This window comes from Pseudophryne corroboree, chromosome 5 (assembly GCF_028390025.1).
Source record: "Pseudophryne corroboree isolate aPseCor3 chromosome 5, aPseCor3.hap2, whole genome shotgun sequence".
NCBI lineage: Eukaryota > Metazoa > Chordata > Amphibia > Anura > Myobatrachidae > Pseudophryne > Pseudophryne corroboree.
Genome location: NC_086448.1, coordinates 216680099 through 216968456, shown reverse-complemented (window position 1 = coordinate 216968456; position 288358 = coordinate 216680099).

Here is a 288358-nt window from a genome sequence, read left to right as displayed (position 1 = left end):
TTAGACACCACCCCTTTCTCTGCATTTGTACTTTTGTATTCCGTCTAACAGGGAGTACGTTTTGAGGTTGAGCTCTCCATTTAGCGCTGTTGTTAGGTCTACCCCACTTTCCATCTAGATATTATATATGTATATATTTTACCTATGTTCTTTTTCTCCGGCAGGGTCCACAGGTTATCCACAGGATAACATTGGGATATGATGGAGCGACAGCGGATTGGCACCAAACGATCACAAGCTTTCTGGCCTCCCAGAATGCACCAGCCTCGTCCATATAATCCCGCCCAATGACTCAGTCAAATCAGTTTTTTGTTTGGTGCGGCAGGAGCCGGACCATGGTCACAGGACTGCTGTGTTTAGCAGCCCTAAGCTTTATTTGATTTATTTTTATAGTCTTACTATGTTTTTTGAGTGATCTTTCCTAACAGCGTCTTACACGCATATTGGAGAGAGTCGCTCCCTGCTGGGTCGCAGCAACGCTTACCCATGGTACAAGTGGGCGTCTGTGTCGGATGTTACTAGCAAGTCCAGCAGACATTACCAGGCTGTGGCCGGAGCACGGGGAGAAGGTAAGGCATCGGTTCCGCTTAGAAGGGGAATACGGACACAGCCGCACTGTTTTCGGAGGAGACTACCAAACTAGCTGGCGCGCCACCACCACGGGTGCTCTAGCGCTAGGCTTTAGGGATCATAAGGTGCCAGGATTAGCTGAGGCTGCGATCCCTAGGGTTGATGTCAGCAGTGGGGAGTCAGACGCTTTCCTGGTCGCCCCTCCCCAGTTCATGACCAGTTACCGTATGTCACCCGCCATGAACTGATTGCCTCGCTTCCGTCTCAGACGCTACCATGAGGGGACTCGGTCGCAGCATAGGCCGCTGTGTCTGTATACACTAAGGTTTACCGCTAAGAGACTGGGTCGCAGACATGAGCGTCTGCATGCACTAACGTTCACTGAGCGTCTGTGTCCACAAAAAAAAAAAAAATTACTGGAAGCGGCAGTGTACACTAGTAGCGTCTGGATCCACTCAGCGTTTGCTTACGTATTGATTGATCCTGGAAGTGTGGTAAGTCTCCCTGTATCCCACTCTACTGAGTACGGATTATACAGCACTAAATTTCTATCTACTTTTGTTAGTATGAATAGTTAACTTTAGTGCCTATTGCATATGAGTTTTATGTACAATACTGTGGTTTCTTCACAAAGCGTCTGAATACTTTAAAGATCTGTATAGAACAGAATTCAGTAATATGTACTCCTACATGCTTTGAGATGTGTTCGTAGTTGATAATCTGCTCACATGATGTATATGTGTGTGTGTGTGTGTATATATATATATATATATGTATAATATGTGGCTGACTGCTAGTGTGATGCTGACTTAATAATAAATGTTTGTCGGTTGATACTTCTGATCCTTATTGCAGGTGCATGGGAAGGGTCACACATATCACTTTAGAGAAAAGTGATTACAGTCACAAATTGTGCAGTACACTGTGAAAATGCTGAGTATTTATCATGTCTAAGGGCGGCATACACTGACAAAAACACTCATATGTTGTTGTTTAGCAAAAACTGTATTATCCTCTATGATCTGATACAGGATGGTTATGTGTAAAAAATGATTTGCTGTTTAGCATAATACATTCCTGATTTACATCAGGTATAGATAGACCCATTGAGGCGATGTTTGCACAGACCTTGTACAGTTTAGCTGAAATGTTAATTCTTACATTATTAACACATTCTGCTCACTGATTGTGGTATATCCCCAACAGCATCTCGAATAAGACAAGCTGATGACCGAATGTAAATAAATAATCGACTTCACAGGCTACACATGATAATCATCAGACGATGAAAGCTCTATATACTCTACTTCAGAATACGAAGAATAGGTAAAAGATATCAGCTAAATAAATAAGCTGAATAAATGAGAGCAAAAATAGGCTAGTCTGTCAATAGAGGCAGCAGAGCCTGGGGTAAAAAATAAGGCACTTCTGTTTAAACGTCCCAAAAGGGCCTCTGCACGTGGGCAGAATTCAGGAAAAAGGTTTGGGTTACACCCAATAACGTAGAATGCCCGGTAAATGGGATTCCAATATCTTTTTCAAGCTAGGGACTGTTTAAAATAGGGAAGTGCCTCCCAAAATAGATATGCATATCATTTGATAATGCAAAAATCTATAGGGCCTATGCCATCAAAAGAATAAGACCATATTGTCTTTGTCTGGGGCAGTCATAAGGCCAGCCAGGACCTAACCTTGCAATCTACAGCTATCCCACACTGGATAGGCCCAATCTCACTAGATTTTAGAAGCTAAGCAGTGTTTGGCCTGGTTAGTTCTTGTAGGAGAGACCACCTTGAAATACCAGGTGCTATAGGTACATTGGGCTGAGGTACTGGAAGACAGGTTTCAGCGCCTGCAAGGGAGTAAGAATCCCATATAGCTCATATGGACAATAATGTTCTAGGGCATCAGCATAACAATCACTGTTCAAGAACAGCTTGGTTCACATACATGGGAAGCTGATTCAGAATCTAAGATGGTTCTGGAAATGTTTGCCTTGGCTGGAAGTTTCTGTTTGAGTTAACAGTTATTCCGGAGTCAGGAACAGATTCCAAGAAGGTCACGTTCCCTTCCACATATAACCCCAAATCTAGGGGTCTGGTTCGGCCTTGTCGGTCATAAAGGAATGTAACAGCCCCAATACAATAAGTTTGGTAAGGCAAAGAAGCAAAGGCAACCAGAGGCCAGCTTCCAAACCAGAGGCCTTCAGCATGATGGTGTGGGTTTCCTTCTGGCGGATTCCAGAAGGATAAGGGGCCGACTTCTTCAGTTGGCACAGATTTGATAGCAATCTACAGATAGATGCCTGGGTGCAAGAAGTGGTATTTCTAAGGTTATACTTTCCCTTCTGGAACCATTCTCCTAAAAGGTTTCGGTCTCAGCCCATCTCGGGTAGAGGTGTAGGCGAGGGATTGGCATGAAGCAATTCAGAAAATGTTTTGTCAGGAATAGTCATTCCAATAACCCATGCACAATGGGGGGGTTTATTCCCACCTGAGTCAAAAACAATCCCTCGCCCCATTATCACAGAGAAATTTGGGTAACACGGTTTACGTGGAGGCAACTCCATAGTTTGGTGGGGAGCCAATATATTATATGGTATTCTTGGATAAGTCAGGAATCTTACCTTCAGGCTCCTATAACCCTGTCCATCGGTGTTATCTCAAGGTTTACCATCCTCCAGCAAAATTTCAGTTAGGCCTTACCATTTGGGTTAGCCACAGCCCCAGAGTATTTACCAAAATGATTATGGCAATTTATCTCCGTTAGTAAGAGGTTAAGAAAATTGCCATACCTTGACCACCTTCCTATCCTGACACAAATACAGGAAAGGTTCTGTGTCATCTACAACATACAAATAACTTGTCTGCAGAGTCGCGGGTGGTTCGTAAATGGGATCATCTCTGGTGCCGTAACATAACTCACGGTGGGGCTATACTGAATTCGAGTTTGCAGAAAGTAGTTACCTCGGAACAAGATATCCAAGGCGAAGCTAGGAGAGTGGTTACAATGTCAAACAATATCAGTTCACGCAGCAATTCGAATGATGGGTTTGATGGTGTTAACAATACACATGGTGGAGTGGGCATAATTCCACTCAAGACTTTTTCAGCATCTCCTCCATCTAAGGCCACATCACACTGGATATGTCCAATCTCAATGATGTTTGAAGTTAAGCAGTGTTGTACCTGGTTAAATTCTCCGAGCGCAAGACCATCTGTGAATACCAGGTGGTGTAGATGGGCCAGATGGACAGTACACAAACAAGTACGTGGTACTGGCAAAAAAAAGGTAAGAAGTAGCCTGGGGGCTACAGACATTCCATCTAGATCAGAGGATACCTTTTTCTTTTTGGATATCAGGTGGGGAAATCCTGACAACAAATACAAGTCTTCACGGCTATAGAGGCCTTTATCCGGAAAATTATGGTTCCGGGGATTATGGACCACAGACGAAAGGTACCTGCTAATAAATCTGTTAACACTTCAGGCCATATACTGGGTCCTGATTCAGGCACGGGACATTCCTAAAGGAAGATCGGTCCAGATCCGCAAGGACAAGAAAATGGCAGTAGTGTACCTCAACTTTCAGAGAGGAACACGCAGATAAATAGCAAGAAAGGAGGTAAATCACATACTAAAGTGTGCAGAGCTCCATCTTCCAGCCTTGTCCTCAGGGTTTGTTCCGGGAGTCCTAAACTGAAGAGCTGATTTCTCAGTTGACACGCCATTCAGGTAAATGAATGGGCTTTACACCCTAAAGTATTGTCAGACTCGGGTAGACAAATGGGCTTGGCTAGAGATAATTCTCATGTTGTCCCATCTGAACAACAAAAGCCATAATCGGGTCAGGATCAAAGGAAGTGATCTTTGTGGATATCTTTTTAATGGGAATTTTATTTCTCTTATGTGTTTCTCAAATCATCCTGCTACTCAGGATAGTGGGGAAAATACAACAAAGATGCCGGGATTCTAATAAGCCCCGGCTTGGCCCAGAAGGCGTTGGTACACGGATCCGCAGAAAATGTTAAATACCTCTTCTGTTTCCTCTACGCCCAGACTAAGACAGGGTCCTTGTTTATCATAGATATCTGGATCAACTGTTTTGATGGCATGGCTCTTGAAATCTATATACTGAGGTCCAGAGGATTCTTACAAATGCTCAGAGCAAGGAAAAACTTCCTTGACTCGTATTTATCACCAAATATGACAAGCTTATATGCATTGGGGTGACTGCGCAGCCGCTCCGATCAAAACGATACGTCACACGCAGCCGCTCTGATCAAAAGGATGGTGGCGGATCTCCTGCCGTCGCAACCAGGCAGCACTGGCAGGAGGCTTCCCTAATTTCTGCAACTGCGCTTTAATTGCGGCGCAATCGCAATTAGTGCGAGTAGCAGATGGGGTGGCGGTTAGCATGCTGGGCGGCCTTGCTCTGCGATGGGCAGCTCCCAACATACTAGTCAAAGGATTGCAAATTCTGCTAAAAAGCAGAATTTGCAGTCCAAACTGAATATGGTCCTTAGTTACATATATTTGCAAAGATTTGGTAAGCCTCCAGGCCAAACATCAAGGCTTCTCTGATAGTGGAGGTCCCTACACTGCATGATAACAGTACCCACTCTGGTCCATATAATTGTCTACTATAAGGTTCTATGATATATGTAACTAAGGGCCTAAATCAGATCTGATTGCAGCAGCACATTTGTTAGCAAATATTCAAAACCATGTGCACTGCAAGGGGGGGGGGGGGGGGGGGGGGGCAGATATAACATGTGCAAAGAGAGTTAGATTTGGGTGGGTTATATTGTTTCTGTACAGTGTAATACTGGCTGCTTTATTTTTACACTGCAATTTAGATTTCAGTTTGAACATACCACACCCAAATCTAACTCTCTTTGGACATGTTATATCTGCCCCCCTGCAGTGCACATGGGCCCTCATTCCGAGTTGTTCGCTCGTTGCCGATTTTCTCTATATTGCGATTAGTCGCTTACTGCGCATGCGCATGGTTCACAGAGCGTATGCGCTAAGTTATTTTACTCAAAAGTTAGGTATTTTACTCACGGCATTACGAGGATTTTTCTTCGTTATGGTGATCGGAGTGTGATTGACAGGAAGTGGGTGTTTCTGGGCGGAAACTGGCCGTTTTATGGGTGTGTGTGAAAAAACGCTGCCGTTTCTGGGAAAAACGCGGAAGTGGCTGGAGAAACGGGGAGTGCCTGGGCGAACGCTGGGTGTGTTTGTGACGTCAAACCAGGACCGAAACTGACTGAACTGATCGCAGTGGCAGAGTAAGTGTAGAGCTACTCAGAAACTGCTAAGAAATTTCTATTCGCAATTTTGCGAATCTTTCGTTCGCAATTCTGCTAAGCTAAGATACACTCCCAGAGGGCGGTGGCTTAGCGTGTGCAATGCTGCTAAAAGCAGCTAGCGAGCAACTCGGAATGAGGGCCCAGGTTTTGTCCATTTGCTAGCAAATTTGCTGCTGTGATCCGATCTCAATTAAGGTGTGTACACACTGTGCGATTTTTCTTTCGATTTTGACTATATAATCAAAATCGTAAGAAAAATAGGATTTTAATTACCTACCGGTAAATCCATTTCTCGTAGTCTGTAAAGGATACTGGGGTCCACATCAGTACCATGGGGTATAGACTGGTCCACTAGGAGCCATGGGCACTTTAAGAAATCAATAGTGTGGGCTGGCTCCTCTCTCTATGCCCCTCCTACCAGACTCAGTCTAGAAACTGTGCCCGAGGAGAGGGACATACTTCGAGAGAAGTATTTAACTGAACAGTGGTGAGGTTCGAACCAGCACACACAAACAAGAGGAAAGCCTTGCTAACCAAACTTGAACAGGAACAGCAATGGCTGAACCAACAATAATACTTAACCAAGTAACAGTGCAGAAAAACGAAGCACCTGGCGGGCACCCAGTATCCTCTACGAACTACGAGAAAAGGATTTACCGGTAGGTAATTAAAATCCTATTTTCTCTTACGTCCTAGAGGATACTGGGGTCCACATTAGTACCATGGGATGTAGCAAAGCTCCCAAACCAGGTGGGAGAGTGCTCAGTTTCCTGCAGAACTGATTTACCAAACTGAAGGTCCTCAGAGGCCAAAGTATCGAACTTGTAGAACCTAGCAAACGTGTTCGATCCTGACCAAGTAGCTGCTCGGCAGAGCTGTAGAGCCGAGACACCCCGGGCAGCCGCCCAGGAAGAACCCACTGACCTAGTAGAGTGGGCCTGTACTTTAGGAACCGGCAGTCCTGCCGATGAATAATCCTGCTGGATAGTAATCCTGATCCAGCGAGCTTTGAAGCAGAACACCCAATTTTCTTGGGATCATAGAGAACAAACAGCGAGTCAGATTTTCTGTGACGAGCTGTCCTCTTCACGTAGATCCTCAAAGCCCTCACAACATCTAGGGACTTTGAGGTAGCAGAGGTGTCTGTAAGCACCAGAACCACAATAGGTTGGTTGATAAGAAACGCAGACACCACCTTAGGAAGAATTGCTGTTGAGTTCTGAGTTCAGCTCTATCCTCATGAAAAACCAAATAGGGGCTTTTGTGAGACAACGCCCCCAGTTGCCAAGGCCAACAGTGTAACAGTTTTCCACATAAGAAACTTAACGTCAACCTCCTGTAAAGGTTCAAACCAGTCCGATTGCAGATACTGCAACACTACGTTAAGATCCGAAAGGTGCCGTGGGAGTAGTGATGTGCACCGGACATTTTTCGGGTTTTGTGTTTTGGTTTTGGATTCGGTTCCACGGCCGTGTTTTGGATTCGGACGCGTTTTGGCAAAACCTCCCTGAAAATTTTTTGTCGGATTCGGTTGTGTTTTGGATTCGGGTGTGTTTTTACAAAAACCCCTCAAAAACAGCTTAAATCGTAGAATTTGGGGGTCATTTTGATCCCATCGTATTATTAACCTCATTAACCATAATTTCCACTCATTTCCAGTCTATTTTGAACACCTCACACCTCACAATATTATTTTTAGTTCTAAAATTTGCACCGAGGTCGCTGGATGACTAAGCTAAGCGACCCAAGTGGCCGACACAAACACCTGCCCCATCTAGGAGTGGCACTGCAGTGTCAGACAGGATGGCACTTCAAAAAATAGTCACCAAACAGCACATGATGCAAAGAAAAATGAAAGAAAAAAAAGAGGTGCAAGATGGAATTGTCCTTGGGCCCTCCCACCCACCCCCTTATGTTGTATAAACAGGACATGCACACTTTAACAAACCCATCATTTCAGCAACAGGGTCTGCCACACGACTGTGACTGAAATGACTGGTTAGTTTGGACCCCCACCAAAAAAACAAGCAATCAGTCTCTCCTTGCACAAACTGGCTCTACAGAGGCAAGATGTCCACCACCTCCTCATCCTCCGATTCCTCGCCCCTTTCACTGTGTACATCCCCCTCCTCACAGATTATTAATTCGTCCCCAGTGGAATCCACCATCTCAGGTCCCTGTGTACTTTCTGGAGGCAATTGCTGGTGAATGTCTCCACGGAGGAATTGATTATAATTCATTTTGATGAACATCATCATCTCCACATTTTCTGGAAGTAACCTCGTACATCGATTGCTGACAAGGTGAGCGGCTGCATTAAACACTTTTTCGGAGTACACACTGGAGGGGGGGGGGGGCAACTTAGGTAAAATAAAGCCAGTTTGTGCAAGGGCCTCCAAATTGCCTCTTTTTCCTGCCAGTATACGTACGGACTGTCTGACGTGCCTACTTGGATGCGGTCACTCCTATAATCCACCATTCTTTTAATGTTGACAATCATATGCAGTGACAGTAGATGACATGTCAGTAATCGTTGGCAGGTCCTTCAGTCCGGACCAGATGTCAGCACTCGCTCCAGACTGCCCTGCATCACCGCCAGCGGGTGAGCTCGGAATTCTTAGCCTTTTCCTCGCAGCCCCAGTTGCGGGAGAATGTGAAGGAGGAGCTGTTGACGGGTCACGTTCCGCTTGACTTGACAATTTTCTCACCAGCAGGTCTTTGAACCTCTGCAGACTTGTATCTGCCGGAAAGAGAGATACAACATAGGTTTTAAATCTAGGATCGAGCACGGTGGCCAAAATGTAGTGCTCTGATTTCAACAGATTGACCACCCGTGAATCCTGGTTAAGCGAATTAAGGGCTCCATCCACAAGTCCCACATGCCTAGCGGAATCGCTCTGTATTAGCTCCTCCTTCAATCTCTCCAGCTTCTTCTGCAAAAACTTGATGAGGGGAATGACCTGACTCAGGCTGGCAGTGTCTGAACTGACTTCATGTGTGGCAAGTTCAAAGGGTTGCAGAACCTTGCACAACGTTGAAATCATTCTCCACTGCGCTTGAGTCAGGGGCATTCCCCCTCCTTTGCCTATATCGTAGGTAGCTGTATAGGCTTGAATGGCCTTTTGCTGCTCCTCCATCCTCTGAAGCATATAGAGGGTTGAATTCCACCTCGTTACCACCTCTTGCTTCAGATGATGGCCGGGCAGGTTCAGGAGTGTTTGCTGGTGCTCCAGTCTTCGGCACGCGGTGGCTGAATGCCGAAAGTGGCCCGCAATTCTTCGGGCCACAGACAGCATCTCTTGCACGCCCCTGTCATTTTTCAAATAGTTCTGCACCACCAAATTCAATGTATGTGCAAAACATGGGACGTGCTGGAATTTGCCCAGATGTAATGCACGCACAATATTGGTGGCGTTGTCCGATGTCACAAATCCCCAGGAGAGTCCAATTGGGGTAAGCCATTCTGCGATGATGTTCCTCAGTTTCCGTAAGAGGTTGTCAGCTGTGTGCCTCTTATGGAAAGCGGTGATACAAAGCGTAGCCTGCCTAGGAACGAGTTGGCGTTTGCGAGATGCTGCTGTTCTTGCTGCGGGAGGCAATACATCTACCCAGTGGGCTGTCACAGTCATATGAGTCTGCCCTGCTCCACTTGTCCACATGTCCGTGGTTAAGTGGACATTGGGTACAACTGCATTTTTTAGGACACTGGTGACTTTTTTTCTGATGTCTGTGTACATTTTCGGTATCGCCTGCCTAGAGAAGTGGAACCTAGATGGTATTTGGTACCGGGGACACAGTACCTCAAGCAATTCTCTAGTTCCCTGTGAATTAACGGTGAATACCGGAAACACGCTTTTCACCACCCAGGCTGCCAATGCCTGAGTTATCCGCTTTGCAGCAGGATGACTGCTGTGATATTTCATCTTCCTCGCAAAGGACTGTTGGACAGTCAATTGCTTACTGGAAGTAGTACAAGTGGTCTTCCGACTTCCCCTCTGGGATGACGATCGACTCCCAGCAGCAGTAGGCATTACACTCAAGGATGCATCTGAGGAATCCCAGGCAGGAGAGGACTCGTCAGACTTGACAGTGACATGGCCTGCAGGACTATTGGCTTTCCTGTCTAAGGAGGAGGAAATTGACACTGAGGGAGTTGCTGGTGTGGTTTGCAGGAGCTTGTTTACAAGAGGAAGGGATTTAGTTGGCAGTGGACTGCTTCCGCTGTCACCCAAAGTTTTTGAACTTGTCAATGACTTGTGATGAATGCGCTCCAGGTGATGTATAAGGGAGGATGTTCCTAGGTGGTTAACGTCCTTACCCCTACTTATTACAGCTTGACAAAGGCAACACACGGCATGACACCAGTTGTCCGCATTTCTGTTGAAATAATTCCACACCGAAGAGGTGATTTTTTTTTGTAATTTGACCAGGCATGTCAATGGCCATATTCGTCCCACGGACAACAGGTGTCTCCCCGGGTGCCTGACTTAAACAAACCACCTCACCATCAGAATCCTCCTTGTCAATTTCCTCCCCAGCGCCAGCAACACCCATATCCTCATCCTGGTGTACTTCAACAGTGACATCTTCAATTTGACTATCAGGAACTGGACTGGCGGTGCTCCTTCCAGCACTTGCAGGGGACGTGCAAATGGTGTAAAGCGCCACCTCTTCCCGTCCAGTGTTGGGAAGGTCAGGCATCGCAACCGACACAATTGGACTCTCCTCGGGGATTTGTGATTTAGAAGAACGCACAGTTCTTTGCTGTGCTTTTGCCATCTGAACTCTTAAGTTTTCTAGCAGGAGGATGAGTGCTTCCATCCTCATGTGAAGCTGAACCACTAGCCATGAACATAGGCCAGGCCCTCAGCCGTTCCTTACCACTCCGTGTCGTAAATGGCATATTGGCAAGTTTACGCTTCTCATCAGACGCTTTTAATTTTGATTTGTGGGTCATTTTACTGAAATTTAGTTTTTTGTATTTTACATGCTCCCTACTATGACATTGGGCATCGGCCTTGGCAGACGACGTTGATGGCATTTCATCGTCTCGGCCATGACTAGTGGCAGCAGCTTCAGCACGAGGTGGAAGTGGATCTTGATCTTTCCCTATTTTACCCTCCACATTTTTGTTCTCCATTTTTTAATGTGTGGAATTATATGCCAATAATATATCAATAGCAATGGCCTACTACTATATATACTGCGCACGACAACTAAAATGCACCACAGTTATGGATGGATAGTATACTTGACGACACAGGTGGGTAGAGCAGTGGCCTACTGTACCGTACTGCTATATATTATATACTGGCGGTCAGCAAAATTATGCACTGCCCTCCTACTATATATACACTGCACCACTTAAATGCACCACAGGGATGGATGGATAGTATACTTGACGACACAGAGGTAGGTAGAGCAGTGGACTACTGTACCGTACTGCTATATATAGTATACTGGTGGTCAGCAAAATTATGCACTGTCCTCCTACTATATATACACTGCACAACAACTAAAATGCACCACAGGTATGGATGGATAGTTTACTTGATGACACAGAGGTAGGTAGAGCAGTGGCCTACTGTACCGTACTGCTATATATTATATACTGGTGGTCAGCAAAATTATGCACTGTCCTCCTACTATATATACACCGCACAACAACTAAAATGCATCACAGGTATGGATGGATAGTATACTTGACGACACAGAGTTAGGTAGAGCAGTGGCCTACTGTACCGTACTGCTATATATAATATACTGGTGGTCAGCAAAATTATGCACTGTCCTCCTACTATATATACACCGCACAACAACTAAAATGCACCACAGGTATGGATGGATAGTTTACTTGATGACACAGAGGTAGGTAGAGCAGTGGCCTACTGTACCGTACTGCTATATATTATATGCTGGTGGTCAGCAAAATTGTGCACTGTCCTCCTACTATATATACACTGCACCACTTAAATGCACCACAGGGATGGATGGATAGTATACTTGACGACACAGAGGTAGGTAGAGCAGTGGCCTACTTTAACCGTACTGCTATATATTATATACTGGTGGTCAGCAAAATTATGCACTGTCCTACTATATGTACACTGCACCACTTAAATGCACCACAGGGATGGATGGATGGATAGTATACTTGACGACACAGAGGTAGGTAGAGCAGTGGCCTACTGTACCGTACTGCTATATATTATATACTGGTGGTCAGCAAAATTATGCACTGCCCTCCTACTATATATACACCGCACCACTTAAATGCACCACAGGGATGGATGGATAGTATACTTTACGACACAGAGGTAGGTAGAGCAGTGGCCTACTGTACCGTACTGCTATATATAATATACTGGTGGTCAGCAAAATTATGCACTGTCCTCCTACTATATATACACTGCACCACTTAAATGCACCACAGGGATGGATGGATAGTATACTTGACGACACAGAGGTAGGTAGAGCAGTGGCCTACTGTACCATACTGCTATATATTATATACTGGCGGTCAGCAAAATTATGCACTGTCCTACTATATATACACTGCACCACTTAAATGCACCACAGGGATTGATGGATAGTATACTTGACGACACAGAGGTAGGTAGAGCAGTGGCCTACTGTACCGTACTGCTATATATTATATACTGGCGGTCAGCAAAATTATGCACTGCCCTCCTACTATATATACACCGCACCACTTAAATGCACCACAGGGATGGATGGATAGTATACTTGACGACACAGAGGTAGGTAGAGCAGTGGCCTACTGTACCGTACTGCTATATATTATATACTGGTGGTCAGCAAAATTATGCACTGACCTCCTACTATATATACACTGCACCACTTAAATGCACCACAGGGATGGATGGATAGTATACTTGACGACACAGAGGTAGGTAGAGCAGTGGCCTACTGTACCGTACTGCTATATATTATGTACTGGTGGTCAGCAAAATTATGCACTGTCCTCCTACTACTGCGCACAACAACTAAAATGCACCACAAGGATGGATGGATAGTATAATTGACGACACAGAGGTAGGTAGAGCAGTAGACTACTGTACCGTACTGCTATATATTATATACTGGTGGTCAGCAAAATTATGCACTGTCCTCCTACTATATATACACCGCACAACAACTAAAATGCACCACAGGGATGGATGGATAGTATACTTGACGACACAGAGGTAGGTAGAGCAGTGGACTACTGTACCATACTGCAATACTGGTGGTCACTGGTCAGCAAAATTCTGCACTGTCCTGTCCTCCTATACTACAATGCAGCACAGATATGGAGCGTTTTTCAGGCAGAGAACGTAGATATTTTCAGCACACTCAGCACAGATACTTGCAAGCACACTGAGCACAGATACTTGCAAGCACACTGAGCACAGATACTTGCATCACACTGAGCACAGATATTTGCAGCACACTGAACACAATTGAGAGGACGCTGCACGTCCTCTCCCTATCATCTCCAATGCACGAGTGAAAATGGCGGCGGCGACGCGCGGCTCCTTATATAGGATACGAATCTCGCGAGAATCCTACAGCAGGATGATGACGTTCGGGCGCGCTCGGGTTAACCGAGCAAGGCGGGAGGATCCGAGTCTGCCTCGGACCCGTGTAAAATGGGTGAAGTTCGGGGGGGTTCGGATTCCGAGGAACCGAACCCGCTCATCACTACGTGGGAGGCACAAAAGGCATTTGGATGTGCAGAACACTCTTCATGAATGTCTGAACCTCAGGGTGGGAAGCTAATTGTTTCTGGAAAAAAATGGACAAGGCCGAAATCTGGACTTTTAAGGAGCCCAAACGTAGGCCCACATCCACACCTGACTGTAGAGAAAGGAGAAAACGTCCCAGTTGAAATTCCACTGCAGGAAATTTCCTGTTTTCACACCACGAGACATATTTTTTCCAAATACGGTGGTAATGTTTAGACGTTACCCCTTTCCTAGCTTGGATCAGGGTTGGAATAACCTTGTTCGAAATGCCTTTCCTGGCTAAAAATTGACGTTCAACTTCCATGCCGTCAAACGTAGCTGCGGTAAGTCTTGATAGATGAACGGCCCCTGTTGTAAAAGATTCTCTCACGGAGGTAGAGGCCACGCGTCCTCCAGGAGCTACTCCAGTAGTTTCGCGTACCAGGCCCTTCTCGGCCAATCTGGAGCAATGAGAAGTGCTTGAACCTTTTCCCTTTTTATCCTCTTGAGAATTCTTGGGATTAGTGGAAGACGTGGGAACACGTAAACCATCTGGAAAACCCATGGAGTCACCACAGCATCCACCGTCACTGATTGTGGGTCCCTCGACCTGGGACAATAGCGCTTTAGCTTCTTGTTGAGACAAGAGGCCATCATGTCGATTTGTGGAATTCCCCACCAACTTGTTAAGGACTCGAACACCTGCGGGTGCCGGCCCCACTCTCCTGGATGGAGGTCGTGTCTGCTGAGGAAGTCTGCTTCCCAGTTGTCTACTCCCGGAATGAAGATTGCCGACAGCGCCACCGCGTGTCTTTCTGCACAGAGGAGAATTTTTGTTACCTCTGACATTGCAGCTCTGCTCTTCGTTCCGCCCTGTCGGTTTATGTACGTTACGGCCGTCACATTGTCCGACTGAACCTGAATGACTTGATCTTGAAGAAGATGCGATGCCTGTAGAAGGGCGTTCTATATGGCCCTTAGTTCCAGAATGTTGATCGGGAGAATTGCTTGCTGATTTGACCATTTTCCTTGGAACTGTTCCCCCTGAGTGACTGCTCCCCAACCTCTGAGGCTTGCGTCCGTGGTAAGCAGAATCCAATATTGAATCCCGAACCGCGACCCTCGGTCAGGTAGTCTGGAGCTACCATAGAAGATAAATCCTGGCTTTTGGCGACAGACGTATCCTCTGGTGCATGTGAAGATGTGATCCGGACCATCTGTCCAACATATCCAGCTGGAATGGCCTGGCATGAAACCTTCCATACTGCAGAGCCTCGTAAGAGGCTACCATTTTCCCCAGAATGTGAATGCACAGATGCACCGATATCCGTGTTGGTTTTAGGACATCCCGCACCATTGACTGTATTACCAATGCCTTTTCCAACGGAAGGAACACCTTTTGTTCCTCTGTATCCAGGATCATTCCTAGCAACGGAAGCCTCTGTGTAGGTTCCAGGTGGGATTTTGGCAGGTTCGGAATCCACCCGTGATCTTGGAGAAGTCTGGTTGAGAGGACCATGCTGTCCAACTACCTCTCCCTGGATGGCGCTTTTAGTAGCAGGTCGTAGAGGTATGGTATGATGTTCACTCCCTGTTTGCGGAGGAGAAACATCATCTCAGCCATCATCTTGGTGAAAACTCTTGGTGCCGTGGAGAGGCCACATGGCAGGGCCTGAAACTGGAAGTGACAGTCCTGCAGTGCAAATCTTAGATACGCCTGATGAGGCGGCCAAATTGGAATGTGAAAGTATGCATTCTTGATGTCGAGAGACACCAGAAATTCCCCCTCCTCCAGGCCTGAGATCACCGCTCTCAGAGACTCCATCTTGAACTTGAACACCCGGAAGTACGGGTACAGTGACTTGAGGATCACCAGAACGATGAAAAAGCTTCGTTATGCCGTGAGTAAAATACCTAACTTTTGTGTAAATAACTAAGCGCATGCACTCTGTGAACCTTGCGCATGCGCAGTAAGCGACTAATCGCAGTATAGCGAAAATCGGCAACAAGCGAACAACTCGGAATGACCCCTTATATCGGCAGGGCTGGGCTCCGGCCACATCGAATAGTCAATGTCGGGCTGCACGGCGCATCGCACAGTGTGTACACAGCCTAAGGCCCTAAGATCTTTGAATTATCTACTACCATGCAGTTTTTAAAATCTTATTGCTAATGCACCAGTTTGGAACAACCCCTCCCTTTCAGCATCTGAGAGACATTACTATTACCCATTTCACATCACACAAATAACCTGGTATATTGCCTGGTCGACGTGTGTGAAAGGGGTATATTGCAATTTCCCGGGTGAGATGGGGCAGTCAATGGCACCTCCCTGGCACCGAACATATGTAAAGATGGTCACACTTCACACAATTCAATTAGCTGGGGTTAATTTACTGCAAGCGACTTGGTTTGTGCTAATGGAGGATGGAGCATGATCTGTCCTTCATTAATGTCTTTCCAGTGTGTACACAGAATCTGGGCTCAAGAGCATTTCTTCTGATGTCGGAGCAAATGTACGTAGCTCCAGTGTATACTCAGTCTAAGGGGGTGATTCCGAGTTGATCGCTATTGTTTTCGTTCGCACAACATATTTGCAAAATTGCAAACACGTTGCACAATAGCGAATATCCGCCCCCAACGTTTTTTTGCTATTTCGTACGCAGTATTACACAAAGTAGGCGTATGCCAAATGACATCGCACTAATGCGAACCCATCGCATTACTACAAACCTCATCGTAAAAATACAAACTTCTCGTAGATTTACACATTCTTCTTAACATTGCACACGCTTTTGCTGAAAAAATGCACAGCAATAGGGTTTTTTTCAAGTTATTTTACACCTTTCAATTCAAACTCAACAAGCCTTCCTCAATTACGAATCCAATTAGTGTAATGAATGATTGTGGTCATGACCAATTAAGTCTTCAAAGAATACCTACAGAACACTTTGTAGGCATAATTGGCCATTACCATGTTTGTTTATAAATAAGTGAAATAGATGTGTAAACTGTGCCTGGGCTAATGTTAAATCGCATATTTTTGTGTGGAGGTGTAGTGTGTGAATATATGTGTTTACATGTTTTTCTAAACAATAAGCTCCTAACTGACACAATTTGTTTGTTTGTTTGTAAATAATAAGATTAATAATCGTAAGTTTGATGTGTGTTTTTTGTAAGGTAACCAATTTCTGCTTGCCAATATGCTGTTCCTTTGTTGCATTAAAAAACACAACATCCGCTTAACTGTAAACAAATTTTTTTTTAACATATATTTTTTTTGAACAAATAAAAAATATTTTTCTATTAAAAAAATTGCTGCAGCCGGTCAACATCGGCCAGCATGGCCTGCAAATTTGCCTTTAGGCTGGCAAGGATGCCAGGCAGGCTTGTGGGATCTCCAACTGCACCATCTGAAATGAAGAGCAAAAATAAAAAACTAACTCACATTACCTATTACACAAGCAAGCCACAAAGCACACTTTAATGGCAAAGGGACTACATCATGGATGTTTGAATGTTAAAACAGTAGCATACCAACACACAAGCATGCTCAGCAATGTTTGTTATTGTTAAATTAAAAATTTAAAAAGTGTACCACACCATGATGTACATTTACTAAGATGGGAGTTCTATTTAAGATGGGACGTTGCCCATAGCAACCAATCAGATTCCACATATCTTCTAGAAGGTGCTAAATAAATGAGAAGTTGAATCTGATTGGTTGCTATGGGCAACATCCCATCTTGAATAAAACTCCCATCTTAGTAAATGTAACCCCATGCTGGGATTCATTCACATCTGGAGTGAAGCAGACTTATCTTTTTGGTGTTTGCCCTGCATCATCACACTGCATATCAACATCTTCAGAAGGACAACATATCCTAGCATGCCCACACTCCCTGAAAGCCTGCCTTACTACATAAGGTGAAACAGGTTGTTTTAAAAAAAAAAAAAAAATTTTGAGTGTAACTTTCACAACACAAATCATTGTGTCCTTAGCTTGGCTAACAAATAGACTCCTGCGACTTTAATGTGCAAATATTGTATTAACCAGGCACTATTCTAAAATTTTAACCACACAAAAAATTCCACTCAGGTCTAAATGTTTGCCATATAATGTTTCACATACAAACCGTGTTGTGCATGTAAACCTGTCCACATAAGCATTTAACCTTGTAAAAAGATTGGCCACAGTACAACAATGCAATTATTTTAATGTGTCATTCAATACTATTTAACCATTTGTAAAAATGTGTTTGAACTTGGTTGGCTGCATGGGGGATGGTGGAAGGAGTCAGGATGGGGGAAGGAGGGTCCATTTGGGAAAGAGGATGGAAGGGGGAGTAGGTTACAGAGGGTGTTTGTGAAAGATAGGGTGAGGGTGGTGGAGAGATGGTTTGGGACACAGAGGGGGAGGGGGGCAGAGAGGGGAATTGGGAATAGGAGGGGTATTGGGTCGGAGAGGGGGTTTGGGCGGGAGAGGGGGTTTTGGTAAGAGAGGGGGATTGGGCTGAAGAGGTGGATTGGGCCGGAGAGGGGGAGAAGGCTAGAGAGGGGGAGTGGGCTGAAGAGGTGGATTGGGCCGGAGAGGGGGAGAAGGTTGGAGAGGGGGAGTGGGCCGGAGAGGGGGAGTGGGCCGGAGAGGGGGAGGTGGCCAGAGAGGGGGAGGTGGCCAGAGAGGGGGAGGTGGCCAGAGAGGGGGAGGTGGCCAGAGAGGGGGAGGTGGCCAGAGAGGGGGAGGTGGCCAGAGAGGGGGAGGTGGCCAGAGAGGGGGAGGTGGCCGGAGAGGGGGAGGTGGCCGGAGAGGGGGAGGTGGCCGGAGAGGGGGAGTGGGCTGGAGAGGGGGAGGTGGCCGGAGAGGGGGAGGTGGCCGGAGAGGGGGAGAAGGCTGTAGAGGGGGAGTGGGCTGGAGAGGGGGAGGTGGCCGGAGAGGGGGAGTGGGCCAGAGAAGGGTGTTGCCCTCTTCTGCCAGCCACTGCTCGCCGTTGGGCTTGCCCTAGAATGACATATGTCATAATTAGTTTATTAGGTTGTATTGTTTTCAAAACATAATGTTTATCAAACATTGTTAGTGAGCATGTTAAATAGACATATAAAGTGATTAGGTCCAGCCGCTAGCATGTGTACCAAATCAGTACGCCGACATCAGTTTCACAAGCACTTTGCTACACAGTCAGTACTGCTTGCCATAACCACACACACTGTGTCATGTTTGTTCTACAATAGTACATTGACAGTCTGCTAATTTACACACTATATAACTTATTAGTGAAAATATGCAGTCTTTACATTAAAAGATTCTGCTAACATTCTCTGTGTTATGTAATGTAATATGAAACTTACGTCGTCTTCGTCTATTGCGGATTTGTGGGCGTATCTCCGCCAATAGGTCCGGCGTGCGCCTGCGGAGGTCGCTCCAGCGCCTCTCTAGCTGGATAATGCTCCTCCTGCTCCGGGCGCGGGTTCGCAATAAGCGGCGCACATCCGCGTAGGCCTCACGCTTTACCCTATTTGGGATAACGGGCCCTACACGGCCTACGCGGCGGTCCATTACCGCGACCAGCAGGCGCAGCTCCTGTCGGGTAAAAGCAGCTGCGCGCATGGTGCCAATGGCGTTTTCCATACATGGGCATATATTTATAGTGTATGCTGCCATTTGATTGGTTGTCAATTGATGGTGTCATCTGTAATAAACTTTATTGATATGTGTGCATTAATGTGAAATACAGTGGGTACAGTTCGCATAAGCGGTAATTCGCACCAGCGGAAGGGAAAAAAAAACACACAATCACACACACTCACATACACACACACACACACACAATCACACTCACACACACTCACATACACTCACACACTTATTGAAAAGTAATTGTTACAATCTGTGTACTCACCACATTTTTCAAAAACAATCAGCTGCACAAAGTTATCGACATTTAGGAGCATATGTTGTGTCATTTGTAATGTAAACAGATGCACAAGCCAAAACAAAACACAAAAACAAAAAAATAACACAATTTAACTGTGTAAAATTTCTTATAAATTAACAAACAAAAAAAAACAACAACAATATTCAAACAAAATACATGATAAGGAGAACATTACAGATTTTTTTCTTAAACAAAGAATAATATAGACTCACAAAACAAAGATTTAGCTGGTGTAGTTTAGAAGTTGGTTTATTCACACTTGATTGCATTTGCTAGTATTAAATAAATAATTACAACATGCATTTAACATCAATGATTATTTAGCAAATAAAATAAATAATGCATTATTTGTTAGCGTGTCAGATTTATAGGTGCTAACAATAAAAATGTTATGTGTCCAGACAATTGCTGTTTGTAGTATTTTGGCAGAGCAGTGTTTGCCAAGTAATTGGACAACAGGTGAATTCATTTGCAAAATAATTGCTAATTACGGCAGACACACTTGTAACAGTACTTCGCAAGTGCAGAGTAACTGCAGACTTACTCCTCGGCTGCGACAAGATAGCGAACATTTGTTGTGTACATTTTAACATCGGATACGCATTTCTGCTAAAAACACGCCTACTGCTGGTTGCATACTCCCACATTAGCCACCCACTTTCACGCCCATTTCGTTAGATAGCGAAGCCGAGCCTCTGTCACGCCTCCGTCACTCCCTGTTTTCGGTGGTGTAGTACGAGCAGATTTTCAGTTAGTAATTTTGCTCAAGCGTCGTATCGCTCCCTGTGCGCACACGCAGTCTACCGTTCGCGCATGCACAGTTTGCGGAATTTCGCCGTTTGCGATGCGATGAACTGCTGCGAACAACTCGGAATGAGGGCCTAAGTGTATTGCACCCAAGCACTGATAAGAACCCTTTCTCAAGTGGATAGAGAGTATCTGGGGAATGGCCGCTTCTTGTAGTCATTTCTACACTCCCAGCGGCATAACACTCTCCACCTCCTCGGATTGGCTTGCTTATTTTAGCGTCCTCTTCTCTCCACTGAACAGGTGCAGCCTGCCTCTGCATTATGGGAGATGTAGTCCCGGAAGATTGCTATGGCAACTATCAAACGCCGCTCATGCCACCTCTTAGCATGCGGGATATTACATATGTACAAGGCTGTATGAATCCTTGCATTAGCATAAGGTAAATAGTAAATCAGTCAGCAACCATCTGCACTTGCAGCCACTTTATGGGGGGTCATTCCGAGTTGATCGCAACTGTAACTTTTTGAAGCCCATGCGATCAACTAGATGCCGCCTATGGGGGAGTGTTTTTTTGCATAGCAAGGCTGCAATCGCTTGTGCAGCCCTGCTATGCAAAATTTTTTTTGTGTAAAACAAGACCAGGGTAACAGTTACTTACCATGTACGATGAATCCAGCGTTGCAGGTCCCGGAATTGACGTCTGACATCCGCCCTCCAAACACCTCGACACGCCTGCGTTCGGATCTCCACGCCCAGAAAACAGTGAGTTGACGCCTCCTGTCAATCTTCTTGTGTTTGCCGCTGCAACCACTTTCTTCGTTAGCAGCGTTGCTGCCCGGTGATGACCATCACCGGGCAATGACGCGCCTGTGCAATGTGGCCGCCGTGCATGCGCAGTTCCGACCCGATCGAATGGCTGCGAAGAAGCGCAGCGTGCGATCGGATCGGAATGACCCCCCTATGTCTCAGACTCTGGGGGATTACTGTGGCCAGAGTAATACCACTTTCACTTTTCCTCACAATGCCTTAGGCTGATAGCGGTTTATTGGATTCTTCAAACATGTATCCCTGACACCAGCATTATATAAAGAGATTATTTCTTCTTTTCAAAAGGATAAAATGTTTTTTGTAATGCGCTGTTTATTAGGGCCATAAATTACCCTCAGTGAGAGAGAAAATAATGGCCTGAAGAATAAAATTCTAGAAATTTAATTTTGCTAAATACAATAAATTAACCAAAACGATAACACTCTTTTATTATGAGCTCTAGATAAAACCTGGCAAATGGCACCAAAGTCACATTTGAATAAGCCAGTGCTACATACTGCAGCACAACCTGTATAAGATGTAGTATTCCATTTTATTAATCACCAGAGATATATATTTTGTGTACTCACTCAGTGAAGTTTAAGCAATGATTCATTCAGTAATGAACAAAACTTTTATGGTACAAAGTGTAAGGGTCTTGTCTTCTCCTGCACCAGGCATACCGCACACACACAATCGCTTGGCTCACTGTGGGCTGGTCAGGAGGCTCCGGCAACAGCAGAGTAAGAGGGGATACTGCCTATGGCGTTCCTTGCTGCTTAGTGTCACACCTTGCACACCCGCTGCTGAAAACTAAGGCTTGGTATGTGTCCATGGTGGCCAGCACCCAAGTCACCAGTGATAAAATGAGCTCGTCATCATTTGCAGCAAGATGAAGATGTCATGAAAGTGTTAACTGACAAAATTCTGTTCCTGACTGTAAACCTCTTCAGCTGTCTTTTGGCTTGTTACAGTTCTATACATATATGTTAGCTGTCTCTGTCACTCGACTCCAGAGCTCCACAATTACCAACACTATGATATAAGACATTTTCCCAAACTCTTCCTACCTTATATGAAAGTTGCTTAGGTAGAATGTATTGCTTGTTCCCGGGTGGTCTTCAGTTTGCCGGCTGTCGGGATCCCGGCGCACAGTATACTGGCGCCGGAATCCCGACAGCCGGCATACCGACACTTTATCTCCCTCTTGGGGGTCCAGGACCCCCCTGGAGGGAGAATAAATAGCTAAGTGCGCCACCACGCCCGCAGCGAGCCTGCAAGGTGCTCATTTGAGCTTGCCACGCTGCCGGTATGCTGGTCGCCGGGAGCCCGGCCACCGGTATACAATACTACACCCATTGCTCCCATATATGAATTTCCATGTGATTCTCTGTGCTAAATAGAATAGCAATAGGTGGGAATAAATACAGTATGTTCACCAAATACTAAACATAAAGCACCTGTCATTTATCTCATTTGCCACGAGGGAATGGTTTGGTGTCTCTATCCTCAGAATAAAGTCTTCTACTTTCTTCACCCGGAGGCTCCAGCGCTGACCAATCACGCTTCTCCACTAGCACACCCTATTGTCCGTCACCTGGGGCACGTCCCTGCCATCCCTCTGGATGTCTCTGTCCTGGAAAGTTGGTTAAATCTTCCACATCCCCCGCCATCCGATCGCACTTCCCCTCAGCTGGCCACAACAGAGCACAAGTAAGCGATTCGAGGGGATGCGATTCATGCTGATTCGCACCATCGTACCCCCTGCTATATAATGCCTGTTTTCTCGTCACTGTATAGTGGGGGCAGATCCATGATGACGCAATTGTGCCATCACTCAGGGAGGAGGGGGCAGTAAAGTAGGTAAGTATGGTGCGCTGGGGTTATACTGTAATTTCAATTCCAACCACGGCCCTTTCTGTGACTTAAGTTTATAAAGCATTCTAGACTTCACCTGCGGAGATACTCACGAATGGTTAAATATTTTCTGTAAAGTGCTACAGTACACGGTACAGTATATAAAAACCTAATAAATAAATAGTTTTGCATGTGCTGCAAAAGACTAAACAGGGGAATTCAATTGTTTTGTGGGTACCCAAAAGTAATAGGCACCCACCAAACCTATTCAATTGTTCATCCCCTTGGGTGCACATGTACCCACCCATTAGTACCAGGTTTAGCAGCGCAAAGCAGCTAAACCTGTCTAAACTCCCGATTAGTGCCCAAACCACAGAGTTTTCGCAGATTTCAGCTCTCACCTCAGAAGGTGCAAGCCAAAATGTGTCCCCCCGCTATGTGCACGCCCGAATGGAGCAACAATTGAATTGCTCTCTTGGGTGCCATATAGTGGCAGCCAGGGGGAAAAACAACTGAATTCCCACAATGTTTTTTTTTTAAAGTTCAAAAAGTAAGGTTAGTTGAAGTGCACTGTTACTGTTTCCATGATGCTGACATATCTGGTTTTATTTTCCAAACAGGTTGAAAGACACAGAAAAGGTGCTTGTGTGTATGACCGTATTTAGGGTTAGATGGACCTGAGGCTGAAAATTATCAAGGGCCTACGGTGAGAAATGGAGGAGGTGTGACCAGTACTGTGTGGGTCAGTAGCGGATTTCCCACTAGACACGTGCCTAGGGGCGGCACAACTGGATGTTAACGTCCAAATGATTCTTTTTTTATCGTCATCAGAGATAGATAGATATATATATATATATATATACGTACATACATATATAATTTTATCTAGCAACTGATGGGGGTAAGACAATGGGCAGCACATTGTGGTCCAGGAGTTTTTAGTAGGGTGAGGTTGGGGCTGCTTTGGTGGTCTCAAGGCATTTGGACTGGCACCTGAAAGGAAGTGGACAATGACGTGATGAAGGGGGGAGGGGAGGGCAGAAATGTCCCTAGGGACTGCCTGACCCCTAAATTCGGCCATGGTGTGGGTGTGTATACCACCTACACTATCAGCCCCATGGCGGGATGCATGACATATTGCATTGTGAATGTGATGCATCCCACCACTCATTGCATGCATATCGATGTTTATTAATGGCTTAAGCATAAATATTTCAGCAAAGGACAACTCTTCTGGGGTGGGATATGCTAAAGGGAAATTGTGGCGAAAACCCAGAAAATTGCCTATGGGCTTCTTTCCGCAAATTCCTCTGAGCAGGATCCAAGCTTATTCCTCCCAGCAACCCCCCCCCCCCCCCCCCCTTTCCAGAGGGACTCACGGGGCAGAGACTCAGGAGTCATATGCATTTATGGCCGACCGTGTGGCAAGCTGGGCAGCTGGTTATCATCTTGCCATCATGATGATGGGCTCATTTTTCATGTTCAGGCCTGGAGCTGTAGTCCCATCCACCCTTATATTTAATCCAGCCTTGCCTAGTTTACAAGCATGTGTTTGGATCACGAGAATTAACTAGTAAACTTAAAGGAGAACATAGAAAATTCTGACACCAATATCTCAATATCTTTTTTGGAATTCCTCATTTTTCCTCAAAACTGTAAGACAATTATTTGCATGAGATGTCCACACCCTTTGCAGTACAATGGATTTAACAATAAGTTCAGTATTATTAACCATTCATTCTTTTTTTATTTTTTTTCACCAGATAATAAAAAACAAGAGTAACAGAAAGGAATGTACAGTAGCTGTGCCGTAATTTGCTGGACTACACTGACACCCATCAAGACAAATAGGTAAACCATGTTTCATGTAAGATTTCAAACTATTAATGTAACACAGTTATATGTGTCATCTGTAGATGGAAGAAAAATCAATTCTCTAGATAGGATCGCTCAAATAAATGAAAATTGCTCCAGCAATCTCTTTGGTCCTAGGCGGCACAGCTAATATTTTCCCAGAGGGAAATAAAACACAAATCTGAATTAAATATTTGACGTTCATCTCTAGTCTGCTCTGAATTAACTGCTTTAAAAAATATATAAATCAAATTCTACCCAGTTTGAATTTCGTACTACGGCTGAGTCTGAATTTCCCTAAATTATGTGTAATGGATCTGTGGCTTTAATGCCAAATAAAGCAGTGGTTTGCCGCGCTTGTTGAATGCAATTTCTGGATTTACGGCTTCCAACTACATTTGTTTTATAGTTCCCCTCAAGATTTTTTTTCCGTATTCCACATTTCCCCTGAAGTGTGTATAATTTACATCACAATTTAAATGAAATGTAGCAATAATATTTATCCAAATACAACAGGACGCATTCAGAGGCACAGCAGGTGCACATAATTGAAAAGTTCCTTCAATGACTATAAAACGACTGCAATAAAATGAAACAATGTTCCAGAAAATTCTTTCTGGAGGTGACATCATTATTCTATTGAAAATCTCGAGCGTTTTATTGTTTTTACCCTATTAACAGCATGTGTCTCAGACTGCAAGTACTCCGCATATCTCTTTTGGAATGTAAGCTCATATCCAACTTGGGTGGTCCTGTTTACCAGTCTATATGGAAATAAATCTCTACATTCCTATTGACAAGGCCAGTTAATAGGCTGTCTTATTAATAGAGAAGAAAATAGATCAGTGTGCTATATAATAAAATGTAATGTGCAATATAAAAACAATAGATTATATGTATAACTAAATAGAATTATAAGATCACAAGAGCAGGGACTATTTTCGCCATGTGCCTTTCCTTTTCTTACTTACACTATCTTATACTCCATACTCCCTTTGATAGCACCTAACCCCGGGTTTTCTATACCTGTCCTATTTTGTCATGTACTGTAAGTGCAGTTTTCTTGTTTGCTCATTTTATTATGTACTGTGTAAAGGGCGCTGCGGATCCCTTGTGGCGCCATATAAATAAAGGATAATAATAATAACTACTTTAAATATACTTTGCACTGTGAAAACAATTACAGGGGGCAACTAGTTATGACTGATGAAGATGAGAATCATTAGATCACAATTCTGCGACCAGTGGAATGAAGGTGTGTGGGTGTGGGGTAAAAATTGCCACTGAACTGTTAACTTTAAAGGCAATATACAGTACAATAAACAGCAAAAAAATTTTTTACTTGCTTAACTTCATTTCTAAATTCAATATATACAGATTGTGCAGTGCTATATCAAATATTGATGCAGGATGTGCGATGGTGTATCCAACATGGGGGCAGGATGTGTAATGGTGTATCCAACATGGGGGCAGGATGTGCAATGGTGTATCCAACATGGGCGGAGGATGTGCAATGGTGTATCCAACATGGGTGGAGGATGTGCAATGGTGTATCCAACATGGGTGGAGGATGTGCAATTGTGTATCCAATATGGGGGCTGGATGTGCAATGGTGTATCTAACATGGGGGCAGGATGTGAAATGGTGTATCCAACATGGTGGCAGGATGTGAAATGGTGTATCCAACATGGGTGCAGGGTGTGTAATGGTGTATCCAACATGGGTGCAGGGTGTGCAATGGTGTATCCAACATGGGTGCAGGGTGTGCAATGGTGTATTCAGCGTGGGTGCAGGGTGTGCAATGGTGTATCCAATATGGGTGGAGGATGTGCAATGGTGTATCCAACATGGGGGCAGGATGTGCAATGGTGTATCCAACATGGGTGCAGGATGTGCGATGGTGTATCCAACATGGTGGCAGGATGTGCAATGGTGTATCCAACATGGGTGGAGGATGTGCAATGGTGTATCCAACATGGAGGCAGGAAGTGCAATGGTGTATCCAACATGGGGGCAGGATGTGCAATGGTGTATCCAACATGGGTGCAGGGTGTGCAATGGTGTATCCAACATGGGGGCAGGATGTGAAATGGTGTATCCAACATGGGGGCGGGGTGTGCAATGGTGTAACCTTGCCCGAAGCATGGTGAGCAAAGCGAGCTATGCGAGGGGACACGGTGCACTAATATGGGTTCCCCGTCACTTTACGGAGAAAACGACACCAAAAACAGTTGAAACCTCATGTCGACCTTTTGACCTGTCAACCTAGTACATGTCGACCTAATGCATGTCGACCTTCATTGGTCGACCTAAGTTGGGTCGACCCAACAACCCATACCCGAGCGTCAGTTTCAGATACAGACAATCCCCATTCTCTCATTAGTGGACAGAGGGAGGGCCGGCTCTAGGGCTGCAAGCACCCTCCAACAGAACTGTTGGTGTCGGGACTATTGATTTATGGAATCATATTTATGAATATTAATATTTAATATATCATATATGGTATTTAATATATGGATATATTTTAATTACTATGCGTTTATCATATATATCTGCAAATATATTATGTCAGGCTTACAAACTAAGCAACTGATAAATATATGCAGTCCTTATACATATGACTTATGAAATTATTACGTTAAGATTCCTTAAAGAGAGTTCAAGCTTGAATATTACTGCTCCTTTTATATAATTATTTATTTACAGGCAGATCAAATCGTACAGAATAAGATATACACAGTAGTGATATATATATATATATATATATACTAATATTTAGCTATGCTTCCTTAGTTATATAACATAAAACAACATGACATAAGTTTCACAAACAGTTCCAATTACTAACATAAAGTGTATACTTGCAAGTACATGATTGCCATTCCAAGGATCATTTCTTCTGCATCTTCTTCATGACTTCTTCTGACTGTAACTCTTCCTCCACTGACTCCTCCTCTCCTTCTAACTCCTAGCTAAAAAGTCTGCTCCTTTTATCCTATATTTTACCAATTCAAACTATCATATTCTCATAGTTCTCAGTGCAAAAGATAATTATAGGTTTGACAGATTCCAAAGTGTAATAAAACAAACATTGAACTGGGCTGTCGTGTCCTGTTCACGGAGGCATGGTGTCATAAAAGTGTGATGTCCACCCTGCCTTAAGCAAGTATTGTATTGTGAAATCTGGAATGTCTTTTCAACCAAAGTTCTGTTGTATTGACAAGTTCCTGAGGTGGGTTACACCATATTTTATCAATGGATGTGATCTCTTTTCGTAATAGTTAATTTATGGTTCCTAGCTTGGCCTCTATTGCACAATAGACAAACCAGTTTCATAATTGCCAAAGGTATTGCAAATCTTGCTTCTGATCTACTGTAAACACAACTGTGAATTCCAGTGACCAAATGACCAACAGAGCTCTGTCACATACCTATTATCATTTATGGCCTAATACCTGGTCAGGCCACAATGACTCTTAATCTTACTGTAAAATACAAATATATACAGTATATCTATATAAACACATACACAAACCTAATCTCTTAAATTAGTTACACATTACCTCATACATTCAAACTTATTTCATATCTATTCCTTACTATATATGGTTACATCACCTATTTATACTGAATTATATTTTAATTCATACAATATCTATTGCCCTAATATTATACTAAGTGTGGACAATTACCTATATGGCAACAGTCGCCCCCTACAGTATCTGTGCCCAGAAACACGGTCACTACATTGAAAAGAGGGGGGGAATACCTTTGACCTACTGAAGCTGCTGACAAAAGGTAACCCCCCCTTCCCTGCGCCTGCCTGCCCGCCAATCAGAATTGCTGTAACTGAAAGCCACCAGCTATAGTAAGTACTGGCTGCTGAATGGCGCACTATAGGTTAGAAAGAGAGGGGAGGGAGCGAGATAAAGGGGTGAGACACGGAAAGAGGGAGTGAGGTGCACCTGCAGAGGTGAGAGGTGGAAGTGAGGTGCAGGGGTGATAGAGTGGAAGTGCAGGGGTTAGTAAGGGATGAAGGAAGAGGTGCAGGGGTGACATATGAGGCATTAAGGAAAGGTGAAATAAAACAGATATGAGGAAGAGGTGGATGGACACGAGAGGTAGGGAACTTTATATCATATAATATAGTTCATTTTATGCTATGGGGTATATTTACTAAGCTCCCGATTTTGACCCAGATGGTGTTTTTTCTTCAAAGTGTCATCTCGGGAATTTACTAAACTCAAATCTCGGCAGTGATGAGGGCATTCGTATTTTTTTTGGAAGTCAAAGAAAAAAAATACGAATGAATACACCATCGGTCAAATACGACTGTTTTTTGATACAACTCGGTAATTTACTAAAAAGTGTATTTCACGAACACTGCCGGCAATAGCCAAACACTGCCGTGAAAAAATACAAATCGTAAAAAAAAGCAGATTTAAAACAGACCTGCTTTTTTTTTTACCGTGTTCTGATAGGCATGCACGGATCCATGAGATCCGTGCATGTTTATCAGTGGGAAGGGGTGGTAAAGTGTTAAATTTTCAGAAAAAAAATGCGTGGGGTCCCCCCTCCTAAGCAAAACCAGCCTCGGGCTCTTTGAGCCGGTCCTGGTTGACAAAATATGGGGGGAAAAATGACAGTGGTTCCCCCATATTTCATAAACCAGCACCGGGCTCTGCGCCTGGTCCTGGTTCCAAAAATATGGGGGACAAAAAGCGTAGGGGTCCCCCGTATTTTTGAAACCAGCACCGGGCTCCACTAGCCAGGTACATAATGCCACAGCCGGGGGACACTTTTATACTGGTCCCTGCGGCCCTGGCATTACATACCCAACTAGTCACCACTGGCCGGGGTACCCTGGAGGAGTGGGAACCCCTTAAATCAAGGGGTCCCCCCCTCCAGCCACCCAAGTGCCAGGGGTGAAGCCCGAGGCTGTCCCCCCCATCCAAGGGCGGCAGATGGGGGGCTGATAGCCTTTTGAAAAAAATGTGAATACATACATACTTACCTATGTTCACACGTGGCTCGGTCCTCTTCTCCATGTAGAATCCTAGGGGTACCTGTGAAAAAAATTATACTCACATAATCCAGTGTACCTTCTGTTCTTTGTATAATCCACGTACTTGGCAAAACAAGAAAACGGAAACCCGACCACGCACTGAAAGGGGCCCCATGTTTTCACATGGGACCCCTTTCCCCGACTGCCAGGACCCCCACTGACTACTGTCAAAGAGGGTCCCTTCTGCCAATCAGGGAGCGCCACGTCGTGGCACCCTCCTGATTGGCTGTGTGCTCCTGTAGTGTCTGTGAGGCAGAACACGGCAGAGATGAAATGTAGCGCCTATGCGCTCCATTGTATCCAATGGTGGGAACTTTGCGGTCAGCGGTTGACCGAAAGTAACCTCACCGCTGACCGCAAAGGTACCCCTAGGATTCTACATGGAGAAGAGGACCGAGCCACGTGTGAACATAGGTAAGTATGTATGTTTGGAGGTGTGCATGTATGTAATAAACTTATACTGTCACGGTGTGTGTCCTGTTTTTTGGGGGGTATTTTTTTAGTAGTAGTACTACAGGTACCAGCGGGCCCGGTTTTCCACCGCATGCTGGTACTTGTGGTTCTCCAAGTACCAGCTTGCGGGGGAGGCTTGCTGGGACTTGTAGTACTGCTACTAAAAACAATATTCACATTTTTTTCAAAAGGCTATCAGCCCCCCATCCGCCGCCCTTGGATGGGGGGGGGCAGCCTCGGGCTTCACCCCTGGCCCTTGGGTGGCTGGAGGGGGGGGAGCCCTTGATTTAAGGGGTTCCCACGCCTCCAGGGTACCCCGGCCAGGGGTGACTAGTTGGGTATGTAATGCCAGGGCCGCCGGGACCAGTATAAAAGTGTCCCCCCGGCTGTGGCATTATGTACCTGGCTAGTGGAGCCTGGTGCTGGTTTCACAAATACGGGGGACCCCTACGCTTTTTGTCCCCCATATTTTTGGAACCAGGACCAGGCGCAGAGCCCGGTGCTGGTTTATGAAATATGGGGGAACCCCTGTCATTTCCCCCCCCATATTTTGTCAACCAGCCGAGGCTGGTTTTGCTTAGGGGGAGGGGGGGATCCCCACGCATTTTTTTTTTTTTAGATTTGTAACAATGTTATTTTTTTTTACGAAAGGTGCACAATGAAGCCCTGCACGGATCTCACAGATCCGGCCGAGATTCATTGTGTTAATGTCGGCAGTGTTTTACTATTCACTCCCGTAAAACACTGCCAAAAAATACGAATGACATCGACATCGGAAAACACGAAAATGCAGAATACGACAACTTAGTAAATTAGTCGTAATAAATTCAAAAAGTTGCAAATTTACACTTTCGATGTCATTCGTGTTTGAACTTTAACCTCATTCTGAAAAATACGAATTTTAGTAAATATACCCCTGTATATTGATAAAGATTATCTAAAATTGATTTTATGTTAGCAAAATCCCTAAAGTTTCTAGAGTTCTAGGTATACCTCAAATCCCCTTCCATTCTATTACATTTCCCATACCCTCACTTCTAATTCCCACTTCAACCACTGCATTTAAGGAGACATTGTGACTGATAGTGTAGGGCAGGGTTTTTTTAACCGCTGTGCCGCTGCAGAGTGGTCCACAGGTGTGCCACCGAAGAAGAGGAGCAGAGCTACACCTGCCAATGCACAGCTGTTGGATCAACTCTTGATGAAACAGCGCTGATGCTGACAGGAGCTGACGGAGGAACACAGAGATGAGAAGAAACAGCGGTAAGTACTGGTCACAGCTCCTGTATTTGTCATAAGAGACCATTGAACATTTTCAGTCCCTTGCACGTGTGACCCTTAACCTGGCCCTGGATGGGGCAGTTTCTCACTATGACATATATCTTTCCCATTAGAGGGGTCTTCCTTGCATGGGACAAAAAAAAATCTGCATTAAGGTCCAAACATAATGAGCTACAGTATGATGCAGAGACGGATTTAGACCTCATGAGGCCCTAGGCAAGATACTGGTTTGGGGCCCCCCTCCTTTAACAATCCATAGCATTATATTTTCATTCCTGGTTGCGAGAGGCATCACAAAAGTACCTTTGTGCATGTGTAGTGCGATGGTGGCACGTGCACAGACTACCAATAATTGCTCAGTTGCATGAATATCTGCATTGCGTACAAATCTGAATCAGGCTTTTGGTCTTTTAGAAGTAGATTTGAAACCTCTGTCACATTTAATGTAAACCAACTGTCCACATACAGTGAATGAGACCATTTTGTGTCTCCAAACATTTCTCATCTTATCAAAGAACATGGCTTAACAACATCACTGGTCGATATAAATCGATAAGCTGCATTCTCTGGATTATTGATTCAGGACCTTGTATTTCTTGGGCTGGACAGGCAGGGCCTTCTTTTCATATGGGCTCTTGCCCAAGGGCCCCAGGAGTATAAAGGCCCTAGGCTGATAGCTGAGGGTCCCCTCTTTACCAGATTTTTGAAAATCGGCCCTGGGAAACCGGAGATATCTGACTTGAAAGCAGTGGTCCCCATCCAAGCCTGTTAATTGCTCTTCCTAGCCTGATATCTCAGGTTCTGTCTTACTTAGATTATTTCTGAGGGTATAAGCCAAAAGCTGCGACTCTCCCCTTTTGGTGGACACTGGCAGCTTGTCTCTACTATGCCCACAACCAGAGATATCAACCTTCAAGCAACTGGTCTCTGCTCCAGCTCCACACGCCTAATATGCAGTTTGAGTTTCATTGGTGAATTGCTTTGGCTCCTGAACTCTGATCCCCAAGTCCTCAGAACCTTCTGAAAGGTGGGACTCTCTAGTTTTTTTTTTGTCCCATTCAAAGCTAAGAAATATATTTTCAGGAACTAGAGACATCTGCAGTCAAGCAAGCTGTTCTCCCACCGGAAAATGATAAATATTAAGCACACTCCACTATCCACCCCCCATCCCCTACGTATTAAACACCCCCTACCACCCTTGAAGTCATGTACCAGGGCTTCTTCATTCAGCCCAATGCCCCATTCTACAGTTTAGCCCCATATGTGCAGTAAAGGAGTAATTAGCAGAAATTACTGCTCCAGGTCCTACATGCTGAGCGGAAGATAGAACACCCTATACTGCCCGCGGGACATCAAAGCTGCGCTGATAGCATCCCCTACCGCTGGAGGATGGGTAGGGGGCCCAGTGCACTGCTGAACCCAGGGGCCTACACTGCTGTTAAGACGGCCTTGTGGACAGGCTCTAGGTGTATAGATGAGTGTGTAAAGGAGACTGCAATTTCACCTTACACAGCAGTTGAAAACTGTATACTCTGTTCTTGGACCTGAATCTACACAAAGATATTTAGATCTGTAAATCCAGGACACGTATCATCCGTATCCTAATCCTGACCCTAACTCATCCCTAACCCCAAACCTCACCCTAACCATAATCCAACTACCCTAACACAGTGGTTTCCAAACTTTTTTGAATCACGGCGCCCTAGAGCATCAGAATTTTTTTCATGGCACCCCTAGGCCAAAAGTTTCTTATTGAGAAATTTATAAAAAAATATTAAATTAAGTAAATCGTGTTTACAGTATATGTCATCATTAGGTTCTGTTGTGTGGTGAGGGACAGGGTTTGATTATGTTTGTCCACATATTTTATGATGTGCAACCAAAAGTACTGGTTTTGCCTATTACATTGACCATATATAATTTCAGTTGGTCCTGGACCACCAACCCAGGGCACCCCTTCAATTGTCCTGATGCACCCCAGGGTGCCACAGCACACAGTTTGAGAACCACTGCCCTAGTCCCAAACCCAATCTGATAAACCCTACACAACCCTAATATGCTAACCAAAACCCCTAAACTAACCCTAATACCCTAACCCAAATCTCTAAATTAACCTTAATACCCTAACCTAAGTTTTCCCTCTTAGTACTATAAAGGTGGATGGTCCTCTCTCCATTGCTCCTTACATATAACACGCAATTATGATCTGACAGAGTACTAGGGATCAGAAGGTCGCTGCGAGGTGGCATCTGCAGTGGGAGCTGTGGTGTGGACACAAAGAGCTGATGGTCTGGTGGTTAGGGTACATACAGAGTTGCCATGCTCATCTTTGCTGAAACACGGCTTGCTGCATGGCATGTCGGGCTGCGACTATACGCAGCTGGCGATCACTCCATTAGTTCTTCATGGAATTAATGGTGCGATCGCAGGCTGTGAATAGTACCAGCCTGTCATGCCATGCAGCATGCCGCATCGCTGTAAGATGAGCATGTCTACATCTGTACACAGTAATGTGTGTGTCTGCCGTGCTTAGTGCCTGTGATATATAATGATGGTGATGAGTTATCATCACAGACTATGGTGGGCTTATCTCTCCGGGCTGTGTGGTACAGGGCTTTTATTTGCATTTTAACACTGCAAGCACTGGCTGTCTGCCTAACATAACAGCAGGGCTGTTTCTAGCCAATTTGGCTCCCAGTGCGAGATTTCAAAATGTGCCCCCCCATTGACATAAAAAAAAAATGCGCCCCCCCAATAGACATAAAAAGAAAAAGCAGGCGTGCGCTCCCGGCAAGGGGGCGTGACCTCATTAAAATGGACGTGACCTCATTAAAATGGACGTGGCCTCATCTGATCTCATCATCACGGCCACCACAGGGGAAAAAAAAAAGGTCCCCATTTTACACAGTACGGCAGGCAAGAGTCCCCATTTTACACATAACAGCAGGCACGTGTCCCCATTTTACACATTGCGGCAGGCAAGAGTCCCCATTTTACAGAGTACGGCAGGCAAGAGTCCCCATTTTACAAATTATGGCAGGCAAGAGTCCCCATTTTACACAGTACGGCAGGCAAGAGTCCCCATTTTATACTGTACGGCAGGCAAGTGTCCCCATTTTACACATTACGCAGGCAAGAGTCCCCATTTTACACAGTACGGCAGGCAAGTGTCCCCATTTTCTACAGTACGGCGTGCAAGAGTCTCCATTTTACATATTACGGCCGGCAAGAGTCCCCATTTTATACAGTATGGCAAGCAAGTGTCCCTATTTTACACATTACAGCAGGCAAGTGTCAAGTAGGGGGGAAGGAAGGGAGGGGGGGAGAGAGAGACTACTTACGTTTGAAGAGGTTCTTCCCGCTCTTCGGGCTGCCTCGCCTTCCTCGCGCCGGCCGCCGCCTCCTTCTAGCTTGGCTCCCCCTCCTTTTGTCATCAGTACTCCTGCTCGGGGTGCGGAGTTTCGTGGAATGGCGCGATTTCGTCATGACGTCACAACACAACCGCGTCATTCCACGAAACTCCGCCCCCCGAGCAGGAGTACTCGGGAAGAGGGAGGAGGGGTAAACAAGGATCCGCAAAGTGCCGTGGAGGGCGCCCCGTGCGGTTGCACGGCTCGCCTGCCACAAGAAACGGCACTGCATAACAGGGATGCCAGGGTCATTTCACAAGCAAGACACTGACTACCTAACAACCCTGCTATTGATAGATGTCAGGATAAGTATACAGGGAGACGGCCCACACATGCACACTTTATTTTTTTTTCAAGTACACTATAGGATTTATTCTTTATGGTAAGTGGGAAATGGACAGGACTGCTTATGTTACACGTACAGTCAGGGCCGTAACTAGGTGTGTGCGAAAGGGGAACCGCACATAGCGCTGCTGGATAGGGTGCGCTGTTGGCGGCACTTGTCAATTATCTGTTTTAATTACTTTCACTTGCAACCCCCCCTTTTGAAGCCCAGCATCGCCTGACTGCCCCTGTCTCCTACCCTGAGCCCTTCTGTCCCTAAGGCCTATACAACATTCATGAACTCAACTTGAGATTTCTTTGTTATTCAGTCACACTGTACTTTATTAAATTGCAAGATGCTGACATACTCGGGATTCTAACCCATTGCCTATGTGCCCTTACATAGAAAGGTAGATAATTCTAAGCTAGAGAATTCTAACTATTTGAAGGGGTGGTCTTCAGTATGCCGAATGTCGGGATCCCGGCGCACATTATACCGGCGCCGGGATCCCGACACCCCGGCATACCGACACCCGGCATACCGACAGCTATTCTCCCTCGTGGGGGTCCACGACCCCCCTGGAGGGAGAATAACATAGTGTGGCGCGCATAGCACGCCACCGTGCCCGCAGCGTGGCGAGCACAGCGAGCCCGCAAGGGGCTCCTTAGCTCTCGCCACGCTGTCGGTTTGCAAGTAGCTTCATATAGTGTTCATAGTTTTTTATGCGGGATCAAATAGCTCAATGAGTAGGATGTTTGATTAGAATTCAACAGGTTATAGGTTTGAATCCTGGGTATGGCAGTTTATTCAATGGTGTTATTTAATAAAGGGTGTTGTAAGTGAATAACAATGAGCTCTCATGTTAAGTGTATGAATGTGGTATAAAGAGAATTTGTATATATATAAAATGTGGGAAGGGGCATCATAGCATGGGCCTTCCCTGGGATAAATCTTGTCATGTCCCTTCCCCACGAGGCATGTGCGTTATGTCCCTACTGGAAAATGGGGGGAGGGGGAAGGGGGCGCCAATTCTGTCTCTGGCACAGGGCACCAAAAAGTATAGTTACCGCACTGCGTTCATTACATGTAATTGACATGCAGAGTGCAGACAACAGAACACTTGGGGCCCCAGGCGGCTGCCTAGGTTGACTTGTGGGAAATCGGGGCCTGCTATGATGTACTGTATCTCAACAGAAAAATGTTGGTGTGGCAGGAACTACTGTACTTCATAGTGCAGACATTGACAAGGGCGTAAATACCATAGGTGCAGGTAGAGTAGCTGCTATGCGGCCCAGACCGGAGAGGGGTCCACCTTCCCTGTAAAAATTAAATGTGTTGTACAGTATACATTTTTCACCATTGGTAGATACATAGGGGCACTTACAGACTTTTACCATGTGGGCTACAATATATCTTTTTATATTGGTCCCCTGACCTGCTCATTGTAATGTGGTATAAAATGAACTGGAGGACATTATACTGTTACATAGTATAAACAAAAGCACTGTAATGTGGCACAATATAACGTGGAGGCACTATAGTGTGGCATAATATGAACTATTATAATGTGAATTGGGGATACTGTATTGTATAATGTGTACAGGCAGCCCTTCAATGTGACATAATGTGAATTAGAGCACTACTGTGGTTCATAAAATATAGTAGCACACTACTATGGGACATAACATTAACTAAGGCACTACTGTGGTTCAGAAAATGAACTAGGGCTCTATTATGGGGCATAAAATGAACAGGACATGGGCCCTTCAAAATGTTGCTATGGGGCCCATTAAATTCTGGCTACACCCCTGGGCATTGGAGTCCTGTATGGAGTGGAGTAACCCTATGGGGGCATGGTCAGTGACAATAATAAAGTGTCAGGCTGGGCAATCTTACAATTGACATCCCTTACCTTATGGATCACTTCAAATGGGCCCTATTTTGCCAACAGTGGGCCTAAATCAGATCTGATCGTAGCAGCAAATTTGTTAGCTAATGGACAAAACCATGTGCACTGCAAGGTGGGCAGATATAACATGTGCAGAGAGTTAGATTTGGGTGGAGTGTGTTTAAACTGAAATCTAAATTGCAGTGTAAAAAGTAAAGCAGCCAGTATTTACCCTGCACAGAAACAATATAACACACCCAAATCTAACTCTCTCTCCACATGTTATATCTGCCCCCTCCTGCAGTGCACATGGTTTTGCCCATTAACTAACAAATTTGCTGCTGCGATCAGGTCTGAATTAGGCCCTGTGTGCTCCCCTGTGTGGGTAGCAACAGCAAAACTGTCTTGTCTGGCACAAAGACACAGCACAGGAATTACAATACTGCGTTCTCATACATGTTACATATTCAACAGACTCTCTGGCAAACAGGCTAAATAAATCTGGTGAATTGTGCATATTCGTAACTTATTGCCATATGTTCTCCCCCTCTTCTGACCAGGACTCCAGAAGAAGGTTGAGGAAACCCAAGAGATACAATGCCAAAAATCCAGTAGAAGCCTAGTATTACCACCTTGATGAAGGTGGTAATACACCGAAACAGCTGTCGGGAGGGGATCTGGCTGTATGCTAGTCCCATTGATTATGCCTTGATGCTCATACTATATTGCTGATAACTGTACCTTGAAAATTACTTGATTGAATGGCTTTACCCTGGGATTCCCAGATCTATATTCTGTAGAGACCACTACGAAATTGAAGTAGTACGCATTCAGAGATTTATGTTAGCTTTACCTCCTATCTTTGTCCACCAACATAGGTATCTCTTAAAGGCCTACAGTATTTCAAATTTTACCCTACAGAGTAGGGAGGAGAGTCTCAGAAGAGGGATCCTCACATTTAAGACGGGTGGTCTTCTGTATGCCGACTGACGGGATCCCGGCGCACAGTATACCGGCGTCGGGATCCCGACAGCCGGCATACCGACACTTATTCTCCCTCGTGGGGGTCCACGACCCCCCTGGAGGGAGAATAAAATAGTGTGCCCGTAGCGTGGCGAGCGCAGCGAGCCCGCAAGGGGCTCATTTGCGCTCGCCACACTGTCGGTAAGCCGGCGGTCGGGCTCCCGGCGCCGGTATGCTGGTCGCCGGGAGCCCGACCGCCGTCATATCGTAGTGAACCCATTTAAGACACGTGATTGGGGAGTAGTTGTTTAGATGTTTCAACCATAAAGGTAAAATCCGATAAAGGGTCAAGTAAAACTAATAATTAAATGTTTTATTGCTATTTTAATCTGGGCTTGTCAATAGCAGCAGGCTGAAAATGCTAAACAGCCATTATTAGGTAGGTTAATTGTTTAATTAAAATATAATTTCATAGGTAATAGAAGAATTAAAGAGGTTGAAACTGTAATAGGATAGGGAAATTATTGATTTACATTTTGAACTGCTAGAAATTGATTAATGCTTAAAATGTATTAAAAACATAATTAATTGCTTATATAATTTTGTAGTGAAGAGTAGACTAAATAGTTTTGAATATATAAAAGAATGGAATACCTTATTAATAAAGTCATTATATTCTGTATGCGTACATGTGTGTACATACAGTATATATATATATATATATATATATATTATATATATGTTGTAACACTGTAAGGGAACAAGGTGCCGTTTCGTGGGGTAAATGGCAGCTATGCAGCAGCTGAGGAATCACACAAGTCCAGTGTGTGGTGTAACTGGCCATGACCAGTTTTATTAAACAGAAAACAAAACAAACATCAAAAGAAAATACCTTGCCTGTCCGGCACTAACTAAACATAAAACATTCCTAACTGTCTCTAAACAAAACACAGAGTTTTCCAACCAACACTGTATGGCTCACTTGTGTAAGGAAGCGTATTTCTCTCACAGAGATCCTGCAGTCTTCCCAGACAGTCTCCACACACTAATCAGGCTAGCAGCCCTATAACCCACTTACACAGCTGAAACCCTGATTAGCCCTCTGTGAGGACAAAGACCCAAACTGGGCCCAATGTCTGGAACTTGCCCTATCTCCCTTTCAGGGCCCTTATCCAGCCTTTCCATTTGGGCAGCATGGATGGTGTAATGGTTAGCATTACTGCCTCACAGGACTGAGGTCATGCGTTCAAATCCCACCAATTCTCTAAATGTGTGGAATTTGTATATTCTTCCGGTGCTTGTGTGGGTTTCCTCCGGGTTCTCTGGTTTCCTCCCACAATCCAAAAGTATACTGTTAGGTTAATTGGCTCCCAACAAAATGAACCCTTGAATAAATATGTGTGCATGTACATGTGGTAGGAAATATAGATTGTAAGATCCACTGGGGCACAAACTGATGTGAATGGTCAAATATTCTCTGTAAAAGCGCTGAGGAAAATGTGTGCGCTATATAAATAACTGATAATAAATATATATATCTCCCAGCAGACCAGCACATCTTATTTGAATAAATACTTTGCTGGTTGCCTGCTTAATCTTAAGCGCCACTCCATGCATGAAATAGCTCCACTCTTTGAACAGCAATAATATGCTACATTTCAATGCCTTTTAATACGTCAGCATTTTCATCAGGACACCTATATACAGTGCATCCAGAAAGTATTCACAGCGCTTCACTTTTTCCACATTTTGTTATGTTACAGCCTTATTTCAGAATGGAGTAAATTCATTTTGTGCTTAAAATCCTACACACAATACCCCATAATGACAATGTGAAAAAAGTTTTTTTTAAGATTTTTTCAGATTTATTAAAAATAAACAACTAAGAAATCACATGTACATAAGTATTCACAGCCTTTGCCATGAAGCTCAAAATTGAGCTCAGGTGCATCCTGTTTCCACTGGTCATCCTTGAGATGTTGCTACAGCTTAATTGGAGTCCACCTGCGGTAAATTCAGTTGATTGGACATGATTTGGAAAGGCGCACACCTGCCTATATAAGGTCCCACACTTGACAGTGCATGTCTGAGCACAAACCAAGCATGAAGTCGAGGGAATTGTCTGTAGACCTCAAAGACAGGATTGTCTCGAGGCACAAATCTGGGGAAGGGTACAGAAAAATATCTGCTACTTTGAAGGTCCCAATGAGCACAGTGACCTCCATCATCTGTAAATGGAAGAAGTACGGAACCACCAGGACTCTTCCTAGAGCTGGCTGGCTGTCTAAAGTGAGCGATCGGAGGAGAAGGGCCCTAGTCAGGGAGGTGACCAAGAACCCGATGGTAACGCTTTCAGAGCTACAACATTCCTCTGTGGAGAGAGGAGAACCTTCCAGTAGGACAACTCTGCAACAATCTACCAATCAGGCCTCTGTGGTAGAGTGGCCAGGCGGAAGCCACTCCTTAGTAAAAAGCACATGGCAGTCCGCCTGGAGTTTGCCAAAATGCACCTGAAGAACTCTCAGACCATGAGAAACAAAATTATCTGGTCTGATGAGACAAAGATTGAACCCTTTGGCGTGAATGCCAGGCATCATGTTTGGAGGAAACCAGGCACCGCTCATCATCAAGCCAATACCATCCCTACAGTGAAGCATGGTGGTGGCAGCATCATTCTGTGGTGATGTTTTTCAGCGGCAGGAACTGGGAGACTAGTCAGGATAGAGGGAAAGATGAATGCAGCAATGTACAGAGACTTCCTGGATGAAAACCTGCTTTAGAGTGCTCTTGACCTCAGACTGTGGCGACGGTTCATCTTTCAGCAGGACAATGACCCTAAGCACATAGCCAAGATATCAAAGGAGTGGCTTCAGGACAACTCTGTGAATGTCCTTGAGTGGCCCAGCAAGAGTCCAGACTTGATTCTGATTGAACATCCCTGGAGAGATAATAATAATAATAATAATAATAATAATAATAATTTTATTTATATAGCGCTCTTTCTCCAATAGGACTCAAGGCGCTTAACAGATACATAGCATAATATAGTACAGAAAATAATGAAGTACATTTTCATAAAATACAGAAGCATGAAGATACTAAAAGGGACACTATGGAAATGCTTTAGTAAACAGAAAAGTCTTGAGTCTACTTTTGAAGGATTCTATAGTTGGGGCCTCTCGCACTGTGCGGGGAAGTGAGTTCCATAGAGTCGGAGCCGCATGATTAAAAGCTCGACCCCCAGATGAATTATGGTAGATTCTAGGTACTGCTAAAAGTCCTTCATCTACAGATCGCAGTAATCGAGTGGGGCAGTATGGGGTCAGAAGCTGTTGCAGGTACCTTGGGCCTTGGTCATGTAATGCTTTGAAACTCAGTAAGCCAATCTTGAAGATGATTCGCCATCTTACAGGCAGCCAGTGAAGGGAGTAGAGGATGGGTGTTATGTGGCTAGAACGGGGCTGGTTGGTTAATAGCCTGGCAGCTGTGTTTTGCACCAGCTGTAAGCGTTGCAATTCTTTTGCTGGTAGACCAAGGTAGAGGGCATTACAGTAGTCTAAACGAGATGATACAAATGCATGTATGACTTTTGGCATGTCATCTGAGGGAATTAAGTGCTTGATTCTGGCTATGTTCCTCAGGTAAAAGAATGAGGATTTGATTGTGGCTGATATCTGATGTTTAAGTGTCAAGCCACCATCCAGGACAACGCCAAGATTCCGCACACGATCACTGGTCTGTAATTCTGAATCCCCCAGTGTAAGTCCAGTTGGTTGGCTATGCTGCAGTCTTGTCCTTTGATATTGCGGTCGTATCAAAAGGACCTCTGTTTTTTCCGGGTTCAGTCGCAGCCAACTGGCGCTCATCCACTCCTGTAGTTCAGCTAGACAGCCATTTAGGGTTGCTATTGGGTTATCAGTGCCCGGAGCAAAGGACAAGTACAGTTGTGTATCATCTGCATAGCAGTGGTAGACCAGGCCATGGCGCCTGATTATTTCGCCCAATGGGAGCATGTATACTGCAAAAAGCATGGGGGATAGTATAGAACCTTGTGGGACACCACATGGCAATGGCACTGGTGGTGATGAGTATAATCCAGATGATACTCTCTGTGACCTGCCTGTGAGAAATTATTTGAACCAGCTTAGGACTGTGCCATCCAGACCACAGAAATGTATCAGTCGCTCAATCAGAAGCCCATGGTCCACGGTATCAAATGCTGCCGACAGATCCAGAAGGATTAATATTGAACAGTCACCTCTGTCTTTTGCCATCAGAAGATCATTTAACACACACACCAGGGCTGTTTCAGTGCTATGTCTTCTCCTGAATCCTGATTGAAATGGATCATAAATATCATGGGTTGTCAGGCGGGTTTCCAGTTGATTTGCAACGACTTTCTCAATAACCTTTCCTAGGAAAGGAAGGTTTGATACCGGTCTGTAGTTGGTCATGCAGTCGGGATCTAAATTAGGTTTTTTAAGAAGTGGTCTAACAATTGCTTCCTTTAGGGGTCCAGGAAAAATGCCTGTCTGCAAAGAGCATTGAACAATTTTTGTAAAGACAGGACCAATTATATCCATACAACCTATTAGAAGCTTGGTTGAGGCTGGGTCCAGATCACAGGTGGTGGGACGCAAAATTCTAGCAATTTCAGCAGTGTCCTTTACATCCACTGGGTCAAAGCTGGTCCATGAAGGCAGGTAGCTTATATTGGCAGGCTTTGTAGTTTGGTACTCCTTTGATGGCACTGTGGAGATTCCAGCCCGGATGGTGGATATTTTATCTGCAAAGAAGTTTGCAAACTCATTGCATCTTGCCTGGGAGAGGGTCTCATCAGTTTGCAGGCATGCTGGCTTGCAAAGCATCTCCACTGTGCGGAAAAGCTGAGCTGGCCTATTGTTTGCTGCTGTGATCTCATTTGACAGGAACTGTGCCTTCTTACGAGTAATTGTCGATTGATATTCTTCGTTATGCTTTATTAATTTTATTTTGTCAGCCACTAGGCTAGTCTTCCTCCATCGTCTTTCCAGTCTACGCCCCCTTTTCTTGAGCTCACTAACACTGTTGTCGAACCATGGAGCTTGACGTTGTGGTTTACGAGGTCTTAAACGCACAGGGGCGATAACATCAATTGCAGCCATAACATCCCTATTATAATAACGGACTAGGGAACAGGGATCTTCACAGGCACCCAGTATAGCAGAGAGATCCAGATTTGCTGCAAGAGCCTGGGGAGTCATACCCCTCCTTGGACGATACCTGGTCAACTCCACGGGCAGAGATCTTATTTGAGGGGTTGCAACTGAGAACCAGAGGGAGTAGTGGTCTGACCAGATGACTGGGTTTATTTTTAGGTCAGTGACTTCTAATCCAATCTGAAAGACAAGGTCGAGAGTGTGACCACTTTTATGTGTGGCAGAGGGAACGACCTGTGTGAAGCCCAGACCATTCATTGTGCACAGGAGGTCTTGGCCAAGGCGTGAGAGCTCATCATCCACCCATGCATTGAAATCCCCGAGGATGAGCCATCTTTGATGTTCCAGAACCAGGCCAGCAACAGTGTCTGCAATTTCTTGTAGAAATATCTTTCCATCTCCAGGTGGCCGGTAAATGAGAAGTACTCTGAAACCTAATCCTGTCGAACTCCGGGCAGCAATGCACTCGAATGAGCGAGTAGTTTCAATAGGGTGGACCCTAAGTTTAAGTTCTTTTTTGAAGCAGATAGCCACCCCGCCACCCCTGCGGTCCAGTCTTGGGTTGTGGATGACAGAGTAGTTTGTTGGTACTGCAGCCTCCAATATAGGTGCTGCATTTTCATCTAGCCAGGTCTCTGTAATACAGGCTAGATCTGCAGATTCAATAAGGTCAGCAATTGTTGCAGTCTTGTTTCTTATAGATCTGGCATTACAAAGGACTGACCTGATTGGGCATACCAGAGGGCCTTCAGTTTTCTTTATGTTAAGTGCAGGAGCTCTGGGTATGGGGGTCACAAAGTGAGAGTTGACAGTTCTGTCCTTCCAAACACAGGGCCGTCTTTTGGGTATCACTTCTATTTGATTGTTCTTTGAGTATGAGGGTATGAGATCTGAAAATGGCTGTGCACAGACGCTTCCCATCCAACCTGATTGAGCTTGAGAGGTGCTACAAGGAGGAATGGGTGAAACTGCCCAAAGATAGGTGTGCCAAGCTTGTGGCATAATATTCAAAAAGACTTGAGGCTGTAATTGCTGCCAAAGGTGCATTGACAAAGTATTGAGCAAAGGCTGTGAATGTACATGTGTTTTCTTAGGTTTTTATTTTTTTTAAATTTGCAAGAATCTCAAAAAAAATATTTTGCACATTGTCATTATGGGGGTGGTATTCATGTGACCAGCGGTCTGCTGACCGACAGTCACATGACCTCATCCACCATCCCGCCGGCTCAGTATCCCGATGGTCGGCATGCCGTCCAACAGGGACTATTTCCACTCGTGGGTGTCCACGACACCCATAGAGTGGGAATAGAACCCATGGCGACCGCAGGTCGCCACCGAGCCCGCAGCGTGGAGAGCGCAGCGAGCCCGCAAGGGGCTTGCTGCACTCACCCCTCCCCGCCGGGATCCCAGCGTCGGTATGCTGCCGGGTATGCTGACCGGCGGTCAGGAGACCGCCGGTCAGCCATACTACACCCCATTATGGGGTATTGTGTGTAGAATTTTGAGGGAAAAAAATAATTTATTCCATTTTGAAATAAGGCTGTAACATGACAAAATGTGGAAAAAGTGAAGTGCTGTGAATACTTTCCGGATGCACTGTATGTATATATATATATATATATATATATATATACATACATACAGTGCATCCGGAAAGTATTCACAAAATCCATTCAAAATGGAATAAATTATTTTTTCCCCTCAAAATTCTATATACTTCAACAGTGGCTTGGCACTCCGGATGACTGTATAATGTTAGGGTGCCTTCCCATACAGATAGATAGCTGATTAATTCTTACAAGTAAGAAAAGAGGCGGTACTCCAATGGTTAAGGGATAATATAGAGTTTAGTGAATCTTCATGCCCGTCGATGTTTCAAGGCCCGCAGACCTTTTCATCAGGACGTTATTACATATGTGCAACAAAGTGAATACAGGGACTCTGAGATGGAAGAAATAGTAGCATCTTCGGTACTTGCGGTCTGTATACTGCATATCCATATTGCCCAAATTAGAACAACCTGTGCTGGTCTTGGTATCTAAATTGCCAGCTGCATATACAACTCGAGAGGATCCTACTCTCCAATTACAATATGAAAGTGGTTTGTAATATAGCACATAGCTATTTGTGACAATGTCTAGAGTGCACATAATAACGGATACAAGGAAATGCATACTATATAAATGGTACATGTACTAGACAATTCTAAACATCAACAAGTGCCGATACGTTAAAATTTGATCTGTGCATTCCTCTGTTAAACTCGCCAGCCAGAAGCAGGGTTTTTTTTTCACACTTTTTTTTGACTAGTTCTGTGCAAATTGTATGTCTTAATGAGGAAACATCTGGATGAGAGTTTGGCCCTTGCAAGTAGTGGAAATGCGAGTTACACGTGAGTTTGCATGTTCTCGTAGCCTATTACATGTGTGAGTTCTGACAATATGTGAGTTTAGCTCTAAACTTGCACCTATTCAGAACTCACACCCTCTTAGCTCTTTGTGTTTACCTAGTTCTCCAAAATGTAAACTCTCTCAAGCAGGACCCTCTCTCCTTTGTTGGTAATAGGTTTCTGTGCAGATTTGCAATTATGATTTTTTTTTTTTTTAAATGTTTGTACTAATGTATTTTTATTTTTGGTGCTTCAGAAACCTTGTGGCATCATTTGAATAAAAGATAATAATACTGTACCTAAAACCATTCTTTTCCTGTACATTACCTTACACCTATTAATCTGTATACAGTGTGTGGATTATATACATGATTGAAGTTTACCCCTTGGCAATAGCAGAACCTTATTGTGCTAATTTGGGATTGCCTGCTTAGTACTGATTTCGGACATGCTACTGATACTGTGCACAGTTCCGATTTCAGAATCTGTACCTGAAGATGTTAATGGGAGCTTCTCGTTCTTATCTCTCATCTCTCATCTCTCAATAGAGCGTCTGACTCTTTTGAAAATAGTTGAACAAGGATTTCGACAATTGCTCATTCTTGGATTTAAAAGTCTGATTGCTTGAATAATTTTCTCATCTCCGTGCAGATTTTTTTTTTGTTGACTAAAATATTACTAATCTAATTTCCTATTAAAAAACTAATTTCCAGTATTGCAGAGCTGAAAGGTGCTACCATGCATTTAGTCCTCAATTTACATACAACAAATCCTGTAATCCAACGGGGGCTTTCACACAAGGGTGACTACAGGCAATTATATAGGAAAAGGAATATTCAAGTGTGTGCTTTTCTTCAAGCTTATTTTTTATTTAAACTCACATCACAATTTTGTTTTCTTGTAAAGGAAAATTATTCCATGGGAAGAAAATTGTTGGGAATTTTGTTTAAATTAACACACTCCACAAATCTTGCATCACTCAGTGCGTGGCTTCCTGTAGTGGGCAGAAATGCTCAGTGATGTTGCTGGATCCCACACTCTAATTGGGGTTGAAGGCCCTGTATGGCATGGGAGATGGTACCCGGAGTATGTTGACACCATATGGTCGACAGGTGATAGGTTGACAGGGTCAAAAGTATGACAGGTTAAAGACAGGTGCAACAAGTCAACAGGTACAAAAGGTGGACGTGGCAATGATCGGCACACTTATAATCAACACAGTTTTTGGGGGGTTTTCACTTTTTTTTCAACTTTGGCTTGGTTTACCGTCCACGTGATATACAATTGTGAATAGGCATCTTTTAAAACTTACAAAATGACACAATTTTTTTTTTTGCATCAACAATCTTCATGTTGACCTTTTGACCCTGTTGACTTTTTGTACCTGTTGACCTTTTGTACTGTCTACATTTTACCTGTTGACTTTTTGTTGTCCCTATTGACCTTTTGACCCTGTTGACTCAATGCATGTCGCCCATATGGTGTCACCCTATTGACTGTCTATCTAATAACTGTAGATCTTCTATACCACACACATGGGAGACATGTAAGGAATGACCCTAAGCAGCTCCTATGCAGCATCAGGAAGCAAAGGGGGACAAGCATTCTCGTCCTCCCTTTAGTACCTGGGAGGTAAAAAGGGCCAAAAGTATCAGAGCGGGCAGGGTGAGATCGGTTAGCTGAGGCATCATGGAGACAGGCAAAATATTTGGTCAGAATTATTAGGAGTGGAGGTAAAGGCCACAGGCAACTCAACTATGAGCAAGGACCCACCTTAAGCATATTTAACTTCACCGTTGAGACAACCGTAAGAGCATCTACGCCTAGCTAGATGGAAGAGGAACCTGCATATGTTATCAAGCAGTGCCTCAACCAATATGGTGCTAGAGGGAAGACATTACTGGATGCTTTCCCAATTACAGTGGGACTCCAGCAGCTGCACACTACGCAGATAATACCACTGCCAACACGATCTAGTGAGAAGACATCTTGGCGATGACAAACCATAACCAATGTGGAAGATTTTAATGTTAGAGATGTCAGAAAGGCAAATACAGTAGTTGTATAGACAATAGCTGAGGTTCAGAGAGTGCCCAAGAGCTTGAGAGCAAATCAGTTTACAAAGTTCAGCTATTTGCAGGGAAGACAAATAGGAGGTATGGTGCCCATGTCTTTCACTTGGATGGGGGGCAGTTTGGACAGGAAGTAGTGGGCATACAGGTTCAGTATTGCCATTATGGTGACTGCTGTTTTGTTGTTCTGTAGGTTGCATGGTGAGAGCGATGTCACAAAGGCCTTCATATTTCATACCAATATGAAGGAGTTGGTCCAGAAGCTTGGGTAGTAGAAAAATGAAAGAAGTTGGTGCTTGTAGTGCTAGCAGTATGTACAGAAGAAAGGGAGGTGGCATTGTTTATAACTGCATTTATTATTGTGGTGTTCAGTGATGCGTTTCCAGCCAGAGAGGAAGTGGTGGAATCCAGCAGGTGGCAAGCACAGGCTTATTGGGGGAAAATGGAAGGTAAACTAATCATGTGCTTTGCCAAATTCTTAAGGTCAAGATGATTTGCCTGGAAATAGAGGTTGATGTTATTGGGAGGGAATCCAGAGCCAGTCATTTATCTGGTACAAGCAATGTTTATTGAAAACCAAGCAGGTAGCAGTAAGACCATTTGAGAATTAATTAGGTGTTTGACGCAGGGGGCAATGACATGACTGGCTAAGAGGGGCATGGTATGGAGGAACTTTAAAGAGAAGTGTAATAGTGGGGCACGCAGGAGGTCAGCCTGGCATGAACGGGCAATGGAGCATTGTGAACTTGATTTGGTCATACATTATCCCAAGTTTGACTTGGCAAAGTGCCAAAAAGCAGAAAACAATGAACTCAAATAATTTCAAGCACATTGAATCCAGCTATGGTAATGGTATATTATGGGATGTAGTTGGGATCCCGGCTCAATCCGTATATTACTGTACATAATGGCATTGGTAAGGAATATACAGGTATCTGTAAGAGCGGCAGGGTACATATTTTAGATATCACTTTTTACTACAAAAATCATTAGAGATGACATTGCATGGAGTAGCAGCTGTGGGGTTTCCGTCCTCATGGGAGGTATCATGAGCACAAGTCATAGCCAAGGGAAGGATTCAGTAGCTGTGCCCATAATCACTCTGACTGGATGGCTGCATGCATGTCTTCACTTTCAATGCCCAGGCTTCCACTTCTAACATGCCAAGGAGTTGCCGGCTAAGTGCTGGATCCAAGGGGCATTGTGGCATTGCTTCCATGTTCTCCAGAGAATGTACTGCTTTATTGAGTGAGTAAATATCATTGCCTTGTGAGTCTCTTCCCTGCAGATGTTGATTTGTGAATAAAGCTGTGAACTTTTTTTGGCCCATATCAGTTTGCAAGTGTTTATTCAGTTAGCATGCAGCAGCAGATGAAGGCCTGTGCTCCCTTAAAAACCGCTATGAAGCTGAGGTTTGGGGGTCTTGTGGCTTTACAGCTTTTGTTGAGCTACATGACCTGAAAGTTGTGTTTGGCCTAATTAATATGGGTTTGGATTTCCAACTGAATTAAGAAAACTAATGAAAGTCTGTATTTTTTTGTAAGTGAACACTTAATGTGTTATTCATACTGGATACAGCAAGTACTTCCATCTCTCAGAAATAGTTATTATAAAAGTTAATATAAATAAAATGAAGCCTTGCAGCACTAGAACTGTGGGGTTGAATCCAGCCAGGGTACAATCTGCACAAAATGTGTTTATTCCCCTGTATCCATCTCCAGATGTTCCAGTTTTCTCCCACGCTGCACAAACATACTGACAGGCTAATGGATTGGCAGGATTGTGTACGTTTGTGTGTCTTAGAAAAATAGAAATTACATTCTAAACTCCACTGGGGCAATACTGATGAGAATGAATAAACATTCCCTCTACAGAGTTGAGTAATATTTTGGATTTATATAAAAAACCTGCATTAATAATACAATTACCATAATAGTTTATCCAATAGTGGGTACTACTTGGTTTGACTTACTGTATATTTTGTGTTTCATTAACTGAGAATGCATCTTGTGCCAATGCTTGGGTTATGATGAAGGTTCATATTTGATCCACAACACACAGGAAGCTCAGCTGTCTTGAGATAATGTTAGCTGTGAGAAATAGCTGTATCTTGAATTGTGTTAAATGAACCGGTGTGCCGAATAAACTGTACAATTTTATTCATGACTTGCACTGGCTTCTGATTGGCAGGGTACACAATACGTTGGATTACCTATCTTGCATGAAACAACTTGGAGTCAGTCAATGTGCGTGTTTTCCTTCCAGTTTGCTGAGTCCATGTGACTTTTTATCAGTCCTTGTCCATTCAAGCATTATGTCAGTTCCCAATATTTTTAATAGATGTAAGTATGCACATAATTTCCGTTTTAAATTTGGAATGTCTTATGCCAATATATTTTGCAGAAAATGTATACATTCAAGGCAAAATATGCCCTACATTTATTTGTTTAACCAAATTTTAAAGGTGAATGATCATTGTACAATTTGTGGTTCCATCAAATTATCAGTATCCAGTCATCAGATCACTTGTCACCTATTGGGAAGTACAGTATGTGGCTATTTTGTAATCAGATTTGATCCTTGTAGTCTGCTTTTATCTATGCAATTTGTGTGGCCAAATGCTTCCTCTGCCCTTCTTTGGCTCATGTCATCATTAATCTTGTTCTGAATCTTGGTTTTCTCCACTAAACTTAGCATTAAAGTTGTCTATTCCATGCTTAGCGTGTTAGCTGTAACTATCTCCAACTCCTCCCTGTGGTGATTACAAGCTCATGCTACTCTGCAAGATCTACCATCTTACTCCACAGCCACATGCGCTTGGATGTAGATTTGGAGACGCTTGTACAGATTTCCCACTGTGTGTAAGCCATTTTGCACTTTGTAAATGAGACCCATAGATTCAATAGTTCTGGCATTAGCCAAAAAAATCGACAATTATTAGCACTGCCCAATTTCCCTCCCCACTTAATGTTCAGGAACTATTGGGTATTGAACAGCTTAGGGTCCTAAAGTAGAGGTTGAACTTTTAAAAAGAGTATATACAAAGCTAAACTCCCCCCGAATCACTCTGATGTACCAAAGTATACAATTCTGGCACATTTTACTTGTCTGTGGACATCACTTGAATAAAAATGTGAAAGTTCACACAGTCACAAATTGTATTAATAAAATGATGTATGGAATCCCAATGATAATAAAAGTAAGCGCTACCGCATAAAATATGCATTTATATTACACGCCTTCAAGTAATATGTTCTTTATTAATTAGAATTTAGATTTCAGACTGAAAGAACCAGAGTTCAGAACAAACCTTTCATTTTTTCCCTTCTAATCACAGAGAAATTGAAATGTGTTTTCTATGGTGTCTTTGCTCAAGTCGGAAAGATAATCTTAATATTACAACTCAAATAAATTGGTTTCCCATAATTTATCGTCTGAAACCTCTGTGGACTTTAAGAGGCCTTAACATTTCAATGTTGCAGAGATTTAAAACGATTTTAGTGTCATCTTAGACTAATGAAAGTGCATTGATAATTCCAAGTATTTTTGGATAAATGAAATATTTGCATTTAATCCGAAAATACAGAAAACTTAAGTGTTCAAAACTGCAAGAAACGTTAATTGAAGCTCTTTCATTTGAAACACTCTATTGGTCCTGGATAATGGTTTCATCATTATGTGCAATGTAAAGAGGTACAATTATCACTGATTTGTGCACAAACAAATATTCTTGACCCTAAATCCTCTGTAATCCATTTAACCTTTATTAATCATGTGTTGTGTCGTCATCCTGTTGCACCATATTCATGACCGCTGATCCATTTCGTACCGTTACTTACTTTTGCTTTCATGTATATAAAATGCTTGATGTTGCCAATTATTCAAGAATTCCCCTTTATCTCCTGTTAAGATAACAGTCTGCAGACAGCTCACATTCTGATATGGAGCAGTGAACCATTTCATGCTAAATCATTCCCTCATGCTCACACCAAGATGGGTGCAGGAATAAAATAATTTATTTTTAAAGAGAAAAACCCATACAATGTTACTCAATCATTGGTATCAATTATAGATAATAACAAGATGAGTGATATCCCCGATCTGTGGACAGACCAGTTGACTTTAATATTATTTTAGTAAAATAGTTTTTACAAATGTAAAGAGCAATGTCCAAAAAATGTTGGTAAATAGTAACTTGCCCAGTGAGTGCCCTGATTGTGGTGAGATCTCTGGGTAGCAAGGCCACATTAGTGGTACATTAATGTACAAGGGATACATTAATCATCCATGTTCTGAGATCTACAGACATAAGTAGTAAAACCCTCCTTCTACAGTGGGTGGAAACAGTGCGGAAGGCATACATTCAGTAAAGAGTCATCCTCTGTGTAGGCCGATCTGTAGTAACACAAGTTTGCTCCCTTGAGACTCCTTTGCTTCTTGATTTGATAACCCTTCCATATACCCATCAACATAAATGCAACTATGTGTATGATAAAAGAAGAAACAGCATTTGGGCTCAGAGAACTGACCATACTTGAGTCTGCAGACTATCCAGCCCACGGCACAATCTTAACTGGTGATCCACTGGATTCTGCTGTAACTGTTACTTTGGTATATACCAGGAACACTACTGCGAGACACATTTATGAAATGATTACAGATTCCTTGATAAGGTTTTATTCCATTTTTCTTTTTTGCTTCACTGCAATAAATGTCCCAATTGTTATTAGGTAGCCATTTTGTATTTTCGTTAAACAATGTACCCAGAAATTCTGCATACTGTTTTCTTAAATGCTGAACATACAGTAAAGCCCCGTAGACACGGGGAGATTTCCCCAGAGATGTGTGCTGAGCGATTTAGCACAGACCGCTCAGCACACATCTCTCCCCCTGTTCAGCACTCAACGCGTTGTGTGTTGAGCGAGGGGGGTGGTTATGGGGGCCGCTCATTTCACCCAGTGGTGAAATGAGCGATCTCCCTAGTTTTGGCACAGAACATTTCTGTCGCCGGCACCCTACACACGGAGAGATCCGTTCTTAATTTCTAAGCAATCTAGTCAGATTGTTTAGAATTTAAGCACAGATCTCTCCGTGTGTACCCCCCTTAACAGTCAGAGATTGTTGATACCTGTGAGCTTCCATAGTAATAAATGCATAAAGAGCACATTTAGAATAGGAAAATGATATACACATTAGTAATAATAATAATAATAATAATCTTATTTATATAGCGCTCTTTCTCCAATAGGACTCAAGGCGCGGCCCGATATCAACTATATAAGGGATAGATTACAAGCACTCCACAGATAGCCCACTTCACCAACTAATTTCACCACTAATGCTAGCCATACATCAGAACCAGTGCCGGCGCTACCCGCTCGGCATGGTCTGCAATGCAGGTAGGCGCCGTGCAGGATAGGCACTCTTCATGCATTACAGACCTTGCTGATGTGCACTATTGCTGCCCTTTGCCGCTGCGCTTGTCACTTTGTGTGACAGGCAGCGGCGCCGTCAGAAAGAAAAGCGTCTCCCCCTCCCTGCCTCCTTACCACTACCCTGCATGTTGTTGCCGGCTGCCGCAGCCTTTGCCTGTCACTGTATGACAGGCAGTGGCGCTGGCAGCATGAAGAACAGCTTCCCCTCTCTGCCTCCTCCTTGCCAGAAGCGACAGCTACAGTAGTCAGAGGGAGATGCCGCCGACTGCAGAGCCGGAGTTAGAGGAACCTATGCGGGGACCACACACAGCGCAGCTATGGGCTGCAGAAAGCATTACAAGCCTGGCAGCCAGAAGGCATGTAGAGAAGCTCCCTCCACATTCCTCCTGGAGCTCAGCCGACCGCAGTTAGCAGGGGTATGACCACCACCTGTTCCCAGGAAGGCACCCTGATACAGCAGCACCTGGGAAGCAGACACTACTGCTTTTTTACCATAAAGAATCAGTTAAAGCCAACTACAGGTAAGCCTACCTGCCCTGGACATTTAACTATATTAACTATCTATGGGGGTCATTTGGAGTTGATCGCACCAAGCAACTTTTTGCTGCTGGTGCGATCAACTAATCTCCGTCTATGGGGTAGTGTATTTTAGCATAGCAGGGTTGCGTTCACTTGTGCAGCCCTGCTATGCTAAAAAAGTTTCACTCAAAACAAGATCTGTCCCTATAAAACTATGTGGGGGAGGGTGCAAATTCATTGTTTGCAGGAGGGCACTGAACACCCTAGCACCAGCCCTGATCAGAACGCTTTCTTTCTCACCAGCCAACTTTTTGGCTGGTTGGAAAGATAATCTGGTAGTGTGTGGGAGCAAATGATTATCAGCCGTTTGCTCCCACACGCTAAAAAACGGTCAGAAACAGTCTGACCAAGTAGTTGGGAAAATCAAACCTGTTTGATTTTTCCAACTAATCATTCAGGTGTAGGGGAAACTTTCCCCCAACTGAATGATAAGTAGGAGGGCCAGCAGTGTCCGCCTACTTCTGTCACCATCACTGCTGGCTGGGCTGACCCTGTCATCCCAGGAACCTAGGCAGTGACGGTACTGTGGAGCAGGAGAGAGCTCAGGGGCAGCTGCTGCCCCGCTGCTCCTGTGACACTGGGATCCCCTGCATTGGTGGTGCAGCAGGGGAGGGGGGGGACACACCAGTGGAAGCAGTTCTTCACTGCTGCCCCTGTCAACCCGGCAGCGGTGGTTCGGGAGCTGTCCGGAGGGGTCTTATTGGCTTTCAGTGGGGCGTGAGAGCTTAGAGCCAGCTCTGCTCACAAAGCTACGGCTGCTGTAGACTGGAGCTGCTCCCGGACTGCTGAAGCACTTCATCATTGTCAGGCTGCCCCTGTCATCAGCAGCGGTGCGGGGAAAGGAGTTGACCTGTAGCCGCATGTATCTCTGCCACATCTCCCCCCTCACGGGCACCAGCGATCACCATTTCCCCTAGGCTGACACCTTCCCTCCTACCCTGTGATCACCCTGCATTCCCCCCAGGGATTGGGTAAAAACTGGAATGGTCCTGACCCCGGAATGCATGGACCATACAGAAAGCTTGTAATCTCTCCCTCCCCATCTCCCTGGTGACAGATTCCCCCTGGGCAGAACACCCCCTGGACAGGGACGAGCATTGTAAGCTTCAGAATGCTGCAGGAAGCTGGTCTGTTTCGGGGTCCAAACTGTTCCGGTTTTTACCTAATGCCTGCAATTATGACCACAGTAAATTTCCACCGGCCCACCCGTGATCATGGCACATACCACCCTCCACATTTGAGGTACCCTCACCCGCAACCACCTTCATCCGCTGCCATACTACCACCTGCAACCACCAGAATCATGGCATCGCCGCATCTCACCACCCATGAACGCAGCACCCCCATACATCCCAACCCGCAATCTCGCATACTACCCCCGCAATCACCACGATAGCGGCATCCCCGCACTCCCTCACCTGCAATTGCCGCATCCCTGTACTTCCCCACCCATGATCGTAACTCCTCAACATTTGCGGCACCCTCACCCGCGGGCCGTGACCACCTGCACTTGCCGCCATGGTTCCATGTCGACAGCAGCGTTCATGCGGGAGCCGGGAGGAGGACCAGGGGCAGCCGCAGCAATCCATCACTACTGCTGGGCTGCCCCTGTCAGCTGGCAATGAGCCCCCCATTATGTTCAACACTACACCTAGCCGGAGTCCCCCTCCCGCTCACCCCTGCAATCACCCAGCACCCCTACCCCCACAATCACCAGCACCTTTGTGTCAAATTCCCGCATACTACACCATGATCCCCACCTGACACACCTACCCCCTGCGGTCACCACCACTACCAGTCCATTGGTATTAGGCACCCATCAGCCCAGGATCCCTTGTAGCGATAGCGACAGCAGGGGATGGAACATGCAAAATTAACCTATATCGGTGGGTCCACCTGATCATTGGCGTTTTTGTTAAAATTTTTATTGAATAACTAAATAGACTTCCAACCTCCTCTTGGCATAATGCGTGTAAGGGGCTCTACTTGGCATAATGCGTGTACGGGGCTCTACTTGGCGTAATGCGTTTAAGGGGCTCTACTTGGCATAATGCGTGTAAGGGGCTTTACCTGCCGTAATGTGTGGTTCCCGAACTTATTTTAATCACGGTGCCCTAGAGTACCATCATTTTTTTTCACGGCACCCCTAGGCCAAAAGTTTCCTAGTGAGAAATTTAGAAAGAAAGATTAAGTAAATTGTGTTTATATGTCCTTCTTAGGTTTAATTGTGTGGTGAGGGACAGGATTTACTTCTGTTTCTCCACATATTATTATATGATAGACAGCCACCTGCACTGGTTTTGCCTATTACATTGATCGTAAATAATTTAAATTGGTCCTAGACCCCCAACCCACGGCACTCCTGCAAGTATCCTGAGGCATTCCAGGGAGCCACGGCACACAGTTTGAGAACCACTGGTGTAAGGGGCTGTAAACGGCGTAAAGAGTATAAGGGCTGTACCTGGTGTAATGTGACGGATATGTCAACAACTATGTATCACTTTATGTATCTGCTTATGGTAGTTGTAACTTATGTAAAAAAAAACAAAAAAAGTATCTATTTGTTACCTTCAACAAAGGTAAATTAATTCAGCTGTAATGCAGTTCAGCAGTTTAGTTCTGTTCCCTAGATAACTGAAAACCAGTCATTAGCATAAAAAAGAATATTGAAATATATTTCTAAAAAATAAAGTATTCAAAACATGCAAAGTAGGCAGACACTGTCTGCCTACTTCTGTGACATCACGAGTTATAGAGAGGTTGGATGGTTTGATGAAAAAGTTGGTTAGGTGTGTGGGGCAGTGTTTTAGTTGGACAGACAAGTTGGACGGTTGGTCAGTTGGATGGTTTCAGGAAAGTTGGCCTGATGTATGGCTAGCATAAATGATGAATAAAAGAGGAAAAATACAGTTTTCAAGTATCTCCCATTTAAAGATAGCAGATGGTATTCCAATAATTCCTTTTGATAGGATCTGTAACCCCTTCATATATATATATATATATATATATATATATATATAAATAAGAGCTAATTTAGCTCATAAAGGGGTACACCAGGGAAAATACCATAGTGGAAATTATCGTTTTAAAGTACATGGATTTAATAATACATCACACTTACAAAGTAGATAAAAGCGCATATAGAAAGATCCCTTTCAGGCAATAGCAGCAACAAGCAGGAAGGTCCAAACAGTGGGTACAAATGGCAGAGCGTATTGCACTCTCAAAAAATATATAATCAGAGACCCAAGGCGCAATCTCACTTATGCAGCTATTTGAGCAAGTGAGGGCCACTTTACCCTCATATAGATACAACAGACAAATGAAAAAATACTCAAATATAAGCGCTCAGTGTAGTTTCATAAAACTGAAATACTTAATGTCCATATGCATATATATGAAACAGTCCAATTCCCAGAATATTCCTCCTGTTGTGATGCAAAGACGGTCAAATCTTCAGCTCCATGAAACGTTTCAAGATGATATACAATAAAAACAGAAGTAAAAAATCATAGTGTAGTACGTCTTTAAATGTTATAAATGATGTATGCAGCTGGCAAAGACAAGGTTTTCTATGGAGATAGATGGCACTCACAATAGATATAGCGAATTTCCGCACATAAAGGTATCTTTAACTCTAATGTATATATCAGACGTGATATAGGATGCGTACCATTACTCACTCAGAGAAAGACGTCGATCCTCACGTAGCGGTTTCTTTATGAGCTGCTCCAAAGATGATAATAGAAGTGGTATTATGAATAAAAACACTTTATTTTAAAATTGTACAAAGGCAGGGGACCTGACATGCAATAGCTCAGGGGCGGACAGTGAAACAACTGGTATGGCCGTCGGCCGAAAACGGCACTGACCAGCTAGATGTAATACCACAATTGCAGCCTCAAGAGCAAAGGTAATGCAGGAACCACCTGTCAGCACTCTTCCAACGCATTTCTCCCCTTATTGGGGCTTTTTCAAGTTCCTTGAAAAAGCCCCAATAAGGGGAGAAACGCGTTGGAAGAGTGCTGACAGGTGGTTCCTGCATTACCTTTGCTCTTGAGGGTGGAATTGTGGTATTACATCTAGCTGGTCAGTGCCGTTATCGGCCGACGGCCATACCAGTTGTTTCACTGTATTGCTCTCCCGTTTGTACCATCACGCTGAGAGGCTGCTGCTACTTTGAAGGTCCTGCACTGGAATCCGGTTCCGGAGCCCGATTGTCCAATAATCCCAGATCCATCAGGGTGTTCCCAGGACCTTCCTGCCTGTTGCTGCTATTGCCTTTCTATATGCGCTTTTATCTACTTTGTTTGTAAGTGTGATGTATTATTAAATCCATGTATTTTAAAACGATAATTTGCACTATGGTATTTCCCTTGTGCACCCCTTTATGAGCTAAATTAGCTCTTATACTGTATATATGAAGGGGTCACAGTTTGTTACAGATCCTATCAAAATGAATTATTGGAATACCATCTGTTATCTTGAAAACTGTATTTTTCCTCTTTATTCCTCACTTAGTGGTGAAATTGGTTGGTGAAGTGGGCTATCTGTGGAGCACTTGTAATCTATCTCTTATTTCTTTGAAAGTTCTATCTGTTATTTTAGTGCAGTGGGGATGCACTATTAGATTTATGTTATAGCTGCACCATTGATTTTACTGCACAGATTATCTCTTAATAATTATTTCTCTGCTCGATATCAACTAGCCAAAGCCTAGAAAAAGTCTGATCCTCCAGTGCATCAAGAGCTGTTGGTTTATCTCTAAAATTGAATATATTACCGGCCTCCAGAATAACACAGTAGACAAGTTCCGTGTGGTCTGGTCCCCTTCGCAATCCCATCTCTAGTTTTCCCATCTAACTCGGATCCCAAAACACAGCAAAACATCATCCTCCTGCTGTCAGATTCTTGCAGGTTTTGGATTCTATATAAGGACCCCAGTGATTGCTATCTTCACTCCGGCTGTGGAGCTTACATTAAATGGTTGTGTCCATGCTGTGTCTGTTCAGGGGTGCTGTGTTGTCCATCAAGAGGCTGGGGCTGCTGTGCTAAACTCCAGTGTACTATACTATTATTTTTCTATGACACTGCTGGTCAGACCGTAGTGTATAATCATACACGTATTGTGATAGTGTAGGTGGAAGTGAACTGCTGTGTAATATATAGTCTGACTCATACACGTATTGTGTGACACTGTAGGTGAAAGTAAACTGCAGTGTTAGATGATTAATTCTGACTCATACTCGTATCGTGTGACATTGTAGGTGAAAGTAAACCACAGTGTTAGATTATATTTTCTGACTTATACACGTATTTTGACACTGACACTTTTTTTTTATAGATATGGAGGATGAACAATTGAGAGATGAGCAGGAAGCACATACTAGTGCTGCACCCAGACATGACGTCAAGCCTGTCAACGTCATCTATTAAGGCCGATGCCAAAGGGCATTGATTTAAGAGGCATGTAAAATCTAAGTAGCAATATAGTAAAGTTAGCTACAGAGAAACATAAATTTGGCAATATGCCATTCACCACATAAAGTGGCAAGGAAAGGCTAAGGCCTTGGCCTTTATTTGTGACTTGTGGTTCTGCCTCTTATGATGATGTAAGCACTTCTCTCTGTAGAAGTGTAAAAAAAATGAAAATTGTTAAGGCACAGGAACCAACTATGAGCTCAGAAAAATCACAAATCCCTGAGAAGACTCTAAGTGTGTCTGCAAGTGCCATGTGTGAGTCTGACCTTTCCAATACTGTACTCGAAGAGGAGGCTGCTTCCACCATTTGTGCACCCTCTGAAAATGTGGGGATGAGCAGCACAAGACAACATGCTGACATAGAATTTGAGGATGCTTCTATAGAAGTGTACCAGGATGAGGGGTATATTTGTATAGCTGGTGCTAATAAGGATGTTGAGGAGGATGTTGTTTGTTTAAATCAGGCACCAGTGGAAACAATTTTTGCCCATTATATGAAAAATTACATTGTCATACCTGTGTAAAAGACAAAAAAAATTAAACTCTTCTGGGTGGAATTATTTATACTCAAATCCAGGCAACAAGTTTCAAGCCCTCTGTACCCTCTGTAATGCCATAGTAAGTAGAAGTAGGGACCATAACCATCTAGGAACCTCCTGCTTGTTACGTCACTTGTAGTGCATTCATCAAATTTTTTTGAAAAGTTCTGAAACTTTAGCTAAAAATGTAACAACAACCAGTCCAGTGTCGCCTAGCTCCCTTTGCTCTATTAGATCCATGCGCCTGCAATCTCCACTACCACGAACTTCATCATCAATATCCTAAATCATGATCGGAAGTAGTCCTTTTCCAACTTCATAAGCATTACTAATTCCTCTCCTATTCGGGCTTCCACAGAAGGATCCTTCACTGTTTTACCTGTTGCTGCTGCTGCTCTTGTGATGAATCTTCATCCCAGAAGGGGACCAGGAAGACTACTTGTAGTAGTTTAACAAAATAATTAACTGTTAAACAATCCTTTGCAAGGGGGAGCAAGTATGACAGCAGTCACTCAGTTGCACAGCAGATTACTGACGCCAATAACAGCTATGCTGGTATTATATGTGCATCCAGTATCAGCCATTAATGCAGTGTCTCTGCTATCAAATCCCTTCTAGATTCCGCTTTACTAGAAAAGCAATTCCAAGTATGTACATGGATGTTAAGAAAAACTTAATTAGTGTCCTCCAAAATACCATTGTACCCATTGTCCACCTAACCACAGATATGCAGACAGGTGGATTAGGGCAAACTAAAGATTACATGACTGTGACAGCCCACTGGGTAGGTGTATTTCCTTCAGCAGCAGCATCTAACAAATACCAACTCATTCAGAAGCAGTCTACTTGTGTATCACCGGTTTTGCTAAGGGGCATACCGCTGACAACCTCTTAGAAAAATTCATGGAACTCATTGCAGAATGGCTTACCCCGCTGTGATTGTGATTTCAGACAATGCCACCAATATTGTGAGAGCATTACAGCTGGGTGAATTTCAACATGTGCCCTGTTTTGCTCACACAATTAATTTGGTGGTGCAAAATGTTTTTTTTTTTTTTTTTTTTTAAATAACAGGGGCATGCAGGAGATGCTATCTGTGTGCCAAAAAAATTTTCAGGACATTTTCGACATTCATTGAGTGCATATCAAAGAGTGCAGCCCCTGCAAGCACTGTTGAATTTTCCCTGCCATCAGCTGAAGCAATAGGTAGTAACTAGGTGGAATTCAACACTTTACATGCTGGAGCAGATGGAGGAGCATCAAAAGGCCATCCAAAGCTACACAATGACCTGTGATATAGCACAGTGGGGAATACTTTCCATGTTGTGCAAGGTTCTCAAACCCTTTGAAGTTGCCACAGGTGAAGTTAGTTCAGGCACTGCCAGCTTGAGTCAGGTAATTCCTCTTATTAAACTCTTAGAAAGTGAGCTGGAGAAATAAATGAGGAGCTGAAATGAAGTGAGTATGCTAAGTATATAAGACTTGTAGATCAAGTCCTTTATTCGCTTTGCCAAGATCCAAGGGTTGTCAATCTCTTGAAATCAGATCACTATATTTGGACGACCATACTTAATCTTGGGTTTAAGTCATACATTGTATCTTTCTTTCCGATGGACACAAATCTGAAGAGATGCAAAGAGCTGTTTTTGGAGAACAAATTGTCAGCTCAAGTGGCACATGACACAACAACATCTCCTCCTTCAGTTTCTCTGGCAACTGCTACTGGCAAGAAATTTTTTTTTTCCTACCCACTTGTGGTGATGCAGATCAGTCAGCAGCAAAACCTTATGACATCTGGTTGGGCCTAAAAGAACTGCCTACAATTAGTGGTGTGTCTACCATGACTCCATCTGATATGTTCACCATTCAAAGAATGGTTAATGATTATTTTAGTGATAGTATCCAAATAGTCATGTCAGACAGTCCATTTCACTACTGGCAGGAAAAAAGTGCAATTTAGAGGGCCTTGTACAAACTGGCTTTGCTTTACTTACGTTGCTCACCATCCAATGTGTACTCAAAAAGAGTTTTCAGTGCAACTGGGACCCTTGTCAGCGTTTGGCATATGAGGTTACTTCCCCAAAAAGTAAAAAATATGATATTCATCAAAATTAATTTCCAATTCCACAAGGAAGACCTTTACTGGCAATTATGTCCCAAAAAATAAAGAGGATGTAATTGTGGATTCCAGCAGGGCCGAATTAATATTGTGTGAAGAAGAGGTACACACTGATGAGGGTGAGGAATCGGATGATGATGATGATAGCTACATCTTGTCTATGTAGAACCAGTTTGTTTACATAGAGACAAATGGCAGCTTGTTTTGTGGTGGCCCAAACAAATCAATAATTTCAACCATAAGGGGCAGTCCCTGTTGATGAAGTGATTGGTTTCTTAAACTGTGCATGTCCTATTTAATATATACAACATAAGGGTGGGGTGGGTGGGAGAGCCCAAGGACAATTCTATCTTGCACCTCTTTTCATACATTATGCGCTGTGTGGAACATTGCTAACTATTTGTTTTGACGACAAACATTTGTATAGTTTATTAAATTGCCACCCTGTCTGCCACTGAAGTGTCATTCTGTTTGCTAGATGTGCCAAGTTGGAAGTTTAAGTGCCGCCCACTGCTGTCGCTTAGCTTAATCATCAAGCTACCTCTGTGCAACCTTTTGGCCTAAACTAGATGAAAACAATATTGTGAGCTGTGAGATAGTCAAAATGTACTGGAAATGAATGTTATTGAGGTTACTAATACTGTAGGAACAAAAATAGGCCCAAATTCTGTGATTTTAGCAGTTTTTTTTTTCATCAATAGTTTTTATTGAAAACAAGTTTTCTTTTTGCAAGGGGAAGGGGTACAGAAAGAAAGAAGGAAGGGGCGGGGGGTACAAAGAACCAAGGGAACGGGATGTAAACATGTAAATATCAAAATTGTCAGAAGTTAAATATAACAATCCAATATAGATACAATACAATAGGAAAAATACAAAGTCATCTTGGAAAAAGATACAGATAAAGATAAACACGGGTCAAACATGAAAACATATCAATAAACAGATAATCAATAATAGACACAGGGCTAGTAAGGCACAGCCGGTGCACAGAGCGGAAGTATAAGCCGAGTCAGTTAGGGGGAAGGCGAAACACCCCCTCCAGCAGTGACGTAGTCATGCCATGCTCTCCATTTCACCATTGGGGAGGAGGCCGCAGAAGAGTAAGGCATGAACTCAGTTTCTATAGTAAAATGGAATTGAATTTTGTTGGTGACTAGTGATAGAGGAGGGGGAGAAGCTTGTTTCCAACTTTGGGCCATTGCAGCCCTGGCAGCTATACAAATATGCCCCACCAGATATCTCTGATGAGGTGGTATCTCAGCAGGAAAAATGTGGAGCAGGGCCATGGCCGGAGAGGGGGTGAGGGACAGGTGTAAGACCGAATTAATCAAAGCAAATATCTCGCTCCAGAAATGTCGAAGGGAAGGACCAGAAAATATGGAAAATATGGCCTATTAACCCACAGTTATGCCAGCAATATTTGGAACAAGACTGCCAGAATGAGTGTAGCCTATCCGGTGTTAAATATAGTCTATTAAGGAGTTTGATATGCATCTCCGTGTGATTCAAGCACTTGGACATTCGGTAAGAAGAAATCAAAATTTGTTCCCATTGGGCTTCAGATAGGGGAAGATCCAAGTCTTGTTACCATTTCAGCTGCGCATTAGACTTAGTAGTAGTAAGCAAGCTGATAAGCGTCCTGTACCAAAACGAGATGTCCCCTCTAGAGTCACACAGAGATACACGTGTTAAGACAACCTGGGATAATGGGTTCGGGGGAGCCACCTGTCTAGGCAAACCTTTGTACCAGTGGTGAATTTGGAAATAATGCAATAATTCTCCACTGGGGAGATTATATCGAGACTGGAGTTGAGAAGACGATAGCATAACATTACCATCCATAAGGTCCCCCAAGACAGTCAAACCACAAACAAACCAGGTAGAGAGATTTAAATTAGGGATTAATTTAGCTATGGCTCGTAGTGAGATAGTAGAATATGGAAATTGATGTCCAGGCAGGCGAGTCACCAATTTATCCCAGATTTGTAAAGATGTTCTAGTGGCGGGGAGGAGGGACAATAAGCAGGGTCTAGAGTTTGGGTGTATCTTAAAAAGGTCTTCTAAGGGAAGGTCCAAACTCCCAGTACGTTCAAGAGATACCCATCCCACTACAGGCACCCCACTCAACCAGTATTTAAACTGGGCCAGGACACTTGCCTCCGGGTAAAGGACCAGGTCGGGCATATCTAGCCCTCCCTTTCTATGAGGGAGAATCATTTTGGACCGAGCCAATCGGGGTGGCCGTGCCTTCCAGACATAGCGTAGCATTATAGCACGATATCTATCAAGGTACGTTTTAGGGAAAAGAAAAGGTATGGTTCGGTATAAATACATGAGTTTAGGTAAGAGAGTCATTTTGAAGGCTGCTAGGCGGCCAATCCACGAAATATCATAAGATAGCCAGGACTTAGTCAGGTCTAAAAAACTATTAATGAATGGAGGTAAGTTAACATCAAAAACAGAGGCCGTAGAAGGTGGAATTTGGATCCCCAAATACTGAATTGAAGCCGAACGCCTGTTATATGGATAGTGTGATTGAAGGGTGGACACCATGGGAGCTGGGATATTAATGGGGAGAGCATCTGTCTTTGTTGTATTAATTTTATAAAAGGAAGCTTCACTATACTGTCCCAAGATAGCATGCAAACAAGGAAGGGAGGATAGCGGGTCCGTGACAAACAGAAGGACGTCGTCCACAAAGAGGCACAACTTGTGAGTAGTAGTGCCAATAGTCACCCCCGGGGAAGCCCCCAGACATCCTAATCTTCTCAGCAAGGGGTTCTATGCTCAACGTAAATATTAAGGGTGATAGAGGGCAACCCTGTCGGGTTCCATTCGTAATAGGAAATGTATCGGAGAGGAAACCGTTACTAAATACCCGTGCAGAGGGGGAGCTATATAGAGATAAAACCGAAGAAAGAATATGGCCACTAAAACCAAACTTGTCTGGAACCGAGGACATATATTGCCAGTTCAGTCTATCAAACGCCTTCTCTGCATCTAAAGAGAGCAGGAGAAGGCCAGTGCTAGAGGGAACAATATCAATCAAGTCAAAAACCCTACGGGTATTGTCAGACGCCTGTCTACCAGGCACAAACCCAACTTGGTCGTAGGCAATAAGAGATGGCAGAAAGACATTTAAACGGAAAGGGACAAGTTTGGCAAAAATTTTAATATCGCCGTTCAATAGTGCAATGGGCCTATCATTTTGACAATGCGCTGGGTTTTTACCTGGCTTGGGTATAGTGATAATTTGAGCCTCAAGCATTTCTGTAGGGAAAGCACCAAGAGAGGAGATTGAATTATACAAGGAGGTCAGGGTGGGCGATAGTTGATCACAGAGAGAAACATAAAATTCATTTATGAAGCCATCTGGACCGGGGGCTTTACTATGCGGGAGTGATTTCATTACTTGAACTACCTCGGAGGGGTCCACGGGGCATTTAGTGTCTCGAGCTGTTCCGCAGAAAGGGAGGGGAGTTTGACGTCGGCTAGGAAGGATTGTATAGAATCAGGAGTGGGTTGAAAAGTAAGGGGATCAGAAGAAAGGTTGTACAGCTTGGTATAATATCTAGCAAATTGATTCGCTATGTCATATGGATTGGACACTTTACCACCCTGAGGAGAAATCAGATGTCTAATCCTATTACGAGCCTGGAGAGCACGGAGCTTGCGAGCCAGCATTTTCCCCGGTCTATTACCAGTCAGGTAAAATTTCTGTCTCAACCTATTTAAAGCAAACTGGGTCAGTCTCATAAGGAGTTTCTGAAGTTGGCCTCGGATATCCTTTAATTTCCTACGTAGGGCCCTAGAGGGGTGGAGCTTATTCCTATCTTCAACTTCCTTAAGTTTAGATTCCAAGTCTTGTTGTTGTTGGATAGCTTGTCGTTTGAGTCTAGCACCGGCTTGGATCGCAGTGCCTCGTACAACTGCCTTAAGGGCACACCAGAAAGTTGGGACATAAGTATCTGAGGGGGAATTAGTTTCCATATAGAGGGAGATGCAATCATCAATCGCTTTTTTAGATATAGGGTCCGACAGCAGGTGGGCAGATAGGCGCCACGGCCGAGGGGGGGGGTAAATTGGTGGCAAATATTCCAAGACCATAGGAGAGGAGCATGATCGGACCAGGAAATAGGCAGAACATCCACCTGTGCTGAGTGCTGCAAAGTCCACTTATCGCAAAGAATAAGATCTATGCGAGAGTAGGAATTGTGCACTGGAGAAAAATACGTATAATCTCTCGAAGTTGGGTTCTGTATCCGTTCCTTGGTCGTGAAGAAATGAACACGGAGGAGGGTATCCCGAGTGTAGGAGGCGGAAACCGACCATGGTTTCGGAAGCCGGTGAATGCAATCGATGAGAAGGTCTCTGTCGTCTGCCCCAGGTAGCAGTTTGCGGAAGAGGGACATAGCATAGTCCAGAAGTTCCGAACTGGCCACAGAGTCTGGGATACCTCGGATTTTAATATTATTTCTCCGCGACCTGTCCTCTATATCCGCCAGTTTGTTTTTATACGTCTCCATCTCAGCTTGTTGTCGGTCATGGGCCGAAATAAGGTCATTATGAGAGGACACCAGTTCCTCCATTTTACGTTCAAGGTGGTCTGTGCGATCACCTAAAGCAGTTAGCTCCACTTTAACTTCCCCGATAGCCAGAGAGAGGTCTTGATTGAGCTCAGATTTAAAAGCCGCAAGGGCTTGACACAGAGTCTTGACAGTGAGAGGATCCGTAGAATTAGAGTCCATCCCAGGGACCGATAAGGAATGGCCAGAACTCTCCTTAGGACGGTCAGGTTGGCTCGATGGGATGGAGCTCCCGGCAGGAGACGAGGAGATACGAGCCCCTTTTTGATTAGAGAAAGCCACCGGGGGCGTCCTTAATTTTTTTAGAGGGCATCGTTAGAGGGCCAATGCGTCACAGGCCCTGGAGGCAGAGTAGTATGCTACTATGTATGCATGAGAACCCCGGGTGGAGGCGTAGAGAGGACAGAGCACATCACATCCCTATTCAAACATTATTACATGCAGAGAGATCTTTGCAGGGTCGGGGAAAAACGACAAATATGAAAGAGGCACAACAAATCCCAGCAAGGGATCCAGTACAGGGGATTCCAGCAGGAATCGGCAGCACTCTCACATAATGGAATATACACCCCAAGGGAGATGTAGTAGAAAAAGCTGGAGGAGAGCCCCAGGCAGATATCACTGGTTTAGCTCAGGGTTCAGTTTCAGCCTCAGAAGGAGACAGAGCTGCAGAGATGCACAGACTGAAGAATCCAAAATGGGCGCTGGTTGTGAATGTCTCCTTCCCAGCTGGAGACAGAGGTGGATCCCACGCACACAGGAGTAAAAGCACAAGGGCCCATGGGTCCTCGGCCTCTGGGAGCCCCCAGAGACCCCCCAGGAGCCTGCAGGGAGAGGTAGGAGCAGTCTGGCAGAGCCACGTCCTGTTTTCCCGGGTCACGGAAGTCCGGCCCGGGTAGGCTTGAAAATTTAGTCCCCGGCTTCAGGGCAGAAGGTAAGCCGCAATCTTCAGGAGCCTCCAGGAGTGCTCCCCGATTCCGCGGACCTCACCAACTGGCCAGCGCACAGCAGCAGGAGTGGGGGAGAGGGCACCAGGCTGAAAGGAGCAGAGATGGATGTGCAGGGAGGGAGAGAAGTGCCAGAAATCCTGGAGATCTGCTGAAACACTTCCACTCACAGCAGCAGCTAGGCCACGCCCCCCATTTTAGCTGTTTTTCATGATTTAAAAAAATACAGATCCAAAACAAAAACACACACGGGTGGTTTTGACAAAACCAAATATAGATCCAAAACACGAAGGAGATACAGATCCAATACCAAAGCCAAAACACAGAGGTCGGCGCTCATCTCTGCTTAGTATTCATTCCAAAAACACAACCCTTCTTGGACTCTTATGATTGTGTGCACCTCTCACATTCCTCTTTATGGTAATTTCTCCTTCCTTTTTGTCTCCTCACCTTGCTATATCATTAACTTTTTCATTGTCTATTTCTCTTCCTTTTCTCTCTCACTGGGCCTGATCACTACAACCTAGTGGTCGATTTTTATCACTTTGTGCCCTCCCCCGCCATATTTCTGTCCCTTCTTTCTTCCCATCCCCTCCTTTTTTCCTGATTTGTTGATATGTTCTCTTCCCTTACCTCTCAGTACCCTCTAAGTATAAGTGACCTCTTGTCTTATAAGCCCTTGACCCCTTTCCTTTACAGCATATGTCAGCCGCTAACTAATATCCATTCCATACCTTAGGTTCCAATATGAGTTACTCAACCCTTTTCCAACTCCCCTATTCCTGTTACATATATACTTAGTAACTTTTGCTAGTTAGCCCCTTCTCTTCAATGTATTGGTTATTATTTGTATCCTTATTATATTTTGATATCTGAGATATATTTTATGAATGCATGTTCTCCAGTGCATTTTATTTCCATTGTAAACCTTTAATAAAACTATATAATCCAAAAGAGAAATTTAAAATAGGAAAATTATAGTAGTTGCGTAGTCCCCACCATTATGTTTCAAAATCTTAACGCAACTTTTTTTTTTTAACATCATAAATATCAGTTTTTATTAAATACATTTGTATAGGTTTAGGGGGTATGGAACACAGAAGCAAAGAGGGGTAATTGGGTACCAGAGGATGATCAAAATATAAATACACATACATTACGAACACATAAATCAGAGGTTTTCATCTTCAGTTCTTCAATACGGGATGGTATTGGGATCCCGGGGCTTGGGATGCCGGCAGTCACAATAGCAATAGCAACATCCCGATGCTCAGGATCCCGACACCTACTAGGTAAGTATGTTACCCCTAACCCCCAACCACCCTCACCTTCCTCACCCGCACCGTGCCCCTGTTCATCAGCTGTGCTGTTTTAAGCTGTTTCCTTTCCTTCTGCTGCCTTCAGCATTGGAAACATCTGATTTGAGTCTGTAGATTGTTACAATGTAACAGTGATGAGCTACGGGCTGTTGTGTTCAGCAGAATAGGAAGAAAGAGTAGGCTGACAACGTTGCTTCTCCTTCCCTGCTCTATGTAGAGGTAAATTCGCTCATCTCATTACCTGTTTCCCTATATGTGTCTTGGCCAACACCCTCCCCCACCCTACCTCTTGTACCTGTATGTCTCTCTCCTCTTTTTATGATTCTTATCTCTCTCCTCTCATATCTGTTAACAACCTCTGCTGTTTTATTTCTGTCACTTTCTTATTGCCCCTATTTTTGTGTATATACATACCCTCCAACTATACCTTTTTGGTTTGTACAGTACCTTTTGTTATGGTTTGCCATAAAGGGCTTTGTACCGGGTTACAGCATCTCCTAATCCTGATAATTCCTATGGGAGCACCGCGGGGCCATGCCCCCTTTGCCCGTGGTCATGTCCCCTTCCCTGATTTGTACCAATTTTTGGCACAGCCATGATGGAGGGTATGCATATACAGTATGTCATCTATTCTCCTGTCATCCCATATGTACATCAGGGGTACACAAAGCAGCTTCCACTTCTCCAGAACCCCTGCCTAACCCTACAGTAATGTTCTTCTTGAATCTGAAAATATGCAGACGCAGACAATTTATTTAAAACAAATTAGCAAATATTTAAAAACTTTTATTAATTTAAAAATATTAAAATAATAAATCATATGTTTAATTGAATCTGATGCTGCCATCCTGAGATTGCAACAACAGGACAGGTATGGTGGCAATAGAAATACCGCTGCAATATTTGTATTTGGAAACCCCTGTCTGGAAATGGAAATACGTTTGCCCCTGGGGCTTGATCATGAATTGGCTCCCTGCACACTTGTCTCACTGTGCAGTGAAGAGGATCCCCTTAACCACCATGTGGATTCCATCCTTACAGCCATCAACTCAGAGGCACTAAGGAACAACACGGACGCCAGACCAGTCGGGACAGGCACTCCCTAGCTTTCATCAGTCAGTGCTTGAGGTGAGTAAGCAGCTGATATTCACACCTCTCCTCCCTATCCCCACCCGCAGCACCTTCACTCAGTGGCACAACTCCACAAAAAGGTTGCAACTTTAAGAACTGAGGAGAGGAGTCAGAGGAGTGGTTGACTAGACTGCTGCTGAGGGTAGTGGGTACCCAGGCTGCTGCTGCTAAGGGAAGTGGATAGATGATTGTCCCTCAGCACCAAACTCCAGCAGCCAGCCGCCACCTGCACCACCCACTTCTAGCATGCACAGAATACAGAAATAAGGACCAAGAGGGCAGTAGCCTGATGACCTGCAGTGGGGACAGCGGCCTGGGCTCAGCAGGTTCTACATGGTACATTGCTCTTTGCCATCCACTGCCTCCCTGCCATCCACTATCTCCCTGTCACCCTCTGTCTCTACTCTGCGTCTCCACCTCTCCAAGGCATCACCCTCTTCACATCATAAGGCTCCAACATTCCCTTTGAGGCCACACCCACTTTCCTAGGTGCACGCACGCCTTCGGTGCACACAAATAACACTGTCCCTGCTTCCTCTGTCATGGTGCCCCCTGTCATTTTATTCTGGATCTGCCTCTACTTTAACCTACTTCATCAGTATGTGCCCATTGTTGAGGAAGCGGCTGGAAAACCAGTGTGCAGTGATAGAGATATCTTCCCTGTTGGGGTGAAATTGTGATCTTAAGCCTTAATTAGGACGGCCATTGCTGTGGTTTACTCACCTAACCTATATCCAGTAAAAACTGGTACCAAAAAGTAATATAATTCCTGCAACACCCTGCTTGAGTCTGGGGGAAATTGTTTTAATGAACCACTAGTCCTGAGCTTAGCATTCATCCAATGTCATATTTGATAATATCTGTGTATGTCCTGGGGGGTTTCAAGTTGCTTTTGTTGATATAATCTTATTGCTTATTGGTTGCTTGGATCACTGTTATTCACTCTGATGCATTTTATTTGTCCAAACTCCTTTTTCATTTATAGCAACACATTGATGAATTAATTAACATTCTATCTAGTACATAGATCAATTTGTATTGCTTTTGTGTATTTTACTTGTAGCTTGCAGAGTATGCTTATTTTCACGTAGTAGGTACTGTACAGTATTGAGCATCAAATGAAATCATTCAGTCTTCTTACTTTGCTTCAAATTGCATTTATATAATGGCTGATATATTTCACTGTAAAGAGAAATGTGTGAGCACAATGACACCTGTGGAACAGGGGCGGAGCGTTATCCAATCACTGTGCCAGCACTGTGCATGCTAAGACTACACAATCACAGTGCCTGTCTGACATCACCATAACGCTGATTACTAATACCTTAGGGCCATGTCTAATTAGCTCTTCCACAGGTACGGCTTGCAAATGTCTGTCTATATTAGTATTTCTCTCTCTTTTTGTCTGATCTATTATCTGTCAAGTCTGCCTGTCTGTCTAAATGATTTATCTATCCATCCATTCAACCCAATCAAAATTTTTAATTTCCTGGAATTTTTATAAAGTTCAAAAATGAAATGTTACATGCTATAGAATTTTGGGATGGATTGAATGAAGGAACATTCAGAGATGTACTTAAACCGATGGTTCCCCTTTTCAGATGGCCGATAGTCACGCATGTAATTCGCTGCTGTGTCCTTGGGCTCAGCAGCAGATCACACAAGCATACAGGAGGCATGTACAGAGCCGGATTAAAAGGGGGGTACTCACGGAGCGATAATCTAAGCAATCTGACTAGATTGCTTAGATTTTAAGCATGATCGCTCCGTGTGTACCCCCCACAACGATAGCGATGCGCGGCCCCACACGTCGCTACCGCTGCTGCTAGATTGACTCAATCTAACAGGTCGCTCATTACACCCACTGGGTGAAATTAGGTCCACCCCCCCCCCGCACGCTCAGCACACATCTCTCCCCACATCTGCCTGTGAATACTTGCCCTTTAGATCTATAGAGGCCCTAAACGCTTAAAAGATTTTGGTGCCCCATTTATATCTAATTTAAAATATAATCAATGATAAACTGTAAAATAACATTTTATTTTGTTAAATGAAACAAAAACTTACAGTAAGATGGAAAATAATGTTTGTTTTTGTATGCTTTCACTTTAATTAGATTGGAAGTTTTTTTTTAAATAAAAACCAAAAAACTATTTTTATTAAATTCAAAAGTCATAGATCCAAAATAGCAAGCAGTACATTCTGTTTCCATATCAATATAATAAGTAACATATACAGTTCCAGAGAGAAAACTGATTACATGATGTTGGAAGGAAAGAACAAATTACCTGAAAGAGTGACTGTAACCCATATATACATAATAAAGATATCTGAAACAAATCAACCAAGCTGACTCAGATGCTGTTAAAAAAAAAAAAATATATATATATATATATATATATATATATATATATATATATACATACTTTAATTATTTCTTGCAAATTCATTTTATTATATTATAAGGTAGGGGAGAGAGGGGAGGGTGGATGGTTAGGAACACTCAAACAAACACTGCAATCCCCATGTCTTCAGAACACAGCCCTATCTTGGTTCTCATCCTACCTATCTAATTGCTCTTTCAGTGTTCGCTTCTCTGATTCCACCTCTTCTTCGCTACCTCTATCAGTAGAAGTTTTGCAAGGCTCAGCCTTTGGTCCTCTGCTTTTCTCAATCTATACCACATCTCTTGGAAAACTAATCAGCTCATTTGTACACTGATGATATGCAAATCTACCTATCTTCCCCAGATTTATCACCACCTGTATTGCTCCGTGTTACTGAATGCCTTTTGCCATTTTATCTTGGATGTCATCTCACCACCTCAAACTCAACATTTCCAAAACAGAATTAATTATATTCCTGCCATCCAAGAGTAATTACCAACCTCTTATTTCCATAACTGTTGACAAATCGACAATCTACCCTACCCCACAAGCTCGCTGCCTAGGTGTCACACCCTTCTCTTAACCACTTAACTGAGGATTTCCTTCCGGTCCCTCTGAGAGCAGCTGAAGGAAGTTCCTCTTCCCTGCAGCGGCAAATACTGTGTATATGACTGGTTATATCCTGTGCGACCACGTCAGATGAAGCACTTGCTGGTGTGGTCGCATCTGATGCGACCATGCCAGGCAAGTGGTTAAGTTAATGGACACTTTGTACTGAGAGCATCTGACTCTTATCCCTCTAGCAGCTGCTCATCAGAACCCACCTTTGTTAACTCTTTCAGTTCAAGGTGCACCTATCTTTCTTTGTTCTCCCCTCAAAGGGGTTATACTGGTAAAGCTTGTAGGGCCTGAGATCAATAGGGAGCCCATGGATCTTCCAAACAGGGTCAATTTATAAAACTAGCAATGTCTACAGAGAAGTTGCAACATATCTATTAGAAGTGGTATAATAACTCCTAGCATTGTGATATATGACCGTCTGCTCTGCGGATAGTAAAATATTCTTGGATCCTGTTATCTGCCCCTTACTTCAAAAATTCATCACCTCTGTGGACTTAGTGTCTTTTGAGTGGAGATTGTAAAGAAGCCAGTGCCCTCTACACATTGAACTCCTGCTGTGTATAGCAAGCACACATTCTGTTCTTCCTAAATAAAGTGTATCCTGGTATAGCTATGTCCCAGTCATGATTTTCATTGCACTATGACTCTGTAATAGCCACAACATCCAGATAATCCCTTGTCATTTTTGCAACTATTTGTGGGATTTAATTTCATAAGCTTCTAGCATTTGCACACATAACTCCTGTTTCTAACTATGTTTATCTTTCAGCCTATGATTATTTTCATTTGAATTATCTTCTAGTTCTATGGATAAGCTTCCTATGCAATATTTGGCTGACAATGAGGCTTATCACTATGCAATATATGGCTTTGAATGAGGTTTATTTACATGCAATATATGGTTGACATGCAGTATATGCCTTGTACTGAGGCTTACCACTATGTAATATATGGGTGGCAATGGGGCTTTCTATGTGCTATATATGACTGCAGTTTCAGAATGGAATTTAGGCAGGTGATGGATGTGTACAAGTCTTCATGGATTTATTACAGGATTACACCTCATTTTACTATCTTAGGCAATGGATATATATATTTTTCTATTCTAGGTATATATCTAAGTAAATGAGAATGCTTCCTCTAATAACTGTTTGCAGAAGGCATTTATGCCACTAGGGAAACGTCTGTTTATTCAGAACTACACACAGGATTTGAAAGATTTTAATCGTTTTAGCCGAAAACAGTTTTGATGGTTCTTAATCCGTTCATGACCAGAGGTGTTTTATATGTTCTTCACCAGATCTCATTTCCCACGTTTCTATGTCTTGTATCATATTTTAAAATAAAATTTAACTGCTTTGCGTGTTCTACTGAATTTCATATTGCTCAGTATCATATATTTCGGTAGTGCTTTATTTTAGATGCATAAATACATATCTTCTTTCAAGGGCCTTAAGCAGAAAACATAATTACATAGTTCTTTCTATAATTTATTTTATTTATTTTTACTTAAGTTAATTTCTTTTATTAGTTAGTTTTTTCTTCTTTTTTTTTAAACTATGGGAGCCTAATGTTGGTTTCAACTAACATCAGCTTTGATTGATTTTGTGCAGACTAATATATCAGACACTCTCAGATGCAGTATGCATATGTTGGATGTTTCAGTGCTGACACATAGACAGCTTGCAGCTTAATAGGCTTCTATATAATGAAGCTAACCCTTATCATCTCACTATTATGACATTCAGGATTTCCTGTGAAGATAGGAAATGCCACTCTTCCCTACTGACCTACACATAGCGAACACCTCTCCACAGAGATCTAGTGGCCAAGAACAGAAGTAATGTATCCTGGCCTCCACCCTGGAATCTGAGGCTGGTATTGCTTACTGTGTTATATTGTGTGGAGTTAATTTTACATCCAGCTCTTCAGATTCAGATGTAAATATACAGTGATGAGAGGATTGTTATTTAGGTCATATGTAGTAGTTAGTTTTAGGAACAGTAAACTTAAATGTGCGGCAGAATCAAGGGCAGGAACTTTGCATTTTTGATCCCTTATAAAATGGCCACCAAGACTTTAATAAGTCTAGAAGTTTACTATGTAAATGCGTTTATGATAAAGAATATCTATGACAGAACACACCTAAATATACACCTTGATGAAGCACTTGCTGTAGACATAATTTGTAGGTCCTGTCTTCTAACATTTCTTCTGATCCTGGTGGGTAATTCTAGATTAGTATTATGTTCATAGATTACTTTTCTATAATTCTGTGAGAACTAATTAGTGAAATAATAGACTTGAATTTGGTTCTATACCAGGTAAAGTATCTCTGCCTAAATCCTCAGGAATAGGTTGGCTAGCATTACAAAACTCAGGCACGTAGAGCACTCAGCAAAACACAATGCTGATTTACTGATGACAGGAAACATATAACTAACTGCACTACAGGTTGTGTTATACAATAATGAGATATGTTCATTAAAAGATTGCTCACTGGGGTTATTGTGATTGAACAGCTAATACTGAACATTTTAGCTAGAGAATTCTTTGCATCCCTTCAAACCCGAGCCTTTAATCAGATCAATATCTACACATGAACTATTGTTTGTCATCACTTGCCTGTTTAGGAGAGCACTAGCCCAATACATCAAAGGAAAAAAATGAAATAAAGGCAGAAGCATTTTGAGGACATGCTGCTGTAAGAGCACTCAGCTTGACTTCTGAAAGAAAAATAGCATTATGTTGCTTAATGTAACAGCACAAACTTTACTTACTTGAATATAAAGTAATATTTCTGGGAAACACAACTTCAGTATCATGACACTTGACATATGAGTGCAGCGTTCATAAAATCATAACCAGCGGTAAGATACAATATGCCATTTATATAAGTCTTAAGCTTTTCAAGTACTTTCAAAGTTTCTTTAAGTGCCATACATATTACGGCCTCTGCTGCCAAGGCAGAAATTTCATTAATAACTAGATCACCATGGTCAGTGCTTCGCCTTAACGGAGCACTCTAAATGCACTCTAATTGAACCGCATGATGGAGTCAGCTACTGTCATTGCTCAATTCTCCGTAGGCCTAACCTGGACAATGCACAAAGATCCATTTCAATAAACGGATGTCAAGGCTATCTGACTCATACAAACAGTCTCTCTAAATGTATAATTGTCTTTAAGCTACAGTATTATCTTTTCAATAATAGACACTGGTGACATTCAATGTTTGAGATCGTAAGCCCAGCTTTCAATACGTTATCATCTTGCATTATGAGAAAGCTGTGACCCAGTGACTGTTATCTTTATGAGTCATTCAGATTTAATTGTGAGCATTTATTTACATTAACTGGAATAGGAAATATTCCACATTGTTATTTCATATTTACTTTATAACAGTAAGGCCATATTTACACAGTGGAAGACTGTGTGGGTGCCCAGGTTTATGCCATATCACATTGGTTTCCAGTTATAGATTGTAGCATTAAAGGAGGAGCAAAGAATTGCCATTGCCATTTTCACTCTCCAAAGAGATTTCATTTTTGTGCACTCTCTGAGCTGGTTGTGATCTCGTCTTGTCCTGTTCTTTTAATGAGACCCATTTTACATTTTGGGCAAAAAGCACTCTTTTAGGTGTCCAGTGTATAACAACCCTCAAGGAGGTAAAAAAAAGTACCACAACTAATAATGGCAGTCATAGTGCCCCTGCACTCTAATAGTAATCCCATTGCACTTGTGATGGTGGTCAGAGGTCATGGTCTAATGGATCATCCAGGTGCATCCAGTATGCTTTCTATAATAGGCTCCTAGGCCACAGTTCCATGCAATCTAACAGGTGTATTCATCAACATATAAAGACCGAAGGAACATTACAAACTCCACAGGGATAGCATACGGAGCAGGGTCTCTATAAGATTACTACTGGAACCAGCATGCCACAGTGTTACCTCATGAATCTTTGCTTGCACACTATTGATTAGTGTAATTACTCTGTAATGTCACTAGTTCCCTTTCCACCCAATGCTTCAATTGTTCCTCCGACTTACAGTACATCTCTGGATACACATTTGTTGCCACCTCCCCACCACTATTGCTGTGACTCGTCCTCTATTGGCGATACTCACCATCCTCCACCGCAGTTCATAAAATAAGCACATACTGTAGGACGCATTCTGCCTAACTGAGACCGTTGTTATAACATATGTTCATATGTTAATAAATACTTAATACAGAAAAGTTAATAACAGAAAATATAAACATACAAATTCAGCAGCAACTTGATCTGAGTCTGTTCCTATAGACAGAGATGGATGTGACCACATGGAATCAGTGTGTGATCTTGGCAGAACAGGGGCATGGCCAGTTTGATATAATGAGTTTATGGTGAATTGATAACCTGATTTCTGGGGAGCACCGGCTTAGCTCACAAAATGGCTGCCTTGGCAGTGCATCGGTGGCAGGACAACACAAGTGTTGTAGGTTCCCCACTGAGGCTCCTGTATGTGTAGCATTGCAATACTACTAGTATACAGCCAGAGGCGTTATGTGAATTGCATGTATCATACAATCTGCAACTAATAAAATGAAATGCTCTGTTTGGTTCAAAATGTGCCATATTGTCACAGGAACAAAATCTGGTGTGTTTTTTTCCCATCTCTGTGTACAGTATAATGGAATTTCTGCACAGCCACTTATTGAGTCTAGTCATTTTAAAGAATGATGGTGGTCTTGTCATACAAATGGGGGTTTACTTTTTAGGACAGTGAGTCATTTGCAAACAATGTAAGACAAGCATTTTAACTGCCTCAATAACATTATGTTTGTTAGTGGAAACGTGTGGTAAAAAGGCAGGAAAAGAAACTGCCTTTCTTCAGTTAAAAATCATCTGGAAGCATGAAAGGTCTATATTTGTACTGTAAAAAATGTCTATCTATCTATCTATCTATCATCTATCTATCTATCTATCTATCTATCTATCTATCTATCTATCTATCTATCTATCTATCTACCCAACCAGGTGCGGCACTATGAATCACGCTATACCAGGTAATATCAACGTTTCATTTTATTACAATTACTTCAGGATATCTATCAGCTATGTATCTATCTATATGTTATACATATAATAAATACTGTAGACTGTATTTTGGGGGGAATTCAATTAGTTTCGGTAAATTTTTCTGTAAAAAAATGGCTTTTTTACGATTTTTTTGTCTGATATTTCTTTGGGGCAATTCAATTAATGGCATTTTTTTCACAGAAAAATGTACCCGTTTCCATGTGAAAAGTTCTGAGATAAGTTCCCAGAACCAGGGTTTTTTGCAATTGCCGATGCAAAAAACAGCACTTAACATGGATTTTGTTTCTCTTGCCTCCGGACCTGTTAAACAGAATCCCAGATAATGCCGGCTATTGGCATCAATTGAATTCCCTCCAGGGATCAATTAGCCACAGTAATTTACAGCGGCTAATTGAATCCCCCCCTTCCCTTTCCCAGCAAAACCCATCTAATTTTGACAAGTCCCAGTTACCATGGAAATAATTTACAAGAGCCCACTCACAATGAGAGGCAATTGTATGGAGTATTATGTTCAGTCCTGATCCTAGCACTCAGTCTACACCCCACGAATTTCAGGCTGATATAACAACTGCTGCGGTTTTAACAAACACTTTAACAAATTAATTTTAGCTACTTTGATACAAAAGAAAGAATTGGTGAGTTCACTTGTTTCCAATTAGCACAAACAGAGCATCAGGCAACTGTGAGAAAGTCTTTGGTTTGGATTACATGGAGACTAGATTAACCATAGAAATACAAATAGATAAAGGGATACATTGTTAGTGAGAGAGTGCAAATATATGACCAGCTTCCAATGTTCTTGTATTTTTGGCCAAAATGCACATACCAACAATGAGGGAACTGGGAAGGTAGTGCTGATAATTCACAGACGGGCAAATGCAGGAACTTTGGCCCTCATTCCGAGTTGTTCGCTCGCTAGCAGATTTTAGCAGCATTGCACACGCTAGGCCGCCGCCCTCTGGGAGTGTATCTTAGCTTAGCAGAATTGCAAACGAAAGATTAGCAGAATTGCAAATAAATAATTCTTAGCAGTTTCTGAGTAGCTCGAGACTTACTCCTACACTGCGATCAGCTCAGCCCGTTTCGTTCCTGGTTTGACGTCACAAACACGCCCTGCGTTCGGCCAGCCACTCCCCCGTTTCTCCAGACACTCCCGCGTTTTATCCTGGCACGCCTGCGTTTTTCCGCACACTCACAGAAAACGGTCAGTTTCCGCCCAGAAACACGCACTTCCTGTCAATCACACTCCGATCACTTCAACGATGATAATTCTTCATTCGGCCGGGAGTAAATCTACTAAGTTTTGTGCAAAAATACTTAGTGCATTCGCGCTGCATACCATGCGCATGCACATTTTTGCCTTAATCGCTCCGTTGCGAAAATCGGCAACGAGCGAACAACTCGGAATGACCCCCTTTGTGCAAATGTTACAAATCATTGCCAACATCACACATAGCAAGCAGCAGCAGCACTCCCACATTCTGGTTTTTTGAGCTGCTCCAGTAAAAACATTCAGCACAACATTTTACAAGCCCAAAATGAGTAAAACTTACTTCAAAGTCCTGCTTTCTATAACCGGACCACAGCCTTCCTTTTCTTGTTCCTCTTAAAATACCTCAATTATGCATGTCATTTATTATGAGGATGAGGGTGTAACAGGACTATATTTATTACATTTGTCATTATCATACATTTGAATGTTTTACTATATTGTATAAAGTGTGTCTGGAAAGTACAAAAGGCATCCCATCCTGAGCGCAGCCTTCTTTCCATACTTTCCCAGTATGGGTATGACGTGTAATGTCAATGAGCAGAAGGCTCCGTGGCCACCCACAAATAATGCAACAACAAAGGTGCTTGTTTTACATTATACTCTTGTCCTACAGGACAAAATATTGGACCCAATCAGCTACTCCCTTCACTCCCTTCAGAACAGGGAAGATTTGGAACCCCACAGATGCTACAATTCTGAAATGCAAACTCCATGCGTGAACCAGTGGCGTTTCTAGAGAGGAGGGGACCCGTGTGCAGACTCCATGTATGGGCCCCCTCCTCTCCTGTAGCCATCACCGTCGCTGTTAGTGCTGTCAGTGCTGAGACTCTGACACAGTGCCAGAGTATACAGCGCATGCGCAGAACTCAGAAAAATGTCCGCCACGCCATTTTTCCGGAGTCCTGCGCATGCTCTGTAGACTCTGGCACTGTGCCAGAGTCTCTAGTGCTCAGTGCGCTAGCAGCGGTAGTGACGGCTATGGGAGAGGAGGGGGCCACACACTGTCACCGATGGACGCCAGAAAGGTAAGTATAGAAGAAATGGGTGCAGTGTGTGCGGTGTGGGCCCCCTCTGGACCCAGGGACCCATGTGCACCGCACACACTGCACCCATTATAGATACGCCAGTGGCGTAAACATAGATGTATACTGTGGTGGCTACACGTTGTAAATGGCCTCCTGTGTGTAGTCTGTGGGGGAAATAGCATCAGTGAAACAGTACTATTTATTATATTATTTATTTATTAACATGTTATAGCACCAGCATATTCCATTGTGCTTTACAATTGGGAACAAAACAGTAATAAAACAAGAATGGGTAATAACAGAGACAGAGAGGTAAGATGGCCCTGCTCACAGGCTTACAACCTATAGATTGTTCCTTTTATCTTTTATTATTATTGTTATTATTATTATTATTTATTTTTTATACTTACTATAGTAGTAGAACATCTTACTATTATTATCTTTTTATTTACAAGACACCATAAAGCTTTTCAGTGTCACACAAGGAATTTACATAGTAACAATGTAACTTGACACTACTAGAGGTACAATACAATGTAAATTGACATATCTAGGGACAGTATATACGGTATCCGGACTCCGGGTCGACAACAAAAAGGTCGACACACCTTAGGTCGACGCCAATTGGTCGACACACCTTAGGTCGACATGGACAACAGGTCGACATGGACAAAAGGTCGACAGGAACAAGGTCGACATGAGTTTTTCACAAATTTTTTCTTTTTTGGAACCTTTTCATACTTAACGATCCACGTGGACTACGATTGGAACGGTAATCTGTGCCGAGCGAAGCGGAGTGGAGCGAAGGCACCATGCCCGAAGCATGGCGAGCGAAGCGATGCACTAATTGGGGTTCCCGGTCACTCTACGAAGAAAACAACACAAAAAACAAACAAAACAAAACTCATGTCGACCTTTTTCCATGTCGACCTTTTCCTGTTGACCTTTTGTCCATGTCGACCTTTTGTCCATGTCGACCTAAGGTGTGTTGACCAATTGTCGTCGACCTAAGGTGTGTCGACCTTTTTGTTGTCGACCTGGAGTCCCAGACCCGTATATACAGTAGCTATAAAAAATGAGGTTGGAGATATAAGAGGGCGAGGAATGAATAGGGGGGCATTATATGAGAGTGTGAGCCGTTGTGAAGAAGATTGCAGAGGGGAGCGACCACTGCAGAAAGTCAACAGAGTATAATGAGACTAGCAGTTGTGTTAAGAATAGACTGAAGAGAAGAACTCCAATATGTCCTGGTACTGAATGGGGGCATGACCAAAGCTAAAAGGTGTGGCCATGCCTCCTCTCCAAAAAATTTTTAATACAATAGAGACAATGGATGACAAGCATACAAATTGATCAAGACTTACAGTAAAAGTCAATAAATTGTGTAGAGCATACAGAAGTATGAAATCATAATACAATAAGGTTACAATGTAAGGATAGAGTATGTGCATGTCAAAGTGTTTCACAAAATGGGTTCTCAGTAGAGGTATGAGAAAAGCACGAAAAGGAATATAAAAATTTTCCGAAGCATACGTCGTTGTACAGGTCACATAAATGTTCGCCATCCAGTCGCCAGTGTTCTGTAAACAGAAAGAAGGCAGTGAGCCTGGGAAGGAGGGGGTGACAACATCCACCTCTTTCACATAAGTGTAACCGTTATACTCTCAGGAGCCATTTGTCTGTATCAGTGGGTCACCCAATAATAGTCAGGTTTTATACCACTGTGTATTCTATAAACACAAATGTGTCTGAGATTTGATGGTATCCAATTGGGAGACGATAAAACTTTCCCTGATATTAAACACTCTTAACTCGATCCTCCGTATGCAAGGAGGTCTCAATTCAATCCATCTTAAATACAATTTTTTTTTCCTTAAAGAGAGTAATGGAAGGAGGGTGTGGGGGACAGCCATTGTTGCAAAACACTGTTGCTGGCCACTGCAGAAATGATTGTGAGAAGTTTAAGGTCAATGGGAGTAGCTTAGACAAGGTTGACACAGCATATTGTTTGACTTGAACCGAGAATTGCTAGATCAAGTGTTAGCTCCAAAGACAGTGAAACAAAGTAGCAGGAGAAATGTCACATTTAGGGCACCTAGAGGATTCCAATCGCATTAGCTCTAGATGGAGATAGGTATCATCTATAAAATATTGTATACGCCATATCTCTATATGATGTCGCAGATAGAGGGTATAAATAGTAAGAGGGATAATATAATATATTAGTAGTTTGCAAATGAGTGAATTGATCCTCTCAAAAAAAAAGGGGGCTCACCTGTAACACTTCTCTGCCCACTACTGCTGTGGCAACATCTGTATAGCAGTGCAGCCACAGTGGTACATCGGGCAGTGAGAAAGAGGAGACTGCTTGGGTGAGACATGTTATGGAACTGGAAATTTTAAGAGTGAGAGATATTTGGAATGTAAGTGAAGGAGCGGTCATGAATGACTCTCAGGCAGTGGACTTGTGGGAAGGATTAAGTTATCAACCAAAAGATTGAAAACAGTTTTAAAAATGGTAAGACAGGCATGTTAAACTCAAAATCCCAACTGGGCCAAATGATCAAAGTCTAAGTCTTGTGTGGGCCGCAAGATAAATAAAAAGCCTTATATGCAATTTTGAAAGGTATAAAGCTAGAAAAACCAACAATGAAGTATAATCAGAGAGATGTCAATTATCAGAAAGAAATCAACTTTAATAATGTGAGCTGGGAGCTGCATTATCCCCCCTCATATATCACTGTGCGGCCCCCTCTCCTCTATATATTAATAATACCACATAGTGTGAGCTGGGATCTGTGTTATCCCCCACATATATCACTGTGAGGTCCTCTCTCCTCTATAATACATATCAGTGTGAGTTCCCATCCAGCCACATGCCCCCACATGCCCCATGGCATCCCCGCTTGCGCCATGTGTCCCCTCCAACCACAAGCCCTCTGTGCATCCTGTGTTTATTCAGCCTCCAACCCCTGTGCCAGCCTCCTCCAATTTACCTTCTTCATTGAGAGACATTTTTCTATCCAGATTCCAGAACAATCCTCCTGCAAGAAGGGTAGCTTCGTACACAAGGCAGTTGGGTACACACACCTACAAGGCATGGCGGCTTCAGGGATGCGGCGGGGGAAAGAACTTTGCAAAGGCAACCTAGCATGCACAGCAGCTCCCTCTGTGGATCTTTCCGCATCTCAGTCACTATCTTCTCGTGCATGTGCAGAACAGTAATGGTGCCCGGTCAGAGCTAAGCTCCGATCATGGCAGACAAGCCAATAGTAACTCATCTGGCAGTGGCAGGCTGTTACGCACACCAGTGCTAACAGGAGTATACCGGTGTATGAACAGAGAGGGAAGCGAAGCAAGCAAACTCACAGACAGTATAACATAACATACACAGGAGGTGATGGAATAACTAATAAACACAAAGTGAACGGAGAAGCCCAAAGGCTCAGGAATTGGGTGTCTCCCTAGTGTCAGGAATGCTCAGATGGAATAGAGCGGACAATGAAGCGAGGTGTAGTGATTTAACATGTGGAGCACCTGAAATGATGTTGCTAAGAGCAACAGAAAAAACCCCAAAGGGTTACCAACGGGTGTGGGAATAAACTCCTTGGTCAGAGATAGAAATTTAGACACAAGGAGAGTATCCACAATCCTAACCCCCACTTGCAGGGCACAGGTTCAGCTTACTGCCACTAAACTGACACCTGGACGCCCTGCACAGTGAGGGAGGATTAAGCAAGCAGGTCTGAGAGTACAGCCGCAAACCTGCTGGGTTCACAGAATAGCAAAAGAACCCCAGCAGGTCAAACAACTGACTCCAGTCTTACTGCTAGGTCCGGATTGGCAGAATGAAGTACCGAATCCCAAGGCCTATTCGCAGTAAGCAACAAGTAAATACAAAGTCACACAGTACTAGCTAACTCTCTGGAACAGACTAACAAACAAAGATTCAGCAGCATTTGCCTAGCCTGAGAGGATGGTTTATATAGCAGGTGCTGTCCACGCCCCACTCAGACCTCACAGACTGTGAGCACAAAACCAGCGCCGGATTCCCTGCCGTGCACAGAGCCTGTAACCACTACACAGTAAAAACCCGGACCAGAGTATCAGCTGCGCTCAGGTTACTTCGCTAACACTTGCCTCCCGGTTGCCATGGCGACGTGGCAGCACAGAGCAGGAGATCCTAACAGTACCCCCCTCTGACGAGGGGTCAAAGAACCCCTACCACCGGGTTTATCTGGGAACTGCGAGAAGAAAGAGCGTATCAGTCTGGGGGCATGAAGATCACAACTGCGCACCCACGACCGCTCCTCCGGGCCATACCCCTTCCAGTGCACCAAAAATGACAGCCGACCCCGAACCATCTTGGAGTCAAGAACCCTTTCAACCACAAACTCCCTCTGACCCCGTATCAGAAGAGGAGAAGGTCTTCCACTGGAAGAAGGATTACTAACCGCCAGTTTTAAAAGGGAACAATGAAATGTTTTATTGATACCCAATGAACGGGGCAGATCTAACTGAAATGCCACCGGATTGATAACCCTGGTGATCTTATAAGGGCCGATGAACCGGGGGCCTAACTTATGAGATGGCTGTCTCAACTTCAAATTCTTGGTGGACAACCAGATGAAGTCTCCTAATTTGAAGCTGCAGGGTCTTCTCCGCTTATCAAAAACCCTTTTGGTCACTAATGACACAGACACAAGGGCTTTCTTCACTTTCCTCCAAATACACCTAAGGACCGAAACAACAGAGGAACCACCAGGCGTGGAATCCAGGGGGTCAAAAGAATTGGCCTTAGGATGATGCCCATACACACAAAGGAAGGGAGAGATCCCTGTAGCAGAGTGAGCCGTGTTGTTATAGGCAAACTCCGCCATGGACAGATGAGCAACCCAGTCAGTATGACACTTGGAGACATAACACCTGAGGAACTGCTCCAAGGACTGGTTCACCCTCTCAGTCTGCCCATTAGACTGTGGATGGTAGCCTGACGACAAGCTCACAGAAATCTGGAGATAAGAGCAAAATGCCCTCCAGAATTTGGCCACAAACTGGGATCCACGGTCAGAGACCACATCAAGTGGCAACCCGTGGAGGCGCACAACATGCTGCATAAATAACTCAGACAGGCGTCTGGCCGATGGCAACCCAACCAGTGGAACGAAATGCGCCATCTTCGAAAACCTGTCAACGACAACCCAAATGGCTGTCATCCCCGAGGATTTGGGCAAGTCCACCACAAAATCCATGGAAATGTGGGTCCATGGCTTAGACTGAATAGAGAGTGGATGTAATGGGCCGACAGGAACCCCTCTAGGAGTTTTATTTCGGGCACAAACGTCACATGCCCGAACCCACTGATCCACATCCCTAGCCACCGAGGGCCACCACACACCGCCCTAGACAGCAACTCCCGAGTTCTGGCAATACCCGGATGCCCTGCCGGCCTCTTGGCATGGAATTCCAGGAACACTTGCTGTCTTAACCTAGGAGGCACAAACAAGAGACCTACCGGAAGGTCTGGAGGAGCCTGCTCCTGTGCTCTAAGGACTAATGACAAGAGGTCCTGGGTAATGCCCACTTTAATACATGATGGGGACACAATGGGCAATGGCTCCTCGGTGGTCTCTTGAACTGGAGCAAAACTCCGCGAGAGCGCATCAGCCTTGATGTTTTTTGACCCAGGGCGATATGTAATCAAAAAATTAAAGCGAGCAAAAAACAAAGCCCATCATGCCTGCCTGGCATTGAGCCGCTTCGCTGACTCTAAATATGCCAGATTCTTATGGTCGGTGAGAATTGAGACCACAAACTTAGCCCCCTCAAGCCAGTGTCTCCACTCCCCGAGTGCATCCTTTATAGCCAACAATTCCCGGTTACCCACATCATAATTCATCTCGGCAGACGAAAATTTACGGGAAAAGTAAGCACAGGGATGAAGGCGATTATCAGACACCCCCATCTGAGAGAGCACTGCCCCAATACCTATCTCAGAGGCATCTACTTCTACCACAAAAGGACGCTCTGGATCTGGGTGTCGCAGCACCTTGGCCGAGACAAATGCCCTTTTGAGACGGGCAAAGGCCGCTTTGGCCTCACAAGACCAGTGAGCAACATCCGCCCCTTTCTTAGTGAGTGCCACCAAGGGGGCCACTATAGACGAAAATCCAGCGATAAACCGTCTATAAAAATTTGCAAAGCCCAGAAAACGCTGAAGCGCCTTCAAACTAGTGGGCTGCACCCAATCCAGGACTGCCTGTACCTTAGAACCCTCCATTTGGAAACCTTCTGAGGAGATAATATACCCTAGAAATGCGATTTGCTGGACTTCAAACTCGCACTTCTCCAGCTTCGCCCCAAGCTGGTGGTCTCTGAGTTTCTGGAGGACTAAGCGTACATGCTTCCAATGTTCCTCCAGGGAATGAGAGAAGATTAGGATGTCATCTAGATAAACAACTAAGAATCTATCCAAATATTCCCTGAGCACATCGTTCATGAATTCCTGGAAGACTGCCGGGGCATTAGAGAGCCCAAAAGGCATCACCAAATATTCATAATGCCCTGAGTGGGTATTAAAGGCAGTCTTCCATTCATCCCCCTCTCTTATTCGGATTAGATTGTAAGCACCGCGTAGGTCAATCTTAGAAAAAATGGTGGCAGTACGAAGCTGGTCAAACAAAACTGAAATGAGAGGCAGTGGGTACGAGTTTTTAATCGTGATACGGTTCAATTCCCTGAAGTTGATGCAGGGTCTCAACGAACCGTCCTTTTTACCCACGAAGAAGAACCCCGACCCAACTGGGCACTGTGAGGGTCTGATAAATCCCTTAGCCAAGTTCTCCTGAATGTACTCTGCCATAGCCTGAGTCTCAGGACGTGACAGGGAGTACAACCTGCTCTTGGGAAGCTTAGCATCCGGCAACAAATCAATGGCACAGTCATAGGGGCGATGGGGAGGTAGTACCTCTGCAACTTTTTTGGAGAACACATCCGCAAAATCTGCATAAGATCCTGGCAATCCTGGCAAACTTAGCTGCGAGAGCCTGACTGGAAGGCTCAAGCAACTCCTGAAACAATCACTACCCCAACTAAGAATCTCCCCAGAGACCCAGTCAAATTGAGGGTTATGGGCCCTTAACCAGGGTAACCCCAAAACCAATGGGGCAAAAGAACAGACAGTCACATAAAAAGACAATTTTTCAGAGTGTGTGGCTCCAATAAACAAAGGAATTTGGCTGGCGCAGGAGGTAATTTTACCCTGGGACAATGGTTCCCCGTTTAACCCACAGATCTCAATCTCTGATGCCAAAGGTACTGAGGGAACAGAGTGTTCCAGGGCGAATTGACGGTCCATGAAAACCCCATCGGCCCCACTGTCAACAAAGGCCTCTGTCTTGACAGTTTGACCAAGGATCTCCAAAGTCACCGGAATGAGAAAAGTATTTTTGGGAAATTCTGACTTCTGGCCTGACAGGATATTTCCCATCACCCTCAGGCCCTGAAGTTTTCCAGTTTTTCTGGGCATGATACTACAACATGACCTTTATTCCCACAGTACAAACACAAACCCTGCTGTCTCCTCCGCGTCTTCTCACGCAAGGAGAGGCGGGTAGCCCCAATCTGCATAGGCTCCTCGGAATACTCCTCAGAGTCTGAGGTTCCCTTGGGAAAAAAGGAAACTGCGGTCTCCCTTTCAAGCCTACGCTCTCTCAGCCGTCTATCCACCCGGATGGATAACTGCATGAGCTGATCTAAGCTATCAGGCGAGGGATATTGTACCAGTTGGTCCTTTATCTGGTCAGAAAGGCCCCTTCGGTACTGGTTTCTCAGGGTTGGGTCATTCCACTGGGTATCATGAGCCAACCTCCGAAACTCCGTACTATAAACCTCAGCTGGCCGTCGCCCTTGCTTAAGAACCGTAATCTGAGCCTCGGCTGAAGCCATCTTGTCAGGGTCATCATACAAAATGCCCAGTGCCGTAAAAACAGCATCAACACTTTTAAGCGACGGACAGTCAGGCTGTAACCCATATGCCCAGACCTGTGGGTCTCCTTGTAGCAAGGAAATCACCATGCCCACCCGCTGAATCTCCGACCCAGAAGACTGGGGCCTAAGCCTGAAATATAGCTTACAGCTCTCCTTGAAACAAAAGAACTGCGAGCGATCTCCAGAAAAACGATCCGGGAGATTTACTTTCGGCTCCTTAACCCCTGAACTTGCCGCTGCTGCTGCGGGAGCTCCGCTAGCGGCCTGCGGGGTGTTCATTTTAATGGACATCTCATTAAATTGTCGAGTCAGGACCTGCACCTGATCGACCACCTGTTGCAAAGTATTTTGAGGGGTATGCTCCATATTCCCACAAAATTTCAACAGGAGTAGGGCTGCTGAATATGTTACGCACACCAGTGCTAACAGGAGTATACCGGTGTATGAACAGAGAGGGAAGCAAAGCAAACGAACTCACAGACAGTATAACATAACATACACAGGAGGTGATGGAATAACTAATAAACACAAAGTGAACGGAGAAGCCCAAAGGCTCAGGAATTGGGTGTCTCCCTAGTGTCAGGAATGCTCAGATGGAATAGAGCGGACAATGAAGCGAGGTGTAGTGATTTAACATGTGGAGCACCTGAAATGATGTTGCTAAGAGCAACAGAAAAAACCCCAAAGGGTTACCAACGGGTGTGGGAATAAACTCCTTGGTCAGAGATAGAAATATAGACACAAGGAGAGTATCCACAATCCTAACCCCCACTTGCAGGGCACAGGTTCAGCTTACTGCCACTAAACTGACACCTGGACGCCCTGCACAGTGAGGGAGGATTAAGCAAGCAGGTCTGAGAGTACAGCCGCAAACCTGCTGGATTCACAGAATAGCAAAAGAACCCCAGCAGGTCAAACAACTGACTCCAGTCTTACTGCTAGGTCCGGATTGGCAGAATGAAGTACCGAATCCCAAGGCCTATTCGCAGTAAGCAACAAGTAAATACAAAGTCACACAGTACTAGCTAACTCTCTGGAACTGACTAACAAACAAAGATTCAGCAGCATTTGCCTAGCCTGAGAGGATGGTTTATATAGCAGGTGCTGTCCACGCCCCACTCAGACCTCACAGACTGTGAGCACAAAACCAGCGCCGGATTCCCTGCCGTGCACAGAGCCTGTAACCACTACACAGTAAAAACCCGGACCGGAGTATCAGCTGCGCTCAGGTTACTTCGCTAACACTTGCCTCCCGGTTGCCATGGCGACGTGGCAGCACAGAGCAGGAGATCCTAACACAGGCTGCATACCATTGTTTTAAGAAAGTAAACTTGGGCCGCAAAAGTATGTGTTATGGGCTACTAGTTTGACATGTCTGTGCCAGGACATAGGAGAAGACGGAGGTAAGAAAATCAGAGAAGGAGAGGTATGTGTGTGTGTCATAAGTGTAGAGGGATATTGGAGATGGAAGGAGTTGATGATCTTTCAAAGAAAGCACAACATCAAGTAGAGTGGAAGGTGGGGGCGTGGTGGACTGAAATCAGTGGAAAGATAAGAACAGGAACAGTTAGTGAGGTAAGAATTGAACCATGAGAATTCAGACTCATGTAGACAGATGGAATGGAGGGTTTGAAGGACAAGCAGTTGACTAACAGTGTCAAATGTGGCAGACAGATCTAGAGGATGAGAAATTAGAAGGGGAAGCAGTTAAAATACTGCTAGTCGGGATGCTGGAGGTCACAATGCCAATGCCGGAACCCTGACTAGTGGTGAAATCCTGTTGCGGAATACCGGGGCCACAGGATATTCTCCCTCTGTGGGTGTCCATGACACCCATAGAGGGAGAAGATAACCCGTGGTGAATGTAGCGATCTACTGTGCCTGCAAGGGGATTACTAGCGCTTGCCCTGCTGCCGGCATGCTGTGTCCGGGATGCTGCTGTCGGTATACACAGATAAAGCTGTTGTAAGTCTTTTTCAAGTGAGGATTTATTAATAATGGATGAAATTAAGTATGAAGGAGAAGAGAGTGGTTGAAGAGATTTCCAATGTGGGAACAGACTTCAGGGAGAGGGGGCAAATAATATAGTAGGGAATGAGGCATAGTGGGCCAGAAGATTGGGGGAAGGTGACATGAATAAATGGTATCGGAAGTAGGGGAGGTAGAAGTAGAGATAAGAGGAGGTTGGAGAAGATTTCTTTGCATGTGGCGTAAATCTTGGATGTGAAGTGGGTGGCAAGAGCAAAGATGGAAGAGGATCGGGAAGGATTGGCAACATAAAAGATGAAGTTATGGGTGTAAATGATTGGATGATTAGGAGGAGAAGAGAGACTTAAAGTAAGACTGCTTAGCATGGTTTAAAGCAGACCTGAAGAGGAAAATATGAATTTAAAATCGAGAAAATCTGTGTGAGAATGTGGTTTCCTCTAGTACCATTGAATAGGGAAAGAGTTCAATGGCAAGAATAAGGCAGAGTCAATGGCATCAAGGTTGTGCTTAGAAAAATTAACCTTGGGAGAAGGAGGGACTGATGGATAGAAGGAAGGAGAAGCTAAAGGAGAGATGATGGTCAGGAAGAGGCAAGGGATCATACTTTGATGTTGGAGTCAGCTTTGGTTTAATGGGGTTCCCAACTTCAGATTGTTAAATGTGAAGTGAACCACTGCACAGACTCCATGTTACTACTCCTCCAGGGAAGCTTAATTACCTGTAACAAGATGGCCACCGAGGTTACTAATGAGCATACAGTATGCAGGGCCACCTTAAGACTATGTGACGATGACGCAGTAGAAGACAATAGTCTCCTACTTAGCTCCTGAGATACCTGCGATTACTTGCTGTTTTAGATCCTGTTCAAGCATCATGCATCGCTACTCGTTACCCAGATACACTTGCTGGCCATTGAGTTGTATGACTCCCTGCTCTGCTCAAGCTTTGCTTCGCTCCATCTACCAGTGTATATAACAGTGACTATGGCTGTACCTGCTTTATTTTCAATAAAACCACTCCACTGGTCAATTAACTATACTTTTTATAATTGAATGGAATCCAGTGGTGTATACAGAAACTCAAGCCTCAAGCCTGCACATACATTTCCAACATTGATGACTTTTATTTCTTCCTACTGTATGTAATATACTGTGACAGGTTTGCACTCAAAAAATCACTCAACTTTGTTTTCAGTGACTAATTAAAGGGCAAAAATTTGTGTTTCAACTTGTGAACATGAAGTAACATCAATGGTACAGCAGAAAAATGCAGATATCAGGATAATACTGTATCAAACCCCTAGCTTCTGCTCACAGCACTTATGTGGTTAATCTCCCCGGTGGACTTTCACGTTAGTGGTCGCACATGCCAAAACACTGTCCTTAATTTTACGTGGTTCCTTCCTCAGCTAACTATTGTGGTCTCTCTTTTTCTCTAAGAAATACAGGGCTTCCCATAACCCCAACGTGGTGGAATCTTCTCACCTGGGACAGACCTGTTGAGTATTGCCAACCAGTCCTTTATCTGAATTTGTAATTTGTCTCTAACTGTAGTACAGAAATCCACCAAGGTCTTTTCTGAAAACTACTTCATTTGGGACCCACCGCTAGTGCATCTCAGAATTCTGTATCCTGCAGGACAACACACTGCCGCACACTGAGTTCTCTGCTTAGACTGTTACTATATAGAGGGGTGTGGTAGGACAATTGTTCAATCCTGCTGGGGTACATGCCAAGCTCCAGGGCATGAATAGCATAGCGTATTTAATTTCTCTCAATTACACACATATTTCTGAAAAAGCCATGAGGCAAGTTGTATAAATTGAATTTGTATTTGTCTTAATATTCTTTCAGAATGAACATAGATTTTTATCACTTCCCGTTTTCAGCCAATTTACCATGTCTGAAGTTACAGTTCAATAGGTCCCACTAGCACTGCATGATGATAGAAATGTTTTTCATGAGTTCCTCTAGGACTATATAATCTGGAAGTTCTCTGCTGAGACTGGGCAATGTTTTTCTTCTAAGCTAAATTATGATATAAAACACAAAACAGATGTGAGGGAGGAAGAGACAATAATGTTTCATGTTTGAACCCAAGGAGCAGAAATGTGTATGCATTTATTGTTCTAGAACCACTAAATCTTAAAGGAAACATTGCAGCTGACTTCCTATTAGCAGAGTATTAACAATGAAATGATCCAACATAAGTATTCTCCAATTCTTCCAAACTCTGCTTGTTGGGTTAATATATGTGCATTGTTAAGATAAAACTTCCTATCTGCCAATAAAATTGTCTGTTTGGCTCCTAAAATTGACCTGGATTTAACAATAAATAACTATGTATATATAAGACTCAGGGGCGTAACTGAAAATTAATCAGTTCCATGGCAAAATGTGAAGATATAATTGATGGGCTCCCCATTCTTACTTTTATATGTAGCATCTGTCAGTCTGTTGTGTGGTGTAGGTATATTCTATAGATTCTTATACTCACCACCCTGGCTTAGCTCAGTCCTCTTCATCCCTGCAGTGTATGCTACAGATTAGCAGCAAAAGTGGTGTGATAGGACGCGTGGGGATAGCTGCTTTTTGGGGCTGAACTGAATACTGAATCGCTCTGGTAGTTTGGTATCCTCTGCTGGAACTTGCATTCTTATTAACAGGTGTTAAGGGCAGGGGCGTTTTAAGAGAGGAGGAGGCCTGTGTGCAGCCTTCTGCTTCAGGGGCCCCCTCCTCTCTGACCGAGGCACAGCATTTAATACTTACCTCTCCTGGGTCCCCTGGCGGTGCCATCCTTCTCTGCAACGGCAATAGAGTCTGAGACCACGGCACAGCGGCCATTTTCCCGAAGATTTTGCTACTGCGCATGCGCAAAACTCTGGAAAAATGGCCACCATGCCATCTTTCTGGGGTTTTCAGCAGGCGCAATAGAGTTTGTTCCCCCTAGTGTCCAAACTCTATTGCGCTGTCGAAAAAGGGATGGCTTCGATGGGGGACTTCAGAGAGGTAAGTATTAAGCAAATGGCTGCAGTGTGTGCGGGGTGGGCCCCCCTGGACCTGGGGGCCCATGTGCCTCTCACACACTGCACCCATTATAGAAACGCCAATGGTTAAGGGTCCATTTACTAAGCCCTGAATACAGATAAAGTGGACGGAGATAAAGTACCAGCCAATCAGCTCATAAATGCCATTTTTCAAACTCAGTCTGTAACATGGCAGTTAGGAGCTGATTGGCTGGTACTTTATCTCTGTCCACTTTATCTCCATGCGAGGCTTAGTAAATAGACTCCCTAGTCAGGGATGTATGCTGAATATGCATTTTTGAAACCTATTGGCTAACTGAGCCTCTCTCTCAGGTCTTGGGCTCTCTCTCACTGGCACAGAGGTACATCACTCGACACATACTCTTGATACTGTAATTTGATAAAGGTAAAGAACAGCGCTAGAAGTTGTTATACATATACTGAACACACATTGAAATAATACATTTATAAGCCCTTTTTTCTTTTCTTTTTTTAATTACAGCAGCTCAAAAATAGACACCAGCATGATGGTTAAAAGGGTTTAGAGGAGACCCTCCAATAGGAGATATTGTGAAGATATTGGGAGAGACTTATCAAATCTTGGAGAGCAATAAGAAAGATAAGCTATCAACCAATCAACTTATAACTGTCATTTTACAAACACAGCCTACTATAATGGATAGATCACCTTCGTCATACAGACCTTTGGACAAGTAGACAGACCAGAATACATACAAGCCACTTGCTCTGGCTCTTTAGTTGCCTGTGGACAGCATGAAAAAGCAGCATGAAATGGCCACTCTGACTGGCGGAGCTTACCTTAGTGGTCCCAGTTTTCTTAAATGTCCTCTGATGCCTAAGTGGCCCCTGCTGCCAGTAAGCATATGCACAGTAGGGGTGAGGTAAGTGTGCCTGTAGGCATAAATTGGTTGGAAATTGGTGGATACATTATTAGAGAGGGGAGGAGTCAGAATCAATAGTTAAAACACCATTTCTCATCAAAAGACATTTTTAGATCAACTCTTGTTCCTATTTCCCAACGGAATTTGCTGCGCTATATAAGAAACTGTTGTTAATAATAATAATAATAATAATAATAGTAGCAGCAGCAGCAGCAGCAGGTGTCTTTCCAAAAGAACTATGCTTGAAGGTAGGATATACACTTGTAAGTGTGGCCATTTACACTCAAAATTAAAATTAAAAAATAGTTGAAAGTTAATCAATGATCACAATTAATATTTTAATTCTTTAATCCCATCAATACGCAACTGACCCTGCCCTAGAGATGGTTCCATTCATGCTCCATCTTCCAGAATGACCCTCAGGCAATTCCAGGACAGGTCCAATATGAGCTACTGTATGTTGCATAGCTGGAAGGATTGGGCAAGAGATTGAATGTGGAGGTCGAAAGAGAGGAAAAAGTCAAGGATGACACAGAGGCAGCAGTGTTGGGGCAAAGGAGAGATAGTGGTGTTGTTGACAGTGATAGAGAGGTCAGGAGAGGAGGATACTTTAGAAGGAGGAAAAACAATGAGTTCAGCTTTGGCCATGATGAGTTTGAGAAAGCATGAGGAAACCCAGGAGCAGATGCCAGAGAGGCAACTTGACACTCGAGAGAGGAGGGAAGGCGAGAGATTGTCAGCCTCCGGAGTCTTACCGGTAAGCTGGGGCCACGGGGCTGGCTTCCCCGGCGGCATGCGGGCAGCGGCGGAGGTGGGCTGCTGTGCCGGGTCCGAGGGCAGCAGTAGCGGTGGTGAGGGGGTCCACTCGTGGCGGCGGGGGGACAACTGCTGAGCAGTTGCTAGGAGACCAGGGGCAGTGAGCTGTGTGGCTATGCAGAAAGGTCTGCATTACTGGGCGCTGCCATGTTGGAGACCCAGTTTGAGGCATAGTTCCTGTTTCCTATTTCTTCCAGCCAAACCAGGGGAAGTTCTCCATATAAAAGGGGGCTGGTTTAGGACAGGGACGCCAGTGCTTCAAGTTACAACCCTGTTGTAGGTGCTTTAGCCTGTGCTCCCAGGATTCTTGCCGTATTCTGGTTACTCCTAACCCTGCTTGGCCGGTTCTCTGTTGCTGCTGCAGCCCTGCCGTTCCTAGCCTGCTGCTGCCTGTGGAAGCGCTCCTGCAAAAACCCGGTCCAGTAAGACTCTTTTGGCACGGTCGGTCCCGGGTCTTCTGCCTCGTTTTTTCAAGCCACACTCCACAGATCTTCATCTCCAGCCACGTCTTTAACCACCATCCACAGTTCCGCAGTTCATAATCTACAACCTCGTCTTTCAAGCCACAGTCCACAGTCCTTTGTCTCCAGCCACATCTTTAACCACCATCCACAGTTCCGCAGTTCATAATCTACAGCCTTGTCTTTCAAGCCACAGTCCACAGTCCTTTGTCTCCAGCCACGTCTTTAACCACTATTCACAGTTCCGCAGTTCATTATTCACAACCTCGTCTTTCAAGCCACAACTCGCAGTTCTTTGTCTACAACCACGTCTTTAAGTCATCGATCACCAGCCACAGTTCTCTACCTCAGCCCTGTCCATAAGAACTACAATCCACTGACTCTTATCTCCGCCTACGTTCTTCATTGCCCCTCGTCCCATGAGAAGGAACTCTATCCAACCCCCTCGTCTCGTTCATCCACAGCCAACTACCTCTTTGGGCAAGTCTCAGCTGCCGGAACCTCAAACCTCGCTAGTCGTGACAGAGATCAGGAGATGATAGAGTTGGATATCGTTGACATAAGGGTGATGCTGGAGGCCAGAGGAACTGATGAGTTCACCCAGGAAGGACTTGTACAGAGAAAAGAGCAGAGGGCAAGGACAGACCTCGTGGGACCCCTACGGGAAGGATGGATGAGGGAGGTGGAGAAATCGGAGGTAGAAGAAACAGGCAAGGTAGGGTTATCCACAATGTCAAAGGCCACAGAGAGGTCCAAGAGGATAAGTAGGGAAGAGTGACTCCTGGATTTGGCTGGTGACTTTGGTACTATTTAAATAATGCTGTGTCACACATGTGATGGTGTTAATATTTATTAAATACTACACTATAGTTTAGTATTTTCTATATTTTCATGTGCTATGTATGAACATGATATAAGCAAGAGCACCATTTCAGAAATCACACTTTGCTATTTTGACTTTGGTTAAGGCGCAATAAGTGGAGTGAAGAGGCGGAAGCTAGATTGGAGAGGAAGTACAGTTTTTGCCCAATTGCTTACTTTTTTGGTTTTCTAACAAACCTGAATAAACCCCAAAGTGCTTAGCCAGGCTGTATGATTCAATCATATAATAATGCTATTTTCTGAGTATAGAAAGCGAATAATTGTTATTTGTGAGCTCTGTAGAGAGGTGGTAATCTGATAGAACAGTCTAGGAAGGTTGAGAGGATGGTTTGGGAATCTCGAAAAGTGTTGTATGATGCAGGGAATGAAAAAACAAGTTATAGGCAAGGGCAAGATTGCCTCGGGTTGGTGGTCAGGGCAAAATCGAATCACAACTGTACACCACCACATAACTGACCCTAAGAATGACAGGAAGGCACAATTTACTTAATTATCAATTGTAAAGTATAAGCAGGAATTCATTTTGGTTTTCAGTCATATTTACATGTTTTATTGCAACTGCAATATGGAATATTGGTGTGTAGAGGAAAACTAATTTTTTGGGGATCACTGAACAAATAAACTGACTCCATCTCATCACTATATTTCTTTTCCATTTATCTTCATTGTGTCCTCATCACCATAACGTCCTCATCACCATAACTACAGGGACTACAGTTCTGTTCTTTGTGGAGACGTTTCTCAATGCTTTGTATTATACTGCTCTTTTCCTCTGATGGATACATTTTAGCTTTTGGATCCTAATGTAAAAGCCCCATAATATAGATGTAGAACTAATAAACAAAATGTATTCCATTTCCAGCAAAGGTGCCCCCCTCCTCCCCCCACCCTTATTGTAAATCCTATGTAGATATTAAGAGGGGGTTGTTTATTGAAAATTACATAACATGTGAGCAAAGGCAGGATCAGATCTTAATTATATTGTTTATTCGATTCATTTGCTGCCCTTTCAGCAGAGCATTACCTAGTTTTTCCCAGAGTTTTCTTGGATCAAATTGATTTTCTCATGCTCTGTTCAGCTCACAAAGAACTGAAACATGTCCGACCTCATTTGGCCAAACTCGGTACCAGAGGATTATTCCTTTCTGGCTTTTATTCTGATGTTCCCGGAATCTGACATATATTTTAACTTCCCTTCTCATGATTATTTTATCTCGGATAATCAGAAACATCTTTCATTCTCTTGCCACACAAGCAAGGACACTGTAATGCTTTTTTTGCTCATCTGTTTCTTTGTATACACATAACGAGGTCACAGACGTCACATCACAAGTCTGGCTTATGTTGACACTACAGCTAATGACCACGGTTTTCAAGAGCAAAACTAAGGATGGAAAATGTGTTCAATGGTTCATATTAAAAATAAAATGGGATAATTATGTACATTTATTGTGGTAATTTGATGAAGGTGGTTGTTAGTAGGAGGAGTACCTCCTGGCAAAGTTTTATGAACGACTTCTGTGCTATTCAGCACTGGCAGCGTTTGATATATACACTGTTAGCAATAGAGCAGATCATAAACCACTTATACTATTCGTCTTTGCTAATATTAATCACTCTGTCTTAAGGTGGAACTAATGGGGAGATGTATCAAATCTTCTGAAGAGGACAGGTGGTACCAAGGGCATAGCTATCATAGGTGCAGGCAGTGCAACTGCTATGGGGCCCAGAGCTGAGAGGGGTCACCTTACCTGTCAAAATTACGTGTGTTATATAAATTTTTCGCTATTGGGTGGTACGTAGGGGTCCTTTCAAACTTTTTTCTTGGGGCCTGCAATATATCTAGTTATGCCCCTGGACCTGCTCATTGTAGTGTGGTATAAAATGAACTGGAGGGCATTTTAATGTTATATAATATGACTCGGGGCACTAATGAGGCACAATATGAATGGGGAGCAGTATATATCATAATGTGAATTGGGGTACTGTGTGGCATAATGTGTACTGGCAGCTCTGAAATGTGACATGGGGTGAATTTAAGCACCACTACTATTCATAAAAGAATCTAGGGCACTACTATAGGGAATAACATTAAATAAGGCTCTACTATGGGTCAGAAAATTAAATAAGGCACTATTATAGGGCATAAAGCTACTGCTGCAGTGAAGTGTGGCTTTAAAAGCATTGGGATGGGGGGCCCTTCAAAATTTTGCTATGGGGCCCACACAGTTCTGGCTACGCCCCTGAGTGGTACCGTTGCCCATAGTAACCAAAACAACTAGCTATCATTTATTAAGGGGTGTGGACCATCAGGTCGACCACACTTAGGTCGACAGTGTCTAGGTCGACCACTATTGGTCTACAGTAACTAAGTTGATATCTGAAATAGGTCGACACAAGCATTAGGTCGACATGAGCAAGGCCGACTTGACAAAAGGTCGACATGAGTTTAAAAAAAATTATTGGTGTTGTTTTCTTTGTAGAGTGACCGGGAACCCCAATTAGTGCACCGTGTCTCCTCGCATGGCTCGCTTCGCTCGCCATGCTTTGGGCGAGGCGCCTCACTCCGCAACTGCAGCGCTCGGCACAGGTTTCCGTTCCCAATTTTAGTCCACGTGTATCGTAAAGTATGAAAAAGTAAAAAATAAATAAAAAAATTGTGAAAAACTCATGTGGACCTTTTGTCATGTCGACCTTGTAACCATGGCAACCTAGAAACCATGTTGACCTAGGGGGTCATTCCGAGTTGTTCGCTCGCAAGCTGCTTTTAGCAGCTTTGCACACGCTAAGCCGCCGCCTACTGGGAGTGAATCTTAGCTTTGCAAAATTGCGAACGAAAGATTAGCAGAATTGCGAATAGACACTTCTTAGCAGTTTCTGAGTAGCTCCACACTTACTCGGCATCTGCGATCAGTTCAGTCAGTTTCGTTCCTGGTTTGACGTCACAAACACACCCAGCGTTCGCCCAGACACTCCTCCGTTTCTCCAGCCACTCCCGCGTTTTTCCCAGAAACGGTTGCGTTTTTTCACACACACCCATAAAACGGGCAGTTTCCGCCCAGAAACACCCACTTCCTGTCAATCACATTACGATCACCAGAACGAAGAAAAAACCTCGTAATGCCGTGAGTAAAAAACCTAACTGCATAGCAAATTTACTTGGCGCAGTCGCACTGCGGACATTGCGCATGCGCATTAGCGACTAATCGCTCCGTTGCGAGAAAAAAATACAGAGCGAACAACTCGGAATGACCCCCAAAATGCATGTCGACCAATAGTGGTCAACCTAATGCATGTTGACCTAAGTGTGGTCGACCTAGAGACCGGTTACCTTTATTAAGTACAGTCTACAAATTGATAGGTAGATGATTTGTTGTTAATGGGCAACTTCTCTACCTGTCCTTTTTAGGTTTGATACCAAATATTTTTATATATTATAAAGGATATTTCTTTCCCTAATCGTCAGAGCACATGAGATCACAAATAATTCAGGCGTTACTAACTCCACGCTGCAATATCTATCTATCTATCTATCTATCTATCTATCTATCTATCTATCTATCTATCTATCTATCTATCTATCACTAGGGTGGGTAGAGGCAGGGCCGGATTAACAATGGGGCGGGTGGAGCTGCAGCTCCAGGCCCCCAATCAAAATAAGCCCACCGCAGCATCTGGGGGCTGCTGTATACAAGAATTTTGTACCCATGTTCCCCCTTACCCTGAGGATCAAACACCGGAACTTGCGCTGGCACAGGCTTCACTTGCTCTTCCTGCGCGTAGTTTCCTGGCCCCTCCTCCATGCGATGTGACAATAATGCTGTCCAACCACTGAATACTGCTCCGTGAAGGCGGCCCGGCGGGTGGATGAGTGGCTCGTAGATGATGATTCGGTTCCTCCTCTCAGTCCTGTCCTGCTACAGTGTTGCATGCTGCTGATCGGGGTGGGTGAGTTACTGTTCTGTTTCCTGCTGGCTGCAGTTTATAACTGGAATAATGCACTGATACAGTATCTTGACCACATTTCAATATATGCAGTGTGTGTTAATATATACATATGTGCGTCTGTGTGTGTGTGTGCAGAGCAGTGTTACCCTGTGTGTGTTTGTGCAGTGCAGTGTTGCCCTGTGTGTGTCTGTGTGATGTGCAGTGTAAATGTGTGTGTTCTGTGCGGTGTAACCCTGTGTGTGTGCTATGTGGTGTAACCTGTGTGGTGTAACCTTGTGTGTGTGTGTGTGTTTATGAAGTGCGGTGTAACCCTGTGTGTGTGTTTGTGTAGTGTGGTGTAACCCTGTGTGTGCTGGTGCAGTGCATCCCCGTGTGTGCTGCTGCAGGGTAGTGTAATGCTGTGTGTGCTGCTTGCAGGGTAATGTAACGCTCTGTGTGCTGGTGCAGGGCAGTGTAACCCTGTGCTTGCTGTGGTCATTGTATGGAGTTACCCTGTGTGTGATGGTGCAGTGCGGTGTAACCATGTGTGTGCTGGTTCAGTGTGCGGTGTAACCCTGTGTGCGTTGGTGCAGTGTAGTGTAACCCTATGTGTGCTGCCACTGTACATATTTACCCTGTGTTTGCTGGTGCAGTGCAGTGTAACTCTGTGTGTGCTGCCACTGTACAGGCTTTCCCTGTGGTTTAATCCTGTGTGTGTTGGTGCAGTGCGGTGTAACCCTGTGTGCTGCCACTATGTGGTGTGTGCAGTGCAGTGTAACTCTGTGTGCGCTGCCACTGTATGGTATAACTCTGTGTGTGCTGGGGCAGTGTGGTGTAACCCTATGTGTGCTGGATCAGTATACCATATGGCATGTATATGTAAAGGAGGGGTGTGTATTATCACTTTATATTGGATTTATGTGTATATACAGGAGGATGTATATATGTTTGTCGGGTGTTATGTGTATATACTAGAGATGAGCGGGTTCGGTTCTCCGAGATCCGAACTCCCCCGAACTTCACCTATTTTACACGGTTCCGAGGCAGCCTCGGATCTTCCCGCCTTGCTCGGTTAACCCGAACGCGGCCGAACGTCATCATCCCGCTGTCGGATTCCCGTGAGATTCGTATTCTATATAAAGAGCCGCGTGTTGCCGCCATTTTCACTTGTGCATTGGAGATTGAACGGAGAGAACATGGCTACGTTCTCTCCCTGAAAAGCTCCATATCTGTGCTCAGTGTGCTGAAAATATCTGTGCTCAGTGTGCTGCAAATATCTGTGCTCAGTGTGCTGCAAATATCTACGTTCTCTGCCTGAAAAGCTCCATATCTGTGCTCAGTGTGCTGCAAATATCTGTGCTCAGTGTGCTTCATTTTGGTGACCAACAGTATATAGTTGTACAGTACAGTATGCCATTGCTGTATCTTGCAGCTCTGTGTCTCTGCAAGTATCCATTCCATATCTGTGCTGCATTTTTGTGAGCAGTATATATAGTAGTACAGTGCAGCATTTTGGTGACCAACAGTATATAGTTGTACAGTACAGTAGGCCATTGCTGAATCTTGCAGCTCTGTGTCACTGCAAGTATCCATTCCATATCTGTGCTGCATTTTTGTGAGCAGTATATATAGTAGTACAGTGCAGCATTTTGGTGACCAACAGTATATAGCTGTACAGTAGGCCATTGCTGTATCTTGCAGCTCTGTGTCACTGCAAGTATCCATTCCATATATGTGCTGCATGGTTGTTAGCAGTATATATAGTAGTACAGTGCAGCATTTTGGTGACCAACAGTATATAGTTGTACAGTACAGTAGGCCATTGCTATTGATATAATAATATTACTGGCATATAATTCCACACATTCAAAAATGGAGAACAAAAATGTGGAGGTGAAATAGGGAAAGATCAAGATCCACTTCCACCTCGTGCTGAAGCTGCTGCCACTAGTCATGGCAGAGACGATTCAATGCCATCAACGTCGTCTGCCAAGGCCGATGCCCAATGTCATAGTAGAGAGCATGTAAAATCCAAAAAACAAAAGTTCAGTAAAATGACCCAAAAATTTAAATTAAAGCGTCTGAGGAGAAGCGTAAACTTGCCAATATGCCATTTACGACACGGTGTGGCAAGGAACGGCTGAGGCCCTGGCCTATGTTCATGGCTAGTGGTTCAGCTTCACCTGAGGATGGAAGCACTCATCCTCCTTCTAGAAAACTGAAAAGAGTTAAGATGGCAAAAGCACAGCAAAGAACTGTGCGTTCTTCTAAATCACAAATCCCCAAGGAGAGTCCAATTGTGTCGGCGGTTGCGATGCCTGACCTTCCCAACACTGGACGGGAAGAGGTGGCTCCTTCCACCATGTGCACGCCCCCTGGAAGTGCTGGAAGGAGAACCCACAGTCCAGTTCCTGATAGTCAAATTGAAGATGTCACTGTTGAAGTACACCAGGATGAGGATATGGGTGTTGCTGGCGCTGAGGAGGAAATTGACAAGGAGGATTCTGATGGTGAGATGGTTTGTTTAAGTCAGGCACCCAGGGAGACACCTGTTGTCCGTGGGATGAATATGGCCATTGACAAGCCTGGTCAAATTACATTAAAAAAATCAGCTCTTCGGTGTGGAATTATTTTTACAGAAATGCGACAACAGGTGTCAAGCCGTGTGTTGCCTTTGGGGGTAATTCCAAGTTGATTGCAGCAGGAATTTTGTTAGCAGCTGGGCAAAACCATGTGCACTGCAGGGGAGGCAGATATAACATGTGCAGAAAGAGTTAGATTCGGGTGGGTTATTTTGTTTCTGTGCAGGGTAAATACTGGCTGCTTTATTTTTACACTGCAAATTAGATTGCAGATTGAACACACCACACTCAAATCTAACTCTCTCTGCACATGTTAAATCTGCCTCCCCTGTAGTGCACATGGTTTTGTCCAACTGCTAACAAAATTCATGCTGCGATCAACTTGGAATTACCCCCTTTGTCAAGCTGTAATAAGTAGGGGTAAGGACGTTAACCACCTAGGAACATCCTCCCTTATACGTCACCTGGAGCGCATTCATCAGAAGTCATTGACAAGTACACAAACTTTGGGTGACAGCGGAAGCAGTCCACTGACAACTAAATCCCTTCCTCTTGTACCCAAGCTCCCGCAAACCACATCACCAACTCCCTCAGTGTCAATTTCCTCCTCCTTAGACAGGAACGCCCGTAGCCCTACAGGCCATGTCACTGGCAAGTCTGACGAGTCCTCTCCTGACTGGGATTCCTCCAATTGATCCTTGAGTGTAACGCCTACTGCTGCTGCTGGCGCTGCTGTTGTTGCTGCTGGGAGTCGATCATCATCCCAGAGGGGAAGTCGGAAGACCACTTGTACTACTTCCAGTAAGCAATTGACTGTCCAACAGTCCTTTGCGAGGAAGATGAAATATCACAGCAGTCATCCTGTTGCAAAACGGATAACTCAGGCCTTGTCAGATGTGTTGGTGTTAGACGTGCGTCCGGTATCCGGCGTTAGTTCACAGGGACTTAGAGAATTTCTTGAGGTAGTGTGTCCCCGGTACCAAATACCATCTAGGTTCCACTTCTCTAGGCAGGCGATACCGAGAATGTACACAGATGTCAGAAAAAGACTCACCAGTGTCCTAAAAAATGCAGTTGTACCCAATGTCCACTTAACCACGGACATGTGGACAAGTGGAGCAGGGCAGACTCAGGACTATATGACTGTGACAGCCCACTGGGTAGATGTATTGCTTCCCGCAGCAAGAACAGCAGCGGCAGCACCAGTAGCAGCATCTCGCAAACGCCAACTCGTTCTTAGGCAGGCTACGCTTTGTATCACCACTTTCCATAAGAGGCACACAGCTGACAACCTCTTACGGAAACTGAGGAAGATCATCGCAGAATGGCTTACCCCAATTGGACTCTCCTGGGGATTTGTGACCTCGGACAACGCCACCAATATTGTGCGTGCATTACATGTGGGCAAATTCCAGCACGTCCCATGTTTTGCACATATATTGAATTTGGTGGTGCAGAATTTAAAAAAAAACGACAGGGGCGTGCAAGAGATGCTATCGGTGGCCCGAAGAATTGCATGCCACTTTCGGCATTCAGCCACCGCGTGCCGAAGACTGGAGCACCAGCAAACACTCCTAAACCTGCCTCGCCACCATCTGAAGCAAGAGGTGGTAATGAGGTGGAATTCAACCCTCTATATGCTTCAGAGGATGGAGGAGCAGCAAAAGGCCATTCAAGCCTATACATCTGCCTACGATATAGGCAAAGGAGGGGGAATGCACCTGACTCAAGCGCAGTGGAGAATGATTTCAACGTTGTGCAAGGTTCTGCAACCCTTTGAACTTGCCACACGTGAAGTCAGTTCAGACACTGCCAGCCTGAGTCAGGTCATTCCCCTCATCAGGCTTTTGCAGGAGCAGCTGGAGAGATTGAAGGAGGAGCTAAAATGGAGCGATTCCTCTAGGCATGTGGGACTTGTGGATGGAGCCCTTCATTCGCTTAACCAGGATTCACGGGTGGTCAATCTGTTGAAATCAGAGCACTACATTTTGGCCACCGTGCCACTCTCTTTCCGGCAGACACAAGTCTGCAGAGGTTTAAAGACCTGCTGGTGAGACACTTGTCAACTCAAGCGGAACGTGACCCTCCTTCACATTCTCCCGCAACTGGGGCTGCGAGGAAGAGGCTAAGAATTCCGAGCCCACCCGCTGGCGGTGATGCCTGGCAGTCTGGAGCCAGTGCTGACATCTGGTCTGGACTGAAGGACCTGCCAACGATTACTGACATGTCATCTACTGTCACTGCATATGATTCTGTCACCATTGAAAGAATGGTGGAGGATTACATGAGTGACAGCATCCAAGTAGGCATGTCAGACAGTACGTACGTATACTGGCAGGAAAAAGAAGCAATTTGGAGGCCCTTGCAAAAACTGGCTTTATTTTACCCAAGTTGCCCCCCCCCTCCAGTGTGTACTCTGAAAGAGTGTTTAGTGCAGCCGGTCACCTTGTCAGCGATCTGCGTACGAGGTTACTTCCACAAAATGTAGAGAAGATGATGTTCATCAAAATGAATTATAATCAATTCCTCTGTGGAGACATTCACCAGCAATTGCCTCCAGAAAGTACACAGGGACCTGACATGGTGGATTCCAGTGGGAACGAATTAATACTCTGTGAGGAGGGGGATGTACACAGTGAAAGGGGTGAGGAATCAGAGGATGATGATGAGGTCGACATCTTGCCTCTGTAGAGCCAGTTTGTGCAAGGAGAGATTGATAGCTTCTTTTTTTGGTGGGGGCCCAAACCAACCAGTCATTTTAGCCACAGTCGTGTGGCAGACCCTGTGGCTGAAATGATGGGTTTGTTAAAGTGTGCATGTCCTGTTTATACAACATAAGGGTGGGTGGGAGGGCCCAAGGACAATTCAAACTTGCACCTCTTTTATTTATTTATTTATCTTTGCATCATGTGATGTTTGGGGCCATTTTTTTTTAAGTGCCATCCTGTCTGACACTGCAGTGCCACTCCTAGACGGGCCAGGTGTTTGTGCCGCCCACTTGTGTCGCTTAGCTTAGTCATCCAGCGACCTCGGTGCAAATTTTAGAACTAGAAATAATATTGTGAGGTGTTCAGAATAGACTGGAAAATGAGTGTAAATTATGGTTATTGAGGTTAGGATCAAAATTGCCCCCAAATTCTATAATTTAAGCTGTTTTTGAGGGGTTTTTGTAAAAAAACCCCCACCTGAATCCAAAACACACCCGAATCCGACAAAAAATTTTCAGGGAGGTTTTGCCAAAACGCGTCCGAATCCAAAACACGGCCGCGGAACCGAATCCAAAACCAAAACCCGAAAAATTTCCGGTGCACATCTCTAGTATATACAGGGTGTGTGTATATATGTACTGTACAATGAGGGTATGTGCATGTACAGCAGGGTGTATATATTTATATTGGGAGGGGTATGTGTATATATTTAAGGGGTGTATATAGGTATATAAGAAGGAATGTGTATATATAGAGGGATTTATGCATATGGGAAGAGTATATGAATGTACAGGAGGAATATATATACAGTATGTACAGTATATCAGGGATTATGTGTATATACAGGAGGGGTGTATATAGTCATATGGGGAGGTTTATGTATATACAGGGGGCGTTTGTGTATAAACAGTATATTGGTGTGGTGGGAGTTATGTGTGTGTGTGTGCATGCATACGTACGTACATACATACATACATGCATGCATACATACATACATACATAGACATGTGATGGGGGGAGACGCTGAACAGGCTCTGGGCCATTACGGCGAGAGAGACTGAGTAGGGGATATACAGTAGGTCTCAGGAGCCGGGGCTCTGGTACCTACGCTGAGGGCTGGAGACACCGATCCTTCCTAATCCCGGATAGTAGACGCTGGTGGCAGTAGGGTCATGGTAGGGCTAGTGAAGGTAATAGCTCCAGCATTGTTAGGATGCAGCTAAGATTCGGGGGATAGGGGTATTTATGCAATGATCAATAGTACAGGTGGTGTATGCTTCATATAAGCTAGAGGGGAGGGAGTTTGAGATGCTTGAAGGCATTAGTCTGGTGAGGGGGGAGGGTGAGCCTGGTGACAGGGGGAGGAGGGGGGATTAGTCTGGTGAGGGGGGAGGGTGAGCCCGGTGACAGGGGGAGGAGGGGGGATTAGTCTGGTGAGGGTGGTGGATGAGCCCGGTGACAGGGGGAGGAGGGGGGATTAGTCTGGTGAGGGGGGTGGGTGAGCCCGGTGACAGGGGGAGGAGGGGGGATTAGTCTGGTGAAGGGGGTAGGTGAGCCCGGTAACAGGGGGAGGAGGGGGGATTAGTCTGGTGAGGGGGGTGGGTGAGCCCGGTAACAGAGGGAGGAGGGGTTTAGTCTGGTGAGGGGGGTGGGTGAGCCCAGTGACAGGGGGAGGAGGGAGGATTAGTCTGGTGAGGGGGGTGGGTGAGCCCGGTGACAGGGGGAGGAGGGGGGATTAGTCTGGTGAGGGGGGTGGGTGAGCCCGGTGACAGGGGGAGGAGGGGGGATTAGTCTGGTGAGGGGGTGGGTGAGCCCGGTGACAGGGGGAGGAGGGGGGATTAGTCTGGTGAGGGGGGTGGGTGAGCCCGGTGACAGGGGGAGGAGGGGGGATTAGTCTGGTGAGGGGGTGGGTGAGCCCGGTGACAGGGGGAGGAGGGGGGATTAGTCTGGTGAGGGGGTAGGTGAGCCCGGTGACAGGGGAAGGAGGGGGGATTAGTCTGGTGAGGGGGGTGGGTGAGTCCGGTGACAGGGGGAGGAGGGGGGGTTAGTCTGGTGAGGGGGTGGGTGAGCCCGGTGACAGGGGGAGGAGGGGGGATTAGTCTGGTGAGGGGGGTGGGTGAGCCCGGTGACAGGGGGAGGAGGGGGGATTAGTCTGGTGAGGGGGGTGGGTGAGCCCGGTGACAGAGGGAGGAGGGGGGATTAGTCTGGTGAGGGGGGTGGGTGAGCCCGGTGACAGAGGGAGGAGGGGGGATTAGTCTGGTGAGGGGGGTGGGTGAGCCCGGTGACAGGGGGAGGAGGGGGGATTAGTCTGGTGAGGGGGGTAGGTGAACCCGGTAACAGGGGGAGGAGGGGGGATTAGTCTGGTGAGGGGGGTGGGTGAGCCCGGTAACAGAGGGAGGAGGGGTTTAGTCTGGTGAGGGGGGTGGGTGAGCCCGGTGACAGGGGGAGGAGGGGGGATTAGTCTGGTGAGGGGGGTGGGTGAGCCCGGTGACAGGGGGAGGAGGGTGGGATTAGTCTGGTGAGGGGGGTGGGTGAGCCCGGTGACAGGGGGAGGAGGGGGGATTAGTCTGGTGAGGGGGGTGGGTGAGCCCGGTGACAGGGGGAGGAGGGGGGATTAGTCTGGTGAGGGGGTGGGTGAGCCCGGTGACAGGGGGAGGAGGGGGGATTAGTCTGGTGAGGGGGGTGGGTGAGCCCGGTGACAGGGGGAGGAGGGGGGATTAGTCTGGTGAGGGGGTGGGTGAGCCCGGTGACAGGGGGAGGAGGGGGGATTAGTCTGGTGAGGGGGTAGGTGAGCCCGGTGACAGGGGAAGGAGGGGGGATTAGTCTGGTGAGGGGGGTGGGTGAGCCCGGTGACAGGGGGAGGAGGGTGGGATTAGTCTGGTGAGGGGGGTGGGTGAGCCCGGTGACAGGGGGAGGAGGGGGGATTAGTCTGGTGAGGGGGGTGGGTGAGCCCGGTGACAGGGGGAGGAGGGGGGATTAGTCTGGTGAAGGGGGTAGGTGAGCCCGGTAACAGGGGGAGGAGGGGGGATTAGTCTGGTGAGGGGGGTGGGTGAGCCCGGTAACAGAGGGAGGAGGGGTTTAGTCTGGTGAGGGGGGTGGGTGAGCCCAGTGACAGGGGGAGGAGGGAGGATTAGTCTGGTGAGGGGGGTGGGTGAGCCCGGTGACAGGGGGAGGAGGGGGGATTAGTCTGGTGAGGGGGGTGGGTGAGCCCGGTGACAGGGGGAGGAGGGGGGATTAGTCTGGTGAGGGGGTGGGTGAGCCCGGTGACAGGGGGAGGAGGGGGGATTAGTCTGGTGAGGGGGGTGGGTGAGCCCGGTGACAGGGGGAGGAGGGGGGATTAGTCTGGTGAGGGGGTGGGTGAGCCCGGTGACAGGGGGAGGAGGGGGGATTAGTCTGGTGAGGGGGTAGGTGAGCCCGGTGACAGGGGAAGGAGGGGGGATTAGTCTGGTGAGGGGGGTGGGTGAGTCCGGTGACAGGGGGAGGAGGGGGGGTTAGTCTGGTGAGGGGGTGGGTGAGCCCGGTGACAGGGGGAGGAGGGGGGATTAGTCTGGTGAGGGGGGTGGGTGAGCCCGGTGACAGGGGGAGGAGGGGGGATTAGTCTGGTGAGGGGGGTGGGTGAGCCCGGTGACAGAGGGAGGAGGGGGGATTAGTCTGGTGAGGGGGGTGGGTGAGCCCGGTGACAGGGGGAGGAGGGGGGATTAGTCTGGTGAGGGGGGTGGGTGAGCCCGGTGACAGGGGGAGGAGGGGGGATTAGTCTGGTGAGGGGGGTGGGTGAGCCCGGTGACAGGGGGAGGAGGGGGGATTAGTCTGGTGAGGGGGGTAGGTGAGCCCGGTGACAGGGGGAGGAGGGGGGATTAGTCTGGTGAGGGGGGTGGGTGAGCCCGGTGACAGGGGGAGGAGGGGGGATTAGTCTGGTGAGGGGGGTGGGTGAGCCCGGTGACAGGGGGAGGAGGGGGGATTAGTCTGGTGAGGGGGGTGGGTGAGCCCGGTGACAGGGGGAGGAGGGGGGATTAGTCTGGTAAGGGGGTGGGTGAGCCCGGTGACAGGGGGAGGGGGGGGATTAGTCTGGTGAGGGGGTAGGTGTGCCCAGTGACAGGGGAAGGAGGGTGGATTAGTCTGGTGAGGGGGGTGGGTGAGCCCGGTGACAGGGGAAGGAGAGGGGATTAGTCTGGTGAGGTGGGTGGGTGAGCACGGTGACAGGGGGAGGAGGGGGGATTAGTCTGGTGAGGGGGGTGGGTGAGCACGGTGACAGGGGGAGGAGGGGGGATTAGTCTGGTGAGGGGGTGGGTGAGCCCGGTGACAGGGGGAGGAGGGGGATTAGTCTGGTGAGGGGGGTGGGTGAGCCCGGTGACAGGGGGAGGAGGGGGGATTAGTCTGGTGAGGGGGGTGGGTGAGCCCGGTGAAAGGGGGAGGAGGGGGGATTAGTCTGGTGAGGGGGGTGGGTGAGCCCGGTGACAGGGGGAGGAGGGGGGATTAGTCTGGTGAGGGGGGTGGGTGAGCCCGGTGACAGGGGGAGGAGGGGGGATTAGTCTGGTGAGGGGGGTGGGTGAGCCCGGTGACAGGGGGAGGAGGGGGGATTAGTCTGGTGAGGGGGGTGGGTGAGCCCGGTGACAGGGGAAGGAGGGGGGATTAGTTTGGTGAGGGGGGTGGGTGAGCCTGGTGACAGGGGGAGGAGGGGGGATTAGTCTGGTGAGGGGGGTGGGTGAGCCCGGTGACAGGGGGAGGAGGGGGGATTAGTCTGGTGAGGGGGGTGGGTGAGCCCGGTGACAGGGGGAGGAGGGGGGGATTAGTCTGGTGAGGGGGGTAGGTGAGCCCGGTGACAGGGGAAAAAGGTGGGATTAGTCTGGTGAGGGGGGTGGGTGAGCCCGGTAACAGGGGGAGGAGGGGGGATTAGTCTGGTGAGGGGGGTGGGTGAGCCCGGTGACAGGGGGAGGAGGGGGGGATTAGTCTGGTGAGGGGGGTGGGTGAGCCCGGTGACAGGGGGAGGAGGGGGGGATTAGTCTGGTGAGGGGGGTGGGTGAGCCCGGTGACAGGGGGAGGAGGGGGGGATTAGTCTGGTGAGGGGGGTGGGTGAGCCCGGTGACAGGGGGAGGAGGGTGGGATTAGTCTGGTGAGGGGGGTGGGTGAGCCCGGTGACAGGGGGAGGAGGGGGGGATTAGTCTGGTGAGGGGTGTAGGTGAGCCCGGTGACAGGGGGAGGAGGGGGGGATTAGTCTGGTGAGGGGGGTGGGTGAGCCCGGTGACAGGGGGAGGAGGGGGGATTAGTCTGGTGAGGGGGGTGGGTGAGCCCGGTGACAGGGGGAGGAGGGGGGATTAGTCTGGTGAGGGGGGTGGGTGAGCCCGGTGACAGGGGGAGATGGGGGGATTAGTCTGGTGAGGGGGGTGGGTGAGCCCGGTGACAGGGGGAGGAGGTGGGGATTAGTCTGGTGAGGGGGGTGGGTGAGCCCGGTGACAGGGGGAGGAGGTGGGATTAGTCTGGTGAGGGGGGTGGGTGAGCCTGGTGACAGGGGGAATTAGTCTGGTGAGGGGAGTGGTTTAGCCTGGTAACAAGGTGAGGAAAAATGATGCTACTGCAACATATTGATAGCTCTGGGTTAATATATTCTCTATGTTACCTGTTACTGGCAGATGGTGACTCCAGCTCAGGAACTGGGTGCTCTGGGGTATCTGACCTACCTGCACACAGTGATAGTTTCACGGGAGACCCGGCCACCAATCACCGCACCCAGCTGCGGCTGGCCCGCCCGGCATCTAGAGGGAGCCACGTTTGAGAAAGGAACACAACGAGAACCGCCAGAGCCACGGATGCAGCGTGGGCTTCCGGGCATACTTGCCTACCTGACCCTCTCCACGAGGGAGAAAATGCTCTGTTCCTGGACTTTCCTGGTAATGTATGATTGCCATCACCTGTGGTGAGCTAGTTCATTGAAAAGAAAGGTGTTTCACCACAGGTGATGGCAATCATACATTACCAGGAAAGTCCAGGAACAGAGCATTGTCTCCCTCATGGAGAGGGTCAGGTAGGCAAGTATGCTTCCGGGTAGGCTGGAAGCATAATCGAGGCTGCACGGCGCCCTTCTCTCCGTGCCTTAGCAGCCGCGTAGGCTGTGCAATAGTATGGCTGGCTCGGCCTGGTCCGCTCCCACTCATCCCCTCTACACTGCGGTGGTGCAGGCTGCAGCAGAGCAGTGCTGCTGGGTGTTAGTGCCGCTCGATCCTCCGGTTCTCAGTTCCCTGCAGCCGGCAGTAAAAAGAGGTGCTGTTGGGGTGGCTCTGCAGCTGTACCCACCAGACAGCAGAGTCACTGGCAGGCTGTTGTAGCAGGAATTTATTTTCCTGTTAACAGCAGTATGTAGTTGCAGTGGGCCTACTTTGCTTGTGGGCCTGGAGCTGCAGCTCCATCAGCCCCATTGTTAGTCCGGCCTTGCCTGTACTAGATGCTTAGACAGGGTCGCGTTGCAAGATTTCTTGCCATCCTACTGTAGGTAAAACTTCCGCCTACTACAGCTCCAACCACGAAGACCAGCTTCCCAGCACTTTTTCTAAAATATTGTTGGGATTATTACAATTTTTCACTTAGTTGACGCTTATATGGAGTAAAAGTCTTTACAGGTACAGCAGTTGCGTTACCACGCTATCCCAGCAAATGTGAATAGTTCACCCGGCACTCCTTAGTGGATTTTAAAGCTGAGCTTGCTGCGGTACCCTCCGTGGGTCAGAAGTCCGGCCCCATACAGAGAAAAATATCCGGCGGCACTTCAAGCAGACAGTCGAGAATTTATGATAGCATCCTTTATAGGGTCCTATGGCATTTCGGGGTATAACCTCATAATCACGGACAAAGCATTCACCAACGCTTTGTCCCTGACGCTGTGGTTATACCTCGAAACGCCGTAGGTACCAATACAGGATGCTATCATAAATTGTTGACAGTCTGCTTGAGTGCCATTGGATATTTCTCTCTCTCGCTCTCTCTCTCTCTATATATATATCGTAAAACGAGTGTCACAACTGAGGGCTGGTACTGACCAGGGGAAGCCTCAATTGTAGGGGCAGAGGTATATGTGAACCTGGGAAGCAGTACAGAGTTCTTAGACATGCAGGGAACCTTTACCACAGATGCCCGAAGGCGTGACCACGACAACAAAGGAAAGTTCAAAGGTTTTATTGAAACTCAGCTCACAAGCATATGTCAGCAGTTAGCAATATTAAGAACAGCATATAAGTCACAGTTCCCAGGAGTGCATATAGGCAGTCTCTAGGTGTGGTTTAATTAAGCACAGTCTTGAAGGACTTGGAGATGATATTTCCTTACCAACACCGATGCACTGGGTAGCTGATGGGAAACAGAAGCTGATGACTGAACTGCCGGGAAATGCCGGATAGAACCGACACAGGTGGTGAGCTGTGAAATGGTGTCAGATACCAGTGTAATGGAAGATCAGATGCAGAAACACTGGTGATGCTAGAGATCGATGACAGAGCACCGATGGTGACTTGGGATCGATGGCGGAACACCGATGGTGACTTGGGATCGATGACGGAACACCGATGGTGACTTGGGATCGATGGCGGAACACCGATGGTTACTGGCAGGGCAGAGCACCGCTGGAAGCTAGAAGCTGGAAGCCGGTCTCGGGTAACTGCCAGTCACAGGGTGCAATGTTGAGACACTGCAGAGTCAGGCTGTACTGCAGAGAAAGTCCATGGGAGAACTGCACACTGGAATCACTGAAGACAATTGAAGCACTGACAATCTTTCCAGCCAAGGAACAAGATATTTATACCAGCTGGGAAACAGGGATTGGCTGGCTGATAAAGCAGAGTCTAGAGTGCAGCTGCTGGATAATTAGGTAGAAACCAGAGTGCAGCTGATAGGCTGAAAAGCAACATGTGATGAAAGCAAACATGGCTGCGCCCATGTTTGCTTTTGGAGGGAAAGATTGTTTGTAACGTGCATGTGAGCTTTAACCATGAAGCTGCCAGAATCACAGTAAAGAGATTAGAGACAATGAGATGCAGCGTGCTGCATGCAGACAGTGCAGATGGAATCCAGGCTTTGAACACTGGGACAGTCTCAGGAGGCATTTGGAAGGTAAATACTGATAAGGAATTACCTGGATCGTGACAACGAGTACTTAAAATAAGGACTCGGTAGGCAGTTATCCAGTGAATGCATATTGTCTTTTTACTGGCATCACTGAAGTACAACATACTCAGGCTTAGACCTGAAATCACAGGTACAAACAGAAAAAAAAACATAAAGGTACCAGCACTCCTCATGCTTATCAGTCCTACTCTAGTGGCCTGCAGCAACAAACTGCCATGCTCTCCTGGCACGGCCAATGTCATCAGTCCCTGACACTGCGGAGACTCTGGCATACTAACTGGCATCTAACAGGTATTAGAGCACTGTGCAGTGGGTTTATGAGAGTTTTAAACCGAGTAAAACCGAGTAAAACCGAACCTCGCTCATCACTATTTTAAACCCTTCTCCTGCTTTTGACTTCCTGCTGGCTTTGGGTGAGCTGAAAAACCCAGAATTCCAAATTACTACAGCAGGTGCAGAATGTGCAGGTCTTGTTTTCCTCTCTCTTGGAGGGAGCTGATCCCACAGAAATGTGGGCAATTGTTGTAAGACACAAGCACTCTCCCCACTTTTGCTTTTCCAAGCTTGGGGAAGTACACATCTTCTTTTGTAGCGGTCAACACTATTCAGTCTTTCTGTGAAAGGAGGAACTGTTGGCTGTATGGGGTGAGGGAGAAAGGAGGCACTGCTGGCTGTATGGGGTGAGGGAGAAAGGAGGCACTGCTGGCTGTACGGTGTGAGGGATGAAGGAGGCACTGCTGGATGTACAAGGTGAGGGAGGAAGGAGGCACTGCTGGCTGTATGGGGTGAGGGAGGAAGGAGGCACTGCTGGCTGTACGGGGTGAGGGAGGATGGAGGTACACAGTGCCGCCTGTATGTTAGGTTGGGTTGGGGGCAGGAGGTACACCTGATGCCTGTACTGGAGGGAAGGGGGGGGTAAGGTATTCCTTTCTCAACCCTCTCTCACACGCTTCTCACCTCTCTCTTATCTCCCCCTTCTCTGTGTCTTTCTCTGCCCCCCTTCTCTCTCTCCCTGTCTGTATCCCCTTCTCTTTGTTGCATATTCTCTCTCTCTGTGCCTCCCCCTTCTCCCTCTCTCTCTCTGTCTCCCCCTTCTCTCTCTCTCTTTGTCTCCCCACTTCTCTCTCTCTTTGTCTCCCCACTTCTCTCTCTCTTTGTCTCCCCCCTTCTCTCTCTCTCTTTGTCTGCCCCCTTCTCTCTCACTGTGTCTACCCCTTTTCTCTCTCTGTCTCCCCCCTTCTCTCTCTCTGTCTCCCCTTTCTCTCTCTCTCTAGCTCCCCCGTCACTCTATCTCTCTATGCTTTCCCCCTTCTGCCCCTTTCTCTCTCTCTCCCATCCACCCTTCTCTCTCTCTGTGTCCCCCCTTCTCACTTTCTCTGTTTCCCATCTTCTCTCTCTCTCTGTCGCCCCCTTCTCCCTCTCTCTATCTGTCTCCCCCTTCTCGCAACCTCTCTCTCTCTGTCTCCCCCTTCTCGCAACCTCTCTCTCTGTCTATCCCTTCTCTCTCTCCCTTTGTTTACCCTCCTTCTCACTTTCTATCTCCCCTTTCTTTCTCTCTCTGTCTCCCCCTTCCCTCCTTCTCTCTCTGTCTCCCCCTTTCTCTCTCTCTCTCTCTCTCTCTCTGTCTCAGTCCTCTTTCTCTGTCTCCAGCCCTCTATCTCTGTGTCTCCCTCCTCTCTCTCTCTTTCTCTGTGTCTGCCCCTTCTTGCTCTCCCTCTCTGTCTCCCCCTACTAGCTCTCTGTGTCTCTCACTATTCTATCTCTTTCTCTGTGTCTCCCCCTTCTTGCTTATTTTCTCTCTGTCTCCCCACCTCTCTCTCACTCTGTCTCCGCCCTTCTTGCTTTTTCTGTCTCCCCCCTTCTCTCTCTCTTTCTGTATTCTCCTTCTCGCTCTCTATCTCTCACCCTTCTATTTCTTTCTCTGTCTCCACCTTCTCTATTTGTTTCCTACCCTCTTTCTCTTTGTCTTCCCCCTTCTCTGTGTGTGTGTCTCCCCCCCTTCTCTCTCTGTCTCCCCCCCTTCTAGCTCTCTCTCTCTGTCTCCCCTTCTCTCTGTGACCCTCCCTTCTCTCTCCCCTTTCTCTAATGTAAGCATAATGCACAAAATGGTAAGCTGCTCAATCAGATTGTGATGTCACTCAGGTGCTAAAAGGGAGGAGTAATTCTGTGTAGGAAAAAACAATGTGTTCCCTAATGCACACCGAGTGAAAAATATTACTACATAATAGTCAGATAATACGGAGATCTTAGTTGCGTATATCTGCAGATATAGGGTTAAGCCCCCAGGCCGATCGACAAGGCTTCTCCGTCACTGGGGGTCCCTAATACTAGGTATGGGTCCGGGGTGCAGGACCCCATAACGTCGGCACAGGTCGGCTACCCCAGGTCAGCACACAGGTGAGAATTAATAAGGGTTAATAAGAAGCACAGAAGTGCTATGTAAGTGGTGTGATTAAAATAATACAAAAATATATACAAAGTGATAGGGAAAATCATAAGTGTTAATAAAGTGTTAGGGTGTGCCGACCCTAATGTAAGTATGCCAGGTAGGGTTAGGGTTAGGCTGTGGGAGGGGAAGGTTAGGGTTCGGCTGCATGTGGGGAGAGTTAAGGTTAGGCTGAGGGAGGGTTAGGGAGAGGGTAAGGGGTCGGGTTAGTTTACATATCAAGAAGTGTCGGTGTTCTGATTGTTGGGATGCCACTGTCAGTATTCTGACCACTGGCATCCTCACTGTCAGGATCCCGTACCCAACCCATAAAGGGGCACATATATGCATAGGCACATACAGACATACTGAAGCACATACAGTCAGGGGCACATACGAAAATAGGCACATACAGACATGTGGCGCGTGGGTAGACGCGACGGGGGGATCCTGGCGGAGGTAGTGGCGGGCGGCGGTGCATGCGCAGCAGGACATTGGGGTATTTTGTTATGAAAAATACCTCTATGATGCTCGCAGGGACAGAGCTTTCTCACAAGCTCTGTCCCTGCATGCGATAATTGGTACATCCATGCAATGTACTGAATTATCGCAGTGCGAGTTTGGGCAATATTATCACACTACATCCGCATCATCAGATGTGGCTGGTGATAAATCGGCCCCACAGGCATAGGCACGTCTGAAAATAGGGGAGCACATATGGACATAGGGGGTCATTCCGACATGATCGCACGCTGCCATTTTTCACAGCGCAGCAATCAGGTTACTACTGCGCATATGTATGCACAGCAATGCGCAGGCTTCTTCGTATGGGTACAAAGCGGATAGTTGCTGGGCGATGGATTTAATGAAGAATCTATTCGCACAGCCGATTGCAAGAAGATTGACAGGAAGAAGGCATTTATGGGTGTCAACTGACCGTTTTCAGAGAGTGGTTGGAAAAACGCAGGCATGTCCAAGCGTTTGCAGGGCGGGTGTCTGACGTCGATTCCGGGACTGGACAGACTGAAGTGATCGCAGCGGCTGAGTAAATTCAGACCTACTCAGAAACTGCACAAAACTATTTTTGTAGTGCTCGGCTGCACAGGCGTTCACACACTTGCAAAGCTAAAATACATTCCCCAGTGGGTGGCGACTATGCGTTTGCACGGCTGCAAAAAGTAGCTAACGAATTATCAACTCGGAATGACCCCCATAGTCACACCACCACAAAACTGGTAACACCTTCTGGTGGCACACAATAGGCCCTTCAGCAATTTCAGCTCCAGGCCTATATGGACCTTAATCTGGCACTGACTCCGTGGACAACGTATCCCTCAAGGGGACTGTGCGATATCCGAGTGGTCTAGCAAGGAGTACCGGATTCAGACTTTCCTCTTTCATTTATTGCCTGACAGCTTGATGCCATGCCTCCAGAATGTGACGTGGTCGCTGCTTAATGACCAAGAACTCAGCTTCTTTCTGATGTTCTGCTGACAATGTATCCACCAACGGATCATTTGAAGGCCCAGGCGAACCAGAAAGGTATTTAAGCATAAAAAAACACAATTTCCCCAGCGCAAATCATAGGGTAATAAAAACTATGAATCAAAATTTTCTAAACATATGTTTTTATTAAGAAAAAGAATTAATGTTTGTTCTAAAACAGCATAAATATTTTACTAGTGAAACAACCTATTACCGGTAAACACAGACAAAAGACAAACTACATGTAACATAAAAAAGGTGAATTATCACCAATTATTGCTCAGTTCTTTCAAATGCATATACAGTCTCTATATAATTAATTGACTGCAGAGGGGATGCGCTTCTCAGCGACTTACTCCTTCCCCTAAAGTAATCAATGAGCTAGTAACAATGAATATTCCACGTCTGGTAATCCTGAAGAGAGAAAGTGGGTATTTCACAACCAATGGTTTTTAAAGCACTAAAAGTGCTATGTGCAATTAGTATAGTCAAAGCTGTGCTGATACCAGAAATGTCTCTATGAGCCCAGCCTCAAAAAAGTAAGCAAAAGTATTACTCCTTCCCCTAAAGTCAGTAACATTCCACGTCTGGTGATCCTGAAGAGGGAAAGTGAATATTTCACAATTGATGATCTTTAGAGCACTGAAAGTGCTGTGTGCAATTAGTATGGTCAAAGCTGTGCTGATACCATAATTTGTCTCTATAAGCCCAGCCTCAAAAAGTGTGCATGTAATTCAGGCTGTACAGTACCACGTAATGGTTTCTCCACAGAACTTTCAGTGTGCAGTGTCCAATAATGAGGGCTGTCCCTGAGGTAGATGTGGTACAGATTCCGCCGGCGGATTCCCGAACACGCTGCACCAGAAAGGTGCTTAGAGGTTCCTTCTCCAAAGAGCTCTATAAATCCAAGGAAATTGTGTCCCAATATGAGAGGTTAGGTGAGCTTAGGACCAACTGTGGCGCACACCTCATAAGTGTGCTCCTTTATGGTGAGGCTCACACGCACCCGGGAGAAGTTTTCTGTGGACCCATGAACGCAGAGTACTTTAACAAACCCTAGCATTCTTTCCACCTGCCTGGGCAAGATAGCCCCTGAGATCAGGGTTAGCTCACTCACTGAGTCTTTAATAGCTGTGAGTTCTCAGCCTTTTAGTAACAAAGTTTCCCACGGTCACAACGGGCTGAAGTTGAGAATCCGAAGGCTGGGCTCTCGTTGAAGCAGTGGCTGTGGAAGCAGGAAGGAACTGGGGAGGCCGGATGTAATTCCTTCTTATTTAACTGGAGGTTCTAGAATGAAGGACAAAATTCTAACTGAAGAACAAAACTTAGGGTAGGCTACAATTCTCTGGAAGGAGCTGTAAGAATGTTCACTGAGAGACGTGGCTGAAGAACTCAGAAGACCGCTGCTGAAGGCTGACTGCTAACGAGGCGTAACTGAAGAATGCTGGATATTACTGTTGAAGAATGAATGCTGCAGAGGTGTGACTGAAGAACACTGGATATAACTTGAAGAATGAATGCTGTAGAGGCGTGATTGAAGAACACTGAATATTGCTGTTTTTAAGACTAAGGAATGAATGCTGAAAAGTCATGGCTAGGGGGCACTGCGGATGACTGGGGAGCCCCTCTTCGGTCGCAAGCTGCAGACTGTGGAACAAAGAAGCCGCCAGCAGAGGTGCAGTGGAAGGTGACAGACAGGCTTGCACATTGGAGTTGGAGACCCTTTGGATCACAGGAAACCACAGCGGACAACTGAGAGAGCTCAGAGCTGGAGCTTCTGCTCTATGCAGTAACATAAAGCACTGGCAGCATGCAAGAGTGGGCTGACCCCTTTTGCAAGCACTCCTCGTGCTTATTAGTCAATCCTACTCTAGTGGCTCGCAGCCACAAACTGCCATGCTCTCCTGGCACGGCCAATATCATCAGTCCCTGACACTACGGAGAATCCGGCCTACTAACTAGCCTTTAGCAGGAATCAGAGCACCGTGCAGTGGGTGTATGGGAGTTTTAAACCCCTCTCCTGCTTTTGACTTCCTGCTGGCTCTGGGTGAGCTGACAAAACCCGGAATTCCAAATTACTACTGCAGGTGCAGCATGTGCAGGTCTTGTTTTTCTCTCTCTTGGAGGGAGCTGATCCCACAGAAATGTGGGCAATTGTGGTGCAACACAAGCCTTCTCACCACAGTATATATTGGCAGGTGTGGAAAAAATGCTGTAAGAATGCTTTCAAAAATAGAAGTGTTAATAGTTTATTTTTTATCAATTAACAAAAAAGTGAATGAACAGAAGAGAAATCTAAGAAATCTAAATCAAATAAATTTTTGGTGTGACCAACCTTTGACTTCAAAACAGCATCAATTCTTCTAGGTACACTTGTACAGTTTTTGAAGGAGCTCGGCAGGGAGGATGTTCCAAACATTTTGGAGAACTAACCGCAGATCTTCTGTGGATGTAGGCTTACTCAAATCCTTCTGTCTCTTCAGGTAATCCCAGACAGACTCAATGATGTTGAGATCAGGGCTCTGTGGGGACCATATCAACACTTTCAGGACTCCTTGTGCTTCTTTACGCTGAAGATAGTTCTTAATGACATTGGCTGAATGTTTGGGGTCATTGTTCTGCTGCAGAATAAATTTGGAGCCTCCCTGATGGTATTTCATGATGGATAAGTGCCTGCCTGTATTTCTCAGCATTGAGAACACCATTTATCCTGACCAAATTCCCAACTCCATTTGCTGAATTGCAGCCCCAAACTTGCAAGGAACCTCCACTATGCTTCACTGTTACCACAGACACTCATTATTGTACCGCTCTCCAGCCCTTCAGTGAACAAACTGCCTTCTGTTACAGCCAATAATTCAAGTTTTGACTCCAGAGCACCTACTGCCATTTTTCTGCACCTAAGTTTTCATGCATAGTTGAGTTGCTTGGCCTTGTTTTGACTCGACTATGCACAAAACAGGGTGCAGAAAAATGGCAGCAGTGTCACGCTTGTTTGTTTGTGAACCCGGAGACTGTGTAAAGTCTGTATGGGTGACTGGAGGACTATATCTGAGACTGGCTGGTCTGAAGAAAACACTTGACATGTAGAGAAGTAAAGTAGGTGCAATCCATGACCAGAAATCAAACCCAGGTCTTGGCATAGGGATGCCGGATCACCCCCACTAGACCACAAGGGACTTTGTGGTTGGAGACAGGATGGTATGTGTAGCAGAGAAGAGCGAGGCAGTAGATTAACCAGGCTGATTACTGGATTGATACTGTAGGTAGAAAATGACACTCTCCTTACTTGGTATCTGTAATCCGAAATGCTAGAGTGGCTGAACTTGTCAGAGTACTAACCAGACCGAAACTGGGTTATCATTGTAGTACAGGATCTGGGAACACTCAGATGATAGCAGGACCAGATACAGACCGAACACTGGGGTGGATGGTACTGTAGCTGTGGATAACAAGGAGCGGAACCAGTGTAGCAGGAATGAACTGGAAGTACCTGTGCAGCCAGAGATGTAGTTTGCATAGGTGTGGAGCAGGGTCAGGAATCTGTGCAGTATTTATGACCAAACTGCACCAGCAGGATACCACAATGCAAAATAACAAACTGAATATGCTGTGCAACCTTAGAAAAGGATTGCACACAGTTTAAGCAGGGTTCACAGGCTCTAATGCAGTATATGGCTAAACTGCACTGTCAGGAGCACAGCTAAAACTTAATCCAGTAGGGACTGGGTTAAACAGTTCACTGGTGGTTAATGGAGAGTCAGAGATGAAGCAAAGGTGAACAATGCTGAATCAGAGCTAGGACTGATGGTGCATAGTTTCGGCTGGAACCAATGGTGCTGGATTATCGTCTGGAACCTATGGTGCAGAATTACAGAATGGAACTGATGGTGCTGGATAATCGTCTGGAACCAATGGTGCTGGATAATTGGTTAGAGCCAATGGTGCTGGATAATCATCTGGAACCGATGATGAAGCCAGTAATGCAGCAAGGTGGTAAATGCACTGAGAGTCTCTGAACAAGGTAATCGCAGGAGCTCACCGAATAGCACACAGCTAGGCTGTGGACAACAATACAGTGGCCATTTGCTAAAGTCAGTGAATACCCCTGGCTTATCCATGGGAGGCTGCATGTAGTCAGGTGGTTCAGGGAGGCTTAGTCTGGCTTAAGATTGTATCGGCCGTGGTCAGGTGATCGAGACCTGTCACAGCAGTACTCCAGGCTAGGCTCTGATGTCGATTGCGGCCTAGCAGGCTGAGAAAACTGAAATCTAAGCACCTTGCCATGAGAGTGGACAACAGCATGGCAGTAGCAGTAAGTGACCCAGTGGCACGGAAAACAGAACCGGGATGTGACGAAAGGTAGGATCTTGTTCTGGTAAACACCTTCAGGGGTAGATAAATCTTCTTTTCCTTGGCTGTCAGCATAAGAGGAATCTGCCAGTAGCACTTTGTGAGATCAGGGTTGTTTCAATATTTGCTGCCGGCCAAACTTTCCATCAGTTCGTTTACCTGTGGCAATAAATAGCCATCTAACTGTTGCACTCTGTTTAATTTTCTAAAGATGTTGCAGAACTATAAGATGCCATTGAATTTTGTAACCAGGGTAGCATCATTAACTTGGTCTCGTGCAAAGTCCTGTAATGGAAATGTTCTTGGCACCAGTGACCTATCTAAAGACTCAGTCGGTGAATCAGTTGCCGGTATCTCTAGATGTACTTGTTCTAAGTTCACCTCCTGGAACAACAGAAAATCACATCTGAAGAAAAAGTAGTTTAGGAGTTATTGCTGCGACAGACCACATGGTCTGCCCCCTGAGGGTGACTGGAATGAGGATCCTCTTTAATTCCTCAGATGTTCCATGAATACACAAGACCTTTACTTATGGCAACCAAGGTGCCGGTTCCACTGGGATCCAAAAACCAGAATAAAAACCAGAATAAGTTCACTATTGGTGTCCATCAAGGCCAGGGCCACATTCTGGTTAACGAGGACTGTCACCAGAAAAACCCGTTGCCCTTCTGCTTTCTACAATGTAATGTAATAGGAGTTGGGCATGAATGAAGACGATAATTGCTTTTCTCTGTCCGTTAACCCTTTCCTACATAGCTGTGATACTTGAATCATTGATAATGCAATGTTACCACATGATTTAAGTGAAAAATGGTTAGCTAAATAGACCCCTTAGCACTGGCGGATTCAGAGGCGGAGGGAGGCACCAAAGCACGTGCCTTCCCTGTCATTATTTTGGGCAGTTTTGTTAATAAATTAAAATTGCTGCACTAACGGTAAAGCTGTTTCAGCTGCAGCAGCATGCTTGGAGGCTGAGGTGCTCCACTTCCTTGAGCTCTGCGAGGTGTGAGATTGGCTGCTCTCTCCCTGTGCAGTGTGTGGTGGAGGTGCTGCAGACATGGTGAGCAACAGGACAATGGCATCGGCACCAGGAAACATTCCGAGGTGAGTAAGTGGGTGGGGAGTGGACAACCAGGTGGGGATGTTTGGGTGGGATGCTGGCTGTGCCGCTGGGAGGCATCCCCTGTGCATATGCCTGACACTGTCTCTTCGCCCTGTGGCTGTGTAAGACCACTGTGTGGAGCACAATGCACCTAGCAACTTTATCCTGCCCTGTGCAGGTTATACAGAGACCTCCTCAGTCAGGTACTGCCAGTAATACTGTGTGTGTGCTGCAGTCAACTGTCTCCTCATTGCCAATATTGCTGTAGCCATAGGTACAGGGAGCATATGTGTGCTATGTGCCATGTTCTGTGCTGGGAATGGAGACAGACAGCTGAGTGATCCACTGTCTATCACTCCCCCCTCGCTCAATGCTGTCTCCGGTTACATACATTTGCATAACACTTTATCAAAACATTTCTCAATAAAGTTTTTCTGTAACCGAAAACACACCATTTCTCAAAAGTATTCCAGTCCACATTTTGTCATGAACATATTCAGCAAGTGTCCTTTGTCAACATATCAGCAGCATTGCTCTCGCTTGCTACAGTATGTAATCCACATTGACAGACTTGTTTTCCACTAACTCACGGATAAAATGATGTCTAATGGCAATGTGTTTGGACGTTCCATAATGCTTGGTGCTCCCTTGTTATCACATGCAATGTTGATAGTCTCACTGTGGTAAAGAAGGCTAAGCTCACATAAAGTCTCCTTTATCCATAAAGCTTCTTTTGCAGTTTCTGTAAGTGCCATGTACTCCGCCTTAGTGGTGGATAGGGCAACAGTGGGTCGCTTTCTGCTTGCCCGACTGACTGCTGCGACTGCCAAAATGAACAAGTATCCCGTGTAGGGATGACCTACCTTTTGACTTTGTAAACACCAATTTTAATGAGCTTGTACCTTTTAAGTACCTTAAGATTCTTTTGACTGCCTCCCAGGGTTGGTTGAAAACTGGCTTGCTCAGCTCACTGCATGTGTGATGTCGGGCGAGTTTCAATACTTGCATACATCAAGTTACCAACAGCATTTTGATAAGGAACCTCTCTCATTACCTCTATCTCCTCCTGGCTGGTTGGTGACATGGCCTTTCCCATCTTTATGCTTTTGTCAATAGGAGTGCTCACTGGTTTTGCATCAAACATTCCATACATTCCATACTTGCAAGTATTGCTTCAATATACAGTATGTCTGTTGATCAATTGTATTAGTTCCATCTTTCAGGTTTTTTACAATCCTCATGCCTAACAAATGATTTGCAGGGCCTAAATCCTTTAGCTTGAATCTTTGTTTCAGCTGCTTCAGTAATGTGCTCTTCTTGACCTGCTAGCAATAGGTCATCCACATACACAACTATGATGAACCACTTTTCTTCTATAGTTTTGTGATATAAGCAGTAATCAGTCTCTGACCTAACAAAGTTCATCTCTAGCAGCACAGCTTTCATACCAACAATGACCACTTTGCTTTAGGCCGTACAAAGATTTCTATAAGAGGCAAACTTTTCCCTCTTGGAACATACTCTCATCATAATGTATAAGTGGTTCAATATAAATCTCCTCAATTATCTCTCCATTCAGGAATGCAGAATCAAAGTCTAACTTGTATAACAATAAATCATGAAGTGTAGCAATGGCAATGACTAACCTCAAGGTGCTGTACCTTGCAACAGGTGAAAAAAATCTCTCCATAGTCGATCCCAGATTTTTGTGTGTATCCTTTAGCAACAAGGTGGGCTTTATAATGAGCAATAGTCCCGTCTGCATTCAGCTTTCTGCAAAAGACCCACTTGTTCTTGATTGTCTTATGGTTATTCGGCCTGTCAACTACAGTCCACGTACTGTTATCAATCATCCAGTGCTGACAGCTCTGTATCTATTGCTGACTTCCATTCTTTCCAGTTGCTACTTGATTTTGCTTCCTGTATATTTTGGGGTTCACAGTAAGCTATATTTGCATATTCCTCACTGTATCTCTTAGATGGAGCACCTTTATTGCTCCTCATGGAACTCCTGTTTCCTGATTGGGTATCTGCAGTAACACACCAATTTCAGGCACACTTTCTGCTGCCTGTATATCCAGCTATACATATTGTTGCTGTGATTCTTGTTCCACTGTTCCAGTGATTGGTGCTGTCTCATGGAACACCACATCTCTAGACTTTAGAAGACGTTTGTTTGTAATGTCCCAAAGCCTGTGTCATTTGCTTTCTTCACAGTATCCTAGCATAATACATTCCACTGACTCTGGATCTAATTTCCGTCTTTTCTCCTTAGGTATATGTTCATAAGCTTTACAACCGAAGACACGGAGATGATTGACAGCTGAGTGTTTCTTGGACCACGCCTCCAGTGGCGTTTTACCTTTTACAGCTACTGTGTGTGCAAGGTTTTTAAGATATACTGCAGTAGACACTGCTTCCGCCCAAAATCTTTTCTCCAGGCCTACGTCACTCAACATAGTCCATGCTCTCTCAACAATTGTACGATTTGCACGCTCACTCACACCATTTTGTTCTGGCGTGTAAGCAATTGTTAGTTGATGCCGTATGCCATATTTTTCCAGGAACTGTGCTAAAACCCTGTTGTAATACTCTCTGCCATTGTCGGATCTCAAGACTTTTAATTTCAGACCCGTCTGAGTCTCCACCAGATTCTTGTATTCCACAATTTTATTGACAACTTCACTTTTAGCTTTCATAAAATATACATGTGTCATCCTTGTGGCATCATCAATAAATGTTATAAAATACCTGGAGCCACTCATTGATTCCATCTCCATCGGAGCACATACGTCAGTATGCACTAGAGCTAGTGGTATTTCTGCTTTACTAGTAGACTTAGGAAATGGGGTGCAAGTCTGCTTTCGTTTTATACAACTCTCACACACAGGTCTCTTAGTATTACTCACAGTGATTCCAGTTGCCATTCCATCGAATAGTTTCTGGACGTTTTCATATCCCAGATGACCTAGGCGTCTGTGCCACAGCTCCATCAACTGGTTTCAATCAGAGGCCGCCATTGCAGAACACTGCTCGGTGTCCAGGACATATAGTTGGTTGCACCGGGTTGCTGAAGCAATTACAGTCCCTTTCTCAATTTGCACCATACATTTGCCCTTTGCAAACTGGACTCTGTAACCCTTTTTCTCCAGAGGGTTTTGCTTATAGCAATGAGATTGCTTCCCAATTCTGGCACGAACAAGACGCCTTGGATGTCCGTAATAACGGTTTCACCTTTAATTCTTAGACACACTGTGATTGTCCCAAATTGTAAAGCAGTAAGGACTCTGGGGGTCATTCCGAGTTGATCGCACAGTAGCAGTTTTTTGCAGCCGCCAATGGGGGAGTGTATTTTAGCATAGCAAGTGTGCGATCGCTTGTGCAGGGGAGCTGTGCAAAAAGTTTTTGTGCAGTTTCTGAGTAGCTCTGAACTTACTCAGCCACTGCGATCACTTCAGCCTGTCAGGTCCTGGAATTGACGTCAGACACCCACCCTGCAAAAGCCTGGGCACACCTGTGTTTTCCACAGCACTCCTAGAAAACGGTCAGTTGCCATCCAGAAACGCCTTCTTGCTGTCAATCACCTTGCGATCACCGCTGCAATCGCTTTCTTCATAAGGTCCCACGCTGCCTGGCATTTCCCATCGCCGGGCAGCGACGTGCCTGCGCATTGCGGTCATGGCTCATGTGCAGTTCAGACCCGATTGCACCGCTGCAAACAACTGCAGCATGCGATCGGGTCAGAATGACCCCCTTTGTCTCCAATCTTTTTTACTGTAATGTGTTCACATGCTGTCAGTGAATTGAACCATTCCTAATTACAACTGAAATGCCTAGTGGACCCCGAGTGCATGTACCAGCAATCCTTCTTGTGACTATCTGCTACATTAAATGCTGACTCATTTGGTTTGTCACGCTTCTTATGCGTACCACTGCAATTTCTCAGTCTGCAATCTGAGGCCTTGTGCCCCACATTGTGACATATAAAGCACTTGAAGTTGAGCTTTCTGGACTTAGTACCTTTTGTGAATAAGCCAGAACCCTCATCATGTGTCTCAACAGGAATACGTTTTTGGAACTGTAGAAGCTTGGCTCTTACAATTTCTGTTGTCAGCTTGGTATCATTAGCCTCCAAAGCTACTACCGGGAAATCAAATTCCGGTGTCAGATTCTGTAACATTGCCATTGCCATTGTCCACCTGTGCTCCTACAGATGCCAACTGCTGAGCTATTGACAGTATTTATCAATATAATCATTCATGTCTTTACAGACATTTAACTTTGTCCCGTACAACATACGCCTCAAGTTTATTCTTCTCATCAGACCTTTGTCCTCATACGCCATTTGCAGAGCTGCCAACATGTCTTTGGCTGACACTTTTCCGCTGATAATGGAGTAGACGTGTTGTTCCACGGCCAATCCTATAGACCCGATGGCTCTATCCACTTCAACTCGGTTTGGGTCTGCTCCTGGCTCAATTGTGACTTTTCACAACTTTTCCCGCTTAAGCTGCATCTCCATGGCGAATTTCCACGTTGTGTAATTCTCTGAGCCTTTTAGCTTTGTAAAGTTCACTCTGTTCCCTGTACTGTACATTCTTCTCTATATTTAATAAAAGTACTTCTACTTTAATCAGCTGCACTTTTATTTCTTATGTCTCTGTTTTAGTATGCCTTTCCGACTTGGGGTCCTGGGCCCATAACTTGTTGGCAGAGTGTTGAGTCTCGGATAGGGATGTTAGTCCACACAACAGCACTTAAACAGAGTGATTGGTTTATTCAGATAACAGAGATAACAGCTTATAGTATAGTATATAGGCAGGGCCGGATTAACAATGGGGCGGATGGAGCTGCAGCTCCAGGCCCCCCATTGAAAATAGGCCTGCAGCAGTGAAACCCCATAACTGCCGGCATTACAATGAGTCATAGTGACTCATTGTATATCGCAGTCCCTGCCAACAGTGCACCTCACCCGACGCCAGAGAAGGTACCATAGTGTTTGTATACATAGAAATTCCGGCTGAAGTGGGTGGAGGGAGGGGTCGCTCTCCTCTCGAGCACCTCATCTCCCTAGACTAGTAGCGGTGCTTCTGTCTGTGCTGAGTGACGAGACTGCCCGGCTGCCAGGGTGGAGGAGGAGCCACTCTCATCTCTACTCACAGCTCCTCCCCCTCCAGACTAAGTGCAGCTGAAGAGGACGGGCCGGATGGATGGGGAGGAGGGGCCTCTCTCAATTCCTCCCCTTTCCCACTAGGACTCAAGGAGCTGGCTGGCCTCGGGGGCAGGATGCCAGCTGCCCCTTCCCTGGGCCAAGCAGTTTAGGGTCCAGACACACAGCAACATGGTTACAGGGGGCGGGGTTATAGCTGGGGGCGGAGCCATCCGGATCACAGTATAAGGCAATACACGTATGTATATTGCCTTATGCTAATGCCACTACAGCTGCTGCTGGATTAGGGCTGTACAGAGGCTGTGGCTGAGACACTGTGAGTGTGTGAATGGTGATTGTACCGTTCTGTAGCTGTAGCCTCTCACTGCTGTCACTCTGCTGCTGCTGTTCTCCAGGATTACATGGACAGCTAATACTGTAGCTGGCCACTCCCCTGGGACCAGCCACCAATGCTCCGAGCTCCTTTCCAGGCTAGTCCCTCCCCTATACTGTCTCCCAACCTCCAGTCTCCTCCCTATTCTGTGCCAGCCCAGTGCCTTCTGACATCTTTTCCCTCCACTGCTTCTATAAGGTGCAGAAACCAGGTAAGTGGATTGTGGGGGAGGTAAAGGTTACAAGAAAAAAAGAATCTGTTTATTGTATATGTATACACAGAAATATAAAATTCCTTCCTCTCCCACTCCATCCCATTCCACACTTTGTTGTTCAACCCCCCCCCCCCCCCCCCCGGGATTGGTCGTGACCTCGCCAGTCGAATAACCGACACCAGAATCCCGACACTCCGGCATCCCAACTGGGATCACAATCCCGGCGCCAGCATCTCAAATGACTGACTGCCAGACAGCCAGAAAGGTAAGCCAGCGGGGACATTTGGGGGGTTGTTGGGGAGGTTAGGTTTAGGCTACGGGAAGGAGGGTTAAGTATATGTATCACCAGGTATGGTTAGGCTCCAAGCTGGGGAGGGTTAGGTTTAGACTGTGGGAACAGAGGGTTAGAGTTAGGGGGGTATTGGGGGAAAGGTCAGTATACTTAATTACCCCTGTCTGGAGTCTCACCATCAGGATGCCACGGTCGGTATTCTGACCCCTGGCATTTCAAACCCAACCCCTCCACATATATGTATATTTTAACATTAGATACTATCGCTCTGAGGGGGTTAAACAAGAGCATTAATTATAGATACTTTCTGTGATAAGATTTTTATGTGAATACTGACCAATTAGCTTGTTATTTATGTAATATTTATTGTTTATTTTTATTTTTTAGGTTGTGTCATTTTGCGTTAGTGACATATAGTAGGGCAGCAGATTAGGATTCGGTATGATATATTGTTGGACGGGATGCCGGCGGTCAGAATACCGACAGCGGCATCCCAACCATCAGAAAGCCTTCAGCCCCCCAGAAAGTACTTTAACCCTCTCCTGCCCCTATCCTAACCCTAACCCTCCCTGCTGGTGCCTAACCCTAGCCCCTCCCTTCCCCGCTGGCTAAACCTATCCCGCCTCGCTTGGTGCCTGACCCTAAACTCCCCTTCTAAGCGCCTAAGCCTAACTCTCCCTCCCCGGTACCTAACCATCTCCTTCCCGTACCTGCACCCTAACCCTAAATCACCTTCTAATGCCTAAACCTAATCTCCCCTTCGCCAGGACATGATCATGCCTCGCTAAAAGTACGTTCGGGATTTTGATGCCGGTATCCCGAGCTCCTTCGAGATTTTGATGCCGGCTTTATGTTGCCGTTCGAGATTCCGGCATCAGTATTTTAGTCACCAGGATTCCATGTGGCACTATTTTAACTACATCCCGCAGATTGTAACACTGTGAAGTGCAGTGTGCATAATACAATAAGTGTAAACATACTTATTGTATTATGCACACTGCACTTCACAGTGGTACTTATGCCCCTTTTACACCGCCAGCATATAACACGGGTTATTGTACATGAACGTGCATAACCCGTGTTGCTGCTCGGTGTAAAAGGGTCGAGTTGGAATAATCCGGTTCGAGTGACCCGATATTCCAACTCGGGAAGTTTGTGGGGTTGAACACTTGGCCAACCCGGCAAACTGTACAGTGTAAACGGGAGCTGGGTCGATGCGACCCAGCTTCCTGTTTACAGTTTATGTGCGGGCGGCGCTTGGAGATCATGTGATCTCCAAGCGCTGCCCCCGTTGCGTCACCGGCAACGTCACCAACCCAGCAATATGCCAGGCTGATGACTCCGGTGGGAAAGGGGGCTGACGCGGGTCGCAGCCGGGTAGCACCTGTGTCAGGCTCCCAGCTGCGACCCACGATTTGTGGTGTAAAAGGGGTATAACGCTCTGAGCAGCTGGATGTAATTCTAACAGTTAACAGTTATTAGATATGTATAGTGAGGAGGAGCAATGACGCTGGAACGCACTAGGGAATGTAACGCCGGAAGTGCGGATGAGCATGCGCATTATGGTGGAATGCTAAGGTGGAATGCATGACGTTCCCATAGGATATAGGAAGTGCTGGTGAGCATGTGCAGTGCGATGGAATGCACGCACGGACCCCCAGCTGCCAGGTGTATGATTTGATTAGATTGAGATGGCTTAAGTGGTGTTCTGCGCGCAAGTCACTGTTTTACTGACTTCTGAGTCACGGCTGATTAATGTTCTGTTGCATGTCTCTAGCGGCCCAGGAGGGGTCTGAGGTTGACAAACTAATCTAAGTATAAGGATGAGATGGCATTGATTTGCATATTGGTTTTATGGTTGCCATGATAATTATTGGATCTCGGAAGCTTGCAGTTTCACACACACACACACACACACACACACACACACACACACACACACACACACACACACACACACACACAGTTTCCAGGCTGTCGGGATCCCGGCGGTCAGGATACTGATGCATTAGGAATCCCGACCACAGCCCGGAATCCCCACTCGTGGGCTCGCCACCAGGCCCGAAGCGCGGCGAGCCCACGTGCGGATGCGCTGTGCTTGCCTCCAGGATCCCACCGACTAGGAGGGTGGGGCACACTGATGCATATACAGACTAGGAGAGGAGGGGGGCACACTAATGCATATACTTCTAAGGACACACTCCTTTTCAGTGACCATGACCCCTTTTTTAGTGCATTACAGTGCTCCCGTTTCATTTCCTATACCCCTACTTCAAAATTCCCATTTCGACAAGCACTGTTAAGTGGTTGAAGGTAGGCAGTAGCTATGACCTCCATGCCACAACCATGGCACAGGCCACACCCCTATTTAGACCACCCCCACCGCAGCACTTGTCACACCTCCTACCAAGGCACACAATAGGCCCTTCATAAATTTCAGCTCCAGGCCCATGTGGACCTTAATCTGGCACTGTATATAGGAGATGTTCTGCAGCAGCAGGAACTCACAGTGTATATGTGATGCAGTACAGCAGTAACACAGCGTCTCAGTACACACAGGATGCGGCTGCATACACACAGGGTGTGGCTGAGTGGTAGACAAGGTCACACACTGAGGAGAGTAGAAGGTGCACGTCAGTGCAGTTGTCTCTCCCAGAAAGAACTCACTCTGACTGTGAGGAAGCTAAGCACCTCCTCCTGCACTGAGCTGACACTAGGAGGGAAAACACTAGAGCAGGGAAGCTGCCTCTAGTGCTGGGAACGGAGACAGACAGCAGAGTGATTCACTGTCTAACAAGTTCCATTTCCAGGAGTAATGATAGGGCCAGCCCTGCCCACTGCCCAATCACAGCTTCCTTAGTGACAGGGGCATGCATTCATATGAGCTGAAAGCACGCCCCTGTCAAAGCGGCACTTCTATTAGGTGCCGCTTCTGCTGCTTTTTTTTATGGGATTTCACTGCCCAATGTTTGGCCCCGCCCCCGGCCCTTTTACATTGACAGCATTTAAAACAGTTGACAGGGTAAAAATTATTCAAATAATACAAAGGCAGCGGCTAAAGTATATACTTACTGTATGACACTGTCACTGACCTGGTTTGGGAGTGTTGTGGACTCGGGGCTTCTTCCGATGACCGGGAAGAGGAACCGCCACTGGGTCGTAGTAGAGATGGCCGGATGTAGGTCTTCCTCATGCAGGACTAAGACGGCAGGCGGGAGGCCCAGAGGAATTCTTGAAGGTCTCCTGTAAGACAAGACTTGTAGAAATACTGAAGGCTGGGGTACTGAGATATTGGAGACACTGTGGTATTGGAGGCACTGAGGTGCTGGGAGTACAGGGAGTGCAGGGAGGCACGGAGGTGCTTGGAGGCACGAAGGTGCTTGGGGCACGGAGGTGTTTGGAGACACCGAGGTGTTTGGAGGGATGAGGTGCTTGGAGGCACGAGGTGCTTGGAGACACGGAGGTAACTGGAGGCACGGAGGTGCTTGGAGGCACGGAGGTGCTTAGAGGCACGGAGGTGTTTGGAGACACCGAGGTGTTTGGAGGGATGAGGTGCTTGGAGGCACGAGGTGCTTGGAGGTAACTGGAGGCACGGAGGTGCTTGGAGGCACGGAGGTGTTTGGAGACACCGAGGTGTTTGGAGGGATGAGGCGCTTGGAGGCACGAGGTGCTTGGAGGTAACTGGAGGCACGGAGGTGCTTGGAGGCACGGAGGTGCTTGGAGGCACGGAGGTGCTTGGAGGCACGGAGATAATTGGAGGTACGGAGATAATTGGAGGCACGGAGATAATTGGAGGCACGGAGATAATTGGAGGCACGGAGGTAATTGCAGGCACGGAGGTAATTGGAGGCACAGGATGCTTGGAGGCTCAGGATGCTTGGAGGCACAGGATGCTTGGAGGCACAGGATGCTTGGAGGCACAGGATGCTTGCAGGGACGAGGGAGCTCTGGAATCACAGCTTCCGCAGGAGAAACGAAGATACTCAGGCACCGGATCTCTGCCTGGTATCTGATTTTAAATTCCCCGCCCTAGCCTGATTGGCGGAGCAGGCAGGTGACGTCAGACCTGCTCCGCCTCCTTGCCCTCGCTTGTGATGGCGGCGTCCTTGCTTCCGGGAAGCCGCCGGAGAGCAGCGCCGACCCGCCGCTGAAGCCGGAGACCGTCAGGGGAAGAGAGGCGCCGGGCAGACCAGGCCACCCGCAGGGACAAGCGCGGTCGCCGCTGCCCGAGGTTCGTGACAGTACCCCCTCCTCCAGGAGTGGCCCCTGGACACTTCCCGGGCTTAGTCGGATGTCTGGAGTGGAAGATCCGAATCAGATGAGGAGCCGTTACTTCAGTAGCCCCAATCCAACTTCTCTCCTCAGGACCATAACCCTTCCAGTCCACCAAGTACTGTAATTTTTTATGAAGATAACGAGAGTCAAGAATAGTTTTGATTTCAAACTCCGCTCCAGCTTCTGCCACTACGGACGTTGGCCTAGGGAGTGCTGAGTGGAACCGATTCAGAATGAGGGGACGGAGTAGAGAAACATGAAAGGCGTTAGGTATTCGAAGATGGGCAGGCAAACCCAGTTTACAGACCACAGGATTTAAGACTTGTAGCACAGGGTAAGGACCGATGAACCTTGGAGCGAATTTCATGGTGGGCACCTTCAACCGGAGATTCCGTGTGGACAGCCATACCCTGTCCCCAACTTTATATTGAGGTGCGGCTTGCCGTTTCTTATCTGCGAAGAACTTGTACCGAACAGAAACCTGCTTAAGATTAGCATGAACCTTTCTCCAAATTTGTCCAAAGTGTCGTAGAGTGGACACTACAGCAGGAACCTCTATTATCGGAAGGCTTGGAAATTCCGGAACACGGGGATGGAACCCGTAGTTGACGAAAAATGGTGATTCCCCAGTGGAAGAATGAAACAAATGGTTATGGGCAAACTCCGCCCAAGGCAACAACTCCACCCAGTTGTCCTGTGAAGGAGAGAGATACAAACGAAGAAAAGTCTCTAGATCTTGATTGACTCGTTCCGTTTGCCCATTAGTTTGGGGATGATAAGCAGACGAAAACTTAAGTTTAATGTGTAGAGTTGAACAAAGGGCTTTCCAAAACCTGGCGGTGAACTGTACTCCACGGTCAGAAACAATCTCTTGTGGCAACCCATGCAAACGAAAATGTTCTCGGATAAACAATAGAGCCAGTTTCGGTGCTGTCGGGAGACCAGTCAAGGGCACAAAGTGTGCCATCTTCGAAAAACGGTCAACGATAACCCAAACGGTGTTGCAACCCTTGGAACAGGGCAAGTCAGTGATGAAGTCCATGGAAATGTGAGTCCAGGGTCTCACAGGGATAGGCAGAGGACGAAGTAACCCTGCAGGAGGCAGACGAGGAGATTTATGTTGTGTACATTGGGGACACGAATTAACGCAATCTTGTACATCCTTCCTCATGGTGTTCCACCAGTAAGACCTTTGCAGAAACTTGTACATCTTCTGAGCGCCGGGATGACCGGAAAACTTGGAGTTATGGGCCCACAGTAGTATTCCTGGGCGGAATCTAGCTGGCACGGACATTCTTCCAGGAGGAGGAGCTGGAGTAGTTAAAGCAGCAGAGACAGAAACTGGATTCAGAATTAAACCCCGCTCCGGAGGTTCATCCTCGTCTGTGGGAACTTGTGAACGAGAAAGCGCATCTGCTTTAATATTGAGAGTCCCGGCCCGGTACTTGATAATGAACGAGAATCGGGAAAAGAAAAGTGCCCATCTCGCCTGGCGAGGATTCAAGCATTGTGCGGATTTGATGTACAGCAAATTCTTGTGATCCGTGTAGATGGTAAACACATGTTTAGCCCCTTCTAGAAGATATCTCCATTCTTCCAAGGCAGATTTGATTGCCAAGAGTTCCTGGTCTCCAATAGTGTAATTTCGTTCGGCTGGAGAGAATTTACGAGAATGGAAGCCACACGGATGTAATTTTTTATCAGAGGAATACTGGGAGAGAACAGCCCCAACCCCGACTGAAGATGCATCAACTTCTAAGAAGAAGGGTTCCTCGAAATTTGGTTGTTGGAGAACTGGAGCCGTCATGAAAGCTAACTTTAAGCGAGAAAAAGCTACAATGGCTTCCGGAGGCCACAAACTAGGATTAGAACCCTTCCTCGTCAGGGCAGTAATGGGCGCAACAATGGTGGAGAAACCCTTAATGAATTTCCTGTAGTAGCTCGCAAAGCCCAGGAACCTTTGTATTGCTTTCAGGGAAAGAGGCTGAGTCCAGTCACGAATGGCCGACAACTTTTCCGGATCCATGCGAAGCTCCGTCCCCGAGATGACATAACCGAGGAACGGAATAGATGTTACTTCAAAGGTACATTTGGAAAGCTTGGCGTAGAGATGATTCTCTCGTAAACGGTGTAGCACCTCTTTGACTTGAGTCCTGTGTTCGACAAGATTCTTGGAAAAAATCAGTATGTCGTCCAGATATACCACAACGCTCTGATACAGCATATCACGAAAGATTTCGTTGACGAACCCCTGGAAAACCGCGGGAGCATTACTAAGACCAAACGGCATCACCAAGTATTCGTAATGCCCATCTCGGGTATTAAAGGCAGTCTTCCATTCATCCCCCTCTCGGATGCGTATAAGATTGTAAGCTCCTCTCAAGTCGAGTTTTGAAAAAAATGCGGGCACCACGAACCCTATCAAATAACTCTGTGATTAGTGGCAAGGGGTATTTATTCTTAATAGTAATGTCGTTTAGGCCGCGGTAGTCGATGCATGGTCTCAACCCCCCGTCCTTTTTCTTCACGAAAAAGAAGCCTGCACCGGCAGGGGAGGAAGAGGGGCGAATGAATCCCTTGAGCATATTGGACTTAATATACTCCGACATGGCTTGAGTCTCGGGAAGAGACAGAGGATATGTGCGACCACGAGGTGGCGTCTTCCCTGGGACAAGGTCAATAGGGCAGTCCCAAGGCCTGTGAGGTGGTAACAGGTCAGCAGCTTGTTCCGAAAATACGTCCTTGTACCCTTGATATGCCTCCGGAATGTGCTCTTCATCCGTTTTGGAGGTAACACGGAGCGGACAAACAGGAGTAAGACAATTAGTGTGACAAAAGGGACTCCAGGACAGAATTTGTGACGACTTCCAGTCGATGTGGGGATTATGACTTTTCAGCCAAGGCATTCCAAGAACCAGATCATGAGGCATTTCTGGGATTACCAAGAGTTCCAAATCTTCCTGATGTAGAGCCCCGACCTGCAGCTTAACTGGCCCCGTGCGCCACATTATAAGACCTTTGGAAATTCTAGTCCCGTTGATAGCCGTCAGTGAAATTGGCCGCTCAATAGGCCGTAACTTTAAACCCAAACTTTGGGCACAGAAAGAAGAAACGAAGTTCCCTGCAGCTCCGGAATCCAATAGGGCTTCACAAGACCTGGAGACTGAATTGGAGACTAGAGTTACTGGAAGCAAGCAGTCCGAAGTTGGAGAAGCTTTTGTCGTAACTCCCAGCTTGACTCCTCCGGAACAAGCTAGGCCTGCCCGTTTCCCGGACGGGCTTTACAAGATTTAAGAAAATGATCTGCGGCTCCACAGTAAAGGCAGAGTTTACCCTCACGACGACGCTGTCGTTCTTCCGGAGACAGTCGGGAGCGGTTAATTTGCATGGGCTCATCTGAGCTGGGTGAGGCCACCGGCCTAGGAGTAGGATTCCGGAACCTGGAACGATCCGAACGGCTACGTTCTCTTCCACGCTCCTGCATCCGAAGATCCACCTTGACGCAAAGGGAAATCAAATCTTCTAATGGATCCGGCAGATCTCTAGTAACCAGCTCATCTTTCAGCCGGTCGGAAAGACCGTTCCAGAAGGCAGCTCTCAGGGCGTCATTATTCCAGCGTAGTTCGGAAGCAATGGTCTGGAAATGAACCACGTACTGGCCCACGGAACGGGCGCCCTGCCGAACACGGAGCAAATCGGAAGAAGCAGTGGTCATTCTGCCGGGCTCGTCGAAAATCCTTCGAAAGGACGAGATGAAGTTGGTGTAGTTGGAAACCATGGGATCAGATCGTTCCCATAATGGAGACACCCAATCCAAAGCAGAACCTTCCAACAGAGAAATAATATATGCTACCTTGGACCGGTCTGTAGGAAAGTTGTGTGCAAGTAGCTCGAAATGTACCTCGCATTGGTTCAAGAAACCACGACAATTTTTGGGATTCCCATTATAGCGGGACGGAGTAGGCAACTGAAGGCGTGGAGTGACACCGGCCGATGGTTGAACATTGCTGGCAACGGCAACTGGTGCGACTACTGGAACAGGTGCCGGAATTACTGAGGCCAGAGACGCCTGAATCTGATCCAGACGCCCGGACAACTGCTGGAGGTACTGCATCACCTGGCCTTGCGCTGCTTCCTGACTTTGCACTCGAGAAGCCAGGTTCTGAATGGCACTCGAGTCCGTGTTCCGATTCCCCGAGTCCATGGGGCCTGAGTATACTGTCACTGACCTGGTTTGGGAGTGTTGTGGACTCGGGGCTTCTTCCGATGACCGGGAAGAGGAACCGCCACTGGGTCGTAGTAGAGATGGCCGGATGTAGGTCTTCCTCATGCAGGACTAAGACGGCAGGCGGGAGGCCCAGAGGAATTCTTGAAGGTCTCCTGTAAGACAAGACTTGTAGAAATACTGAAGGCTGGGGTACTGAGATATTGGAGACACTGTGGTATTGGAGGCACTGAGGTGCTGGGAGTACAGGGAGTGCAGGGAGGCCCTTGGAGGCACGGAGGTGCTTGGAGGCACGAAGGTGCTTGGGGCACGGAGGTGTTTGGAGACACCGAGGTGTTTGGAGGGATGAGGTGCTTGGAGGCACGAGGTGCTTGGAGACACGGAGGTAACTGGAGGCACGGAGGTGCTTAGAGGCACGGAGGTGTTTGGAGACACCGAGGTGTTTGGAGGGATGAGGTGCTTGGAGGCACGAGGTGCTTGGAGGTAACTGGAGGCACGGAGGTGCTTGGAGGCACGGAGGTGCTTGGAGGCACGGAGGTGCTTGGAGGCACGGAGGTGTTTGGAGACACCGAGGTGTTTGGAGGGATGAGGCGCTTGGAGGCACGAGGTGCTTGGAGGTAACTGGAGGCACGGAGGTGCTTGGAGGCACGGAGGTGCTTGGAGGCACGGAGGTGCTTGGAGGCACAGAGGTGCTTGGAGGCACGGAGATAATTGGAGGTACGGAGATAATTGGAGGCACGGAGATAATTGGAGGCACGGAGATAATTGGAGGCACGGAGGTAATTGCAGGCACGGAGGTAATTGGAGGCACAGGATGCTTGGAGGCACAGGATGCTTGGAGGCTCAGGATGCTTGGAGGCACAGGATGCTTGGAGGCACAGGATGCTTGGAGGCACAGGATGCTTGCAGGGACGAGGGAGCTCTGGAATCACAGCTTCCGCAGGAGAAACGAAGATACTCAGGCACCGGATCTCTGCCTGGTATCTGATTTTAAATTCCCCGCCCTAGCCTGATTGGCGGAGCAGGCAGGTGACGTCAGACCTGCTCCGCCTCCTTGCCCTCGCTTGTGATGGCGGCGTCCTTGCTTCCGGGAAGCCGCCGGAGAGCAGCGCCGACCCGCCGCTGAAGCCGGAGACCGTCAGGGGAAGAGAGGCGCCGGGCAGACCAGGCCACCCGCAGGGACAAGCGCGGTCGCCGCTGCCCGAGGTTCGTGACAGACACAGATTATGTGTCATAAGTATCTTCTTTGTATTATTTTAATAATTAATGACAGGGGAGGCACTGTCTCCCCTGCCTGCACGTCCCTGCCACGCCATGCCACCCAGTACTGAGATGGACACGTCCATCCAGTACACTCTCCAATGCCGGAGTGAAGATGGCGCCGATGCACGGGAACTTATATAGAATCCAAATCCCACGAGAATCCGACAGTGGGGTCATGACGTTTTGCTCTGTTTTGGGATCCAAGTAAGGTGGGAAATCCCGAGCTGAACTCGGATCCTGGCTCGGATCGCAATGTTCGGGTGGGTTCAGTTATCCAAGAACCGGACTCGCTCATCTCTATTTAAAATACAAGGTACATGTTCGTAGTTTGTTATAAAACATGCATCAGATAAAGCACCAACAGCGTTAGCAGTTACCATAGAAATATTTTGCCACAGATATATGAAGCTGAGCACAGGTGATTTGCCAGTCTTTGCTTTTCTGTTGCTGGAGTCGTTTTATTGTTTATTATGCATGAGTGAAATTATGAGCCAGAAGATGTCAGTGAGATGTAAAGGACATTGCTTATCTTTCAGATCATGCTGTTTTTTTGACACACCATAATTACAGAACAGCTGCATTATGTTCCATTATAAATACTTTTTCATAACAAAATAATAATCTATTAATTAAGATCGTTTTATTGCTTTCCTAGAAATAAATTACACATTAAAGCCTCCAAGTCGACTAAGTGATATTCTGATTTTAAACTGCATGAGACTCGGGGAAACAGCAGTCTCTCATCACATGAAAATGCATTTCTTACAGTATATTCATTGCTGAACAAATAACAACAGGCACAAATCTTTGTCTTTAGTTTGATATTTGCTTTGAAAGAGCAAAAGAACAATGATGTGTTCTTGCTCTTCACAGGAGATTTGACTACGCGTTTTGAGCTTTATCAAAAAGGGTAATGGACTAGGAGTGGGGAACTAGACTATCTTGTCTTGCTATTAAACATTTCAATGACAAAACTGATTGTCTTTTAATTTTACAAGTTGCTATATGCAAACAGTCATTTGTGTATGAATCTTTCTTCTACATTTTAAGTCAATGGGGAAATTCAATTAAACGTGCTATTGAATAACGCTCGCAACTAGAGGATTTCTGCTTGCACAACTTCTGACAAAACTAGTGCCACGATGTGAGGTGCAGGCTTGCCGCCCACACTAAGAAGGCACCAAACTTCTTGTTCTGTTATTGAGTACCTCTAACACATATCGTCTTGTGTTTCCTGGTTACTGAGTGATTCATATTAAAGAGCCTCTGTATATAACCATTAGGGGGTTGACGGCTGATTATGAGTCGCACAGATCTCACTTCATGGACGCAAATGGCAACTTTTTATATACAATGTGGAATGTGAACTTTGCAGTGGCAAGGCAATCATGTTACCATCCTGACTTATGGGAGTGGCAGATGAGTGTGGTGATAGTATAGGGCCATTTCTAGGGCCGGGGCAAGCTGTGCAATTGCACGGGGCATCTGCGAACGCTGGCCAGTGAAGGTTGAGCTGGGTGTACAGGGGGGAACTGTAACAGCATCTACCAGTAGCGTGTTACTGCATGGGGGAGCGGTGCTAAAACTACATCTCCCAGAATTTCTGCTACCAGCCTGCAGTGGAATGGGATTCTGGGAGATGGAGTCCGACAGTGATGTGCCTCAGTCTTTTTTTAGAAGAGCCTGGCAGGAAGAGCATGTCATGGCAGCTGCAACCAAGAACCCCCAGATAGGAAGCAGCTGTAAGGGGCAATAATATGAGGCTTAATATGTAAGGGATATTACTGTGAGGCTTAAGTGTAAGGGGTATTACTGTGAGGCATAATGTGTAATGGGAATTAAGGTGTGTGGCATAATGTGTAAGGGGCATTACTGTGTGGCATAATGTGTAATGGGCATTAAGGTGTGTATAATCTGTAATAGCATACAAAGACAAGGTTGCAGGTGCACAGTTCAAACACTAACAATTGATTAATAATAATCATAGCAAATAAAATGTAGCATTTTGAGTGAGGTTCTTTGCATAGTTATGGCCATAAATAACAGCTTACCGACCGCGTCCAGGTGACCTCATTAATCGGGCAAGTCCCTTACATATTGGGAGACCCCTCCCCTATAATCTGTAATAGGCATTATGATGTGTGGTATAATATATCATGGGTATTACGTGTGTGGCATAATGTATAATGGGCATTACGGTGTGTGGCATAATGTGTAAGGCGCATTGCTATAAGGAGGAAAAATAAAAAATAATGTAAGGGGCATGTATCAGGAATTTTTTTCTCCACTGGTGGCCAATATCTGGGGGTGCAGTGTGAAAAACTGGGGTGTAAGGTTGTTTTTTCCTGCAAGACTACGCGCTTTGCAGTGAAGCCACCTCCCCCTTTTTTGCATGCATTTCTAAATTGTCCATGTGGTGGGGGCCACATTTTTTACTGTGTGCACTTGGAGCCAAATTGTCTAGAAACAGCCCTGTGGGAGTATATCTAAGGCTCAGTACTATTCTGGGTCTTGTTTACAATGAAGTGCAGCTTGTTTTGGAGAATCTCTTGCATCTAGGAAGTGGCTGGTCCAGGGGCCAATATTAATGATGCCGATAGAGGCACCTTGCGTAAAATCATTGGGCAGCACTGGGTTCCGCTTTTTAACGCACAATCTCCGCATTAGTTGAACAGATTACTTGCATTTGCATAAAGAAGTAACACAGGCTTCCCAGGCTGCCGGTGACTGCAGCCACTTTGTCTGTGTCTCACTATCAGCCCCATGTTGTTTAGACGTGTGAACCTTTAACAATGAAATAAGGCAGATAGCGTGGTGGACAGATTTTGGTACTGTAAGTATAAGCACCTACTTCATTTATGGTCCATCATTCAGTATAAATGCTCAGATTAATAACCCTAATGCTGTATAAAGACCCAGTGCATATTGTGATTTCATCCTGGTTTTGTTGAAAATGAGAGGCCGCAAATCAGACAGTGTTATACTATGATGAAAATATTCAATTTAAGGCCCCCATTTATCAAACCTTGGAGAGTGATAAATAGCACGGTGATAAAGTACCAACCAATCCGCTCCTAACTGCCATGTTACCGGCTGTGTTTGAAAAATGACAGTTAGCAGCTGATTGGTTGGTACTTTATCACCGTGATATTTATCACTCTCCAAGGCTTGATAAATCTGGGCCTATATGTATGGTCTTTCATCTAGTTGTAACATTTTCTTTCTGTTTTAATTAGACATAACTAGACATTTTAGTGCCCTGGGCAAAAGAGAAAACCAGTGTTCCCCCTTTCATTTTGGTGTAGGAGAAGCCTGACCCTTCACACTTACTGTAAGTCCATCCATCCATCCATCCATCCATCCATCCATCCATCCATCCATCCATCCATCCATCCATCCAGTATTGAGAACCTCTTACCCACTTCTACACCCACATATACAGTACTATCCATCAAACAATACAATATCTCTCACTCACCACTGACACATCATGACACCATACCTCACCTATAAAAATACATCCAAGTGCAGCTTCCGTTCGAGCCACCCCTCTCTCACTTGCTCTTCCCACAGTAAACTCCTGGCAAGTGGCAGAAGTCTACTGCGCATGAGCAGATCTCCGGGAAAATCCTGACAGTACCATTTTACTTGTTTTTTTCTATAGTGCACGTGCAGATTTATGGATACATATTGCCTGTGTCATGTTTCTGGTGATATATGTGGTGCAAATCTCTAGTAAACATGGTGCTTAAGCTATGTTCACTTTGATACCTGTGGTGATGATGGAGGGGTAAGGGTGTGTGGTGCCAGCCCATGTGCACCGCACACCCTGTATCCAACACAGATACCCTCATGCCTCTGACCCCATACATCACTCACAGATATACCCCTCAGTCACCATCCCTCCTTTATACCATAATTCATCCAGTCTGTAATACCCTTTACTCACTATCACTTCCTAACCCCATTCCTCACCCACAGAAATATCCCCCACTCACCACCACTTCCTGACCCCATACCTCACCCACGGTATGTCTTCTCAGTCACCATCAATTTCTGACTCCATATTTCACCTGCTGAAATACCCCCCCACCGACACCAGTCTCTGGCACCATACCTCGCCCCCAGAATTACGCCTTTCAATATCTGACGAAAACAAGCCAAAATTAAAATGACTATATAATATTTTTATTTCTTAATCCTACCTCTCATTGGCATTCATCAGTCTTCAGTCCTCCTCCTGCTGAGTGTATAAGGCCTAGAAGTTTTTGAAGGTTAGCACTGTATTCCAACACTGACCTGAGGTGGTCATTCCGAGTTGATCGCTAGCTGCATTTGTTCGCAGCGCAGCAATCAGGATAAAAAAAACGCCAGTTCTGCGCATGCGGCGAAATGCGCACGTGTGACATACGGACACAACGAACGATGCAGTTTTGCACACGGTCTAGCGATGCATTTCAGTCGCACTGGTTGCCGCAGAGTGATTGAAATGAAGTGGGCGTTTCTTGGTGGCAACTGACCGTTTTCAGGGAGTGTTCGGAAAACTGCAGGCGTGCCAGGGAAAATGCAGGCGTGGCTGTGTGAACGCAGGGCGTGTTTGTGACATCAAATCCGGAACTGAACAGTCTGAAGTGATCGCAAGCGCTGAGTAGGTTTTGAGCTACTCTGAAACTACACAAAAATGTTTTGCAGGCGCTCTGCGATAAAAACGTTCGCACTTCTGCTAAGCTAAAATACACTCCCAGTGGACGGCGGCATAGCGTTTGCACGGCTGCTAAAAACTGCTAGCGAGCGATCAACTCGGAATGACCCCCTGAGGCACTTTAGAATGTTGTTTCCAAAAATAAAAAGGCACAAATAAATATATTTAGATTTGATTTACAGTTTTTTGGGGCATTCTGAATTTTCAAGTCTATACGTTCTGTACTTTATTCACCCCCCAATATCTGTATGTGTTCATCAGAGTTCCTCACTCATGTCTCTCTGCACAGCAGCTTTTTTTCACACAGTTCCTTGTGCCCACCAACTGTTCTCACCCCTGTACTTCTGCACAGAAGATTTTCTCACACATGCCTGTGTCTACCATCTTTTTCTCACACATGCAACCAGCACAGTAGCATTGCTCACATGCACTGGCGTAACTACCATGGGTGCTGGAGGTGCGGTTGCTATTGGGCCCAGATTGCCACCAGGGGCCGCCTCCTCCCTACACCCACCTCTTTCGAAAATGGCAGCTCTCTGCCTGCCTCACCTGCGCTCACATCTGCCTCTGAGTTCAGAGCCAGATTCCCCCTGTGGCTGCCTGCAGGGTCCATCTAACCTTGCGGTCACCTCAAGGTCCCGCCTCCCTCCACGTCTGACTCCAAGTTCCACCTCCCTATGCTGCCTTTCTCACCTCACGCAATGGCAACAACAGCCAGAATAGAGAAGTGAGACGGACCAATAGCAAAGGGCAGCAAGAGTGTGCTACGTTGCTGGACTGCTTTAAGTGCCAGGCAAATACTATGACAGTTAGCCCTCAGGGCTGAGAAGCAGAGCTGACTGACGAGGTGGGCAGTAGATGGAGCTGAGACTGAGGAGCCAGATAACCAGAAGACTCAGGGGCATAAGGTAGTACAGGAAGTACCCCTGACAGAGGGGTCCGCTGGTGCTGGTGATCGTCCTTGCAGCCTACTTCTCACTCAGAGGCAGAAGCAGTTCAGGGCTGGGATTACCAATGCCAGCAGGTCCCTCTGCCAGTCTTTGATAATTAGATCCAAGTTTTACATGAAGGCATGGGGTTTATGTGTAACTCCCTCCTCTCACCTCTCACAGAGGTTCAGTTTCCAGGGTCAGTTTCCTTTCCTGGCTGACTCTTCCACATGTTACCCCAGACCCAGGTCTCCTACTGCTTACCCCTTCTCATCCTGCTTCCCCTGGCTGGGCTAGACATGGCAGAGGTAATTAGGCCCAGATTTATAAAGCATTGGAGAGTGATAAATTGCATGGTGATAAAGTACAACCAATCAGCTCTTGTCATTTGTGTAGTGCTATTTATATATTGCTCAGTGATGCACACACGAGCCCTAATTCAGATGTGGACGGAGGGTGCATTGCTGCTGCTTGCTTGGAAACAACAGCGATGCGCAGATATGGTAATGCAGCAGGAGGCCCCTGGTATAAGCAGGTTCTCCTGCAGTGCTGTGTCCAAGTACTGTGCTCACAAACTTTTTGTCAAACATGCCCCCTTGCTTCTATCTTCTTCTTCTGTTCTTTTAAATGTTCTATTTGACCACTTCTCAAGTTCCTAGGAGTGCATCTTCTCTTCTCAGCTACTCTTCATTCTCAGAGTTGATGAGATGTTATGACATCTCGTGCACATATCCACTTGTAAAAAGTGCAGTTGGAGGAGAAGGGATGTAATGAGCAGGGTAGAGTCACCAACAGGTGGGCACAGTATTATTTGTGGAGCGGTGGGGTGAGGCAGGTGAGGCAGGGCCTTGACTGTATAAACTATATGAAAAATATAAAGAATATGTTAAAAATATCTTCTTTGTGTTCTAATCAATTTTATAGTCAAAACTCTGGAGTAAAAGTCTGTCTTTAGGAGTTTATACTGCTGCACCTGTGCATAATGCCCACATGAACCCTTTGGCTCATATATTGTATGTAAATCTGGTTCTGGTACAAACGAGTGCCTCCTGAGCCATTTACCTCTATAGCCTTGATTTTAATAGTCTAGAAAAGGTATAAGATTGACAAAAAATGTTGAAAAATACCCAAATGATCATGTCACCACGTCTCTTCTTGTGATATAGTATAACATTTTTTGGAATGTGCAAAATTGTGGAGAGTGGCATAGTAATTGCCATGGTAGCACTAATTACTGCTGCTGGGACCTTCACTGCAGTCTTTTTCCTATTATGTAGTGGCCAACAAGGTGTAAGGGTTATAAGGGACTATTTCTGCTTGAGACGCTGAAGTGCGGAAATCGCTATTCTGAAATCCTGCACTTCTGTGCATGCGCACATGCCGCTGTGTGAGGAATTAAATTGTGATCGCAAGGAATCACAGTCTAAGTGCCGATTGGGGGAGTGGGCGTTGTTGTGGCATTTTGTGTGTCATCACACGCAGCCACTGCGACCCAAAACCCAAAATATGGCGGCCCAGTTTAGGGAAGCACTCACATTTTAGCGGGGGGGGGGGGGGGGGAACCTGGCACGATGAATAGCCTTGCCTTGTGCTGGGTGGCCCCCAGCATGCTAGTGGCAGGCAGGCCCGTCATCAGGGGGGTGCTGCAGGCACAGATGTCCCGGCCTATCTGACAGAGAGGAGGGTTCCCGGGAAGCTCATGCCGCCGTCCGTCGCCGTGATGCTCCGCCCACTTTTTATTACCGAGTTCTGGCACTGTCAAAGGAGGGGGAGAGGACGCTACTAGCTTCTATTGTAGACGTCCCTCCAAAAATGTCCGCCGCCTCAGAGGAGACAGTTATTAAAGATACTAGAGGAGCCTCTGAGGCGGTGGCCATTTTGGCAGAGACTTTTCAATAGAAGCTTGCAGCGTACTCTCCCCTCTCGTGTGACAGTGCCAGATCTCGGTCATGAAAAGGGGGCAGAGCTACACGAAACGGAAGGGGCGGCGCTACACGGGACCAGGCTGCTACAGCTCCAGCCAGCCTGTGATAAGTAAGTTGAGGGAGAGTGAGTGGGAGAGAGAAAGTGTGTGTGTGTGTATGTGAGTATTTATTTTGTAGGGTTATATATATATATATATATATATATATATATATATGTGTGTATAGAGAGTATGGCTGCTCCGGCACTCCACAGAGTCCAATGCTGGACTCGAGTTGCTCTGGTGCCCTCCCCAACCGGGAACCGGTGGTATGTAGTAGGACAAACGAGGCGGCACTCAGAGACTTTCACTTCAAAAATGTAATGGGTGGAAACAGTGCAAAAAGGTCACATCAACGTTTCGGGGACCTAGTCCCCTTCTTCAGGATAACAACAGTGCAAAACAGAAGTGTTTAAATAAGGTAGGAAACACTTACCCCCCTGACCCCATCCAATCACATGCTGCAACGCTGACCGCCGGCCGCCCGTGCACTGCTTCTGCCCGGCTCACTGGCGTCCCAGCGGCAACGGAGATGACGTCACAGGAACCACCACCGTCACCATAGAGACAGCTCAAGGCATGTACAATGCCCGAGCGTCTCCTTCCGGCCGCACGTGACGTGTCGGTCCGGACCTCTCTAAGTCTCGCGGGATCCGGAGCCCTATCGCGGAAGCAAGCTGCGTTACCACGGCAACGCTGTGTGCTGTGAATAAACAAACAATTATAGACATACACAAATGACAGTGACAAAACATTAAGATGACCTCGCTGGGTCAATATAGAAGTGATGATTAAAATAAAGTGCTAGTGCAAGCTGCAAAACAGTTGTATACAACAATAGTTACAAATACGTAAAGGTATATAACCTAAAGTGCATAATAACACCTTGCAGTATTAGAAATGGCATACTGATTTATGTCTCATATGGCAACGGCTTCCTGGATGCTTGGACAGTAAAAACGTAGTGCCTTATGCAAACAATAATAATTTATAGCACCCATAATACATGCCTAAAAGCAACACATGCTAACAGAGAATGCTATGCACCAAGGGAGAGTCACAGAAAGTTAATGAGCCCCAAATTTTCATTTAGCCCCCAGGTTTCAAGGTATTTAACCTATGGATCCACATGGACTCTAATTGCAATAGCTTACGCCCCCTGTCGCCACCTCGTATCGAATCAGGAACATGATCAATGATCCGATGTTTAAATGTGGCCATGGAATGTCTGTAGGTCACGAAATGTTTAGCCACCGGCTGATCACCGTGGCCTGCTGCCAAAGCATTTCGAATGGCCTGTCTATGCTGGGCCATTCTGATTTTGAACTGGCACTCTGTTTTGCCAATGTAGTACCGCCCACAAGGGCAGATAATGGCATAAATCACAAATTTCGTGCTACATGTAAGTGGCCATTTAATTTTATACTGTTTACCTGAAAAGGGGTGGGCTATAATGGTCCCTGGTGACATGTGGGAACATGTTGTACAGCCTGTACATTTGAAACAGCCATTACGTCTGGTTAAAAAATGTGTGGGGTTCACTTTAAGTTTAGACATATCGGTCATCTTAATGTTTTGTCACTGTCATTTGTGTATGTCTATAATTGTTTGTTTATTCACAGCACACAGCGTTGCCGTGGTAACGCAGCTGGCTTCCGCGATAGGGCTCCGGATCCCGCGAGACTTAGAGAGGTCCGGACCGACACGTCACGTGCGGCCGGAAGGAGACGCTGGGGCATTGTACATGCCTTGAGCTGTCTCTATGGTGACGGTGGTGGTTCCTGTGACGTCATCTCTGTTGCCACTGGGACGCCAGTGAGCCGGGCGGAAGCCGTGCACGGGCGGCCGGCGGTCAGCGTTGCAGCATGTGATTGGATGGGGTCAGGGGGGTAAGTGTTTCCTACCTTATTTAAACACTTCTGTTTTGCACTGTTGTTATCCTGAAGAAGGGGACTAGGTCCCCGAAACATTGATGTGACCTTTTTGCACTGTTTCCACCCATTACATTTTTGAAGTGAAAGTCTCTGAGTGCCGCCTCGTTTGTCCCACTATATATGTGTATATATATTTATTTATTTTGATTTTTTTTTTAGGGGGGCCTGCCTATTTTGTGAGTCCCGGGCCCCAGAATTTCTGATTGCGGCCCTGGTGGCAGGAGTTGTAGTTTTGAGAATTTTAGCAAAACTACAACTCTTGCTGAATTAGTCTGTAGGGCTATAAAGGAAGGCAAGTGAAAGAAGGGTACACACATGAGGGAGCAAACCGGACTGCAGGTACTAGAAGACAAGGGGCAAATTTTGATTTGACATATAATGGAGCATCCCATGAACATAGTGTGAGGTGGGTACTATTCATGGTAAGTGGCTGGTCAAGCGCGTCAGGTATATGTGACCGGTGGTCAGGAGACCGCTGGTCACAATACCAATGGCAGGATTCTGACTGACGGATCGCCGGCGGGGGGAAGGGGCGAGCAAAACAAAGCTCCTTGTGGGCTCGCTGCGCTCGCCATGCAGCTGGCTTGGTGGCTCACTGTGCTAGCCACAGTTTATATACCCACTATATGGGTGTCGTGGACACCCATGAGTGGGAATAGTCCCTGTTTGTCGGCATGCTGACCGTCTGGATTTTCAGATGCTGGGATCCTGGCGTTGGTGTGGAGTGTGCTGCTCCCCGTTCCCCTCTGGCGCGGAGGCGGTTTCCGGCATTGAGGGACTTGCATCCGTTTGGAATCAAGCCCCTCCAAACACGTCGCGGCAATTTGAATGGCGCGTCAAGCGCATGCCAATCAGGGCTCGCGCATTGGCAGCCAATGGCGAAAGGCCTCGGTGAGCCAATCAGGGCTCACCGCGTCATAGCTCCGCCCTCTCCCAGTGTCATATCAGAGATGCTGCGGAGCAGGAGAGCTCAGTCGGGCGCCGGACGTGGCGAAAGAAGACGAAGAAGCAGCGGTGGCAGAGGCAATGACGGCGGAGGCAGTGACGGTGGAAAAGAAGAAGAGGAAGAGGAGGAGGAAGACGCCGGAGGGAGACTCGGCGAGGGAAGAAGCCCAGCAGCGGAAGTCCGGCTGAGAGTGCTGCAGCATGAGGGAAGCAAAAGAGCTGACGAAGCTCCCCGCTGCAGCCTCTCCCACCGTGACGGGTAGGCGGCCTTGGGCCACCTTTACTTACCTTTAATTCCTCCCTAGAGCACCAGGGACAGGCACTAGGCCTGCGGGGACATCCAGGCCTTTCGGTCTGTGCCACCGTTAGTCAGGCCCTCCTGGCCTGTGCCCCATAACCAGGCCCTCCTAGCCTGTGCCCCATTACCAGGCCCTCCCTCCTGTGCCCGCAACCCAGGCCTCCAGCCTGTGCCCGCAACCCAGGCCTCCGGCCTGTGCCACAGCTTCAGGCCTCCGGCTTGTGCCACAGCTCCAGGCCTCCAGCCTGCACCACACCTCCCGGCTCCTGGCCTGTGCCACACCTCCAGGCCGCCGGCCTGCGCCTTACCCAGGCCACCGGCTTGCAACTCTCCCGGTATTCCATAGGAACTGGGGTTGTACTGTACAGAACCGGCTGAAAGGAGGTCCGTACGCAGCTCCCGGAGAAATCACGTCTGGTCGGGTGTTAGGAACCGGCTGGTTCCACACGGTGTACAGTGTAAGGGATTGGAGAGAGTGTGGAGTAACGTTCCCGTCCCACGCGCCTGAACTTCCCGTTAGTCTGGAGTGGACAGCTGTCCATAATAGAACCCCATTTGCGTCCTCAGTAAAGAGGGGGGAGAAGTACTCAACGCCCAGTAACCGGTAAGTGAAGTTGGTCACTCGGGGTTAACCTATTGTGCCGGGGTGTTATTCCAACTGACTTGTTGTATTGTGGTTGTGTCTTGATAGTCTGATCTCTGTTAGTTTGGATTAGAACCAGCAGTCTCAGTTACCGTTATTTTGTTCAGGCAGGCGTAGTTAGGCTGTAATTAGTTGTTAGCCGTTAGAGAAGCCTGCAGTTAGGGAAGCTGTTCTTCTTGCCCCTACAGAAGCAGAGAAGTGCATCGATCAAGGTGACCAGTGAGTCAGGAGTGAGTATTGCTCTGTGTCCGTTTTTTATCGTCCCCCGTATACCGGTTAGGGGTTTGCTCACGGACGTGAGAACCCCTCCATCACACTTCGTGTGAGAGTGTGTGAAGATTGGGTAGCTGAGGCCCCTGACCAGTGATGACCTTCCACCCAGCCGGTGAAGGTCGCCGCTACCCCTGATGTGCCCCGCTCTTTAGAGAGAGAGGGTTGATACGTCTTAATCGGTACATTCCTTTTCTTTAGGCTGCCTTCGACCGTTGTTGAGAGAAGGTGTCCGCGTCTTGGATTGATCTGGGAGGTTGGGTTCCGTGACACTTCCGCATACTAGCGGCCACAGGTAAGCAGTGTGATGACACCTGCACGGCAGCAGGCACTGCATCACGCCCCGCATCACGCCCCAGCCCTGTTACATTGGTATTGTGACCGGAGGTCTCCTGACCGCCGGTAACATAAACATAACCCGGTCATGCTGCCAGGTATATTTTTCAAACCAGGAACAGTGACCTGTAGCAGCTATACTACTGAGTGTGGTTACCCAACGTAACATAAATGAATAGATGTTATTGTTAGAAAACACAGCTAGTGAGGATAAGCTGTTGTGCCTATGTTTTACACAGTAATATATTAGATTTCAGATCTCCCATTGTTACAACACATGTTTTGTGCATTCCCATATTCAGTCAACATAATTGCTTAATTTAAAATAGATTGCAGAGATCCTTTTGCATAGGGATGTAATTTCACTCGGTTCCCTTCTTTTCACTACAGCACAGATTATTTCTTTGTCGCTCTGACAAAATATATGGCAGCTTAGCAATTCCAGGGCTTCAAAGTGATGGAGGAAGCACGAGAAAATTAATACTATCTTATAGTGCATAACTATTAAATGTCCAGAGGCGATAATCATTTGAAAGTAGCTCAGTTAAGAAAAAAAAAAAGTAAAGCTGGCTTAATAATGTTAGTCAGGTAGCATTTTCCACCTTATCAGTACCTGCAGATGTAAACACAAGCTGATAAATACTATACCGGAGGGGGAGATGAAAGTGGATTCTGAAAATATTACCTTCAGGAGATACCGCGTTTCAAAATGCCATATGCAATAGTAATGATGATAGTACGGAAAGCAGACAATAAGCAAAGGTTCTAATTCATACATGACCTTCAAAACTCTTTAGCTCATAAACACAGGCCAAATGCCTCTAAACCTTGGAGAGACCATGACCAAACAATAAGACTTGTCACATCTGAAGGTTTTATTTTCAAGGTTTCTTTTTCCCCTACAGCATTTCTTAGTCTTAAAAATGTATTTGTGCAGAATGTCAGAAATGGCCCAAAAAATAGGCAAGCCTAATTCCAGATGCCATGTTTGAGGATGGAGAACTTAGAGGCTAATTCAGACCTGATTGTAGCCATGCAAAATTTTGCACGACTACGATCAGCCACCCTGACATGCGGAAGGATGTCCAGCACAGGGCTAGTCCTCCCTGCATGTCTGGCCCTCCCCCCGCTGCACAGGTAGAAAAGAATCGTACGGCGGCGATGCTTTTGTATCTGAAGACACAAAAGCATCGCTTTTGCAGCTCCTGCGCGCTGGCAGGGATCTACCCGTTGCTCTCCAGGTCGCAGAGGCTGTGTGTGACGTCATGCAGCGGCCCACCCCCCGCACGGTCCGGGTACACCTGCACTGCCCGGACGGTGCCCCCAAAACGGCGGCCCAATGCCGCTGGCCCGCCCCCTCCCGCCAAGCAAACGCCTCTGCCTGTCAATCAGGCAGAAACAATCGCTGGGCAGAGTTGCCGTGTGCATCTCTGGCATGTGCTGGCGCACTGTGGCGCCTGCACATGTGTAGTTCAAACTTGATCACCTGCTGTGCGAAAACGCACAGCATCGATCAGGTCTGAATTAGCCCCTAAATGCGGAGGAGGAAATAATTGCAGGTTCCAACAGTCTCACATAGTCCAATATAATGTGACCTGGCGGTCTGTTTTTAAAAAAAATATTTTGTGGACAAAATTATTTTAGATAGGTGCACAATGAAAGTCAGCCACACTGCAGCTGAAGTATTGTGTAAGAGTACACATCCAAAGTACCCAAGAGATAAGATGTGAGACAATAAAGTACACAAAACAGAGCACAAGGAGGATAACCACATGAACCCTAAAGGAGAAATAAATCACACAGGAAGTGGGACTTAACAGTTCCTAGGCATTCATATGCAGACGTCATGCGTTTAGGGCAAAAAGGTGCTGGCTGGAATTCGTCTGAGGTGGCGTCTATATGCACTTCAGTTATATTAGCACTGGTCCCTGTTCTTACTCTGGGTCATGCTGAGGGGAGTGTCTTGAGGGGGAAGAATCCCTCCATGATTAATGAGTCTAATGTAAGTGAACCCGCGGCCGTGGGTTCACGTGCTAGGGCACGCAGGAAAAGTGGGGGTAATGAGATACTTGAGTGTCTAATGGATGTTTCCCCTTGCATTTCTCCTGCAGAATCTTTGATTGTCCCTGAACTACAGGAGGATTCAGGGTAGTCGGCGGCTGTGGTCAAATCCGCTCTGGACGATGGCGGTAGATTTTGTGGTGAGTCTGATTTTGACCTTGAAGGATGTCAGGAGGGTGCAGTAGCCAGCTCAGGCAATAAGTCAGTGGTTAAGGAGAAAACATGCAAGCAAAATGCTGCAGATAAGTGAAAACATAGGCGCAGGCGCAGGAAGGAGAGTGGTTCATCCACATCTTCCTCTGAGTCAGATTCAGTAGATAGTGATTGCAGTGGTTGCAAGAGAAAAAAACAACAGAAGGCGCAAACACAGCAGTTCTAGTATGTCTTTGGAGGAGGGTCCTGAGGATTCTCTGCAATGTACTAATACAGCTGTTTTACGAGAAGTAAGGCCCAGAATTAGGGAATTAGGGACCGTATACGAGAGGGCGGATATGTTAATGTGTTTGTGTTAACCAGCAAAGAAGACATTAGCTGGGGCCAGAAAGAAATCAGGTATATGTGAAGAGGCATATAAATCATATTCTAATTGTCAAAAAGGCATGCTGGTCTTTGCGGCCTGTTATTTAGAGACGAGATCTCAAGAGCATTTGAACGTAATCAAATATATGTATTTGTTACATGAATTAGCGAGATCAGGGCGTGGGACAGCTTGATAGATTTATGATTTTCGAAGTGTGGTTCTGAAGCGATTAGTGAGAAACGTGGTAGTAACTTTAATAGATGGACAGCAGGGAAGAACAGCCAATGTAGGTGTTATGCTTTTAATAATGGCCAATGCACCCTAGGCTCAAGGTGTCATTTTCAACATTTTTGTATCTGCTGTGGGGGGTCACATCCCATTAGAGACTGCTCTCGGCCTTCAGGTGGTAGAGGAGGTTTTAACAGACAGCAGAACCGCGCTCCTGCGGTTGCCAATACTAAGTAGGGCCCCATCTCCTGTGAGATTGGATAAATTGTCTTATTGGTTAGAATATTACCCAAACAGAGAAGATGCTGATTTGTTAAGGTTGGGTTTTTTCCAGAGGTTTCCCTTTGCCTATTAAGGGCCAAGTTGGTTCTGGTTTGGTTCGTAATTTACGCTCGGCTGAGCAGTTTCCGGAAATTTTGAAAGACAAAAGTTGATAAAGAGGTTGCTTTGGGAAGAATGGTAGGGCCTTTTAGTTCTCCGCCAGTTCCGGATTTAATTTTTGTCCCCGGTGGGTGTTGTTCCTAAAAAGACTCCAGGTAAGTTTAGATTAAATCAGCATTTATCCTGTCCAAAGGGGTCTTCAGTTAATGATGCCATTCTGGAGTTTTTTACAATGGTAGTTTATCAATCTTTTGAAGATGCGTTGGCAAAGATTAGGTCATGTGGTAGAGGAGCCTTGATGAGTAAAATTGACATAGAGTCGGCTTTTCGGCTTTTGCCCATTGATCTGGATTTTTTTTGTTATTTGGATTTTTGCCTGGATGATGGTTTCCATGTTGATAGATGTCTTCCTATGGGTTGTTCTATATCTTGTTCATATTTTGAAAAGTTTAGTAGTTTTTTGCATTAGTGTATTTCAGAATATTAAGGGCAGTCTGGAATTGTTCATTATTTGGATGATTTTTTGTTCATGGGCCCCGCTGAGTCCGATATTTGTGGTAATATTTTGTCAAATGCATTGTCATTGTTTACTGATTTTGGGGTTCCAGTAGCTGAGGAAAAGACGGTGGGTCCTATATCGGTGTTGACCTTCTTGGCTATTGAAATTTATACGATGGAGGGTGGCTGTCATTTTCCCATGGAAAAAGTATGTAAGCTGAGGGAAGATATAATTATGGCATTGGCTAATGGCAAGATGACGTTGAAACAGGCTCAATCATTGTTGGGGTCGCTTAATTTCGCTTGCAGGGTTATACCAATGGGTAAGGTCTTTAGCAGGAAGTTGGAAAGAGCGATAGCGGGTGTTAAGAGGACTGATCATTTTATACGATTATCTAAAGAAATTCGTAGGGATTTGCATATTTGGGAAGAGTTTTTGTCAGATTTTAATGGCATTTGGCAGTCTGATCCCAGATCCAATGTTGATTTGCAATTATTCACTGAGGCGTCTGGTTCTTTGGGTTTTGGAGCGTACCTGGAGGGCAAGTGGTGTGCGTCCCCCTGGACAAAAGTATGGTTTGATGAAGGCCTTACAGGGAATCTGTTGTTGTTAGTTATTCCCAAGCATGGTTGCGCTGTACTTATGGCACGAGGTATTGGCCAATGTTTCCATAGTTTTTTGGTGCAATATTTTGGGGTTAGTTCATGCAATTAACAGACAAAAAGCTGCTGGTCTACCTGTTTTGTGTTTGTTGGGTCAGATTGTCCTCCGTTGCCTACAATGGAATATCAATTTTTTATAAATTTTTGTGCTAGGCATGTTACGGTCTTTGAAAATGCCGTGGCAGATGCTCTATCACATTTTCAGTGGCACAGGTTCAGGGTGCTAGTGCTGGGTGCGAATGTATCTGGTGACGCTTGCCCGTCTTATGCCTGGCAGATGATATGCCCGGATTGGAGGGCTTAGCGCTAAGGTCCTTGGCGCCTTCCACTCTTCGGGGGTACAGAACAGCAATGAGAGAGTGGGAGAGATATGTCCACATGCGTCGAGACCAAGGTAAGAACGATTATACCATGTTATTGGATTATGTTTGGGAATGTTTTAGCGAAGGCAAGTCAAGAGAATTTGTATCACGCTTACTGTCTGCTCTATCTTATTTCTTGAGACTTGAAGGCCGGCATGATCTCACTAAATCTTTTTTTTTTTGTGAGAGTACTGAAAGGGTGGGCATGAGCAATGTCCCCTGTAAAGGACGCACGGAGACCAATAACCATTTCAATGTTGCGGCGCATGGCAGTCATTTTGCAGGAGGTCTGTGCATCTGATTACGAAGCACTTTTATTTAGATTGTGTTTCGTGATGGCCTTCTTTGGGGCTTTTAGAGTCAGTGAATTGGTGGCTGCATCAAAAACAATGATGTCACCTATGCTTCATGAGCATGTGTCACTGGAAGAAGGATGCTTATGAATCAAAGTGCAGCATTCCAAAACTGATCAAGTAGGCAAAGGGTGTTGGGTGGCCTTGAGGTGTGTTGAGAATACTGAGATTTGCCCAGTGTCACTGGCAAAGGAATATTTGAGCGCAAGGACTGATATGCCAGGTCCATGGTTGCAGCATATGGATGGTATGCCGGTTACTCAATTCCAATTTAGATGGGTGATGGAACATTGTATTTTCACAATGGGTTTACAAGTATCGGTATACGGTACCCATTCATTCTGTATGGGTGCTGCGACAACAGCGGCTGCTGAGGGCCATTTGAGCGGGCAAATTAGAGCTCTTGGTAGGTGGAAGTCTGATGTATTTCGGAAATATATCAGGTTTTGACCTGGGGTAACTAAATCAGACTTGAGGATTCAGCCACTCGCCATATTTGGGGGTCTTGAGGAATTTTTTATCCTGTCAGGTTCCTTAAGCCATGGGGTTCACACCCGCTTGACAGGTGTGTTTTTCGCCTCTCGTCAAGTCAGATTCTTCATATCCCCTCCCCCCCACCACCCTAACTTTCAAATTTGTCATCTTAGAGAGCAAATTAAAAATAGCTTAATGATTAAAAAATAAAATTTTAAAAAGGTCATAATGGGAATAGTTGGTTTTTTTTTGTCTTGGAAGTAAGGTTGCTGTTAGGTTATTTCTTTTTATTCTGGTAGTATGAAGGTGGTGTGAATATTGTCTTTATATTTTTAGATTGGTGTTTGGATGAGTGTCCAATATGGATTGTGGGGCACTCATATGTCTTTCACGGCGAAAGGTCTGGGTTGGCATGCCTTCAGTCTCCTGAAGTGGATCAGGTGGATCGTTGTGAGGAGCCTACGTTGGGAGCAAGTCATGCCCCTATTTTGGCAGCAGATGCAGAGGTCGGGATGCCAGTTTAGAGTGGTGTTCCAAGCCGGGGGAAACGACTTGACCAAAAGGTCGGGTCTTGACCTTCGGAAAACCATGGTTAGGGACCTAGCTAGCCTACAAAATAGGTTACCCTTCATAAGCGTGGAATGGTCTGACATCGTTCCATGGTTGTTGTGGAGAGGAGCATAGAGTTGGTCCGGTGCCAAATCAAGTCTCTGGTGGGCCGGACTGTGAGAACTGGGGGTTTGTGGTCCCGCATCCCTCCATTTCAGTTTCTACCCCTCAGATTTACATGGCCGATGGTGTCCTTTTGAATTTGAGGGGTATGGAAATCTTTCTGGAGGACCTGTTGTCCTCAATCTATAGTTGGGAATTTTATTAGGTAGAAGGATTTTTAAGTAAGCAGAGTTTTTTAAGGTTTGAGGTATGGTGGCGGGGTTTCGTTGAAAGTGTGGCAGGTTGGGACGTCATGAAATTGTGGCTGTGGTTGAAAAAAAGTTTATAGGTGCTCAGGAGATGAGAGGGTGGTGGAGTTTGATACATTACGGTGCCAGAGTACCATCGAACCAGGTGGGTTTCGGTCTCCGGTGGAGTGGGTAGACACCTGAGCACCTTTTGGTTTGGAGTTGGGGAATACCTTGAGTAGAGAGTTGGCCATGGTATCCCCGGTAAAGATTAATCAACACAAGGGGTCGCAAATGGCCCCATATGGCCCCTTGTGATGCGATGGAGGCTGGGCTGAAATTGGGCCCTTGCCTTTTCTTGTGGTTTGAAACTTAGATGTTGTTTGGGTCAGCCACAATAAAAAGGGTTAAAATTTAGAATAAATAGGGACTTGATTTAAATAGGCCGTCCCTCCTTGCCACCATACCATTTGTTTAATAATAAAGCTGACAGTTTTATTTGGCAAAATTATTCCTGATGTCGGTGTCAGTTATTTCCTTAGAGTATGTCTTGAGTATGCATATGAATGAAGGATAGTCTACGACACATTTTAATAGCTGAGATGGATTAATCATCTGGATCTCAATACAAAGGTGTCTTTATCCATATGGACTCCACATTACCACATGGGGAGACAAACCCCCCCCAAAACAATAGTGCAGAGGATCATAAATATAAAATGTTTTTTAATGGCAGGTATGCACTTACAAAAGAGTGTTAGGGAAACAGCATTGGAGAATCCAACAGAGGCAAAGCAGCATGGACCAAACGTTTGGATTCCAACAAATAGATGTCCCTTTTCATATAAACTCCATAGTAGCACATAGAAATCATGAAAAGATGGAGACAAATAGTGCAGATCACTCAAAACACACATGATTTAATGACAGACATACACTTGCAAAAAATGTGTAGAAATACAGCACAAACGAATCCCACAAAGGCAAAACAGCAAGGCTCACTCCTGGTTGTCTAAGATGTCACAAGGAATCAGCTGAGACTCACTTCCGGAAAATGAGACTAGCCCAAGAAGCGCCCAAAGAAGTTCAGCAGAATAGGAGTCCAAACGTTGCAGAGCCACGCTTAACGCGTTTCAGATTAAGGACATTTATGTCTGAAACGCGTGAAGTGTGGCTCTGCAACTTATCTGAGAATCATTTAATCATAAGGGGGTCAGAGATTTCTTTTTTGTAATTCCTCAATTACTAGGAAACTGTAATACTTGCAGATTCCCCGTTTGTTTTAGTGAAGATTTGATGTTTGGATTTTTTATTTTGTTGACCATTTTATTATATTGTGGCATTGCATGTGATTTTTATTGCAGCTGTTAGAATGTTGCACTGATTATTTTACATTGAATAAAAATGTTTATACTTTTACTTGATATTTTGGTTTATTAATTGCTATGTAATGGACAGTACTATAATTCAGAAGGTTCTGAATTAGACTTACACTCTTAAATATTTTTATTTTTCATTTATACACTAATGCTATGAGTCAGTATTGTTTAAAAATATTTTTTTTAGTAAGCACCTATTTAAATCTATTTTTGAATTTTACAACATTTTTTTTATTAAATACCCCAAATACAACCTTTTATTAAAGGTAACTTCTGTCTCAAGCTTTGTACTAAAAAGAAAAACAAAACCAAAGAACATCATCTAAAATGATCAATACTGAGATAGTACCACCTGCTGGTACTTAATCTTTTATTCCAGAGAGAGATCAATTTAAATTCATTTGTTTGAATTACATATAGCAATTTAAAATCAAAATGTCATTATATGCATATTGCACTGTGTGTGTACTGTATTTTACAGAGAATATCATCAAAAGGTTTAGAAATGAAATTGAAATTATGGTTAATTCTGTTATTTTACAGAGGATGTGAAATACATTAGGACTGACTGTACATCACATAGGTAGGAACCTGGGCACATTACTCAATATCCCTATGATAACTAAAATATTTAGCATCTTTTTGGTTTTATGGTTTAGATTTATGGTATTGTAAATTTTGCAACTATTTGTCAATATTTGTTTAGGTGTGTCTTTTACAAAGTTACCAACTGGCTGCTTTGTTTTACTTACCTAACAATTTATTTGTATATACTTTATTAACAGTCACTGCACATTCAAATAAACCCGTGTAGTGAGTCTAAAAAACACCTGAATAAATGATGGACACCAATCATGTTGAAAGCAATTTCTTCCACACAGGAGGCTCATGTGATAAGTATGCAAAGTATGGGGTCTATTTACTAAAGCTAGGTACACACTGTCCGTTTTTTTCTAGAGGTGACAATAGGGATGATTATTTACCTAGAGGAAGGTCACGATATCTGTGCAAAATTATGTTTGAAAATTCAGCCAATTTTTCGATGAATTGACCAATGGGAAAATCGGGTTTACCCACACACACAGATTCATATTGAGGGATTGTGGCCGAGATTTTTGTCCCTGCCTGACAGATCAGTTAATCGAACGGTCGTGTTTGTGTGCAAAATTTGTCTGAGTTAGTGGCAAAACAACAAAATTATAGTTCATACACACTATACAATAAATTAGGCCTATTATCTGATTATTGGCGAATTGACACAATAATTGTATAGTGTGTACATAGCTTAAGCCTGGGGGAGAGGTAAAGTGGAGAGGGATAAAGTACCAGCCAATCAGCGCCTGTCATTATTCAAACACAGCCTGTAACATGGCATTTTGGCATTTAGGAGCTGATTGGCTGGTACTTTATCTCTCTTCACTTTATCTCTCTCCAAGGCTTAGTACATCTCCCCCACTGTGTTTAAAAAATGACAGAAGTTTTGATACATCTTCCCTTTAACCCCATAAATGTTATGACACATTTGGTACTTGCAAATAAGTAGGTGCCTTTTATACACTATATTCTTGTTGGTACGCATTTGTCAAGAACTTCAGTGACCAAGGGGTAAATTTACTAAAGTTGGATCTGGTATTCGATTTTATGAATCAATAAAATCAACTGAAATCAAATAAAAATCAAACTGAAAAATCCCTTAACAAATCTCTTATTTACTAATATTTGATTTAGCATTCGATTTTCAAATCAAATTTAATTTTGGTCAATTTTAAGATGGAATTTTGTGTTCAGTTTATGAAATCCCTTCCAAAATCAAACCTCAAATCCCCATTAAAATCAAATGCAAAATCGAATGTAAAATCAAACTAAACTTCCTTATTGCTTTCTATTTGGCCAAATGTATCACATGCATGCTAATTAATAGGGCAAAATCTCTCATTACACTGTTTTTTACATGAACACATAACTGAGCCCTCATCTGCCTTCCACTTTCTGTGCTCAAATAGTCAGCTGTTGGTAACAAAACCTCTGCCTGCTCACTGTCTATTACATGATCTGGGGGGAGTGATTGATTTAATGCAAGATTATGCAATAGACAGCAGCAGAGCAAAATATTAGCTACTTTTGCTGGATGATATAATAATATGCATACCGACTTGTCAACCTTGTTTTTATTAGCCTAAAGGTGGATTCTGTCATGGATCAGGTGGCTATATGTGCCGTGTTATACTCATGCTCCGCAGGATTTACGGATCAAGCAATGGAGTCAGAAGTCAGGAGCAACAGCCATAGCCTAAATCACCTGTTTGGGGGGGGGGGGGGGGGGCGGGGGGGAGCAATACAGTAACAAGTACTATTAGCTGCTTTATTAACACATACTCAACAACCATTCCTCTGGGATTTGAGGGGAGGCAGATATAACGTGCAGAAAGAGTTAGATTTGGGTGGGTTATTTTGTTTCTGTGCAGGGTAAATACTGGCTGCTTTATTTTTACACTGCAAATTAGATTGCAGGTTGAACACACCCCACCCAAATCTAACTCTCTCTGCACATGTTAAATCTGCCTCTCCTGCAGTGCACATGGTTTTGCCCAACTGCTAAAAAATTTCCTGCTGCGATCATCTTGGAATTACCCCCAAGGTTTTGCCCATCTGCTAACAAATTTGCTGCTACGATCATGTCTGAATTAGGCCCTATGTCGGTTAGTATATATGTGTGCTGTATTCCTGGGTGGTCTCAGCCCAATGTGTGTGCAGTCTATGGGGTATATTCAATTGACGTCAAAAGCTGCCGTCTGTAGAAAAGACGGCAGTTTTCGACTTTTTTTTAGGTCAGAAGGGGTTCCATTCTATTCAATATATTCGACAAGTCGAGGAATTCGACTTGTTGAAAAGCACGTGGATCGACGGAATAGCTGCCGATCCACGTGCTTGTGTCGAAAACGGGGCCAAAACCGACAGGTTTTGGACCCCTTTTCGACCATCTCAGTCCGACATAAAAAAAGTCAGACTGAGACGTGGGACCCAGAACGGGGGGGGGGGGGGGGGGAGCCACAGGGAGACGGGGGACAGCCGCGGCAGACAGGGGAGATCAGCGCTACAGCACAGCGCTGCAGCAGGATGTCACACAGCAGCTCCGCTCATGACATCGTCCACCCGGCTCCAGCAAGTGAGGTCACGCTTGCTGGAGCCGGGTGGACACTGCCGTGAGGTCGGGCGGCTGTGTGACATCCTCCTGCAGTACTACTGTAACGCTGATCTCGTCTGCCCGCCGGCTGTCCCCGCTGGTCTTCCTGCGGCTTCCCCCCTCTCCTCCTCTGGGTCCCTCATCTCAATTCGACTTTTTAAAAGTCGAATTGAGATGAGATTTGAATAGGGGTTGTCAGATCCATTCCGCCAAATGCATGTCGGAATGGATCCGACCCTAATTGAATATACCCCTATAGCTCCCAGAAAATTAGGCATGCCTGAGAGACTATAAAAAGCTACTTAAGGTCATGCCATTGTGACTCCTGGCTGGGAGAGCAGATGTAAGTGTTGCACAGTCAGTTCAGTGCCTGCATTACTTGGGCCAGGTGCCTGCTAAAGGTAGGCTGTGAAATACTTAGCACTCTACCTAAAACTGACTGAAAGGAGCCAGTAGCAAAAAAATGCAAAGCACACAGTAGCTTGTGCAGGTCTGATACGGCATGTGATTGTGCAGGGTCTTGCTCAAGTTGAGTCTTGATGGGGTCATACAGCATCATTATGTTGGAACATGAGAGGCGGAACATCTGTATGATCTCACTAGCAGACAATGCATTGAGGTTTGTCCAACAGTAAAATAACTTATTCCTTCGTAGGTTGCGGGGTACCTCAAGAAACTGTTGATATTGCTCTGATTGAAGCTCCTGGGTTCTCAGTAAAGTGGGGATTTGCATACTGCAGGCAGGTGCACAGCATAGCATAGCCTTGAGAAGCCATTATTCCTACAGCCAGACTGCCCCACATGCTTCTGGGAACTTTTAAAGGCATTACAATCAATTTCTAACCAATAGAATGGTGTTTAGAAGCTCAAATCGAATGTCTCACCTTATTCTATTCATTTGGGGATTTGAAGTTCAATTTTCAGTTTGATTTGCAAATTGAATGCTAGTAAATGAACAGATCTTATTTTTGACTATGTAAAAACATTGATGTTTGGCTGATATTAAATTTTCAGTGAGATTCGATTTCTATGTTCGATTTTACATTCGATTTTACCTTTTGTAAATATCTATAATAAATGATTAAATATTATATAAATTGAATGGAATTTTAATCGAAATGGAATGGAAAATTGAACTGATTCTAAAATCGAACTTTAGTAAATTTAACCACAAGACAGTTGATTTGTTTCTGAGGGAAAAACACAGCTGTAATGGGTGCACCCAAATACTGTATTATACTCAGCTCTCCTGAGCCCGTTGTGGGTGTTGCAGAAATCATCAGGAAAATGATGCGGCTGCCTTTTTCTCATTGTAAAAATTACTGGAAACAAGGCGCAGACACACAACTGCGCTGTGACATAGTAGGGGGGTCGCACAGAGACTGCTTCCTCATCACTTAGACTGCGCCAGAGGAGAGGAGCAACAGCTGTAACATGATTTTTAAGGTACGTTTGAACAACCTGAGACGAGAGACAAAGTCAGATCTGATAAGAAGAGCTCACAGAGCAGGTAGTCTCGTTGCAATCCATATACTGCTCATCTCTTCTGTCAATGCATGTTGTGAGTCCAGGGTACACAGCGCAGATGCAGTGGACTAGTGAGCTTAGAAGGAAGCTGATAAGGGGCAGGTGAACCATCCTTCATCAAACAGACAAACAGACAAGTACGCATGTGGCAACAAATGAAAGAACTGTGTAGTCCCCATGCTTGTTTCCAACTATGAAGGGTTTTGGTGGCTCCATAATGTTGTGAGATGTTTGCGGTTTGGAGGCAGTCATTACTTTACAAGGCAAATTCATTACAGGTTTTACTTAATTATTATTATTTTTTTTTTAAACATTTCTTTCTTTATTGAAGCATTTCTTTAGATAAAGTAACAATAAGCACAGTGACATTGTGAGTGACAATCAAAGAAAAGAAGAACAAAACAAAACAGATATAACGTAGCAGTCACAAAATGTAGTACATGGCGCAAAGAGGAACATAGATATGAGCAGTTTGCACAATATTCTAAAGTACCAAGCAACATCTGTAAATATTCCATATACCTACAGAGAGACAGGAACACGTCATAGCCCCTAATTAGCGCTATCAAACTCGATGGGAGGGTCTCTAAGGAAAATTCTGGTTTCATACCAAAGTGTGTTGCGAAAACACTGACTAATGGCCTCTTTAGTATGAATAGTATTTATTTATTATTTATTAACAGTTTCTTATAGGGCGCAGCAAATTTCATTGCGCTTTACAACTGGACACAATTAGAAGACAAACCTGGGTAAAAACAAACAGTCATTTAGGTAGGAGGTCTGCTCGCAAGCTTACAATCTATGGGGAAATAGGCATTGATACACAAGGATTGGTGCTATCTATTGCATAGTTGTCAACCAGATTGTAAAGGTTCTTGGTGGGCTGTATGATTTCACATCACAGCAGTGATGAACCAGGGTCAGGAGGAAAGGAGAGTGAAGAAAGAAATTGTGAGGATATGTGTGGACTGTACTGTGGGGATATAATTGGATAGTAAAGTTATGAAGGTAATGTGAGCGGTTCTGGAATTTGATACTCTTGTGTGAATAGGTGAGTTTTCAGGAAACGCTTGAAGGTTTGAAGACTAGAGGAGAGTCTTATTGTACGTGGTAGGGCATTCCATAGAGTGGGTGCAGCCCAAAGAAAGTCCTGTAATCGTGCATGGGAGCAAGTAATGAGTGTAGATGAGAGACGTAGATCTTGTGAAGAGTGAAGGGGCTGGGTTGGGAGATATTTTGAGATAAGCAAAGTGATGTACATTGGTGTAGTATGGGTACAAGCATTGTGTGTAAGTAACCGTATTTTATATTGAATACGGTTGAATACAGGTAGCCAATGGAGGGACTGACAAATTGGGTCTGCAGATGATGAACGTCAAGCGAGAAATATTAGCCTTGTAGTTGCATTCAGAATGGATTGTAATGGTGAGAGTCTCTTCTTAGTAAGACCAGTAAGAAGACTATAGCAATAATCAATGCGGGAGAAAATGAGAGCATGGATTAGGGTTTTAGCAGTGTCTTGTGTAAGGTATGATCGTATTTTTGATATGTTTCTTAGATGCATGTAACATGATTTTGAGACAGATTGAATGTGGGGAACAAACGACAGTTCTGAGTCAAGTATGACACCTAGGCAGCGAGCTTGTGGTGTAGGGTTGATTGTATTGTTCTCAACAGTGATAGAAATATCAGGTTGGTAACTACTATTGGCCGGTGGAAATATAATTAACTCTGTTTTGGAGATTTTAAGTTTGAGGTGGCGAGATGACATCCAAGATGAAATGGCAGAGAGGCATTCAGTGACCTTAATGGTACAGACTGAGAATCTCCATCTCATGCAGCAGGCTGCAGCATTTCAGTCCTGACAGGAGAATGACTTGACAACTGACATTGCCCCCATTCACAGAGCATGTGTGGCTGCTTAATGATTGGATGACTTTATACTGGTTTTTAACTTTTGCAATATATTTTTTACACTACCTATATATGGGGTAATGCACACACTACATTGAAAAATAGTGTCCAAGGTTCTAGTCTGTAGTGGCATTATGCTGCCCATTTGCTATCCACACTACTGTATATGACCATTTGGCTAGGCAGGATTGGTTATGAAATTGCACTTACATTGTCAGGTAGCTGAGATGGAGACTTACCCACACCATATCTCGGCATCCATGGATGTGATCTGCACATATACAGTAGCGCTGGCAGCTGTTTGTACCATTGGTTCTCTGATCCCTTGTCAGATAAAAGGATTTCCGGATCTAGCAAGTCTTTGCAAGGTTATTGTTCTTGTGCATCACATTGTGCTATACAATCTCTGACCTTGCTTCTTATTCTCTGACACTGCCTCCTCCTTCTCCCTGTACTCTTTCACCTGAAACTGAGGAGTGTACCAGACCCATGGACTGTGTTCAGATTATGGGGGTAATTCAGACCTGATCACTGCTGTGCGTTTTCGCTCAGCGGGCGATCAGGCACACACTGCGCATGCGTATGCACTGCAATGCGCAGGCACGTTGCACAGGTACAAAGCGGATCGCCGCTCAGCGATGGGTTTGTGTGACGGATCCGTTCGCACGGGTGATTACAAAGAGATCAACAGGAAGAAGGCATTTGTGGGTGTCAATTGACCGTTTTCAGGGAGTGTCTGGGAAAAAAAGCAGGCTTGTCCATACGTTAGCAGGATGGGTTCCTGACGTCAATTCCGGTCCTGGACAGGCTGATGTGATTGCAGTGGCTGAGTAAGTCCTGGGCCGTGCAGAGACTGCACAAAATCTGTTTGTACAGCTCTGCTACACATACATTCGCACACTTGTACAGCTAAAATACCCCCCCCCCCCCCCGTAGTTGGCGACTATCTGATCGAAGCAGTGCAAAAATCACTTGCTAGCGATCAGGTCTGAATTAGGCCTTATGTTCAGATGATGTTTCTGTTTATGCCTTTGTATTTACACTGCCCAAGTTTTCAATTATATTATCTTTTGCATACACTGTTCTACCACAGGTTCCATCGCTCACATTTACATCATTTGAAGTACATTCCATCAGGGTTTACACTCCTTTCTCTCTGCACGTTGCATCTATCTATCGCCCACCTGGGCATCTCAAACAATTTCTGGAAGATTTTTCTGCCAGCCTCCCTCACTTCCTATCCTCTGACATCTCCACCATCATAATGGGTGGTTTCAATATTGCTACTGATTGTCCAAAATCTGCTGCTCGTGTCTCCAAACTACTCTCTCTAACCTCCTCTCTCTGCCTCTCCCAATAGACTGACTCCTCTACTCATCGGGAGGGCCACTGCCTTCTTGATCTAGTATTCACCAGACTATGCTCCATTTCTGAACTCACTAACACTCCTTATGCCCTCTCAGATCACAACCTTATCACCTGCATGCTCTCCTCCATTAATTCAAACTCTATGTTGCTGAAGTCCTCCAATCCTCCTCAAACCCGCAGATATATTAACACAATTTATCTTCAAGCACTTTCCACCTCATTCCAACAATTGCTTTTATCTATTTCTGCCTTCACCTCTCCTGAGAAATCTGTATCACACCTGAACCAGACTCTAGAAATAGCCCTTGATGAAGTGGCTCCAGCTAACCATCACACTACACGTAGGCCTAGATGTCAACCATGGCACTCTAAATTAACAAGACATCTACAAAAATTCACATGTAAACTTGAACATCAGTTGCATAAATCTCATATTTCAAGCGACTTCCTCACATATAAGACTTTCTACCACTCTTATCAAAAATGCCTGGACACTGCCAAACAAACATATTTCCAAACTCTCATCTCTGCTCAAGCCTCTAACCCCATACGACTCTTTAATACATTTAAATCACTTTTGAATCCTCCCTCACCTACCCCACCATCCACTATCAAGGCACAAGATCTTGCTTCCTACTTCAAGGAGAAGATTGATAAGATCTGAGATGAAATGGTATGCTCTTCGTCAGCCAGTGACCTGCTCAGTTCTTTACCTGAACCCTCTGGCACTCTCTCTTCATTTGATTCCACAAGATGAAGTATCAGCACTCTTTTCATCCTGCTTCTCTACTACCTCTCTTCTTGATCTTCTTGATCCTTTACCCTCACAAATAAGTAAAGCTCTGTCTCCGGTGCTCATCCCTACCTTAACTGACATCTGTAATCTCTCTCTCGCTACTGGTATTTTTCCTTCACTGTTCAAGCATGCAATGATTACTCCCATTTTGAAAAAACAAAATTCTGACCCTAACTCTCTCTCAAACTTCTGCCCTATCTCTCAGCTCCCTTGTCTCTCTAAGCTACTTGAGAGACTTGCCTACACTCGACTCACACACTTTATTAACGCAACTTATTGGACCCACTTCAGTCAAGCTACCATTCCAAACACTCCACAGAGACAGCACTGACTAAAGTGGTTTATGATTTGGTCACTACGAAGTCTAAAGGCCATTACTCACTTTTTATTCTTCTAGATCTCTCTGCTGCCTTTGACACTGTTGACCACTCTCTTCTCATACAAACACTACAATCCCTAGGTCTTAAAGACACACCCTTGGTTCCTATCCTACTTATCTAATTGCTCCTTCAGTGTTTGCTTCTCCTACCTCCTCTTCGCTACCTCTTTCAGCAATGCTCAGTCTTAGGTCCTCTGCTTTTATCAATCTATACCTCATCTCTTGGTAAACTAATCAGCTCTTTTGGATTTCAGTATCATTTGCACGCAGATGATACTCAAATCTACCTATCCTCCCCTAATTTGTCTCTATCTGTACTGAGCTGTGTCACTGAATGCCTTTCTGCCATTTCATCTTGGATGACATCTCGCCACCTCAAACTTAATATTTCAAAAACAGAGTTAATTATATTTCCACCAGCCAATAGAGGTACCAACCTGATATCTCTATCACTGTTGAAAACTCGACAATCAACCCTACCCCACAAGCTCGCTGCCTAGGTGTCATCCTTGATTCTGCTCTGTCTTTGTTCCCCAAATTCAATCTGTCTCAAAATCATGTTACATGCGTCTAAAAAACACATCAAAAATACGACCATACCTTACATAAGACACTGCTAAAACTCTAATCTATGCTCTCATTATCTCCCGCATTGATTACTGCAATAGTCTCCTAACTGGTCTTCTCAAAATGAGACTCTCACCACTATAATCCATTCTGAATGCAGTGGCGAGGCTTATCTTCCTCCCTAGACGTTCATAGTCTGCAGATCCACTCTGTCAGTCCCTCCATTGGTTACCTGTATTCTACCGTATTCAATATAAAATACTTTTACGCACACACAAGGCCATTAACCAAACAACACCAACATACATAATTTCTCTCATCTCAAAATATCTCCCAACCCAGCCCCTTCACTCTTCACAAGATCTGCGTCTCTCATCCACACTCATGGGGGGTCATTCTGAGTTGATCGTAGCGGGGCTAAATTTAGCACAGCTACGATCATGTTCCCAGACATGTGGGGGGACGCCCAGCACAGGTCTAGCCCACCCCGCATGTCTGTCCACCCCCCGGGGCACAGGTACAAAAGCACTTGTAACTCCCGGCCAGCACAGCTCCTGTGGCTGACCGGGAGTTGCTCGTCGCTGCCCCTGGTTGCAGCGGCTGTGTGTGACGTCACGCAGCTGCTGCGACCTGCCCCCCGCATGGTCCAGCCACATCTGCGTTGGCCGGACCGTGCCCCAAAACAGCGGCCAAACACCGCCATGTCGCCCCCTCCCACCCAGCGACCGCCTCTGCCTGTCAATCAGGCAGAGGCAATCGCTAGGAAACGACAGCATGCGCGGTGCCGCATGCGCAGTTCCGGCCCGATCACTGCGCTGTGAACAACTGCAGCGAGCGATCGTGTCAGAATGACCCCCATTACCCGCTTTCACTCATGATTGAAGGACTTTGGGGGTCATTCCGAGTTGATCGTAGCTGTGCTAAATTTAGCACAGCTACGAACATGTTCCCAGACATGTGGGGGGACGCCCAGCACAGGGCTAGCCCGCCCCGCATGTCTGTCCGCCCCCCCGCACAAGTACAAAAGCATCGCACAGCGGCAATGCTCTTGTACTTGTTGAGTAACTCCCAGCCAGCGCAGCTCCTGCGGATGACCGGGAGTTGCTCGTCGCTGCCCCTGGTTGCAGCGGCTGCGTGTGACGTCACGCAGCCGCTGCGGCCCACCCCCACAACGGTCCGGCCAGACCTGTGTTGGCTGGACCATGACCCAAACCGGCGGCCAACCTCCGTGACGCCCCCTCCCGCCCAGCGCCCCGCCTCTTCCTGTCAATCAGGCAGAGGCAATCGCTAGGGAACAACAGTCTTCGTCCATCCGGTATGCGCCGGCGCACTGTGGCACTGGCGCATGCGCAGTTCCGACCCGTTCGCTGCGCTGCGAACAACTGCCGCAAGCAATTGAGTCAGAATGACCCCATTTCTTCGGGCTGCACTCAATCTGTGGGAAGCCCCCCCACGCTCAATAAGACTCTCCTATAGTCTCCAAACCTTCAAGCGTTCCCTGAAAACTTATCTCTTCAGACAAGCTTATCAAATTCCAGAACCGCCTACATACAGTAACTTTCATAAAATTTCCTATCAAATTGCATCCACTCTGCACAGTCCACACATATCTTCACATTTCTTCTCATTCTTCACTTTTCCTTCCTCCCGACCCCGGTTCACCACTGCTGTGTGACCATATCAAACAGCCCACCAAGAACCTTTGCAATCTGGTGGACAACTATGCAATAGATAGCACCTATCCTTGTGTATCCATGCCTATTTCCCTATAGATTTTAAGCTTGCGAGCAGGGCCTTCCTACCTGTTTGTTATTACCCAGTTTTGTTATATCATTGTTATTTCCAATTGTAAAGCGCAACGGAATTTGCTATTTGTTTCTAAATAAATAATAAATATTATCATGGTGTGCACTGTTGAGCATTGCTTCTGTGCATATTGCTTGTCTGTCCGGACTCTATCTAACACCTACTTAAATATACTCAGTAGGAGAGCATGTCTGTTTGTACTGCTTTTGCTACTTAGCATAGCTCTCATCTCTAAATCTGCCCTGACTAGCTACATTCCACATTCTATAGTGCCCTGCCCTTTGAGATCTGTGGCTGCAATAACGGACTAGTGAGGAATGAAACAGAGAAGCAGTGGGTATTGTCGGAGAACAGTTTGAACTTTTTTTTATTTATTTTTTAATCTTTGTGCTTATTTGTTACTGACATCAGTACGAACTTAATATAAGTTAGGCTACCATAAGTAATCATGAATAAAGATTTATATTCACATTTTTATACATATTTATACAACTCATATTGGATATCTTGTAAGTACTATTCAAGAAACAGGAAGTCAAGAACTCACTTATGGGCCCATTTATTAATTACCGGGATTTGGGCTGACAATTACAGTTTTGTAATGCTGCTATTTACGGAAATAAGAAATTCTGTACAGCCAGCATGTATTCATAATTACAGACAGGAACATTGAATCTGAAAGGAGCTGCGTTAGTAGAGAAGTGATCACTGTTACAATAATTTCACTTGTCTATTGGGACCCCGGCATGCTATACTGCATATGTGTGGTCTCCTGAATACTCATGTGCGCGCTATTGCCAGGAAAAGTTCTCCTGGTAATTTTGGTGATCTGTAGCCCATAGACTGCAGCAGATAACGTCATCTGGAGATGGTGTTAGCTATAAGGACCAGACTCTGGAATGCTTTGTATTCTGGAGCCTGGAAAGTCTGACAGCTAGCAACCTATGGGGGCTGCTTCTGCTGTTGAAAATGGAGGGACCATGGCAGATATTGGATCTTAAGATTTGCGGGTATCCCCCTAAACTGCAAATTCTTTTTTTTTTTTGTTCAAACATGTTTTTTATTGAAGCAAATGCATTCAGACAGTTTACATAATCAAAAAATAAGTCTTAAATCATAACAACGTAACATGTTGGTTTAGTAACCTAGTATGATAGTTTTTTAACACAGCATAGAAGACATTGTGGTAGCTTATTATAGGAAGGATTAGCAAAAGGCGTATGGTAATCACAACTTAAACAAAAAAAAATGCATTGCTCCAAACTCCTCCTTTTCCTCCAAATTTTCCAAACCAAAAATGGGGAGAGCATGAGCTACGGCCGTAGCCCATGGTCATAGGATAAACTGCAAACGGAAATGCAAACTACCTATGTAGTGGAAACTATATTACATAATATTAATATTAGCCAAAATTCCTCAGCTGCAGTCACCTGTCAAATAGTACTGTATCATTAAACGTAATCTAGAAGGTAAGCAGCACATAAACCATCCTCGCGCCATAACCAATTGGGATTCTAGTTATCTAAAAGCATGGTTAGAGTCATAAAGGTATGTCTGGTATGAGAAAGACGATAAGGGTTATGGGTAAGTAACTATCTCTTCATGTAACAGCCCCGAAAGGACCTGAAAACTGTGGCAAAATAAATACTGTGAGAGATGAAACGAGTTCCAAATATAGTGTACACAGTTCAAGCAATGAGTGCTGATGTGACCAATATGGAGCCGTCACCAATAGGATCTCCGTGATGCAGTGTGGGGCTGGTACTACGGGAATAACATGTGTTGTAGTGTTTAAAGGCAGCCTAGAAGACGTAAATTCACTGAACTGAACAGAGGAAGTGGCCACCTCAACCATATCTGTGGGCTCAGAAGGAACAAACTCATCTCTGAGATTAGGGTCAATAGGATCATCAATCTCAGAGTTATCCTGTGACAAGATAGGTGCTTCCATATTGTGAGAGCAGTCAACCAGAAACCCGTTCCCGATCAAAAACAGACAAAACATCACAAACATTTTTCTCTAGGTAAGGTATCAGGTGTTGGGACACCTCCTTAGCCAACTGGGCAGCAAAATCAATGATATCAGACATTATGTAGGTATGACAAGTGCCAATATACACGAGTGAATGATGTGAGTGAGGAGTACACACAAATAAAAAGCAATATCAAAACAATATGATTAGAGGGTGAAGCAGAAAGAACAGTGCACTAAATTTGTCTATCGATTAGTAATATATTGTACAGCAGTGTAAGGCATGGAAATAATACAGAACTGTAGGCTGCAAAACTGTAAATACCCGAATAACAGAACTAAAATTACAATCTGATGCAGCAAATAGAAATAATCACGAACCCTGTAGCTCCTTTCTCCGTTGAGTCTGCAACGAAGGTATTCATGTACAGGAGCCCAAGAGGAGGGCCTAAGGAAAACAACAGAGAAGTGAATAACAGAAGCGGAGATGGGAAGGGAAGGGGGGGGGGGGGGGGCGCAGAGTCAAAGATAGTAGAAGGGGGGGGGGGAAGAGTGAGAAATAAAGAGAGGAAACAAAAAAGACAAAGAGGGGGGCAGCACTTCGACAGTCAGGTTCTCCAGCCAGTCACTTCACCACCGACAATATAGCAGTGTAGTCAACTGTGTAAACAGAGTCTCGAAGGTAAGTGCAGCATATAGGTAAAAGCCAGAGAGAAAACCTTGCTGTAGCCAGCTGTAGGGTGCAGAATGTGAGGAATGCAGAGGTGGAAGTTCCTTAGTGAGGAGGGCAGCAATTCCGGATGTAGGTATTAATTAGAAAGCAAAGTTATCAGAGAGAGGGAACCCACAGCATCCTAGCAGCAGCCATTCAACGGTGGGTAAGTGTCCGTCTCACTCGTTGTCTAGATAGGATCCATCAAACATATGTGTGCTTCTCCGCAAGAGCTGGAGCAACAGGGGTAGATGGTTGGAAAAGTCCTCCAGGGTGCAGCAGTCAGAGGAGACTCAAGAGCGGTGCTCTGCGGGGCAAGCCCGACAGCAGCTGCAGGTAATCAATAACCCTGTAGCCGACGGAGTGTGCACTCCAGCGGTCCCGGAGACGATCTCAGCAGGTGCAGGAGACAACGAAGTCCGCTCTGGTCAGGCAGCCTCAGAAGTCCTCAAAGCAGCAATATCCACCCCGCATCAGCTCCAACTCCAGGCTCTATGTAGAAATATTAGGGAGCAGTCTCTATCCAATAGACCTCACTCCAAAGGTTAGTCATCGTGGTGGCCAGAAGGGGGGCATGTGGTGCTGGGTCCCGGAACGCAGCCAATTCTTCCGTCTCCCAAGCAGGGTTAGTCCCCGGTGTGTGCCCACAATCCAATGAGGCCCAGTGTCAGCGGTCAGAAACAAGGTATCCGGCAATTCACAGCCAGGAAACAGTCTGACACTATAGAGTGGGGGTCCCCCAAACTCCACGGCAGGGAACTGCAGGGTGTAGAAAGAGAGTACCAGGATAGGTAGAGGAAAGCGTCCTGCCTTGCCCCACGCCGATCTTCGCGCCTAATCTAGGCGGTCATGCATGCCATCCGCATCGATGGCTCGACTGCAGTGGTAAAAAGGTCCTCAGGGGGAAAAAAGATACCAATCGATTCCTCAGGGTCCGGGGAACACACTAGTGTCAAGCATGTATCCCCAAAACGCCAGATGGAGGAAGATTGCAGTAGATTTTTGCAGTCCCTGTCTGGACATAGATTAAAAAGCGGCCATGCTGGATGCCCCGCCCACCGGAAGTCCCCTAAACTGCAAGTTCTATTTGATAAATAGGCCCTATAGAGATCTCTGATCTGTAAAGAGAGATGTCACTGCAGTACATGGTCATCTGAACAACACATATGATGGAGTAGGCATTGGGAATGTAGAGCAGGAGTATATTATCTTTCTAAAAAAATCAAAACATGTTACTAGAAAATAAAAATCAGAAAATTTTATGGGGAGATTTTCCAGACAAAAAGGATTACATGAACATGGCAGATTGTTAGAATTTCAAATTAAAAATAATTGTCACATGGTGATAATAACAGTAAATACAGAATAAATAAATTATCAGGTCTCCTCCTACAGAGACTGTGAGATGAGAACAGGAATTCTGGGGGAAGTGTGATGAAATATAGAGGTAATTTTTCAATATAATTTAGTATACTTTATTTATGCATAGTGCTCCCTATTATTCACACAAGACACAGCAAAACCTCTAATCCATGCTCTCATTATCTCCCGCATTGATTATTGTAATAGTCTCCTGACCGGTCTTCCCAAACGTAGGCTCTCATCACTAGAATCCATTTTGAATGCAGCTGCGAGGCTAATCTTCCTCGCTAGACGTTTTTCGTCTACAGATCCTCTCTGTCAGTCCCTTCATTGGTTACCAGTATTCTACCGTATTAAATATAAAATACTTTTACTGACATACAAGGCTATTAACCAAACTGCACCAACATACATCTCTTCACTCATCTCAAAATATCTCCCTACCCGACCTCTCCACTCTGCACAAGATCTGCGTCTCTCATCCACATGCATTACTTGTTCACACTCAAAATTACAGGACTTTGGGGGTCATTCTGACCCATTCGCTCGCTGTGCTTTAATGCAGCAGAGCGAACGGGTCCCTGCTGCACATGCGCTGGCGCCGTAGTGCGCGGCGCATGCCAGACGGCCGAAGGCCGTAGCAAGGATGCGATCGCCTCTGCCTGATTGCAAGGCAGAGGCGATCGCTGGGCGGGAGGGGGTGGAACGGCGGCATTTGGCTTTCGTTTCGTGGGTTTGGTCCGGCCAACGCAGGCGTGGCCAGACCGAACGGGGGACAGGCCGCAGCAGCTGCGTGACGTCACATGCAGCCGCTGCGGGCCGGGGAGCAATGAGTAGCTCTCGGCCAGCACGCTAAAGCTGTGCTGCCGGGAGCTACTCTTGTAGTGCAAAGGCATCGCCGCTGTGCGATGCCTTTGCACTTCTGCGAGGGGGGGCCGGACTGACATGTGGGGTGGGCTAGCCCTGTGCTGGGCGTCCCCCGCATGTCAGGGAAGAAGATCGTAACTGTGCTAAATTTAGCACAGCTACGATCAACTCGGAATGACCCCCTTTATCCGGGCTTCACCCACTCTATGGAATGCCCTCCCACGCACAATAAGACTCGCCTCTAGTCTCCAAACCTTTAAATGTTCTCCGAAAACTCACCTCTTCAGACAAGCCTATCAAATTCCAGACCCACCCACATAACCTTCAGTGCTTCCCGAATCCCTATCTAATTACATCTTCTCTGTACAGAACACATAACATCACATATCTTGTCTTTCTTTACTCTCACACCCTCCTGACACTTGGCCAACATTGCGGGGTGATCATATCATACAACCCATTAAGAACCTAGCAATCTGGTGGACCATTATGCAATAGGTAGCATCAAGGATAGATGTATAGATGTATAGATGTATCAATGCCTATTTCCCTATAGATTGTAAGCTTGCAAGCAGGGCCTTCCTACCTCTATGTCTGTTTTTACCCAGTTTTGTTCTACTACTGTTGTTCTAATTGTAAAGTGCAGCGGAATATGCTGCGCTACATAAGAAACTGTTAATAAATAAATAAATTATTCAAATAAACCTTATCTGGAATAGTCTAAAAGTTCCAAGCGTTCCTGATAACTGAACCCATACATGCATGAAACAATTTAAAAAATAAAAAATGTTGAAAACATCATATGTATGATTCCCTGTGTTCAGCATTAAAATGTTCCGCCAGATTTGTGTTCTGGAGTTGAAAGCACAAATCAATAATTACAGCATTAGATAACTTGTCCTTCTAACACTGACTTTACCTGTGACCTATATAGGAAACTTTTTTTTTAAATAAGTAAAATATATACTGTAGCATGTCTTTGTGTTTCACTTTGTGTCACTCTTCGCCTGAATCAATATTTTTATCTCCTTTAATTACTATATGTCACATAGCCTTACGGCAACAAAAAGAGATAATCATAGAAATTTGAATAACAACTAATAACAGTTAATGAGTAGCTGAAACAGCAGCCAACATACTCAGCAAAGAATGCTAATAAAAATGGAAATGTATCCAAAAAAGCTTGGGGGTTAAAATGTAAAAATCATGGACAAATTGTAAGTACTGTGATGTCTTGCTTCAAAGATAAATGGTTGCTGTAAGAATTCTGCTTCCATGTAAGGAATACAAATGATATATTTCATGTATATTTATCCTTTGATGTTACCTATCACATTCACCACACAAGCAACCTGTGAGAAAGCACAGAGATATTATGAACATTATGTTTATGTATACAAAGAAAATGGTAGTAATCCACTCATTGGGATCATTGCAATAGCCATTTGTCCTTTCTTATAACATCCCACTGGGGGCCTAATTCCAAGTTGATCGCAGCAGCAAATTTGTTAGCAGTTGGGCAAAACCATGGGGGTCATTCCGAGTTGTTCGCTCGCAAGCCGTTTTTAGCAGCTTTGCACACGCTAAGCCTACGCCTACTGGGAGTGAATCTTAGCATAGTAAAATTGCGAACGATGTATTCGCAATATTGCGATTACACACCTCGTAGCAGTTTCTGAGTAGCTTCAGACTTACTCGGCATCTGCGATCAGTTAAGTGCTTGTCGTTCCTGGTTTGACGTCACAAACACACCCAGCGTTCGCCCAGACACTCCTCCGTTTCTCCGGCCACTCCTGCGTTTTTTCCGGAAACGGTAGCGTTTTTTCCCACACGCCCATAAAACGGCCTGTTTCCGCCCAGAAACACCTATTTCCTGTCAATCACATTACGATCGCCAGACCGATGAAAAAGCCGTGAGTAAAATTACTAAGTGCATAGCAAATTTACTTGGCGCAGTTGCAGTGCGGACATTGCGCATGCGCATTAAGCGGAAAATCGCTGCGATGCGAAGATTTTTACAGAGCGAACAACTCGGAATGAGGGCCCATGTGCACTGCAGGGGGGGGGGGGGGAGGATATAACATGTACAGAGAGAGTTAGATTTGGGTGGGTTATGTTTAAACTGAAATCTAAATTGCAGTGTAAAAATAAAGCAGCCAGTATTTACCCTGCACAGAAACGAAATAACCCACCCAAATGTAACTCTCTCTGCAAATGTTATATCTGCCCCACCTGCAGTGCACATGGGAGGTCATTCCGAGTTGTTCGCTCGCAAGGCGATTTTAGCAGTATTGCACACGCTAAGCCGCCGCCTACTGGGAGTGAATCTTAGCTTGTTAAAATTGCGAACGATGTATTCGCAATATTGCGATTACAAACTTCTTAGCAGTTTCAGAGTAGCTTCAGACTTACTCGGCATCTGCGATCAGTTCAGTCAGTTTCGTTCATGGTTTGACGTCACAAACACACCCAGCGTTCGCCCAGACACTCCTCCGTTTCTCCAGCCACTCCCGCGTTTTTTCCGGAAACGGTAGCGTTTTTCCCCACACGCCCTTAAAACGGCCTGTTTCCGCCCAGTAACACCCATTTCCTGTCAATCACATTACGATCGCCTGAGCGAAGAAAAAGCCGTGAGTAAAAATCCTAACTTCATAGCAAATTTACTTAACGCAGTCGCAGTGCGGACATTGCGCATGCGCACTAAGCGGAAAATCGCTGCGATGCGATGAAATGTACCGAGCGAACAACTCGGAATGAGGGCCATGGTTTTGCCCAACTGCTAACAAACTTGCTGCTGCAATCAACTCAGAATTACCCCCTGGGTGCGGTTTCTATGCAAACAGTTTTGTTACTGTGGTGACATGTTAACCGGTGTTCCTTTGGTTTAAGTTTTAATTGCAATTTTGGAGATTTGGGGGGTCATTCCGAGTTGATCGCTCGCTAGCTAGTTTTAGCAGCCGTGCAAACGCTATGCCACTGCCCACTGGGAGTGTATTTTAGCTTAGCAGAAGTGCGAACGGTTGTATCGCAGAGCGCCTGCAAATTTTTTTTGTGTAGTTTCAGAGTAGCTCAAAACCTACTAAGCAATTGCGCTCACATCAGACTATTCAGTTCCGGATTTGACGTCACAAACTCGCCCAGCGTTCGGCCAGCTACGCCTGCGTTTTTCCTGCCACGCCTGCATTTTTCTGCACACTCCCTGAAAACGGTCAGTTGCCACCCAGAAACGCCCACTTCATGTCAATCACTATGCGGCAAGCAGTGCGACTGAAATGCATTGCTAGACCCTGTTTAAAAACTACATCATTCGTTGTGCCCGTATGTCGCGCGTGCGCATTGCGCTGCATACGCATGCGCAGAACTGCCATTTTTTAACCTGATCGCTGCGCTGCTAACAAATTCAGCTAGCGATCAACTCGGATGACATCTTATCCGCTGAAATTTGCTAAAATAAGGTTTTGTTCTGCATGAAAGTGGTAAAGACAGAGCAAATTGGCACATGTTCTCTGATTTGTGAGGCTTAGGTCAATGGTTTTTGTTATGTTCAAAGGATCCATTGTGAATGATAGTAAAGTGCCCTAGTCATATAAACTTGTTAGAAAGCAGTGCGCTCCTGCAATATCACTTCACTGTGCATACATGCTGGGCACTAGGGGGGTATATTTACTAAAGTGCAGGTGTAACGAAGTGGAGATATTGTCTATAGCAACCAATCAGATTCTATTTATCATTTGTCAAGCTCCTGCTGTAAGATAATAGCTAGAATTTGATTGTTGACTTTAGTAAATATAGCCCTGGTACACAAAGAGGTCCATCCACCAATCTGATGTACTGTTGCGCTATGTGACTGCAGCCATCTTGTACATCCTCCCCTAGTTGTCACACTCTGGAACTTCATCATGTGGCTTACCTTTGCTGTCTGTCCTGCAGGGCAGGTTTTCATGCTACACTTGCGTTGAAGAACCATGTTGGATTTTGTCAGCTGACCGAATCGCCTCCAGTCAGAGTGCTCCTTGTCTCAGCTGACTCCTGCAGCCAATCTGTGACCTGCAGCTCCTATATAGTTCCTTCCAGTACTCTAACTCACTGCCAGAGCAATAAGACACATTGCTAATTACTGGCTCCTGTTTGACAGATTGCCTACAGATCCTAGTTCTTTACAGTGCCTCTGTATTGCTGGATTTCTTCAGAGGTTCAGTTACAGTATTTAAGCTATAGATCTTACCTGTTGTCTGTCTCCCAGCTCAGTGCATGTCCCATCTGCACTTACTGATCGTGGAATTCTTCATTGTATGCAAGCTCTCATCCTGCTGAAAACTGAGAAATCTACTGCCTTGTTTATAGTCTGTAGTTTAGTTTTCTCTCTCTCCCCAGTTTGCATATCCATCTATGAGTTTCATTTAATCTTCCAGAGTATCTTGCCTGCTAATTACAAATAATACAGAGTTTATGTTTTTCCTGTTATAACCAGTTGCCTACTGCCCCTTGAATAGTGCATCCTTTGTACTCCAGCAGTGTTCCTGAATTCCAGTGTGGCGTTAACCTCTGTGTGTCCTGCAAACAAGTTTACTATCTGTTCACGTGCAAGTTCAAGTCTAGTACTATATACCAGGGCAGTAACTAGATGTATGCAGAAGTGCAAAGCCCACATTGCATTTGCCCCATGGGCGCACCTTCTACGTACACCCTGAGTAGCCACATATTCCTTCGCTGAAGGCCGCTCCACCCGCTACCATGTCCCTGGAGACCGAGCCCCAAGCTCCGGCCAGCAGGATCCTCTTCCGGTCGCTGCATAGAAATGGTCACTGCATAGAGTCAGCAGCAATGCTGCCCAGTAAATCCCCCATGTGCTGTGCTCCCGCGGCCCACCCGCTTTCTTGGACTGCAACGTAGTGTACAGAGGAAGTGAGTTTTGGGTCAGGAGCTGGCAGAAGCGCAAGCAGAATGGAGAAATCATGTAAGTGCCTACACACTACACTACTTTACACTATATTACACTATATGACTATAGTACAGTACACTACACTACACTACAGTACACTATACTACACCTTAAGGGTGGGGGGGGGGGAGTAAGGTGCTCTACCTGACATAATGCGTATAAGGAAGTCTACCTGGCATATTGTGTGTAAGAGGCTCTATCTGGCGTAATGTGTGTAAGGGGCTCTATAAGAACTCAACCTGGCATAATGTGTATAATGTGCTGTACCTGGTGTGACGTGTATATGAGGATCTACGTGGCATAACGTGTATAAGAGGATCTACCTGTAGTAACGTGTATATGAGGATCTATCTAGCGTAACGCATATAAGGGGATCTACCTGGTAGAACGTGTATAAGGGGCTCTACATGGCATAACATGTATAAGGGGATCTACCTGGCGTAACATGTATAAGGAGATCTACCTGGCGTAACATGTATAAGGGGATCTACCTGGCATAATGAGTACCAGCCCATATCTTTTTTGGCGCACGTTTTCGGCGCGCACTAGCCCTATTTTACATTTACATATTGGAAAGGGGGCATTGATTGTCTTTCTGGCACAGGGCACCAAAATGTCTAGCAACTGTAGAAAATACAACATAGTCCTGTCCATATAATGTATAACTGAAGAGCACAGTCTGGAACCTGAGCCCTACAGGAGGAGGTGGGTCCACAGGCAGTGGGGCCCACCATGGTTTTCCCCTATAGCCCTGTGAGCCAGCCCAACCCTGCTGTAGATGAATAGACCACTATAGTCCTGCTTCTGATGTGGGAGTACAGCAAAAACACAGCAAGTAACTGTGCACCTGAACAAAACCATGCCGCACCGCAGGAGGGGCAGATATAAAATGTGCAGAGAGATTTTTATTTGAGAGGGCTGTGTCCAAACTGAAAACTAAATTGCAGTGTAAAAATAAAGCGACCCAGTGTTTGTGGGCTACATGCAAAAGCAGCCAGAATTTATCTTGCATGCAAAACAATGTACAGTATGTAAGAACATCATGCACCCCTTGCAGTGCAACTTAATCTGTCCAGGTACACAGGTACTTGCAAAGGCAGTTAAGGGAGGAATAGGCCCATGTGCACACTCCATTCAGTCCTCCTCCTCTGCATGCACCGGTCTCCTGAAACATGGCACCTGCATTCACTTTGTGTGATGTCAGCGATGCAGGTAGCAGGTGTAAAGAGCCAGGTGCTTCTAAACATTGTCCCGGCATAAATCCCAGAAGCGGATCCCTAGTAAAATAGCCCAGCGCTGACTGAGCGCACCATTTTCCGAGTGATTTCTGTTTCAGTAACAACAATGTTGCAGAACTCTGGAGTGGTACGGAGTTGAACATGGGTGCAGGGTGTGTGGTGGGGACACCGTTCTGGACCCAGGGGCCCATTATAGATACGCCTATGGGTGCTTGCTCTTTTGTGCTTTACTCCCATCTCCCATGAACCCCTATGTCTCTTTTGTACCTGCCATGATGTTCTTACTGCTAATCTGCATTATTCTTTGCTAAAATCAATTGACTTTTACATTAAAGAACAAATTTACTAAAATTATATTGCGGGAAAGCCACCGAAAACGGCCATTGAAGAGGATCAATGCAAAATCTTAGCATTCCAAGATGTAATAAGGAGGGTCTGAAGAAGATATCTCAGAGGAATACTTACGTGTTACTGGCATGAGGCCTACCACTGCAATCCCCCTGGTGAGCAGGCCCTTCATGCCCAGTTCGACACAGATCTACAGTTTAACTATTTTTAATGAAGGACTTTGTACAGCAGTATCGTAACAAACATTTGAATTGTATGCAATATTTTGAGGGAACATTGTAATGTGAGTGGATGGACCTGTGGCTTATTAACTTCCATGACACTACATGTCACCAGCCATCAAGACACAATGTCCCCTTAATAACCAATTCAACAGTATTGCCGCCATTAATCCACACTGATGAAAGTCATCCAATAAAATGATTCTTGGTCTATAAATTAGCAGTTGTTTTTAAACGATAGAACATTAAAAATGAACCAAATAATACTATATGTTCTTAAGCACTAGGAAATCTCTCTCTCTCTCTCTCTCTCTATATATATATATATAAAATTGTATGTCTGTATGTATGTTCCAGCATAACTCTGGAATGCCTGGATTAATTTACACCAAACTTGGTACACATATGCCTTACAATCTGGAAACAAATACTGTCGGGGTTAGACACCCATAGCACCTCTAGGAGTGGGGGTGGGAAAGGGGTTACATGTGAAAATCCACAGTTTTCGGGCATAACTCTGGAATGCCAAGAGCAATTTACACCAAACTTGGTACACATATGTTTTACAATCTGGGTAAAAATACTGTGGGGGTAAGACACCCCTAGCACCTCTAGGGGTGGGGGGTGGGAAGGGTGTGACATTTAAAAATTAATAGTTTTCGGGCACAACTCTGGAATGCCTGGAGCTATTTACACCAAACTTGGTACATAAATAACTTTCAATCTGGAAAAAATACTGTGGGGGTAAGACACCCCCAACACCCCTGGGGTGGGAGTGGGAAGGGGGTGACATGTAAAAATCCATAGATTTCGGGCATAACTCTGGAATGCCTGGAGCAATTTGCACCAAACTTAGTACACATATGTCTTAAGGCCCGTACACACTGGCCGATATATCGGCCGTTCTCTTGAACGGCCGATATATCGCGGGTCTGTCGGCCAGTGTGTACGGCCGATACGTCTGTGAACTCCCTCGTTCACAGACGTATCGCGTCGGCCCCGCAGCACAGCCGACGGGCAATATATCTAACAATATACTGGCGCGTCGCTGTGTGTGTACGGCGGTCGGCCGACCGCCCGTACAAATGCTGTGGCAGCTGGCGGTGATTGAAAGCTGAACTGGGCGGGCATGTGTACACGCCCGCCCAGTTCATGACGTCAGTCCACGACAGATCGGGCAGTGTGTATGCACAGCACACTGCCCGATCCGTCCATAGATATATCTGCAGATCAATTGATCTGCAGATATATCTTTCCAGTGTGTACCCACCTTTACAGTCTGGGTAAAAATATTGTGGGGGTAAGACACCCCATAGCACCCCTAGGGGTGGGGGTGGGAAGGGATGACATGTAAAATCCATATTTTTCGGGCATAACTCTGGAATGCCTGGAGCAATTTACACAAACTTGGTACACATATGACTTACAATCTGGAAAAAAATACTGTGGGGGTAAGACACCCCTAGGGGTGGGGGTGGGAAGGAGGTGACATGTAAAAATCCATAGTTTTCTGCATAACTCTGGAATGCCTGGAGCAATTTACACAGAGGCACACATGGGTAGGGGCAGAAAAACCCACATGTAAGGGCAGAGGCACCCATGGGTAGGGGCAGAGGCACACACGGGGAGGGGCAGAGGCCCCCATATGTAAGGGCAGAAGCACCTATGGAAAACTATGGATTTTTACTTGTCACCCCCTTCCCACAACCCACCCCTAGGGGTGCTAGGGGTGTCTTACCTCCCACACTATTTTTACCCAGATTGTAAAACATATATGTACCAAGTTTGGTGTAAATTGCTCCAGGCATTCCAGAGTTATGCTGGAACATACATACTGTACATACATCTGATTTTACATATATAGATAGATACAGTATTTCACCATTTCCTTGGCTCATGATATCTCTCTTTGGAACACACATTAAATGATCTGGAGCGGTTTCCTTATTCTCCTTCATGATGAAAATATTCTCTTATATTTTTTTGCCTTTTCCAAAGCTTTCTCTTAATCGCTTCTCTCCACTGGGCACATTTTGGATTACATTATTTTTATTACCCAGCAGGGTCATTTTAACATTTGTGGTGGCAAGTGTTATCACGCTGATTCTTTTCACCTTTTAGCTCTTTGTCATTTCACTACGCTGTGTGTGGCTGTGCGTAGCTGCTCAAACAACAACATGGCCAGGATAATAAAGGTATTATTCCAATTAAATCGTGTATGCTGCTTATTTTTCAGGCCTAAGTCTTCCTGTAAGGTGCTATTCTGTTTTAGCTATTTCTGTCAGGGCTAGCACAGCGGCCATGGTTCCAGAGCCAATTTTGATTTCTATTCATAAAGTTAGCATACATATGTATGTATATATATATATATATATATACACACTGCTCAAAAAAATAAAGGGAACACTTAAACCACACAATGTAACTCCAAGTCAATCACACTTCTGTGAAATCAAATTGTCCACTTAGGAAGCAACACTGATTGACAATCAATTTCACATATTGTTGTGCAAATGGAATAGACAACAGGTGGAAATTATAGGCAATTAGCAAGACACCCCCAATAAAGGATTTGTCCTGCAGGTGGTGGCCACAGACCACTTCTCAGCTCCTATGCTTTCTGGCTGATCTTTTGGTCACTTTTGAAAGCTGGCGGTGCTTTCACTTTAGTGGTAGCATGAGTCAGAGTCTACAGCCCACACAAGTGGCTCAGGTAGTGCAGCTCATCCAGGATGGCACATCAATGCGAGCTGTGGCAAGAAGGTTTGCTGTGTCTGTCAACGTAGTGTCCAGAGCATGGAGGCGGTACCAGGAGACAGGCCAGGACATCAGGAGATGTGGAGGAGGCCGTAGGAGGGCAACAACCCAGCCGCAGGACCGCTACCTCCGGATTTGTGCACGGAGGAACAGGAGAAGCACTGCCAGAGCCCTGCAAAATGACCTCCAGCAAGCCACAAATGTGCAGGTGTCTACTCAAACGATAAGAAACAGACTCCATGAGGGTGGTATGAGGGCCCAACATCCACAGGTGGGGGTTGTGCTTACAGCCCAACACCATGCAGGACGTTTGGCATTTGCCAGAGAACACCAAGATTGGCAAATTCGCCACTGACGCCCTGTGCTCTTCACAGATGAAAGCAGATTCTCACTGAGCACATGTGACAGATGTGACAGAGTCTGGAGACGCCAAGGAGAACGTTCTGCTGCCTGCAACATCCTCCAGCATGACCGGTTTGGCAGTGGGTCAGTAATGGTGTGGGGTGGCATTTCTTTGGGGGGCCACACAGCCCTCCATGTGCTCGCCAGAGGTAGCCTGACTGCCATTAGGTACCGAGATGAGATTCTCAGTCCCCTTATGAGACCATATGCTGGTGCGGTTGGCCCTGGGTTCCTCCTAATGCAAGACAATGCTAGACCTCATGTGGCTGGAGTGTGTCAGCAGTTCTTACAAGATGAAGGCATTGATGCTATGGACTGGCCCGCCCGTTCCCCAGACCTGAATCCAATTGAGCATATCTGGGACGCCATGTCTCGCTCCATCCACCAACGCCACGTTGCACCACAGACTGTCCAGGAGTTGGCGGATGCTTTAGTCCAGGTCTGGGAGGAGATCCCTCAGGAGACCATCCGCCACCTCATCAGGAGCATGCCCAGGCGTTGTAGGGAGGTCATACAGGCACGTGGAGGCCACACACACTACTGAGCCTCATTTTTACTTGTTTTTAAGGACATTACATCAAAGTTGGATCAGCCTGTAGTGTGTTTTTCCACTTTAATTTTGAGTGTGACTCCAAATCCAGACCTCCATGGGTTAATAAATGTTATTTCCATTGATAATTTTTGTGTGAGTTTGTTGTCAGCACATTCAACTATGTAAAGAACAAAGTATTTAATAAGAATATTTCATTCATTCAGATCTAGGATGTGTTGTTTAAGTGTTCCCTTTATTTTTTTGAGCAGTGTATATATGTATACATATATAGTTAGTATATGTATAATGTGACGAGGATCACATACACATAAACAGTAGATTTCTTTTTCCATGGATTTTCCATAAACAGGCCGTTCACAGCTGACCATTAGTAGTTACCAGCAAGTCACAGGCCACAAAACAGTTTATAGCAGATCTTTGCAGACAGAGGAGTAAATTCTCCAGCGACCACTGAGATCCAGGACCCCTTACAGTAGGTACCCCCTGGCCTGTCACCTGGATCACCAGTTCACTGTCAGGAGCCCTGTCATTTCTGTATTTTTAAAACAAGCTGACAAGTGTCTACAATCATGCTTTACTGTTTCTTAGACTTGATCAAACAGAACACCTGGTCTGGATTCTTTCCATCCACAACCCTGCTTTTCTACATGCATCCATGACAGGTATGGTCATGCTGTCCTTGTCACAATATGTACATGATATATATATATATATATATATATATATATATATATATAAAAATATATTCAGTACATCTAAGCTTCCAGTCCCCATTAAAGGACCACATTTTCTGCAAGTTCCTACTCAGTCACTCAAAATTATACACATGGCATTCGCAATAACATTACAGTTAAATAGCAGATATACTAACTGATTTAATACTCAGCTGTCCACTGAGACAGTCACCAAGCATATCTGCTGTGAAACACCTAGACAAATAGCTAACACAAGTTGGATTAAAAAAGCCAGCACTGGGGTGCACAAGAAGACGTGATCATAAAAAGATTCCTTAGAAAATGAATCAAATAAATAAATATATATATATATATATATATATATATATATATATATGTATATATATATCTTGCAGTTGTGTACTCCTGTACATTAAGGGTCATTCAAATCACTAATTATCTGCACCATCATGTGTAAAGTACCGATATTCAGTACTTTGGGTCCTGCGATGTAGGGGCTATGGTATGGAAGGTAGATAGTAACTAGGTCGACAGTGTCTAGGTCGACCACTATTGGTCGACAGTAACTAGGTCGACAGGGTCTCTAGGTCGACATGGTCTAGGTCAACAGGTCAAAAGGTCGACATGAGTTTTTTCTGTTTTTTTTCTGTTGTTTTCTTCGTAGAGTGACCGGGAACCCCAATTAGTGCACCGTGTCCCCACGCTTCGGGCAAGGTGCCTCGCTCCGCTACCGCTTCGCTCGGCACAGATTACCATTCGAATCGTAGTCCACGTGGATCGTTAAGTATGAAAAGGTTAAAAAAAAGAAACAAATTGTGAAAAACTCATGTCGACCTTTTGACCTGTCGACCTAGAACATGTTGACCTAGAAACCCTGTCGACCTATAGTGGTCGACCTAGACACCGTCGACCTAGTTACTGTCGACCTAGAGACCGGATCCTGATGTAGGAAAACAGAACGGCAGGAGACTTTCAGTGATTGACAGTCTGCTGCTATTTGGGGTCTGGAAGGGGTCTGCGATGGCTTCTGTTTCCCAAAACGGAGGTGTGTTGCCGCCATTTAAGGGGAGGGAAGAGGCTAGGGATCTCAGTGGTTTCACAGGGATTTCCAGGCCTCTGCGATGGGTGACTAGCTTGCCCCCATGGGTGCCGCAAGCTGCCCGATGGTGAGTGAGTGGTCCGATGCTGCGTCCTAGGATGCAGGTCGGATCACTACTGCAGCAGAAGGCATCTACTTGTAATAGATGTCACCTGCTGTATTACCGTACAAAGCTATTACTGCTGTTTCCAAGGAATGTGTCCACATACACCTTTCCTATATCCTGCCAAGTATGGCACGGCTTGACATGCCATAGACTAAGAGATTTAGCCAGGCTTTGTGATTTCTCTTAATTTACTCCTTTATTATCCTACTGTATACATGTTCTATTACGGCAAACAATTTTTTTTAAAATTCATTGACTTTCTTCGTAGAAACAAGCTTAGCTGTGCTATGCATAGCCTGCCAAATTGAGCAAAATAGAAAAGGTGTATGTGGACACATCTGCATATAAATTTGAGTTAAAATAATTTCACAGAAAGGGTAGAGGACAAGTGGAATAACCTCCAATCAGAGGTGGTAGAGGCTAAGACAGTAAAGCAATTTAAACGGGATGCGGTCATGTGACCGGCCCTCTGGATCTTAGCGATCACCATGCCGATGCCAGGATCCCGCGCAATAAAAATGATGCTGGCAGACAGAATGCCACCCACAGTGACTATTCCCACTAGTGGGTGTCCATGTCCACAGAGCGGAAATAGAAACTGTGGCGAGCCACCGAGCCCACAAGGGGCTTTGTTGCACTCACCCCTCCCTGCCCCTAGCTGGCATTCTGCTGCCGGGATCCCAGGTTCGGTATGCTGACCTCCGGGATCCCAACCACCGGTCTCCCAGGTCCAACCCATTTAAACATGCATGGAATAGACATAAGGATAGCCTTACAAAAAAATAAGGATCAAATAAGGTTTGAGGTAAAAATATGGTTAAAAAGGGGCAGACTAGGGGGCGTGGCCACGGCGGTGAAGGAGTAGGCAGCGGATCCCGGGAGCTCCCCGTTCTAACAACACCTGTACCCATCATGAGTCTCTCCGGAGTGTCTACCCTCCAGTGCTGGTCCCCCCTCACCTCCGGGCAGCGGCGGGCACCTTTGTCCGCGATCTCCGCATGCTGGCTGACCGCGGCGGACGACTTCCGGCATTGCGGCCTGTGACTCCTCCGGATCCCCAACCTCGAGTTTGGCGCTCCCGGCCGCGCGACTCCCGGGGCCTCATTGACGGGCGGGCGACGCTGTCTGGCCGCAGGGAACACCACAGAGGACATTGATAATCCTCCTGCAACTGGCTGGAAGGGGCCTGGGACGGCTGGCTGGACAACAAGGAAAGGTACTCCAGGGAAGGGGAGAAGTGCCTATAAACCCGGGGGCCATTTTGGGTGCAGTTCCATATACAGCCTCATTACACAGCTCTCCCTGTCTACCCTGCAGGGGCTGCATGTACCTTGGAACTCACTGTACTGCTGTGCTACACTACAAGCTCACAGTGTATTACACACCAATACTCTACCTTTGCCTCCTGGAATTTGCTGCAGGACATTATCCTCAATATTACCTATATTATTTCTACTTTTACACAAAGCCTGTGCTTCTTGTCCATTGATATTTTGACCCAAAGATCCAACACGATTGCTTCCTGGCTCTAAAAACATATAGCCTGTTGTCTTCTAATTACACTTTATACTACAACCCTACCCGGAGGTGTGTGTGACCGATCTTTGTCAATATGGTTAAGAGCGGCCAGAGTGCGGCCGCGGCCAAACTAGAGAGATTTGCTAGGCAATCCAACCCCAGGGGGTCATCGGCTCCACCTCAGGGTGCCTCTCCAACACACCCAAGCTCCCCTCCTGCGTCTACTGCCAACTCCCCAACGGCAGCGGAGGCGCCGTCTATTCAGCAGGTGTTGGAGGCTATAGCCGGAAGCGAGCAGCGTCTCTCCGATAAGATGGAAAAGGTGCAGTGCGACCTCTCCTTACTCCGACAAGATGTTCAGTGTATCCGTGAGAGAGTGGGTGAGGCGGAGACGCGTGTCTCCAACTTGGAGGATGTGTGTGGCCCCCTTAAGCAATCCATGTCCACGGTGACCCAACAGGTCTCATCTCTTCAAACCAAGCTTCTAGACATGGAGGGTCGGCTGCGCAGGAACAATGTACGATTTGTGGGTCTGCCTGAGAGAGAGGAGTGCTCGCAGCCAGAGGACTTCCTCGAATCCTGGCTTAAAGAGATATATGGCGCTGAGTCCTTTACGGCCCAATTCACGGTGGAGCGTGCACATAGGATACCATCTCGGCCGCTACCTCGTGGTGCCCCTCCTCGCACCTTCATCGCCAAATTCCTGCACTATAAGGATCGTGACTCGGTTCTCCGCCTGGGTCGTACGAAGGGCCCGCTGGTCCGTAATGGAGTCAGGGTGTCGGCCTTCCCGGATTTTGCCGCAGACGTCCAGAAGGACAGAGCCCAGTTTATGCCTATTAAACGACGGTTACGGGACCTCAACCTCTCATACTCCATGCTGTTTCCCTCTCGGCTCCGGGTAGTGGCGGATGGGGAGACCAAGTTCTTTAATTCTCCTAGAGAGGCGGCCCAGTGGCTGGACAGATTTGCGCCGGGTGCTCGTCAGCTGGCTCCGGACTGATTCCCTGCGTTGAAGATGCTGGGATCTTGACTACCGGAGGAGACGATCACAGTTCGGGGAGCCCCCCCCTTTGCACTTGTGGCTCAAGACTTTTCACGTTTAAGTGCTACTGGTTAAAGAGGTTTAGGTTAAGCTGAGAATCTAGGCCTTCTTAGCATTTGGTAGTTGGGGTTGGCTGTTTGGGATATAAGTATGCCAGAGTTCGGGGTGGTGTACGGGGAGGGGAAGGATGGTTGGGAAGCTGCTAGTTGCGGCTCCTCTTGTTGTTTTTGGTTTTCTTTCTTTAGTTTGTTATTTTTCATATCTATGTTTTTTCTGAAACTAGGATGTTTGATATACTGGATGTTATGGCTTACAACGCAGGGCCTGTATGAGCTATATGTTGCTGTGGCTAATAGTGCTGATTCTCAGATATATATTGTGAGATGTCTATCCGTGTGGCACATGGCGTATACCTGGGGTCATGATTAACCTGAAATTTCTGGCATGGAATGTCCGAGGTTTGAATAACAAAATCAAACGCTCCTTGGTTCTAAATATGATTAGGAAATATGACTCGGATATTGCATGCCTCAGCGAGACCCACTTAGAGGGAAATCGGTTGTTATCTCTACGACGGGCCTGGGTGGGATGGGCTTACCATGCTTCTCATTCCTCCTTCTCCAGGGGTGTGTCTGTTCTGATTAAAAAATCGGTGCAATTTGAGTTAATATCGGTCAAAACTGACACGTATGGAAGATTTGTATTTCTAGAATGCAAATTGAGCTCCCAGCCCTATTACATTTTAGCAGTGTATGTCCCCCCTCCTTTTTCATATGCTGTATTACAGCAAGCTGCATCTTTTATAGCTTCCTCTCCTACCACCCCAGTGATATGTCTGGGTGACTTTAATAATATACTAGATGTGTCTTTGGACCGATGGCATTCTCCGATTGATGCGGTGGTGGGTAGTGGTTCTACCAAGTTTGCTGATTTCTTGAATAGTTTGCAGTGGGTAGATGTGTGGAGGCTTCGCCACCCTGCGGTCCGTCAGTTCTCCTGTTTCTCCTGCACATATGGCTCCTTTTCTAGAATAGACCTGATACTGGTGTCCCCCGCCCTTGTCCCTGTGATCACTGACGTCCACTATGAGGCCCGAGGGGTCTCTGACCACTCCCCTTTGTTGATGACTCTTACTGTGGAAAGTCAGAGGGGGCACTCTTATTGGAAATTGCACCCTTCCTGGCTGACTCAGCTGGGTGACTGCAGTGACCTGGAGACTCAGTGGGAGGGTTACTTTAACGACAACACGGGGTCTGCCCCGGGAACGATGGTATGGGATTCATTCAAGGCGTTTATGAGGGGTTCTTATATAGGACGCATAGCAGCTCATAAAGTATCCTCTAGGGAAAGGGAAAAGGCCCTGGAGAGTGACGCCAGAGATTTGGAGTCCCAATACTTGCTGGATGGTACCCCCACGACGAAAGCGCGATGGCTGGTGGCTCAGTCGGCTTGGCTTGCCCACCTGTCTGATAAAAACTCACGGTCCCTCCTCTTTAGGGCTACTAATATTTATATGCAGGCTGATAGGACGGGTGGCCTCCTGGCCCGGCTGATACATCAGGATCGTCCTGGGACTGTGATCACTCAAATGTCCGGCGGGGATGGCTCCTTTGTTGACACCACGCCGGACATTGCGCAGTTATTCCGATCCTATTACACCAAGGTTTATAGCTCACAATTGACATGCTCTACTCTAGATCTCTCCTATTATCTGGGGGGTATTCCGCTACCCGCACTCTCCTCTGAGGCCCATGAGGTACTGGAGGCGCCTTTGACGCTCGCGGAGGTGACTGCGGCTATTGGTGTGTCCCCTAATGGCAAGGCCCCGGGGTGTGATGGAATTCCCTCAGAAGTATACAAAACTCATGTTGATTTTTTCGGGCCCAGGCTCCATGCCTTATACTTAGATATATTTGCCAATAATAAACTTCCCCCTTCTATGTCAGAGGCAATTATAATAGTGATTCCAAAGCCCGGTAAGGACCCTAAGTCTCCAGACTCCTATAGGCCGATATCCCTAATTCCCACCGACGCTAAGATCCTGGCAAAGATATTGGCAGTACGACTTAACACAGTGATCACCTCCCTCGTTCACCCGGACCAGACTGGCTTCATGCCAGGGAAGTCCACGTCTATTAACCTACGTAGACTGTATACCATTTTACAACTCCCACATGACTTCCCTTCTGACTCGACTGTGGTCTCGCTGGACGCGGCCAAGGCCTTTGACAGTATCGAATGGGCTTATTTATGGGAGGTGATGTCTTGTATGGGCTTTGGGCCCAACTTTATCAGATGGACTAAATTACTGTATCAACATCCGAGTGCCAGGATCTTGGTGAATGGTTATGTTTCCCCCTCCTTTCAATTGTCCCGTGGTACTAGGCAGGGCTGCCCCCTATCCCCCGCACTGTTTGCTCTGGCCGTTGAGCCCTTGGCCTGTTTGGTCAGATCACACCCAGATATTGTGGGAATTCGTACGGGCTCACGCGAGGATAAGATAGCACTCTATGCCGACGACCTGTTGTTGTTTTTGCAAGACTACACCAGGTCAATGCCCATTCTGCTGCGTGTGATTGAGGGCTTTGGTGCTCACTCGGGTCTTCAGATCAACTGGTCTAAATCATACATTATGCCAGTCATAGGCCCCCCTCCGACTGTTCCCAAAATCTCCCTACCATTATGTTGGACAATACAATTTAAATACCTTGGAATCCAAATAACTAACGACCCTTCTGATTTCATCCCTCTGAACCTGGACCCGACCATGCAGCAGATCATGCGCAAATCCAAAACCTGGTGTAGGCTTCCACTGACGGTGTCTGGCAGGGTTAATCTCATTAAAATGATCATACTGACAAAACTTTTATACATTATTCTCCAGTCCCCTGTATATATCTATCCATTATTCTATAGAAAATTGAATAGTGTTCTGTCCTCACTGATTTGGGCTAACAAACGACCTAGGATACAGTTAAATACCCTCACCAGGCAACGCTCTGATGGCGGCCTAGCTATGCCTAACTTTCAGATGTATTACTACGCTGCTCAGCTGACTCATATTAGTGTATGGGCGCAGGATTCTGGCAATGATTCTTTACATTGTGAGTTCATCCGCTGCTATTTTCCTCACCTCTCTCCTATGCAGGTGCTGCTGAGTGGGAGCATAGCCCGGTTTCTTCCCCCTATTATTTTTCAGGCCTTAAAGATATGGCGGGCCCTGAGAGATCTCTTAGGGTACGAGGACCTGGACCCAGACACCCCCCTTTGGTACTCTGACTGGCTTCCCGAGCTGCATGCGCTTGAGGGACGGGAGGTATGGGCCCCTAGATCTGTGGTTTCTATTTCCCAACTTTACCTAGATAGTGTATTTAAATCCTTTCAGCAACTGAAAGATGAGTTTGATTTACAACTTCGACATGCCCTCCAGTCCCAGTTTGCGGAGTCCCCTCCACGAATCCTCCCATTTCCCATCAAGACCTTTGTGACTACATTGGGTCGAGTTAAGATGGTCTCCCTTGCGTATGGATATCTTCTTACCAAACTCCATGCGGACCCTTTGACACGTCTCCGTGGAAAATGGGAGGAGGATATAGGTCTAATAACTGAGGAGGACTGGGCCCTTGCTCTGGAATATCCTGCTACAGTCACCAAGTCCCTCAGATATCAACAAATTCAATTCTTCATTCTACATAGAACATATATGACTCCAGCTAGACTGGCCTCTTTTGGGACTGGCAGATCTGGCCTCTGCCCTAAGTGCGGGGTGGATGTGGGAACATTTTGGCATCTCGTGTGGGACTGCCCGAGACTGCGGGTATTCTGGTCGGGGGTTAGGTCAATTCTGGAGAGTACGGGAGTGACTGGCGGATTGCTTACCCCACAATTCTGTATTTTGGGGATGGGATGTTCTAATGTATGCGCCTTGGCTAAGGTTTGCATTGCGAGGCTCTGGATGGCCCCTGGTGGCCCTTTAGTTTCTGCGCTCAAGACCGTAGTTAATGATACAATATTCAAGGAAAGATATATTTACATGAAACAAAACGCATCAGCCAAATTTGAAAGAGTCTGGTCTCCATGGCTGGAATCTCCCCACTCCCACTTGGTCCCTCAATTATAGTGGATACTGAAGAGCTATTGTGCCACTGACTTACTGTTTAATGATGTATGTTTAGATGGTTGACTGCTGAGCTCTGCGGGTTCGCCTGGTTATATACACGACTGATAAGGTCCTGGTTTAGATGATTACTCCTTAATATGTTTCTTTCTATGTTTCTTTCTTCTTGTTTCTTACTTCTTTTCTTTTTCTTTTTATGTACCCTCTGTCTTTTTTGGGTTAGTTTAAGGGCGAAAAATCCCAAAAAATATCATGGGGATTTATATATTGGTTGCGGATGTTGCAGGCTCAAACGTGCCGATTAACTGTGTGTTTGTTTGTTTTTTTCTTTTTTTTTGCTCATTTCCTCATGGACACAGCCTGATACTACACTGCTGTAAATTTAACTCATAAACGAGGATGCGATTTATTTGCTATATGTGATGTGCCGTTGGTATGCAATGTCTGTAACTTAATTTCCATATTATTGAATAAAAATTACTTTATTAAAAAAAAAAAAAAGGGGCAGACTAGATGGGTCAAGTTGTTCTTATCTATGACTGACAGTTTGATACACTTGCTTTGCAGAATTGAAGCTGTCTTGCATGGTTTATTTATACACAGAATCAGAACTTGTTATCTCACAGTAGCTCTGTTCTGAGCATTTTGACCTCTATCTGCACCTATTAGGAGACTGTCCCAATCCTAAAGATATGGATTAGTTTTTAGGTGTCTGCAGTGGAGAGGGAATATTTTACATGGGACTAATTCAGAGGTGGTAATACAGCCAGACCACAGCCACGCTCTTAATAGCAGTTACTAAAATATGCAAATTCTAATCTCAGCCTTCCCTTTGTGCCCCACTGTGTGATGGAGTGTACGAGCATAGAGATGCCCACTTTCAGACTTCATTGTCTGTGCAATTGTAATCGATATTGTAAACACTCGAACACTGACCCAAGATTGGTCGCACCACTGACATTTGTGGTAGCCTAGGCTCTACTCTAGGAACACTACTCAAATCGAACTAAACATGGCCTCTGATGCAGTAGATTTGCAATTGGGACCGTAGTAGAGTTCCCAGACATGCCCGTGACACATTCATAATTCGCCAATGAAACGGACCCTTTTTGCGTTCACTTTAGGTCACCTCCCAATTTCCACCCTGAAATGCACAGGGATCACAATCCCATCTGAAGAGTTAGTGCTGCTGTATGCAAATGGTATGTGCACGTGCAGTAAGGGCTTCTAGGACATTTAGTTCACGTATAGTAGCAATAAATTCACTCACCTGCGGAAACACAGATACTGAATCCCTTTTGTGAATCGGGCCCATGGTCACAGCTGCAGTGCAATGTATTTTACTGTACATTCATGATTACTATTCATGATATTTCATTTTGAAATCTAGTGGGCAGTGCAATAATAGATAGGATTGAAATCCAAAACAGTTAAAGTGATGCTGGTTTATTATTCCATAAATCACAGTATATCAGTGTCCATATGCATTTTGTGGAATGACACTTATGGTGGTTTTTCATGACCAGTGTTACTGGTGTAGGTTGTACACCTTTCATCAGATATGGGGACTGTCCTGTACAGAACCTCAGATCATTCCTAAGAAGTGTCTAATCCATTATTGTCTCCATTACATCATGGTAGGCCCTATTTATTGCATGAAATTGGGGTGCAACCTTTAAACTCTTATCTGTATTATTCAAACATTTAAAGAGAAGTATTAGAATTAGAGGAATTTGTTTTTCTACAGGGAGCACTTCAGACCCAAGCAGTAATTTCAAATAATATTCAATTTAAACCTTCTGTGTAAATCTTTTGATTTCTACAAAAAAATAAGATAGTTCCACCTGTAGATTACATATGAACCACTTATCAAAAAACATATAGGGTATCACGTAAAGTATATGCATTTTCATGTGCATCTTATTCGTGCAAATACAGTGCCGGTGGGTAAGAGGTCTCAGCAACCAATCTCAACAGCGGTAAAAAGATTAGCTACAAGCGGCATTGGTATGCACTTCTAGGCATGGATTAGCTGCAGCTGAAAATCTTGAGAAGAAAATAAATGAAGAACATTTAGTTAAAAGATAATCTGTCCCATGTAATTTCATCTGAGTTGTTTCTTTTTCATCAGTGTTTCTGTCTAGCTATACAAATTAGCGTAATCCTAATGTTTGCTTAATTTATTTAGGATCACATCGCTGGAAGTTTCATATTTATTCTGAATACATTTATCATGCCTCAAAACAAATTCCAAGTTAACAATGTGATTAAGTATTAGTTATATACTGTTTATGTGAGATACATTTTAATTTTCTTGAGAAGGGCCCTCATTCCGAGTCGTTCGCTCGGTATATTTCATCGCATCGCAGTGAAATTCCGCTTAGTACGCATGCGCAATATTCGCACTGCGACTGCGCCAAGTAATTTAACAATGAAGATAGTATTTTTACTCACGGCTTTTTCTTCGCTCCGGCGATCGTAATGTGATTGACAGGAAATGGGTGTTACTGGGCGGAAACACGGCGTTTCAGGGGCGTGTGGTTAAAAACGCTACCGTTTCCGGAAAAAACGCAGGAGTGGCCGGAGAAACGGAGGAGTGTCTGGGCGAACGCTGGGTGTGTTTATGACGTCAAACCAGGAACGACAAGCACTGAACTGATCGCAGATGCCGAGTAAGTCTGAAGCTACTCTGAAACTGCTAAGTAGTTTGTAATCGCAATATTGCGAATACATCGGTCGCAATTTTAAGAAGCTAAGATTCACTCCCAGTAGGCGGCGGCTTAGCGTGTGTAACTCTGCTAAAATCGCCTTGCGAGCGATCAACTCGGAATGAGGGCCAATGTTCACACACTTACAACCAATGATAAATATGTTGTTCTATGACTGATAATCTGAATTCTGGAAATTATTTACTATTGTTATTATGTTTAATTATTTTCAAATATTCAATAAGCTTAACTGTGTAGTTTATATGTCAGTCGGGATGCAGTCAGTTTACCTCCAATCAAAATGCCGACGTTCAAAATGCCGACACCAATTGACCGATGGTCAAAATCCCGACATGGACAAAATACCGACATTTAAAATACCAACAAGGTCAAAATACCGACATGTAAAATGCCAACAGGTCAAAATACCGACATGAGTTTTTCATGATTTTTTTCATCGAAACCGACTTGTTCATACTTTACCATCCCAGTGGACCTGGAGGGGGAATATAATAGTGCCCGTAGCATGGTGAGCGCAGCGAGCCATGCGAGGGGACGCGGTACACTTTATATGGTGTCCATGTTGACTTATGTCGACATACACACAAAAAACAACAAAAACGCATGTCGGTATTTTGACCTGTCTGCATTTTACATGTCGGTATTTTGACCTTGTCGGTATTTTAAATGTCGGTATTTTGTCCGTGTCGGGATTTTGAACTTGTTGGTATTTTGACCATCGGTCAATTGGTGTCGGAATTTTGAACGTCGGCATTTTGATTGGAGGTATTTCATACCGATCCCTATCAGTCAGGGGAAATTATTTTCAGTGACAAACTTGTGGTTTTGCTGCAGTGTGTGTTAGATGTTAGGACAGGGAAGGTCTGAACACAGTTTTATAGGGCATGTGGATGGGTTGGCTAGCACAACTGTGTCTTATGGCCCAATGCAACAAGCAAACAGTATTTCCTCTCTGAAAGCTTAATGAGAAATATAATGTTCATGAATATTATTGCTGGTTTGAATCAGTGAGACTATTAAGGCAATCACAGGGATAGATGTGTTATGTTCTGTTTAGTGACTGTGTAGTGGACAGCATGGATGGTGTAATGGGTCGAATTATAGCCTCACAGCACTGAGATCACGTGTTTGAGTCCCACTATAGCCCTAACTGTGTGGTGTTTGTAAATTCACCCTGTGCTTGCTTGGGTTTCCTCTGGGTACTTCCATTTCCTCCTACATTCCAAAAATATACTGGTAGGTTAATTGGCTGAGGCTCCCAACAAAAATGAACCCTAGTCTGTGTTCATGTGTTTAGGGCAGACTGGATGGGCTAAGTTGTTCTTATCTGCTATCATATTTTATGTTTCTATGCTAGGTCCACTAATCGCAGCACCAAAGGCAACCAGACTTTCTTTAGTTTTACCTCTGTCCTGTAAAAACAAGATAATGCCCTGGGGTAACTGCCTTCCTGCACCACTTTACATCAGCTGGTGTAGGATAAAGATGAGCTCTAATATTTATAGAGAATAAAAACAGAAACAAGGGGTAGTCTCAGGGGTAATCTAGCCTGGGTTTTAAATATAAGGAACACAGGCTAGAAGGTGATCATTCTGCATGAGGCTATGGAAGGATATAGACGTTCCATAAGTCATCAAAGGGAGGCCTCATCCCATAACTATTGAATCCAAAGAGACTGGATTGGTTTGTTTTATATCCCTATTTTTTTTATTTTATTTGAAATTGTATTTACGTGTGTAACTTTCCAACTATTATATTCTTGTAACTTTATTTTCTGTAACAATAATCTTTGAAGTTCTTTCTTGGATTAAAAATTCTTAATCTTATTTCTGGAATTTGTGTTTTCCAAACCCAAAGCCTCGAGAGGTCATGTTACATAATTATCACGTATTAATACATTGTGTGCGGGTGAGAGCAGAATCTCACCCTGGGCGTGGTCCCTCAAAGTCACTTAGCCTGGCTGGCGCAGTGACTGGTACTTCTGCTGGTGGCAGTTACAGCATCGATTTACCACACATGCTGAGGTAATCAGTAATGTGTCATGGGTAGCGTTCTCAGATTGGCATATCTGGAGAATCGCCACACCAGGATCGTGACAAACTGGAGCTTACTCTGCCATAAAAGTTACTCTGTGTTTCATTTTTTTTTCTTGAAATGCTGTATAGTAGTTTTCGCACACTTCTCTCATTGTGCATCCCTTCCAACACTGATGGTGTGCAGCTTGGGAGAGAGTGTGCAGCTGAGTCACAGAGGGGGTATGGTCACACAGAAAAGTGCTAGGCTGACAATTATAAGTTTTCAATTGCCCACGTACCACCCCTTTACTTCCCATACACCGGTGGCATCTGGTCACTGCTGCTCTGCTATTTTATGCAAAGCTGAAGTGTATGGAAATTCCTCCCAACCAGGGCCCTACCTAGCGGTTGGCTTTTTAGATATGTGTGTGCTATTGTTGAGATGCAGAGTAGTACAATAGTAAAACCAACAGAGATGAGATACACTAAACAGCCCAAAGCTCTTAACAAACTGTTTGGTTTATTTGAAGTATAGCAATAGTTGTTTAAACAGATGTACTCACAGTAGCACTCTTCAGATAATATAGATGGTGTGGAGCTTGAATGAAGCATACAGAGGACCAGCTGGTCATGTATGTGGGTAACAGTGGTCTGCAGAGGAATCCAGCTGGATAGTTGAAGCTATGCTGCACAGTCACTGGAGCTAAGTGGAAGACATCTGTGTCCAACTATGGTGCTCAGAAGACTAGATGGTGGCGATCTTGGTAAAGGTACAGATGCTTCACTTAGGAGCATCATGGAGAGAGCACAGTAGCACACTCCATCTTTCAACAGGCATTCCAGGTATGCAGCCTTCCACATACCTGGATTATGATAAGCCTTCTGTGAACTGTAATTTGCATATGCACATCTAACCGATGGCTGCATCACAGGGGATTATTTGATCCGCTCTTACTAAATGTAGCCTTCAGTCCCTTAGGAGACAACTCCACCGCTGCAGCCCTCTGGCTCTTCGCTGTAACTGGACTGTTCTTCCCTGGAGTTTCTTGCCAATCACAAGTTGTCAGACCCATCTTGGTGACTAGGCCAATGTGCTGGGGGCACAGGAGGTATATCATGTGAAATAGATTCACAGTGTGGTATATAATTGGCATAGAATGTGAAATGGTGGTGCTGACTGGGCGCACTAAAGTGTGGCATGTAATGTGAAGTAGGGGTGCTACAATGAGGCATATTGTGTGCAGACTATCTGGACCTGGTTAAAACTTTAATGACACCCTAACCTTCCTCTATGATGTCACAAATATCATTTGGAATATAGAATAGGCTTTGTTGCAGTTTCACTGGATTTTAACACCAGTGTAATGCAGACCATACATCTACTTGTCAATTCCCCAATTTCCCAATGCCTGTCTGATCTGCCGAATGGCAATGCGATTTACAGATCACAGAATCCAATGATTCCAACTAGTTGTAAAAAAAATTTGATGAGCATTTTTATCATTTGATTATGGGTTGCTCACACAGAATGCCTGATTATCATTCCAACCAGCCAACTAGTTGGTTGGTTGAAACAATATTATCTCGATGTATGGCCAACATTACTGAGGAGCTCTGCTACCAGACTTAATAAGACCATCCTAGCAAATATGCAAAGCAATATGAGTAGAATATTTTACACATGCAGCCTTAATATTTAGACTCCACAGGTAGTCCAAGGTTGATCTATCTGATATTACTGTACATTCAAAATAGGATGGTAACTTTATGGGTTAGACACCCATGGTACTGCATTCATAGCTGCAACTTAGATTGGTCTTCAAATTAGTTTTAAAGAATTGCCAGAACTAATGAGAATTTCCTTTTAAACACTCTAAATGAAAATCAGTGTATGATATCACATACAATTTTCAGCCAAGTTTGTTAAGAGTGTTTTAATTGTTCCAGCTGTTAGAACCCATTTACAAATCATCAATTGTTAAAATGTAATATCTTTTACAGTAGACCATATTCAGTGGGCTAAACCAGGCATTTAGTGCAATGTTAACTTCACATTAATGCAAATTTGTAATTCACTAAGCTTGTTAAGGAAATGTTAAGTGATATCTAAACTGCCTTCACATCTGAAAATATATTCATAATTTTTCATCAATCATTAGCTTTTCATTAGTAAAGATTAGCTGTGACCTCCTAACTGCTTCTCAGTGATTAATCTCTTACTGATTTTCTTTTTTACATTTTGTTGTGCTACCATAGCAGATGAACCAGGTAGAAGACTGGCCTACACCTTTGCTTTTTAGTTTATTTAGAGCTGAATGAGTGTGTGCGTTTTTATATTTTTTTTTACATCAGATTCATTTTTGTACAGTGAATGCAATCAGAAAAAATATACGCACACCTCTGTATTAAGGTTTTATCTTATTTTTGATTTGCAAGTGCTTTTGTCTGGAGAGGTAATATGGGGGTATTGGGGTCAAATGTATAGTACAGTACAGCTGGGTGCACACCTATACAGTCCTCTCACATATAGTACAATTCACAACCTCTCGGTAAGATATTATAAGAGTGTGTTTGCATTCAAGATCATTTTTTATCTCAGGAAAACCGGTCTCATCTGCTGAATTGGTTTATGTTCATCTTCAAATTTCTGAGACAAGATAGAAGTACTGTATGCATGCACTAGGCTGTGCTTAAGTAATTGCCACTCAATGCGGTTGTCAAGAGGTGCATCACGTCTGGGTTTTAGAGGCTTGGTGCTAATTTATACAAAGATGATTTTCACTATCAACAGCACCATCTAGCCACTTCTGATTGGCTATTTCTGGATTGTTTTCCAGCTGATAGAACGGAATTCACTTGTATTATGGCTGTATTAGATAAATTCATTTGATATTATCTAAAAGTATAGCCATTTCATTTTTAAAGGGATAAGCAATAAATGTGGAAGGGTTAATGTATTTGTTTTGTAGAGCACATGGGGGTAAGGCGGCAAATGCCTCCTTATTCAGTCCCATTTACAGTACAGTGCTTTTGGGCTGGTCGCCGGCATCTGCAGGACTTCACATTATAGGCTGTGCATTGCAATTTACTTACATAAGTGGTACAGCCTTTGTGCACATGTGTATCCATCCCTCCACTACCAGTAATGTCCTATTAGATGAGCAACCCCCTCCCTGCTTCATGTAGTTACTGTGATGTTTTTTGCACCTACGGTCCGCACGTCCAGGTTGAACAAGTTATTGTTAGTGAGTGGCTGGATTCATAGGAGTGCTGGAAGTCCAGGGTTGGGGGGTACACAGTATGTGCTACAAGCCCAGCACCAACACCCCATGTGTTATTCCCTGACATCTTCCTTCCCAGCCCACCCCTAACTTCTTCCACCCTTGTTGGTCTTCCCAACACTTAGAGTTTGGGTCTCTCTGACTCCCTCCTCACCCATTTGTCTCCATCACTCCTTGTTTCTCTCTTATCTCATGTCCCCATTTGTGTGTGTCCCTTGGTCTCCAGTTTGGTGTGTAAATGTCTCCCTGTCTATCCCCCGATGTGTGGTCCTATCTGCCTCCATCCTAATTGTGTTGGACAGCATTAATGGCACCTGCCTATGTATCAGACACCAGTATGACAATATTACAGTACTGCATCCTGCTAGATTGACATTTTGTCTTTGCCAGCATAGGAGAGAAGAATAAGAAGACAGAAGAAACATTGGGGAAAGTTTATATTGACAGTAAGACTATCTACATATTTGTATGTATTATTTTTATATAATAACTAGCTGAATACCTGTGCTTCGCTATGGAATTTCAAGTATTTCTGTTTTATTTGAAGGACTTCCTGGCAAACTACATTTTTAGTCTTTCCTTCAAGCTGGAGAATAGCCAGGCTGTCAGAGGAGCTAACTCTGGAACAGGAACTTACAACTGGCCATGGCAGAAGCACTCCTCAGATCCACACCAGCCACTTTCAAACTCTGCCCCTGAGCTTTGTTAATGGTGATGGCGTAGTAGACCTTTACCGAGAACTGCAGCCATTTTAACTGGAAATGGTAGTCTGATGGAATCAGAGGAATTCTTGGACTGAAGACAGTTTCTGGTGGATGCTAAAGAAGTCCCTAACAATCCTCCAATTTAATATGAAACAAAAATCGACAGATTGTCGGAAAAAGAATCTTTAAAAAATGTTTGTTTTTAAACCTAGATTTACATGCTGCTAAAAATGTATTTCTGCTGCGGGGTACACTGGGCTCCACAAGGATTGGACAATGGGGTGTAGAGTAGGATCTTGATCCGAGGCACCAACAGGCTCAAAGCTTTGACTGTTCCCAGAATGCACAGCGCCGCCTCCTATATCACCCCGCCTCCCAGCACAGGAGCTCAGTTTTGTAAGTTGGTGCTGCAGTAAGCAGGCACTTAACAGAGGGGCTGCCCCAAGCAGCCCTAAGAAAAGCTTTTATGAGGTAAAAAGTGAAGACTTCAAGGGCAGCAGCGGTGGTAAATGTCTTGTGACATTCACTGCTGCAGCTCCAGCTCTCCCCAGCGGCGCTGTACACTCCAGAGCCCTGGTTGCTGGGTACCTACAGCGGAGGCTCTGGTTTTCTTCATGTTATACACACACGGCTGGGTCTCTCCAGGATCACGTGGCCGTGCTTCGGGAGGTGGTAAGTGGGTCCCGCTTGCGGGACCCGGTCTTTATCGCGATCCGGCGTGGTCAGTGCGAGGCGGGCCACGCGCGCTGGCGGTGGACACTGTGGCAGTACAGGCGATCCCAATAGATCACCAGGGCATGGGCGCAGGTCAGGTTTTCTCTCTAAACCAATTCTTATATCGCCCACAGTGCCCGGTGGTTTTGCCAGCAGAGGGGATAAGGCTTAGACCTGAAGCCCCTCCACCAGCCCCAGGGCGCCATTTCTAGCAAGTGTTCTTGCCCTGGAGCTGCATATCTGTCTTTTCCTCACTCCCTGTCAGTGTCTGCGGCACCATTATCCCTCAGCTCACTGTTCCTGGGACTGCTTGGGCAAATCCTCCTATGTAAAGCCGCCTGATTGTCAGCGCTGTGCCTTTACATGACACTTAAGTATTCTACCTGCCTTTTTAGACAGTGATAGTTAAGAAAGAGTGCATTTAGTCAGGGTTTTATAGTACAATTACCCTGTGATATACATCCAGTTCTTACTGTGTACTGTTTTATCTATTGTTATATAGCTGTGTAAGCTAGTCCAGTGCAGTATTATTGTCAGTAATAACCTCTGCATTGTACAAACTGTGACTTTCTGTGTGTGCATTTGATAGCTGAGTGGTGTCCATTTCGTGTCTTTCACTCAACCTGCTATCCCTATATTCTATAACCTGAGGGGGCTTGGTGCGTCAGGTGTTATCTAATATAGGATTTTCACAAAGATAAACTGTATTACGTATTTTTCTCTGTGATTTAGTCACCATATCTCTCCTTTATCTCTGCTAGTGCTGACTACACTGCGCAGGGGTTTGGGTTTAGAGGTATAGTGCTGCTGATAATTGTACTGTGTTACCTGATACTGCAAGTTATATCATGTCTGCTTCTGAGGGTAACGGTTCTGGGGCTAAACACACTGCCGGTGTTGCTGAAGCAGCAGATAACTATGAGGAGAATATTCCAGCTTTGGGCTCTGGTTCTGGGGGCTCCTTGCCCCTCAGTGGGACGGTGGCACCGGGGGCAAATAATGACCCGCCATGGGCCGCTTTTTCCACGCTTCTGCATACGCTAGTTCATAAACTGACACCCCCTATGGGACCCCCAATGCCGGTACAACCGTATGTGGTCCCTGCAGCTAACCCGCTGTGGGCGGATGATTTATCTGCTCAATTAAAGAAGTTGAACCAGTCCTTGACTACTAAAAAGTCTGACCAACGCTCGCCTAAGTCCAAGAGGTCCTCTAAGCGAGCGCTTATCTCCTCACAATCCACTGCTGTCACTGACACCTCGTCTGATGAAGACGGCACATATACTGACCCCTCAGGTTCTGACTCAGATACGGCTGATGGGGAGGGTAGTTCACATGTGGATGTTCCTGATCTTTTGGAGGTTATTAAGTTAATTCTGCAGATTCCGAATGATCCCGAGCCATCTGTCCCTCCTAAGAAACCAGATAGGTTCAAGCGTCAGAAGGTGGTTAAACAACTTTTACCTCACTCTGACCACCTAGTGGATATAGGTCAGGAACCCTTGGAAAACCCGGGTACGAAGTTTGTGCCTCAAAAGAAGATGCTGGCTCAATTCCATTCTCGCCCCCTCCAGAGGCTGATTCTAGCCAAGTGGGATGGCCTGCCTCACCGGATCAGATCTCAAATGATCTTCTTGACTCCGGAGGTCCATCTGTCGCTACACTGGTGGCTCCGGGACCAACAATTGTGCAGGGGTCGTCCCTTCTGGATATCCAACTGGGTCCTGTTGATGACAGATGCCAGTCTAAGAGGTTGGGGCGCGGTGCTGGAGCAACACTCCCTTCAGGGTCGGTGGACCAAGGAGGAATCTCTCCTCTCGATTAACATTCTGGAATTGCGGGCCGTCTTCAATGCGTTGAACCTGGCCCAGCATTTAATTCAGAACCGTCCTGTTCAAGTACAGTCAGACAACACCACCACAGTGGCTTACATAAATCATCAAGGCGGCACTCGAAGCCGTTTGGCAATGAAGGAAGTCTCACGGATTCTACGTTGGACGGAACGCCATCTACCGGCCATATCGGCAATATTCATTCCGGGAGTCCTGAATTGGGAAGCGGACTTTCTCAGTCGTCAGGACGTGCATGCCGGCGAGTGGGGCTTCCATCCAGAAGTGTTTCAACTCCTTGTGGAAAAGTGGGGTCTTCCAGACGTGATTCTGATGGCGTCTCGACACAAACACAAGGTTCCGGTCTTCGGAGCAAGGACAAGGGATCCTCAAGCAGCATTCGTGGATGCGCTGGCGGTGCCGTGTAGGTTTCAGCTGCTGTATGTGTTCCCTCCGGTGTCACTCCTGCCCAGGGTAATTCGGAAGTTCAAGCAAGAAAAAGGAAATCTGCTTCTCATAGCTCCGGCGTGGCCTAGACGGCACTGGTTCTCAGACCTTCAGGGTCTATCGTCAGAGCGTCCAATTCTACTTCCTCAACGCCCAGACCTCCTCGTTCAGGGCCCCTGTGTCTACCAGGACCTAGCCCGGCTGACTTTTGACGGCGTGGCTCTTGAAGCTTCCATCTTGAGGGCTAAGGGTTTTTCTGAAGAGGTCATTAAAACTTTGTTGCGGGCCCGGAAACCGACTTCTGCTCGGATTTACCATAGGGTCTGGCATTCCTACTTTGTTTGGTGCGCATCTAACAATGATGACGCTTTAGTACAGCCAAGCTTTTGGCTTTTCTGCAGCAAGGCCTAGAGTTGGGCCTGCGTCTGGCCTCCCTAAAGGTTCATATTTCTGCCTTGTCGTTGTGGTTTCAGAGAAAAATTGCGACTTTGCCTGATGTTCATACTTTCACTCAGGGTGTGTTGCGTATCCAACCTCCCTATGTCCCGCCTGCGACTCCTTAGGACTTGTCGGTGGTTTTGGAGGTGTTTTAGGAGCCTCCGTTTGAACCCTTTGGTTCAGCTGACCTTAAGTGGCTTTCCCTTAAGGTGGTGTTCTTGCTGGCTATTGCCTCTGCTAGAAGAGTGTCGGATCTGGGTGCCTTGTCTTGTAGTTCCCCATATCTGATTTTTCACGTGATCGGGCGGTTCTTAGGACTCGTCCCGGATATTTACCTAAGGTGGTTTCTTCGTTCCACCTTAATCAGGAGATTTTGGTTCCAGCCTTTGTCTCTCCTGATTTGTCTCCCAAAGAGCGGTCTTTGGATGTAGTACGGGCTTTCCGTATCTATGTGAAGAGAACTGCTTCTATCCGAAAATCTGATTCTCTTTTTGTTTTGTTTGGATTTCACAAACGTGGCTGGCTTGCTCACAAGCAGACCCTGGCCAGATGGATTAGAATGGTGATTGCACATGCTTATGTGAAGGCTGGTCTCTCTGCTCCTGTTCACATTAAGGCCCATTCTACTCGGTCTGTTGGACCTTCTTGGGCAGCCCAACGTGGTGCGACCCTTGAACAATTGTGCAAGGCGGCTACGTGGTCTTCCGGGAACACGTTCATAAGGTTCTATGCCTTCGATACTGCCGCTTCCCAGGATGCTTCCTTTGGATGCCGGGTTCTTGTGCCCGCTACAGTGCGTCCCCTCCCATAAGGAACTGCTTTAGGACATCCCCATTGTCCAATCCTTGTGGAGCCCAGTGTACCCCGCAGCAGAAAATGAGTTTTATGGTAAGAACTTACCTTTGTTAAAACTCTTTCTGCGAGGTACACTGGGCTCCACAAGGCGCCCACCCTGATGCACTTAGCTTCTTTGGGTTGGTATGGCATTAGCCGCTGACACTTCTCTTGTTGTGAGAGTGTGGTGTATGTGGCTGCTAACTGTTGTCGTCTCTTTTCCTGCTACTGCATTGGGCTGGTTAACTAATAACTGAGCTCCTGTGCTGGGAGGCGGGGTGATATAGGAAGCGGCGCTGTGCATTCTGGGAACAGTCAAAGCTTTGAGCCTGTTGGTGACTCGGATCAAGATCCTACTCTACACCCCATTGTCCAATCCTTGTGGAGCCCAGTGTACCTCGCAGAAAGAGTTTTAACAAAGGTTAGTTCTTACCATAAAACTTGTTTTATTATTTATTACCAGTTATTTATATAGCGCACACATATTCCGCAGTGCTTTACAGAGAATATTTGGCCATTCAAATCAGTCCCTGCCCCAGTGGAGCCTGCAATCTATATTCCCTACCACTTGTACACACAGACATTCACGCTAGGGTTAATTTTGTTGTGATCCAATTAACCTACCAGTATATTTTCTGATTGCGGGAGGAAACCGGAGTACCCGGAGGAAACCCAAGCAAGTACGGGGAGAAAATACAAACTCCACACAGTTAGGGCCATGGTGGGAATTGAACCCATGACCTCAGTGCTGTGAGGCAGTAATTCTAACCATTACACCAATCATAAAAATATATACACCTACTTAGGCACTTAATCTTGTAACGTTTGTATGCAACAATCAAATCCTAATTTTATCTGGATTAAGAGATATTGAAGAATTAATAAAAAAAACATTTCACCCCTTTTTTTACCTTTTTGGGGGTGGACTTTTGAAAAACCCCTTCTTAGTGGGTGCCTATGTCACAAAACAAAGCTACTGTCCAAATTTCAAGTTCCTAGTCCTCATGGTTCTGGAGATTTCTTGATGAGTCACTGAGTGGTACTTGGCTTTTATATACTGTATATACTGTAGATTCTGTTCTACCCTTTCCTCGCACAGGAGTTTCTGATTTTCACGGTTGTAAATGTAAATGACTGTTAAAAATTTGGTAAATCTATAGCGATGTAAATTTGAGACGTCTTAATGTAAGTAAATATTAGTTCATGGTTCTTGGCGTTACCCGGGGAGCACCTGTAGCAGATACGGTAAAAGGTGACAGGACCATTTTTGTAGTTTATTAACTTCTACACACTGGATGTGCAATCCAAATTTCGATCCAATTGTCTGTTTGGGCGTTATCGTTCACGCAACGCGAGCCATGCATCGGTAATGACTTAATTATGTCAACCCCCTTTTCATCCACCTATGGGAGGTTTATTACAATTCTAATTTTGTCGTTTTCCTATTTTCCACTGATAAAGCTAAATATTTATCTTACTTAAAACCCTTTAAGAGGTCTAAGAACACTGTACGCTATTGACGTATGGAATACCGTAAGGGTACGCACGTTGCGTAACAATCGCTTAGCCGTAGTCGAGACGCTCAAGCGTCACGTTCGCTCACGGCCAAGAGATCACATGCAGGCACGCTATTGGCTGTCGACTAACGTAATGGTTCGCTATAGCGTAGCGAACGCTCGGGACCACGAGGAGATCACCAGCGGCGCTAACGCTCACAATGTTAAACCTTTATATGTAAACCATGAACAATGTATTATACAGGAAAACCTTAGTGAAATGATAGAGTGTAGATGCAACACAGTGTAACCTTATTAACTCAAAAGCTGTTCTAGCGTCACCGACGCTCTAAGAATACTTAACACTATAAGAAATACACAAATACCGGGCTTAGGGTCTAACGCCTTATATGAATGTTATACTTGAAAAAGAATAATACAATACAAGTCATACACTACAATATAACATAACATAGACTAACTAACCAGATAACTACACAGGAAATACAATACAATTACGTTTAAGGAAAAGTGAGAGAGAGAGAGAGAGATAGAGAGAGATATGGCTCACAATAACAATAAAGACAATATGATTGCGGAGAGAACTTACGCACAAGGGGAACGATCGCATGCGCCTCGATATCCAGCTCCCGATTATCAGCAATGAGAACCGTTGAAGAGAGTGAGCTGGATATGATCGGCTTGTCTATTTATGCCCCACACACAATACAATTCAATGGTCCCTACAATCTCATTGTTCATTGGACACAGGAATTCGTCTTCGTATTATAACAAAAGGTCATAGGTTGATTCATACAGGTGGGCTGAGACCATTTCCAACTGCTCAGGTGGGTGGGAAACTAGGTTTCCCGCCGCATGGATAAGTAAGTGCAAATAATAGTAAATGGACATAAACTTCTTACGTCCATAACTATTCGCACGAGCGATTAATCTGCTTCAAACCAACACCGGAATATTGCTAATTAAATACTCTTCCGATGGATACTAAACACCACTGTATGACCCATGTCTGACCCTTCGTATCAAACAAAGAGGGATCTCTTTGTCCATGAACATGCTATTTTAACTAAACTTTCAGAATCTATCAAGGGGACCATGATCTACAAAATACATTATATAGTTAAAATATGTAACGAACGAGTCGCCCGCTAGACGCACATAAACTTTACCGTAAATGCGCACACCGTGCGCCTGCGGGTGCCCGCAGCGGCGAGTATGCGCACGCACGGCAGGGCTCATGAACGTGCAACAGGCACTCGCATGAGGTGCAAATATGGCAGTGTGTAGCGTGATATTTTTCTGACTTTGACAGTCCACCCTTTGGCAGTCAACAATAACTGCCACTTCCTAAAACATTTCAAAACGAGAAAAATATATGTCAGGTGTAAATACATTTCCATGGTTGGGTAGGGGAGGAGAGGAGAAGGTAGGAAAAGGGTATGACCTATTGAGATAGCAGAAGCATGTGTGTATGAATCCATGTTTGGGGGGGTCATGTATCATCGTGCCGTACGTGTTTTAAATCAAGCTTCGAGGTATTGCGAAGTATACATTTGAATTCCTTCTTATCCCGCGGTACGGGTCTGTGGATGGGCTGTCAAACTTTACCGAGCTCTTTTTGGATTTTGGTTGCAACAAAATGGGGGAGCACATTTTAGTTGATGATACATGAATGGGGGAATATGTGATTGCCGATATCTGTGCCTGTATTCCCTATCGACTATGTATGTCATTACCTGAAGGTTGTAGAGATGAAGATAAAGAACACTTATGGTAAATGCAGTGGTATTCTATGTCAGGTTAATGAACATTTGTCGGTTGAGGTCTTGTTCGGTGTCTGTTGAATGCAGTCTTCTTTGGGCTTTTGCCAAAAGGTGTGGGCAAAAAGCTTTGTCAATGTCCATAGACTTACAAAAGTGTTGGGCTAGCGTAATTTTAAAATTTCTAGGGAAACTGGGGGTCTATGGCATAGTTCATCAAATATCTGTGTATAAGGTTGTCAAAACTTCTTCTTTAATCCATCAGTTGTCTGTATACAGGATCATCAAATTCCTCGTCAAAAGTGGGTCTTTTTACCTTGGAAAAACCGGAAAAACAGGTGAAAGAAACGGACCGTATAATCGCATTTTCATCACATCATTGTTTCTACAGTTGGGTCATAAATCAAATCCATTGGAATTACAATTTCCTCACTCCTTAGACTCATTACCCTGGTACTACGTTTGCACTTCGTTAAAGCCTGACCGCATCTAAATATCAAGCCAATCGTTATGACAACACCCAAGATACATAGGAGAAACTTCCCTACATCCATTATGACTCCTTGAGCCCATTCTCCTAAACCAGAGAACCAATTTCGCGGGTTCAACCATGACACCCAACCAGTCAGCTCATTACCCACAGCAGCAAGGGTGAGATTGTGTCTCCTGTGAAATTCCCACTTTAATTGGAGAATATCATCCATCTTTTGGTCTATGACCTCGACCGGGTCCTCGGTGCTATTCGTTATATATGTGCAGCATTTCACGCCATACTGCGTTGCCAGTGTGACACAATATCCACCTGTTACTGCCGTGAGATAATTAAGAACCATTCTATGCTGAACCAGTTCTGTTTTATAAGCTTGAAGTTCTCTTCCAGTATACCTAAACGTGTCATCATACATTTCTGTGATATTGTCTAACAAATTTGCAAGCGCAGAGATATATCTATAGTTCAGCACTCCTCTAGCGGTGCGAGTGAAATCTAACGCGATTAGGAATTGGATCCCGGTGGATTCATGGATCATGTCAGAGGCCGAATGCTCTGTCCTTTCTGTCAGTTGCCTTTTAACTACGTGCTCGTAGTGGGTGTGAGTATAAGGAGCTTGGGCAGTGGGCACCACGGTGTATATCTTTCATTTTGGCATGTGATACAGTCATTACCTCAGGCAGTACTTTTCCAATATAACACAATCCTTCAGAGTTTGGGGCAAGCCACTTATACGCCTTCCTCCCGCATATGAAATATGCATCATCGGGGAGAACATATGGGACGGAGTAGGACATAACCATATTACACATCCTCCATGTGAAATCTCCTACCCCTAATTCTCCCATCTGTCTAGTACACGTATCAGTTTGTACGATATGTGCACAGTATCCTGGTGATACTTCTCCAACTCTCGTAATCCTACTTCCTAGGGTATACCTATATCGGAAAGATTTTTCTCTACTGGCTATGTGGCGTATAAGCTCTGTATCTGTCGGCATTCTATCTGCTCTATATGAAAAGGTCATGGTTTGGTTACTCCATGACACTTCCCAATTTCCCGGCTTTCGGGGATTGGTAATGTTAAAACATATTAGGGATCTATCCACATGATATTGGTGGAGCTTCAAACTAGGAGGACTGGAGATATTAAACCTCCTGTCCACCGGTCTCCCACCCTTTAGCTCAAGTACCTCCCCTACCATTAAAGGAAATGGTACTAGTCCTGATTTGCTATGACCTTGAGGTACTTGAGAGCATACCCAACAATCTGTTTGATTTAACACACTACCCACTAAGGAGTGATAGTCACTCAATGGATGCCGGTCCATGTGGATATTAAAACTGGATTGGCATTTCTTAATGCACCCATCCTCAACTACATTGTCACAGAGCCTACAGATACAGTTTTCTTCAGCTAACAATCCTTCACAATTCCTTCTATTGTCAATGCTATCGGATCGTTTTCTGATACTCGCCTTTACTTGTTGGTTAAGTTGTTCTTGGAAAACTACGCCTCCATCTTTGTCATCAGAACCCATTCCAGAACCTCTCTCGACCTCCATGGTACTCTCGCCGGAACAGACTGCTCTGGTCAACATCATGGTCAACAGGAAAATCCGGATCACAGTCTCTTGGGGCAAGTCCATCTTATAGGAGGAAACAGAGAAGAATGAGAAGGGGGAAAAAATAATTTGAGGGAGAGGGGATGGGAAGTGGAGAAAAACAATAAAAGGGAACAGGGAATCGACAACTGCTTTTGATCTTATGATTTTCCGATGCTTAGGTGCCGCCTCAGTCCTCCTGGAACAGACACTCCAGTGATACAACTTCCTCTACCGTCTGTTCCTTATCACGGGACCTCTCTGGATCAGCAACCTTCTTACAGTGGGACGAATGAACCCAAGTCTCTCTCTCGGCAACCTTCAATGCTGTAGTGCTAGTCAATAAGACTTGGTATGGTCCTTCCCATCTGTCAATAAGGCAACCTGAGCGTAGAAAATTCCGTATCATTACATAATCCCCAGGTTCAATATCATGACAATTACGATCTGGTAACTCAGGAATCACTAACTTCAAATTATCATTTTGATTCCTTAACTGTTTACTCATGTTAACCAGGTACTTTACAGTCACTTCATTGTTACACTTCAAATCATCCTGAGGGTAAATCATAACATGCGGTTGTCGACCAAACAAGATTTCAAAGGGAGACAGATTAAGGGGGAACCTGGGAGTGGTTCTGATGCTGTACAGTACAATGGGTAAAGCTTCTGGCCATGTCAATCCTGTCTCTGCCATAACTTTGCTCAGTTTATTTTTAATAGTGCTGTTCACTCTTTCCACCTTCGCACTCGCCTGTGGACGGTATGGAGTGTGCAGCTTGCTATCAATTCCCATCAACTTACACATTCCTTGAAAGACATCACCTGTAAAATGGGTACCCCTATCACTTTCAATTATTCTAGGGATACCGTATCTACACACAAATTCCTGTACAATTTTCTTAGCAGTAAACATTGCGGTATTTGTGGCCGCAGGAAATGCTTCGACCCAATTTGAGAATACATCTATACAAACAAGTACATATTTCAAATTTCGACAAGGGGGTAATTGAATGAAGTCAATCTGTATTACCTGAAAAGGGCCGCCTGTAGGTGGGATATGAGATGGTTCTGTTGGTATTGCCTTTCCGATATTCTTTCTCAAACAGGTAAGGCATGACATTGCTCTCTTACTCGCATGAGATGAAAATCCTGGGGCGCACCAATATGCTCTTACCAACTTGCACATTCCCTCCTTGCCCAGATGAGTCAGCCCGTGTGCTGCCTCAGCTAAACATGGAAGGTATGCTCTGGGGGCCACTGGTTTACCTTGTCCATCCGTCCAGAGTCCTGAGGACTCCTGGCCATATCCCTTTGCCTTCCAGACTGCCTTTTCCTGTGTGGAACACAAATTTTGCATTTCACACAACTTCTGTGTGTTGATGGTATTAAATACCATCAATTGTGTGGTGTCTGTTTGTCTGGGGGTACCAGCTGCTAACTTAGCTGCTTCGTCTGCTCGGCTGTTACCAAGTGATACTGGGTCCTGGCTATATGTGTGTGCTTTACACTTGATAACAGCCACTCTGTCGGGTTCCTGTATCGCTGTTAGAAGCCTTTTGATGTGAGCTGCATGCGCTACCGGTGTACCAGCTGCCGTCATGAAATTTCTGAGGCGCCATAGGGCTCCGAAATCATGGACTACCCCGAAGGCGTATCTAGAGTCGGTGTAGATATTGGCTGATTTGCCCTTAGCCAATTCACATGCTCTGGTTAGGGCGACCAGTTCAGCAACCTGGGCTGAGTGAGGTGGGCCTAGCGGTTCAGCTTCTATGGTGCCTTGGTCGTCTACGACTGCGTATCCAGTACACAAGTCTCCCGAGTCTGACTGTCTGTGACAACTACCATCCGTGTAGAAGGTAAGATCTACATCTTCCAGTGGGTTGTCACTGATGTCAGGCCTTGCGGTGAAATTTTTGGGTCAAATATTCCATACAATCATGTGTGTCCTCCTTTGTATTAAATCCTCCTTCCCCACCACTCTCATCCTCCATCCTTTGTGCCTGTCCAGGCACACCTGGGAGATATGTTGCAGGATTTAATGCACTGCATCTCCTTATGGTGATGTTTACGGGGGCCATTAGTGCCAATTCCCATCTTGTAAACCGCGCTGATGAGACGTGCCTGGTTTGGGCAGAATTTAGCAAGGCTGACACTGCATGTGGTGTATGAATTGTGAGGTTGTGACCTAGCACTACATCTTCGCTTTTCGTTACTAGCAATGCTATCGCAGCAACGCTTCGCAAGCATGTGGGGAGGGATCGCGCTACCGTATCTAGCTGAGCGCTGTAGTATGCTACCGGTCTGCTGGTATCACCGTGCTTTTGGGTTAAGACGCCTGCCGCGCAACCAGCACTTTCTGTTCCGTACAGCTCAAAGGGTTTCCCATAGTCTGGCATACCTAATGCTGGTGCCTGCGTTAGGCACTGTTTAAGTCTCTCAAATGCCATCTCGGACTCGTCTGTGTGCGAAATCCGATCAGGCTTGTTTGAGGAAACCATCTCCTGCAAAGGTAATGCTAGAATGGAAAATCCTGGGATCCAGTTACGGCAATACCCACACATTCTTAAAAACGTTCTGATCTGTTGCTGGGTTTGAGGCAGAGTCATGTCTCTAATTGCTTGAATTCTATCAGCGGTCAGGTGTCTCAGTCCTTGTGTTAGACAGTGTCCCAAATATTTTACTTTAGTTTGGCATAATTGTAACTTGTCTTTGGAAACCTTGTGCCCTGTGTCTGAAAGATGAAACAGGAGCTGTTTCGTATCCTTCAGGGATGCTTCCAATGAATCTGAACACAGTAGTAAATCATCCACGTACTGTATCAATATTGATCCACTCTCTGGTTGGAAAGACTGTAAACAATCATGCAAAGCCTGAGAAAATATACTTGGACTATCTATGAAACCTTGTGGTAATCGAGTCCAGGTGTATTGGACTCCTCTGTATGTAAATGCAAACAAATATTGGCTGTCAGGGTGCAGAGGTACCGAAAAGAAAGCGGAGCAGAGGTCAATAACAGTGAAAAATTTCGCAGTGGGAGGGATTTGCATAAGGATGACAGCTGGATTTGGCACTACGGGGAACTGACTCTCAACTATTTTGTTAATCCCCCTTAGATCCTGCACTAGCCTGTAACCCCTCCCCCCACTCTTTTTCACAGGGAAGATGGGACTATTGGCAGTGCTGGATGTTCTTACCAGAATGCCCTGTTGTAGCAAGCGCTCTATTACTGGGTAAACTCCTAACTCCACCTCTGGCTTCAGAGGGTACTGTGGGATTTTTGGAGCTATCCTACCATCTTTTACTTGTACAACTACCGGAGCTACATTTGCCATTAATCCAGTGTCCTGTCCATCTTTAGTCCAAAGTGACTCTGGTATCTGGGATGTCATCTCTTCTATTTGGGATGGAATCTTATTTGTCATAATGGTATGTGTCATTAATTTTGATGGGGAGTCTAACATGTCTCGCACTTCCTGAGCGTGATTCTCAGGTATGTCCAAGAATACACCTTCAGGAGTACAATAAATGACGCACCCCATTTTACACAATAAGTCTCTTCCCAGGAGATTAGTCGGTGCCGATGCAGCCAGCAAAAAGGAATGCTTGGTATGTAAAGGCCCTATTGTAATCTCGGCTGGTTTGCTAACAGGGTAATGCTGGACTACTCCCGTTACTCCCATGGCTGGAATTGTCTTACCAGTGGTTCTCATGCCCACTGTCGAATTTATCACTGATTTGGCCGCCCCCGTATCTACAAGAAAGTTTAATGATTTACCAGCTACATTAATTGCAATTTCGGGTTCACTTCCAAAACTTGCAATCAATTTTACTGGCTGCAGATTACAGGTATGGCCACACCCCTATTGGGTATGGTGACCTCCCTGAATCCCGCTGGCAGCAACTACTTGTGAAGGGGTTAAATGGGAACTACCAGAGGCTTGCCAGTCTCTGTTCGGGGGGTATCTTTTTGTTTCCCCTGCATGTGGCTCATAACTCCGTTTCTGTGGACCCTGCTCCCAATGTCGTGTGTCGTGTCGTTGTCTAGGGGGTTGATAAGACTTTTGTATGTTTCTTGATTTACAGTCTCGTGCAAAGTGTCCCTCTCTATGACAAGAATAACAGGTTACCACATTTGACTTACCCACAGGGTTTGGTGATTTATACAAAGGCTGCCTTGTGGTCAGGGCCTGTATACTTACGGCCATTAACTTATCACCTTGTAATTCCCTGTGTCTGGTGATATTCCGATCGTGATCAACAGCTGCCTCTCTCAAAGTAGCCACCGACAGACCTCGCCAACATGGTTGCGTGGTCTGTACCCTTGTCTTTAATGCCTCTTTTAAGCCATCCATTAGTACAGACACTGCTACTTCTCGATGGTTTATGTTTGTTTTAATGTCCTCTATGCCTGTGTATTTAGCCATATCTAGTAATGCCCTGTGAAAATACTCTGCAGCTGTTTCTGACTCCTTTTGTTTAATGGAGAATATCTTGTTCCATTTAACTACAGCTGGGAAATACTCTTTTAACTGTAAACTTATCCTTTTTACATTGTCTTTGTTGTACACATCTGTAAGAGGTACATCCTGATCCAATCCACAGTCAGCTAAAAATTGAGCCGAGTCGACATTGGAGGGTAAACAAGCCCTCAGCAATACCTGCCAGTCTTTGTTATTGGGCTCTAAAGTGTTCCCTAGGTCTCTGGTGTATTTCTGGCTAGCAACTAAGTCTTTCCTAGGGTCAGGGAATTCAGACACTATGGTTCTTAATTCCATTCGGGAAAATGGGCTATACATGGCAATGTTCCTAATGGGAGTGACTCCTGTGGTGTATGTTTTCCCATTTGGAACAGCTATCACCCTAACAGGATTAAGTCTAGCAACATCATTCTGTGTAGATTCTACAGCCTGTGGTGAAATGGTTTCAGCATAGTGTATGGTGCCGTACTTACCCGTAGATACGACCTCACCTGTCCCTCCGCTAGGGGCCTTTGTTACTAATCTTAAGGGTTGGGCCGTGCCTACTGTAGTTTCTGATATGGTGGCTGCTAGAGAGAGCGCCGATATTGTTGCCGATTCGTCCTCTTGATCACACTCCTGGGGAAAGTTCAAAACAGGGTACAACTTGCACGGGTTAATACTTGCATTGGTTAACTTATTAACATTTACACAGTTGCTAAGTGTTTGTTTGTTACACCCTAGTGCGTCATTCTCCGCAACCAATTTCTCTCCTGATATGTATGGCGGTGGCGGGGCCGTGGCTATCAGTTTCTTGATAGGGTTAGATCCCGCCGCCTGAGCCAATCCTCTCTGTATTTCACCCTCCTGTTGCCATAACTGCAAATAATCATAATGTTTGATTCGTCTCTTTGTTGATTTAATGAGACATATCCTCCTCCTTAGATTTTGTAACACTTCTGGGCTAAAGCTGCCTACTCTTGGGAATTTCTCCCCGTCATGTACCGTCATTCTCTCCCATTCATCACATAAAACCTCTGTGTGTGAACCGTATTTTTCACACATTACGTACCTTGCCGACCCGACTGGTCGGTTTACTGAATCAACCCGAACCGAGGTTGATCGCCCCCTACCTGAACACTTTGCCCCCATACCTGTAGGCGTTGCTTTCTTCAGCCAACCCTTACAAAAACCAAAATGTTCAAGATAGGCTGATGGTGGCGGTTTACCGAGTACCCCACTCACTCGCCCACGCCGACCAATACGACCTACACACTGCCCTAGTGCTGGCGTACTCGACCCAGGGCCCCTATGAACCTTTGTTTACTGGAACATGTGAGTGTGATCCGCAGAGCATTAACCCTTTCCAGTAACTGTTGGTTGTTGGATAATTCCTGAGTGACCAGCGAACTTCCCTTTAGAAAATAAAAAATTACACAAATCACGTCAGAATGTACAAATAGTATTTATGACCCGTTTCGTACACAAATGGTACTGGTCAGATTTAACTAATGCACACAATTACGTGCGGTACAATCGTTCAGCACATAAGCAACTAATCTTATGTGCAGAGCGACCAGTGGAATCGAAAATTTCGGCTGCGAATTCCTTCAGCATGAGCTTTAATGGCCTATATGGGTTCTGCACCAACCCCCTGGGTTGTGCTCTTTTCTCTATTTATAGCGGACTTCCTTGTCTGCTGTACCTGGACCTCCTGGTCTGTTCTGGACCTCCTGGTCTCTGCTACAGTGTGACCTCCTGGTCTGCTATACTCTAATGCTCAGATTCTATGTTTAACAAGGGATGCCTCCCTAGCCACCATGTACGTCACTTACATGCATGTACCCTGCGAGAACTCGACTTCTTGTGGTTCAACCTCAAAAATTGTATAAACTTATATATACAAAACACTCACTCATCACATGTACACTTTTGTTTCTATTTCTATTTCTGCGCAGAAATTTTCTTTCCTTTAGACCAGATATGTTGTAAATTTGGAGAAGGATCTGTTAGTCTAAATTTCGGACACTAAAATAGACTTGCGCTATTTATCGCGTTGCCACCTTTTCGCCTGTTACAATAACACTAGTGTGTGATTTGAGTTACGTGGGCGTACCCGGGCGCTCCGTTGCGTAATGGAGAAAGGTAAATGGAGCTCCTCTCCGGTGCGCGGAATAGGCTGCCCTAACCGTGTATATCAGAAGAGGACGTTCCCACTCCTCAAAATATTGCACAGAAAAAAACTTTGATAATACACTGTAGAGGGCGCCAAATGACAATGGATAACACTCTATATAATCAAAATATCAAAAGTTTGATACGTCCCTTATAAATACTTGATTTCAAGCACGGATAGGTTTCTTTATGTTCCTCTTATATGGACCAGCTTTCGCAGTGGGACTTCAATCAGCGGTATCATATGTGGATAGAAGGATTGAAAAGCATCTAGTGTAACACAATTTTTTTTTTTTTTTTTTATTCCTTCATATAAAATATATATAAAACTCTTTTTGAAAAATCAAACTCCAAATAAAATTATTCCATAAAACAGAGCACATAAAACATTTAGGGTGTTCTCCAGGCTGTATGTGCAAAAGTAAAGAATTACCGGATGGTCTGAGGATAATTTATCCCCAAACAAGCGTGTTCTTAATACCAGGCAACCTCCCGGGAAACGGTGTCCTGGACTCTCCGGCAATACTCCTTTCCACAACCATCAAAGAGACACCTCTGGATGCTCCGACGCGTTTCAGGCCTCTCTGGGCCCTTTCTCAAGGCTAATGTGCTCACTTAGAAAACCAAAAATGTTTTTATTTCCAAATGCACCAATCACATTATTGATTGGGAGCAATTTGGAAATAACTGTGAAAACCTGTGTAAAACATGGCCACCTCCATAAGTTTACTCTTGTTGTCATGGTTACCACTTCCTGTTACGTATCCCATAATCACTCCTAACCAGAGAGGTTTCCAAATAGGCTCTCTATAAGGCGAAGTTCCCCACATTTCGTTTAGTCTTTAGGACATATCATAAACATTTCTCTACTGTCCCGGGATCTGATATATTAGATCTTTACTGAATGAGGCTTGATCCGGTTACTAAGTGACGTTCCTAGTCCGTTGCTATGGACAGGACGTCACTTCCGCTTTCAAGGCTCGTTTTTCAGACGGGACGTCACTTCCTTCTTTGAATCCCGTTCTTCAGACGGAACGTCCCTTCCGCCCTTAATGCTACGTCGCATTGATGGAAAAGGACGTAGCCTTGCTTCTAGTTGGCAAACGGGGCGTGGCAGGGCGGTGTTTATATAGTTCCACGTCAGAATAGGGCGTGACAAGGCCCTGTACTGTTTGATGTAATCTGTTTTTTAACAACATAATACTCAAAAAAAAGTTCAAGAAATTCAAAACAAGGAGGAATACGGTCCCGGACACGCCTGAAACGCGTCGGCGCATCCAGAGGTGTCTCTTTGATGGTTGTGGAAAGGAGTATTGCCGGAGAGTCCAGGACACCGTTTCCCGGGAGGTTGCCTGGTATTAAGAACACGCTTGTTTGGGGATAAATTATCCTCAGACCATCCGGTAATTCTTTACTTTTGCACATACAGCCTGGAGAACACCCTAAATGTTTTATGTGCTCTGTTTTATGGAATAATTTTATTTGGAGTTTGATTTTTCAAAAAGAGTTTTATATATATTTTATATGAAGGAATAAAAAAAAAAAAAAAAAATTGTGTTACACTAGATGCTTTTCAATCCTTCTATCCACATATGATACCGCTGATTGAAGTCCCACTGCGAAAGCTGGTCCATATAAGAGGAACATAAAGAAACCTATCCGTGCCTGAAATCAAGTATTTATAAGGGACGTATCAAACTTTTGATATTTTGATTATATAGAGTGTTATCCATTGTCATTTGGAGCTCCGTTGCGTAATATACGCTGCGTGCGTCGGCCTTTGAGTTGCGTACGCGAGTCTCACCCTTTGTTAGAGACACGTGCACGCAAAGCAAATATCCACCGTAACACAATTCACACGTTTATCAATGTAGATGATCCTCGATCATCTACCGAACACCACACCAATCTCTCCTTGTATCTTTAGGTAGAGCTGCGTGCGTGCTTTGCACTTTATCCCTTAATGTATTACTTTTACACTTTAACTATGAAATAGCGACAAATCTCTCTTAGCACGTTTATCAATTATAAAATGGCAAACAGGAGAGTGATATAATGAAAATACACGAATAAAAGAAATGCAGATATGCGTGTGTGCGTACGCAAGACAGAAATAAACAGTTTTAAAAGACACTAGCGTGTTGTTCTTACCTCCGGTTCCGGATTCCCTCAGCACCCTTTACTAAGCAAAGCAGACGCTTATCCAGACAGCATTACGAGGAATATGACCTCCCGCCCTTTGCTGATGGATAATGTCTGCTGAAATTACCTAGTATAGATATGTGAAGGACGGACGAGCCGCCAATTGATAAAGCTAAATATTTATCTTACTTAAAACCCTTTAAGAGGTCTAAGAACACTGTACGCTATTGACGTATGGAATACCGTAAGGGTACGCACGTTGCGTAACAATCGCTTAGCCGTAGTCGAGACGCTCAAGCGTCACGTTCGCTCACGGCCAAGAGATCACATGCAGGCACGCTATTGGCTGTCGACTAACGTAATGGTTCGCTATAGCGTAGCGAACGCTCGGGACCACGAGGAGATCACCAGCGGCGCTAACGCTCACAATGTTAAACCTTTATATGTAAACCATGAACAATGTATTATACAGGAAAACCTTAGTGAAATGATAGAGTGTAGATGCAACACAGTGTAACCTTATTAACTCAAAAGCTGTTCTAGCGTCACCGACGCTCTAAGAATACTTAACACTATAAGAAATACACAAATACCGGGCTTAGGGTCTAACGCCTTATATGAATGTTATACTTGAAAAAGAATAATACAATACAAGTCATACACTACAATATAACATAACATAGACTAACTAACCAGATAACTACACAGGAAATACAATACAATTACGTTTAAGGAAAAGTGAGAGAGAAAGAAGAGGAGAGAGAGAGAGAGAGAGATAGAGAGAGATATGGCTCACAATAACAATAAAGACAATATGATTGCGGAGAAAACTTACGCACAAGGGGAACGATCGCATGCGCCTCGATATCCAGCTCCCGATTATCAGCAATGAGAACCGTTGAAGAGAGTGAGCTGGATATGATCGGCTTGTCTATTTATGCCCCACACACAATACAATTCAATGGTCCCTACAATCTCATTGTTCATTGGACACAGGAATTCGTCTTCGTATTATAACAAAAGGTCATAGGTTGATTCATACAGGTGGGCTGAGACCATTTCCAACTGCTCAGGTGGGTGGGAAACTAGGTTTCCCGCCGCATGGATAAGTAAGTGCAAATAATAGTAAATGGACATAAACTTCTTACGTCCATAACTATTCGCACGAGCGATTAATCTGCTTCAAACCAACACCGGAATATTGCTAATTAAATACTCTTCCGATGGATACTAAACACCACTGTATGACCCATGTCTGACCCTTCGTATCAAACAAAGAGGGATCTCTTTGTCCATGAACATGCTATTTTAACTAAACTTTCAGAATCTATCAAGGGGACCATGATCTACAAAATACATTATATAGTTAAAATATGTAACGAACGAGTCGCCCGCTAGACGCACATAAACTTTACCGTAAATGCGCACACCGTGCGCCTGCGGGTGCCCGCAGCGGCGAGTATGCGCACGCACGGCAGGGCTCATGAACGTGCAACAGGCACTCGCATGAGGTGCAAATATGGCAGTGTGTAGCGTGATATTTTTCTGACTTTGACACCACCTGCAGAATACCTATGTCAAATTTCAGCTTCGTAGCATATCGGGAAGTAAGAGAATTAGTGACGAGTGAGTGAGGGCTGTCGCATTTTTGTAGTTTATTAAATTCTAAACAATGGATGTGCAATCCAAATTGTCCGTTTGGACATTCTCATTCACGCAACGCAAGACACACATCGGTAATGGCGCCATTATGTCAACCCCTTTTCATCCCCTTAGGGGAGGTTTATTAAAATTCTAGCTATGTAGTTTTCCTATTTCCCACCTGAGGAATACCTACTACCTACTGTATGTTATATTTCAGCTTCCTAACATATTGGGAAGTAAGAGAATTAGTCGGATATTTAATAAAACATAATTATCTCATAAAATCTGGAAAATATGATATTAATGTTTTCTGGAGATGGTGATAAACATCTCCTCTCCAGTGACAGTTATAGCACGGTCCACAATTCAAACAGGGAAGCCACACCAACTGCCACCCCAAACACTGCCAGACATTGCCGTTTAGGACCCAATGGCAGTTGGTGTAGCTCCCCTGTTTGAATTCTCTTAATTTTCTCAATAGCTCAAAAACTAAAACTACCTTTAATGGAATGGGCCAATGCTCATGGGCCACTGCTTTGTGCTTGCCCCCAGGGCTAAGATTTGCCAGCCAGCCCCTGAAATAGGGTCATGTCACTTTTGCACTTTTGAGTGGTAACAGTCACCTATTTCTTGTGGTTCCTACGCTTCCATCAGGTGTAGATACACACACTGGTGCCCATAGTATACATCTGGGGTAATTGCCAGACGCATCTAACTATATAACGATGCAATGACTTATTTGTATGCATCATTTTCAGCATGTGCTGAAGGAGCTCACGTTACCACTTCTAAATGAGCTCCATAATGTGGAAATTGTTCTTAATTTCCTTCTTTTTAGTTCTATAGTGAACCAAAAAAAAAAAATTAATTGAAGAAATACACCAAGGTGGCATATCTATCTACATCCGGTAGGTGTAGATCCCAGTAGTGACCCTTGAATTACGCATCCTAATAAACAGGTCATTATCTTTTTTTTTTACATAAAAATATCTAAAAATGTCAAAATAGTATTAGTTGCGAAGCCTATACCATGTCTGATTTATTCTCACTCATAATAAATGTTTCTCAATTTTATTTTGGGAATGCAGGGAAAGGCTGAATAGCTTGCAATCTCCTGCTGGTTTCCAGATCACTTTTTCCAAACATACTTCAAGTGAGTTGTTGATTAAAGTCTAATCAACAACATCTGGGTCACATTAAAAGAATAAGCACACTCTCCTGCCTCTGATTTCAAACCACAAATTTCATTCTAACTCAAGGGTGTCTGTCTCCCACTTTGATTTCACTTGTTGTGTAAATAGTAATTTGTCTGGAATGACCAGTATGAAGAATGTCTTCCCTAACACACAGCTTCAGGAAAGGAGTTATCCCCACAAATAGCCACAAAACACATATTTGCAGTAAAACTGTTTGTTTAGTGTTTTTTTTTCTTTTGCCAAATGGGATCCGGTCTGAAGATTGACAGAGTCTAGGTTGACAATGTTTGGTTCAACCACTATTTGTCGACAGTCACTAGGTCGACATGTTTTCAAGGTCGACAGGGTTTCTAGGTCAACATGTTCTAGGTCGACATGAGTTTTTCAAATTTTTTTCCTTTTTTGAACTTTTTCATACTTAACGATCCAAGCGGACTACGATTGGGAATAGTAACCTGTGCCGAGCGCAGCGATAGTGGAGCAAGGTACCTTGTCCGAAGCATGGCGAGCAAAGCGAGCCATGTGAGGGAACACGGTGCACTAATTGGGCTTCCCGGTCACTGTACGGAGAAAACGACATAAAAAAACATGAAAAACTCATGTCGACCTTTTGACCTGCCGACCTAGAACATGTCGACCTAGAAACCCTGTCGACCTTCAAACCCTATCGACCTAGTGACTGTCGACCCAAACATTGTCGACCTAGACACTGACGATCCACACCGTTGCCAAATGTCCCAGGACATTTTGTGATCCCTGACCTGTGCCCTGCACTGACTGAGCGCCGAGCCATTTCATTGCAAACACATGATCCAGAATTTTCAGAGAACCAGAGAAAATAAATTACTAAAATAATTACTGCTGTTCATTAAAATTATCTTGTACTCAAACATGATCACTGTCTGAGCATTTCCTGCTAGTCACTGTACAGAGCACTGCTAAACAATGTCCTACAGGGAAGAGGGGGAATGCCTTACTATTAATTATATGATTCTGTATATTTTGGCCATGGTGCTTGAATTTAATTGAAAAACACCATAAGGTATACATTGAAATTAAGGGGTTGGCCTAAATACAACAGTAGGCAGAAATTTCAGGTGGCATTTTCCTTTAGTTCTAAATTTATACATTTGAATTAAAAAATGTAGAACCACAAGTTAGACTTACAATAGTTCGGAAGCAATATGTTAAAAACTGAAAATGAAATCCATTAATAAGGACTGCACCAAATGTTTACTTCCCCCCCCCACTTTTCATCAGTAGTGGATTAACATGATGGCTGGTATGGTCATATTCCCCACATAGCTACATCACCAGTGGCAGACTGGCCTGTTGTGTACATGGTGCAGGCTTTAACAAATGATGATGTAACACGTGACAGGGTCAACATGGTTCCAGTGTTACTGCCGTGATGTACAGTAGTAGATGATACTTCAAAGATCCTGCTGCAGCCTGCAGGTTCCAAGGTCTGAGATCCCAGCCCTGCATTTTATTCACTATAGGAAATTTTACGAGATTCAGTTTTTTTTTACTAATTCAGTAAGAAATAAAGTAGATCTGAGGCAGACATCCTATGAGCTGACCCAATATTCAGACAATCAGTGTAATAAGGGCTAGCAACATCACTGAGGCATTCGTCACTTGTTCTTAGAGATGTGTTTGTCTGAATTCATATGGTTCTGCCAGGATTATGATTGCCCCCACTGTTTGCAAGATATCCCCCCCGAAAACACACTTTTTCAGGGGGAAACCGCAAATACTAATTATCCCCCAAATATATGTGCCAGAGATATTTGTCCTCATTTTTTGACCAATACAGTAAACCCCATAGATTTCTAAGGGGCTATTACAAAGAGCTTGGTACCGATACTTTTTGGACCATTTACTGTACCTGGCAACATAGCATTACATAGTGCTGGGAGAATTGTTTTTGGTGCTCTAAATTTTCTTTGCTAATAAAATATAAATGACCAAAATGACATGCATATTTATTCATAATCATCTCCGGATAGAATTTTAACTATAGCTACTGTAAGTATTTGGTAATGAATTGCAGTAAAACAATGTACAGTATTATTGAATACAGTACATCTAAATGCTGAAGTGTTTCTAAATTGAGATAATATTGAAACCGGCTTTACAAATATTCTGTTTACAATCTAGATGTAGCATTCAGAGGAAATCAGTAAGATGTCGAAGGCAATCAACTTCATTATTATTATTGGAATTGCCATTACAGCATTCATTCTTCGTTTGCTTTAAGAATCAGTTACTTAATGTTATTTGACACATTAAAGGCAGTCTTTAACCTGTCTCACCCGCACTTCATTAAAATAGACTTCTCAGTATTTCTTAACAAATTGAAGTGGGACATGTGGCGTAGCTGCCAAAAGTGTGCGTTGATTTAACTTAAAGAGAGACGAACAGCATTTTATTCAAAAATCTATCCAAAAACCATTCATCCTTCACATTTTCATTACTTACATTTTATACTGTAAAAAATGAGTATCAAAATCTCCAGCTGCATACGATAAAATCCAGTTACTGTATTTTTTCAAATCATTTTTGCACAGGACTGATGAGAAAACATAATATACAAGATCTGCTCCGAACTTTCCTGCATTAATATCCAGAAGGTGACAAATTTGGACAGTCCAACTGTATTTGCTTCTGAGCTGCATTATTTGATTGGATAGATTGGGTCATCCTGCACTGTGAACTATAGCATATGACTGCATAAAAATTGTACAGTCCCAGCCTCAGCTGTAGGTTAATGGGGGCAGTGATTGCCCTATCTGCTTGACAGGAAGGCACTACATAAAAGGAGTGGGCATTCATTACAGGAATTCTGTTATTACACTGGATCTCAGTATCATTACAAAGCATTAGTTACAGCAAAAAACAAAAAGATTTTTCATCCCAAAAATGATCTCTACACTGTTACCATAATAATTTGCAAAATTCAAATATAAATATTAAAAGTCAATTGATAACCAGGACTGTTATAGTATTAACCTATTAAATGTGGTCCTTTGCCACCAAATAATAAGTGTACATTTATTCCAGTAGTTTCCAAACCTTTTCGGACCGCTGCCACCTTGGTTCCATAAACTCATCCCCAGCAACCCTGACACACTGAGGAAGATGATTAATAATACCAAACAGTAACAATTAATTACACATAATTCAAAATCCAACTATAGTTTTATTTTATTCCTATTTAATGTAACAATCTTCACTTGGTCTTTCCCAGTGGACCACCTCACCCTCCCATGTGAACAGGAGCTCACTGGATCTGGTTTTCACTCACCGCTCCGATATTTCTGATTTCTCTAATTCACCTTTTCCCCTCTCTGATCACCACCTGCTCTCTTTTAACTTATCTATCTCCGCTTTCCCATCTCTCCCTCCTAATGCTACTATCACTGAGCGTAACATTGAGGCTATTGACACCTCATCCCTATCCTCCCTGTTCGACTCACTTCTCTCTCCTATTCTCTCTCTCTCATGCTCTGAACAAGCCACATCCCTATGCAAAACACGAATACATAGGTAGATGGAAACAATTGTTATCTAGGACAGATCCTGTCAAACCAACTTACTTGGCTTTTATGAAACAGTAAGTGCAAACTTAGATCAGGGTAAAGAGGTGGATGTAATCTTTTTAGACTTTGCAAAAGCCTTCAACACTGTACCACACATGAGACTTATCTATAAGCTACAAGAAACAGGGCTAGGAAGCACAATATGCACTTGGATCAAAAATTGGTTAGATAAGGGAGCAGCGCATTGTGGCTAATGGATCTTTTTCAAATTGGACTGAAGTGCTAAGTGGTGTGCCACAAGGCTCAGTATTAGGACCGCTATTGTTCAATATTTTAATTAACGACCTAACAGAAGGTCTAGAGAGCATGGTGTCAACTTTTGCAGATGATACCAAATTGTGTAAAGTTATAAATACGGAGGGGGATGCTGAGTCGCTTCAGAACAACTTAAATTAAATTAGAAGAATGGGCAGTCAAATGGAGAATGCGCTTCAATACAGACAAGTGTAAGGTAATGCACTGTGGTAACAAGAACAAAAATAACACCTACATACTAAATGGGGTAAAATTGGGGGATTCACTGGAAAAGGACTTAGGTGTCCTCATAGAGAGCAAACTAAGCAGTAGTACCCAAAGTAGGATTGCAGCAAAGAAGGCTAATAAGATATTAGCATGCATAAAACGGGGAATTGATGCTAGGGACAAGAGTGTTATACTCCCGTTGTATAAATCACTAGTGAGGCCACACCTTGAATACTGTGTACAATTCTGGGCACCATACTACAAAAAGGATATCCTGGAGCTAGAAAAGGTTCAGAGGCGGGTGACCAAACTAACTAATTAAGAGCATGGAGACACTGGAATACGAAGAAAGGCTTGCAAGGCTAGGCATGTTTACATTGGAAAAGAGGAGACTAAGAGGGGACATGATCAACATCTACACATATATAAGGGGACAATACACAGATCTTGCGCAGGACCTGTTTTTGGTTAGATCAACACAGAGAACTCGTGGACACTTGCTCAGGTTAGAGGAGAGGAGATTCCGCACAATATGGTGTTCAGGCTTTTTCACGGTAAGGACGATACGTGTTTGGAATTCCCTCCCTGAGGGAGTTGTAATGGCGGACTCAGTCAACACCTTTAAGAATGGATTAGATAAATTCCTAATGGATAAGGATATCCAGGGTTATGGTGCATAGTCACGCACTATAGTTATTATAAAAAAGAGGGATAAAATGTAACGACTGACATCAGCATCAGTCAAAATTTTATACCAAATAATCCTGCATAGGAGACCACAAATAGGTTGAACTCGATGGACAAATTGTCTTTTTTCAACCTTAGATACTATGTTACTATGTTACTATGTGGCACCAATAGCCATCTGGTGAATCACTGAAAACAAAAGAATACCTTAACATGTAGGTGTGGTAATAAAAATCTGAGGATCCCCGGGCCAGTTTTTAGTTTGCACCTTGGGACATTCCATATTTTTTTTTTGTCTCTAGAGAAATTATAAATTACCAAGTTTTTCTAGAGCTACTTGCCAAACATGCACACAGTTTCTCTAATCATGGTACAGTAACTCATTTAGAAGAACACCTAATCAGTACAAATAATTAGCAACAGTATCTTGTGACAATTTGCTATCATAAATACAGCACTCACTAGACTGAATTTGCTATCATAAATACAGCACTCACTAGACTGAATACAGTATATGGTAGCATATGCAGAAAAACAGGGTAAGACACCCTTTGTGGCATGGATTCAATAATGTGTTGAAAACATACAGTATTTTAGAGATTCTGGTCCATGTTGACATAATATCATCACGCTGGTGCTGCAGATGTATTGGCTTCACATTCATGCTTAAAGTCTCCTGTTTCAGTACATCCCAAAGTGGCACTATTGGATTGAGACCTGGTAACTGTGGAGGCCATTGAAGTTCACAGAACCTGCTAGTAGTAGCCATAAGGGGATACGGTTAATATCTCGAAGGATGGGATCCTGGTGATGGAATCCCGACACACGATGGAAGCCTGACATTGGAATCCTGAAAGAGGAAAGGACACTGATACCAGATTCCCAAACACTGGGATCCCAAAAGTACAGACAGTGGACTAGGTAAGTACTACTCCAGGGATGGGGGGTAGGTTTAAGAAACCCCCCAGGGACTTAGAGTTAGGGTGCAGGGAGAGTTAGATTTAGGGCACAGGAAGGGGGGGTTTAGGGTTAGGTACCACCAAGGAGAGTAAGGGTTTGGCAGGTGGGGGTACATTTAGGTTTAGAGTGCGGATAGGGGTGTTAGGTTTTGGCACCACCCAAGAAGTTTAGGGTTAGGCTGCACGGTTGGGGGGTGGGGGGGGGTATGATCAGGCACCTAAAATGGAGGGTTAGGGTTAAGGTAGGGTACAGGGTGGGTTAAAACACTTATCAAACCCTATCAGGATTTTGGCTACCAGGATGCCGCTGTCGGTCTCCTAAACGTCGTCATCCCAACAGCCGGCATTTCATACCCAAGAAGCTGAATAGACTCTGGTAAATGAGGGATACAATTTATTAGCAAATGGTACTTAGGTTGGTTGTGGCAAGTAAAGGATGCTCAGTTGGTATCCCCCATATAATTACACAACCACCAACAGCCTGAAAAGTTAACATTCCTCCATGATAGCTTCCTTAATCACAGAGCCATGAAGAACCATGTGTTCCTTAAAATGATGCCTACATAAAATAGTTTACAAAGGTAACTCAAAATGTGTATGACAGAGAGAGCATTTGATTTTATAGGGATGATCATGCCTGGCATTAGAGAAAGTACTACTCATATATGTGTTTGGGAGATGAGTACTTCACACATACAGTATAAAGCAGCCTACTTTTAAGTCTTTGGTAATTTAGAAAGAATGGCACTTATATGGTTTCCCTTAAATGATGTATTAACATAAATTTAAGGTTCTACCTTCCCTCAAAAATTATAAGTGGTTGAGTTGAGCATAACAAGTGGCCACAGAGATTTAACTGTGTTGGGATCATAGATTTGGTTGAGAATGGAATTTCTGGGAATAGCAAGTACTTCATGCATTACTTTACTGATCAACATGTGGCTATAGCAATGTGCAATTAATTTTTCACATGTCATATGAATGTCCTCTACTGGTTTGTCTATGTTCAAAGTAATTATTCTGATGCGTACAAAATTGAGATCATGTAAGTCACATTTCAGACTTGATAGATGAGACATGGTGGCCAAAATGCATTATTCACTTTGGATTATTTTGGTAATAATGATGTAGAACTTTCCTCATTAATAATACTCACATGGACATCACTATCAAACATCATCAATTTTATGGGTCCTGATGATGTATTTATCTTTTCTACAACTAACTCAATGATTTCAACTGGACTGATCCAAATCAGAAATATGTTGGCAGTATTTCTTCAATAGAACATACTATGATAATTATATTCTGAATTGATAAAGTTATACTGTTAAGAAAGTACATATAAACATTGACATATGTCTTCACCATGGTGGAGCCCATAGCAGTTCCTTGGATTGAAAAATAATATGTGCCATTTAATTTAAAGTAATTCATAGATTAGTTTTCAAAAGTTCTGTGACAAATTCAATTTTGGGACCAGTATAAAAAAGATACTGGATGAACAATTTTTAACTTAATATGTATTGCCTCTTTACCATGTTTATGTGGGATACACTTGGTAATATGGATACATCTACCAATATTGCAATTTTTTTTCTGTGGTGATGTCCTATATTATTTTGGTCCATCTATCTGATTTAAGAGGCAATATTGAATAAGTCTTTCCCAGTCAGCAGTTGTCTCTGGATATCATCCGTTTCAAGGGCTTGTCTAAGTCAATTATCAGTATCACCTATAAACCACCAAAATATTTTGTTGATAATCCTGTTTTACTTTGTAAATGAGGGATAATTATAACATATAGTATATAAGATTTTGCAAATAGCCCTAAGTTTAAGTGGTTTCTTGATCCAATAAAAACCCCTTTTCATCCACATGTGTTTACTTCCAGATTCCTCACAGTTTTCTCATCTATACTTTTGGTACTTTTTCTTTTTATCCAATCACTTGTGGTGCCTATAACTTTTATATTCAATTCTTCCCCCAACCCTCCCACAACCGTTCGCACCTGCCAGCAGCCATTCAACTGTTTCTGCCAACAGGCATGATAACATAATTTCGGCTCACTACACCGGGGGTGGAGAGCTAAAATGCGAGGGAAGTTACCCATTTAGGCGCCCAAACGGGACTTTTTGTGATCGCACTCATTACTTTAGTCAGGTTTCACCCTATGATTATGTCTTATTGTTTTATTACATGTGAAAAACTGTCAGGAGTCTGGAAGGAATCACATGTAGATGAAAAGTAGTTGTAATGGATTAAGAAAACACATTAAACCTAATACCCTATGTAAAATGTTATAATTTACAGTATCTATTTGATATTCTGTTTTACGGTCTATAACAGAATCATAGGGTGAAATTCAATTGTTATATCGCGCCCACTCTCCCATCTAAAGTAATGGGAGATAGCGAGGTAATATTCAGTTGATCTGTTTTATCACCCCTATCGTACCCATAGCAATCTGGTTAAGCCGCATAAAGTGGCTAAACCTGACTAAAGTAATGAGTGCGATCACAAAAAGTCCTGTTTGGGCGCCTAAATGGGTAACTTCTCTCGCATTTTAGCTCTCCATCCCCGGTGTAGTGAGCCGAAATTATGTTATCATGCCTGTCGGCAGAAGCTGAATAGCTGCTGGCAGGTGCGAACGGTTGTGGGAGGGTTGGGGGAAGAATTGAATCTCGCCCATAGTGTGGTAAAAGTTATAGGCACCACAAGTGATTGGTTAAAAAGAAAAAGTACCAAAAGTATAGATGAGAAAAACTGTGAGGAATCTGGAAGTAAACACATGTGGATGAAAAGGGGTTTTTATTGGATCAAGAAACCACTTTAAACTAGAGATGAGCGCCTGAAATTTTTCGGGTTTTGTGTTTTGGTTTTGGGTTCGGTTCCGCGGCCGTGTTTTGGGTTCGACCGCGTTTTGGCAAAACCTCACCGAATTTTTTTTGTCGGATTCGGGTGTGTTTTGGATTCGGGTGTTTTTTTAAAAAAACACTAAAAAACAGCTTAAATCATAGAATTTGGGGGTCATTTTGATCCCATATTATTATTAACCTCAAAAACCATAATTTCCACTCATTTTCAGTCTATTCTGAATACCTCACACCTCACAATATTATTTTTAGTCCTAAAATTTGCACCAAGGTCGCTGGATGACTAAGCTAAGCGACACTAGTGGCCGACACAAACACCTGGCCCATCTAGGAGTGGCACTGCAGTGTCACGCAGGATGTCCCTTCCAAAAAACCCTCCCCAATCAGCACATGACGCAAAGAAAAAAAGAGGCGCAATGAGGTAGCTGACTGTGTGAGTAAGATAAGCGACCCTAGTGGCCGACACAAACACCGGGCCCATTTAGGAGTGGCACTGCAGTGTCATGCAGGATGTCCCTTCCAAAAAACCCTCCCCAATCAGCACATGACGCAAAGAAAAAAAGAGGCGCAATGAGGTAGCTGACTGTGTGAGTAAGATTAGCGACCCTAGTGGCCGACACAAACACCGGGCCCATTTAGGAGTGGCACTGCAGTGTCACGCAGGATGTCCCTTCCAAAAAACCCTCCCCAATCAGCACATGACGCAAAGAAAAAAAGAGGCGCAATGAGGTAGCTGACTGTGTGAGTAAGATTAGCGACCCTAGTGGCCGACACAAACACCGGGCCCATTTAGGAGTGGCACTGCAGTGTCACGCAGGATGTCCCTTCCAAAAAACCCTCCCCAATCAGCACATGACGCAAAGAAAAAAAGAGGCGCAATGAGGTAGCTGACTGTGTGAGTAAGATTAGCGACCCTAGTGGCCGACACAAACACCGGGCCCATTTAGGAGTGGCACTGCAGTGTCACGCAGGATGTCCCTTCCAAAAAACCCTCCCCAAACAGCACATGACGCAAAGAAAAATAAAAGAAAAAAGAGGTGCAAGATGGAATTGTCCTTGGGCCCTCCCACCCACCCTTATGTTGTATAAACAAAACAGGACATGCACACTTTAACCAACCCATCATTTCAGTGACAGGGTCTGCCACACGACTGTGACTGATATGACGGGTTGGTTTGGACCCCCCCCAAAAAAGAAGCAATTAATCTCTCCTTGCACAAACTGGCTCTACAGAGGCAAGATGTCCACCTCATCATCACCCTCCGATATATCACCGTGTACATCCCCCTCCTCACAGATTATCAATTCGTCCCCACTGGAATCCACCATCTCAGCTCCCTGTGTACTTTGTGGAGGCAATTGCTGCTGGTCAATGTCTCCGCGGAGGAATTGATTATAATTCATTTTAATGAACATCATCTTCTCCACATTTTCTGGATGTAACCTCGTACGCCGATTGCTGACAAGGTGAGCGGCGGCACTAAACACTCTTTCGGAGTACACACTTGTGGGAGGGCAACTTAGGTAGAATAAAGCCAGTTTGTGCAATGGCCTCCAAATTGCCTCTTTTCCTGCCAGTATAAGTATGGACTGTGTGACGTGCCTACTTGGATGCGGTCACTCATATAATCCTCCACCATTCTTTCAATGGTGAGAGAATCATATGCAGTGACAGTAGACGACATGTCCGTAATCGTTGTCAGGTCCTTCAGTCCGGACCAGATGTCAGCATCAGCAGTCGCTCCAGACTGCCCTGCATCACCGCCAGCGGGTGGGCTCGGAATTCTGAGCCTTTTCCTCGCACCCCCAGTTGCGGGAGAATGTGAAGGAGGAGATGTTGACAGGTCGCGTTCCGCTTGACTTGACAATTTTCTCACCAGCAGGTCTTTCAACCCCAGCAGACTTGTGTCTGCCGGAAAGAGAGATCCAAGGTAGGCTTTAAATCTAGGATCGAGCACGGTGGCCAAAATGTAGTGCTCTGATTTCAACAGATTGACCACCCGTGAATCCTTGTTAAGCGAATTAAGGGCTCCATCCACAAGTCCCACATGCCTAGCGGAATCGCTCCGTGTTAGCTCCTCCTTCAATGTCTCCAGCTTCTTCTGCAAAAGCCTGATGAGGGGAATGACCTGACTCAGGCTGGCAGTGTCTGAACTGACTTCACGTGTGGCAAGTTCAAAGGGCATCAGAACCTTGCACAACGTTGAAATCATTCTCCACTGCGCTTGAGACAGGTGCATTCCACCTCCTATATCGTGCTCAATTGTATAGGCTTGAATGGCCTTTTGCTGCTCCTCCAACCTCTGAAGCATATAGAGGGTTGAATTCCACCTCGTTACCACTTCTTGCTTCAGATGATGGCAGGGCAGGTTCAGTAGTTTTTGGTGGTGCTCCAGTCTTCTGTATGTGGTGCCTGTACGCCGAAAGTGTCCCGCAATTTTTCTGGCCACCGACAGCATCTCTTGCACGCCCCTGTCGTTTTTTAAATAATTCTGCACCACCAAATTCAAGGTATGTGCAAAACATGGGACGTGCTGGAATTTGCCCATATTTAATGCACACACAATATTGCTGGCGTTGTCCGATGCCACAAATCCACAGGAGAGTCCAATTGGGGTAAGCCATTCCGCGATGATCTTCCTCAGTTGCCGTAAGAGGTTTTCAGCTGTGTGCGTATTCTGGAAACCGGTGATACAAAGCGTAGCCTGCCTAGGAAAGAGTTGGCGTTTGCGAGATGCTGCTACTGGTGCCGCCGCTGCTGTTCTTGCGGCGGGAGTCCATACATCTACCCAGTGGGCTGTCACAGTCATATAGTCCTGACCCTGCCCTGCTCCACTTGTCCACATGTCCGTGGTTAAGTGGACATTGGGTACAGCTGCATTTTTTAGGACACTGGTGACTCTTTTTCTGAGGTCTGTGTAAATTTTCGGTATCGCCTGCCTAGAGAAATGGAACCTAGATGGTATTTGGTACCGGGGACACAGTACCTCCAACAAGTCTCTAGTTGGCTCTGCAGTAATGATGGATACCGGAACCACGGTTCTCACCACCCAGGATGCCAAGGCCTCAGTTATCCGCTTTGCAGTAGGATGACTGCTGTGATATTTCATCTTCCTCGCAAAGGACTGTTGGACAGTCAATTGCTTGGTGGAAGTAGTAAAAGTGGTCTTACGACTTCCCCTCTGGGATGACCATCGACTCCCAGCAGCAACAACAGCAGCGCCAGCAGCAGTAGGCGTTACACGCAAGGATGCATCGGAGGAATCCCAGGCAGGAGAGGAATCGTCAGAATTGCCAGTGACATGGCCTGCAGGACTATTGGCATTCCTGGGGAAGGAGGAAATTGACACTGAGGGAGTTGGTGGGGTGGTTTGCGTGAGCTTGGTTACAAGAGGAAGGGATTTACTGGTCAGTGGACTGCTTCCGCTGTCACCCAAAGTTTTTGAACTTGTCACTGTCTTATTATGAATGCGCTGCAGGTGACGTATAAGGGAGGATGTTCCGAGGTGGTTAACGTCCTTACCCCTACTTATTACAGCTTGACAAAGGGAACACACAGCTTGACACCTGTTGTCCGCATTTCTGTTGAAATACCTCCACACCGAAGAGCTGATTTTTTTGGTATTTTCACCTGGCATGTCAACGGCCATATTCCTCCCACCGACAACAGGTGTCTCCCTGGGTGCCTGACTTAAACAAACCACCTCACCATCAGAATCCTCCTGGTCAATTTCCTCCCCAGCGCCAGCAACACCCATATCCTCCTCATCCTGGTGTACTTCAACACTGACATCTTCAATCTGACTATCAGGAACTGGACTGCGGGTGCTCCTTCCAGCACTTGCAGGGGGCGTGCAAATGGTGGAAGGCGCATGCTCTTCACGTCCAGTGTTGGGAAGGTCAGGCATCGCAACCGACACAATTGGACTCTCCTTGTGGATTTGGGATTTCGAAGAATGCACAGTTCTTTGCTGTGCTTTTGCCAGCTTGAGTCTTTTCATTTTTCTAGCGAGAGGCTGAGTGCTTCCATCCTCATGTGAAGCTGAACCACTAGCCATGAACATAGGCCAGGGCCTCAGCCGTTCCTTGCCACTCCGTGTGGTAAATGGCATATTGGCAAGTTTACGCTTCTCCTCCGACAATTTTATTTTAGGTTTTGGAGTCCTTTTTTTACTGATATTTGGTGTTTTGGATTTGACATGCTCTGTACTATGACATTGGGCATCGGCCTTGGCAGACGACGTTGCTGGCATTTCATCGTCTCGGCCATGACTAGTGGCAGCAGCTTCAGCACGAGGTGGAAGTGGATCTTGATCTTTCCCTAATTTTGGAACCTCAACATTTTTGTTCTCCATATTTTAATAGGCACAACTAAAAGGCACATCAGGTAAACAATGGAGATGGATGGATACTAGTATACAATTATGGACGGACTGCCGAGTGCCGACACAGAGGTAGCCACAGCCGTGAACTACCGTACTGTACTGTGTCTGCTGCTAATATAGACTGGTTGATAAAGAGATGTCGTAGTATGTATGTATGAAGAAGAAAGAAAAAAAAACCACGGTTAGGTGGTATACAATTATGGACGGACTGCCGAGTGCCGACACAGAGGTAGCCACAGCCGTGAACTACCGTACTGTACTGTGTCTGCTGCTAATATAGACTGGTTGATAAAGAGATGTCGTAGTATGTATGTATGAAGAAGAAAGAAAAAAAAACCACGGGTAGGTGGTATACAACTATGGACGGACTGCCGAGTGCCGACACAGAGGTAGCCACAGCCGTGAACTACCGTACTGTACTGTGTCTGCTGCTAATATAGACTGGTTGATAAAGAGATGTCGTAGTATGTATGTATAAAGAAGAAAGAAAAAAAAACCACGGTTAGGTGGTATACAATTATGGACGGACTGCCGAGTGCCGACACAGAGGTAGCCACAGCCGTGAACTACCGTACTGTACTGTGTCTGCTGCTAATATAGACTGGTTGATAAAGAGATGTAGTAGTATGTATGTATAAAGAAGAAAGAAAAAAAAACCACGGGTAGGTGGTATACAATTATGGACGGACTGCCGAGTGCCGACACAGAGGTAGCCACAGCCGTGAACTACCGTACTGTACTGTGTCTGCTGCTAATATAGACTGGTTGATAAAGAGATGTCGTAGTATGTATGTATAAAGAAGAAAGAAAAAAAAACCACGGTTAGGTGGTATACAATTATGGACGGACTGCCGAGTGCCGACACAGAGGTAGCCACAGCCGTTAACTACCGTACTGTACTGTGTCTGCTGCTAATATAGACTGGTTGATAAAGAGATGTCGTAGTATGTATGTATGAAGAAGAAAGAAAAAAAAACCACGGTTAGGTGGTATACAATTATGGACGGACTGCCGAGTGCCGACACAGAGGTAGCCACAGCCGTGAACTACCGTACTGTACTGTGTCTGCTGCTAATATAGACTGGTTGATAAAGAGATGTCGTAGTATGTATGTATAAAGAAGAAAGAAAAAAAAACCACGGTTAGGTGGTATATACAATTATGGACGGACTGCCGAGTGCCGACACAGAGGTAGCCACAGCCGTGAACTACCGTACTGTACTGTGTCTGCTGCTAATATAGACTGGTTGATAAAGAGATGTAGTAGTATGTATGTATAAAGAAGAAAGAAAAAAAAACCACGGGTAGGTGGTATACAATTATGGATGGACTGCCGAGTGCCGACACAGAGGTAGCTACAGCCGTGAACTACCGTACTGTGTCTGCTGCGACTGGATGATAAATAATGATATAAAAAATATATATATATCACTACTGCAGCCGGACAGGTATATATATTATATAATGACGGACCTGCTGGACACTGTCTGTCAGCAGAATGAGTTTTTTATAGAATAAAAAAAAAACACCACACAAGTGAAGTCACACGACGAGTGTTTAACTTTTTCAGGCAATCACAATATAGTATACTACTAACTATACTGGTGGTCAGTGTGGTCAGGTCACTGGTCAGTCACACTGGCAGTGGCACTCCTGCAGCAAAAGTGTGCACTGTTTAATTTTAATATAATATGTACTCCTGGCTCCTGCTATAACCTATAACTGGCACTGCAGTGCTCCCCAGTCTCCCCCACAATTATAAGCTGTGTGAGCTGAGCACAGTCAGATATATAATATATACATAGATGATGCAGCACACTGGGCTGAGCAGTGCACACAGATATGGTATGTGACTGTCTTGTACTCCTAGCTCCTGCTATAACCTATAACTGGCACTGCAGTGCTCCCCAGTCTCCCCCACAATTATAAGCTGTGTGAGCTGAGCACAGTCAGATATATAATATATACATAGATGATGCAGGCATGCAGCACACTGGGCTGAGCAGTGCACACAGATATGGTATGTGACTGAGTCACTGTGTGTACCGTTTTTTTCATTCAGAGAACGGATATATTAAATAAAACAACTGCACTGCTGGTGGTCACTGTGGTCAGTCACTAAACTCTGCACTCTCTTCTACAGTATCAGCCTCAGGTCAATCTCTCTCTCTCTCTCCTAATCTAAATGGAGAGGACGCCAGCCACGTCCTCTCCCTATCAATCTCAATGCACGTGTGAAAATGGCGGTGACGCGCGGCTCCTTATATAGAATCCGAGTCTCGCGAGAATCCGACAGCGTCATGATGACGTTCGGGCGCGCTCGGGTTAACCGAGCAAGGCGGGAAGATCCGAGTCGCTCGGACCCGTGAAAAAAAACATGAAGTTCGTGCGGGTTCGGATTCAGAGAAACCGAACCCGCTCATCTCTACTTTAAACTTAGCGTTTTTTGCAAAATCTTATATACTATATGTGATAATTATCCCTCATTTACAAAGTAAAACAGGATTATCAACAAAATATTTTGATGTAAATTTGTGTAAATGCATGGCTGCTGTATCAAATGTCTGGATTTGATTACAAGAATCAGTTGGATTTCAAGCATCCACTGCTCTATGGAGCAACCTTGCAGAGGAAAACCAAGGTAGGGCAACTGTGAAAACGCATATTTGAGGTAAAAAGATGTGAGATTACTGCGAATCGCGGTAAATTCACTGAAGCTCCTATTTAATTGTCCCTGAAATGGTTTTACAGTAATTTTACCATGAATTTCAATTCACCAACTCTGAGCAGGTGATAAACTTGGGGAAAATCCCTATTTTAACTTAAAAATGTCTGTATTTGTTTCTGAACCCCTGGGGAAACCTCCTAAATGACTAATTTTGCACTTAGAAGTTTGTAATTATTTTTAATTGGCCAATAATGACATGTAATTTTTGGGGTGAAAAGTGCAAAATGATGGAAATTGCAGTACAAGGTATTGGATGGGTTAATTGGGGAGATTTATGAGTGGGAAAAGTGTTTTTGGACTTGCAGGTGGGAGTAATTGGTCTGTTTCCACTTTTTAAAAGAAAATCCCTTAAAATGACCCAAATATATTCTTACACCCATTTGTATGTACCCCAAGATTAATTTTAGCACTTATTTGCTGAAAAAAATAGCTTTCTATTATTTTTTGATATTTAAAAAAAAAAAGTATTTAATAGCCATTTGACCCAATTTAAGTACCAGAAATACATTTATTATAACCAATAATAAACTTTTCTACTGTTATCCGATGTTGGTTTAGCTTCTTAGGGGGGGTACGGACAGATTTACCCATTTTTCACTTTTTACTTTCGGCACCAATTTTCATGGCAATCCCGTTTTCGCTAAATTGCTTTTGAATAGGGTGAATCATGGGCAGAGGCGTATCTAGGGTTTTTGGAGCCCAGGGCAAGATCAATAATGGCGCCCCCCCCAAAATAAATAAATAATAATAATAAAAATAATAAATAAATAAAATGCTAATAATAAAAAAAAAATACAAAAATGTGCAGACGCCACCGGTGTCACTGTATATAAAGATGTCAGGGTGTGTATGTATAGATGTAGGTGCAGTGGTTGAAGTTGAATTTTTGAAGGCGGAATGAAAGAGTGCAGATAGAAATTATGCGCGCACGCTCCAGAAAAGGGGCGCGGTCACTCAAAAGGGGCGTGTCCTTCAGTGTAGTAGGACCCCTTATACTATCTAGTACTGGTGCCCCTTTCACATTATAGCACACGGTATGAGCCGAAATTCACATTACCCCACACGGTATGAGCCGAAATTCACATTATAGCACACAGTATGAGCCGAAATTCACATTACCCCACACGGTATGAGCCAAAATTCACATTATAGCACACAGTATGAGCCGAAATTCACATTACCCCACATGGTATGAGCCAAAATTCACATTACCCCACACGGTATGAGCCGAAATTCACATTATAGCACACGGTATGAGCCGAAATTCACATTATAGCACACGGTATGAGCCAAAATTCACGTTACAGCACATGATATGAGCCAAAATTCACATTATAGAGTGAGGGGATCCTACCCCCAGAATTAACAAGGCCTGTGGGGCACTATGGTGAGGGGAGCCCACCCCCTTAATAGACTAATTGCAGAGTTTAGCAGCGGAAGGGCTGCAGCGGATTCTCACCCCAAGCTGTGGCACTTCTGCCACCTCCGACATTCCACATCTTCGGCACCACCCGGGATGCAGAGCACCGCACCAGGTATGCACCCTTTTCAGTGTGGTCTGCTGCACTCCGAAGGGGTTCTTCTTTCCTGCTGCAGGATCCCGATGTGCGCCGTCCTCCCCGCTGTTACTGTCACGGTAAGCATTAGTATCGTTTACCGCAAAGGCCATTTACTGAGGCATATGTGTTAAACCTCGGGAACTGAGATGCCCTTCTCACCATATAGCCGTGTGGCCGAGCCGGGCGGGGGGACAGCCAGCAGCAGCAGCAGCAGCATGCCGGATATCAGCAGCAGAGGGTGCAGGCTGTACATACTTGAGGCAGCTGGATATTCAACAGAAAAACACACAAAAAGATACCAACAGTGCTGAAAGCCTCCGGAGCCCGCACCCCCGGAGCTGCAGTACACCGGCAGAGGACACCCATCCACCGAACCCTGCGTAGCCCAAAGCCGGAGATCGGCAGCATGTTGAACGCGGAAGCAGAAGCTGCTTATTGCCGGTCAACATGCTGCTGATCTCCGGCTTTGGGCTCCGCACCGCTCCGCACGTGCCTTACAGCCCCCACCCTCGGCTGCTGATATCCGGCATGCTGCCCCTGCTGCTGACTTTCCATCTGCCCGGCTCGCTCACCCAGCTGGATGGTGAGTGAGAAGGGCATCTGCATGCCCGTGATTTAATACATATCCCTCTTCGGTAAATGGTCATTAGTACATCCCGCCCACACACACAGACTGCCCCTCCCCCTTACTTACACACACACACACACACACACACACACACACACACACACACACACACACACACACACACACACACACAGTAGATTACACACACAGACACACACACACAGTAGATTACACACACACAGACTGGCCACCCCCAAACACCACACACACCCACTCAGACTACACACACATTCTCATACGTTCCCCTCCCCCACACACACTGGACTGCAAAAATGTACACACACTCACACTGTCCCACACACACACAATTAACACACACGCACACTGTCCCACACACCAGTGGCGTGCGGTGAGGTCAGTGGCTGGTGAGGCACTACAGCCATAATGTCCGCCGAATCCTGCCGATGACCCCTAACGCCACCGAGCCAATGCCCGTTACTGCCTCTGAGCCAATGCCCGCTGCCACCACCAATGGCTTACAAACTTAACACACACGCACACTGTCCCACACACCAGTGGCGTGCGGTGAGGTCAGTGGCGTGCGGTGAGGCACTACAGCCATAATGTCTGCCGAATCCTGCCGATGACCCCTACCGCCACCGAGCCAATGCCCGCTACTGCCTCTGAGCCAATGCCCGCTGCCACCACCAATGGCTTACAAACTCGCCCACCATCAACTGACCCAGCCCTCCGCCACTAATTTGTATCTCAGTCCGATGCCGCCAATGCCCGCTGCCTGCCTGCTCTTCATACTTGTGATATATTGTACATTTTTATAGAAAAAAATAATTAGTGTTTGGGACTGGGAAGGGAGTGGGAGGAGGACATGAATGCTATTTTGTTGTCCAGGGCTTCCATTAACTTAACGGAGAAGGGTCTGAATGGGTTCAAGAAATAAAATAAAAAAATGCGTGAGGTCCCCCCTCCTAAGTATAACCAGCCTCGGGCTCTTTGAGCCGGTCCTGGTTGTTTAAATACTGGAAAAAAATTGGACAGGGGTTCCCCGTATTTAGACAACCAGCATCAGGCTCTTAGTCCGGTCCTGGTTCCAAAAATACAAGGGACAAAAGATGTAGGGGTCCCCCGTATTTTTAAAACCAGCACCGGGCTCCACTAGCCAGGGACATAATGCCACAGCCGGGGGACACATTTATGGAGGTCCCTGCGGCCGTGGCATTACCCGCCCAACTAGTCACCCCTGGCAGGGGTTCCCTGGAGGAGTGGGGACCCCTTAAATCAAGGGGTCACCCCCCCTCCAGGCACCCAAGGACCAGGGGTGAAGCCCGAGGCTGTCCCCCCATCCGTGGGTGGTGGATGGGAGGCTGATAGCCATGTGTGTAAAAAAAAGAATATTGTTTTTTGTTGTGGAACTACAAGGCTCAGCAAGCCTCCCCCGCTTGCTGGTACTTGGAGAACCTCAAGTACCAGCATGCGGGGAAATAACGGGCCCGCTGGTACCTGTAGTTCTACAACAGAAAAAATACCCAAATAAAAACACAACTCACACACCGTGACAGTAAAAATTTATTAAAACACACTTACACACTCACACATACTTACCTATATCCCACGCCGGTCACGTCCACTTGTCCAGTAGAATCCAATAGGGGTACCTGTAAAAATGAGAGACAGATTACTTACCTACATCCCACGCCGGTCACGTCCACTTGTCCAGTAGAATCCAATAGGGGCACCTGTAAAAATGAAAATTATACTTACAAACTTCAATCCACAGGAGGAGAGAGGGAGAGAGGGGAGGGGGAGAGAGAGGAGGGGGAGAGAGAGAGACTAACCTGCTGCTGCTGGGGAGAGCCGCACACACTGCAGGGTCACGCCGGGAGGACGGAGCCGGTGGAGGAGGGGGAGAGCCGCACACCGCCGCTCCTGTCAGCGGGAGGACGGAGCCGGCGGAGGAAGGGGAGAGCCGCACAACACCGCTCCTGTCAGCAGCGGAGGAGGATGGGGGACGGGGCGCACACTGCAGACGCCACTCACCGCCGGGACCCGTCTCCTCCAGCGCCGCGTGTGGGTGATTGGACAAGCGGATCCAGCACTGGATCCGCTGTCCAATCACAGGTGCCTCGCTGACATGGGGGTGGTGTCCCTATCAGTGGTGTCCCTGTCAATTAACACACACGCACACTGTCCCACACACACACAATTAACACACACGCATACTGTCCCACACACACACACAATTAACACATACGCACTGTCCCACACACACACAATTAGCACACACTCACACTGTCCCACACACACAACACACACAATTAACACACACGCGCACTGTCCCACACACACAATTAACACACACTCACACTGTCCCACACACACAACACACACACAATTAACACACACGCGCACTGTCCCACACACACACACTGTCCCACACACACATACAATTAACACACACTCAAACTGTCCCACACACACACACTGTCCCACACACACACACAATTAACACACACACTGTCCCACACACACACACACAATTAACACACACGCACACTGTCCCACACACACACAATTAACACACACTCGCACTGTCACACACACACACACACACACACACACACACACAATTAACACACACGCACACTGTCCCGCACACACATACAATTAACACACACTCAAACTGTCCCACTCACACACACACACACTGTCCCACACACATGCAATTAACACACACACACACACACACACACACACACACACTGTCCCGCACCCCCCTCCATTCCCCTCCCCTCCCGTCTCTTCTCCTCAATAGACAGGAAAGTATAAATCCCGTTCGGCACTCACCTGCACTTCTGAGGCCGCGCACCCCCGTGGTCTCGCACACGCGCGTACCTCCGCGCACGCGCGATCACGCAATGTACACTTTGCAGGGGGGGGGAGTAGGGGGAGGCTCCTGGCTGCCTCTGCCTGTCCAGTGTGACAGGCACAGCAGCCGGGGAGACAGGGAGAGCGCCGTGGCCCGCGGTTAGCGCCGGCGGAATCCCTGTCCGATGGGGCGAGCGGGCCGTGCAGGTGCCGGTGGCGCCCCCTTCTGTTGGGGCTGCCACGGCGCCCAGGGCACGTGCCCTGCTCGCCCCATGCACGTGCCCTGCTCGCCAGAGGCGTATCTAGCATGGGGCGAGCAGGGCACGTGCCCTGGGCGCCGTGGCAGCCCCAACAGAGGGGGGGCGCCACCGGCACCTGCACGGCCCGCTCGCCCCATCGGACAGGGATTCCGCCGGCGCTAACCGCGGGCCGCGGCGCTCTCCCTGTCTCCCCGGCTGCTGTGCCTGTCACACTGGACAGGCAGCGGCAGCCAGGAGTCTCCCCCTACTCCCCCCCCTGCAAAGTGTACATTGCGCGATCGCGCGTGCGCGGAGGTATGCGCGTGCGCGACCACGGGGGTGCGCGGCCTCAGAAGTGCAGGTGAGTGCCGAACGGGATTTATACTTTCCTGTCTGGTGAGGAGAGGAGACGGGAGTGGAGGGGGGTGCGGGACAGTGTGTGTGTGTGTGTGTGTTAATTGTGTGTGTGGGACAGTGTGTGTGTGTGAGTGGGACAGTTTGAGTGTGTGTTAATTGTATGTGTGTGTGGGACAGTGTGCGTGTGTGTTAATTGTGTGTGTGTGTGTGAGACAGTGCGAGTGTGTGTTAATTGTGTGTGGGACAGTGTGCGTGTGTGTTAATTGTGTGTGTGTGCGGGACAGTGTGTGTGTTAATTGTGTGTGTGGGAGTGTGCATACCCGCTAACAGTCCATTTTCGCTGCAAATAAGCCCGAAAATGGCAAAAATTGCAGTTGGGGTAAATTGCAGTGATTTTGTTTTTGTCGCTAATTGAATACCCCCCAAGTGAGACACCACATCTGTTGAAGTACAGTGCTGTGTCAAAGGCACCCCTCCGAAATCAGGTTAAGTGTGTGAAATCACTCGCCAAAGCTTATGGATGCAAAACATTCTAAAAGGTACCACTGTGAAGCTTGTACACATAAAACTAAGTATTGTACATCAGTATGCAGTGTCTTAAGCCTTTTTTTCCAGGGTACTTCTCTATCTTTCACAGCAAGCATTAAAACCAGTCAAATTCAGGTTGTGAAAAAGGCTAAAGGGCCCTACAGACACAGCGATACGCCACTGAGCTGCCCGACAGCCGATACGGCAGACGGGCGACCCGGCGGTGGGGGGGCAGTGACGGGGGGAGTAAAGTTTCTTCACTCCCCCGTCACACGGCTCCATACAAGTGCAGGCAAATATGGACGAGATCGTCCATATTGGCCTGCATGCACAGCCAACCGGGCACCAGCGATGAACGAGTGCGGGGCCGCGCATCGTTCATCGCTGGTGACTCCACACTCAAAGTTATCTCGTTCAATAATGAACGAGATCGTTCATATCTTTGAGGATTGTCGGCCAGTGTGTAGGGCCTATAACTCTCTAGGTACAATATGAAGCAAACTCAGGTGTAAATGAAAATATTTGTATTATACTTTGTTTTGTTTCTAGATGAATAAATCTATAAATATGCAAAAAAACAGTATTGTTTTCAACTTAGATTTTTTTGATTCTGTAGAAAAATACAGCAAACAACATGATATGAACACATTTAAAAAAATGTACCAGAATTTTTTTTTTCATTATGCCTTAATATTTTTGCAAAAAAACTAAACAAAAAAATACAGTTAAAATACTGTTCCATGATAATATGGCATTTCTCCGGCAGGGTCCACAGGCTATCCGCAGGATAACATTGGGATATAATGACGCGACAGTGGGTTTGCACCAATCGGTCAAAACTTTCGGCCTCCCAGCATGCAACCCGTCCATATATCCCCGCCTCCTGGCTGAGGCAAATCAGTTTTTTGTTTCGTGTGGCAGGAGCCGGACCATAGTCAAGAGGGCTGCTGGTTTTTTAGCAGCCATAAGCTTTTTTATTCTATTTTTAGAAGCTTACTATTTTTTGAGCGATCTTTCTAAAAAGCGTCTAATAAGTACCTTTGAAAGATTCGCTTCAACAACTTCCCGCCGGGTCGTGACAGCGCTTATCAACAAGTACAGTGCTGTTTCGGCAGGCTTCTGTGTTGGATGTACTAGCAAGTCCAGCAGACATTACCAGGCTGTGGGCGGAGCATGGGGAGAAGGTAAGGCATCGATCCCGCTTAGAGAGGGAACACGGACACAGCAGCACTGTGTTGAGAGGAGACTACCAAACAGTTGCTGACATGGCTGCCACCTACGGTGCACCAGCGCTAGGCCCTAGGGATCATAGGTTTCAGGGGTAGTATGAGGCTGTGATCCCTGGGATTGATGTGAGCAGTGGGGAGTCAGACGCTCCCTTGGTCATCCCTCCCCCTGGTTCATGACCAGTTTCCTCCAAGCTTCCCACCATAAACTAAGTTCCCGCTCAGTATATAAAAGTGTGAACTGGGATGCTGTGTATATAAAAGTACCCAGTCGCAGCATAGGCTGTGTAACTGGAAAACAACAATTGGGTGGAGGCTGCACTATAATACAATATGAATGAACAATATCAAAGAGCAATTAGAATTCTCTAATTGAGCAATTTAATAAAAAACAATATATAAAAGACATACATGACTGGTGCGTCAGTGTTCACTTGGGCGTCTGTGTTCACTGTAGGTTCACGGGGCGAGTGTGCACACTATTAGCGTCTGGATCCACTCAGCATTCGCTAATGTAATTGAACGAACCTGGAAGCAGGCTAAAGTCTCCCTGTATCCCACCGGCATTTATTCAGGCAAAGAACATCCTTCAGGGGAAACCAGTTTGAATCCGCCTGGACATTGCAATGGCAGTAGCGTACCTCAACCATCAGGGAGGAACTCGCAGCAAAAAGACAATGAAGAAGGTAAGTCACACATTAAGGTGGGTAAGACCTTCATTATCCAGCCTTGTCTGCAGTATTCATCCCAGGAGTCCTAAACTGGAAAGCTGATTTTCTCAGTAGACACACCATTCATGCACGAATAGGCTTTATACCCCATGATCTTACAAACTCTGGTAGACAATGGGGGTTACCGGAGATAGATCTCATGGCATCCTGTCAGAACAACAAAGTTTCCGCATATGGGTCAAAAACAAAAGATAATCAGAGCGACCTTTGTGGATGACCTGTCAATGAGATCGAACTTTTGTCTGGCTCATGTGTTTCCACCAATCGCCCTGTGACACAGGGTGATGCGAAAGGTAAGACAAGGTAAGGGTGCCATGATACTAATAGCTCCGGCTTGGTCCAGAAGGCAGTGTTACACAGATCTGCAGAGGATGTCGATGGATGCTCCAGTCCTACTCCCTCAACATCCAGATCTACTGGCTCGGGGTACTTGCTATTACAAACACTTGGATCAACTGTCTTTGATGGCGCAGCTCTTGAGACTTCCATCCTGAAGTCACACCAGGTATTTTAAAAAATGCTCAGAGTAAGGAGAACTTCCATAACTCGCATTATCACCAAATATGGCAAGCCTATATTCATTGGTGCAGTAACTGGAAATCTGACCTAAGGTTTAAAAAGTCTTAGCATTCCTTTAGGCAGGAATGAACTAAGGTCTGTGGATGGCTCGCTGAGAGTACATGTGTCAGCATTGACTGTATGGTTCTAAAAGGAAAATTGTAGAGATGAGCGGGTTCAGTTACCTGAGATCCGAACCCCCCCGAACTTCATGCTCCGAGCCCGAATCCGAGTCTGACTTGGGACTTCCCGCCAGACTCGGAAACCACAACGAGGCAAAACGTCAACATCCTGCTGTTGGAATCTCGCTGGTTTTGGAATCCATATAAACAGCCGCATGTCGCCGCCATTTTCACTCCGGACTTAGAGAGACAGAGGTCTGTCTTCCCCACTCTCCATGTGGGTGGTGGCGTCAGGTGGGGTTAGTGTGTGCCCTGTAGTGGTGATGCTGCAGTCACTGTGGTGTACCTGTGCTGTATTAGGGGTGCTGTCCTGACTGTCCTGTCTGTCACTGGTATTTCATGTGCTGCAGCTGTACATGGGTGTTGCTGTCCTGGCTGTCACTGTGTTGTACAAGGTGCAGGGGCACTGTCCTCCTGTCTGCTGGAAAATATAGGGGTGCGCTGGCCCTGTATGTTGTAAAAATTCAGGGGTGCAGTTGTTAGAAATTAAAAGCACACTGCTCCTGTATGCTATAAAATATTGAGCTGCTGCTGGCCCTGTATGTTGTAAAAATTCAGGGGTGCAGTTAAAAATTAAAAGCACACTGCTGTATGCTGTAAAATATAGGAGTGTTGCTGTTAAAATAACATTACACTGACCCTGTATGCTCTAAAAATTCAGGGTGCAGTTGTTAAAAGTTAAAAGCACACTGCTGCTGTATGCTGTAAAATATTGGGGTGCTGCTGGCCCTGTATGTTGTAATAATTCAGGGGTGCAGTTAAAAATTAAAAGCACACTGCTGTATGTTGTAAAATATAGGGATGTTTCTGTTCAAATACATTACACTGGCCCTGTATGTTGTAAAAATTCAGGGATGCAGTTGTTAAAAGTTAAAAGCACACTGCTGTATGCTTTAAAATATAGGGGTGCTGCTGACCCTATATGTTGTAAAAATTCAGAGGTGCAGTTGTTAAAAGTTAAAAGCACACTGCTGTATACTGTCAAATATAGGGGTGTTGCTGATCAAATAACATTACACTGGCCCTGTATGTTGTAAAAATTCAGGGGTGCAGTTGTTAAATATTAAAAGCACACTGCTGTATGCTGTAAAATATAGGGGTGCTGCTGGCCCTGTACGTTGTAAAAATTCAGAGGTGCAGTTGTTAAAAATTAAAAGCACACTGCTCTTGTATTCTGTAAAATACAGGGGTGTTGCTGTTCAAATAACATTACACTGGCACTGTATGCTGTAAAAATTCAGGGGTGCAGTGAAAATCAATGTACACTGGCCCTGTCTTGTATGCTGTAATTATTCTAGGGTGCAGTGAAAATCATTGTACACTGGTCCTGTCTTGTATGCTGTAATTATTCTAGGGTGCAGTGAAAATCAATGTAGACTGGCTGTGCCCTGTATGCTGTAGTTATTCTAGGGTGCAGTGAAAATCAATGTACACTGGCTCTGTCTTGTATGCTGTAAAATTACAGGGGTGTTGTGAAAATACAGGGATGCTGGCACTGTCTGCGGTTGCGATGTCTAGGCCTGACCTTCACAACACTGTATGGGAAGAGGAGGCTCCTACCACCATTTGCACACCCCCTGCAAGTGCTGGGAGGAGCAACGCCAGTCCAGTTGCTGATATTGAGATTGAGGATGTCACTGTAGAAGTACACCAGGATGAGGAGGATATGGATGTAGCTGGCGCTGCGGAGGAAGTTGACGATGAGGATTCTGATGGTGATGTGATTTGTTTGAATAAGGCACCATTGGAGACAGTTGTTGGCCATGGGATGAAAAAGCCAATTGTCATGCCTGGGCAAAATACCAAAAAAGTTACCTCTTCAGTGTGGAATTATTTCTCCACAAATCCGGACAACAGGTATCAAGCCATCTGTTGCCTTTGTCAATCCATAATAAGTAGGGATATGGATGTTAACCACCTAGGAACATCCTCCCTTATACGTCACCTGGAGCGCATTCACCATAGTTCAGAAACTTTGGGTAATAGCGCAAGCAGTCCACTGACAAATAAATTATGTGGTTTTGTTTGAATATTTTTTCTGTGTGAGGATGAGGATGTAAACACTAAGGGGAGGGGGGGAATCTGAGGATGAGGACGACATCTTGCCACTGTAGAGCCAGTTTGTGCAAGGAGAGATTATTTGCTTCTTTTTTGGTGGGGGCCCAAACAAACCAATCATTTCAGCCACAGTCGTGTCGCTGAAATGATTGGTTTGTTAAAGTGTGCATGTCCTGTTTCTACAACATTCCAAGGACTATTCCATCTTGCACCTCTTTTTTCTTTGCATTATGTGCTCTTTGTACATAGGTGGTCATTCCGAGTTGTTCGCTAGCTGTTTTCGTTCGCAGCGTTTAGGCAAAAAAGTGGCACTTCTGCGCATCTGTATGCGGCGCAATGCGCATGCGCAACTTACTTTCACAACAGCCGAAGTACTTTTACACAAGGTCTAGCGAAGCTTTTCAGTCGCACTGCTGGCCGCAGAGTGATTGACAGGAAAGGGGCGTTTCTGGGAGGTAACTGACTGTTTTCAGGGAGTGTGCTGAAAAACGCAGGCGTGTCAGATACAAACGCAGGCGTGCCTGGGAAAACACAGGCATGGCTGGCCGAACGCAGGGCGTGTTCGTGATGTCAAAACAGGAACTAAATAGTCTGAAGTGATCACAAGCTAGGAGAAGGTCTGCAGCTACTCTGAAACTGCTGAAAAAGGTTTTGGTGCCTCACTGCGATCCTTTTGTTCGCACTTCTGCTAAGCTAAGATACACTCCCAAAGGGCGGAGGCTTAGCGTTTGCACGGCTGCTAAAAGCAGCTAGCGAGCGAACAACTCGGAATGAGGGCCATAGTCTTTAAAACTGCCATCCTGTCTGCCACTGCAGTGCCACTCCTAGATGGGCCAGGTGTTTGTGCTGCCCACTTGTGTCGCTTAGCTTAGACATCCAGCTACCTTGTTGCACCTTTTTTTCTTTGCATTATGTGCTCTTTGCGGCCTAGTTTTTAAAACTGCCGTCTTGTCTGCCACTGTAGTGCCACTCCTAGATGGGCCAGGTGTTTGTGCCGCCCACGTGTCTCGCTTAGCTTAGACATCCAGCTACCTTGTCGCACCTTTTTTTCTTTGCATTATATGCTCTTTGGGGCCTAGTTTTTAAAACTGCCATCTTGTCTGCCACTGTAGTGCCATCCTAGATGGGCCAGGTGTTTGTGCCGCCTACGTGTGTCGCTTAGCTTAGTCATCCAGCTACCTCGTTGCACTTCTTTTTTTCTTTGCATTATGTGCTCTTTGGGACCTAGTTTTTAAAACTGCCATCCTGTCTGCCACTGTAGTGCCACTCTTAGATGGGCCAAGTGTTTGTACTTCCCACTTGTGTCGCTTAGCTTAGTCATCCAGCTACCTTGTTGCACCTCTTTTTTTCTGTGCATTGTGTGCTTTTTGGGGCTTAGTTTTTAAAACTTCCATCCTGTCTGACACTGCAGTGCCACTACTAGATGGGCCAGTTTGTGTGGCCCACTCATGTCGCTTAGCTTAGTCATCCAGCGACCTCGGTGCACCTCTTTTTTTTCTTTGCATTATGTGCTCTTTGGGGCCTAGTTCTTAAAACTGCCATCCTGTCTGACACTGCAGTGCCACTCCTAGATGGGCCAGGTTTTTGTGCCGCCCACTAGTGTCGCTTAGCTAAGTCATCCAGCTACCTCTGCAACCTTTTGGCCTTAAAACAATATTCTGAGGTGTGAGGTGTTCAGAATAGACTGGAAATGAGTGGAAATGAATGTTATTGAGGTTAATAATACCAAAGGATCAAAATAACCCCCAAATTCTGTAATTATAGCTGTTTTGATATTTTATCCAAAAATCATTCAGATCCAAAACCAAAACTAAAACCTGAAAGGGTGGTTTTGGCCAAACCAATCCATATCCAAAACACGAGCAGGGATCCAGATCCAAAACCAAAACACAAAACCCGAAACGTGTCCACCGCACATCTCTAGAAAATTGCTAACCTACAGGATGTGCGCACTTTTTTCCAGGGAATACTGCAAATTCAACCTCCTTTTGTTCTTCCTACAGTGCCTTGGGACGTAAGGTTAGTCCTAAAGGCCCTTCAAGTTGCCTCCTTTGAACCACTAAAAAGAGTGGATCTTAAATGGTTGAAAGCTAAAGTTCTCTTTCTACTGGCTATTGCTTCAGCTAGAAGAGTTTCAGATTTAGGGGCATTGTTATGTCGCCCTCCATTTCTGATTTTTTTTTATCCAGATAGAGTGGTTTTCAGTACCAAATCTGGGTATCTTGCTAAAGTGGTGTCTAAATTCCACCTTAACAAAGAAATTGTAGTCTCAGCTTTCCAGGGGCCGGATCTTTCTGCGGGAGATGCATCGTTGGACGTAGTGCTGCCTTAAAGATCTACGTGGATCATACCAGTGCCATCAGAAAGACACTCTTTTTTCGTTCTCTGCGGATTTCGCAAGAGAGGATGGCCTGCTGATAAGCAGACACTGGCAAAGTGGCTTTGGATGAAAATTTCAGAAGCATACTCTCAAGTTGATCACCCTGTTCTGGCTAATGTCTCTGCTCACTCTACTCGTAAGGTAGGTCCATTATAGGCAGCACAATGTGGTGCTTCAGCAGAATAGATATGTATAGCAGCCACATGGTATTCCATTAACACATTCATTAGACATTATGCCTTTGATACCTTTGCCTACCAGGATGCTGAATTCGGACAAAGGATTCTCCTGTCCAATCAGGAGCGTCCCTACCACTAAATTGCTTTGGGACATCCCAATGGTATCCTATGAATAACCAGAGAAATATTCATTATGGTAAAACTTACAGTTGATAACGTTATTTCTCCTACGTCCAAAGGATCCACATAGATCCCACCCTGATGCACCTGATTTGAGGATCCTTTCACTCACTAACCTCTTCCTTCTTGTACGGAAGGGTGTGCATGTTTGTTCTTCTTGCCTAATTAGGGCTCTCTATGATGCTTCTGCCTTGAGCATTGGAAAAACAATTGATTTGCCTGAGCCAGGAGGTGCGGATATATGGACGGGCACATTGCATGGTGGAAGGCCGAAAGCTTTGACCGATTGGTGCAAATCCGCTGTCGTGTCATCATATGCCAATGTTATCCTGTGGATTCTGTGGACTTACCGTTATCAACGGTAAGTTTTACCATAGCAAATATTTTGTTTATGTTGCAGGTGAACTCAAATGGACACATGTAAAATGTCTTAAGTTTTATAGTTAAAAAACAAAAAAAGTGAAGTTTAATAAAAACATTTTTTTTAAATCTTGCATTAATTTGACAGAATTCATCCATAAAAGTGTTAATTTGACTGGAAATGCGCTAAGCGTTTCCCATATGGGATGCGCACTGGTCAGTAGTATGTGAATTGATACAGTAGTTTAGCATACTTATGTTCTCTTCAACCCAACTGGAAATGTGTCATGATTTCCAGCATACCAGTCATTGATGGGTAGATGAGAGGATTTGTCATTTGCTTGATCCATGGTGTTACGGGGCATATTTATCACAATATACATTTTAATGCAGATGCGATAAATATATTTTGCCTAAATTTACATTGTGAATAATCATATTTTTAGCCAAATTTATCTGCTACCTGATTTGCTAGACTGCTACCTGATTTGCATCCCTGGAGCCAATTTGCATATGCAGTGAACGGAGGCATATGGGGAGGGATCTGTTTGGAGGATCCCTCATTAAAATTTGAGTAGTCATAGGTTACTATAGGCTTAACACCATGTGGAAATGGTGTTAACTATCGGGACCAAGCTCTGGAATGCATAATATTCCAGAGCTTGGTAAATATGACTGCATAGCATCCCCTATAGACACCAATGGCGGCTAAATTTGCATTCAGAAATAGAGGGACTGCAGCAGATATTGGCGATATCTAATGGGGTCCCTCCATGCTGCATCTGGGAGATCTTTTAATATTTAAGTATAGGAAGTAAGGAACCAGAAGTGTGATGCTTTCCAGGCTATACTATGGTAAGTGTTTAATACGTTTTGTCTGTTTGAGAGTTATTGGGCTATACTTTATATCATTTTTGGGTGTTTTTCTATTTCGGACCATGCTCTTATCAATGAATTAACTTGTGAGCAGCTGTTAATGATGATGGGATTATATAGACACATGTATATGTCTGTATTATATTATATTGGGGTGGGGTAGGTGGTGGGTTTCATACTTCAATACAGTCACAACTCTGGCATTTTCAAAGATTCTTAAAGGTTACATACAATAAGGAACCAATATCTTTAAATATTTTCCTATGCAGATTAATTACTGTAACGTTTAAATGCTGTTAGCAGTAATTATATGTCTGACTTATACAGATATTACTGTATATGCTATTTCTTGCAGTGCTCCACAAATGTGCTGTCTAGGCTGATATTTAAAGATAGCTACATTTGTCAGTGTTTTTGCAGACCGCTCCAGCTGTGTGGGTACAGCCATAAAAAATTGCACTAGCTGGCACTTCTTGACGGATTGCTGTGCAGGAGAACACACAGTAATACAGAAATATACTTACCCTTTAATTAAATAGGATAAACACCTGCATTGTACTGTATGTGTGAATGCTAATGATTTAATTTATATGTTGATGTAAGATGATTATTTTTTATATTTATGATGGAAAACATCTGGTGTTGATTTACGTCTATATTTGTTGTTAATTATAGCAGACATCTTCCACGTTTTGCTAAATGTCATTATATTTACCTTAATGCTATATGAGGTATTAGTTAAGCTTTAATAGACAGAGTATATGACACTTGCTTTGTTTTGATATGTGGGAAGATTTAAGCTATACATTATAATAAAGGTTCATCTTTGTGATAAACAAAATCTATTTTGTCTTATATAGATTAAAGCTTACTGTAGTTCCTGACCAGGGGTGTATCTAGGGGTCCGAGCGCCCCTGGCAAAGTAAGTGACTGGCGCCCCCCATATTTAAAATAGGGAAGGTGCATGTGCAAACAAGGGACATGATCTTGTGGGAAAGGGGCATGATCATACAATAGTTCCCCCAATTCAAATTACGCTACACAGTAGTAACCCTTACACACATCATGTCCACACAGTAGCAGTTCCCTTTACACATTATGCCCACACAGTACTTCTTATAACACTGAGGAGATATCAGCAGTGCCTGGCCTGGCTGAGGAGGCAATGCCACCCAAGGCCAGAAAGTATAATCAAATAGTAGTGCAAAGAAGTGCAGTGCAATGCACTACCCAGTGATGCAAGTAGAAAAAAATTGTTAGTGGTACTGTATGCACGTGCCTAAGGCGGATGCATGCCAAAGAAATGGGTGTGGCCACATGCCACATGGGGCATGGCCAATGAAAATGGGGGCATGGTACACATATGACCTTAATAGTGCAGTGCCAGATACACATATGCCCCCAATAGTGCCAGATGCACATATGCCCCCAATAGTGCCAGATATACATATGCCCCCACAGTGCCAGATACACATATGACCGCACAGTGGCAGATACACACATGCCCCCACAGTGCCAGACATGCCCCCATTGTTCTAGTTATGCCCCCACAGTGCCCACAGTGTCAGATATACCCCCACAGTGCTAGATATGCCCCCACAGTGCCAGATACACATATTCCCCCATGTTGCCAGATATGTCCCCACGTTGCCAGATAGGCCCCCACAGTGCCAGATATGCCCTCATAGTGCCTGATATGCCCCCACAGTGCCAGATATGCCCCCACAGTGCCAGATACACATATTCCCCCATGTTGCCAGATATGTCCCCATGTTGCCAGATAGGCCCCCACATTGCCAGATACACATGCCCCCACTGTGCCAGATATGCCCTCATAGTGCCAGATATGCCCTCACAGTGCCAGGTATGCCCCAACAGTACCAGATACACATATGCCCCCATAGTGCCAGATAAGCCCCCACAGTGCCAGATATGCCCCCACAGTCATATAGTCATAGTCCCCACCCCCTCCCAGCACATAGCTATAGTACCCTCCTAGTAAATAGCCATAGCCCCCACCTCCCCAAGCAATAGGCGTAGTCGCCCCAGCACAAAGCCGTAGTCTCCACCTCGCCCAACACAGTCATACAGTAGTCCCCACCTCCCTCCCATCACAAAACAATAGTTCTTTGCCAACATAGATAGCCATAGTACCCCTCCCTGCACATAGCCATAGTCCCCATCCCCCTCCGAGCACATAGCTGTAGTCCACTCTTAGCACATAGTAGTAGTCTCCTCCACTCCCAAAACATACATAGCCTCACTACACAGCACGCAGCCCTAGTTCCCACCCCACAACATCCCAGCAGATAGTCGTAGTGTCTGGCAATACCTGCTGTGCCGCGCCGCCTGGAATGGAGGGTGGAGGATCACTCAGCAGGCAGGAGCTGGTGCCGGTGTCCGGCATGGCACCAAACTACGTGAAGAAACTGAAAGAAAAACTACAGCTCCCAGCTGCCCTTGCCGCTGGGAGCTCCCAAAAGCAAGGTTTGCTGGGAGCTGTAGTTTATTTTCAGTTTCTTCCCTGTAGTGCATTGCGGTGATGGACACCGGTGCCAGCTCCTGCCTACTGAGCAGTCCTCTGCCCTCCATCCCAGGCAATGCAAAGGCAGCTCGGCACAACAGGTATTGCCAGACACTACGGCTTAAGGGATTCCACCCATTGGCAGAGGATGGCACGGTCGGGTGGTGCCCTTTGCTCGGCTGGCGCCCCTGGCGAGTGACATCCTGGCCAATGTGTAGATACGCCCCTGCTCCTGACATTAGAAAATCTGAAAATGAGACATGGCCGCCACAAGGTGTCACTGACAAAGACAGTGCTGCTTTGGTAACCTGCTTGCTAATACTACAACTCCTATGAGGCCTTGGGGAGGACCACAAGCGACTGGGAAAAAGCAAGTAAGAGATGCCGGAAAAAGCTTTTGGACGCACTGCAGCAACACCTCTGTAACTGCCACTGGAAAGGAAGTGTAAGAACAGAACATTATAGAATGGGTCATGCTGGAGGGTATGAACTAGGCAGAGGCGTAACTAGGGTTTTTGGAGCCCAGGGCAAGATCAATAATGGTGCCCCCCCCAAAAAAAAAAAAAAAAAAAAAAAATACAAAGGAAAGTATGTGCACACGCCACTGGCTCTGAAAAAAATGGCCATGAGGGGGTGTGGACTCTGAAAATAAGATGTGCCAACATGACACGCCAGCTGTTTCATGTCATACTGGGAACATTCTTTATAATTCCACATGCACCTTACCATCATCATCTCCTACACAAATAGGTGTCACTGTGTATAAAGATGTCTGGGTGTATATGTATAGATGTAGGTGCAGTGGTCGAAGTGGAAGTTTTGAAGTGAGGGAATGGAAAAGCGAAGGGTGTAGTTCCGGAAAAGGGGGCGTGGCCACTCAAAAGGGGGGGTGTCCTTCAGTGTAGTAGGACCCCTTATGCTATCTAGTACTGGTTATACTAGTACTAGACCTTATACTATTCTTATACTACCCCTTATACTATTTAATACTAGACCTTTCACATTTTAGCACACGGTATGAGCCGAAATTCACATTATAGCACACAGAATGAGGCAAAATTCACATTATAGCACACAGAATGAGCCGAAATTCACATTATAGCAGACAGGATGAGCCAAAATTCACATTATAGCACACAGGATGACCCGAAATTCACATTAAAGCACACTGAATGAGCCAAAATTCACATTATAGCACACAGAATGAGCCGAAATTCACATTATAGCACACAGGATGAATCGAAATTCACATTAAAGCACACAGGATGAGCCGAAATTCACATTAAAGCACACAGGATGAGCCGAAATTCACATTATAGCACACAGGATGACCTGAAATTCACATTATAGTACACAGGATGAGCCGAAATTCACATTAAAGCACACTGAATGAGCCAAAATTCACATTATATATACATATATATATATATATATATATATATATATATATATACACATATACATACACACACACACAAAATAAATATATATATATACACACACATATATATATATATATATATATACACAGCAGAAAACAAGCTGCGTCACTCAGAGATTTAAACGTGAAAAAATTGTATTTCAAATCAGCAACATGAAAGCTCCAACATTTTGGGGCTCAGCCCCTATTATATGCCTCTCTTTGTTTATAGTATAGTATTACCCCCCACCCCCTTTCCCCTATGCCTAAGAGAGGCATATAATAGGGGTAGAGGGGTATACTATAATACTATAAACAAAGAGAGGCATAAAATAGGGGGAGGGGGGTATACTATACACAAAGAGGCATAGAATAGGGGGGGTATACTATACACAAAGAGGCATAGAATAGGGGGGGTATACTATACACGAAGAGAGGCATAGAATGGGGGAAGTTGCCCCCGCTACTATTGTTGTAGTAAAACTCTGCATCTACTGTATTTATATCCGAGTGCCGCCGCAATTGTGAGTGTACATATATATATATATATATATATATAGAGTCAATACTCGTAGACCGGCACTCCCTCGCATGCATAAAGGAACTCCGGTGCCCTCAGATCCAATAGTAACACATAGCAGAAAGCAAGCTGCGGCACTCAGAGATTTAAACGTGAAAAAATTGTATTTCAAATCAGCAACATGAAAGATCCAACGTTTCGGGGCTCAGCCGCCCCTTTGTCAAGGTGCATATAACAAGTAACAGTGTTTAATCGTACCTAAATACCAAAGAAGCCCGCCACCGTGCGCCGCGCCGTCCGAGTCCCGGCATGTCTGTCCCGGCCCTGGCGCCTTCCATATGCGTCATCAGGAGCGCCGCATCGGGTTGCCATAGAAACCTTGACGCCCGGCCCGGCGCCCCGTCCACGCTGGAATAGAAGAGAGTGCATAATAAGGATTACAGCTCCCCTATACTGCAACATTTAAATGCTAAATACAAACCTATTAATCAAAGTATAGGCATAAGAACAGCAATATGTCTATAACAAATCCCTGCTGCTCCATTACATACTTTTATTACGTTACTGGTATGATCCAATCAATGTCAGTATATTCTGTCTGAGGCTAAACAGGGATGACCTCTCATCCTAATGCTGTGGGGGATGATTCTAACAGCCCCCTAAGTAAGGGGGCCCAGAAGAGCGTCGGCAGGGCATATAGGCACCTGTCATAACAAAAACATGAGTAGTGGTCTGTTACTGTGGTACCCAGGTGTTGTCCTAAAACAAGAAGTGGGGGCAAGAGTGCAAGTGCAACACAAAAGTTATTGCATGTGTTTTACAGTGTATCCAACAGTGTGTCTTACGGTGACGACCCACTATACTTTAACCCCTAGAACTCCTATATTTACTGAGGGTGTGTATCATCCCTGCAAAAATATGAGTACATTATAATCTGCCCGGCCGACAAGGGTGGGGGGATAGTGGTCCTCGATACCGAGGCATATAAATCTGAGATTTACAGTCAGTTATCCAGCGTGGACACGTATGAACTCCTGCACCAAGGTCCCACTATGAGATATAAGAAAGAGCTGGATGACCTACTGGATGGTGTGCTTCTCTGTGGGGTTATTTCTTCTAAATTATGTAAGTCTTTAAAACAGGAACACCCAGAGGTCCCTGTATTTTTAACAGTCCCCAAGATACATAAGAACCTACAGAAGCCTCCAGGTCGGCCCATCATTTCGGCCAGAAATTCCATTTATCATCCAATATCCGTTTTTCTTGAGAGCATACTTCAGCCACTGGTAATGAAACAGAGCACGTATATCAAGTATACAACCAGTTTCCTTAATAGATTAAACACCATTGGTACACTGCCCGCCAATACTCTCTTGTGCGTAGTAGACGTATGCAACTTGTACACTAGCATACCCCATGCAGCGGGCCTGGATGCTATGAGGGAGTTCCTCCTGATGGAAAACATGACTTCTTTAGACTAGGATTTCTTTTTAAAATTACTAGGGTTGACATTGACCAGAAATTATTTTCTGTTTGATGGACGCTTTTTTCGTCAAAAAATGGGGTGTGCAATGGGGAGCAACGTCTCCCCCTCGTTTGCAAATATCTTCATGTTCAGGGAGGAGAAGGAGGTATTTTTCAACAACCAGGGGTTTGCTCAGAGCATTGCACTTTTTTCCAGTTTCATAGACGATCTGTTCTTCCTGTGGATGGGACCCCAGCAATTGTTTATGCAGACACTGGAAGCCACCAACTCAGGTAATTCTCCCATCAAGTATACGGTTCAGGTGAGCATGACCTCAGTGAACTACCTCGATGTACAAGTTTCTCTGACAGAGGGTATCATTGCCACCAGTCTTTTTACAAAGCCTACGGACAAAAACACTTTCTTGAGAGCCAATAGCCATCACCCCAGGTCCCTTAAGAGAGGCCTCCCCCGCTCCCGGATGATAAGAGCTAGTAGAATCACCAGCGACCGCTCTAAAGTGGAGGAAGTCCTGGATAATATGATCCGCAAGTTTGTGGAGAGGGGTTATGACTTTAAGACGCTTCAGGCTCAAAAGAGGGAAGTAATGTCTATCCCAAGGAACATGTTGATGTTACCAAGAGACAAGGCCCATGAGTCCATTTTACCTTTTGTTAGCCGACATAATACATCAAGCACAGTGCTACCCAGGGCAGTGAAGGCATTATGGCCACTGGTCTCTACAGATAGACAACTACACAGTCTGAAGGATACACACCCCCTGATGTGCTTCACTCGAGGCAGGAGCAACAAGGACCAGGTGGTCCGAACAGACATTACAGGCTTTAAATCTAACCAGTCGGCATCCTCCAGTTTTTTAAGCAGACCCCAGGGTGTTACAAATGCTTGAAATGCACCACCTGTACCCATATGATTATAGGCACCCAGTTCAAGCACCCACACTGTGACCGAATGTATACTATGAGACATGTGATGACGTGTACACTGACACATGTAGTATACATTGTAACATGTTCCTGTAAGATATACTACGTGGGGAAGACCAGCAGAACACTGAGGGAGAGAATGACCTTGCACAGGTCGGCTATTAAACAGGCCTTATTAGGGAAAGGAGCGGACCAGCCAGTGGCCAAGCATTTTGTTGACAAAGGTCATGATATGATGGACCTCAAACTATTTATCATAGACCACGTCCCTAAAAGTATTAGAGGCGGGACTGAGAAGGGAAACTGCTCCGCCTGGAAGCTAAGTGGATATATGAACTGGACACCATCAGCCCACGGGGCCTGAATGAAATCATGCCATGGAATGTGTTCTAACAAGAATATGTTTAATATTAATTCTTTAAAATTTATTCTGCAAAACTATATCAGGACCATTACCAAGGGGGATTAGATGATTCTTTTAGTAGTTATGATGTCTGTTGTGGTGTTTTCCCGGTGGGGACTGAGGCCCACATTGAATTGGGCAGATAGTATGTTAGAGTAATGAGTCAGACCTAATATTCCATCTGTATAGGGGCGAAAGCACTTGAGACCTGTATTGTATGTCTGCACTGTATAGTGGCACTTTAGTTATACACATTTTTGATGTATTTGTAGTATATAGCACTTTCAATATAATGCATTTGCACTTTTCTGTATTACATTATACACCCCGACGGTATTGATTTGTTCATGCATGGTATGGTCGTACTGATAGCACATAGCACTTTTATTATAGCACTTTTGCACTTGTCTGTATTATAGAATACACCCCGATGGGGCTTGGTGTTGTGGCTATCTATTATAGGGGCACTTCTATTATTTTTCAGCAGGGATGATACACACTCTCAGTAAATATAGGAGTTCTAGGGGTTAAAGTATAGTGGGTCGTCACCGTAAGACACACTGTTGGATACACTGTAAAACATATGCAATAACTTTTGTGTTGCACTTGCACTCTTGCCCCCACTTCTTGTTTTAGGACAACACCTGGGTACCACAGTAACAGACCACTACTCATGTTTTTGTTATGGCAGGTGCCTATGTGCCCTGCCGATGCTCTTCTGGGCCCCCTTACGTAGGGGGCTGTTAGAATCATCCCCCACAGCATTAGGATGAGAGGTCATCCCGGGTTTAGCCTCAGACAGAATATACTGACATTGATTGGATCATACCAGTAACGTAATAAAAGTATGTAATGGAGCAGCAGGGATTTGTTATAGACATATTGCTGTTCTTATGCCTATACTTTGATTAATAGGTTTGTATTTAGCATTTAAATGTTGCAGTATAGGGGAGCTGTAATCCTTATTATGCACCTATATCATAACAGTTGGGAGGTATGAATTAAAAGTGTGTGCATGCTAGCCTAAAAGTGAGCTGGTGACAGCTTTGGAATTCACTAAGGGGGTCATTCTGACCCGTTCGCTCGCTGCAGTTTATCGCAGCGATTGGGTCGGAGCTTACCAGACGGCCGAAGGCCATCGTTGGCCATCGTTGCCTAATGATCACCTCTGAAGCAGAGGCAGTCGCTGGACAGGAGGGGACTGGACGGCGACCTGGGGCAGCGAAGAGGTTCTCCCGGCCAGCCGCAGGAGCTGCGCTGGCCGGGAGTAACTCCGCTGTGCGATGCTTTTGCATGTCTGTGGGGGGGGGGCGGCACTGACATGCGGAGCGGACTAGCCCTGTGCTGGGCGTCCCCCCGCATGTCTGAGTGCCTGATCGTAGCTGTGCTAAATTTAGCACAGCTACAATCAACTCAGAATGACCCCTTGAGTGGACTCAAATAGCGGCAGCCATCAATTAACTTACTTCAATGGTGTCACAGAATGGGGGGAGAAGAGCCACCCTTCAGAGCAGGAGCCCGGCTGCAGATGACTCCGTTGCCTCCCAGAGTTCTGCCTCTGGTTGAGGCAGAGTAATCTGTGAGGAGGGGGCTGTGTGGAGGCAAAGTGATCTGTGAGGAAAGGGCTGTGCAGAGGCAGTGTGATCTGTGAGGAGGGGGGCTGTGCGGTGGCAGTATGATCTGTGAGGAGGGGGGCTGTGCGGAGGCAGTGTGATCTGTGAGGAGGGGGCTGTGCGGAGGCAGGGTGATCTGTAAGGAAAGGGCTGTGCAGAGGCAGTGTGATCTGTGAGGAGGGGGGCTGTGCGGTGGCAGTATGATCTGTGAGGAGGGGGGCTGTGCGGAGGCAGCGTGATCTATGACGAGGGGACTGTGCGAAGGCAGTGTGATCTGTGAGGAGGGGGGCTGTGCAGTGGCAGTGTGATCTGTGAGGAGGGGACCTGTGCGGAGGCAGTGTGATCTGTGAGAAGGGGGGCTGTGTTGAGGCAGAGTGATCTGTGAGGAGAGGGGCTGTGCAGTGGCAGTGTGATCTGTGAGGAGGGGGCTGTGTGGAGGCAGCGTGATCTGTGAGGAGGGGTGGCTGTGCGGAGGCAGTGAGATCTGTGAGGAGGGGGGCTGTGCGGAGGCAGTGTGATCTGTGAGGAGGGGGGCTGTGCGGAGGCAGTGTGATCTGTGAGGAGGGGGGCTGTGCGGAGGCAGTGTGATCTGTGACGAGGGGACTGTGCGGAGGCATGTCACTGGTATGGACAACCAGTAAGTGAGAACAAATGCAAATTGTCGAATGCAACGAAAACCCTTGCGGGCTCGCTGAGCTCTATTCCCACTCTATGGGTGTCGAGTGGGAATAGTCCCTGTTAGTCGGCATGCTGACTGTCTGGCTGTCCAGTGTTCGGGATTTCGGCATCGGGTTATAGTGACCAGCAGTTTCCCGACCGCCAGTCACATAACTACATCCTGTATAAAAAGCACCTGCTTGTTTGCAAGTAAAAAAAGCAGAATCTGCTATCCTTACTGAATTAGGCCCCATGTTGTATATGAAATACTTTTATTATTCTCACAGTTTATTAATTTCCCAATAAACTTCATATTTCATACTTAACCATGACAGCTTCTAGTTTTATTGACAACTTGTCATGCATTATTACATCAGCAGTTTGCAGACAGTGATTTAATTGGAGTGGCCGCTAGATTATCTAATGGACCAATGATTTTTGCAGGATTTCATAAAACAGCAGGTTGTTCCTGTCACAAGAAAAAATCGTAGAAGGCCTTGTATTGATTATCTATCTTTGTAGGGGCATCATGCGGTGATCTAATTTCATACTTAGACACATCCTTTAAAAAAAAGGGTGAAATATTGAATGTGAGGTGCATCGTGTAGCTGTTAGCCTGATGTGTTCAAAGAATTATTTCCATTTTATAGAGTTAGAAAATTATATTGTTCTTATGAATTTTATTATTCACTTATGTCCACCAATTTATCTCCAGGCTTTCAGCATTTTACTCTCCTATTCCAATAAACATAAATGTGCTTTACTCTTCCAGTATAACTTTTATTCTGAAGGGCTTTTTTTTTTTAATAAAGTGCAAGCATGACACATGACCTATTGAAACCTATCAGATAATAGCTTTTATTAGTGTGACATTAATCTGATTAGCACATATATCAGATTGGATACTATGGCTTATAGTTTATCATTATTTTTTCAAAATGTTATTAAATACATTCCTATATTATGCAGTCTGTTTCATAAGTATGAGAGATATTTGTAACTTCCTTCTTTATCTGTAATGAGAGTGTGTGTTACATAGGTTCTTTTTTTGTTAACAGTTGACTAGGCTCTGCTTTTTTTACTTGCTGAATTTTAAATGTGTCTGGAGCCTTGTCTGCATCTGTCCAAAATACCAGAAAAAATGGTGTCTTCACTGGGCAGAGAGTGGGGATTTGCTGCCTAGTATGAGGTTTGGGACCACTCACTAACAAGTTGTACTGTAGGGATACAAACAGGATGCCGGCTCTTGAAATCCTGGCCCCGGAATCAAAACACGCTGTAAAAAATGCTGGCACTGGAACTCCAACATCACTTTAAATGCCAACATCAGAATCCTGATTGCCGACATAACAAATATAAGTATGCCGGGGTCTCCTAGATTTTACTTGCAGAAGTTCCTGTTTCATGTGCATGAACAAATTCCATATATTCACCTATACACAGAGTTGTATCCATCTTTGCTGGTCAACTAATTCTACGTATGCACTTGTTTACCCATTATCTTCATCACACTCTAGGAGCGTAATAACACCTGAGGGACCCCCTCCCCCACCTTTTAACTGGCAAGTGAGTTCCACCCCCTAATTGGTGACATCTACCAGAGTCAGAGTACCAGAGTCTTTACTTTCACTTACGGAAGATGTCACTGGGAAGATGACGCCGTGTAGGGATGGCATCAGGTACAGATGAAGCCTCCCTCATCATTGCAGTTTCTCTACCTAAACGGAGGATTAGTCATGCCTAAGCAACAGCGCAGGTTGTTGAGTTGTTGCACGGACAGGCGCATTGAGGCACGACAACATAAGCAGCATGACGTATGCATCTTCACCACTGGGTGGCTAATGCTCCACCAATCCAGTACTGTAGAGCGAATAGTGGCGGATGGATATACTGTACAAGCTCTGACAAATGGCCAGTGACAACTGTAATGTTATACTGTACACACAGACCAATGGTCAGACGGAGAGCGTCAATAAAAAATAATAATAAACCAATAAATCAATAAGTAAAAATAGTGTATACTGACTCATCTAACATGTTAAAGCAATGGTCCATTAATGTTAGGGATATGTGAGTGTCCAAGTCCTGTAGCCAATACAGCATAAACAAAACCACTCGGAAGAGATCTCTGCACTCATTTACATACTGTATGAGCGTCTCTATCACCAGGTGTCCTGGCTTAGTGGGGAGGTGTGCAGTGCTCCATGCTCATAGTCCAGAGTTCGATTCCCAAAGTGCAAATGTCTTTTTTTTTTTTTTTTTTTTTGACACTTTATTAATTTTTTTGTAACATTCATACATTTAATAACCTTACATGCAATAAAATTATGTGCACAGGAAAAGACCAGTTTGCATAACTAACTGTCTGAGAGTTTGCAATGCAAAATCTGTAGCACAGTACTGTACTTCATATGGTATACAGTAAGCACTTACAGTACTGTTTAATGTACATTCACTTGTGGCCTCTCTAGTCCCTTCCCCCATTCAATGCGACAGTAGTATCAGCTCTTCATTTACATACTGTGTTATCAATTTATTGACTGTAAGCTGGCCTCTCTGTCTGTGAAATGAGCAGTCTCCCAGGGGAGGGGGGATGTGGGGGTTAGCCAGCGGAGTGTGTTGCCTGCCTACAATATTGTCAGCGGAGTGTGTTGCCTGCCTACAATACTGTATGAACGCTGGGCTTCAGGGACGCTGTAGAAAATATTCATTCTCTGTCGGGACCAAACCCCCCCCCCAATAAATCAATAAATAAAAATAGTGTATACAGACGCTACTAACATTTTAAAGCAATGGTCCATTGATGTTAGGGTTATGTTTGCGTCCAAGTCCCGTAGACAAACCAATAAATAAAAATAGTGTATACATATGCAACTAATGTGTTAAAGCAATGGTCCCAAATGCAACTGAATGTAAGTTGCATACCATACAGCAGGCAGCTTATGGTGACAGGACTCGCTTATCCCCATAGCCGCTGTGTATTTGAAATAGCATAATAAGATGCTCAAGCAGCATTGCCCTGATTCATGCAAAACCTATGCCGTCGCTCGCTCCATAGCTGTGGGCTTCCACGAGGCACTGGTTCATGGGTGGCAACCATTTTGTGAACCCGCTTGGTGCTCGAGTTTGACCAGTTATGTACGTCGCCCATATTATACTGTACTGTAGCTCGCTTATCCCCATAGCTGCTGAGTATTTGAAATAGCATAATGAGAGCTTGTACAGCATTGCCCTGATTCATGTAGAACCTGTGTGCATAATTCTACTGAATGTAAGGTTCTTAAATATATGAATGTTAAAAAAATAAAAAAATCAATAAAGTGTAAAAAAAAAAGATAAAAAAAGACATTAGCACTTTGGGAATCGAACCTGGGACTATGAGCATGGGGCACTGCACGTCTCACCATTGGGCCATGATGTCTGATGATATAGACACAAGATCATGTGTAACTGAAATCAGTGATCCCTTCCCATTGGTTTTGCTTATGCTGTATTGGCTACGGGACTTGTATGCTCAGATATCCCTAACGTCATTGGACCATAGCTTTAACACATTAGTTTGCATCTGTTTACGCTATTTTTATCTATTGGTTTGTCTATGGGACTTGGTTGCTCACATACTGTATCCCTAATGTCAATGGTCAATAGCTTTAACATGTTAGTTTGCATCTGTACTGTATATACTATTTTTATTTATTGATTTGTCTATGGGACTATGTACTGTACGTTGCCCAGAGCTCACTTATCCCCATTGCCGCTGTGTATTTTAAATAGTGTAATGAGACGCTCGTACAGCATTGCCCATATACAGTACTGTGAAGTAAAGTAGTTATTGTGCTATAGTGTATTTCAATGTAGACCACATGCATGCACAATGTTGATTTTAAAAAGTGATCTGGTGAATGCACCATCCAAACCAAGTACCGCCACTCTGGACTGGAATCATTACATGTGTATACATGAACGTGATGTACAAGTCAGTGCTAGAGCTAAGAGGGTGGTAAATAAGAATATCTTGTGAGGGGGTCAGAGGAGGAGTTGATGGGAACTTTGCAGGAAAGGATGAGGGCAAGTAGGTGCAATTGGATTTTGGAGATGATACGGATCTAGTGTAGAAATTTGAAGAATAGTACCATGCATATGGAGCAAAGATCACTCTCATTGTGGCATTTAGGACAAATAATAATAATAATAATAATAATAATAATAATAATTTTATTTATATAGTGCTGTTCCTCTGATAGGACTCAATAAAACGGAAATGTGGATGAGCAGAATACCAAGTGGCAGGAGGTAACATTAGCTAAGGCAGGTGATAATGGACCTGATTCAGATCCGTATGCAAGCTTCACACATTGCCGATGTTCATTGTTCACGTGGTTGAGTGATTTTTTTAAAATTGCACATGCCCCCAGGGCGAGGGCATTGCACAGATGGTACAGACAAAGGTGCTGTTACCATGGTAACAGGCAGTATCAGAAATATTGTAGAATAGTGATAACCGTTCCTGCGAGGTAGCTAGAAATGCAAAAATGGTCACATAGCCGCAAGCATAGGAGGCCATAGTCAGATGGAGAAACTGCACCTGCCATATGGCTGGTGTAAGTAAGATGCTGTGATTTATGGTGGCGTATAAGGATGCACCAATTGGTATAACAGTGCACATGGGTGCTAATAGTAAACGTCTCAGAACTTGCACATTCAGTAGAAAAATTAACACAAGGGCAGTTGTGGTGGCATTTGCATAAACTCACAGATGGGCGACCGCTGGTAGATGCTGCTGCAAGCACTTTGGCATGTAAATCAGGCCCAATAAGAGACTGAATAAGGGTTTTGGTAACACATTCTTAGGGCGGGATGTACTAAGCTTGTCCGCGGCGCTAAATGCCCTCTTACTGCTGCGGGAACTTCTCCACATTTACCTCTCTCCCCAGCTGCCCGGCGCTGCCTTTCTCCTCAATTGTTTTCTCTGCAATCACCACCAGTATGATCTAACAATACCCCGCCGCTCCTCCTTTGCGGCCACTCCGGGCTCGGCATATACGGAGCAAGAGAAGGACCAATAGGCAGACAATGGAGGCAGGTATCGTGAAGGAAAGGACACGTGATGCGGAAACAACTGAGGAGAAAGGTAGCGTTGGGCAGCAGGGGAGGGAGGTAAGCATGGAGAAGTACCCGGAGTGGTAAGAGGGCATTTAGCGCCACGGACAAGCTTAGTGCATCCCATCCTGAGTAAGAAGCCTATTCAGGCAATGTTTGCAGGAGGAGGTGACAGCACAGGGTACTGCATATTTATTTAAGTAAAACTGATTGTGTAATTAAGGATAACCCCAAAGCAGCAAGCTACGAAAATTGGGGAAAGTGATCTATCATAAAGTGGACAACAATCTGATAGTGACACTAGAAGGAGGGAAGATGATCAGTTTGGACATGTTGAGATTAGGGTTAGATGCATTGGAGTATTTAAGTGGAGATGGAAAAGTAATAGTTGGACACATAGATTTACAAAGAGGGAGAGGGTTCAGGGTAGGAAGGGTAGATTTGGGTGCCATCTGTATAGAGACTGTAATCAAGGCTGCAGAGCATATTAGGTTATTAAGAGAAGAGTGGATGCTGGAAGAACCAGAAGTAGATACACTGAATGAATGTTTAGAGAGGTAAACCGACTAAACATTATAAGGATGTGTAGCCAGCCGATCTGGTGGGTGATGGGACCCTGCAATGGCAAGTGTATACCCACTTTCCAGGGTGATGGAATGATGGTTCTGGTTGACCATGCAGCTGACCAGACTAGAAGGCATCGCTAATGGCTGCAGAAGTGTGCAAATCGGGCATACACACTGCCTGATATTCCCAGTTTGTTGTTCCAATGTGCCTGGAAATGACAAATCGGGATGATGTCAGCGTAGTGCGTACCCGACCATAGAAGGTGAATCAGCACTGTGTTGTGAAGGCCAAGGCAGTGAAAGGCATCCAGGAGAAGAGAGTGGATAACTGTATCAAAAGAGAGATGAAGGAAAGTAGGTAGAACTGAACCTTCAACTTTGGTGATTGTAGATCATTGGTCACTGCAGTGATAGCAGTCTCTGTGGTGTGTGGAACAGTAAGAAGGTAACTTTTGCAGACCTTTTGGTGCCTATTTACAGATCAATACAAAAGTGCTCAATCTGAAACTTTGGAAATAGAACTGAGTGAAGAAGTTCTAATTACACACAAAAAGGGAAGCTTGCTGTTCCTGTTTATGGTGAGACTAATAACATTATTCCAATAGGGGTAGCAGTTCCTGGTCATGGCCCATCTGTGTCTAGTTTCTATGTCCTCCCATGTTTGCATGAGTTTTCTCCAGGGAATACATACTTTGTCCCAGTGGTTGGGATGCCGACTGTCACATGACTGACTGCAGCAGCCCGACATTGATGATCCCAACATTGGTGGGAGTAAGTATTTCTACCCTCCCCTGTCCCCTATCCTGTCCGTAACCCTCGGGTATGGCTAGGGCTAACCCTCGGCGGGTGTCGGCTATGTCTAACCCTTGTGGGGGTGTCGGCTAGGGCTACCTTTCCTCCCCAGTGCATAACCCTACCCCCCAGTCCTAACCCTACCCTCTACCTCAATACTCACTCTTGGGATGTCAGATGCCGCTGTCCTGAGTGGTGTCGGGATTCTGGTATCGGTCACATGACCACTGGCATCCTAACATTCAGAATGCTAAATGCATCCCTTCCCCAGGCATAGGTGAACCCAACAACACTTCTCACCTTGTCCACCACTGCTGACTGCTGTATAGCAGTCCAGTGGAACATCAGGCAGGGACAAAGCAGAGACTATTGATGCTCTGTGGCAGCAGCTTCCCTCCACAGCCCAGCTCATGCTGCTGTGTGCTGGACTGGAGAGGGGAGGCTGCTGTCACTGAGCACCAGTCTCTGCTCTCTCTCTGCTGCTGTGTGCTGGGCTGGAGAGGGGGAGGCTGTTGTCACTGAGCAGCAGTCTCTGCTCTCTCTCTGCTGCTGTGTGCTAGGCTGGAGAGGGAAGGCTGCGGTCACTGAGCAGCAGTCTCTGCTTTCTCTCTGCTGCTGTGTGCTGGGCTGGGGAGGGAGTCTGCTGCAATTGAGCTGCAGCAGTCCCTGCTCTCTCCCTGCTGCTGTGTGCTGGGCTGATGAGGGTCTGGCAAGGCTGTACATGCAGTATTTTAGAAAAAAGTTTTGTGTTTATTTGCGTTAAAGTGTAATATTTTGAAATTGTAAGATGAGTGATGGAAGCTGGTATTATTTCAGGATTTTAAGAGAAGGGTTTATAATGTTTCCTAATGAAGAAATGTTGCCTGTGATGAATAAAGATAAGAAAAATGAACACACACAAATACATGTACTGAAGTATCACATTTGGGTAGTAATGCAAAGGGGGAGTTCTCCTAAAATAGAGATTACCTTGAAAGTTACTTAACAGGAATTGATGACGAATAACATTATCCTGAATACTTGATGCCGGTATCTACTTATAATTATCACTGAGTAAATATGTCTTTTGTTTACAGTGATGTTATTCAATCAGTCGGTTCACTGCGTGTCAATCCAATTAAATAGTTTTGGCAAAGAAATATAGTGAATGTATAAAGCATTTAAATGTGACTGAAAAACAATTTCACATAAAAACAGATATAATATTCACGGAGGAAAATGGTTTATTATTTACAGTAATATAGTCTCTTTGGGGTCTATTCATTATCCCTTCATTTCTACAATAGTAGGTGAAAATTAACATTTTCACCTACTTTTGTATAAAGGAAGTATCGGGGCCATGCATTATAAGGGTAACACAGGAGATATTATGGATATCGTCTGCTTAACTTTGAGTCCCGATCTGGTCCGACATCTCCATACCTAAATAGGGACCTAAATTCATTTAGCTCTGAAAATAGTATAACACTAAACTTTCAGAGCTTGACAGCTGGAACCTATGCCATTTTCAGATGGCATTTGTTCTCAGACTCCACTCCTTGCTATGGAAAGCAGGTCCACGTTGTAACACGGACACCATGCGTGAACCACAGTGCAAAGTAATAGGGATCATGGGAACAGCTGATCTTCTGATGTTGATATTTTCTGCTAATATTTTTTCTATTTAAATGTACAATTTAAGATTGCAAATGTAACTCTCAGTGTGAATTCGCTATGAGAATGCCTTGCATGACCCAACTTGCACCTAATTAGACCAACCCCTCAGACTGCAACATCCAAAGTGCTCTTCATATAATAGTTATAACATTGTCTCCTTTTAAATGTAGTCCTGATTAGCACAATCACTTGGATGGACAGGTTACTACCCCCCACACAGTAAGCACATACTGTACATCTTCAAAATATTATTTGCTGCTTTTAAAGTTCCGATGATTTAAATGGTTAGTCTGCCATACTACCTTCCACATAAATCTGGACAATGAATAGGAGATCAAGAAAGATTACAAAGAATGATTCAGAGCTGTACATTAATCCATCGACTAACGCACATCTCTGATGTTTTGGAGTCTGCGGCTACGCATGTGCAGAATGGGTCCCGTGATACCGCAAACAGGTCCCCCAAGCATCTGCCTGATCAACAGGCAGAGGCATTTGGGGGGTGGTGCGGGGCCGTTCCTGGCCAATGTTCCCAGAAACAGCCTCTATTTTCTGGGAGGGGAGAGCCAGGGATCTGCAAGTCATCATGCAGCCCCCACTTCCCTCGGTCAGCTGAATAAGGTGAAGCTTACTAAACTGGCTTTTTGCGTGAAACATCATAACCGATTGTTGTGATGTTGGATCCCAGCTTGTGACATCTGTCGCAGTGCTGGGATCGTTGCTACATGCAGGATGTGTCTCTTCTAGTTGGACGTCTCCTGCATGCCCCTCCTGGAGATTGGATGAAAATGCAATGATGCTTGCATGTACCATTGCCCGCAGCTGTGCGTTGACGTACTTTAATCAGATTGACTCATAGTGCCTCTGGCTGTGGAACAATTCATTGTGGCAGGCTCCACCTTACAGTATATACTGTAAGACATTGAATGCTTTATTATATAAATATTTAGGAAAAAAACAACTTATCTCATTGATTTACAGTTACCTCTTTACTCCAGCTACATAGACATAGACATGGGTCATCTTACTTAAACTGTTCAAACCGGAACACATTGGTATATCTTGCCCATTTTACGTGTCACCCAGGCGGCCTGCACAGATCAAACTAGTAAAAGTGTAGGAGCTGATCTAGAGATGAGTGGTTTGGATTCTGTGGAATCTGAACCGCTCTGAACACCAGGGTCCGGAGTTCACCGGAGCCAAGGCTTGGGTGCTCCGACCATACTCAGATCCCACTGCGAAGCTGAATGTCATCTTCCTAGCGTCAGATTCTGGCGGGAATTAGATTCTATATATGGCATCATGGCTGGGGCTTGGCACAATTTAGGCTGTAACATCTCCCTGCAAGATCACTTTCACTTTCAGCTAAAGGAGTAATTTGGTCCACGGAACAGCCTCTGGTGGATACGGGCAAACGTGATAGAGGAGAGGAGCAGCTTTAGCCTTATAGGATAAGCACAGCCCCGTAACAGGGTGCCAAAACGCCCTGTGCTTCACCCACCTCCTGGACATCATGAGTGCCATCATTACTAATAGACCCCGGGGGCAGGCCGGTGGGCATCATTACACCCGCTCACTAGCTGTTGCTTGGAGTGTCTTACAGATGCTGCAAGTAGCATAGCAGAACCTGTTAAGTCTGTGACTTACTGTATATTTCAATAAGGGTTTTCATGTAACCAGGACATAGTGAGTGTTGCATGCTTCTTTACTGAAAACCTGCAGGATGCCAAAGTCAGAGAATAGATATTCATACGCCAACTATTACAAACACAAAATAAGATCTGTTGTTACTAGCAATGGGAACTATATACACCACACTCCTCCCAACTTAGATAAATACAGACATAGAAAAAGGTTAGCACTATGCATTGTATACGTCACCCCAGAAGGCTACAAATCATACCTTTGAGGTGCCTTACAAACTCTGTCTGGGTAACGAAATCCCAGAGAGACTGGCTGCTCCACCGAAATCACACCAGAAGGTTCAGGATCAGTTGTTACTAAGGGATCCTTATGCTCAGGTGACTCCATAGCAGACTTGGGAACAGTCTCTGTAGCTGACCCAGAGAAATACATTTTCTTCACAGTGTCAGGAACAGTCTCTGTAGCAGTCCAAGAGGGGTGTACATAAACCCCCAAATGGGTTGGGGTTGGGTGACTGGCAGTTGGATCTCGGCGGTCAGCATATCAACCCCGGGATCCTGGTTGCAGAATGCCAGTGGGGGGTGAGCGCAACAAAGGCCCGTGTGGGCTCGCTGCACTCATGACACAGCGGGCTCTGTGGCTCACTGTGCTCCTACTCTATGGGTGTCGTGGACACCCACGAGTGGGAATAGTCCCTGTTAGTTAGGCTTTTGATCGCTTAGGATCCAGGCGTATGCATGGTGACTGCCAGGATCCCGAGCACCAGTCACATAAACGGATCCTCCCCAAATCACTGGCTTGGTTATGTCCAGCTATAGACATACAGTCAATTTGCCTTCCAGGCTCAATTATTTGATCAATGTGGTGACACCACAATTCTCCTCCGACTTCAATCACATACATCAGATTTAGAAGAAACTATTCCCGGATACCATTTGTCTCCTCTGTAATCACGGACAAGCACCTCTTGGCCAATGACGAAGGACCGAGTAGGTTTCTGATGGGTGGTCTTCAGTATGCCGACTGATGGGATCTCGGCGCACAGTATACCGGCGCCGGAATCCCGACAGCCGGCATATCAACACTTATTCTCCCTCATGGGGGTTCACGACCCCCCTGGAGGGAGAATAAAATAGCGTGGCGCGTGTAGCGCGCCACTGTTCCCGCAGAGTGGTGAGCGCAGCGAGCCGGCAAGGGGCTCATTTGCGCTCGCCACACTGTCGGTAAGCCGGCGGTCTGGCTCCGGCGCCGGTATGCTGGTCGCCGGGAGCCCGACCGCCGGCATACTAGAGATGAGCGCCTGAAATTTTTCGGGTTTTGTGTTTTGGTTTTGGGTTCGGTTCCGCGGCCGTGTTTTGGGTTCGACCGCGTTTTGGCAAAACCTCACCGAATTTTTTTTGTCGGATTCGGGTGTGTTTTGGATTCGGGTGTTTTTTTAAAAAAACACTAAAAAACAGCTTAAATCATAGAATTTGGGGGTCATTTTGATCCCATATTATTATTAACCTCAAAAACCATAATTTCCACTTATTTTCAGTCTATTCTGAATACCTCACACCTCACAATATTATTTTTAGTCCTAAAATTTGCACCAAGGTCGCTGGATGACTAAGCTAAGCGACACTAGTGGCCGACACAAACACCTGGCCCATCTAGGAGTGGCACTGCAGTGTCACGCAGGATGTCCCTTCCAAAAAACCCTCCCCAATCAGCACATGACGCAAAGAAAAAAAGAGGCGCAATGAGGTAGCTGACTGTGTGAGTAAGATAAGCGACCCTAGTGGCCGACACAAACACCGGGCCCATTTAGGAGTGGCACTGCAGTGTCACGCAGGATGTCCCTTCCAAAATACCCTCCCCAATCAGCACATGACGCAAAGAAAAAAAGAGGCGCAATGAGGTAGCTGACTGTGTGAGTAAGATTAGCGACCCTAGTGGCCGACACAAACACCGGGCCCATTTAGGAGTGGCACTGCAGTGTCACGCAGGATGTCCCTTCCAAAAAACCCTCCCCAATCAGCACATGACGCAAAGAAAAAAAGAGGCGCAATGAGGTAGCTGACTGTGTGAGTAAGATTAGCGACCCTAGTGGCCGACACAAACACCGGGCCCATTTAGGAGTGGCACTGCAGTGTCACGCAGGATGTCCCTTCCAAAAAACCCTCCCCAAACAGCACATGACGCAAAGAAAAATAAAAGAAAAAAGAGGTGCAAGATGGAATTGTCCTTGGGCCCTCCCACCCACCCTTATGTTGTATAAACAAAACAGGACATGCACACTTTAACCAACCCATCATTTCAGTGACAGGGTCTGCCACACGACTGTGACTGATATGACGGGTTGGTTTGGACCCCCCCCAAAAAAGAAGCAATTAATCTCTCCTTGCACAAACTGGCTCTACAGAGGCAAGATGTCCACCTCATCATCACCCTCCGATATATCACCGTGTACATCCCCCTCCTCACAGATTATCAATTCGTCCCCACTGGAATCCACCATCTCAGCTCCCTGTGTACTTTGTGGAGGCAATTGCTGCTGGTCAATGTCTCCGCGGAGGAATTGATTATAATTCATTTTAATGAACATCATCTTCTCCACATTTTCTGGATGTAACCTCGTACGCCGATTGCTGACAAGGTGAGCGGCGGCACTAAACACTCTTTCGGAGTACACACTTGTGGGAGGGCAACTTAGGTAGAATAAAGCCAGTTTGTGCAATGGCCTCCAAATTGCCTCTTTTTCCTACCAGTATAAGTATGGACTGTGTGACGTGCCTACTTGGATGCGGTCACTCATATAATCCTCCACCATTCTTTCAATGGTGAGAGAATCATATGCAGTGACAGTAGACGACATGTCCGTAATCGTTGTCAGGTCCTTCAGTCCGGACCAGATGTCAGCATCAGCAGTCGCTCCAGACTGCCCTGCATCACCGCCAGCGGGTGGGCTCGGAATTCTGAGCCTTTTCCTCGCACCCCCAGTTGCGGGAGAATGTGAAGGAGGAGATGTTGACAGGTCGCGTTCCGCTTGACTTGACAATTTTCTCACCAGCAGGTCTTTCAACCCCAGCAGACTTGTGTCTGCCGGAAAGAGAGATCCAAGGTAGGCTTTAAATCTAGGATCGAGCACGGTGGCCAAAATGTAGTGCTCTGATTTCAACAGATTGACCACCCGTGAATCCTTGTTAAGCGAATTAAGGGCTCCATCCACAAGTCCCACATGCCTAGCGGAATCGCTCCGTGTTAGCTCCTCCTTCAATGTCTCCAGCTTCTTCTGCAAAAGCCTGATGAGGGGAATGACCTGACTCAGGCTGGCAGTGTCTGAACTGACTTCACGTGTGGCAAGTTCAAAGGGCATCAGAACCTTGCACAACGTTGAAATCATTCTCCACTGCGCTTGAGACAGGTGCATTCCACCTCCTATATCGTGCTCAATTGTATAGGCTTGAATGGCCTTTTGCTGCTCCTCCAACCTCTGAAGCATATAGAGGGTTGAATTCCACCTCGTTACCACTTCTTGCTTCAGATGATGGCAGGGCAGGTTCAGTAGTTTTTGGTGGTGCTCCAGTCTTCTGTACGTGGTGCCTGTACGCCGAAAGTGTCCCGCAATTTTTCTGGCCACCGACAGCATCTCTTGCACGCCCCTGTCGTTTTTAAAAAAATTCTGCACCACCAAATTCAAGGTATGTGCAAAACATGGGACGTGCTGGAATTTGCCCATATTTAATGCACACACAATATTGCTGGCGTTGTCCGATGCCACAAATCCACAGGAGAGTCCAATTGGGGTAAGCCATTCCGCGATTATCTTCCTCAGTTGCCGTAAGAGGTTTTCAGCTGTGTGCGTATTCTGGAAAGCGGTGATACAAAGCGTAGCCTGCCTAGGAAAGAGTTGGCGTTTGCGAGATGCTGCTACTGGTGCCGCCGCTGCTGTTCTTGCGGCGGGAGTCCATACATCTACCCAGTGGGCTGTCACAGTCATATAGTCCTGACCCTGCCCTGCTCCACTTGTCCACATGTCCGTGGTTAAGTGGACATTGGGTACAGCTGCATTTTTTAGGACACTGGTGACTCTTTTTCTGAGGTCTGTGTAAATTTTCGGTATCGCCTGCCTAGAGAAATGGAACCTAGATGGTATTTGGTACCGGGGACACAGTACCTCCAACAAGTCTCTAGTTGGCTCTGCAGTAATGATGGATACCGGAACCACGGTTCTCACCACCCAGGATGCCAAGGCCTCAGTTATCCGCTTTGCAGTAGGATGACTGCTGTGATATTTCATCTTCCTCGCAAAGGACTGTTGGACAGTCAATTGCTTGGTGGAAGTAGTAAAAGTGGTCTTACGACTTCCCCTCTGGGATGACCATCGACTCCCAGCAGCAACAACAGCAGCGCCAGCAGCAGTAGGCGTTACACGCAAGGATGCATCGGAGGAATCCCAGGCAGGAGAGGACTCGTCAGAATTGCCAGTGACATTGCCTGCAGGACTATTGGCATTCCTGGGGAAGGAGGAAATTGACACTGAGGGAGTTGGTGGGGTGGTTTGCGTGAGCTTGGTTACAAGAGGAAGGGATTTACTGGTCAGTGGACTGCTTCCGCTGTCACCCAAAGTTTTTGAACTTGTCACTGACTTATTATGAATGCGCTGCAGGTGACGTATAAAGGAGGATGTTCCGAGGTGGTTAACGTCCTTACCCCTACTTATTACAGCTTGACAAAGGGAACACACGGCTTGACACCTGTTGTCCGCATTTCTGTTGAAATAGTTCCACACCGAAGAGCTGATTTTTTTGGTATTTTCACCAGGCATGTCAACGGCCATATTCCTCCCACGGACAACAGGTGTCTCCCCGGGTGCCTGACTTAAACAAACCACCTCACCATCAGAATCCTCCTGGTCAATTTCCTCCCCAGCGCCAGCAACACCCATATCCTCCTCATCCTGGTGTACTTCAACACTGACATCTTCAATCTGACTATCAGGAACTGGACTGCGGGTGCTTCTTCCAGCACTTGCAGGGGGCGTGCAAATGGTGGAAGGCGCATGCTCTTCACGTCCAGTGTTGGGAAGGTCAGGCATCGCAACCGACACAATTGGACTCTCCTTGTGGATTTGGGATTTCGAAGAACGCACAGTTCTTTGCGGTGCTACTGCTTTTGCCAGCTTGAGTCTTTTCATTTTTCTAGCGAGAGGCTGAGTGCCTCCATCCTCATGTGAAGCTGAACCACTAGCCATGAACATAGGCCAGGGCCTCAGCCGTTCCTTGCCACTCCGTGTGGTAAATGGCATATTGGCAAGTTTACGCTTCTCCTCCGACAACTTTATTTAAGGTTTTGGAGTCCTTTTTTTACTGATATTTGGTGTTTTGGATTTGACATGCTCTGTACTATGACATTGGGCATCGGCCTTGGCAGACGACGTTGCTGGCATTTCATCGTCTCGGCCATGACTAGTGGCAGCAGCTTCAGCACGAGGTGGAAGTGGATCTTGATCTTTCCCTAATTTTGGAACCTCAACATTTTTGTTCTCCATATTTTAATAGGCACAACTAAAAGGCACCTCAGGTAAACAATGGAGATGGATGGATACTAGTATACAATTATGGACGGACTGCCGAGTGCCGACACAGAGGTAGCTACAGCCGTGAACTACCGTACTGTGTCTGCTGCTAATATAGACTGGTTGATAAAGAGATGTCGTAGTATGTATGTATGAAGAAGAAAGAAAAAAAAACCACGGTTAGGTGGTATACAATTATGGACGGACTGCCGAGTGCCGACACAGAGGTAGCCACAGCCGTGAACTACCGTACTGTACTGTGTCTGCTGCTAATATAGACTGGTTGATAAAGAGATGTCGTAGTATGTATGTATGAAGAAGAAAGAAAAAAAAACCACGAGTAGGTGGTATACAATTATGGACGGACTGCCGAGTGCCGACACAGAGGTAGCCACAGCCGTGAACTACCGTACTGTACTGTGTCTGCTGCTAATATAGACTGGTTGATAAAGAGATGTAGTAGTATGTATGTATAAAGAAGAAAGAAAAAAAAACCACGGGTAGGTGGTATACAATTATGGACGGACTGCCGAGTGCCGACACAGAGGTAGCCACAGCCGTGAACTACCGTACTGTACTGTGTCTGCTGCTAATATAGACTGGTTGATAAAGAGATGTCGTAGTATGTATGTATAAAGAAGAAAGAAAAAAAAACCACGGTTAGGTGGTATACAATTATGGACGGACTGCCGAGTGCCGACACAGAGGTAGCCACAGCCGTGAACTACCGTACTGTACTGTGTCTGCTGCTAATATAGACTGGTTGATAAAGAGATGTCGTAGTATGTATGTATGAAGAAGAAAGAAAAAAAAACCACGGTTAGGTGGTATACAATTATGGACGGACTGCCGAGTGCCGACACAGAGGTAGCCACAGCCGTGAACTACCGTACTGTACTGTGTCTGCTGCTAATATAGACTGGTTGATAAAGAGATGTCGTAGTATGTATGTATAAAGAAGAAAGAAAAAAAAACCACGGTTAGGTGGTATACAATTATGGACGGACTGCCGAGTGCCGACACAGAGGTAGCCACAGCCGTGAACTACCGTACTGTACTGTGTCTGCTGCTAATATAGACTGGTTGATAAAGAGATGTCGTAGTATGTATGTATAAAGAAGAAAGAAAAAAAAACCACGGGTAGGTGGTATACAATTATGGATGGACTGCCGAGTGCCGACACAGAGGTAGCTACAGCCGTGAACTACCGTACTGTGTCTGCTGCGACTGGATGATAAATAATGATATAAAAAATATATATATATCACTACTGCAGCCGGACAGGTATATATATTATATAATGACGGACCTGCTGGACACTGTCTGTCAGCAGAATGAGTTTTTTATAGAATAAAAAAAAAAACACCACACAAGTGAAGTCACACGACGAGTGTTTAACTTTTTCAGGCAATCACAATATAGTATACTACTAACTATACTGGTGGTCAGTGTGGTCAGGTCACTGGTCAGTCACACTGGCAGTGGCACTCCTGCAGCAAAAGTGTGCACTGTTTAATTTTAATATAATATGTACTCCTGGCTCCTGCTATAACCTATAACTGGCACTGCAGTGCTCCCCAGTCTCCCCCACAATTATAAGCTGTGTGAGCTGAGCACAGTCAGATATATAATATATACATAGATGATGCAGCACACTGGGCTGAGCAGTGCACACAGATATGGTATGTGACTGTCTTGTACTCCTGGCTCCTGCTATAACCTATAACTGGCACTGCAGTGCTCCCCAGTCTCCCCCACAATTATAAGCTGTGTGAGCTGAGCACAGTCAGATATATAATATATACATAGATGATGCAGGCATGCAGCACACTGGGCTGAGCAGTGCACACAGATATGGTATGTGACTGAGTCACTGTGTGTACCGTTTTTTTCAGGCAGAGAACGGATATATTAAATAAAACAACTGCACTGCTGGTGGTCACTGTGGTCAGTCACTAAACTCTGCACTCTCTTCTACAGTATCAGCCTCAGGTCAATCTCTCTCTCTCTCTCCTAATCTAAATGGAGAGGACGCCAGCCACGTCCTCTCCCTATCAATCTCAATGCACGTGTGAAAATGGCGGCGACGCGCGGCTCCTTATATAGAATCCGAGTCTCGCGACAATCCGACAGCGTCATGATGACGTTCGGGCGCGCTCGGGTTAACCGAGCAAGGCGAGAAGATCCGAGTCGCTCGGACCCGTGAAAAAAAACATGAAGTTCGTGCGGGTTCGGATTCAGAGAAACCGAACCCGCTCATCTCTACGGCATACCATACTGAACCCGTTTCTGATAAACAGATTGAAACTGTTTGTTGTGTACCTTCCTCCTTACATCCGGTTTTATCAAGTCTCACTGAGACCGCATGTTCCATTGCATGAAGAGCACAGCAGGTGGCTGACCAGTAGTGGAGTACTCAGTTCAATGAAATATAAATAGGATGTTGTCAATCTTGTGTTACAAAGGTAGATGTTCATGGTGCATGGACTTGATAGCTCTTTTGAATGTTTGTACAAATCTCTCAGACAAACCGTTAGTGGCAGGATGGTGTGGAACTGATGTAAAATGTTTAATGCCGTTGTCTTGCATTAAATTTTTGAATCCCATGGACACAAATTGTGGCCCATTGTCATTACACACTTGCTCCGGTAGACCATTTCTGGCAAAGATGGTTCGCAGCACAGCATTTGTTTTCTCAGGTGTAGTGGATTTCATATTTATTACCTCTGGCCATTTTGAATGAGCGACCACTGCAATAAGAGACATACAATCCACGAATGGGCCAGCAAAGTCAATATATACCCACTGCCAAGCATATGATGGCCATTCCCAGGGGTGTAACAAAGCAAAAGGTGGTGATTTTGAACTCTTTGACATCCTTAACATAGAAACATAGAATTTGACGGCAGATAAGAACCACTTGGCCCATCTAGTCTGCCCCTTTTCTTTTATCCTTTAGGCAATCTCAACCCTTTTTGAACCTTAATTCTTTGTAAGGATATTCATATGCCTATCCCAAGCATGTTTAAATTGCTCTACAGTCTTAGCCTCTACCACCTCTGATGGGAGGTTATTCCACTTATCCACTACCCTTTCTGTGAAGTAATTTTTCCTTAAATTTCCCCTGAACCTCCCCTCCTCAAGTCTCAGTGTATGTCCTCGAGTTCTAATACTTCTCTTCCTTTGAAGAATGTTTCCCTCCTGAACTTTGTTATGACCCTTGATATATTTGAAAGTTTCTATCATGTCTCCCCTTTCCCTTCTCTCCTCCAAACGATACATGTTAAGATCTTTTAGCCTTTCCGGGTAAGTTTTGTGATGTAGGCCATGCACCATTTTAGTTGCCCTTCTTTGTACACTCTCTAATGTATTTATATCCTTCTGGAGATATGGTCTCCAGAACTGGACAAAGTATTCCAGATGGGGCCGAACCAATGACCTATACAGTGGCATTATCACTTCTTTTTTCCTGCTACTGATTCCTCTCCCTATGCAACCAAGCATCTGACTTGCCTTTCTCATTGCTTTGTTGCATTGCTTTCCTGCCTTCAAGTCACTTTTGTCAAACCCTTTTGTCAATATTTTGATTTGACCATCGATTCCTGGCCATCACACATAGCTTCTAGAGAGAATGTTAATTTTTACTGTGACTAGGTGACCCTCATGTAAATTTTCCAAAACTGTTTCGCAGTTTAAGTGGAATTACGACTCTGGACCCACACAATAAAGTTTCTTGACAGACAGAAAGCTGATCTCTCCTGGCTGAAAACCCATAATATTGAGCATCGCCATATTTAGGCATGAGAGTTGAGTCCATTACTTTTACGGGTCTTTTCTAGTTTACTGATTGATCATGTCATTGGTAATAGGTAGCTGTTCCCTCAACATATTGTAATACACTTCACGGGGGTCTCCATCATTGTCCTCCTCCCTTTGGGGCAATGGAGAATGCAAATGTCTATTTGTGTGCACCCCGGAATAATGACCAACGTTGAAGACGAGTAGCAGGTATGGCTGGGACTCCCTTCTTGGGGTTAAATCTCGATACCAATGGTTGTTAATCTGTAATTAATGTAAATCTTTGCCCATACAAAATATTGATGAAATTTCTTTACTCCTGATTTAAATCTTAAGGCCTCTCCATCAATTTGAGCATAATTCTTCTCTGCTACATCAAGGACCAAGGTTTTTCACTTCCATCTCTCAGTTGATGTGACAACACTGCTCCAATGCCATATGGTGAGGCATCACACGCCAGTCTGATTTGTAGTTTCGGATCAAAATGAGTAAGGACTTTATCAGATGTAATCAATCTTTTTTATTCTGAGAATGCTTTCTCACAGTCTTTTGTCCACTTCCAATGTGTATTTTTCTGTATTAGGGCACTTAGCGGGTATAGTATTGTGGAGAGGTCTGGTAAGAAATTGTGATTATAATTAACAAGAATAAGGTAACATCTCAGTTGTGACACAGACTGAGGCTGGGGTGCTTGCAGTTCTGCCTCAATTTTATCAGTAGATTTGTGCAGGCCTTCTCTGTCAATTACATGTCTACAATAGGAAATGTTTTCTTGGAAAAATAAACATTTGTCTTTTTGTCCATATACCTGTAGTCGGGTTAATACCAGAGATTTGCGGAGGGCACTTTTTGTGTTTTGGTTTTGGTTCTGGTTCCATGCTTGTGTTTTGGATCTGGATTGTTTGGCCAAAACCACCCTTTCGTGTTTTGGTTTTGGATCTGGATGATTTTTGAAAAAAACATAAAAAATAGCTAAAATCACAGAATTTGGGGGTATATTATGATCCTACGGTATTATTAACCTCAATAACATTAATTTCCACTCATTTCCAGTCTATTCTGAACACCTCACAATATTGTTTTTAAGCCAAAAGGTTGCACCGAGGTGGCTGCATGACTAAGCTAAGTGACACAAGTGGGCGGCACAAACACCTGGCCCATCTAGGAGTGGCACTGCAGTTGCAGACAGGATGGCAAATTTAAAAAATAGGCCCCAAACAGCACATGATGCAAAGAAGAAAAAGAGGTGTAATGAGGTAGCTGGATGGCTAAGCTAAGCGACACAAGTGTGCGGCACAAACACCTGGCCCATCTAGGAGTGGCACTGCAGTGGCAGACAAGATGGCACTTAAAAAAAATAGTCCCCAAACAGCACATCATACAAAGAAGTAAAAGAGGTGCAATGAGGTAGCTGTGTGACTAAGCTAAGTGACACAAGTGTGCGGCACAAACAACAGGCCCATCTAGGAGTGGCACTGCAGTGGCTGACAGGATGGCACTTAAAAAACTAGTCCCCAAACAGCACATGATGCAAAGAAATAAAGAGGTGCACCAAGGTCGATGGATGACTAAGCTAAGCGACACAAGTGTGCGGTACAAACACCTGGCCCATCTAGGAGTGGCACTGCAGTGGCAGACAGGATGGAACTTAAAAAACACTAGGCCCCAAACAGCACATCATACAAAGAAGTAAAAGAGGTGTAATGAGGTAGCTGTATAGCTAAGCTAAGTGACACATGTGTGCCGCACAAACACCTGTCCCATCTAGGGTTGGCACTGCAGTCCCAATGCACTAATGGCGGATACCAGATGCATGTCTAACACCAACATAGCTGTCAAGGCCTCAGTTATCTGCTTTGCAACAGGATGACTGCTGTCATATTTCATCTTCCTCGCAAAGAAATGTTGGACATTCATTTGCTTAGTTGAAGTAGTACCAGTGGTCTTCCGACTTCCCCCCGGGGATGACGATCGACTCCCAGCAGCAACAACAGTAGCAGTAAACACAGCACAGGACAGCACCACTGAACTTATATTGCAGCACCACTGGACTGGACTTATACAGCAGTACCACTGGACATATACGGCAGTATCACTGGACTGGATTTATATGCCAGTATCACTGGATTTATATGGCAGTACCACTGGATTTATACGGCAGTACCACTGGACATATACATCAGTATCACTGGACTTATATGGCAGAATCACTGGACAGGATTTATACGCCAGTACCACTGGATTTATACAGCAGTACTACTGGACTTATACGGCAGTACCACTGAATATATACAGCAGTATCACTGGAATTATATGGCAGTACCACTGGACATATACAGCAGTATCACTGGATTTATATGCCAGTATAACTGGACTTATACGGCAGTATCACTGGACTGGATTTATACGGCGGTATCACTGGACATATACGGAAGTACCACTGGACATATACGTTAGTATCACTGGACATATATGGCAGTATCACTGGACTTATAAGGCAGTACCATTGGACTGGATTTATACACCAGCACCACTGGATTTATACGTCAGTACCACTGGACATATACGGCAGTATCACTGGACTGGATTTATACGCCAGTATCACTGGATTTATACGGCAGTATCACTGGACTTATACGGCAGTACCACTGGACATGTACGGCAGTATTACTGGAATTATATGGCAGTACCACTGGAGATATACGGCAGTATCACTGGTCTGGACTTATACGGTAGTACCACTGGACATATACGGCAGTATCACTGGATTTATATGGCAGTATCACTGGACTTATACGGCAGTATCACTGGACTGGATTTGTAGGAAAGTACCACTGGACAAATACGGCAGTATCACTGGACATATACGGCAGTATCACTGGACTGGATTTATACGCCAGTACCACTGGAGTTATATGGCAGTACCACTGGACATATACGACAATATCAGTGAAATTATATGGCAGTACTACTGGACATATACGGCAGTATCATTGGATTTATATGGCAGTACCACTGGACATATACGGCAGTATCACAGGACTTTTAAGGAAGTATCACTGGACTGGATTTATATGTCAGTACTACTGGATTTATACAGCAGTATCACTGGACATATATGGCAGTATCACCGGACATATACGGCAGTACCACTGGATTTTTACAGCAGCACAGGGACACCACGACTGGACTGATGCAGGACAACACAGCACAACTGCAATGGACTGGACTTATACAGCTACACTGGACATATGGCAGCAGAGGACACCACCACTGTGACTGGACTGATGCAGCATAAGACACTACACTGGACTGAGCAGCACAAGACAGCACTGGAATCGCCATCCCACTTTCCCTCCAGCACAGACACTGAGGATGGAGACACGTCCTCTCGCTACACTCTCCAATGTCGGTGTGAAAATGGCGGCGATGCGCGGCTCCTTATATGGGATCCAAAACCCGCGAGAATCTGACAGCGGGATGATGACATTTTGCCTTCTCTGGTTAACGTGTCAGGAGGAAAAAACCCGAGTTAGGCTCGGATCCGGCTCAGGTAGTGAAGTTTGGGGAGGTTCGGTTCTCAGGGAACTGAACCCGCTCATCTCTAGTTAATACCAGTGTATTAGAGTATACCAGAGTCTTCCAGTTTACCGCTGGTCGCATAACATATGATACTGTATGAGCTTTACAAAACTTTGAAACAGCATGTGGATCTAACTCTAATGCCTTTTATCGTGCCTTTCCCTGGTTGTAAAATGTGTTGTGCAGCAGCTAGCAATTTTGAAAGTTCCTTAGTAGCTGCGTCACTTTTGGATACATTAGATGCAGTAGACTGTAGCATGTGACTGGAATGCCAATCAAGTTGAATTTTCCTTATCCATTCACGGCCCAATAATGTTCACCCATATATGTGCAGAGTGTTATGGATTTTTTCTTTAAAGGGATCGCAGCAAACAGGCATTTGTAATCACTTGCATTTAACACTGACAGAGCAGATCCTGTCTTTAATTTCATTTTTAAGTCAATACCTGCTACTTCCAAAGTGACCCAAATCACTTGATGCTCTTTTGCCGTCACAGAGTGCAACTCTAGGCTGCATAACTCTTTCTCTGTATCAGTACTATCAGTAGAGTTTGACTCATTGTCGGCTACCTTATGCCCTTGGGGTGTTGTATATTTTCTCCCAGGATCTTTGGATCCTTTGAGGTGGTTGGGTGTTTTCCCCAACTGGCACACCCTTTCAATATGGCCTATTTGCCTATATTTTCTACACACTTTGTCTTTAAACCAGCACTGACTGGCATTATGTGAGGACCTCCCACAGCAGACACAGGACTGTCCCTGATTCCAATGAACTGGATTAGAAGTACATTCTGGTCCCTTTTGTTGCAATTCTGATGTATCCCTGGTTGCAGTCTCCATTGAAATAGCAATAGATAGTGTCCACTAGGGAGGCCAATCCTGGGCCATTTTTTCAATCTCGAGAATCGGGATGAATAATGCTCATTTCCGGGATTCATGGGATCCCGGGATTGAACTGTTCTTCAATTTACCTTCCACCCTGCGCCAATTTCAAGTTCAGAAGAAAAAAAAAAGAACATACTCACTAGAATAAAGGACTCCAGAGGCAGGGAGCAGCACAGTCGCCATTCTCCATTTAAAATGATGGCGGGTGGGCTCATGGTGCAGGGGGGCACCTGTGGACGGTCACCGCCACACAGGGCTGCGGCTTGGCGCTCAGCTCCTCCACATGAGGAGGACGCGGCTCCGCAGTGGAAAAGCTCCAGTCCTTGGCACACAGTGGGTCTCAGGTTGTCAGAGTCCCTGGGCAAAGCCGTGCCGCTGCCCTCCTCCCAGCACTCCC